Below are 288358 nucleotides of genomic sequence, written 5' to 3' on the forward strand. Positions count from 1 at the left end.
TTCTTCACTTGGATTTAAGGCCTACTTTGACATGTCCTGTCCTTCTGTTCCCCAAGCACCAGTTAAGATGAAGTCGAAAGAAAATTTAAAACTACTAGACTTTTCTAATACTAAATTTAGTGTCATTACAAAAATACTCGATAATTCAGTATCTACAAGCTTTTGGATAATTGACATTTTAAACAGCTATTGAATAAGACAACGCATAAATTCTCAAAACAAAATTAAAATATCTACTAGTTGTCAAGCTAAGGAAATATTTCCATGAAAGATAAAAGTAGACCTATTAATTTTAAGTCCTTACTCATATCAAAGATATTTCAAAATCGTTTATAATTAGTCTGACATTATGTTGTTTAATCTTCCCAAATACAAATTCATTCATTGATGCGATATTATTACATTCCAATCAACTATCGTTATATGGGATAGTCAAAATACATCACACAAGATATAAACAAAAGAACGAAGCTCCTACTCATGTTAAAATTAAAAACCTATAAACTACACAAAAATATTCCACAATTAATAAATTCAAAGAAATCCCACAAACTCCGCCGTTTTAAAACAATTCTTTTTACTGTTACTTACAGTCTAATACGCCATGTGCATACATACATTTATCATTGGACCAAAATTCAACCTTCAAATCGTTCATAGATCTATTACTACAATCCTTAATGGATAACACAATTTATTTCACGTTTTAAACTTATCTCACAATACATCAAACAAAATAATAATAATGGTACTGTCAAGAAAAGTTATATTCAAATCCTGGAAAAGAAGACAAACTAAAAATGATAATTATTTAAGATAATTTTGATTTACTCTTGTTTCAATGAAGATAATTTTTACAAATTATTAGAAAAATAAGATAAGACAAAAGATTAACAAGATAGTTCACAATCTTATGATTTTAATGTAGTTCAAAAGATTAATCGTGAAATAAGTCGTGTTATTGACAGGACACTAAATACACTTACTGATGAGTCAAAATGTGATTACATTAGGCTAGGCAATATAAAAGTATTATGTTTAGTACACGCACATAATTTGAAACTAAGTAACACACTGCAAATTAGCAAATTCTGTACAAAGCTACAACTTTACATTTTAATTAATTAGATTGTTTTATGAATACGCTCATCACGCTTACTTAACCAATATAAGGAGTGGCACTGTTAATATTATTAACAATATCGATAAAGTTATTGTGCAATCCTTACATGCTAGAATTGTGAGTATTAAAAATCTAATCGCTGATAATGTAAGATTAATTTAGACACTCATAAAAGACACAGGAGATACAAAATCACTAATACTAGAGGTCGATAAAGAAACACACTGCTAATTACAACTATGGTCCCGCATCAAGGATACATAGCCAGAATTTCAGTTGAAAGTCTCGAAATTCGTTGTAACTCCAGGATTCACACAAATCACACTTTAGACACACGTATCACAAGAAGTAAACCTAGATCAATAGTTCAAGTTCAAAAGTCATCAGATTTCGGACTTTGTGCGGGGCTGGGCCAAGGCGGCCGCATTTTTTCCAGCACATATTTGAGCTGGAAACTGGTATGGAAATGCTACAGATACTCGTCTATCTGATCATAGTCCTCGTCTGGGGGGGAGGGGCCTGACACTGAGAGGATGGGTAGACCGAAGTGCTTGACGGTCTCTACGCTACTGCTGTCGTCTGACTTGCTAGTGGCTTCTTCATTGATGGTCTCCTCTCGTGGTTTAGCTTTGCACAAGCGTTCAGATGAGTCGCACAAAGACGTAAGAGGTATGTTGTCTGCTGACCTGTGAAACAAATAGCAAAGCTCAAACGTCATAAGCAGAAATATATTATGGACATGAACTGGCATGCGCAATGCCAAAAGCAAGGGCGTTTGCGGAAGACCAGTCTTCTTGATATAATCGTAAGGGTATAAATGCTGAGCGGACCTATTGATACAGAGGCTCAGTAATTGTTTGTTTTACATGTAGGAACTTACTGTGTCAGTAAAGTTTTTGTATTCTACTTTACCTGGCCTTACGACACAGTTTAGACTGTGAGCCGTGCCTCCTCAGGAACTCCCCAGCATCAAACGCTGCGAACCCAGTGGGTTCTGCTGACACGAATATGGCTGAGTTGACCCTAGGCCTGTTGCACCGGGCCAAGAGGCGCTCCTCGCACTCCAAGCTCTGTGTATGTGTGTGTGACCAGCGCATGTGCTGTAGGAAGATAAAAAAGAAGTCATTAGACATTTTTCACTGAATAAAGACGTTCGACGTCCGTCATTTTCGTTTCACCAAGTATTCAAAGCAATTTTTCCCAACCAGTGCTGATGCATGGATTCGAGTGCCATGTATTGTGGCTTTACAAAATCGCTTATGTGTTCTCCATGATAAGGAACTGTGCTATAAAACAAAAGTGTTAATCCGTCAATTCTGAAAATGTTTAAAACATAAATCGTATATAATTATACAATGATAGGGCCAGTAATATGCGGAGATGATATTGCCAAAACTTGTGGAAAACTGTTATTTTATTAATCCTACTTTAATTCCACAAGCAAATGGTTGTGCTTATTGTCTTAGTAAGTTGGAAAAATTATTGCACAAATAGCGCTATACTTTTGAAATAATTCTAGTTTTCTAAATCAAACTCTAATCTTTATATTCCTTGCTTACAGGATAAAGTATATTGCTATCTTTAAACTTATATTCTTGACTGAGATCATCATTTGTTATCGCGAAACACATTGAATTAAAACATTTTGTTCGTTCCGAGTTATGTGTTTGACCTCTAGTAAGATAGTAGCGTTTGTGCACTGAAAAATAAATAAACATTTTAAAATCTAGCTTTCTCTAGCATTCTTAGCTTTGAGGTTAATCTACTCTCTGGATTTATTTATATGAATAAATCTAATTTTAACTAGAAAATTCCTTTTTTTTTGTAGTCAAAAAAATTTTCGAAATTAGCAACAAAAAATTACGTTCAAAGTTAAATAACCAATCTCATGATATAAATTTCATAACAAACGCACCGAAACCTAAAAGGCAGTTTCACTGAGGTATAATGAAATTACAAAGCCCGTTGTGAAGTGAGCCTGAACAGCTAATCCAGTTGTAAGCCACACTGTGCCCTAAATAATCTCCAAACGTTCACGTAGTTGATAACAATGTTTTCGTACATTTGGGCGTAAACCAACTATTTTAAGGTAGTCATCAAGAGCAGTGTTCAAGGTATACGAAAAACTAGTACCTACTAGGAAAACGAAACTTGTTAAAGGTCAATAAATTTTTAAGAAATTACCCTTTCTTACTAAAAATATACCTACTTATAAGATAATCTTATTTTCCGTAGTGTAGTAGGTTGTAGTAGGTAGTGTCGCAGTACACCGTTTGCGGAACACTGATCAAGAGCATTCACGCGTGTATTGAGGGTAATGGTTGCTTTGACATAAGCTTAGCTTTATTACATGGCTAAACTTAGACCTAAATTACTGTCCTCTCATATATTAGTTTTCATATTTTCACTGTTCTAAAAATATAATACAACAATTAGGTAATTGAACCAATACCGTGGATGTTGTAAAAAGGAACTAAGAGTCAAATTCAATCAATCATCCTACCTAGACTGTATCACACTTAACACCAGGTGCGATTGTGGTCAAATACCTGCCTTGTTATGCACAAAAAAATGGCTTTCCTAACCCAACTGATTAGCGAGTGAAGTGTAGGCCTAAAACTTCTAAAACTGCGTCTAATCTGGTCAATTAAAGAGGGTCTTGCTCCAGTATTAGAAATTCACCCTATGGATATAAAAACTACTACTAAGGAATCGTTATAGTCCATAGGTACACATAATTTGGGAAATAACAAACTGTTTTCTTTGCGCTGTTTACAAGTCAACTTCGAAATAAAATTACCCACTTCCCACTTAGATTAACTTTTGCACAAGGGAAAAGACAAGGGAGACTCCAGCCCGCGTGGTTTAAAAACTTCGATGTCCTTTTAGATTTCATATTGTTATCCAACACTTTGTTTTTGAAGCTCTGAAATAATATTATTTGCAATATTTTTGTTTTATTTCGAGGTGTCGTTGACATTGTGAGAAATTTCATCTGCTCATACTTATTGGAAAGGAGAAAGGAAAATTTGAATTGATATTATTTAATTAATTGATAATTTCAAAAGAAACTTAGCTTATTGTTAAAGCTTGTGAGAGCTTAATGGTATAGCATTTCACTAGAACAGAGGTCTACCCTATTTGAATGCTAAAATGGACAGCTTTATTTAAGTCCCACAATCCTGAACTAAAAATATATTTAGAATAAATTATGAAGCAAATTCACTTACATTATGTTTGAAATTAAAATTGATTTTTTTCACACACTAACGCCCGTATTCACAAATCGAATGCACAGACTTGAATAGAGCTCTGTGATTGGTTTGTGTCACCCTGTGAGTCCACGCGCACTGTGAGACCTCATAGTACCTATTATTTGTGAATACGGGCGTAAAACGTTATTACTTTCTGGAGTAGGCCACATCTTATCAAACTTTTATAAGTGCTGCCCAAAGTTTTGTTTTGGTAATATTCGCGTGTTACGTTGTTGTCATTAGTACAGTCATGCAATGTTTGTGACATTTACTTTTCCCAATTCACTGTCTAATTAACCTTATCACATCCACCCAAGGTTCACAATCGCACGTCGAGATAAATATTTGAAGATGGTCCCACTATGTGAGCACTGTCATAGTGGCACGCGATCCTCTACTTAAGTTCGGGAAGGGGACACTTCCCTGAAGGTTTCGGGTGAAAATAATAACTGTCCCATACAGTGACACTATAATTTATATGACAGTGATTGAATGGGATGCCGTAATTATCTTTGTAATAGTATTATTGTGATACATGGGTATCTACAGTAAATAAAAATATCGAGAAGTATTTCATGTCATTAAAATAATATGTTTAGTAAAATTAATTATACATTATTAGGTACCTACTACGTTTTGTTTCTGATGCATAAAAACAGTATAAACATCAGTAAGGCCTACTGTACATAGCTGAAATCTATTAATTGATGATTTAATATCAAATTAAGACGTTAGATGGGGCAACGATTGAAACTTACAGTATAATTGTCATTAATTGTAATTTTTTTTGTTGTTTCGCGAGTATCAAAAGCTATAGAAAAGTTATTTTAAGCAAACTCTAAAAATAATATAGATCATAGCTCATTAACTACCTATATGTTTGCCTCATTCAGTGAACTCCAAAGCCTAGAATTCCATAATTCTATTCGACCATTCAGCCTAACCTAGTGTTAAGTACTAGCCTAGGTACTATTAAAGGCCGGTAAATCTATTCTCATAAATAAAATACTGGATACTTAACTTTCACATTATATTGCCTTATTTTAGATACAATTCATTACTTAGCACAAAAGCGCGCGGAGTCATCTCCGCGCGTCCCTCTATTCTGACGTTTGATTCTCGTGTGACATTGACAATACGTCAATGTCACTATGACAGCAGCTCATTGGCTATAACGATACCGCTATTTTAACGTTTTATATTTTTCACAATTAACAGTACCAACTAAAGTGCAAGTCACGGTGGCTAAAGCCGCCGAGTCATGATCATCGATATGATCAGTTAAAAAAAAAAAACCTTATTTGTTATTGCCTGAAATTCAATATTGAATCAGGCTTACTCAACTCTGTGACATTTAGTGCTTTTTTCCCGTGATGCTGATTTCAGCACGCGCACGGATCTGATCCGCATGCGAGCTGCCCGCATTTCATTATTTCATACTTGTCACTGACTCGTATTACAACACTGGACAGGCTATGTCCTTAAATGACGGCTAATTTTGTGTACGAATGTGAAGCGCCACTGCGATTATTCCGAGAACAAATTTTGACGTACATTGTATGGCGTAACCATAGGAGTAAGCGAGAAAAAACATCACTAATTTTGGTCAATCGTATCTGTCTACAGTATGGCCTACAGCGCCAAAATGGCGAAACTCTAATAGGCACAAAAATATTATGACAGCAGCCAGTCCAGTATGTAATAGTATAGAGGGCCTAGTGTGAGTTTACATCAAATGCGCTCAATAGTGAGTACGTCAAAAAATTGCATTAAATGTATGACAGATTTTACAGCGCCCCTAGCGGGAAACGTTCAAAAACTAAAATGTTCATACATTTTCTTTTATGTAAACTCACACTCAGCCCACAGGTCAGTGATACTTGTACACGCACGCAACCAGCAGCGTGATTATTCATCATCACCATCATCATTTCAGCCATAGGACGTCCACTGCTGAACATAGGCCTCCCCTATTGCTTTCCACGTTGATCGATTGGTAGCGGCCTGCGTCCAGCGCTTCCTTGCTACCTTTACGATGTCGTCGGTCCACCTTGTAGGTAGACATCCCACGCTGATTATTAAAGAGACAAGATCCGCACGAGTGCCGAAATCCGCATCACAGGAAAAAGGCACTTATAGCTAAACCAACAAGAAAGCTTTGAGTTGCCTTTTTAGAAGTTGTCCAGACACAAAAATACTTTCAACTTTGAACTACATACCGTTTCCCTTGAAACATGGTGTTTAAAAGTTTTACCGTCGCGTGTATTAGTACAATGTGGAGCAAGGCTCGCTGTACATTATTAAACGAAGCCTACCGTTTCATGTTTACAAGGCGGTGTGGCGTAAAGGATGTCCTAGTGTGGGCGTTTTTTGCTGACGCGCTACCGGTTCGGAAAGGTAGGTACACCCGTATTCACAAACATTACTATGAGGTTTCAAAAACCTATTCATAGACAATACTTAGAATAGGCGCACACCGTTGATTTTTCGTCGGCCGATAGTTTAGTCGGGCAGTTGATCAGTATGGGCATGTATGGGAGTGCGCACACTACGCCGATTCGATTTGGCCGATTCTTCATACAATTTGAAATCGGGCACAACTATCGGCCAACTAAAAATCAACGGTGTGCGCCTACTCTTAGGCTTGGTTGCACCATCTTACTTACTTTAACTTTGACAAACGTCAAAAATTTTTCAAACTACATATAAAAAGCACCGGTTATTGTCATAGTTACCGTTAAAGTTAGCTGGTGCAACTCAGCCTTAGTGGTGGAGTGACACACACGAACCAATCGCAGAGCTCTATTCAACGCTGTGCGTTTGACGTCGCATAGCGTTGCTGCGCCACATATGCAAGCATCGTTTTTGAATACGGGTGTTAGTGGACAGCAGACAGTACCTAGTGGTACCTAGTCATACGCTGCAGCTTTAACAGGTATAATATTAAACTTTATTGCGCAAGTAAAAAGGTTCACAATGATACTTCGAAAGAAATAGATGGCATATTTGACATAAATAAACATATTTTAAAGACTTTTTAGGGTTTTATTGTGGTTTTTAATCAGGAAAATGAACTGGCTGACATAAAAAGGCAAAGGATGAAGGAATAGGTACGTTTTAGAGTAGGCGCACACCGTTGATTTTTAGTTGGCCGATAGTTGTGCCCGATTTAAATTTGTATGAAGAATCGGCGTATTACATGCCCATACAGATCAACTGCCCGACTAAACTATCGGCCGACGAAAAATCAACGGTGTGCGCCTACTCTTAAGTGTACCTGTCGTATGGACTTATCTGCTCATATGTTTTAGCGAAGTAAAAATTATTGCTCGCATAAAAGTCTAGCGCTATCTACTCTTTACATTTTATGGATGACAGGTAAAAAGTGACGCTCAATCCCGCTTAGCGTGTCTTCACGGCCTTTTAGCTAAGATCGAAGTGAAGGGAACATGTCTGATAACATGACATCGCAATTTTCGAAGTGTCCTCGTCATCGCTTTACATATTTCGAACATAATCGCAAAATGTCTCGTGCATTATGCTTGATCACGAGTACAGATTGATTACTAGACGGTATAATATCCATACTTGATATTATAAATGCGAAAAAGTGTCTGTTAAAGACACACACCAAGCTCGGCGGCTACTAAACTATGACTTTTCATAGTTCGTTCGTTCGTTTCAGCCGAAAGACGTCCACTGCTGGACAAAGGCCTCCTCCAAGGATTTCCACAAAGACCGGTCCTGTGCCGTTCGCATCCAGGCACCTCCGGCGACCTTCACCAGATGACTTTTCATAACTTGACATAAGTCGAGTCGGATTTGGTGTGTAGACAAGACATTAACGTATCTCATGCATAGACCGCTGAACCGATTAAGATGAGATATAGCTTAGTTTTTTTATTTTTAGTTCGTAGCTTAGTAAGCTTGAAGGATAACTTTTATTCCAGTTTTTGAAACAGGAACGCGCACGTGATAGTTTTTCTGTAATATTTACGTGAGTGGAACTGCGGGCAAAAGCTAGTTACGAAATAACTGAGTAAAGGCTCTTATCAAGCTGGCACAGAGAACTCAAATTGTTATAACCGTTTGCTTAAACAGTATTACAGTCCCGTGCCCTTGCTGTTGGATATTCTGACCCAGAAGATCGTTAAAATTGACCTTTTGACTGTATTTAAAACATATATAAGACTGGTCTTAATAATTATATGTATAAATAAAGGCTACAGATAGAGAAATCAAACACTTTTGATGAAATTTTCAATTCAACTGGAAGATCAGTACTTAACCTACATTTATATGTATACTTACATAAGCTACTCAAATACGGTAATATGAAATCATTAGATAATAATATATAAAATGGAACGATGTTATTATTTAATGTACAAATTAATGAGAAATCATTAATGTTGTTTCATACGAAATATCATTTTGAAATTCACAGATCGTAATCCTATAATTGAAATTGAAGTATTTATCAAATCAAATCGGATTGAGCTTGAATGCGTTTGAAAGCATCATTAAATTTGTAATGATCGTTACCCGTGAACATAATTATTTCATAATAGCATTAAATGGAGAGTTTAATTTTATTATTCTGGTAATAATTTATATCACATCGGTATAATTAAAATCTCAGATCTGACATTGGTTTTATGATCAAATAATTCTAAATCATGATAATCTGAATATACTCGTACTCGTACCTATTACAAGCAAATTATTTATTTATTTATTTATTTATTTATTTATTTATTTAATGAAAGAAACATACAGCTTTTATAGCCTGACCAGGAACATAAAAAACCTGGCATAGAGGCGCCTCAATTGCATTTGATAGTGCAACACTGAGTACAGTCGTACCTGTGTTAAATTAATAGGCTAACTTTATGTATCAGGATTCAGGATTACGGGCTAATTTGATATTTTCATAAATTAACGAAAAAATATTATTATAGGTAACCTGATTTAAATAAATTAAATGAAACCATCAATCGAGCTAGTAGAATTTATTTTATTATTCATCAATAATCAAATTCAGAACTTGAATATTCAACTGCAATGTCTGCTCATGAACGCTTCAAACTCGGTACTTCTTTCCCAATCCCATAAAATTCAACACTTAGAAAGTGACAAAATTTTTTAAAATAGGTAGTTGAAACAAACCACAGCTAATTTTCATAGTGGACTGTACTATACGATAAACATGTCAGTCAATTTGACAACCTTTGTCGGAAATATTATTCAATGAAAATATTGTCCGAACCCTTAGTATTTCTCTTCGACAAATACTTTAACACATTGTGAACCACTTTTCTTTCAAGACTATAAAAATATTTTAGCAATTTAATTCATAAAACCAATTGCGCACATTTAAAATAAAGTTTGTTTACACTTTGACAGCAATAGACTGACATGCAAGGTGACATGTCAATGAAGTTTTCAGTTACTGTTGCCATTAAAAGAAATTAGTACCATTAGTTTTCCGCAACATGGCGAGGGTTTTTATGTTCCTGGTCAGGCTATATATTACATAGGTACAGGAAAAAGTTTAGTTTATTCATAAGCCAAAAAAGTTTCCAATGTTAATTTGTCAATAGCGAAGACATATTATAAAAAGTTTCGTAGTAATTTAACTAGGTAATTTCGTTCATCAGAAACAAGATAATCCCACTTAAACGTGGTCAACCTTCTTAACATGTGAAGTAAAAACACGCAGAGAACAATTGAATATATCAATGTGACTGTATCGAACATTATGTGTGTTGCAAGCACGAACAAGAAATCTATTCTTTGTCAATTTAACCAATTTATCCTATTTGTCAATTTAACCAAGGATATTATATAGAAAAAGATTGAATTTTTAAATTATTAATTTATTGTCTACAAAGGACCGAATTCAATATATTTATAAGCCGATTGAATACGTAAAGAAAATAAGACCTTTTTTCAAAGTAAGCTTACTTTATTTCTTTACTCTAAAGACCTCCAAATCGTTCGGGCAATAGCGAACGTTCCCTCTGGGGATTCGAATTTTGCAAACAAATAATACGTTGAATTCTGACTGATAGTGCTTCGGGTACTGGCAAATTTGATATCTGGGTACCTGTGCAAAGGTGAATGTGAAAAAAACAAAACGCGTGTTCGAATTTCAAATTTAAATCCTTTTTACAGAACCCGAGCGTGCAATTTCGGTGTAGAGTCGACAAAAATGTAACTCGACACCATTTTCGCAAGCGTTCAGATTGTTTTGTCCCAAATGAAGTTAGTCGCGACTGATTGTAAATATGCACTACACAAAATTTTTTGGGTATTTTGATTTATAAAAATAAAAAATAACAACGAAAAAGAAGAAAATATGGAGTTGATAAAAAGTAAATCCCTTTAAAAGTGCCAAATATTACACTTAGAGCCGGTTTCATGAAAAGGGACCTATCTACAAATCCATATCTCTATTTGCATCCTTACAATCATTTTCGATAGGTCTACACTTGCGATATAAATGTTACCTCTATCTTACATGTCCGCTTACGATAACATCTCAAAGTGAGTGAATGATAAATAGATCTAGCCAAAAATACTCACATCTAGCGAAATAGAGCCATAAGTTTGAATACCTTTCATTTGTTTCATCAAAAATTGTGGTGTGCGTGCAAATTTACAATCAACATTCGACTTTACTTCAAACGAGATAGGTACGTGTGATAATAGAAAACTGGTGCGGAACGCAAATCGTGATAGCGTGCTGTTTAGCAAAACCGATATGTGACGTGACGCGACTGTAACCAAAGGCCGGAGCTGGCTTTGTACACTGATATTTTGTGTGGATATTTCGTAGATGTCCGAAGGAAAGAACATGATTTTTATTTTACATACCATATGAGCCAAGATCACGTAGTTTTGAAACTTTGACAAAGCCAAGTCTTTTAATAAAAGGTAGAAATTATCGTCCGATAATGACAAAGATAAGAAAGGAGCTTTGTTTTTTGCATAACTTTATTAAAATGTCTGTAGTCTTCATAACTTTATTTTCGTTTTAATTAGCTTTTTGTATGTTTGTCTAAAACAGCTTAGTACTATTTTTGTGTCTCAGACTTTATAAGACCTTTTTTTGTCCTGCTAAAAATCTTCGGAGACGTCACACTGCCTCAAAGGGCCGCCCCTTTCACGAGACAAAACATCTAACTACTTTAGCTTCTACTGTCAATTTGGCAACCACTGAAATATCCACACAAAGTACAAACCTGCTCCAGCCTACACACTAGTAAGCGTGCAGCTTACTTGGTGGTCGCAACCGGCACATCGGCACTGGCAGTAGGGGCAAGCCCGCGGTATTCCGCGGGCCGGACTCCGCTAGCTCGCCTGGGTTTGCTCCTCTGGCGCGGCGTGCAGGAGCGCGAATTGACAGCCGCAGTCTCTCGCGCTCCGCCTCGGGTATTGGAAGCAACGATCCAATAGGCAGCACACGTCCTGCGCTCCACACTATTCAAGCAGAAGAGTGATCTAGAGTTTCTTTTTAAAGCACGTCGGTATCCTAATCCTACGGATAGGTACATATAAATCTAGCACGATTATTGTTCCTGACCAGTATCATTAAGGAAAATTTGGTAACAAAGGAACATAATTAAGCCAATATTAACAGACTCAAGTTGCACTGAAATGTACTCCTGTACTGATAAGCTACCAGAGTCCTATCGGACTCCGCTAGCTCCCCTGGTTTTGTTCCACTGGCGTGGCTTCCAGGAGCATTGGTATCCTGCAGATACATTAATCTAAAAAAATGATTGTTTTGACCATTTCAAACCTTAGTGATAAAAGATCATAATTTAGTAAATATTCAATTTAACTGCCACAGTATTTTCCTTTACTAAAAAGCTACCAGAGTCCGATCGGACTCCGCTAGCTCGCCTGGTTTTATTCCACTGGCGCGGCGTGCATGAGCGCGAACTGACAGCCGCAGTCTCTAGCGCTCCGCTTCGGGTATTGGAAGAAACGGTCCAATAGGCAGCAACAGTTCTGCGCGCCACACTATTCAAGCAAAAAGCAATCTAGTTTATTTTCATGTCACTTCAATACATCCTACAGGCACAATTATTGCTCCAAGCCAGTATCTTGTTAAAACTTAGTTATAAAATAACCATACAACTGTTCAACTTCCAGGTAAAGTCTTACCACAATGCTTCTATTACTAATAAGCTGACAGAGTCCGACCGGACTCCGCTAGCTCGCCTAGTTTTATTACTCAGGCGCGGACTCACTGGCATAGGTAGGTAATAATACCTACCTACTAATTTATTCATTTTCGATAATTGTCAAAAAAAAATGACGTCATCTTTTTTATTACTACTCCGACTGCTGTTTCTAACAGAATAATAAAATTCATTCTCGCTACGACGTACCTGTGAATGTACGACGTCTTTCGGAACATCAAAATAAATTCGCTACAACACTCATCACGTTTTATTTCACCACGAAACTACAACAACCGTTCGGACACCGAGCTCGTTTATTGTATTTCCAATAGACATTCAGGTTTACGGCCCACATTATTTCATTCAATGTTAGTGTGTTCACACATAAATTATGTCAGTCCTACAAGAAACTTCGTCGGCCGAGCGAGTAAGCAGTTGTAATACCAGCTAAGCGTACTCAAGCCTTATTAGTCGAAGATCCGTATCTAGTGACACTTTTGTAACTCGATAACATAATAGAGCTACTCGAAGCTGTATTATTAGCTGCAGAATGGGCAAAAAGGAAAGTACAACGTAATAAAGAGAGCAATTTCTTAGAAGATTTCGCTGGTAAAGCCAATTACTAGGCGAATGTGAGTTTCGTTAATAAATGATACCGTAAAAGATCAAAGGGAATGTTGAAAAGGATGTTACTCGAGAGAGAATCTGCTTTATGGCAATAATATTAAAGATCGATTGTAAATTTACATGTACATTCACAATTGACTTAATTTTACGCACTAAAGATACTATTATTTATTCTGTGCTAAAGGGCAATTAATAACACTTACTGAATTTAAGAAGAAAACTTTTTTTAATGAGTGGACTGGACATATTACCTATATTTCTGATTACATTAGAATTTTATAAGTTGTCAAATGGTTTTGAAAAACCAACTAAAATGCAGAAAAATGTAAGTCTTTAAAGACGTAAATACTCTATACGTATACGTCAACATATTTCACAGTCAAAAGATAATAAACTCAAACAGAACCATACATTATCGCCCCCATGAGTAAAGTCCTTGTGAATTTATTGTTGGCATGCGAGCATACTTTCCTATTTTTATCACTAGCATTAGAAACTATGGCATATTATGCCTTGTTAAAGCCATACGTTTCTTTTAGGTCTATTTCTTACGTACGGCAGCCATATTGCTGTCAGGAAATCTACCTTTTTTTGACTAGCAGAGGCATATTTCAAGTCTATGTATGACATCTTGAAGAAATTATACAAGTATTTCTTACTGTGGAAGAAATTTTTGACTGACAAGACGTGAGCAGGAGCGCACACATTTTCTATATCAACAAAAAATACAATACAAGAAGGGAGTTAATGAAGCGTTTTGCTACTAGACTAAGAGCTAGTGAACGCCAGACCTACGTCATTTTATAAAAGCTGAAAGTTTGTCAGCGTATGCTCCCAATATAGGATATAATGTTGGTGAATTATGAAGTTTGGGTCGTGGTGGCTTTGGGAGCTACCCTAAAAAAACTGTCTGGCAAGGAGTTGGAACTGTCAAAACTGTCTGGCTGTTGGGGAAAATACTTCTAATTATTGCCCAAATATTATACATAAAAATCAGATTTTATAGTATAACGTAAGTCTAACTTTTACGGTGGCTTTTTCTGTATATTCAAAAGACTGTAATTCTACTAACGTTATACCATTAAATCTGATTTTTATGTATAATATTTGGACAATAATTAGAAGTATTTTCCCTAACAGCCAGACAGTTTTGACAGTTCCAACTCCTTGAAAGACAGTTTTTTTAGGGTAGCTCCCAAAGCCACCACGACCCAAACTTCATAATTCACCAACATTATATCCTATATTGGGAGCACACGCTGACAAACTTTCAGCTTTTATAAAATGACGTAAGTCTGGCGTTCACTAGCTCTTAGTCTATACCATTAACGGCAGCGTATACAAAAACATACGGTCACTGAGTAATGTACTAAGCCGAGTACTCTTAAGCTACGTTCAGATCATACACGTTTCATTAACCGATGACAAGTATTTTGCATAACTGCAGTTATTCTCAGAACATAAAGTTGATTTTTCAACAGCTCTTTTACGCTCTATTTCGCTAAGCGTTATCGCTGACTACCAGCGGCCGATTATTGTGCTACGGAACTACAATTGCTACGATGCTACGGCGTTTCGTCTACAGATATAGAAAACCGTAGTCGACTTCGATATTATGCATTATCTCAAAGTATGTAAAATTTTCGTAACGACACTGTTTACGTTACGGTACACGACAGCTAAGAGAACAAACTTGTTCAGTAGGTAGGTTGTACATCTTGAAATCTGCTGATAATTTTGATATTTTTTATTTTTGGTAAGAAATTCGAAGCCGCTTCGTGAACTTTCGTGACCTTTTTTTTTTAAATAAGTCATATTAACCATAATAGTTGAGGATTAAAATTACCTTTAATATTTAATATTTTTTCGATTCTGATGATTTTAATCTAATACAATAGTTGGTAGTTGAAATAATTGACCTTTAACATTAAAAAGGTCAAGCTAAATGTCACACAGTACTAAATAATTATATTAAAAGATAATATCATACCACACTAATCCCTTTAGCGGGCAGCCAATTGCAATTATAATCATAAAAGTCACGTTTCTAACTTAATTAACCCTTTATTTAGATTATCTAGACCATAATAATAAACCATTAGATTGGTGCTAAATAAGGTAACTTTTTAAATGCTAGAAGGTATAAAACATAGTGAAAAATGATCTAAAGTTCCTCACCAAGGTAGGTAATAAGGTATGGTAGGATTTTTGTATAAGGTATGGCATTTGCCCGGGCCACAATGCAGGGGACATCTTTAAAAACACTCACACCCCCACGGGCCCATTCTTTGGAGGGCCGCTCTCGGTACTTCTCTGATCAGCAGAGCTGACCGAGCAGCGGCATAGAGCAGATCGTAACCCGCTACGGTGGGCCGGGGGTCCTGTTATACCAGGGCCGCGAGGAGAAAACCTCTATAAAAACAACTGGAGGAGGGGATTGGGGGTTCCCTCGAAGCCAGAGAGGCTCAATAACCCACTGGCCGTCCCCATAGACCAGTGGGTATCCTGACGAAAAAAAAAGGATACCTATACCTACTAAGGTAGATATTGTAATATGTAACAACAAAACCTCGGTGTAATCGGTGTACTGTACATTGCATACAAAAAAAATAACCGAATTGAGAACCTCCTCCTTTTGCTGAAGTCGGTTAAAAATGGAAGTTTTTATATTCGAAGTCTTGATTGTGACGTCATGTATGACGTTAAGTAATGTTGTCACTATCTAATGTAAATCAAAATGACCTAAACAATCAATAACTTTACCTACATTATAAATAACATAAGACATAGTAAAGGATGTTCGTTTCAGCCGAATGACGTCCACTGCTGGACAAAGGCCTAGTAAAGGATGTATAAACAAAATAAAACACTTAATTTCACGGGGAAAATACCTATAACATTTTCCTTAAAACATTACGTATCATTATGTTTAAAGGAATGATGGAAAAATAAGGACTTCAACCAAAAATTCTGAGAGAAGTATGTCAATTAAACAACCTTTAAAATAATGCTGCATACTTTGTATTAATTAAGGACAAACATCTCACGGGCCTATTGTTTTAACAAGACCCTTGGCGTTTTCGTAATGACGCGACGAAATTGATGGTTGATAAGTAATTATTCGCCTGAATCAGCACATTCAAAGTTCATTAATAATTTGAGATTTCACGATAATTTTGGTGAAGTATAATTAAGCAAATTAGTATAATTTTGTAAAATATGGAGACGGTAAACAGGAACGTGTCGTTTATTTTTGATAGATAGATTTTTGATATTCGTGAATTCGTAATTACTATTGTTTTAAACAAATCTTCTATCACATAAGTAATGCACATGTAACTACATCCTACAAATTCAACAGGTTTTCGTCTGCAGCTTCTTTCTTGTAGATTTTGGTTTGTCATAGAAATACTAGACATAGTGTTTGCCGAAACGTTCAAAAAATTTTCAGGATATACTAGAACATAAAATTCCCTAATAGAGTCAAGTAAGGTTTACATAAAACTGTATAGATGTGACAGACAGATGTGATAAACGTCATAAAAAATAAAGAACTTATAAAAATCAAGAACCACGGCCTGCAAAACTTTGGTTTTTTGAAGGGACGCGCGCTGGTAGCTTGAGGAGCTTTTCCAGCTTCACCGGGCAGAGTGGCGAGTACAGAAGGTACTCTAGCGCAAAACTTTGGTAATTCTACTACACATACTAGGAGTATAGATTTCAAGGGTTGTGTTAAATTATATAAATTTAAACTAATAACACAAATAACATGTCTAACGCTATCTTGAGAACAATAGCAAACTGTCCTAAGTCTTAAGATATACTTCTAATCTTGCAGCACGGTACAATGGAGTACCAGGATAAATGGCACTTCGGTATAATAAACAAACAGTTGACACAAGATAATAATCCTGTTTTACGTTAAAGTATTAAGCGAGTCTCGTACTGAGTTGTAGCGAGAAGAACTAATTAGTTCAAATTGTGAATTCCATCAGATTATAATCTAACGTATTAAGCTGGTTTACTATCGCATGAATTACCTAAAAAAATTGTTTCCTTCAGGGTGAAAATTGTTCTATGGCTACAAGATATTATTTCCGTAGATGATTGCTTTTGTTATAATGTTATTGATTCAGAGATTTTGGTACAAATCTTTAAAGGCTGCAGAAAATCTTTTGAAAATTCAGACATACTCTCGTATGACCACATTCATGGTGTTTTAATTTAATCTTTTATAAATAAAAACCAGAAACCTAAATCGATACCTAATACTTCATTTCCTAATACTTTCCTACAACACTATTTCGCTAGGTACCTATCTTACACACAATCTGATTGTTACGTACAAAATCCTTTTCACTTATCCCACAAGAGCTTTATGCAAAACCTACCCAAGCTGCGTGTAACCATACGGGCGGTACACGCGCGGAACAATGTCGTTCCGTTGTGACAACCTTCTTTTAACACTAGAAATACTTGCGGGGCTTAAATGACCCAGCTTAAATGACGCAGCCGACTGCGCCAGAAGGAGGGTTATGTTTTTACGACTTAATATTGGCAAAATCACGTGCTTCAGCGGGACCGTCCATATACTAAAAAATAAAAAGATTAGGACTATGATTTTATCTACAGAAAATTAATTCGGTGTCATAATAAAAGTATTCATACACAAAAAATATTAAATCAATTTAGTATGAGACAGAAGTTTTATCTAGAAAGGCACTAATAAATGGTCGTAATTATGACACACAACCGTCTTTTCAGCCGTTTATATTTTTTTATTACTTTAAAATTCCTCACATTTTCTTTTTGTCTAGTTTTAGCGCTAGTTAATGTCGTTCATTCAAGCCAACAATTTCCCTATTAATAACAGTTTTATTTAATCTTGTCAGTATTTTAAAACTAAATAAAATAACAATAAGGGATCAAATGATCCCAACCATCTTTAAACCTACACCATTTTTTTCCACTGTTAATCTCGACGCTTCCAACCGAGGTCGTCTAATTTTCCCCCAGTCTCCGCAAGTGGTACGCAAAAGATTGTGTTTGTACAAAGCTTTGTGGCTTTACAGGGGCATTGTCTTGCATGAGTAGGAAATGACGGGGGTGTAAAGTTGGAACATCCCTGTATGAGGGAATGAATAGTTAGAGTAAAGCTAGTATTTTTTAAACTGGTTCCTTTTTATATTACAAATCCAAAGGTATTAAGTACATTGTGCAGTGAAAAGCCTATCAGACTACTTTACGTTTTTATTGGTAGGACATAAAACCAGTCACCTTTTGCAACTTTTCCATCTATTCCAATTACGTAATCTACCAAGATGTTTAGGTACCCAGATGTGCTGTGCAATAGTTATGTAATAGTTAAGTAGGATAGTTAATGCTAGTAACTCTGTAAATCTGTAATGTGAAATTGAAACAAGCTTTACACTTGTTTTCTACTCTACAATCCGTTTCGATTGAAACTCGAGATTTCACATCAGAGTTTTATACAAAGTTGGTAAGACACGTACAGAACTTGCAACAATCGACTTTCTCCCTTTAGTTTTAAAACTTAAACTTCATTAAGATTAACTCCTACCTACTACACGTTTTGTTCAGGACTGAGCTCTTATAAAAGTTACAAGCCGCGTACTCATTATTATACTCACTACGTTCCTTAATGTAAAGAGAGTATCGTCGATTGGATCGTTCGATGGCGCAGAAATGTTCGATAAATATAATTGTGCTTATGTAAGAGAATGGAATACTAACTAATGATAATGTTTTCCGTGGTGTTAGAACTTTGTTTATAAATTTAATTCCGCGTTGACCTGCGTTAACGCGCGTTACATAACCTTTTAGTCGACGGAGTTAATCTTATGTAGTCAATAGGTACAGTCGCGGAATGAAAAGGTTCGTCATCTTAGTGTCGGTTTTCGCTTGTACTAGGTACTGTAAGAGTCAAACCTGCCAACATAACAGTGCAAGAAACAGTGCTGCTAACATTTAAATAAATATGACGTTTGCTAACGAATAAGGTTTTGCTTGTTTATTTTTCTATCCCATCAATGCAATGCAATGATGACATTGACCAATTGACAATAGTTTTTTTTATTTAATAGAAATAATAATGTCAGCTTGAACCAACAAGAAGGTTTTAGTTTATCAATCAAAATAATCTTCTTGACAAGATAAATCGTCAAACAACTTTGATCTGAATAATTTTGAACTTTACTGACGAACAGTTAAAGATTATTTTCTCTAACTCGAGATTATTCTGTAACATAGTTTCAAAAGGTAATATGTGCTCGCGATTCGTTGAAGGAATCAATTTGAAAACTGACGAACCTTTTCATTCCGTGACTGTACATTTGTTGCGTTTCAGGTATCAGCCACAAATCCGATTGTCGTTAACATCCGTCTTAACATACAAGAGTGTTAGTGGAGTCGTTCTCTGTGAAACCCATTTGAATTGAGACAGTTAAAATAAATATTTAAATTCTAGAATTTATATGGGTTTATATTCTTAGACAATGCCATGTAATGCAGTAAATTGTGGTAAGTAGTTAATATGAACAATCTTCTGAAACCAGTTTGTATTTTTCATGTCAAAATGTGACGTATTTTCTGCTCTCCCTTATAAAATTGGATTACCTTTTGAACATGCGCGTAGTTCCATTAATTAAATTTCGTTACAGAATCGTTGCAGCCGAAAGTAGAGCAAATTTTAAAATATAGCTACCAAAATATTTTCAGATTTTTCATTATTTTATAAATCTCACGTGTAAAATCTGTTCGTACGAAAATTTTATGTTTAAAACTTTGCTCTAAGAAAATATTTCCTAACTATCTTTTTATTATATTACGTGTATTTTTACGTACGTTAATAAATTTTATAAGTGAAATACTTAGTTAAGTGTTAGGTTACATTAAAATAAGCCTGAAATTTTCCATCCTTTCATTATCTTTTCGAAATACGAATGAATTAATTTTACTAATCAATTCATACACGTACCTTAATAAACCACAAGGAGAATCATCTCACTAACGAGTACCTACTTACTGTTAAAATAACTAAATGATCAATGTGGTAATGAATAGATTGCGTGACTACCCGCACTAACTCGCGCTGTCGCCCGATAAAATGTATACTAGATTCAGGTTTCAAACTAGGTATTGTGCTAATAAACGCGATGATGCAATTATAACGTAATATTAATTGGAATAAAATAATTGCATACGAGCTTTTGAAAGCAAAAACTTTAGAAAAACTTATCAAGTTCTATTATATGATGAGATGATGAGATAATAAGATAGGAAGACTTTTTAAGATTATTTCTGATTTTAATTGGTTTTTTAAGTTTGTTTAACTATCTGTAGGTACACTACTAATCTATATCTATCTATTATATAAAAGAAAGTCGTGTTAGTTACACCACTTATAACTCAAGAACGGCTGAACCGATTTAGCTGAAAATTGTCAGGGAGGTAGTTTAGAGCCAGGAGAAGGACATAGGATACTTTTTATCCCGTTCGAAATTAAAAAAAGTCTGCTTATTTATTGCCATTAAGGCGGAACAAAGTTCGCCGGGTCAGCTAGTATATATATAAAAGAAAGTCGTGTTAGTTACTCCACTTATAACTCAAGAACGGCTGAACCGATTTAGCTGAAAATTGTCAGGGAGGTAGTTTAGAGCAAGGAGAAGGACATAGGATACTTTTTATCGCGTTCGAAATTAAAAAAAAAGTCTGCTTATTTATTGCCATTAAGGCGGAACAAAGTTCGCCGGGTCAGCTAGTTTATAATAAAATCTACACAATGTGTAGTACACATGACTTTATTTTACTGTTAACTAAAGAAACTGATGTTACTTTTCCATTATTTCATCTAATTACATTTACGTTAAGATTAAAAGTAGGTTATGAGCAAACTTATTGTCTTCATAAGATGATATCGAAGCAACAAATCGCTGAATTTTGAAACAAAGTCTCGACTAACAAACAATTTCTCCCCCACTGTGTAAATTAAATTATGTATTGTTGGCTCAAACAAAGCAACCGGATCCATGGAGTTTAAACATAACAGCTGTTTCCGTTTCTATGGCATTTGTGGCATAAAGAATTTAAGGCGGGATTATGGGGTTCTCAAACGATGGTGAACCATCTGGCACCATGATAAGTAGGCACGTAGGTAATAAGTAGGTACTTACTACCGTTAAAGACGTCAGTGGTTAGAAAGTAAACTTTGAACAGAAAGAAAACATATTTACCTAAGATCGCACTGTAAAATTCAATAGTTTTGTAACTCAAAATGTGACTTTTTACAGAACTGGTGAAAAAAAATATTATCAAACTACATTTTTGCACTATCTGTGTGATTTATCATAGTACAGTATTCCAGACTACGTTTGTCCAGAATACAAGATAATTTTGTTTCTACCAATACAATTGTTAGTTTTCAGTAAATATTGAGAGTCGTAAATGTTGAACCGCTGTTATTAAAACAGCCTCTATTGCCCACATATACTCCAAAAATAAGTTTGAAGAACAACAAAATACAGTTGCAACCGTTTACGACCGTTAGTTACCGGAAATGAGTCTGTAAATTCATAGTTTCAAGTAGTGTCAGACTGAAAATTTACTGTAAATTTTGGTTCTAGATTACGGTAACTATAACTACAATATTATCAATAATTCAATAGACACTCATATTTTATACAGTGTGAGTCACGTTAAAGTGTACACATGAAAATAGATGAAACTAGACCTATTTTTATCGACAAAAAATAGGTCAAAAAAATTTTGAGATTTTATTTTTAATTTTTTATAGAATTTTTTTTCTTCCAATTACTTATTGTAAAGACAACGTAATAACTTTTAAACTAAGAGGTATATCCTGATAAAATAAAAACAGTAATAATGCTGAATAACAGGCAATACTAAAAAAATACATAAAATACACAAAAAAGGCCAACAAATAATAAAAAATGATACTTTTTGAAAAAAATCTGCTTTTAAATTCGTGTTTTTTTGGTTATTTGATAAATTTCTCCAAAAAATGCCCCTATAACCAGTGGTTTTGATTATTTTGTATTATTCTCTATCGTATTACCTTCGTAAAACCTAAAATCGCATGTCTCTATCCCTATCACAACGTTTGCAATGATCGTTTGAACTAAGCCTCTCCGGGCGCGCCATTCAACGCTTCGTTAACAACGAAACTGAAAATGGCTCTAGATTTGTAATTTTGATAAAGACAAGTTAGATTTCAAATAAAAACAAAAGATTTCGAAGTAAAATAAGCATTTTAGTTAAAATTAAAATTGTCGCTACCTGTAGCGGAGAATAATGTTGTGGCAGGCCTTTCTTCAAACGATCATAGCAAATGTTGTGATAGGGATAGAGACATGCGATTTCTGGTTTTACAAAGATAATACGATAGAGAATAATACAAAGTAATAAAAAACACCTGTTATAGGGGCATTTTTTGGAGAAATTTATCAAATAACCAAAAAAAACACGAATTTATAAGCAATTTTTTTTCAAAAAGTATCATTTTTTATTATTTGTTGGCATTTTTTGTATATTTTATGTATTTTTTTAGTATCGGCTGTTATTTAGTATTATTACTGTTTTTATTTTATCAGGATATACCGCTTAGTTTAAAAGTTATTACGTTTTCTTTACAATAAGTAATTGGAAGAAAAAAAAATCTATAAAAAATTAAAAAAAAATCTAAAAAAAATTATGACCTCTTTTTTGTCGATAAAAATAGGTCTAGTTTCATCTATTTTCATATGTACACTTTAACGTGACTCACACTGTATAACTGGTATATTTTTAGTTTTAGTGCTGATCGATCTAAACTAAAACCTGCTTTAAAATCTAATTCAAAATCTTGTAAAAGTGACTTGTTCTTGAAATAGCTTTACAACTGGTGTAATAATATCATTAACATGAGTACCTAATGAATATTCGTTCTCATCAAATTTGCAAATAATATTTGGTAACATTACCAGGTTATTTCTTTTCAGGAAAAATGTAGCAAAAAATTTTCGATGTAATACGCCATTTCAGTGTTTCAGGTATTTAACAATGTGACTTTCCAGTGCATATAAGTTCCCAAATTTTGTAAAAGTTGAATGAACGTAGAATTTTTGTGAACGACATTACAAGTATGAGTAACAAATTGAAGTATTACGTGTATTCAATAGTCAGAACTATTCAGTAGCTTCTGAATGGTTACATACTCGTATTTTATGTGAGTGTTCGTCTACGGTTTTATGGAAATTGGGAAATAAATCACTCGGTTTACAACTGTTAGACAAACTGTTGCACAGTTCTCGAAATAAAGTAAACAATCAATGATTTTGAGACTTATCGATGAGAGTTAAATTCAAAATCCATTGAGATTTTGAAATTTTTTGTGGTAACTTGATGTGCCAATTTTTATCTTTTGTAATTTTGCATTATACCTTTCTATACTAATATTATAAAGAGGTAAAGTTTGTGTGTTTGTATATTTGTTAAATTGTAAGGGGTAATCTCGGGATCTACTGAACCGATTTTAAAAATTATTTCACCAATAGAAAGCCACATTATTGCTGAGTGTCATAGGTTATACATGGTGTTAGGTAAAAGGGGTATATGAGCCGACACTAGCCCATGTTAACATGGGCATATAAATGGTATGGTGAAGTCAGAAATTCGATATCATCATTTTGTTTTTTTGAATTTTCATACAAAATAAATTTTATAAAATCTGATTTGTATGAATATTAAAATAATTAAAATTAAGATATCAATTTTCTGACTTCACCATACCATTTATATGCCCATGTTAACATGGGCTAGTGTCGGCTCATATACCCATTTACCTAACACCCTGTATAAAAAACTGAAAAATTCCACGCGGCCGAAGCCGCGGGCGGAAAGCTAGTACTTTGTTAAAAAAACATCTCTTATCGCCAAAAGTTTAGGTATGTAACTTTACGGAAGACTAAATTTATTTATAAAAGAAAATATTTTTCTTCGAAAACGAAACAATAAGAAAGAGGAACTTCACGAAACTTGAGTAATTAAAACGGCCATATTTTTTCTTTTAACCAATTTGCTGCTAATTACTCATTTAGGACGAAAACGCTCAACGCAACTGTCAGTTGACAATGAAATATTATTTGTAAAAACTTTTTCTCTGCTCGAGAGAATTTTATCTCTAGTAATAATTCTCTAAAAAAATTATCTACACTAATATTATAAAGAGGAAAACTTTGTTTGTTTGTTTGTTTGTTTGTTTAGTTGTAATGGATAGGCTCAAAAACTACTGGACCGATTTTAAAAATTCTTTCACCATTCGAAAGCTACATAACTCACGAGTAACATAGGCTAAATTTTATTTTGGAAAAAAGTAGGGTCCCGTAAAATATTTGGGATTTTCATAAGACGTGGAAAAGCGCCATCTATCGTCATTGGTTAAAATCTTCTTGCTCCTGACAAAAATTTTTGAGGTACGTAAATATTCATGAAGGCAAAGCTGTCAAACGCCATCTATCGGCATCATTAGTAAATTAGTAACTAAATATTACATGTACTATGAATAACGCTGTTCGTAAATAGTATCGAAAATTTAATAAATAAAGATATTTTATGTAATTGAACCATTCACTGTATGTACCTATTTGAATCATTCACTGTGTTTAAACGAGCAAATCAAAGTGTTAATTTTAATTAGTGACTTTTTACAAACTTCCTTGCAAATTCTTATTAAGTGCCGCCATCTACCGAGATGAATATTAGGGTACGGTTCAGCGGCGGACAAATGGGATGGGCGCGTGGGCGATTGTAGTTAAATAGGATAAGAATTACTTGGTTTTTGTTTTCTGTATGTAATTTGTTAATTTTTTGGTAGGGTCTTTATTTTAATTACTTAGGTTGGTAGGTACTTACTTATTTGATTTTAATGATAATTACTATAGGTACGTATAATTTTAGTAGAAGGAAAGGCCATTGAATGACTAAGTGACTCACTCACTCATCACGAAGTCTCAGAAACTACATGTCTCAAAAGAGTTCTTATAGGGGTTAATGGTCTATTCCACCTGGCTTTGATCACCAAGATGATCAAAGTGGACTCCAGTTAAATTATTATTTTTAGTGTTCTTTGATCACCTATAAATAAATCATACCTCTGAATTGTCACATACATGTCCAATTTGTTTATTGCGGTTTTTAAACTAGAGTCCACTTGGCTCACCCAGGACATCGTATCCGTGGGTGATCAAAGGCACAGAATAAATTCAAAGGACACTAAATTGTCGCTGTAAGTCCACTTTGATCACCTGACTTTGATCAGCCAGAAAGTGGAATACACCTCCTTTTAGAACGTAGGTAGTCACTAAGACGAAATTTTGCAAAATTCAACCCTTATGGGAGTTAAAAAGGGGGTTAGAAGTTTGTATTGCAGTCCTCGGTTTTTAAAGTAAGAGACTTGAAAGTTAAAATGTATGCTCACTATGATCTCTAGATATTGTGGAGGTGTACATATACTGTTCGGTACACTGTGGTACTGTGTACACATCGGTTTGCCGACGATATTGTGGTCATGGCAGAATCGTTGGAAGATCTTGGATTGTGCCAACAGGTAGGCCTGAGGATGAACATGGACAAAACGAAGCTTATGTCGAATGCCCATGTTGCGCCCTACCCAGTTTCAGTTGGGAGCTCAATTCTCGAGATTGTCGACAAGTAGGTATGTCTACCTCGGACAAACGATCCAGCTAGGTAGGTCCAATTTCGAGAAGGAGGTCAATCGACGAATCCAACTCGGCTGGGCAGCGTTCGGGAAACTACGCAACATCTTTTCGTCCAAAATACCTCAATGCCTAGAGTGTATAACCAATGTGTGTTACCAGTGATAACTTATGGCTCGGAAACGTGGCCTCTCACTATAGGCCTTATACAGAAGCTCAGTTGCACAGCGTGCTATGAAGAGGGCTATGCTTGGTGTTTCTTTGCGAGATCGAATCAGAAATGAGGAGATCCGTAAACGAACCAAAGTCGCTGACATAGCCCGACGGATTAGCAAGCTGAAGTGGCAATGGGCAGGGCACATAGTACGCAGAACTGATGGGGCAGAATGGTTCTGGAATGGAGGCCGCGTACCGGAAAACGTAGCGTGGGACTTCCACCTACAAGGTGGACCGACGACATCGTAAAGGTAGCAGGGAAGCGCTGGACGCAGGCCGCTTCCAATCGATCAACATGGAAAGCATTGGGGGAGGCCTATGTTCAGCAGTGGACGTCCTATGGCTGAAATGGTGGTGGTGGTGGTGGTGGTGGTACATATTACTGAAAATGTATCATAAGAAATCAACTACGGGGGCTAAGGAGATAAAAGGAAGGTTGGAAGTTTATATTATGAAAGTCCTATGTGTTTAAAGTAAGAGAGTTGAAATTTAAAATGCTGTAGATGCTAAGAGCGGATTTTATGAAACTCCACCCCTAATGGAGTAAAACGAGGTCCACGCGTACGAAGTCGCGGGCGGCCGCTAGTATACTAATAAGTTGAAAGCGAATGTAACTCTGTCTATCTGGGGGCACGGCAGTGCCCCCACCAAGTCGAGCAAAAAAGCGGCACGGCCGTACCATCCTTTTCTCGAAGCAATTCAGGCCATTTTCGACCGCCTGTAACTTCGTTGTGGATAAAACTAGAAGGCTGAATTTTCATTAGCTATGCAGGCATTGTAAAGACACGGTATATTTAAAATTTCATTCAATTTGAACCAGTAGTTTAAGAATTATAACGGGTCAAAGTTACTTAATTTTGTCACTCACTGACTGACTCACTGACTGACTCACTGACTCACCGATCATCAAAACTCTAAGGCACTTCTAGCAGACCTAGAAGCTTCAAATTTGGAATATAAGTAGTGTTTGGTGTATGAATCAAGGAAAAACTAAAATATTTGGGGGCACGGTAGTGCAACCGCCAAGTCGAGTAAAATTTTTCAATTTCGGTCCAGTTTTCTAGATACATAACTGCTGTCTACAAAATACAAAAAGAAATGATATTTGGGGGCACGGTAGTGCAACCGCCAAGTCGAGTAAAATTTTTCAATTTCGGTCCAGTTTTCTAGATACATAACTGCTGTCTACAAAATACAAAAAGAAATGAGATCCCATCAAAAACAATACTTGTCAAAAAACCAAGTCTCGCAACTCAGTTGTTCTACGGTAAAAAGTTGTGAGATCCATGTAATACCAAGTCCAGGCCAGGAAATCTTTAACGTTTTACATAAATATATTGACTTGGCCATCGCATGAAAACACGTGTAAATTAAATTATTTAGTGCGATGGCCAAGTCAATAATTTATGTAAAACGTTAAAGATTTCCTGGCCTGGACTTGGTATTACATGGATCTCACAACTTTTTACCGTAGAACAACTGAGTTGCGAGACTTGGTTTTTTGACAAGTATTGTTTTTGATGGGATTACACTTTCACGCCTAAACCATTGCACTGAACTGATTTTGATGAAATTTGATAAACAATTAGTTCAAATCACGGTAAAGGATATGGGATACATATGCCGATCTTTGAAACAGGGATGCTTGCAATAAAAAAAATCTGTTACAGATAAAATTTCGCGAGCTTGTGAGTAATAAACAAATGAAAAGACTTAGTTATAAAATATTTAAGTTACTAACAGGTCAACCTACCTATTTAACCTTACGTCATCTGAGTCACAATCAATTTTTCGGTAGGTACAATCGTGTATGGGCCACTTTTGTTAATCGTAAAGCGTTTTCAATATATTGGGAAGTGTTATAAGGAAGTATCCCGAAAAGGGTCTGTATTCAAATAAAAATTAGATCACTAAAGCGAAAAGCAACCTAATTGCCCACTACAAGAAATAACGTCAAAGCAAAATTGAATGGCAACCAATAACGTCGTAATAAAAAAGATAAATTAATAATGTTTATAGACATCGGCGTTCCCTCGATTACGTGCCCTAAGCCTCTCAAATCCCTTAGAACCTTTTCATGAATGATAATACTGAATAATATATCGCCCTTCCATTTTTCTTGGAACAAACAATTTAGGCGCTCGTGTTGTATCATTTTCATTGCGATCAAATGATCGCAATGAAAATGATACAACAAGTCTCAAAAATCCATCTACGCAACATATCCCAAGACCAACAAATGTTGGTCTTGGGATATGTTGCGTAGATGGATTTTTGAGACTTATTAGGTGCCTATGTTTATGTTAGAACGGTATTGTGTACAGGAATAATTTACTGTCAAACAGAACTAAGTATTTTTACCTTCGTGTTTATTAGCGTTGGGAAATTTTACTCTTTTAAGTAGTTATAAAAGTACCTAGCTACTGATACGGTTTCACTATTTATTTAGATGATTTTAAAAGGTTTCTGACCAAACTACAGCCTTCAATGCAGACTTTATAGAAGCAAACCTATTGTACAAAAGGTACAGTCAGTGTCAAATAATTTGTGACACTCCAAGTGGCCAAAAAGTCCAAACAAACAACCTTATTCAAATAAGACGTGATGCGAACATTTTTTTGGCAACTTTGGGTGTCACGAACTATTTGATGCTGACTATACATTATTTTGTCTCATTACTGTATTCCGTATCACTCAGGGTTTGATATTTGGGTATAATTTATTAAAACATTTCCCGCTTAATTGGGCTCTACATTTAGATCTAACGACGCCACCCACTCCAATATGTAATTGAAGAAGGTGCCTACGTTTTTTTTATAAATAATACCTGCTTATCCATTATTTTAGGCTTCAACGTCAGCTCCCAATATAGCTCGATGATCCTCATGCTTGATTAATATGATATAGGTCCGAGCTCACGAGTGCTCGGGGGTTAAAAAAATGTGTATTTTTACCCAGACGAGACTGGTTAAATACGATATATGATACGAAAGTAGGTGGTTTGAATAAAGTCCGATAATTACTGATGTCAATCATTTGGTGCAGACAGGTAGGTATTTTAAATTCGGTCTTGAACTTTCACTAAATGTGTTACCTAATTGTTATGAATAAATTTTGCTAAGCAGATTATAATATTTACCTTACTATGTTTTCTTCATCCTATACTTAATAATTATGAAAGTAGGTATTTTAGGATAGATCGATGCTTGTTATTGATCTTTCACACTTAAACCAATGAACCGATTTAGATGTTTGGTATAGTAGAGATATAAGTAGGTATTATAGTTTAAGATCCAAGAAAAATGATAGTTTCTATCCCGGTTTTAGAAAGAGGACACCCTTGCTATAAAGACTTTCTGCGACAGTTCGAAATCCATCCGCTCTATCATAATAAAAGATGGAAAGTAAAGTCGACTTAATGTCTCTGCATTTAGATCACTAAACGATATAACATCAATGATGAAAGTATAGCACGTTAAAGACATCAAAAAGGTAAATATCGAAAGGTCGTAATGTCATTTCCCTTCCGTTTACTGAATCCAAATTTTTACTGCCCATTTGAATCACGAAAGGATATTGCCGTGATAGAAAAACGGGCAAGTGCGAATCAGACTTTAGCACCGAGGGTTCAGTACAAACTTTAAGTTATGTATATAGTTTATTCCTGAAATTAGCTTTTCGAGCGAAAAATGGCAAAAAAAGTCACGATTGTTATACAGGGTGTCCCAAAAACAATGGATAACCCTGTAACCATCTATAGGCCTCGCCATGGTCTCCCTAACGTCCAATTTTGACCCTTATAAAAATATCACCGTTTTCAAGATTTTTAAGTTTTTGTGCATTTTTAGAAAATTGCCACCTGCGATTACTTTTTCTCATGCCATTTCAACAAATGAGGATACTTTTCAATCTAGTTTTTTTCCTTATCACAAGGGATAGTTGGGCTATCAAAAGAAAACATTAAAGTTCAACAAACTAGTTTAAAAGTATGAAATTTTTAAGAAATTGCAGAGAAGAAGGAAAAATTAATTCATTGTCTTGCACTTTTGATCAGCCGTCGTGTAAAAAAAATGTAGGAAGACCATAGTGCCCATTACTTTAAAAACTTCCTTGGTTAATTGAGATTCTAAAAAGGTATCACAAGTCTATGTATTCTGTATTATTTTTATCTTATGGCTACTTGAATAGCAACTAGTATGAAAACTGCAAAAATGAGTTTATCTCGTAATAGTTAAACTAGGACTGCATAGTGGCATTAAATACAAATGGATAATTTTTAGCGTAGGAATTTTAATAAAGCAACATTTTATCATCATCATCATCATTTCAGCCATAGGACGTCCACTGCTGAACATAGGCCTGTACCCCAATGATTTCATAATGACCGCTTGGTAGCGGCCTGCATCCAGCACCTTCCTGCTTACCTTTATGAGGTCGTCGGTCCACTTTATAGGTGGACGTCCTACGATGCGCTTTCCGGTACGTAGCCTCCACTTTAACCCTGCTGCCTCAGTTCTGCAAACTACTGTGCCCTACTGTGCCCTGCACATTGCCACTTCAGCTTGCTGATCCGTCGAGCTATGTCAGCGACTTTAGTTCGTTTACGGATCTCCTAATTTCTGATACGGTTTCGTGAAGAAACCCGAGCATAGCCCCTTCCATAGCACGCTGTCCAAAAAATCCACGTTTCCGAGCCGTGTATTATTACGGGTATCTGTCTATAGGCACATTTATAAGGTTTAAAACAAAAATTAAGTAATCACAAAAACGCAGAACGGACGACCAATGGGGCAACAGGGTTCAAGTGGAGGCTACGTACCGGAAAGCGCATCGTAGGACGTCCACTTACAAAGTGGACCGACGACCTCATAAAGGTAAGCAGGAAGGTGCTGGGTGCAGGCCGCTACTACGCGGTCATTATGAAAATCAATGAGGTACAGGCTTATGTTCAGCAGTGGACGTCCTATGGCTGAAATGATGATGATGATGATGATAAAATGTTGCTTTATTAAAATTCCTACGCTAAAAATTATCCATTTGTATTTAATGCCACTATGTAGTCCTAGTTTAACTATTACGAGAAAAACTCATTTTTGCAGTTTTCATACTAGTTGCTATTCAAGTAGCCATAAGATAAAAATAATACAGAATACATAGGCTTGTGATACCTTTTTAGAATCTCAATTAACCAAATAAGTTTTTAAAGTAATGGGCACGATGGTCTTCCTACATTTTTTTTACACGACGGCTGATCAAAAGTGCAAGACAATGAATTAATTTTTCCTTCTTCTCTGCAATTTCTTAAAAATTTCATACTTTTAAACTAGTTTGTTGAACTTTAATGTTTTCTTTTGATAGCCCAACTATCCCTTGTGATAAGGAAAAAAACTAGATTGAAAAGTATCCTCATTTGTTGAAATGGCATGAGAAAAAGTAATCGCAGGTGGCAATTTTCTAAAAATGCACAAAAACTTAAAAATCTTGAAAACGGTGATATTTTTATAAGGGTCAAAATTGGACGTTAGGGAGACCATGGCGAGGCCTATAGATGGTTACAGGGTTATCTATTGTTTTTGGGACACACTTTAATGTTTTCTTTTGATAGCCCAACTATCCCTTGTGATAAGGAAAAAAACTAGATTGAAAAGTATCCTCATTTGTTGAAATGGCATGAGAAAAAGTAATCGCAGGTGGCAATTTTCTAAAAATGCACAAAAACTTAAAAATCTTGAAAACGGTGATATTTTTATAAGGGTCAAAATTGGACGTTAGGGAGACCATGGCGAGGCCTATAGATGGTTACAGGGTTATCTATTGTTTTTGGGACACCCTGTATATTTATTTTATAGTTGTTATAACGACAACAGAAATACATCCTCTGTGAAAATTTTAACTGTCTAGCTTTCGCAGTATCATGAAATACAGCCTGGTGATAGACAGGCGGACAGTAATAGGGTCCCGTTTTAACCATTTGGTAACGGAACCCTAAAAATTTAGGGCCCATCAAAGTTTTACTCGCTTTACCTTTTTCGGGATTTCATAAACGCAGTTCCAAGTACCTATCAGGCTGGATGTTCTTTAATGGACCACTTAAAATATCTGGAAATAAAGCGCCTTATGTTTGCGATAGATTTAATGATTGGGAAAATTCTGAACGGAATATCTTAGTTCAATTTTTACTTGTATTTTTTAATTGATATTTAAATTTCCTAAAAGGTAACTACATTAAGTATATTCCTACGGAACTATTCCTACCTATGACCGATTGAACTTATAGTTCTAAATCTAAAAGTTACTTTATTTGAGAATACAAAAAACGACTTAAAAATTAAAACATCGCACTAGAAGAACATTACTTATATGGGCCAAGTAGGAGTGGCATATGGGCTGTAATTTGCGACGATCTGTGACAGACTAAATTTCATTCTGATCCCAAGAACCACATGCATTTGTCCGTGTTTGGAGTAGTGGTCTTAATTGCACCGATCCCAAGATTTTACTCGTAGGGCTACCCATCACGCACACATATACAGTGTGTCCGGGCATGTAGTGATCAAACTTTATGGGCCAAATCTAGGGACAATTTGATCGATAAAAATACTTCAAATTTGGGGCTTGACCCATTTATCGCAAAATTACAAGGATTTAAGTTTTTAATTTTTAGTTTTCACCTCTTCCTTCAAAAACAAGTGAAAGCGTGGGTAGCTTAACATTAATAAGCAAATATTTTATATCATGCCATAGCCAATAAAATTATCTATTAGCAAAAGTAGAAAACAGATACAAGTTTCATACATTTTAAGGGAGTAAGAATGGATTTAATTAGAAAAAAACATGACTTTTTTCACTTCTTTTTCAGTTATTTTCCAACACAAGAAAAACCAGGTCGTTAAGGTATGATTTATTTGCATTGTATTGTTAGTATTTGAGCTATTCTACAAAACGAATGTAAATTTATTAGTCTACGTCTATCAGTTTCGACGTAATTGTTGAACAAAGATATCCCTTCCCAGCGGTTTCCATAGTAATCGGAATAGGTTGTGTGATTCTTTCAGGCAGTGCATTTTCGCATGTCGCGTGCGCTATGGAAACCGCTGGGAAGGGGTATCTTTGTTCAACAATTACGTCGAAACTAATAGACGTAGACTAATAAATTTACATTCGTTTTGTAGAATAGCTCAAATACTAATAATACAATGCAAATAAAACATACCATAACGACCTGGTTTTTCTTGTGTTGGAAAATAACTGAAAAAGAAGTGAAAAAAGTCATGTTTTTTTCTAATTAAATCTATTCTTACTCCCTTAAAATGTATGAAACTTGTATCTGTTTTCTACTTCTGCTAATAGATAATTTTATTGGCTATCGCATGATATAAATTTTTTGCTTATTAGTGTTAAGCTACCCACGCTTTCACTTGTTTTTGAAGCAAGAGGTGAAAACTAAAAATTAAAAACTTAAATCCTCGTAATTTTGCGAGAAATGGGTCAAGCCCCAAATTTGAAGTATTTTTATCGATAAAATTGTCCATTGATTACGCCCTTAAAGTTTGATCACTACAAACCCGGACACACTGTATACCCACACACACACACACACAGTGTAACATAGCCTTACTTTTGAAAAATACCTTTTATGAAATAAGTAGCTGTTTGTTTATAAAACTAGTGAATGTAACCAAAACTATTAAATGTAACCAAAACTATAATGATATCTAGCGTTGTTCTAGTACTAGTAATACGTACTTGTGAGTTTTTGTGGCTTGTTTAACATAATTATGTATCTTTGTAACTTTAAGAAAGAGCGGGGCCTCCTAACACAGGTATTATACTTAAAAGGAGACCCCAGCCACTTGCAACAATTATGTTAACTTAAAAGATACTGAATAAATGTTTTTTCATTTTCATTTTTTTCACTTTTCAAGTAGGTAAAATAATGGTCAACTATCCAAAGGTAATTTATTTGTTGTTGGTCTTCTACGGAACTCTACACTGAGTGTTATTTTTGTTGTATTTTTTTTCATATTGCGTAAGAAAAATGTGTATTTATTAATGCCGCGGTACAATTTACGAATTTAATAAAGGGCCACTTGCAGGTGCCGTCATTCATAAACTTATAAAATTTCTCTGCCCATGCTAAGATGTTTTTTTGTGCTAATTTTCGCTTCTTTATTACTATGACTTTCATGTTGTCTTATTTAGTGGACAGTGACTATAATTATGTAAGTAAAAGTTTTCACTTAGAAAAGTGGTAACAAGACTTTTGTCATTTTTATAAAACTTTACAAATTATTCTTTGGTCTATTTTAGATTTTACTTAATATTATATTATTTAATGTTATAAATGCGAAAGTTTAGATGTCTGGATGTTTGTTACTCTTTCACGCAAAAACTACTGAACCGATTTTGATGAAACTTTACAGTATTATTGTTTATTATAACCCAGATTAACATAGGCTATAATTTATGACGATCTGTGAGAAACTAAATTTCATGCGGGTGAAGCCGCGGGCAAAAGCTATAAGACATACTTAATCCACATTTTTGCACATACCTAATTAAGTGTTGTGCATGAACCGGGTCATATTTGTCACAGGTTTGTTCCGGTTTTATAATCCTGACTTTTTGCATATGTTACAGGAAATGTATGAATTCTAGGAATTGTATACTATTCCTAGGAAATGTATACAATTCCGAAGCTATTTAGGAAATGTATAAAATATTGGTTCAGAGATTGTTTAATACGCACATATCCTAGGACATGTATACTTTTCCTAGGATTTTTATAGAATTCCAATATTGTATTAGGAAATGAATAAAACTAAGCGGCACAAGCGCGGTCGTGTGATCGGGTGCCCCTCAGTACGCCTAAAATTTCATTTAGCCAAACCACATTGGCCGATAGGTACTTTTAACTCACAACTATTATTGTTTAGCCTGAAAGTTGTTTTCACACTATTATACTTTGGCTGAAAAAAATATTTGCCTATTGGCATACCTTTCTTTCGTCATCACGCATATTACGCTGAAGTATTGGAAAACCCTAATTTTAACATCTCTTTTATTTAACTATTATTGGCATGAAGGTTTTAGTACTCCTGTAGCTGGATAACAAAGTCTCGGTTAGGTTAGGTTAGACTTGCGACCTAACACATACACAGCGGCCGCGGCGCGATAGCGCCATTTAAGTTTCGGAGAAAAAAAGAAATCTTAATTATATTTCCGATTGCTGTTTAGGAAATGTGTAAATTTCCTAGGAAATGTGTCTAATATAATTTACATCACACATTTCCGGGTGATTTTAGGACTTATACACAAATCCTAGGAATTGTATACAATGACGGATTTCATACATTTCCTGTAACACATACATATATCAGTATAACCCATATTTTTATACCCAATTAACGGTTGTGCTCAAAACTGGGTCATATCTGTCACAGATTTGTCCCGGTTTTTGTAATCCGGACACATTTTTTCAGCTTCGCCAGTAAAGGAATTAACCGGATCAACCCGGATATAACAGTTGGTGAGTGCTTTAATGGTAGAAACAAATTAAATGTGCTTGTTTCGTGGTAAGAATGATAAATATTACGTTTTTCATTTAATACAGAAGCTTTAAAAAAAATATTTACTCTGAATATGTAAGTCCCAAAAAGTTTTTATTAAGTTTTTCAACAGAATTGTAGCACTCTATTTTGTTATCGAGTTCTATTTTCCAACTACTGAACCTAATAGCTATTCAAATTGATATTTCTCATGCTAAGAGAAGTGTAATTTTATTTTACTATTCATCTCCATCATTCGATGGTTCCCTTTGCTCCATAATTAGTCTGTCAAGCTGACCGATTGATGGTAATGGGCTTAAGCAAACTGGAATTGAAAAAAAAATTGATCTACAATAATAATAATAATTGTTGTTTCTTTCTAATAACATCAATAAATATTTGTAAAACACAATGTTGCTGTGCCCAAACCGGGTCTATGTTTGAAACTATAGATTGTTTAAAAGATCTTATGTACCTACGTACAACATGGAATGCAATAAATAATATTGACTATATTTCTTGAAGATAAAAAAAAACCCTTTTTATCAGTCTCATTATTTATGTAACTTTACTGTCTGAAAAAGTTAGATTGCAATTAGACGTCGATCATGATTATTAAATGCAATCCAGTATAAGCTTATACGATAGCATATCAGGATAGAATATAATCTTATTTATTGCTTTTTCTGTGTACAAGCAGGTGTCATAAGTAGGTACGCAGGCAGTTACGTCTTACATCACGCGATTTTACAATATCAATGCATCATCTTTCTTGCTGTAAGAATAACAGAAGGAAAACATCGCTCAGAAAAAATCTCATTTAGCTGATACAGGGCGTCCAACTAAATGACCTCAGGGTTACAAAGGTCATAGCAATTGTAATCAGACGTGGCGAGTCTAGGGCAATGGTCAAGGGCCACTCTGAATGATAGGTACGGGCAAAAAGGTCTAATGAGAGTGGAGTTACATCAGCTTTAAGTAATAGCTGAATGAGAATTGATATTTCTTCAAATAAACATTATTGTTAAACAACAAATCACTGTGCGAGTATAAAATGCTTTAAGTATTTATTTTTTATGTTCAGTAACATAGTGAGTATTTATTTACATACATAGGTAATTAGTTAGGAGGAAAGCATACTATTGTGAAATAAGGAGTTTGTTATTAAAAATAAATAAAAGATTGAACTATACGGCTGTTACCAACATTTTATGAGCTTTTTATAATCTGATAGATTAGACGAGTCGAACCAGTCTAGTTTAATGTTAGGGGACGGAATCATATTATACGAGAATAATAAAGAAACTGGAACATGGTCCTGGGTTCAATTCCCAATTGGCACAAAAGTATGTCAATATCACAACTAGCCGGGCTAGGTTGCACGCCGTGATAAAATTTATCGATGATTTTAGACGACAAACGTATCCAATGGGTTTATCGCGCAGAATAAAGAAAATGCTTCGATAAAAGTTTATCGTGGCACTCATCCTACTGGACATTTGTATGGGTAGAATGTGACTTACAACTGCACAATTATTTAACTTTTGGTAAAAGAACTAGACAATGGATTATACCTACAATACATAACGAATTGGAGCAAGATTTGCTAAACGATATACTTTCGAGAAATCACCTTAAGTACAAGTTAAAAAAATATTACCTAACTTTATGTCCCTGACACTATAACTAGACTATTAGATATATTATAATGTAATATTAGTTTTTAAAAAGTAAGTGCAGGCGACCGGCGCACCAGGCTAGACACTGGAAGTGTCTGGTCTGATGTGCCGGAGACAGTAGGAACCAATTTTGCATGTGTATATTATTACTTAGTTAAATTATGTACAATAAGTTACACTTATAACAGTTAGCACGAGAACGACTGCCGACAAACTGTTAAGCAGTTTGGCAGATTAGTATTAAGTAAAATCGATGTAACTTTTATGAGACAATAAATTAAAAAAAAAAAAAAAAAATTTCTAGTAACTTGACGGATCACGTGAATAGGTAGATCGTAGATTATTTGTCATCAAAAACACGTATTTCCTAATGATGACGAAGTAATTGACAAGAGTGTGTTCAAGTAATTGGGCCTTAATAACGTCGTGGGAAATGGCCAACTCCGTAACAAGTGGCCAACTTTCGGCAAAGTTCTAATTGATGGGCTCATTATAGTTAGTGGACTTTATCATGATAAGTCACTCATTACTTTAGGTGTATGGCACTTGTATCGATATTTCATTAGGGTTCCGTACTCAAAGGGTAAAACGGGACCCTATTACTGTCTGTATGTCAACAGGATGTATCTTATGAACCGTGATAGCTATAACAGTTGTCATAGATGATTATTTCTGTTGTCGCTATAACAACAAACACTAAAAACAGAATGAAATAAATATTTAAAGGACCTCCCATAAGGGGGTGTTTCATATAGGAGCCTTCTCATACAATAAACGGCATTTTTCTACCGTTTTTTGCTCGATGTAATTATCTAATGTTATGTTATCGATAATGGTACGGAACCTTCGTGCTTGCGTCCGACTCGCACTTGGCTGGTTTTTCCTCATGTGAAGAAAGTTGCTCATCACTTTGTTGAGGCGTGGGATGTGTAGGAGTTCCGATATTTGGAAAGTTACTGGGATAGATGAGAATCTGTTTGGTAATGAATTTTTGAATGGTATGCGAGCTGTTTATTACTTAACTAGCGGCCGCCCGCGACTTCGTACGCGTGGACCTCGTTTTACTCCATTAGGGGTGGAGTTTCATAAAATCCGCTCTTAGCATCTACAGCATTTTAAATTTCAACTCTCTTACTTTAAACACATAGGACTTTCATAATATAAACTTCCAACCTTCCTTTTATCTCCTTAGCCCCCGTAGTTGATTTCTTATGATACATTTTCAGTAATATGTACCACCACCACCACCACCACCACCATTTCAGCCATAGGACGTCCACTGCTGAACATAGGCCTCCCCCAATGCTTTCCATGTTGATCGATTGGAAGCGGCCTGCGTCCAGCGCTTCCCTGCTACCTTTACGATGTCGTCGGTCCACCTTGTAGGTGGAAGTCCCACGCTACGTTTTCCGGTACGCGGCCTCCATTCCAGAACCATTCTGCCCCATCAGTTCTGCGTACTATGTGCCCTGCCCATTGCCACTTCAGCTTGCTAATCCGTCGGGCTATGTCAGCGACTTTGGTTCGTTTACGGATCTCCTCATTTCTGATTCGATCTCGCAAAGAAACACCAAGCATAGCCCTCTTCATAGCACGCTGTGCAACTGAGCTTCTGTATAAGGCCTATAGTGAGAGGCCACGTTTCCGAGCCATAAGTTATCACTGGTAACACACATTGGTTATACACTCTAGGCATTGAGGTATTTTGGACGAAAAGATGTTGCGTAGTTTCCCGAACGCTGCCCAGCCGAGTTGGATTCGTCGATTGACCTCCTTCTCGAAATTGGACCTACCTAGCTGGATCGTTTGTCCGAGGTAGACATACCTACTTGTCGACAATCTCGAGAATTGAGCTCCCAACTGAAACTGGGTAGGGCGCAACATGGGCATTCGACATAAGCTTCGTTTTGTCCATGTTCATCCTCAGGCCTACCTGTTGGCACAATCCAAGATCTTCCAACGATTCTGCCATGACCACAATATCGTCGGCAAACCGATGTGTACACAGTACCACAGTGTACCGAACAGTATATGTACACCTCCACAATATCTAGAGATCATAGTGAGCATACATTTTAACTTTCAAGTCTCTTACTTTAAAAACCGAGGACTGCAATACAAACTTCTAACCCCCTTTTTAACTCCCATAAGGGTTGAATTTTGCAAAATTTCGTCTTAGTGACTACCTACGTTCTAAAAGGAGGTGTATTCCACTTTCTGGCTGATCAAAGTCAGGTGATCAAAGTGGACTTACAGCGACAATTTAGTGTCCTTTGAATTTATTCTGTGCCTTTGATCACCCACGGATACGATGTCCTGGGTGAGCCAAGTGGACTCTAGTTTAAAAACCGCAATAAACAAATTGGACATGTATGTGACAATTCAGAGGTATGATTTATTTATAGGTGATCAAAGAACACTAAAAATAATAATTTAACTGGAGTCCACTTTGATCATCTTGGTGATCAAAGCCAGGTGGAATAGACCATTAACCCCTATAAGAACTCTTTTGAGACATGTAGTTTCTGAGACTTCGTGATGAGTGAGTGAGTCACTTAGTCATTCAATGGCCTTTCCTTCTACTAAAATTATACGTACCTATAGTAATTATCATTAAAATCAAATAAGTAAGTACCTACCAACCTAAGTAATTAAAATAAAGACCCTACCAAAAAATTAACAAATTACATACAGAAAACAAAAACCAAGTAATTCTTATCCTATTTAACTACAATCGCCCACGCGCCCATCCCATTTGTCCGCCGCTGAACCGTACCCTAATATTCATCTCGGTAGATGGCGGCACTTAATAAGAATTTGCAAGGAAGTTTGTAAAAAGTCACTAATTAAAATTAACACTTTGATTTGCTCGTTTAAACACAGTGAATGATTCAAATAGGTACATACAGTGAATGGTTCAATTACATAAAATATCTTTATTTATTAAATTTTCGATACTATTTACGAACAGCGTTATTCATAGTACATGTAATATTTAGTTACTAATTTACTAATGATGCCGATAGATGGCGTTTGACAGCTTTGCCTTCATGAATATTTACGTACCTCAAAAATTTTTGTCAGGAGCAAGAAGATTTTAACCAATGACGATAGATGGCGCTTTTCCACGTCTTATGAAAATCCCAAATATTTTACGGGACCCTACTTTTTTCCAAAATAAAATTTAGCCTATGTTACTCGTGAGTTATGTAGCTTTCGAATGGTGAAAGAATTTTTAAAATCGGTCCAGTAGTTTTTGAGCCTATCCATTACAACTAAACAAACAAACAAACAAACAAACAAAGTTTTCCTCTTTATAATATTAGTGTAGATTGCTATGCTTTTGCAGGGCGTATACTACCATTTACCAACTGTCAATCCTCATGTGTAATGCATATAAATGATTTGAATTTGTTGCAATAGTAGAATCTCGTGAGAAAAACGTTTACTAGATAAGGTACTACGTAATGGAGAAGTTTCCATTTTTTTCTATTAATGAAACTTCAAAATATAAGTAAAATCAATAATATTGGTGAAATAATCATGAAAATATATCTACAAATAAAGAAATTACAGGGTTCTAAAGTGGTCTATCTTTAGTGGTTGTAAAGTTTCATCAGAATTCGTTCAGCAGTTTGTACATAAAGAGTAACAAACATTTATTTACACAAATTTTAGTATTCCAAATATTAGTAGAATATAACGAGTTTGTAAGCCGCTCGTTGGCGAGCATAAACAATTTCCGAGGCAAATAAAACACTGCCTTGATGAGTTTCGGAGTAATTCGTTTCAATTCTGTGCGAAATAATAAAATTCTATCGGCTAAATGACGTTTTCTTTATTTGCGAAGACTTTGTGACGCAATATAACAAGGAATAAAAGGAATTTTACAACAAGTTTTATCGCTAACGTAAAGTTGAAATAGGCGCATTTCGTTCTACAGTGATTGCGGGTGCTATCGTGTTTTATTTAGACGTTATGTAGATGGAAGTAACGCTTCCTTTTTCTTTTTAATGTGAAATCTAAGGGCGGAGACACAATAAAAATCCAAGGCATGACTTTTTAAAAAACTTCCTAAATCTCAATTAGTTTCAAATCTTTATTTAATACTCGATTGCATTAATTGATTTATAAATCATGCGACATCTATATTTCTTTTTTAAACTATTCACAACAGCTTACAGTTCATAAATTCTACGTAAACGTATAACACTAAATATTTTGGAATCCTTTGATTCCAAATAGCCTATCTCTGTCTATTTGCCTCTGCTTAGTTAAAGAGATCGTGCTTCTGCAGTGAAGACTACATGACTTGACGATTATGATGGTAACACAAATAAGTTACGCAACGATAACTCCAATCTAAATATACCTAATATATAACTCAAAGGTGACTGACCGACTGAATCTATCAACGCACAGCCCAAACCACTGCTTCACTGGACGGATCGGGCTGAAATATGGCATGCAGGTTGATGTTATGAAACTCCATCCCTAAGGGGGTAAAACAGGATCCACGTGTACATAGTCGCGGGCGGCCGCTAGTCCAACATAACCAGAATGTGACAAAATGTCTCCAACATAAGGCATTTTAACAAGACGTCTTCGCGTGTCCTCCCAGCCTTATCCCATAAAGTTAACGTACGATGCCGGCTGAGATCATGAAACTGCATTCACGACCACTAAAGGGGTGTTTTTATGTTTAAAATGTGTCAGTGCTTTAGAATGTCGGATGTTGACATTGGCAGTTCAGAGGATGGCAACAAATTCATTTTCTACATTTCTGTTTGTTTGTATTGGTATGATTTCGTAGCCGACTGTCACTTCTTATGAAGGTAAGTATTTCTGTGAAATACTTTCAGACGACGTGTCGCTTACTACGAATGGTTTTTAATAGTAAACACGTCGCGATGACACGTCGTCTGCTGCTAATGCGTGCGGTCGGCTACGAAATCATACCTCTAGAGTCACACTCAGAATTTTTATCAGCCAATAATTTTTACGTTTGTCAAAGTTAAAGTAAGATGGTGCAACCCAGCCATACAGATGTGGTAACCAACTCTATGAGCAGATATATTATTTAATCAATGTCTCCATAAAATTATCTATAGAGATGATAAAAATATGTAAAACAACCTTGAATCTTTCATAATATAAATCATAGGTTAAAACCTAGAATATAATTATTTAACAGGGTAAAATGAGAAAATATAATCACTACTGATTAGGACGTCTGATATTCCAAAGTAAACATTATTTGCTACCCACACATTAGAAGAAGCTATCAATCAGCTGGAAACTAATTACAAAGAGACTTTTTGTTTCTAAGGTCGAACCAAAACCTAGATCAATGACTTGCAAAAGGTGCCTTCAAGTGATTAAGCAGCCTGACACTAACATTTTACTAACGTAAATTAACCCATTATTCACTCAGCTGGTATTTATTTATTTAATTTAACATTTAGTCGACAGACTAAGGGTTTATACACATTGCTGCAGGGCGTACGGGGAATGTGCTTTGTTTGTTTTCTACGCGGAAAGATCCGCGATTGCAAGCGTAAGTTGATGAACGGTGGAATAACGATGAAGTACATTTAAACGTATCAGAGCACGTAACAGTTTTTGCAACTGATAGCAGATGGAGCAGAAAAGCTATCTATAGGCGACCATGGATCAGAAAACAGGTATTTCTACCACTCAATGGACCGAATATCTAGCGAAGATCGCGAGATGTATCTGGACCGGTCGTTGTAGAAATTATAGAAGGCCTTTGTCCTATGGTTCGAAAACAAACAAGTTACTATCATAAAGGAAAAAAATTGGATGGACCGTTTGAAGTAAGTAAGGCTTATACATTAGTTTATGATCATGATAGTACTAATGTCGGTCGGCCGTTTGGTGTAGTGGTTCGAAACGGACTACAATTCCAGAGGTTGCGGGTTCGATTCCCGCACAGTACAAACATTTGTGTGCATGAACATATTTGTTTGCATACATACATAAATAACATAAAAAAAGTATTTAAGTATGTTTATATCCGTTGTCTAGTACCCATAGTACAAGCTTTGCTTAGTTTGGGACTAGAAGCGCAGTGTAAAATATTTATTTATTTATTAATGTAACTACAGACGCTACACGTACGCCCCGTAGTAATGTGTTTACAACCTAATTCAAGCGCAAAGCGATCGATTGATTAGCTATCTCTGTACAATCTGGGATTGAAATAGGATCTCAGTGGTTCTATGCTTTGTGTTTGTAGGTAAAGGCTAGTTGCAAAGGTAAATTGAAATGGAATGATTGAATGTAGCCACTTAGTCTTGGTTGCACCATCTTACTTTAACTTTGACAAACGTCAAAAATCTGTCAAACTCCATACAAAAAGCACCGGTTATCGTTAAATTTACTGCCAAAGTTAGGTGGTGCAACTCAGCCTTAATGTAAAGTTAGAGTAATTGTAGTCAGCTCTCAGAACTCTCATACAGTTTTTTTCAGAAAGATATAAGTATTTTACACAAAAAAATATTTTAAGTAAGTTGCCATAACTTTGATACCTACCAAAATGTAGAAAAATGTGTCAATCATAATAAATCTTCGGCCTGACCGTCTAGAAAGGGGACTAGTGTTTAACCCAAGTCAATAAGTAAAGTTAGGCAAATTAAACGGCACTCGGAACAAATTACGGCAAAACATCGGTAAAAGCCTTGATTAACAACCATAAAATCAAGGTCAGAAGGCTGTATCTCATTCGCAATCGAAGAAACAAGCCATTAATTCACTTTAAAGGAACACTTCAAAGAACGTACGGATTCCGCTTTAATAATGGTTTATGTGGCGGAATTTACATACGCCCTGTTACGTCGCATTGCTGAGGTTGTAGTCAGGTCTTAACCCTTGTAACGATTAGATTAAGATTCAAAATCGATTGAGGAAATCTGTTATTTTGTGGCAGATTACAGACAGATGATTGTACAATAGACATACTTACTGTACGGCTAGCACGAAAAACTTTCGAGTTCAAGACGAGAACGGATTTTCTTACAATTCGATTTCGAATTCGATACGTTCTTATTTGTTTTACTAATCACACTGATGATTGTACGACAAGAGTGCTACGAATAAATATAATAAGTATGTGTACTAAAGAGCATTCTTATTAGAATAAAATGAATTAATTCGTTATGACAAGAGTCCAGCCAGTGGTTCGCCTAATTTATTTACAGGTCGCGGGTAAATGTGTGTATCTTGTCATTTGCTTTCTCTCTATCTTATGTTTGCATGTATTTTCAATTAAAAATACATACATACAAAACTCCAAGTTGTTGTCATATAATCAAGAATGTTTATATCGTAGTCTGGTACTTTCACTTCAAACTTTGCTTAGTTTGTGCCTATATTTCGCAGCATAAAACGTCCAATGATATTTTTCACCTTCCGCGATCAACAAAATGCAATGTTCTTAGCGCGCAAATGTCACAAAGCGACCGCTTATAATCGCTTTGAAATTGCCTTATCGACTCCATCATTCGATCTGTGTGACCATTAGGCGCACAATGCATCCAAATATCTTCTTGCAGCAGGATTTGCCACGGCCTTGGCGGCAGCTGCAATGCGGTGCTACTGGATCACGCCATTGTTTGGCTTGCAAGCTTAAATAAATCCACTATCTTGCCTTCAGGTATTTAGTGAAATGGTTTTTTAGGGTTCCTGAGCACTTGTCCATCTGTGTTTTCAGGACAACACAGTTTTTGTATTTTGTTCCTTTTAATCGAAAGAGACCTTTTAAGTCCACAACGGGACAAAGGTTTCCTCCTAGGAGTTCCTAGGAGTAGGAGTCCGGCGCTACTCACAACTTTTTTTTTTTATGTGACAGGAGGCAAACGAGCAGACGGATCACCTGATGGTAAGTGATTACATAGACACCCGCAGACCCAGGGGCGTTACAGGTGCGTTGCCAGCGTATACGCTCTCCTCTTGAAAGCTTGTAGGTCGTATCCGTACTTTAATTAGATCGTCAGTCCATCGAGTTAGCAGGTCTGCCTACATTACATCTAGGTACTAGTCCTTACTCGCACAGAAAAGTGGAGACATGTAATTTAAGTACTTAATTTTTAGACACATTAATTATAAGTAAAGAAATGTCCAACTGAGAAAGTGTGGGCGACATTTCCCAAATTGTAAGATGGGTTAAGGTGGGGAGTAAGGAAGTGTATAGAGATGAAGAAGGATATGGAACCATCAGATACGAGAACGACTCGCACTTAGCCGGTTTTTTAAATTATAGTAATCACAGTAACTGTGTGCTGCAAGGTTTCCCAATTGCAGGTAGTCCTTGAACTTGGCGTTATTAGAGAACTTGGAGCAATTATAATTGCTAATGCCCAGAGGCACGCCACTTAAACAAAACTTAAAATTACCTGCCAGTGATAGGTATAATATAAGCAGCATAATGGCGCAAGTACACTATGCGGAAAATTGTCCAAAACGAAGCGCTAGCCCGCACACCGAAGTATGGGCAACGCACGGGTGGGAGAAGGAGAAAGTAGCCGAGAAGGTGTTCACAATATTACGTCTTGTATAGTGTGCTTGCGTCAATTATAAGTTTCTTAGTTATTTTTAATTTTAATTTCAAACGGGATTATTATCATTGTAAAATTTAAATCAGTGATTTCTTATCATACTTCTCTTAGTGGAATTTTTAACCTAAAAACTTTTAATTTTATTTTAGAAGTTCAATATTAGGCCTAGGATGCGCGCCACGATAAGCGTTTATCACTCAATTATTGATTTTACGCGATAAACCTATTCATTTTTCGTCTAAAATCATTGATAAGATTTCATCACGGCGCGCATCCTAGCCCGGCTGGTGTGCCATTAATTCGCATTTAAAATAAAAGCCAATAATTGTATGTGCATGCCAGTCAACAATTTATGTTGAGAAATTATTCAACCAGCTTTTTACTGCATAACCTTTTGAGCACGACACGGAAAGTAATATGAATTTAAAAACTCGTAATATCTGCATACAGTTCAATTTTCTTTATTCTCTATTTTATGAATACTTTATTTGTGTTGAAAAACCGTAAAAACATAAGCTTTAACATGGCAATACAGGGTGTAAAAACTAACTACGAAACTTGAAACTGTTTTTATACATTCAGAGTATTATAAAATTCGATAGTACGCGATTGGATTTTCAACAGGACACCAGCTAAGGTAAGCCAGTCATTTAAAAGGGTAAATGAAAAATATAATAATTTCTAAAGATTTCCGCACATCGCGTGACAAATTATGCACGTGACTCCGTACCATACATCAGAAGTGGGAATTCATGCAAATATCAGATACATAATGGAATAATACGTTGACTTATATGCAGATTTTTATAATATAATACACCGTTTGGCTAATTTTAAAAAGACTGTATGTACCTTGACATTAGGTATGGATTTTATTGTGATTTTGTTAATGCTACTCCAGTTTTACCGGAATTATTGAAAAAGCAAAGTTTGTCTTTGTCGGAAGTACTGTCATATTAGTATGGTACCTAAAGAAGTCAATCCAAAAAGGATCCTTTAACTCCGGCACTGGATAGTTTTTTACGACAAACCATTATGCAGCCTAGAAATTGAAGACCTAACAAAATATAGTATACCATACTCACTTACTCTGAAATAAATCAAAGCACTTGAAAAGTAGGGTTATTCGTTTGAAAAATTACATATAACAAGACTAGTAACAATATCAATACCTCCAGTACCTTAAGATATTCGTACCATAGGTTACTTAAGTAATACGTATGGCACGTACGGTACTGATATAATTTGCGTTAAATGATAGCGTTAAAACTATAATTACCGAGCATGCTGAGGGCGCGGAATGAGCACCACACGTCCCTCCGGCTGTCGCCGCCGCCAAAGCACTGCTTCCAGGCACCTGTCAAGACAATAATACCCTTAAAAACAAATCCAACCTTAACTGCAAGGCAATAAAGATTAATTTAGAGAAAACTAAATACATCTCATCAACAAGCTAAAACGTAAAAAGGTTACTGAATAAAATAGCTCGTCAGTCATTTTAGTAATAATACCTACAAAGAAGAAGTCTACTTAGATGCCTCTAAACTATCTAAAAGATTACTCTTACATCCAATAGCAGCCGGTTCTACAGAAATATTATTTTGAAGGGCATTACAATGAGGATAAAGGTATTATTATGCTGGAAATAAAAGAATAGTACGTCTTGGGATTCGACTTGGATGTAGCAATTTGGGATATGAATAATAACACACCATTTTCTTTTCCTATAGCGACGTTGGAACATGGGAAGGACACTGGTCCACCTGTCAAAATTATATTTTGTATGGAAATTGTAAAAATGTTACAATAGTTATCTAATCTAACATTGGTGTTATTTTACTAGTCTTTTCATTTCACGCATACAAATGAACTGTGAAAAGCACCCTCGATTTTCAATCATAGATAAAAAATAATGTAGAGATGGCATTTAGCTCATAACAATGGAGCAATACGCAGTAAAATAGAGGGAAAATAAACATGAAAAATGTAAATTAACTTGTAATGTTAACACATTTTTTATCCAATATAAATATGAACATACGAGAACATGATTTGAATAATCTTGTTTGCAGTTTTTTCAGGAATTTTTATTGGAAAATACTTGTGTATTTATTAAAGCATGAATTTCAATAACACTTGAAGATTTTACATCTAATAAAGATTTCGTTGAAATGTTCCTAGAATATTCTTTTGAAATGAATTTACTGGTATTAAAATAGAGATGATATTTATAAATAAATATAATTATGTTAACTAGTTGCTAGTAGGTAATACAAATAAATTAAGTACTGCTTTATTTGTTTCAGAAATGAAACGTTTGAAAAAATAAGCACGTAGGTACTTTAAAGCCGAACCCGATTCAACAACGTAAGCCTTTGTGAAATACGTCACGAGACTTTTTAGGCCTACCTACTATTTGCATAATATTATGCTTAAAAATACTTTATTTTTGTTTCAGTGAATTTTATCAGTAACTAAAGATTGTATGTATTATGTACCTTTAACTGTTCCTGCTTATAATCTGGCTGATAAGGGAGTAGCATCCTGATCTTGCCCCAACGGTTGAAGAACAACGCTATGGCCCCGATCCACACTATCAGCACCAACACTACGATGCCGATCTCCACCCCTCGTATCTGTACAAAATAAATGAAAATTATAAATTGTCTTCTAAAATAAACATGCACTAGACTACTTAGGTCCGATTCGACCAAACTTTTATCCGAGAATAACTCCTGGTATAACTGGCACATTGACAGTTTCAGTTAGGGAAATAATGTGAAAACTGACGATTTATTCTGAGATTAATATTTACTCGTTTGGTCGAATCCACCCTTAAAAGAACAACATACTCATAAGTGTTACTTGCTAGGTATTTCTGCATAATTATAAATCGATTTGGAATGAAAATGTTTTCATTTCTCAATGTATTAATCTGGTTTAATAAGCCCACTGAAATGAAAAAAAAACTGTTTCAGCTACATAATTTATTATTTACCTCTATTTTATTATATTAAGAACAGGGTATACACCACGGTGTAAAGTTTCTATTATGTTTATGCTTCTGGATACAGGAATATCTATTTACATAGAATCCACAACCAAATAGAATTTCTAATTCGTAGTGAAGCGCTTCTCTATTCTAAGTAAAAGACATGACCAAGCTTTAGTTTCGTAGAAATAGTTCAAGTTAGCTGATGTTAACGTTAACTCCGACTGTAACAGTTATATCCAGGACGTAATAAAGGCTTACTACGTAATATGGGATTAGTACAAACGAGAACTGTACATCCTACCGTTCCTTATGTCTGAAGGAAAAAGGGTCACAATCGATCGCTTATTTTTGTCGCCATGTACATTGTACAGACGACAGCGCATGAAGCAAAATACTGTGGTATCTTATGTACTGGTAATAGGTACTGTTTTCCCACAAAAATGTACATTCTGATCTGCTCTATTTAGGCTTCGTGACGTAGTTGAATGACACGGCGAATAAGTATGGCAGGTATCATTAAGAGAGATCAAAGTAAATGTTATTAGCAAGAATTATAGCGTCAAGAGCAGTATACTTTAATGATATCAATACGCCTCCGTTTTCTTAAGCCTAATTCACACTGGCACATGCTAAGTTTAGTGTGAAAAGCTTTTAAGCAACATGACATCATCATCATCATCTCACCCATAGATCATCCACTGCTGAACATAGGCCTCCCCCAATGCTTTCCAATTCCATGTTACGCGGCCTGCGTCCAGCGCTTTCCTGCTACCTTTATGATGTCGTCATGTCATGTCAACACATGACATGATACACATAAAACCATTGCTACATGATCTAAATTATACAGGTACCGGCATTTTTCGGTTGGCAATTTCGATTTTAATTACGTTTTCCCGGACATGTATGTCAAATTTTACTTGAAATTTCTATCGCCACATATTTTGTTCCTAAATAGACACAGTTTGCACTAGTTTAAGAGCCAAAGTCCCAATATTATACTACATTGTATTTACATCAATGAAGGTACTTATTTTCTATTTATTTAAATATTTACCGTGGGGAATGTTGGTGAGGGGTCTGGAGGGGCGACTGAGGAACGGGGAGTGCCCGCTAGACCCCCGTCCTGCTGCGGCGATGTCCGTGGAGGCTCTGTGGACATCAAATTGACATTAGTATAGTTCATCATCAGATCATTTTGGACTCTACTACATGAGCATGACCCTCTCTATCTAATTGACTAGAAGCAATTGGAAAAGATAGTCAATAAAAAAATCTATTTGGTTTAAACAATGTCTGTAAGCTTTTAACTATAAACAATTTTCGGTTTCAAAAGACTATTAATACAAACTCTATTAATAGCTCCTGAAACTTTGAACTATGTGATTAATAAGGCTCTTTCATTTCCGACAATGTTTTTTAGAATCTAGGCGTAGTAAAGCGTCACAATACCTAAAACAAATGACTGTTTTCAAGTGTACTTGTTAATGACCGTTCGCTTCAGAGCGACTTCCACAAAATGTACTATTTGGGAGGCCCTTAGGGGTTCCAAGTAGACATGAAACGAGCATTAGGAAGTAATGTACCAGTTTCTTCGAACTAGTACACCATTAGGCTTTCAGTATACTGAACCCTTTAGACCCTCTGTGCTTTCAAACAAATAACATCATGTCTTCTTCAACGAATTGAACCATAATAATACTGATAGCTGTACCTAAGTATCTGCGTCTCTATTTGTTTAATCAACTGCCTCAATTTGAAAGATTTCATTATATTTATTTCATGATTAAGCGCCATAAGTGTATATTTTTTAAATTAGTAGAGTAACTGCTATATTAGATTGATGACCATCCTTCCCCCTAAACTTTGACGATTAATCTAATAACATCAATTTAATCTCCAATATGTTGCAGTTAGAAACACCGACTAGAAAGTATTCCAATATTGCACAAGTTATTCAAAAATCAACCAAAACTTATCCGCCGGTGAGCACAGTTCTCCTTGCATAATGGATGCTCTACTGCCTCTAGTTTGGAGCCAGTTTTCTCATAATTAGTCAGGTAATTTGCGTAAGCTGCTCTAACTTACGCCTCTCTGAGCGTGTCAAATTATATCAGAAGTTTACGGTTTATTCACCTTCCATTTGATGGATTAACATAAGCGATATCTGAAATGAAACGTAGACTATTCAATGTATGTTTTGTTGATGAAAATAGACTTTTTTCTTATTTAAGACAAGGCAGGTATTTGACTGCAATCGCACCTGGTGTTAAGTGGGATGCAGTCTAGGATGTTACATATCTGCCCTGTAAGTGCCTATTCACTCTCGCCTTGAATAGGCCCGGATTATAGTGTTATTGAAAAACTTGTTCTAGTATCATCACCATCAGGTTGTTTAGTCTCCGCTGCAGGAGCAAGACTCTCTTATTTACCATAGACAAACGGAGGATTTGATCTACACTCCCAACGCTGACCTCAAGAATTGGAGAGGACTCATGTTCGCACATTTAATTTTGTTCTATTAATTTAGTCTTTCAGTCCTTTAAGGTCTTATTCAACTCTACCAGAACCACATGGCTAGCATCGTTTATGCTTTAACCACTTCACCGGCGCGATCATTGGCCTACAATGACAGGTCACGCGACCCTTGACAGTCCATGACAGTCTGCGCGACCTTGTCATTGGCCTATGATCGCGCCGACGATGGCGATCTGCACGCGTTGGTTTAAGTATAAAAATCCTTGTTCAAACATATTATAAACATACATAATAATAACAAACTAAATAGCTTGTAATTACATAGTGGGTCCTATTCTATTTCAACCAAACACAATACTCGTTCAGGTAGAAACAACTCCCTGTTGGATATGGACGTATAATTAAAATAACCTAAAGCTTCTTCAAATAAACTACTTAAATGACCTGCACCACCCAGTGGCCACTCCACAAAGACCTAATAAACTAAATGTCGAGTCCAATTTTAGAAATCGGTCAAAACACTCGACCATTGCACTTTGGGCTGGACTGAATATTCTGGTTTGTGTCTGGCGATACTGGAACGAGAATGAAACGATATAAAATACGTGAAGCGAAAAAACTGAAAAGCTTTTTGAAGGATAATAAGCACTGAGCTTTAATACATAGTTAAGTGTGATAATTACAAACCACGCATTGTCTAATGTTTAGACTACTCGAGACGACCGTTTTTTTTGTATTTTGCTATACCTACTAATCTTTTTATTTGATCAAAATTGCAACCAAAGGATGCCGATGCAGACTGATAGAGCTATGTTTTCGCTCTTAGTTTATAACCTGAATTTACTGAGCAATCGTGCTGCATATTAAACTTTATTCACTTATCACCATGTGTGATTGAGACCCAACGTAGACTAGAATAATAAGAAAAGAAGCGTTACATACATTGCCGAAATACTATTTTTGTGCATATCGTAATATCGCACTCTATTGCTACCCAACATGTAGTAAACGAACGACAGACATATGATAACTACAATACCTCTAGAAAATACTCCGTTCAATTATCAGAATAACCCTCTTGTTTAGATGCGCTTAACATTATTTTACTGCACCCGGAAGATCAAACGAGCAAACGGACCGGCTGGAAAGCGGCCAACATTGCGCCCGAGCAAATGTGTTTGTAAAGGTGAGATTCCACTGCAAAAGCTATTCAGAGATTCGTCCCTATAAGATTTTGAAGAATCGCAGATACGATAAAAAATGGATCATATTCGTTGCGCTTGAGCAAATGTGTTTGTAAAGGTGAGATTCCACTGCAGGCGCTATTCAGAGGCTCGTCGCTTTTATAGAAGTTAGTAAAGAAGCGTAAATGCGGAAAAATAGAAAGCTGATCATAAGTGTCATTGTGGAGCACATGTGGTTATAAAGGTCAGATTCCACTGGTACGCGCTTCAGAATAGTGCCCATCGCTAGCAAATGAATCTTCGAATTATGAATGAAAGAAGCGCCTATTAAGGACAGCACATAAAAGTCTCTAAAACATATTCAGCCTAAGTATTATTAACAGGTATCAATAGAGCAAAAAAGGGTAATGCAGGCCATTGACTAGGTACACGAAGATATGGGAACACTTCAGCGATAAAGAAATTAATAAATAAAAGATGTTAACATTATGGCGATACAATTATAGCCCAGCGGCGTCACTGTCGCATTGGCGATTCGTCGGTATTTCGAACCCCCGTCGTCATGTAAACTAAAATAAAACAAATTGGTGGAGTACAGCTCTGAGGTCAAGACTAAAAGTCTTGTATTATTTTCGATGCTCACATAAGGCGCAAAGTTCGAAATGAAATCTATTCGCAAACTTTCGGTGGAGTTTTACCTTTATAACTGTTGAGCTACTTTAACTGAATGTGGGAGAAAGACGATGAAAGATAATGGGATGATAGCGAGCGTTATTATTGGACTATCAATTTCATTGCGACATAATCGTATCTTGGTTTTGATTGTTATAGTTTTTTAGGACACCTGTTATTTGCAAGAATATACGAGAATGAAATAAATGAAGAATTATACAAGTATTTTTGGAACTGACATCGTATTCACTAGAGGACTATGCAATGTTGCTAGACGTTTCAGCAATAGACGAAATGTCGTGCAACGTTTCCATTTTCCAACGTTAAGGCTGGGTTGCACCATCTTACTTTAACTTTGACAAACGTCAAAAATCTGTCAAAATCCATACTAATACCACCGGTTATCGTCAAAGTTACGGTCAAAGTAAGATGGTGCAACCCAGCCTAAGTTTTCTTACACATTGACGTTGGCATAATAATTTTTATTATGCCGCACGACATTCAATTTTAATACCGCAAGGACTTATAGCACCATGCACCATATACCCAGCTATTTAGAAAGCAATTAAGTAAAGCATTAAGTAGGCCTATTAGTTTAACAAAGTTCAGAACGTCAAATTCTTACGCATGCACCATTGGACTGACGTCACATGTTTCATAATGATTTGCTCTAACTGAGGAACGATTAATAGTTATCTACATCTATACCTACTTATATTATAAAGAGGAAAGATTAGATTGTTTATTTATTTGTATTGAATAGGCTCCGAAATTACTAGACCGAATTGAAAAATTCTTCTACCATATCTGAGGTCTTACGCTAATGGACATAGGGGTACGAAATTCGCCGGGTCAGCTTGTCTTCAATAATTGTTAAAGCTAATAAATGACGAATTAGTTAGTCCATTACAGGATAGTAACTGTAGATGTCACACGGTTACAAGGTCAACGACCTTTCAGTTGAATAAACTTTGTCAAGGTTCGTTGAGGTTTACAACGATATCCTTTTACAAAGGTTCCAACAAATTCGTTTAGTATCATATTATTCCATACTTATCCTACAATATTATAAATGCGAAAGTTTGGATGTCTGGATGTCTGAATGTCTGAATGTCTGGATGGATGTTTGTTACTCTTTCACGCAAATACTACTGAACGGATTTTGATGAAACTTTACGAATAACATACAAATTATAGGCTATAGGTAATTAATTTATGACGATCTGTGACAAAATAAATTTCACGCGGGTGAACCCGCGGGCAAAAGCTAGTATTAATCTAATTTAAAAAATCATGTGCATAATTAGTCAAAAAGTTATGATACTATGACAAACTGACAATCAGAAGTTATAGACAGTGCAAGCAAAAATTATAATAAAGACAGTATTTTATAATATTTCCGCCATTTCTTTAAGTTCAGATTTATTTTGTCTACAACTTTGCTGCACTTACTGAACATTGAACATTATTATTTATACTAACGCCCGTATTCGCAAACGATGCTTGCTTAAGTGAATCAGAAAATCGAACGCACAGCGCTGAATCTGCTCTATGATTGGTTCGTGAGTCACCCTGTGCGTCCACGCGCACTGTAAGACCTCAAAGTAATGTTTGTGAATACGGGCGTAAAGATACTACTTAACGTGCCTAATTATTATTTTGATAGATGCTTAAATCAATATTTTGAGAAGATTTGTGAGTTAATGAAAATCTTCACGGTAGAAACTCGACGGGAAGTCTCAAACTTAAAGTTATGACATCTTATTTGGTTAAAAAAGCTGCTATTGCGCAACGAAAATGTGTAGTCTAATATGTGGCAGACTATAATTACCTACGAGTAGGTACTGTTTATACGGTTTTAAAAATGAGTTGTGGCGTATTTCGTAACTGTCACAGCACCCCAGAGGCACAGAATAATTAATAGGGACCGTTAACAGGTTATAAAAGCCCTACTTTTGGTGTTAGTAAAAACGCTACCTTTTGTGACACTACTATTTTTGTCTATAGTGGGTGTTTCAGTATTTGCTGAAAAAGTCCTATAATGCCTATTAGGAATTTTGTCAGATAAATGAATCTGAGCCATTTCCTAATAGCGTGTTTTTCTAATTTACTTCTAAAATGTGTTCTTAGAAACAATGTAGTTTTCGATAATATGTATAGGGGCTTCATTAGTACTTTAATTTTTATGTCACGTGACCGTAATTTCGTTAGAAAGAAACAAATGACTCTCATTTTCATGAATATTAGAGTGAACATACTCAAAAGTGCAGCAAATAAGCCCGTGTCTACACTGTCACGCAAAGTAGTGCTCTCAATACAAGTGTCCCACGCATTTCCTTCGCAATTCTCAACCTTCCTGTTCAAAACTTAAGGCACATATTTCTAGTTCTACACCTGTTGCGTGTACCCGTGCGTGTAGTCAAACTCCCAGTGGGCATAGGACAAATATAGCGTGTCTGTACACGCCCTAGTTTGACGTAGGTACCAAATAGGTACTTTTGTACGACAATACGCGTGTGTTGGAACCTTGTCGTATTACGGATGTTGTAAAACTTCTTGTAAGGAAATGGAGACAGTTGAAGTACTTATTCCGAACTGAGATTAAATAAGTTTGTGAATAGTAACTAGTGAGTTACCTAAGAACTCTTGCTGGGGATTTTGAAAACAGGGATTAAAATGTGAAGGTAGGTTGGTTTTCATTTTGAATCGTGATTCAAAATGATGACCACGACCACTCTGACAAGAGTGTACCGACTGAGAAGAAGAGGTTGGTTTTAATTTATCTACATGAACGAGTAGCTTAGTTAGTATACATTTAACTATTTATACAGTAAAAGCATATTATACGAGTATTCAAAAACAATTCTACAATGAGATACATAAAATAATATTTATTACCTTTTGTGTCACATAGGTACTACTTCGTGGCACTAACACTTGATAAAATTATGGCGTCAATTTGAAACAAACTATTACAATAAAATAGAAATTCGAGTCGTGGAAACGTAAACGTGAAAAGACAAGTTTATTTTCTTCTTTGGCTCTCGCGGATTACCTACGAGAGTCTTAACTCACAGAAAATTAACAAACGAATATCGATATTACTCGTCGAAAAAAGAATGACGTTTCTTAGTGGCCAGTGTCGCGCGGCCAAAAAGACCGGCAGTTGAAGCAGCTTCTTATGTTCGCACCTAATTTGGATTTCTTTTTCACAAATTGGTGACCAGTTTTTTCACAGATGAAACTCAAAACTTCGCTATTGGTTTTGTTTTCGCTTATCATTTAGTAAGCGATACAAAATAATTAAGAATAAGATATTTTTGTGCTAAGCGAAGCTCAAAAAATGCCTCATGTTTAATGAAAACAAATTATTCACGCGTTTCCCCTACCGGCTGTTTAACGTGGCACACTACACTATTAATGGCTCTACCCTACAACTCCGTGTTTGTAATTTACTTTGATAAAGTCCCAAAGTTCCACATTCTCAGTGGTCGACACTCGACAGTACAGTCAATGACATAATTGCATAGTAAATAGTTTCACTGACTATTCTAATCCATTCAGGGACTGGGTAGTCAATGCGAAAAAACGCTCAACGGTTGGAATGTGCAGGTGTCAAAATGTCCATACGGACCGGTTGTTAGTGTGGCAGAAAGTATGAACGTCAAAAAGTCCCAGTGCCAAAATGTACATTGTTACCATGGTTACAATGGTTTAGTGACAAATGGTACACATCACAAAATACAAGTACAACAAAAGGTGTAATAGATAAAATGATCAACTGATATATTGTGCTCATGAATAAATTAATAAAATTAAATGTCAAAATGTTCAATGTTCTTGTAGTCTAGTCAATAAAGTTTTTTTGGACATTTTTACCTTGATGCATTCAAACACGTGTTCACGTTAGCTATTATACAATAAGACGCTTGTTCAAATAAACCCGAAGACATTTTAACTTCAGATCATTTTAACCATTGCTCATTTCGACGTTCATACTTTTTGCCACACTAACAACCGGTCCGTATGGACATTTTGACACCTGCACATTCCAACCGTTGAGCGTTTTTTTTGCATTGACTACCCAGTCCCTGAATGTTCTAATCGGAACAAAATAACTAAGGCTGAGTTGCATCAACTTACTTTAACCGTAACTTTAACAATAACCGGTGTTTTTTGTATGGAGTTTAACGTTTGTTAAAGTTAAAGTAAGATAGTGCAACTCAACCAAAGTAACTAATTACATCTGCATCTCGTTAAATTGATAAAATACTAGCAATTGATTCTAAAGGATAGCTAATTGTTTTTCAATTATTTCGATTAAATATTCCATAAATTATCAAAAGCTTCCTTTAAAAAGTAATAAAAAATTTGTAATGAATTAAATATTTAAATTAATATTACCTATTTTTAACTGACTTCAAATAAGGAGGAGGTTATCATACTTAGACTTAACACATTCACTATAAGTACGAGTAACACCTTTATGCGAGAAGCTATGAAAATTGAGTTCAGAACATGACAATTCCAGCTCACAGACAGAAAAATAGCTTGATGAGTATACAGAGTTTATTTATTTTTAGACTGATTGTACCCACACCTTCAGTTTCTCGTTTGTTATTTCCCGGAAATTTAGGGGGTTCCCATGAAAGATTTATAATGTTAGCTGACTTTAATTTGACAGGTTGTTGATGAAGAATTTGTAATGTAGAATTGAAACGTTAACAGCGAGGAAAGGACCGTTTTCCCTTTGAATATCAAATGAGTTAAATTGTCGCCAGGGAAAGGTAAAATGAAAGAAACTCCCAGGTAAATGACCTGGGAAAGGAATTTTAGAACGTATTTGCGAACCAAATGGAGCGTACCATGATTTTTTATGCAAATGCAACAATCACAGGTTCTGGAATTGGGGACAAACGTTCTAAAAATAGGATTCGGTTTTAAAAGCTTCATTTCTGTGCTAAGATTGACACTTAAAGGATTTCAAAATGAGGTCAGGTCAAAGTGAACGCAGACTGCATCATTTATGAACAATACTGTCGGTCTCTGTATATTTTGTATTGATGCGATCTGACGACGACCAAAGATCGCAAACTGACAATTGCGGGCGGCGTTCATTGACCTGACCGCAGAACACATCCAGTGTGACAATTCAGAATAAAAAGAACTTATAAATACTTCATAAATAATTTTAATTGTGTATGCATCACAAACTCTGTTTTAATTCATATAGCGTGTGTTCTTGTAAAACAATATTGGTCTACGCTACAATAAACTCATTAATTTGTGAAATATTGCAGCATAAGGCACACAAAATTGACAATTTGCATGCAAATCACGTTTTAGCTGAAATTTACAGCTTTTAATTAGCTCAAGTAAATTTAATTAGCGATGCGTTGTTCTTAATACACATTTGTTTTGCATAAACCTCATTTAATAGCAGTAATTAAAATTAAAATTAAGAAAACCATTTAAAGTTATATTACACGTTCAAAAGCCTAGGTTACTTAGTAGAAACACATTTTTGTTGTACGCCACGTAAATAACATATTTTTTCCTCTTACTGTAAACTACTAAGTAATTATAAATTATTATTCATTGCATATTATGCGTCACAATAAGATCAATTAATTCCTAATGTGAAAAATGACAGGTACTTATTCATCGACGGTTTATAACAAACCAAAATTAATTTCACATACTGTAGTTAGTACCACAATACCTAAGAAGGAGCTCGCTAGTTCATATTTAAAACAAGAGTAATTTTATCACCTGCTATAAATCTACTAACCATAAACTCGTTACAGTGTTGGAGTCACGAAAAAACTAATTTTGATACCATCTTTATAGTTACTGCCCTTTAGGGCTATATTTCACCGGGACACCATGGCGGCGCAACCAGTCGCCGCTACCAACAAAATGTATATGCAGCTTTGCGCAACCAGACGGACACCAGGTGAGTAACTCTCTATAGAGCTGTATACATTTTGTTGGTAGCCGGCGACTGGTTGCGCCGCCATGGTGTCCCGGTGAAATATATCCCTTAGAGACAGGTGATGTATAAACTTGGCCCCACTGCAAACAAAAAACTTTCAGTAACTCTTGTTACTCGTACAAAGTTATTCAGGTAACCGCATTATTTTGGTGTTTTTTGTTGCCATAAGTTATCATTCTCACTGCTAAACACACACACACTTGGCTATGAATAAACTGAAAGACTTTTGATGGACTGCTAGTTTTAAACCAATGCGCATAATAATAAGATATTTTTTGACCCTTTTTGTCGATAAAAATAAGTCTAGTTTCACCTATTTTCGCACTTTATCAAATCGAATGGACCAGGAAATTAAAAAAAATATTGCTCTAATAATGCTCTATCTCCAATGTAGATGGTCCAAAAATATAGCCTTTGGAAACATTAACATAGCTTTTCTAATTTTGAGGTTAGAAAAGTTCTTGCGGTTAATGTATAGTATTTATTGGCGATTGTAAGCACCTAGGGTCTGAGTGTGAGTTCTCAAATCAAATCAAACGTCCTCTCTAGTGAGCGCTTTAAAAAAATGTATGATAATATTAGTTCTTGAACGTTTCCGCTGTACAATCCGTTATACAGGGTGATAGGTAAATGGCTATATGAGCCGACACTAGCCCATGTTAACATGGTTATATAAATGGTATGGTGAAGTCAGAAAATTGATATCTTCATTTTAATTATTTTATTTTTCATACAAATCGGATTTTATAAAATTTATTTTGTATGAAAATTTAAAAAAGTAAAATGATGATATCAAATTTCTGACTTCGCCATACCATTTATATACCCATGTTAACATGGGCTAGTGTCGGCTCATATACCCATTTACCTAACACCCTGTAGATTTAATGTCATTTTTAACGCGCTCACTAGTGTGGACGTTTGATGTAAACTCACACTCAGCCCTCTGGTCGATAGACCGATGACCTAATAAAGATAGCAGACAACTTGTTCCTGATCATTGTCAAACAAAAGTATAAACATAAAAATCATAGTAGGGGTGCATGACATTTCGTTTAGTGTAAAACGGCGTTTTATTAAAATCCGGATAAAGGCGAGTCCACATAACTGAAATACCAACACGGTCTGCTGCACATCGCATTTTCATTTTACGTGCACTCGTTTGCACTCCGCAGCTTTCGTTAGGGCTGTCAATCACTCTTGACTAGGTTTTGATTGGACCGCAGACCCTTAGTAACGACGTCTGTGAAGACCACAGTTAAAACATTATGACATGGAAAGTGGTTACTTTTTGAGTTTTTTTTTTGTTGCCATACAAATACTTTTACGAATTTATTCGTATAGACCGTTAGTAGAGAATGCTCTGAAATATTGACGAGACAAAAAAGATGCTAAATGTGTTTAGGTAAGTATCTAGATGTAAAAAATAAAATATCTCTCAGCTGTAGTCGGTAAACCACTTAACAAAAATCCTACAGGTTTATTTAAAAAAAAAACTCTGTTAAATAAGTGACATATACATTAAGAGAGTTCAACAACTAATATCTGATGTTTCTAAAAAAATGTCTCCTTATTTATTCAAAAAAGAAAGACGAATATTCGATTCATAAACTATCACCTGTGACCGTGTTTTTGCTGTAAATAAATATTGCACAGTGCAAACCCTACGCCATGTCGAAGTTCAAACAATGTTTTGGTGCTCGGCTCGCGTGCGCCGTGAACGGGCTAAGAGACATGCGAGGGACTCGTTAGCACTAACCGGACCGGCTGTATTACCTCAACCTGTCTATCTGTACTCTGAAAATTAATTCAACTGTCTGTGGTTTCTTTGGATTTTATTAGATATTTTGTATATTTTCACTCACTTATTTGCAAGAATAAATAAATAAAATATTATCCTTGGACATTTTACACCACCTAGTCCCAAACTAAGCAAAGCTTGTACTATGGGTACTAGACAACGGATATAAATACTTGCGACAGCAACCTCTGATCTTATAGAAAAAAAAAAAGGTATTTTAACTGACCCAGTGAACAAGTACGACCTGTAGGTACGTGTCAACAAAAAGCCCTCCCATTGGTTTACACCACAAGAGTTCAGACATTTCACACAGTGTGTGGAAGGTAATAGGCCTGCTTCTATACTTGTGGCCATCCCAAAGTGTCCGCTACAGTGCGTGCTACAGTGACCTGGTACTAGATCTCGGACGCTGTTCAGTACTACCTCAGTATGTTGAGTTTCTCTTTTTTTTCTAATGAACTATTCTCATTTACCCAGTGTGCGGAAGACAATAGGCATGCTTCTATACTTGTGGCAACCCCACAATGCAGTTACAGTGACCTGGTACTGCGTATCTGCCTCCAGCCCGCTCAGTATGACCGCGTCCGAGTTTCTATTCATTTGAGATGGCTAGACCGCATGAAAAGAATTTAACTCACCCAGTGTGCGGAAGACAATAGGCCTGCTTCTATACTTGTGGCCATCCCACAGTACAGCCACAGTGACCTGGTACTGCGTATCTGCCTCCAGCCCGCTCAGTATGAGCGCGTCCAAGTTTCCATTAATTTGAGATGAGTTGAGCTATCAACTCATATAGCCATATACATGAAAAGAAATACGTAATTTTACTCACCCAGTGTGCGGAAGACAATAGGCCTGCTTCTGTACTTATGACCGCCCCACAGTGCGGCCACAGTAACTTGGTACTGTGTATCTGCCTCCAGCCCGCTCAGTATGACCGCGTCCGAGTTGCCCGCCACCTCCAGCACGACTCTGTAACTAACGAGCAATGAGTCAATTTCGCGGTTTTCTATCGGCAAGCCAGAGAGAGAAGGAAGAGTGAAGAGGAAATGGAGTACTAGCTAATAGATCTAACTACGGGTGATGGGGACAAGTTTAAAGTTCCGTGGACTAAAGGCGGATTTATATTTGTCGGATGTGTTGACGGAATCAGAACGAAATCAGTTTCATAGATTCAGTTTTCGACACGACACGTCACAACACTCTGGTTTAAATGTCACCATATCAAATGAATGAAACCGATTCAATTCTATGCGCTATGATGACCAAAACGTAAAATTTGTAAAGATTATTAGCAAATTTTATCGCACATATCACTAATAGTCCCGTTAGCCCCTCGTACTAAGCTAAATGCTTGTTTCACGAGTGAGCTCACCATAACAGTCGGGGGGTTTGAACCCGCGTTCCTCGGATCACGAGTTGGCCAGACGAGACGAGAGAACCCTTCACCGTTCGGCTATCGTGGTTTCAATACACATAACAAATGTAAATCCTCTATAGGGCTCTGCAATACACACAATGGGAGTCCGTACAAACGGGCCACAGACCACAGCCTGCGGCTACCGAGAAGCTGTTTACAGTTTAGAACACGTTTAGTATGAAACCGCTGCGCACGTGTACATTGATGTTATTGACGATCTACCTACGTTCTGATATTGAATATTGTTGCTCAATTCAACAAGTCTAAGAGTAGGCGCACACCGTTGAATTTTAGTTGGCCGATAGTTGTGCCCGATTTTAAATTGTATGAAGAATCGGCCAATTCGAATCGGCGTAGTGTGCGCACTCCCATACATGGCAATACTGATCAACTGCCCGACTAAACTATCGGCCGACGAAAAATCAACGGTGTGCGCCTACTCTAATTATTACACTTTGATCAACAATACCAACTGGATTATCGGGTCAGTGCAAAAATCATGTCTCGGGCAATAACAACGCACTTTAGAAGTGAGTTCCGTACAGTCCGTACACCCCGTACATGGGAATTTTAAAGACTATAAAATCTTACTAATATTATAAATGTTCATGCACGATCTGTGACAAACTAAATTTCGCGCAGGTGAAGCCGCGGGCAAAAGCTATTATTAGATTAAATTGATGCCAGACGAAAAAGAGATTTAAAATACATACAATAAAAAAACTCACTTCTCTAGTGCTCTCTAATTTCCCGAGACATATTTTTTGCGTTGACCCCATATCTAATTGGTATTGTTGATCGAAGAAATTCTTTTATAATATTAAACAGTTGAATGGCTACTATAGCCCAGCAATCAACATAACATATCGGGTATATTTCCAACAGCAGCTTAAGAAGTTTGAAAAAGTTACTTCATTAAAAAAGTTCCTAAGTGTTAAAATGATACGTCTTTATTAAAACTTTTAATTAGTATCAGAACTTAGGAGTGCGTAGTATTTTGCAGATTTTATTCATTGGTTATTAGAACACACCTACGTAGTTTTATTTTTGGTAAATTCAATAAGTTTTATTTTACAGGATGATGGTACAGTGGGTCAGCGTCAAATACTATTTAGGCTGAGTTGCACCACCTAACTTTAAAGGTAACTAACTATGACGATAACCGGTCCTTTTTGTATGGAGTTTGACAGATTTCTGACGTTTGTCAAAGTTAAAGTAAGATGGTGCAATCCACCCTAAAATTATTGCACACTCAAAAGAAATAGTAAAATAGAATCGGTAGAATACGAGTAAATGTCATGTCAACGGACTTCACACAGCATTGATAGAGCGTGTCAAAAAGTATGTTAGTAAAAGCAAGTCATATTACTATTCATTTCACAATCGACAGCACATTAAACCATACATTCTGTAGCAAAGTCGCCCTTTTTGCAACAACCATAAGATGCCACAGTGTAAAGCTTGATATGCCTACATTTTATAACCATCGCCAGTGACATCAGCCTGCCGTTAATTCCATTACGGTTTGTATAATCAATACGCCGCCATCGCCGAACGTGCTGTGTGCGATATGTACAAGGGGATTTACACCTAACGATTTAATAAAATCATGCATGGGGCTCGAAATCGGGTTAAGTTCAGGGAGACCTCTCGTTTTAACCAAAAAACGTAGGTCACTCTCTAAAATATTTCCCCAACAACGGTGCTGCGAAGCACGTGACCTTTACTAGATTGTCTGTCCATCATGGGAGGCCTATGCCCGTTTTCACCATCAATCCCTAATTATTAAGTGACCCCTATGAAAACAAATTTCATATTATTTGTTACGATAGGGGTCACTTAAAAATTAGGGATTGATGGTGAAAACGGGCACTACTTACCTAACACAAAACTTTTTCCTACTTTAGGATAAGCTTTGATGCTGTCGCTCTTTAACGAATAATTTCGAATACGAACATTAGAGTTTAAAGGATGGTTGTGGCGCTTTATCAATTTCACAGCAGGTAATCGGCTAACTAACTTAAGTCTTCAAGCTCAAAAAATAAGTTATTGGTTCTCAACCGTAGTCACTTGAGAACCAATGACTTATTTTTGTGTGAGATCCATGGCCCAAAGCTTTTGGTTTGAAAAAAAATTTTTCAAAAAGCTTGACTCTACGTCGAAATCAGAACAGAATGAACCAAAAAGTTTAAGTTAGGACTTCATTAAGAAAATTGTTTCTTGACCATTTCATAACTTACAACTGTAAGCAATTAATTTACAGAATAGCTAAAGACCCTGTCGTCTTCACTTGTTTTCTTTTCAATAACCAATATCGTTGCGGACTCGCTACGTATAAATCCTCCTACTGCTTTGTTGAATCCGAGGATTTGTGAAGCGCCTACGAGTATCAACTGTTATGGGTTTGGTGCACGGCACTTGTACCGTTAGTGATTTGAAGTGGAAAGAGTTTTTTTGTTTGAAGATACTTCAATTGAATCGTCTTGAACTTTGATAAAAAGTTGATCCAAATTGAGCTAAGATAATTATTGTAATTTTTGGTTATTTTCTTAAATACCTGATAATAAATCAAAATAACTCTTAATCTGTAAAATATTTCATAGTTGAAGTGAAATTAATCCGAATTCGCAAACCAAACCACACTGGCACTAAATAGAAAAAAATTATAACCTAACGTTCTGCTTCTGTTTCCGGGAAAAAAAAGATCTGAATAAGCATTTTATTAAATTACAACCCTGACCTTTCGTGCTGGCCTAGTGGACGTGTTACAACTGCATAGCGTCTTTGACGAGTGAAAACCTCATAAGTCGAATTATTACCAAAAACACTTTTGTATAAGTAGAAAACCTCTGAACGCACATTTCGAGCTCTAGGTGAGCTTTAGCTATAATCGAATGGGTTGTAGTGCCATCTATCGCGTTCAATGAAAATTTCGTAAAATATTCAGAAGACGGTTTTTTGTTTACAACTACTGTTTTAGCTTACAACTGTACAAACTACCACTCAGTTCTTAAGGCACGGTAATCCAAATCGCGTTTTAAATTCGAATTACAAAGTCGAACGGATGCATCCGTTCGACTTTACGGTACACTGCAAACGGGATGTTCGTGTGAACGTTAATATTAAAGCACATACCTATACTTCCAGCCCTACGTCTTCCAGCCCGTGGTCGCCACTCGAGAACTTTCCTGCCCCAACGGCCATCGTCTCTACGAGCTATGTGCCCCGCCCACTAGGTCTAGGTAGGGCCTCCTACTAGGTGGACCGACGATCTGGTAAAGGTCGCGGGAAGAGCCTGGATGCGGGCAGCGCAGGACCGTTCATTGTGGAAAACCTTGGGGGAGGCCTTTGTCCAGCAGTGGACGTCATTTGGCTGAAACGAACGAACGAACGAACCTATACTACTAAATGGGATCCTACAAAAAACGGGATGTCTCCGTGGGAACAAACAAGCCCTTATGGGCCTAAACTTTTTTTTTATGTGACAGGAGGCAAACGAGCAAACGGATCACCTGATGGTACGTGCATACCGTCGCCCATAGACACCCGCAGTCTCAGGGGCGTTACAGGTGCGTTGCCGGCCTTTAAGGTGAAGATACGCTCTCTTCTTGAAAGCTTGCAGGTCGCAGACGACAGTCCATTCCACAGTTTGGTTGTACGGGGCAAGAAGTTTCTAGAGAAACGTACTGTTGTGGACTGCCAACCATCTAAGTGATGGGGATGTCTGTTGTACAGCCTGCACTCTTTTCCATTTTGTTGCAAACTCTCACTTATTCCAACTGAATTTGGTCCCACGGTTTTAGCTTGATCTACAAGGGTCAACACATCAAGCTTTACTCTGGGGCATCTTGTGCAGTTCTGATAAGGTCTATTTTGCAACAAAAATATGTGCTGTCAACTTTACAAGCTAAGGTCGGGTCTCAGGAAATGATCCCGGTAACAAGTTTAGAGGCAGCGTCGCCGCTAAACGCAGAGTAATGGCTTTCTCGGTCGGAGTTACCTTTGACGTGGTTGGATTTATTGATTACGTTAAAATGTTAGGATGGAGCCATAGCAGAACTTTTTAGTTTCAAACGATGTTTGATGCAGTCCTTTTTTATATACTGCTGGTAGTAAGAATGGTAGAATTATGGGAAAAGGAGCATAAAGCGCTTAACACGTAGAGTCTACGTCGTAGACTTTAGAATAAAATGCTATTCATTATTTGCATGGACATAATTATTATGTACTTTCTGTGATACCCGCATGGATTTCCGACTTTAATCATCAAAAAATTATTTCATGACAAACACTTCATTCCCCTATTTTACAATCAAGTTTAATTTATTGACAAAAACAGGCCTATGTACGGAAAGGCTTGCGTCCGTATTCACAAAAATTACTATGAGGTCTTGTGAGACCTTACAGTAATTTTTGTGAATACGGACGCAAGCCTCCACAGTACGCGTGAACGCACAGGGTGACACACGAACCAATCACAGAGTTCGATTTGGTGCTTCACTTAAGCAAGCATCGTTTGTGAATTAAATACGGGCGTTAGTCTATCTCTGTGCCAAATTCCTCAAAATTAATTCAGCAGTTAAGCATGAAAAGGTTACAGACAGACAGAGTAACTTTTATAAATGTAGATATACGAGCAAGTATGAACTAATCAAACAGTACTCGCACTGTAGCACATAAGTTACCCGACTTATTACCATCAAAATACTTCATGCAACTTAGCTGAAACATTTTGCGGTTTAGTTCGAGCGTTCACGGGAACTTTACTAGAAGCAAGTTTTCAGGGACGAGTTGAACTAATGCAAAATGAAAAGTGAATTTCATGGGGATACTCCCAGAGTGCTTTTATGTTGCTCACACAAGCGTTGGATTCATCTAGCGTGATTTACAGTGCTAATTTGTACTGAAATGGTTGACATTTTGACTATTTCGTTTTAGTTTATTCGTTCATTTTGATGCTGAAATGCTTTTTAAAACGCATTTATTTGCAAACATTAAAATTAATACTGATTTAGTAGGAAGTTTTTTGAAAGTGTGTGTGTGTGCAGGCCTGTTCATCTCCGCGAGTTTACATCGAAAACAAAACACGCACGATGGCCCACCTACAGGATACTATTGGACTTGAAGGCCTCACATACGAGCGAACATTGACTCACGCACGCGTATTCTTGTGTATGATGGAAGAAAATAAAGAAAATGGTGTACTAAATACTATGCAGTATTTAACTGCCTAAATAGTAATAAAAACACAGAATGTACTTTTTTAAGTTGCCTCAAGACACTGAGAGGTAAATAAGTAGTTAATATTATTCATGATAATTCATGCTAAATCATGTATTTCCTCCGCCATTTTCCGTGGTTTGGCACCTCACGTCACATCATTTTACCGAAGTCAGCCCTATAGCTTCGGCGCAGTGCCGATCACTGACGTTTGTCAACAAAATGGTGCTTGACTCTTGAGACAGGCTAAATTACACCATATTGTTAGTGACATTGAGCATACATTTTTTTAAATACCTTCGCGAAGTAAAACTTCTGTACGTAGTACTTATTATTATTCTGTGGTGTGTGTACCTTTTAAGATCGAATTTAATCAATAAAATTTCTGTTGAGTTTTTATTGCTTCCTAAATAAAAAAAATAAAGTGAAATTAGTCCTAACGCTGCTGCTTAGGTACAATTAAATAAACAAACAATAAGAGCACTCAAAAGTGAACAAAGTTTTATTTAACTACTTTTAAACCAAGAGAAATTACACCTGAGTTTCAAAATTATCTTTTCCTTTTATCTACGCCAATGATTAAAAGGACTTCTGATAGATACTTAAAAAAATATTTTATCAAGCAAAAAAATGAGCATGTTTTATCAGGTGGAAATCTTTAAAAATCCATCACCCGCGGTTCCCGGCGACCCTTGAAGCGCGTTCTAAAGATGTCAAGAGCTAATTCGCACCGTCAGCCAACCAATATCGCTATTAGCATACAATCTGTTTTAGGGTTCCGTGTGATGTCAAACGGGTGTATATTTTGTTTTCAGTTTGCTGTATAGTTTTTTTTAAGGTACTAAATAATATTTTTTTTTTATGTGACAGGAGGTGTTAATATATCAACAAATAAATGAATATTCAATTGAGTTCAGAAAATCATGACGTCATTATCTATGGAATAGTAGCATTTTGTCAAAAAATATGTCCATTGACTAGTGTGACAACTACCTTTTAAGCTTTTTTCTCCAATTTTTTTTCAAAATTTTACTTTTTATTATGTGAAAATTCACACATTGTGCCAAAAAATTAACATACGGAACCCTTTCTCTCCCAATTGGCTGATTTTCCTAAACTACCTTTTAGTTTTGCACTATCGACTCGCTGAATATGTAACAGCTTGCGGTGTTCAGATTTAAATTGAATGTTTAATTTATGTCGACTCAAAATTGAATAAATTCTATTTCTCTGGTCTCTGAAATGAGGAATTTGTTTCTACGCGCCTTTATAGGTCGCGCAACAAGAGTTGAGGCCATCAATATAAATAAAGATTAGTGTTTCTATACACTGTCTGTGCTGACGTCTTGCATAGTCGGACTGACAATTGCTTTCTGTCTCGCTTGCAGATATTTAATAAGAACGAGAGAGCTAGTGTGTTCGATATTTGAACTTGAATGTGTTGTTTGTGTTCTGTATTCAAATATTACATCAGTAGGTATGAGTACCTACGAGTTCGCCTCAAACTTCGTTACGCGTCCTATATTTCTGTCTGGAGAGCAGGATAGGTCGTATAAGCCAGTTCAACTAGGCGTAAACCGTATGAGGCACATTTAGAGCCGTGAAGACGTATTCCTTGACATACTTTTTCACAACGAGAGGACTTGTTTATTTTCTGGTTTATTTTCTGGCGCGATGCTAAACAAAGACTGGAGTAGGTTCTGGCATACTGAAGGTATTTTTATTTTCAACTTAACCCTTATTTTACTTTTGTAAAGAAGGTGTAGAAATGGGAAGGGGAAAAAACAAGAAAAGAAAATTATTACGTTACTGTAGGTACAACCTATCTAAAATGTGAATCATTTATTTTTATCAAAAATAGCCATGTTGATTTATTTTGCATAAAATACATTGAAATTTTCAAGTGATACAAAACATTTAATTTAACCAAGAGAAAAATGATGACGTATTCTCATTTCTTCAACCAGTTTTTCATAAATGCCTTTCTTGCATTAAGCTAAATGTTGATAAAAGAAGAGAAAGCAAATATTATTTGCTGCTTTCTCTTCAAGTCTGTTAGCTAGTTCACTGGTTTAAATTAAATATTGCATCCAGAATTCACAGTAAAAGTTCCTAGCAAAAGCTGGTTTATAAATATTAAAACTGGACTTGTTTTTTTGCAAAAATCTTCGTTGAAATATCTCTCGCAAGAAATTAAGTAAAAGAGGAAAACTATTGGACATTTTCTAAAACTAGGTATTTGAGTTTCCAACAATTGAAACAATTTAAAGCCTTGATCACACGTACCGAGCAAATGGGCGAGACAGTGCTCTCGGCCGAGTACTCGGTGTGTATGAACATTACGCCGAGTGCTCGGCCGAGCGCTCGAGTATGTGACTCGCTCACCCAACTGTCTCGACCGAGTAAACATTTTACTGTCTCGTCCGTTTACTCGGTACGTGTGATTAAGGCTTAAATCACGAATTGATTAACGTCAGTTACATTAATAAAGCTAGTATCGAAGTCATCATCATCATCATCATTTCAGCCTTAGGACATCCACTGCTGAACATAAGCTTCCTCCAAAGATTTCCATAATAACCGGTTGGTAGCGGCCTGCATCCAGCGCCTTCCTTTATGAAGTCGTCGGTGCACCTTATGGGTGGACATCTTACGCTGCGCTTTCCGGTACGTGGCTTCCACTCCACAACCTAGTTGCCCCATCGGCCGTCAGTTCTGCGTACTAAAGCCCTGCCCATTGCCAATGTTCGGAGTATGAAGTAAAAATTCCCTTTGAGGTATCTGTTTCCATTAAAACGTGCAAAATTAAATTTGTGCAAACAATATCACAATATTTGCATTACAAGCATAGCAGAGATCATTTTCACGGGGCCAATGTAGACCGAAAAAATAATAACGTTTTGTCGCACGACCCGCGACAAACAAATAGCGCGCAGATGGTTCCGTTTGTGTACACTTCGTGGGAATATTTTTATTGCTTTTGTTTTACACTTCGTGGCAATATTATTGTTGCGTATCCGCTCTTTGATTCGGCTCTTTTTTATTTCCTTATGTACTGTGTCCGTATGATACGAGAATATGCACAGTGAACAGCAAAAAAGTAGGCTCTCAAAGTGTACTTTTTTAAGAATATTAGTCCCGTTAGCCCTTCGTTAGTAAGCTAAATTATGCTTGTCTTACAAGTGGGTTTACCACAATAGTTAAGCGGTCGCGGGATTCGGACCCGTGTTCCTCGGATTTCAAGCTGGCTAGTCCGATCCCTTCAGCCTTCGGCTACATCCTTCGACTTTTAGAGTAGGCGCACACCGTTGATTTTTAGTTGGCCGATAGTTGTGCCCGATTTTAATTTGTATGAAGAATCGGCCAAATCGAATCGGCGTAGTGTGCGCACTCCCATACATGCCCATACTGATCAACTGCCCGACTAAAAATCAACGGTGTGCGCCTACTCTTACATGTCCCAACCTTTTCACTACCTATCTGACCCAAAACTGCTTCACGTCATCGCGTCAGTAATATGGACCAGTGCTAAGAAGCAATGTAAGATACTCCGTCATAGTGACTTTGACAGTTTTCAGTAAAGGTACATTTTTGTTGCAAATTCGCACTTATTAGAACTAAAATAAGATATCACTTGTTGTCTTCCATCCATCAATAACAACACACTGCAGTCTTACAGTCAATCAAACTAAAAAGTCAACAGGACAAGATGTAGCTTCCATAGGTACTCGTAAAATAACCAATTTCTTCAATGGACTTTGAATGTTACGGGTGAAGCAAAAGGTTTAAAATGGATATTTTATTATGAGTTGATGTGCTCTCACCTGTGATTCTTTATTTCAGTTTGAATAATGTAAAAAGTAACGACTCTATTTTCTGTTGTTACTCGAATGTACTTATTGAAATGTAAAGGCGAAACATGTGTACTACTACTGAAATATATGTATACCGTTTTATGTAATTACCATGTTTTTTCACAAATAAAGATTCTTATTCTGATTCCGATTCTGTTTTCTTACACGCGACAAGCAGTGTATAAGCGTCGCATTTCATTAAAAAATAAAAATACAGCCGAATAACACTCTATTACTATGTTTGGAACCATTTTATTAGTACAATTTCATGTTTGTATATTTTTGCAAAAACGTTTGAACAACATGGACTTGTTTGAGTTTGAAATGTTTGACGTTCAAACAAATACCAGTGGATTCCAATTCTCGGAACTATTGATTTCAGTCGTGTCTTGTCTAGTTTTCTGTTCGATTGCACACTTTATTTGTATCCTCAAAAAGCTTAGAATGGACGATAAATTATTATTATGTCCAACAAGTCTTCAACCACTTATCGACGCCTTAGAGTGAAAGTAATTTACCCGCTTTTATATCCAGAACTGTTATATTTTGTAAGATTGACCGAAATGCATAAATATGAGAAAAAATGCATTCCCAAGGTTTTCACTCTAAGTCTATGTTATGGAGATGTGTGTGATTGAAAAGTGGGTTTATGACTGGTAGTCATCATCATCATTTCACTCTATGGCGGAAATAGAAATAGAAATAGAAATATTTATTTGTCTTTGAATAGGGTGTACAGAAGGTCGAAAATAACAAAATATGATCACCTATCCAGCCATCAACAATAGCATGCAAATATATCGAAGAAATATTGATATTACATATAATTATTAGCGGTCCACTGTTAGACGTATGCCTCCCTCAAGAAACTCTCTAAATCACGATATCCATTTTTTTTCCAGTCGCTACTAGCTGTCTTCTTATGGTGATCAAATTAATGGATGGATAATGTGGTAGTAATAGAAATTGTCCTACAATACATTATTTGTAAAGACATTTTCATCACTCGAGAACCCGTTTACTTTACTTTTCGTCGGTTCTCCGACACACTGGCCGGTCCATTACCTACTGATGTCATTAGAATCACATAAAAATATAATAACAGAACGCCCCATTACAACGCAGATTCAAAGCTAAAAGCAATTCCGCAAACAAACATCATTCACAATAAAAATTATCGAACAACGAAAGCTGCGGTTCGCACGCATTGTATCATTCTTCGGGCTGTTTGCCCGAATTTCCGGAATTTCCGGAGTTTCGCTATTATGTGGATTTCTTTGTGGCAGACTGTAACCTTTCAATTAAATTACCCGACCGTGCACGCTAGGCTGAAAAGCTGAAACGACTGGAAGTAGTAGACGTTTGTATTTTTTTAAGTGCATCTAAAAATAGTGAGAGTTTTCTTATGAACGCAATGGGCTAGTTTTTTTAATTTTAATGATTGTTTACTGCAGCTATTTATTGAAAACTTCCTCGTTGTCCGTCGTTTCAGCCAAAAGACGTCCACTGCTGGACAAAGGCCTCCCTCAAGGATTTCCACAACCAGTCTGTCTGCATCAGGTGCCTACGACGTAATTATTTCTGATGTGACCTCAAATTATGACCATGAATACATTTACGTTAAGTAAGAATCATCTTTAAATAGTAAATCTCCCAAGAAACCTATTATCATCTATTTTCAATACATTTGATATACATTATAATAATATGACATGTTCATAAATTAATTACAAAAGGGCGTCCAGTTAAAATTCTCAATGAGTCAATTTCAAAGTTGCTCCACCATTAATGGGGTTTCGAAATTTAATACTAAGTTGGGTTCGATTCCCCGCGGTGACAAAGTTAAATCACGCCTCTAACGAGATTAAGTTGGCGTATACACTGTCTGTCTAGATGCTAGAATACGGGCTATTTATAATCATGGTTTCCCAACCCATACCAATACGTCATGCTTGCAAAGATAAATGTGCTAATTTATGGGAATATAATTATGCCCAAGTAAATAAGTATTGCAAAAAGTCTTAAAGGCAATGATAGTAATGGCATAAGTTATGTTAAAATTTATTGACAAATCCAAGTTCGAGGTCAAAGGTCATGTTTGTTATGTGCAAAGTAATATTATGACAATAACAATAACCTGAAGTCTAGGCGCAGACCATCGATTTTTCATCGGCCGATAGTTTAGTCGGGTCCAACTATCGGCCGACGAAAAATCGATAGTCTGTGCGCCTAGGCGAAAACATTTCACATTCGAACGCATCATAGAGATCAAGTTAGCATAGAGTTATCATTGAGCATTATTTATTACGGTAATATCAATATTATGTTTAGTTTCATGGATAAGGAACACATCAAGAATTGCAAATAGGGTTGATAAAGTTTAAGGAACAAATAGTTAAATAAAAACGCAAACAGCCAAAATAGAGTTTTCTTAGACCAACATTCATCTAAACGTATAAATAAATTCACATTATGATATCAGTCACACATTGCACATGTTCATATAAGTCCTATTATTTTTTAGATATAGCTTGACTAGAGGGCTACTCCATAAATTGTATTACAAAAATTCAGCAACAAAGTAAAATAAACAGAAAAGAAGAACGGTCACGACCCATACAAAAAAAACCCAGACCCGACAGAAACGAGACATACCTACCTACCTCAGTTTTTTTGTCATCTCTTAATTAGTTATATTATATATTTTTTATATTCGAAATCTATGTTTAACACCAAAATATTGCCCTATGTTTTTGTTCCGGCGTTACACAAAAACTAATACAAAATGCCTATTTATCTACAATTATTATTTATGTACCTAAACGTCTATTACAGCTGCTATGGAATGTATTTAGGTGACCTGGAGATACAGCCGGATTATACAGGGTGGAAACGATAAGTGATCTCACTCGATTATTTCAAAAGTATACAAGATATCGAAAAACTAGTTACTGATGCTGAAAGTGCTTTACGAGCTCTTTCAAATGATACCAATAATAGGTTACAGATTATGGAAGCTGGCAACATTGAATTTTTGGATAGATCCAGTTTATTTTGTAACTTATTATTTATACCATTTGATACAGAGCTCATGAAGAACTTTCAGGATCATTAACTAGTTTTGTGATATCTTGTATAGTTTAGAAATAATTTAGTGAGATCACTTATGACCGTTCTTCTTTCTATTATACCGTTATTAAATAATATTATTATTGCAACGTATCTTTATTAAGTCTGCCTAAAATATGGGTCACTGTAATTAGCGCGGTTTGTACAAACGTTACTTAGCCGCTGGGTTAAGGCGACGACGTAATGAAGGGAGTGATGGATGACTGCCGATGATGGCGTATTGTGACAGGGATAGGTTATCACGTTGTAACACATAGTATAGGACATGGGTAGCATGTGATGATGCTTATTATGTCAGCAATAATGTAACTAGCCCTGTATCAATTTATATTAAACTTTGTAAATCTTAATGAAACGAGTATATTGTACAGATGTTTTGTAAGTACTGAACCAATTATTTCACTAGTATGACTTTATTCCTGAGTGAGAGGCTATAAAACCACGCGGGCAAAACCTATTAACTTGTTAAACAACAAGAGTTGATGTCTGACGGATACTTCAACAACCAAGCAGATTTAGATAGCCGCTTTTAAGCGCAGAGCGAGTTTTAAGAACACGAATTCATTTTCTTGTACAAAGATACACAGGCTACTTAAACGGAAATGAAGAAACACATTATATTTTTACATGTTGAGAGTTGTCCTTCATTGGCTAGATTTTTATCAGCTGTCAAACTGTAGCACTGTAACTATGGAAGAGTTGCAGCGTTGGTATAGAGAGGTAGAAGTCCCGTAATGTTGAATTTAGTTTTTTTTAATGCAAGCCTCTATCTCGAATATGAATATGGACTGTCTTCAAACTTCATTCACGATTTTTATACATATTTACTGCACAAAACATTTATTATTGAGCAAAATTAGCTCAAGTAGTGATCCATACGTCATATTTATTTAGATGAATGTTGGTCAAAGAACTCGAGAAGGAAAAGCCAAGCTCATAGAGGCCACTCGCAACAGATCTCTTACCTCGCGTCCGAGGGCTTGTACGTGACGTCATACTTCTCCACCAGGTCCGCCGTGGTTGACCACGAGACCTTCACCGTGGTCGGGTTGAGGAATGTCACGGTTATATTCTCTGGCACACCGGGTCCCATTGAACCTGGAAAAGAACATTATTTTAAAGATCTAACTTGATGTTGGTTTTGTACGTGTTTCATACGCGAAGATGGGATAACATTCCAGCTATGCTGGAAAGGCCACGTTTTATAAGCGTCAAAATTTTTTTTACTTATAATTACCTAGAATAAATACGTTATATTTTCCGATAAAGGTCTTACTATCTGACATAACAAGATTTGACCAAAATAATAGGCTTAAATACGCCAGAAATGATAAACACATTTAACCAACTCTCTCCAATTCTTGAGACAGAATATTTAAGAATGAATAGTCATTAGTTATCTTTATATCTGTGGCTGTCGGTTAATTTATATAAATTAGAAGGAAAATCTACACCCTAACTATACTTTAATAAGTTTCAGGTTTGCAATAGTAATTCCAACCGCAAAATCTAACTAAGGTCTTCTATAATAGGTCCTGTAAGTACTGCTGTATGAAACTTTGTCTCACTCATCAAACGAAGTATGTGACAGGGTCAGCCGTTACAACAAGCATCTTATTAGTCTCTCGGACATCCCTAAGAAGGTGGGTATTACTTGGTGACATCAACCCCTACAACAAAATCTAACGCCATTTAAAACATCTGTGACACTTTGTACCTCGATTGTACTCATCAAACGAAATGATGTGACTGGGTCAGCCGTTACTGGCGAGTGCCATAAAACCTTTATGTCCGCGTCTGACCGCAGGAATCGATACCATTAATTACTATTATACACTGTCATTATGCCACTACCTCACGCCCATGTGTCCGTTCCCATTTGGCACAAATATTATAGGCACAGAACACTATGAATTAAAAACATAAAATAACTTGCAAAAAGCACACTTATGCAAATTTATTTGACATCTCTGCCAACATGCCAAGAACCTAATTTAGGACTAACGCCCGTATTCACAAACGATGTTTGCTTAAGTGAAGCAGCAAATCGAACGCACAGCGTTGAATAGAGCTCTGTGATTAGTTCGTGTGTCACCCTGTGCGTCCAAGCGCATTGTGAGACCTCATAGTAATGTTTGTGAATACGGGCGTAAGAGCTTGTATAGACAAAAGCACATCGAGGTAAGCACAAGGAGTATATTGATGTGATAACGTGCTATTAAGCAATAAAAAAAAATAATAAACATTCAAATAAATCAAAATCAAAGTCAAAGATTTTATTCAGAACTCAGGCCCTTTCCAGAGCGCTTTATACACGTCTCAAATAAAGCTTGCCCTACCACCACTTCAGGACAACATATAAGCATGTAAATACCAACTACGAGTAAAATGTATACCGTTCATATTCAAACCCTTGACCGTATCTGGTATTGAAATACACCAGACTAGATTTCTTTGAAAATCTATAATTTAAGAAACTATGTAATTATTATGGGTGAAAATATTTTTTGATGTCAGGAATAAATAGAGAGTGAGCTTACTGCATTTCATTTACTGAATATTTTTTAATGAAATTATTCTACAGTAGCTGTCCCGTACTGCCAATGAAAAATTGTCTTCACTTATCTTTAGAATCGCAATATTAGGTAAAGAGTAAATGTATGACTTGCATTTTAATAATTCTTCTTATAATATAATTCGTATACAAAATTTAATCAACATAGAAAGTGCTTCAGTTGAACAAAATAATACAAAACATGGAAGTACATGAGGCGTCTAGTTTCAAATCCCGCTAAAACGATTTTGATAAGATTTCGAGAAATTGAAAAAAACCGCTTATCCATATAGCTTTGGCCTTAGGCAAAAAATATATGATACGAATTATTATTGTCATCTGGCAATACTAACAGTAATTGCTATTTATCTTTAAATTAAATATGATTTGAATTATAATGAAAACTATTTTCATTTTGGCGTATTTTGTAACGAACATTCGGTTTTAATGGGATTTGAAACGGACATGTTGTATTTTAGCGGGATTTGATAAGAGCAAATTATGAAGCAAGCACGTTATGAAAAAATCTCCATACTGATTTCGCAGTCACGTGACCAAAATACCGTGCTACCATTGGTCAATCAACTTTTAGAGGGTTTTGAAAGAAACGGACGGCGTTTTAGCGGAGTTTGTAACACAAACCGAATTTTAAGTGCTAGTTTAGTAGTCTTTTAGTGTATTTTGATCGAAAATAATTGAACAGTATGATGAGAAAATTGCAGTAGCATCATTTAGAGATATAAACAGAAATTAGTTGCAGGAGCGTTTTAGCGGGTTTTGAAACTAGACGACTCACATTATATTTTATCCATCACTTCCATTATCGCTTTTTATTAAAATTCTTCCTGATTTGATGAATATTTAACATGAGATTTATTATTTCATATTTACAGGCAAAGAGTTTAAAATTTTATTTGAAACACTACAGTACAGTCAGCTTCAAATAGTTCGTGACACCCAAAGTGGCCAACCAAAAAAGTTGATATCAAAACCATAGTCCAGTAACAAAGACAAGTTATTGGCTAATTTGAGTGTCACGAACTATATGACGCTGACTGTACATCAGAAAATACTGTACTAGTTTTGTTGAAATTTAGCACCTATTACACAAGATATTAAAGTGCTTAATTAAATAGTTTAATGTGACATCGTCTGTACATTAAGGTCTGTATTAGATATAGATGAAAGTTATGGGAAGAAAAACTATAGAGAATGGAAACTATTCAACAATCATATAAAATATCGTACAGGGCACATAGTAGGTATGCAGAACTGACGGCCGATGGGGCAGCAAGGTTCTGGAGTGGAGGCCATGTAGTGGGCCCACAAGGTGGACCGACGACCTGATAAAGGTAGCAGGAAGGCGCTGGATGCAGGCCGCTACCAACCGTGCGATGTGGAAGTCAAAGTCAGGGGAGGACTATGTTCAGCAGTGGACGTGATATGGCTGAAATGATGATGATGATGAAAAAAATCGACAATTGACGACATCTAGCTTAAAAACATATAAAAAATGACGTTCTCGTATTACGTAAAGAAACTCTTTTACAGAAACTGTTTCCATTACTTTAAAATATAGTTCTAATAGAATCTTAAGAAATAAGGGAAAAAGTAATTTCCTTTTTCAATCAAATTCATCAGTTTAAAGAAGGGAAAAAGCAATTTAAGATAGCCAGTTACTCTTCGTAGCGTTACGAAGTTAGTGTTTTTCTTGATCTAATATTTACTCCAACCTTTGAATCTTCAATATTTTCATTACAAAGGCCTTTGAATAGCAAAAAGGTTGATAATCTAGTTTATTGTCTCCCTTTTCTTGTTGATAGTAGTACCTAGAGGAAAACACTATTTAAGTAGAGCTTTTATTTTTTACTGCTGTTATTTTTATTTATAGAAATAAAACAGATTTAGGTTAGGGGCAAAAAATAATGCCTTTTACGACACTTGGGTATTTGGTGCTTATTAGAAAGAAAGAAAGAAAGAAAAATTTTTATTTGGTATCAAAGATATTAAACTCTATATTATAACTTAGATAGTTTACATAGAGAAGTATTCTTCACTATGCACAAAGATGCATAAACGTTAGCGCTAGTATATTTTAGCCAGTCTAACTATCATATTAAATTAAGTTGTTTGCTAGGTAGTATACCCAATTACCCACCCACCTAATATTGGTTGATATCGCACCTAATACCTACATTCTACAACTTTTAACGTGAACGTGACCGCTATCCGTAATATAAAAAATAAATCTTTTATTAACACAGTACCTTTATACCTAGCTTTGCTCTTACTTGTACCTACTATATTTACTATTTCTCTCTGAACTTCGAATTTCTTCGAACTCCTCCCATGTTCTTATGATTAATTTCGTTGCAGGTCCAATGACAGTTTAACTTTTCCCCGGGACAAACTTGACCTTCACTGTTTGGGTTTTTATTGGCGGTCAAGCTGTGAATCCTGAATACACAGGAGTTGCAGCGGTGGGAAGAAAAGGTGGGAATAAAACAAATCCTGTCCTTGTTCAACCTTTTCAAAAAGACAAACATTATTTTATTGGGTCACATTGGGTGCCATATTTTTTGTACGAAAGGCTTTAAATCTGATCACGTCCCAGTAATGAAGCATACGCTTTCCGTATCAAACGAACCATTTACTGCGAGGCTCTGGGGGAATATTATTAATATTCATAATGCCAGTACTTTTATTTTCATTGATATTAGCAACATGTGACGAAGGATAAAATGCTGAAGCTTGTCGCAAAGCATTTGATATTATAGACAAAAAGTATGGGTCAAAGTTAAATAAAAGTGTTGGCTGAAGTACTAGAAATTAGACAGTTTATTTAACATGCTATGTTTCACCGTGTCTGCCGAAGACAAGACAAGAATTTCGTCGGACCTAGCTACGAAAATTTGTCAAACAGTGCGCGTTCACCGCGTGTTGTATCTAGCGCAAACATAGGCTAGTTTCCTAAAAAAAAATTTTTAGTCCATCAATTTTAATATAAAAAATATTGGACACGTATATTTTTAATTGTCAATCAAACAAATAATTACAAAATTATAGTGGGTTGAAGTTCCGCGCGACGTCACAAAGTGCTGCACTTTTACGCACTCACTGACGTCACGGGCCTTTTCTTTAGAACTTTGGCACGCTTTATCTCTTCACATTTTCATTAGTTTTAAAAAGTGAAAAATAGGTGTCGAGTATTTTTTGATAAGCCAACTGACGGACTAATTAAAACTCTTGCTTTTTTACCCAGGAAACATCCCTACTTTTTCCACAAAAATAGGTACGTTCTAAAAACTTCTAGTTGGCGGATGATTTGGTCGACTTCTCAGATATAATGGCACATCCATATTCCTGCGAACATCACACCGATTACGCACCTTCATATAAATGTTTATACTGATTACCAGCCCAACCAGACTATCAGTCGTCAAAAAGTTTGTAGCCTGCGGGGTGGCTTAAGGTGGAAGAGTTCATTAATAAATCGTTAACTTGGGGCGCTTCTCTCACGCCGTATAAATACTTGACATGAGTGGTTCGCGCTTACGGATAAACATCTCTTAGCATTAATACTGGGTACCTATTGCATTTCTTAGAATTTTGTTGTATTTGAACGTTCCTTTCCAGTTAAAAGTAACCCTTTTTACCTGACTGCGCCAGGAGGGTTATGTGTTTTGCCATTGTCAATCAACTATAGTCAAAGGATTCTGAAACGTCAAGTAGCAATTATTAGACCAGTTTTCATAGTAGCGCCCCCACGTAAATGTTATAATTGTATGGGACACTGCAATGTTGTACCTACAACGTAGCAAAAATCGGAACTCATAACCCACTATTGATAGTAACGCCCTCCTATCAATGTCTTAGCTGAGACACTTCAGTGTTGGACAGCTATATTCACGACAAGACGCAAGCTAAATTCACATCACTATAAAAAAACAAAATCAAACGAACAAATAATCGATATTAAATCACTCACAATCACATTCACACGTCAAAATCGGTCGAAACGAGTGGGAGAAACAAATGAAAATCGCAAATATAACTTGCGCACGCGACCCGACCACCTTCATCGTGAAGTGACATTTAGTCTAAAGAAAAGTGTTCTTTCTCTAGCCGATACGTCACCTATCTCAATTAATCATTGTGTCTTTAGTAATAGTAAAGCTGAGTACTCACATGTTTATTTGAACAGGAAATGCAATTGAAAAACGTATTTGAGGAATACTGGAGGAAGAACCTAGAAATGGAGAATTTGGCGTACACTCCTCACATTATTGGCTTGGGGATGGGGAGGCTTCGTTGACTTAGGGCTAGTTCCTGATTAGTGAGGCGGTAACCGTGCGGTCATACTCGTAGTTTGATGCAAACGTACGAGAAATACTCATCAACCGCGCAATTATCACTGTGTCTGAACCAGACCTCATGATAAGTATAAAGCTAGTGACTCACCGGCGTTGACGAGATGGAGCAAGAGCGAGAGCGAGAGCGCGAGAGTGACGGTGACGGGGTGCGCGAGCGCACGCAATTTTAGGTATTTTAGTCTCCACGGTAGGAGGAATAACCTCTATAATTTACTAGTGGTAAATGGAGGATTTGGTCTACACCCACTACGTTAACCAGACGGGTCGGGAATGCTTTATTGACGTAGGAGTGAGATCCGCCATCAGAGGTACTCGCTCCAGAGTGAGCCATAGACTAAGCCGGGGCTGTGAACGAGTGTCCATTTAAGAACAATGATTCACCCACCCAGAGAACTCCGTCAATTTTTACTGGGTAGGCCCGCTCTTCTGTTAAGGAGAATCCCGCAACATAACCTATTGGTCGTCCTCATCGACTTGTGGGTAAGTATACGCAACGCATTTTTCGAATAAAAAAAAGATAAAGCTAGTGACTCACCGGCGTTGACGAGACTAAGCAAGAGCGAGAGCGAGATTGACTGCGGCGGGGTGCGCGAGCGTCGCGCAATTTCAGGTATTTTAAGTCTCCGCTGCAGGAGGAAGAACCTCTCTAAGGCAAATGAAGGATTCGAACGATACTTTCCACATTAGCTAGACAGGTTGGGGAGGCTTCGTGGACTTAGGCCTGGTTCAGAGACGTGCGATAACGATTTCACCGATTTCTGGCTGGTTCTCATTGGTGAGGCACTGAGGCGGTAACCATGCAAATAATGTATGAAATTTACCCTGCAACCACGTGATTATCGCTATACCTAAACCAGATATAAAGCTAGTGACTCACCGGCGTTGACGAGACGGAGCAAGAGCGAGAGCGCGAGAGCAACGGCGGCGGGGTGCGCGAGCGGCGCGCGCCGCATGTCGCGCCCACCCAACCGCTCATGCCATGTCGCTTCTGGAACAAAGACAAGCAGTTTAATGAAAAGTTACTTTAACTCATGTCCTGTAAGTGCATATTCGCTCTCGCCTTGAAAAGCCCGGATTATAGTGTTCGGGAAAGACAGCAGCAGGCAACGAATTCCATTATAAAAGATGCTGTCGGAGTGCGACACCAGCGAGTAGTCCAGAGGCACTGCTCCAGCACGAAGCGGGCCAGCGTCAGTGAAAAACAATTTTATGATATGTTACTTTAACTCCCCACACTGAAAAAATGTTTGGTTACTGCTTGCTTACACAACAAAAGTGACCACCGAACACTTTGGTTATGAGGAACAAAATGTTGTGTAAATTAAACAAATAATTCTGTAGTGAGCTAGACTTAGTTTGCTTATAGTTAACACTTAGTTCGGTGGTCACTTTTGTTGTGTAAGCAGTAACCAAACATTTTGTTCAGTGCATGTGATTAAGGCAGATTAGAATAGGGATAGGGTGGTCATTTGTTCGGGTTTCCCCGGATTTGTCCTGTTGTGTTTGTTGATTTGTGAAAATGTCATTCTTAGGCCGCTAAAATTTAGAGATGGTAACCCTAAATATCGATAGGGCCAATAGGGCCACCCCCACTTTTCCAGAGGATATTGTAAAACGCGACCAAGTGACAAATAAAATTATTATCAGATATCCATAACCCGTCTGCATCTACTAAATTATGGATTGGTGGTGAAGTCGCAGTAAAATGATGATAAAATACTATGACAGGTTTTTGATTTCATCCTAAAATTTCACGTTACTGAAACGATACGTCGTCTGACCCAGCAACTAGGTGGAATGTATTTAGAATTTATATTTTAGTACATAAATTAGCCAGATTGTAAGGTACTTAACCGTGTCAGACAACTTTGAATTAAATTAACAGCTGTCTAATTTGCATAAAGTACATCAGCCAGCATTCACACGCATGAAGAATACATTAATTACCGCAAAGGCCCCATAACCCAATCACAATAATCGAATCATTCCGCTCACGCCTTTCCGTTCTTAACAAAACAACTCAATAATTTTGCCCGACGCTAATTGCGTTGGCGGAGTTCTGCCACTTGCGACTGCGAATAACACCCTGCACCCATATCACAGAAACAAAAGACAGCCAATTAATTGGTAATGACGTTATTTTAGGCACATCTTTTATGAAAACATTTCTTTTTAGCACTGAAAACCAGGGTTTTCAGAGTTAATTGACTGTATAAAAATTTAAACTGTTTTAAAAACAAAATAGGTACCTATATTTAACTATTGAGTAAAATTGATTTATTGAGTAAAATAGAATTTTTCATTAGACAACAAATTTCTTAATTTGCAAGGAAGTTTCAAGGTGTTCAAAGTGGATAGAATTAATTGAAACCATACTACAAGATAACGTGACGGAATGCACAGCAAGATCGTTCATTTCACACGTGGTTGCAGTTACGAGTATTGTTTGCGAAAGGAGATCCGTGCACGTCAGATTCAAAATTAGAAGGCTTCCGTTACGTCAACTGACGTAGTAAGAGCCACAGCACACAAATGCTATTTTTAGCATCATCGATTTTGTGACTCTATCGATATGCAGCATGGCGATTTTGCGAATTCGGTATCGAAATCGCGCGTTTTAGCGACAGTTGTCACTGTGTCGTTCTTCCGAAAAGCGACTCAATCGTCGCGTTTGTGTATTAAGTTTGTGGTGTGAAATGTGTGGTCGCTACATTCAGCTTCTAAAAATCAGCAGACATGTTGACACCACCAATCAATTGACGTACTTTTTAAAACTGTCAAAACGAAACTCTCCTATAGATTTTGTATGGCACTACAAGCAAGTGACGTGACTATTTTATCAACTCAATTAAACTACTTTTTTCAATTACAATGCGAACAAAAATCGTAATTAACTGGTAATTTAAAATTAATTAAGTTTTTAAGACCAGAATGAAGGGTATTTTTTGAAAAAAGTTGTGGTTTTGAATTATTGGGGTATGGTGTCAAACTGTCTGTTTGTGAAAGGAGATCCGTGCACGTCAGATTCAAAATTAGAAGGCTTTCGTTACGTCAACTGACGTAGTTACACGCTTACGCAACCCCACCGTGTAGACCCAGCTTAAGAGTTGGCGAGTGGTAGATTGGCAATAAAATCACATTGGCCGTAGCGTGAGGGGTTCAAGGGTATTTATTTTGGGGTTCCTCGGTCACACACCTAATAAGTTATATTCGACGGAGATCGTTTGGTACAGGCGAAGAAGGGTCTGGAGGTCGTGATAATGATGTATTTCCTGGGGTTTGATAGGGGTTACTGAGGGTTTCCCCGGAGTTTGGTTTCCTACACGAAATTGTTGTGTAATTAATTATGTTTTCGTGAGGTTAATAAATAAATAAATAAATAATAAATAAAATCATTTATTACCAAAATATCATTACATATTTTCACATAATAACGTTGGACTCCACACTAGGCAAGCCTGTGTCGTGGAGGCCAGGAGACAGTTTTACGATGTAGTAGGTACTTAAAACTAACAACAATATTAATGTATGGATGCATAATCAGATGTTACAATCGATTGAGCGCAATATCTAAAAATATAAAAGGAGAAACTGACTGACTGACAGATCAACGCACAGCCTAAACGGCTAAACGTAGGCACTTGAAATTTGGAAGGGACGTAGCTTAGGTACCGTAGAGGTGCACTAAGAAAGGAATTCCCGAAATTCCCACGGGAACGGGAATTAGCGGGAAAAACGGGAACCACGCGTACGAAGTCGCGGGCGGCCGCTAGTTAAACATATTTTTTGTTTTAGCTGTCTGTGATATTTAAAACTATCGTTTTTTCATATCACTACATTACTTTCTTGCTATAAAATCGCCTGAATGGGCCAGTTTTAATTTATTTATTTTCTTTGTACATTTTGTGTTGTGTACAATTTATAAAGAGTATAAGAGGTATGCTTACGTACATACATACATACATATATGCTTCTTGTATCAAAAAAAAAAATATTCATTAATTCCACTCTGAACCCTTTAGATGACTTCCGACTCATAACCGACTCTATTTAACCGACTTCAACAAAAGGAGGAGGAGGAGGAATATCCTTGAACATTTACACTGCACTTCTAGTCCCAAACTAAGCAAAGCTTGTACTATGGGTACTAGACAACGGATATAAACATACTTAAATACTTTTTTTTTGTAAATCCAAATTTATTATACATGAAAACACCCAGTCCAATACAAACAAATATGTTCATGCACACAAATGTTTGTACTGTGCGGGAGTCCGTTTTGAACCACTACACCAAACGGCCGACATTATTTAACCGACTTCAATAAAAGGAGGAGGTTGTCAATTCGGTTTGTATGTTTTTAGGTAATACAGATTGGACTGCCACGGGTTAACTTTCGCCCGCTAAATTCATTTTGCATGCACTTACATTTTGTTATTTGCGTAGTGGAAAACTGATACGGTTGTGTTTTCATCTAACGAATGAACTCGAAACAATGTTAACTGTTAACTAATCGAATTCTGGTTAAATTACTCTTGTTTTTGCAAACAGCACGAGAAAAGCATGAATGTTATACTGAGATTACTCACATTGTAAACTCATTTACTGATTTGTTTCATAAAATGATCGCATGATATTTTTCTCTTAAGATTACCCTGAAAAATATTAAAACACTATTCCTAAGTGACATGCTTTTGTTTTAGGAATAAGTGTAAAATGAACTTTCGGCTAACAATAATAATAAGTTACTGTAAATAAGTGTTAGATGAACTTAGCTAAGAATAACTTATTGTAACAAAAACTTTGGAAGTTTCGTGGAACCTGTGAATATTTAGTTTCTTAGACACCAACTGGATTTTGGTATTTTAAGCCTATATTTTGCATCTCTCAAACAAAAAAGCTCTTACTAAATTATGATGTACCTAGTATCAAAAATTGTAAATAAATAAATCATATTGCAAATTAAAAAAAAAAAACTGAGAATAGTGGAACTTCTCTATAAATCTTATTTAGAATCACTGTGGTTTAATTGGGGAAGGCCTTTGTCCCTTTGACCTTTGTCCAGCAGTGGACGTCATTTGGCTGAAACGATCGAACTGGCATTAAAATAAGTTTCTTACTTTGGGTTATGTCTTTTACCTTCTAATGTTAATCAAAACGAAGGGTCAATGTTAAGTATGATTTACACTTTTATATGCTCGCCTGACCAAGGCCTAGATTTCGGTTTATCGAACCAAAATCACTGATTACAAACAACGAGCTATTTCGGACTTTACAACTTCATTATTAAGGTCCAATGTAAACTGAAATGACCGGTGAGTGTAGTATGACGTAACATCAAACTTGTTCCCACGCAATATTGGATAAACTACGGGATGAATATTACACTAATAATGTTAGAGGAGCTTGTTCGAACTCGTTCCTGATTGAATGCATCATTTCAGAAATAGATCAAACAATATTTTAGTACGGAAACATGTTCTCATGAAACTCCACATTCAATGCGTTTCATAATAAGACGTCATCTAAAGAAGTGAAACCATAATCGCATTCATAGTGGCCCCGCTATGTCTTCCAATGTGCAAGCAAGACACAAAGGACATTTTACCCAAGGTTCCAAGCTTCTCCTATCTCTGGTGAAATAAAAGTTTAAATTGAAATCTTTCCGCATTTTTATAAAAGTCAGGAAAAGCCACTCGAGTTCTTGCCAAAAGCATTAAACGTGGTAGGTGATCAAAATTCACTATTATACCTAGTTCAAAGATAAACTTTTGCGTACCCTTTAATAATGTGTGGTAAAGATTGTTTAATGCTGTAGATCATAATATTTAATAAGCATCACTACTCTAAGAGGTATACCAATATATCTTACAGTAAAGCACGTCTGTTCAATATTACGGATATTTCAAGCGCAACATTAGTTTCACAACAAGCACGTAGTTGGATGGCTTAACATGAGTGTTCCGTCTGTGGTATTTGTACATGTATGCAGTGCACGAACATAACATAGAAAGTGTTTCGCAGGAGGTTTCATTTCTCATCACAAAATACAGTGAGGCATGTATTCTATTCTGTCACAATCTAGGTGTAATTTTTGAATGTATTAGCTGACAAAAAAATTATAAACAAACGTACACCACAACCGCGTAACCGCGTATTATTTGTAAATAGGTATAGGTTCCCTGATCCTATTTATTTATTTATGGCAATTAAATTTCCCTGGGCTCGAACTTTGGTATAACAAAATCATGTAAAGTAAGCATGGTGATTTAATTCAGGCGTACAGAATCTAGATAATATGGCGTATCAAAAAACCTTATAAAACATTTTCAGAGGATGGGTTATTTTTTCCAAACATACGACAAAAATCGGTTTCCGATAACGTTTACTTTGTATCAAGAGACGCTTTTATACTTTTGTTCGTTCACAAAATACATTATAACATAGTTGTAGTTACGTGTGATATCTTTGTGTTAATATTATGCATGGAAATGGAGCTATAACAGTTACCCATGAAGTTTTCCGCTTTATTATGAATTCATAACTGAAATGTCTAGGGAATATTAAGAATAGTAAGATCCTCAGTCTTAGTTTCTAGCGAATATTCTCTAGCGTAGTTTAAAATGTATTATGAAAAGATGATCTCATATTTTTATTGCGAATTCTATGAGAAAATGAGCAATTTGTAGCGCAGTCAGGTAGCTCAAAGACAGTCTAGCAGAAAAGTAAGAATTGCTGCTGAAAATGTATGTGTGTGACATAGTGTCTCAGGTAAGTTGTTATTTTGAAAAGGAACGATGCACTAATTTTGTGTTAGGTATGCGAGTTTAAGAAAGTACTTACTCCTATTGCAGTTTAGTGAGGGTCATATTCTGATCTAACGTCATCACCTTAATCGATACTCGAGTAAATATTAATGATTGTTAGAATAATGGAGTGTTAGATACTTAGGCAGCTGAATTTCATTATTTCTAAATACGACATGAAATTCAAACTATAAATCCAGTTCCAATCCAGTCAAGCCTCTAGTCAGAAACAAGTCCGAGTCTATAAAAAAATGTGTCAGCGAAACGATATCATTGGTCAATCAGATAGACTACAAGAGTTAAAGATACAATTTAGAATCTTGAAAAAAATTAACACGCGTATTTTCCGCTCGCATAAATTATAAACCAGAAAGGGGCAAAAACCGTACTTAGCACCATTTACGTGTCAAGTTTGCTAATGACAGAACTTTGATTGGCAAACTTTGACAGCAAAACACGCTCGATCTTGCCCGGTGATTTATTAATTGAATTCCAGCCCTTAATCCGTGCCTGTGTCTCTGCAAACTAATCGCCGTCAAAACGCACGAGTACACACATAACCTTGGCCTCTATTCTCCAAGTCATAAGACCGTCTTTGCTGTGAAATGGCACACTTGATGTACAGTCAATCGTGCATAATTAAAACAGTCTAGCTAATATTATTAGTATACGCCTGAATGATAAAGTACCCAGGAGTGACGGTGAGCCACTTCAATCTAGACTTACTTAGATGAAATTTCGCAAGGAGATTGTACCTAATAAACTGTGTGTCTCAAGTGTCAAAGTTCAAAAATCAATAGTTTTAAGGCTGAGTTGTACCATCTTACTTTAAGCTTAACAAACGTCAACAATCTGTCAAATACTACACAAAAAACACCGCTTATCGTTGTAGTTACGGTTAAAGTGAGTTTGTGTAACTCAGGCTAAAACATTTTTGGAATGCCAATACAAATAGAAGGCTTATGTGTTTAGTAACAAAATGTGAATCAAATTGAATGGACAAGTTTTAAAAAGACGTCAGTTTTGCCATTCATTTTACTAAACTAATTTCACAATCGATTAAGGCGAAGGATGCCTTTAATCGCTTAATCGAGTAGATAGATCGACTTTACTTTAAAAGAAATCGATTTGAAATTGCGTTTTAAGAGATAAAACTCGTTTATGGTTAATAGATGTTTAAAATTCCATAGACTAGCTAAAGCTTGATGGTCATTGTAATCTGTTTAAAGTCCTTTGTTATAAGAGCTGTTGTCTTTACTCATCTATATCCATAAAAGGTCACTGACTGACTCACTCACACATCACGAAATCTCAGAAACTACAAGTGCTAGGAGTTTCAAATTTTGCATAGGGGTTCCTTGTAGAACGTAGGTGTTAATTAAGACGGGATTTTCCAAAAGACAACCCCTAAGGGGGTAAAACAGTCGCGGGCGGTTGCTAGTTTGGTATAACTACTTACTACCTACTTTGTTTTATGGAAGCTATCAGACTATCAGCTCCATTCAGGCTTCAAAGTAGTCGTAGCAACTGAACAGTTTATTCGAATGCTTCAAAAATAACTCTCTAGGGGTTTCGCTACTCGTAGAAGTAATCGAGTGTCTCCCAGTAGAGATTTGTTGTCTGGATCCATCATTCTAAAACAAAACATTTCTCTTCCAGTCTTTAATATCTACTAAACTAAACACGTGGCACTTTTTCTTATTCGTTTCGCTCTTGGCAGAGCGGTCGTGGTCACGTTGAGGCGTTCACGTCGATTATTATAGAGGCGGATACAACTCTCCGCACGATCCCGCCATATCTCTCTGTTGGCAGACTGTCTGGTGCAGTCGCTTGCCGTCTCCCACTGCTGATTTCACTTGGTCGGTCCAGCACATAGGTGACCTGCCACGCGATCGGTTCCTTCGACTTTTCCTTGAACGACTAGAGGCACGTGGCTACAATAATAATATTTTTAGTACTTCTTGTACTGCGTGTTTTGCCCACATTCACACAATAATGTCACATCTATTGATTGACAAGGGCATTACGTTAAAATTAATGTTTTTTAATTATTCTGAAGACTAAAAGAAAATAATCACATTATTAGAAAGATAAAAATTGTGAAGCTGTAAAAATGTTTTACTTTTAAAGACTTCAGCGTGTTAAGGTGTCAAAAACTTCAGGCTTTTTCGATTAAACGTACAAACTTCCTCTTCAAAGTAAATAATTTCGGCTCCACACACCATCCTTTATGAATGTAAATACGCTCCAACGAGCAATAACTCCATCTGAATATAAAATATCTTCAGTGGAGCTGCAAGCTGTTATATCGCTTAATTAATTCCATCGTAGAACTTCTTAATAAAACATAAAACTCTTAATCTTTGAAGCTGCTAGAAGATTTATGCCACGAAGAAAAAGTGTATGAAGATTTAGTAGCTCTTATTAAAGTAATTTGCGAAATCTTAATAAAGAGCAACTCTAATTACGATGATCTGTTTTAATTTTGTTTAACTGACAAGTTTTCAGATTTAATAAGAGTTTATTTTTATTAGACTACGAACTTGAAGATTAGCTTAAACTTGATTGATTTAAGCTAATTTGTTAACGTAAAAATTCTATAGGTTCTAGAATATTATTACTTGGGAGTTAAATAAACAAAACATAAAATGTAAGATTTTACGTACCTACATTGAATAAGTTTGTAAACGAAAACAAATTAGTTTTCAAAAAATACAGATAGGTACTCTAGCTGATACCTAATAGAACTTCAGTTGTAACGGAATGTTATTATTATAATATCAAGTCAAGATGATTTTCCTTGAGTAACAAACCGAATACTTCAGGGAAACACAAACAATAATAATAAAGGACTGCGCAATAAAAGGATGTATGTATATCGGTAACATAATATTATCCACTATACCATTTTGTTCACTGAATAGGCAAGAATACCAACAACGTCATAACTACGCGAGTAACTTGATAAGTGTGAAATCAAAGAACATTCAACAATGCAATTTTCTCACTCAGAAAGCAAAAGGTATAATGCCAATATGAAAAGCAGATACCAGGGCCGTACCACTGAGTTTTTCTCTCCATTTATAGTCGCTTATTCCATGAAACAAAACAAATAAAAACTAGCTGAGACTAATATCTACTACGCTTTTATACAAGATGGATGCCATCAATATCATGGATTAACAAAATAAAATATGTGAGTAAAATTTACAAAAAAAACATAAAGAGTACAGCAGGAACACTTGATGAGCGTCTTGAAAAAGCTGCTCGTATTTAACAAGAACAGTTTAGCAAGGTCAATATAATTATTACGTCTGATGTACAAAGCCTAGTATTAAGTTCTTGATATTCCTTCGGTTTGAATTATGGTGTCGGTAGGTAATTTGTTAGCAGTGAAACAGGCACAAATTTGCGAAGCTAGAATTCAATCAATAAATCACAGAGCAAGTTCGAATATTATTAATTGCAGTTCAAAGTGGCCAGAAGTACCTAAATTAATCAGGCCCCATAACACCCTTGCTACGGCCCTGGCAGATACGTACAAGTCATCGGAGTGAAAACGTTTTCCGTCCTATCGGCCACTGTGAATAGTTCTTTGTGAGGGACTGCAAAGCCGACATATTGTGTAGAGTGAGAAGGGTCCATTCATGGGCAGATAAGCGAAACATAATAATCGAGCCTTATTTAACGCTGAAACTTGTTTTAGAGTAGGCGCACACCGTTGATTTTTAGTTGGCTGATAGTTGTGCCCGATTTTAAATTGTATGAAGAATCGGCCAAATCGAATCGGCGTAGTGTGCGCACTCCCATACATGCCCATACTGATCAACTGCCCGACTAAACTATCGGCCGACGAAAAATCAACGATGTGCGCCTACTCTAAGTTTCAGTGAAATTTTAATATGAATTCAAACTCTTTATATAGGACCTTTTCAGGGTACATAAACACCTCCCAAAATACTATAGCTTGCAGCTTGCCCTACCACCACTTCGGGACAGCATATCGGCTAGTACCTAGAAAAGGTGGGGGAAGAAAGTTATGCCCGTTTTCGCCATCAATCAATAATTTTTAAGTGACCCCTATGGTAACATAACAGGCATTTTGTTTTCATAGGGGTCACTTAAAATTAGGGGTTGATGGTGAAAACGGGCATTAGTCACCTTTGCCAGCCTGTCGAACCCAAATAATGCTTGCTTTGCCCATCTATCAGTGGGCTGTGGGACACAGAAATTGTAATGCATTTAAGTATGTACACCTAACATTTAGGTTAAGTTGCACCACATAACTTTGACCGTAACTACATAATAATATAACGATAACCGGTGCTTTTTGTATGGAGTTTGACAGATTTTTGACGTTTGTTAGAGTTAAAGTAAGATGGTGCAACCCAGCCTTACATACACTGTTAGATAAAATAGATGTAACTTATTTATCCGACATAAATAGTATTAAAAAACTTATATGAAATGGTGCTTACATTTATTTATGAACCCAGAATATTTTTATTATCCCAGGAAAACTTTAGTTCCCAGAGGAAGTGCGCTAAAATTTTTGGTACACAAATGATTGTCTCTCGTAGCTTCACAACTTTGCTGATGCATGGAAATTGTTTCGAATAAGTTTGACTTCTTTAATATACATTGTGGGAGAAATGATTCAATGAGGGTTTCACCATTGCTTAAAATTTTGGCAATTTTTCTTCCACACGCGTATTAACTGACTTTTTGCAAATTCAAAGAACGTGATTAATATTTTTATTACTTTTATTATTTTGGAAAGTTGACGGTCAAAAATGCCTAATTATAAGCAATTCTATTACTTACCATTTAACTAAATTGTCACTTTGGAAGCTACAAGAACTTTTGCTTTAGAACCAATGCACGAAGGAGCACTTTCAATTGGACTAATCAAGTCACTTCTTCCGTATCGAGTAGAGAATCTTAAAATAGCACGTTTTTCTTTACGCCTGCAAACTTGAGTGCGATCGGTAATGAATTCTTAACAGGTTTGGATCAGCCCTATATCTTTTGAAAAACTTTACCGAAATCCACAGAAGAGAATTTCCCTGGGGTTGGGTATTTTATTGGTTGAGTTTGGGTTTTTGGGATGAATTTTGTATTGAATATGGGAAAATTTTGCTATGTCGATAAAAACTGAATATTATGAGACCCGTTTCATTCTTAAGCCTACTTGCACGCACTACATAAAAGTAGATAGAGCTGTGAGAGGCTAGAATTCTTTAGTCCATAATTCCTGAAAAAATAATTTTGTATCTCTTCATTAATGTACGCGAAAAACGATTTTAACTTTAGTAGATTCTGTCCTTTTCTCACAACTTGCAAAACTCACACGTGTAAAAAAGACGAATAGAGCAGGTAAATCAAAATCAAGACGGGGAGATAGTTACCGTCATTGTGTCGTTTTCTTTTGTCTTCGTTCTCGGGAACTATTCAAAGTGTCCGATAGGCTAAAACAAAGGTTTTTACTTCGCTAAGTTTCTACGAAAAAGTTTCCGCATTCCATTTTGGAGAGGAGGTTTGTGGTTTTAGCTTGAGTGATTGGGAAATGAAAAATAATTTTGCTTTTACTAAAAAAGAACAAATGACAGCACATCAAACTCAACATTGTGGCATCTAGTGGTAATGGTTGGTATGTGGGATTGGAATAAAAATGTAAATTCTGATTTTTTTATGCATAACAAGGCAGTTATTTGTCCACAATAGCACCTGATGTTAAGTGGAATGTAGTCTAGGATGGCTGTCGTCTGTAACTACATTTATTTATTTAATTTATCGATCAACAACATAATAATATTACATAGGACAACACAAAGATAAATGCTGTGCTCTGGCCTGGTCTGGTGTGTTTTGCAGTCTGATAATTATGTTGATTTTACAGACCGTGGCTAAACATGTGTGTATTTTCTCATAAGGTAAAAAAAGTATTAGAAACTATTGAAAAAGCTCGAAAAACTTACTGAAATGAAGTCTGAATACCTGACAATAAAGGCGATGAGGCGGTGATCACGAAACATAACTCCTGTTTATATTCCCCGAAGATAAATTGAAAAGAATCCCTCTAATCCCGCGATAGCCCGGAATGAGTCCCTCGTTTTTCTTCTCAATATTGTTTTTAAGGGTGTGGGTTTATAAGGATTTTGTATCATAATGGAAGATTATAATAATTTGCACACTTCAACATTTTGAACAGAAAGGAATTTATTATCTCTACCAGGGGCCAAATGGGTTATAGATACAACATTATAATCATTTTATGTAAATTTTCCCAGTATAGTTAATATTGCAGGCTTTATTTAACCTTGTACAAAAATTAGTATGATTGCATACTTAGAGGGCCCGTCAAGTGAGGGTCGAATGAGCCATGTTAGGTGTCTACGGCAGCTCATAGATTCTGTAGTCCATTTTCCTGGGTCAAAAAAAGGAAGTAAAAAAAAGTCATAATTACAGATATGACTTTTGTTCCTGGGTGAGTTTTAATGAGTTTTTTAGTTTTTAATATTTGAAGAAAGCGGACGCACCTTTGCTGGAAAATTGCGGTTTTAAACGCTGAGCCTGCGGGCGTTCAGTAACCACTTGGTAACCGCATGGAAACCGCGACCAATACGTTTGCAAAGTTTATCACCAATGTGCGATGCAACGGAAACCACAAACTACAGCCTGGAAACCAAGCGCGCTTTTGTTTAAATTTTTAAATTGATAGGCGATTTCGTATCCGTAGTGGACCCGAGTGAAAACCATAAATTTTTAAGCATTGCAATTAAGCGCTACGTGCACCCTTTACATGATATTGTAAGGTAATATAGGATACTCACACACTTCCTAATAATTTAGTTTAACGTAGGTAACTACAATAAATTGTCCACGTTCTTCAAAACCCAAGAAAGTATGACGTCTTTCATTCGTTAAATCGTCGTCGTTAAATCCATATTACGTACACAGCTAGATTAAAACCTCCTCCAAGGATTTCCACAACGATCGGTCCTGCGCTGCCCATGCCCAGGCACTTCCCGCGACCTTCACCAGATCGTCGGTTCACCTAGTGGGAGGCCTGTCCACACGTCTACGTCTCCGACCCGTGGTCGCCACTTTAAAACTTTTCTGCCCCAGCGGCCATAAACTCTGCGAGCTGTGACCCGCCTACTTCCACTTGATTTAGTTCAGATAGTAGTCATTCAGATAGTATGTTTGAAACATACTTTTTACAAGTATCTCATCATTATCATCATCATCATTTCAGCCATAGGACGTCCACTGCTGATTATAGGCCTCCCCCAATGCTTTCCATGTTGATCGATTGGTAGCGGCTTGCGTCCAGCGCTACCCTGCTACCTCTACGATCTCGTCGGTCCACCTTGTAGGTGGACGTCTCACGCTGCGTTTTCCGGTACGCGGCCTCCATTCCGTACAAGTATCTACGTGACTTTTTACGTGTTATTCTATCAAGGTCACACAAAAATAGAATGAATACCTTATAAGGGGGATCCACGAATCTGGTATTAAGCAGTTAATAAAAATGAATCACAATGGGCTCTCCCTGACTACCGATTTGATTCCGCGGGGATAACGAGTGTTTAGATTGGAGATTCATTGGAAATCTGACGATTTTTCTTAACAAAAACGTTTCGTCCTTTTCTGTTTGTATAATTTATTATGGGATTTCAAACATAATCTTACTCTAAAAAAGTTTAGTAGGATTTTCTAAAGAATTTTAAACCAACAGGAATATAAGAATTCAATTTTTAGTTTAGTTAAGTAGTTTAAAGTTAGTATTTAGTTGGAATAAATAAATTAATAAAAAAAACTTGTTTTATATTAAATTTGAATTCCTATAGATAATTTTAAATTTTTGATGATAATTAAGTGTTCTAGGGCAGAAAAATAGTTCAATTTTGTTCATGCACTATTCTGATAGAAAATCAATTCAATTGTCCTTTTCTATTGCACACTACACAAAAATTACAATTTTAAGTAATATTAAGTAATAAGAAAGTAAAGAAGGCAACATTTAAGAGGTTATATAGGTCAAAAGAATAAACAAGACCCAAAACAAACAATGAAATAAGTAGCTAAGTATAAACGCTTGCTTTGATCATGAATTCCTCCAATTCTATAGGTAACATAGCTACTGTTCGATTTTCTTCCCAAAAGTTTATTTTTCTTTTATCTCTTAGCTAAATTACATTTAATTTGTTACAGAACCCTACGCTCTTCCTTACGTTACTTAAAAAACAATAAACCCCCCAAACAAAAGGAACTGCCCAACCACTCAGCCGTGTGTAAACAAAATCGATTCAGTGGGCATTTCGCGTACTGAAAAGGCTTCCTAATGCGGGTAATCTGGAGAACAACCGGTAATATGGCGAATCGGAGATTCCCAATGCTTTTATTGCTAAGTGAAGTAGAAATAGCGCGGCTTTAAATAAACGAATTTGCTGTAGGATTCGCATTTGCATATTGGTTTTGTATTTTTGTTAGGGATATTCTGGATTGGGTCATTCTACGATAGGGTAGGTGACAAGAAAAAAAAAGTAAAATCCACTTTTTTAATTATTTATGATATCAACAATATTTGTCTAACATAAAAAATCTTATAAAAAATAACGACAGAGATCAAACTTAATTATTAAATTTTAAAATGAACAATTTTTAAATAATGAGATAGACAGAAGTGACCTTAAAGTCGACAAATGTGACACTTTGTGTTGTAGGCCTTAAGAATTATAAAAATTAAAACAAAATCAACTCGTAATATATAGCCTTTAACGTTAAAAACTAGTTCTCAGTCTCAAATAATTCAAGGTAATCAAAAGTTTAAAATTAAAAAAATAAGAAAAAATGTCGTCAGAAAATAAATCATTTCTGTCGACGAATCAAAACATAGCCTCATCACTAGACGATGACATTAAACGAATGCGTTTTTGTTTTGCCGAATTAGGAAGATCGTCAAATTCTTCAAACTGAGTCTTAGAAATGTTTCATATAAATAAAAAAAAATGTTGCATGCAATACTTTATGCATGGCAATATTAACAAAACGATCACAACAAATGCGTTTCGTTCTACCGATTTTGTAATAAAATTTATAAAAATGTAATAATATAGCACAAAAGAAATCTCAAACTACTGTTTTTTATTTTGGCATCACTAATGTTTCATGTTATAAAAAGTAATTGCATTTGCAATTGCTCATTACTAACAATCATATTATTATTGAATAATTTTCAGAGAACGGAACGTTCTTGATAGAATTTGCCAAATATCGAGCCCGAAAGCCGTAATAATATGCCCGAAAGCCGTAAAAAAGTTAAATAATCATGTTTTTGTCTGATAGCGCTATTTTAAAATTCTTTAATAATTTAGACAGAAACATGGATAATGGTAAGTGCCACGATGTAACAGACAGATACCTACATATCACGCACACAATAAAACACCCTTCTGTTTGAGTCAGGAATTGAAAACAATAATAAAAGCATCAATATATCATTTCTGTCGACAAAACTATAGACAAGTGTGACATAGACAGAAATGACAATTTCAAGTAATTTGTAAATTGTGGCTTTAATTTTGAGGTCAGATTGTAAATAATCTGGGCACAGTAAATAATCCCACATTTGAACAAGGGCATGTGATAAAAACATCTCTAATAAGTAACATATTTTAATTATATGTCTTTTAGAAGTGACACTTCAACTTTGAGATGATGTAGAACCACTCTTAAAATATAATTAACTGGTGCAATACTCTCTTTGCAGAAAAAAATGTCTCTGTACAATAACAAGTGGGTTGAGATGTTGTCATAAAATATAAATTAATGTTTCCACCATTAAATTTTCTTTATCTTTTGGTAGAAACTTCAACAGTCGACAGGTGTGTCAAAAATCTTATAACAGTTGTAGAATCGTCGGTAATTTCTTATTTTCAGATCGAAATTTATTGATATTTAATAGATATAGTCTTGAGTATGTCTGATTTCCTAATCACGACTTACTACCCGATTTTAATGAACGGGTTTATTTTTGCAGGTATGCAAACATGAAAAGCCGTGTTCATAACAGTCTACAGAGCGTGATATGTCACATACTGTCGGCAGAAAAAATCTAATAAAACAAATGTCTTTTATGTTTCTTCACATATTTTTTGAAGCTACTAAGTACACTTTTGCTTATAGAAGTTCATAACTAAACGAAGACAAATTATTTTACAAGTAATTTCACCTGAACAAAAAAACGGCCTCTTCGTAGAATGATCCGATTAGAATGATTGCGCGCGTGGAGTTTTTATTCGCATATTTTATTCACTGTACTTTGGATTATACGAAATCGAAATTCGGGGATAATTTTATGAAGGTTTTAATTTTTATTCAACTTGTTATAATAACAGATATTTAAACTTTACAATTGGGCACATGATAATCTTTAAATTGGAAATAAGATCTGTTCTTTAAAATAATAAAGTCTAATTTCATTGAGGACATCAAGTAAGTCACACTCTTGGTGCCTACCTATTTAAAGATGTCAATAGAATGTAGGTGTTTGTTGTCTTACACACAATATTACAGTCCACTATATTACAATCTTGACAAATATGTAATATTCTCATGTCTACTGACAAAAAAATACTAGCTGAATTCGTATTCAGGTGATGTCAGAATAGTTTCTGACATCAAACATCTTTGAATCAAAATTGAACGGATCTAAATCTGACATAATTCTTTGTTTCAAATAAAGATTTCCAAGAAACCTTAAAGAGGCAATTTCATTGTCAATTTAACGTGAAATCGGTAAAAACGAAGGTATCATCAAGATACTGAATTACGGAGCATTCGGTAACCTTTTTTATCTAAAATGTTTTAGCACATTTAAGTGTAATGAATCTGCGTGAGTATGAGCATATGGGTAGTTTATATTGCGTGCCTTGACTTTGAAATTACCAAAATTTTCTTAAGTATACATGAGCTCATATTATTATAACTCTGTAACTCAATTACTCAAACTCTATTGTTGTAATTCGTTTTATCGTAAGTTTGTTTAAAAGTTTTATATCGAAGTATAAAGTTTCGCTTTTGTAATCATCTATTATAGCTCTAGAAATTTATTTTCGACATACAAAGCTTCTTTGTAAGTCCACCCGTGCCTAGAGGTTATGTGATATCAGTAGACAATTCAAGGATGATAGCACTTTGTATGCCAAGCGATATTGAATAATATCGCGGTCTCTTGAAATACTTCTAATATAGCACAATGGCAGTTAAACATAACTGAAACGTACAATCGATGAACTTAAACAGTAGTTCATAATTGAAGGTTAACAGTTACAGCATAGGTATAAATCAATTAGCAATAAAAAGCAGGCGGTAGAGTATTAAATTGTCAAAATTGTTATTATTAGATTATAGAGTAGGAAAACACGCAGAGAAACCGCGAGCCAAAGCAGGGCCGTACCTCTATCGGAGCAGAAATCTCATTTATGGAAGTAACGGAAAATATTATAGATGTCACGCGATGTTTAAGTGGCGGGACTGGAACATAGAATGGATAAAACAGCCAGGTCTAAGATATGAAAATTAGAAAGCGCTTAAAGTCGGTGACAGATTATAATTATCGTAACTTTTTTTTTTAACCACAGCGAGAAAGCTCTTGGCCTGTATCTCACCTGATGGTAAGCGATGATCGGGCTGAAGGTGGAAGCGAGCTTCACCCGGAATCGTCAACTGAGGAACTGGCTATCTTTACTTTTTATCACTTGTGTTAAGTGGTTAACATCGGCCCGGTTTTGCAGTGTTGTGTGCTCATCTTCTAATGAAGTAAGTATTGACTTTTCCTATTAAATTCATCCTTGAGTAAAGGTAACGACTATATGTTATTGTTATTAGAAGATAGTATGCTCAAGCTGGAAATCTCAATTCAAAAACTGGGCCATAGTGTCACTGAGATGAAAGATGAAGAAGAAACTATTTACCTCTTTAATTCCAAATCTTAAACTTACAATTTATTCTTGTATATTTTCACATAGCAATGTAATTAAATTATATAAGCAAGTTCATCGAGTGTGTATCGTTTTGGCTTTTGACTCTATCGGAAATAACATCTCAACCTAAAGGCTTTTTGCGCTATATTAATTTACGCGACATCTTGACAAATTGGAAACTGCGGCTAACCACAATATAGCTCAGAGGGCATTGTTAAATTAACAACTGAATTAATAGATTCTGGTTGTTAATTCTCTTGAACTATTTCAGATAATTGGACTGGTAGTTGTTGGTCATCTGTAATTAATTGAACTCCGCTGAGTTCACTTCATTGCAACTCAGTAATAAGACAAGTTACTCCACTTAGTTTGTAATAAATGATAACTCTTAAAAAAACTTACTTATAAACGAAATGATTGATCAAAAGAACGGAAAAATCTAAATTAATTGAATTTTCACAGTTTATTATGACACTTCTCGGCCCTATAGTATTTTTTATATCTGAATATTATTCTGACAATTTGCGATATTTGCGATACAATCATCATCATCATCATCATCAGTCCACCTGTATGACTAAGGTTATATTGCGTATATCGTTGCTTCATCTTGCAAATAATTATCAAGTTTTATAACTTTGCTAGTTAAAAAAGCTTTCACAATACCTTCACAAAATTTTCGTAATTAACTTATTAACATCCCTGTCTAATTGTCCCTAAACTTTAAGGCTGAGTTGCACCACTTAACTTTGACAGTAAATTTAACGATAACCGGTGCTTTTTGTATGGAGTATGACAGATTTTTGACGTTTGTCAAAGTTAAAGTAAGATGGTGCAACCCACCCTAAAGTAGGAAACTTGACAATAAACCAATTTGTGCTTAATATAATCCAAACTTTCTACTTCGGAATACTTAAGTTCCTTTTGTTTAGATTTTCACAGTATTTTTTTATTCATGGGCCATTTTGTCTGATGAGATGGAAATCCTGGCAATCAATCCTTTAAAGAGAGATAGAAACACCATTCCAAAAGGTACTTGGCTTGTAATAATATTTAAAAGTTTATAAAATAAATCAATTTACTTAAGGTTTAACAAGGCAGATGTACTCGAAGTAGAAATTATAGTAAATGTGATAGTTTTAGGTAGTTCAATCTAAGAGAAAGATGAAGTGAACCTGTAAAACTTAAATATAACCTTAAAAGTTGGACTGACTGACTCATAATTAAATGAGACTGAGTCTACATTCGATTTGTATCACCTGTAGGCCTAAGATGCGCGCCGCGATAAGCGGTTATCAAGCCATTTTATCGATTTTGCCCATACATTTTGACGTCGATAAAAGTTATCACGGCGCGCATCTTAGGCCTACTGATAGATAATAATATTAGTTAAAGTTTAAGATCAAACCCCATACCTACATATATAAAATACCAATACCTACTTTTCTCAGAGAAACAAAAAAATATATTTCTCAAGAAACATCTTATCACCAAATAAAGCAAATCGACTTAAACATAAAAACATCGGAAATAAAAACGCCAATTGGTTCCGTGCCATTGCCCCGACGACGCTTTGACCTAATGCGGTTTCCATTAAATGTATTTTCCTTTACCACGAGTTCTAATACAATCAAAAAGACGGGAGAATCTTGCGTATTTAGACCAGTCAATGAATGATTTAACGACGGTTTAAAAAAAAATCCGAGGTTTACGTCATAATATCTAAGTAGGTACTTAGGGGTGAATATTGCAGATAGGTGTAGATGCAACTGAACGATTCTTAATTTCCTTGGCTCTATAAATATCGAGAGAAATATCGATTATAAATATACCTACTATTGTCATAAGTATTACCGCAAAAGGTTAAGCGAAAAAATATTGCTTTATGGTTTTATTGCCCGCTACGAAAAGTAATTTTCTTTGAAAGAACCGTGGATCGCTCTATAAAAGCTGACATTAGGTCAATGTGCAAAAGCCCTAAAACCTAAGCTTTTTACAAAGGACAATACCAATACAAAGCCTTTCAATATCCTACTGGGTCGGGTCGAAAGGCGTATTACGTTGTAACCTCTTGCCGTGGACTCAGATTGGAGTGCTTACCTCAAACCAGGCATGCACTTAGGGTCAGCCTTTGAGTATTGTTACTCTATTGTGCACTGTTTTGGTCAAAGCAAAATATGATTTTGTTACATAATGTGTAACTATGTCTTATTTAAATCACAGGTGACATGCAAATATTTTTTCCGTATTTTATAAAGTTTTGTTTTTATGTTACACGTTGTCACCTCTTATACCAAAGCAGTAACCTATGCCTTACTCTTAAGATTTGTATTTTTGTTTTGTTTAAAGTCATCAAAATTGGTCAACTTTTTAAGCGTTAATGACGCCGTAGCCTTTCGTAGTAACAGCTTTGAATACGTCTTTTTTTTTATAAAAACGGAGTATTAAAGTTTGGCATCATAATTATTTGACCCTAAGGTCAAGTAAACCAAGTCCACCCCTGTCCCTCGATCAGTAATATCGGCACGATGACGAAAATGGCTTCGAACCTTTACTCGAACGAAAGTGAATTAAATTCGCGCCGTTAGCTGCGATTCTTTGTGAAGGAATCCCACCCTTTTAGGGCTAAAATTGAAGTTGCTGATTGGTTGATTGTAGTGAGCACTCCGTTTAAGTTGATTTATTGAAAAAAGGCGCGAAAATTGGGGGCGAAAGGTTTTTTTAGAATCGACTCAAAGTATTTCCATCAGCAGATTTTACATAACTGTGTATTAATTATGATGAATTTCAGATCTGATGCTTCATGTAACTAGGCTAAACCCCCGTTTGAGTTCATGAGTTTTATTCTAGCAAGATTTATTAATTTCACTATACCATAACCTAGGTAATATTATTCTTGTTTATTTAACTAAAAAGTTGCATTGTACGATTAAATGCATTGTAACTCGTTTACAATCCTCTACTATCACGAATATTATGTATAATGTTTTATTCACCAAGATAATTTACTGTACCTTACCGTAAAACGACACAAGTAAGATTATTTGTGCCGTTCACTCGATCGGACGTGTCAGCGCTATGAAAATAAATATTTAATTTAACTATTCACTAGCAAAATCGCGACCTACATTATCGTAACTCGGAAGTGTTTTATCTGTGTCATTTATTTCTAATTGAACACTGAACTTATAATGATTTGTGTATAGACTTGATAATATGGAAGGAAGTCCCTTCAACCGGAGTGCGCTCACGCAGCGCAGCCCTCCGCCCACGCCCACGCAGCACGCGCCGCCCGCCGCCCCCGTCATGGAGCCACTCGAAGTGGTGGGCACTTCAGAACTCCAGAACTGGATGAAAAGCATCGAGCAGTGCCTGAATGAGGTGTGCATAATCTCATCGGAAGGGAAACTCAACACAGACCAGAAACTGAGGATTAGTAACCTGTGCAGAAGGGTGAGCCATGGAACATCCCAAATGGCCGTGCAATACCAGTCGCTAAAGCAAAAGGCCATTCAAGCTCATAGCAACATACAGGTCCTTAAAGAAAGTCAAGACATTTCACAGCAACTTCAAGACCTCAAGAAAAGCATAGAAGTGACCTCAAAACCTATCTCGGGAGCGTTTTCCTTTGCTGACATGGTTAAAAAGAGTCCTGTCAATTTTATTCAGCCCAAAAACTTCAGTTCTGTGGCGATTTACCCGAATGATAAAATGAAGTCAAGCGAGGAAACCAAGTCCCTAGTGCAAAAAATAATTAAGCCCGAAGAAATGAAATTGCACGTGAGAGGTCTACGGAAAACTAGAGATGGCGGCGTTATCATCAGCACCAACTCCAAAGACGACATCGAGAAGATAAAGCAGTCAACGCAATTAAGAACATCAGGACTCATCATAGACGAGACGAAGAAACGTAAGCCTAGGATTATAGTACTGGGAGTTCCTGCTTCCATGGATGAAACTGAGGTATTTAAATGCATATACCATCAAAACCTAGCCGACAAACTTCAAAATACGTCACTGGAAGCGTTCATGTCCTCTATTAAGCTAAGCCATAAATCAGGGAGGAAAGACACCGAAACCTGTAATTATGTAATTGAAGTCACAGCTCAAATACGGAAGACCTTGATAGCAAATGACAGAGTTTTTGTGAACTGGTCATCGTGCCCTGTAAGAGACTTTACTGTAGTGACAAGGTGCTACAAGTGTCAGCAGTATGGACACGCTGCTAAGACCTGTCGTGAAGCTAATATCACTTGCGGCCACTGCGGAGAAGTGGGTCACGCATTAAAGGATTGCAATAAAAAGGATGAGCCCTCAAAATGTGCGACCTGCTTGCACTTCAAAAAGCCCAACAATCACAAGACAGGTGACGCTGAATGCCCTGCTAAGAAACTAGCAGAACAAAGATATATTAACACCATCGATTACGAAGGCGCCTAAGAGCGCCTCTTGCGAGTTTATGTTTGTCTTGATGTGTCAGTTTTATCATTAGCTAATTTACTACCTAGATTGTTTAAATTAACTTTTACCATTAGTACCTACTAGTAGATAACTCCATAATTAATCACAGAGCTGTCCCACTAACCTTTTATCAAATCTACCTTAACTAACCCGAATTGCATTTAAGTATATCTAGAGTAAACATAAATAACTTGTATGATTTTTGCAACATTGAGCGTGACCCAGTTAATATTTTTGTTTACGCAGACACTGTATGTTGGATGTTTTTAATAAAGTATGTAGAACAAGCAATATTATGTAGCACATTGTATTGATTTTAAATCTTAAATGTAACTTGTGTAGATTTTAATTTTTAATTTAAATATTATTATGTATAAATATTAGATTATATATTTTGCTGGAAATAGTTCTATTAATAAAGTAATGTAAGCCTTTTTTTGCCTGAGATACAGGAATTATAATTCTTAGTTCAGGCACGTATGTACTTTTACCTATTATAGTTTAATATTAGCCTATTGTTAAAAACTGTCAATAAGTTATTCAATAAAGAATTTATTATATTATATTATATTATATTATATTATATTATTATAAATGAACCATTTCAATTTTGCAGAAAAAATATTTTGAAACTTCAACATCTGTTCTGAACGTGAACCTAATTGAAAAACTGGATAAGAAGCTCGAGTTTTACATGAGGAAACTTAAGCTTTAAGCTTCCCTAAGTGTATACGCCGTCGAAATACATTACAAGCTTTGCTTAGGCTTTCGTTTGAATTTTTAGTAGGTACACCTGAACTTATAATGAAGCTCTATGTAAGTATGTACCTCAGTTATCATTGCGAACAAGAAAAAAAACAATCTTATATTAGTAAAGTTTAATAAAAGCGACTTCTTAGTCTTTGACGTTTTCATGCATGAAACACTAACGCCCGTATTCACAAACATTACTATGAGGTCTCAAAGCATGGACGCGTGGACGCACAGGATGACACACGAACCAATCACAGAGTTCTATTCAACGCTGTGCGTTAGATTTGCTACGTCACTTAAGAAAGCATCGTTTGTGATTACGGGCATAAACTAATTTAGATTAAAATTACCTAGCAAAAGTAGTCGAGTCAGAATAAATTAATTTATTATTAATATTAAATGGTCATGAAAAAATTTTGATTTTCTTTGGCATTACTTATTTTCATCGCCGAATACCGACACTCATTATTTTCTCTCTCTCTCTCTCTCTCTTACGTTATACTCACGTTTCACCCCGAATCTCTAGTTTACTTTATTTCTAAGGCCCTTCGAGCCAGTTATCGTATTTAGTGATAATTAATCAACCAATAAGGATCTGCCTTTTCAGCAATCACTCAATAAAACAAATCTATTAGACTGTTTGTTTCCCACGAGCCATTCAACCAGTAATGGCCGCCAAAGAATGTTGCCACTGCAAGAGCTTTTAATTGCCGACAAAAGTTTACCTCTCACTTCCGCGAGTTAATTGAAATACAGGGTGGCGGGAAGTCGGGATTGGCAACATTGTTAACGTAGTTATACAGTTGCCACAAAAATAAGTGGCCTCTTAATAATAAAGCGAAAGTCTCTCTGTCGGTATGTTACGTTTTCACACCTAAGCCGCTTTTTTATTATGCTGTTATGAATGTTTTCACCATAATAGTCCGGAGGCGGCAGGGTTCGAACCCGTGTTCCTCAGATCTCTTTTCGGACAGTCCAACACTGACACTATTGGGCTAACGAAATTTTGGTATAAGGATAGTTTGAGACCCAGGCAAAGCATAGGATACAGGTAAGGTTCATAAATTGACGGAATTCTGCGATAACAAATACAAAAAATATACAGACAAATCAAGAACCTCGTGAATTTGGATAAACAATAAACTGTAAAGAAACTTAACGGTATAAACAACATTTCTGAAGCAAATTCACTTTGTATACAGAAAACGGCTTGATTCAAATCTTTATTGTTTTAAAATTATCTGTCACAACAATCTACTTCTACAATCCAATCTGAAATAACAAAGCAAAGATATACCTACATCTCGCTATTCAGCGAGTACCATTTACCTACATTTGAAATAATCAATCTTATTGTGAAAATGTGATTATTTAACAGATGTCTTCTAATTAAGTTTTAAACAACTAATCATACTGCAACGGTAGTGACTGCAAATACTTCATTAGATTTTTTCTCGAAGTTGTGAAACCCTGACTGTATTTTTATTCAAAGTCTTATTGGAATAATTTCAATAGTTTACATAGCAACTATGCATATACCTACAAAATAACCTGGATGTAACTGAATAAAAAACTACAGCAAGTTCAAATACCTAAAGCAAAACGATCACACTAGTTCATACAGCATCGTGACATTTCTTTGGCTTTACATCGTACAGCCAATAAAAAATGAACACAGTTAATGCTCGTTTTACTGCCTCATAACCACGGCGTATTGGAAAGGTCTTCAGTATGTGAAAACGACTGTAGACTTAGGAAGCGTTTACACACGCGGAGCTTAGCGAGAAGCGGTGAGAATACTCAACATAAAATAGAAAGACACGGGTCTTAACGCGACGTTTATGATTGAGTTACAGCATACTGGCGGTTGCCAGTCTGCTTGTGATCACGGCTACAGCATAGCAGCCGGAACGTCAAGCCGTGAGTACATAATGTGACTCATTCAGAAACGTCGCGTTAAGACCCGTGTCTTTCTATTTTAGTTGAAATGGAACACAACAGTTTAAAATCTTATAATACTCAACATCATCACCGGGTCATTTAGTCTTCACTGCATGACCACCTCCAATTTACTCAAGGAAAATGGAGGACTCCGCGTGCACTCTTTACGCTGGCTAAATAGACGGGATTAGGAGGCCTAAGGTACGCATAGACCCGTAGTCGTCTTTTACGACTTAGTCGCCGTTTACTTTTACTAATTTCCTTTTTTTGGGGCATGCCCAGCCCATGTGGTAATGACAGTAAATAAATAGTTACAATTAATTTCTAGGATATCTATACAATGAGGCTATGGTAGCTCAATAATGAATACAGAAATAATAGGTACAATATTTATAAACTGAACATTTGCATTACTATGAAGGTCACTACAAATGGACTAAACTATCCCTCATTATAGCTAATCAATTAACATACTTAATCCAAATCTTTTACGATTTAGTTACCTTTACATTAATGCTTTGAAATTCGCTCCGCCTATACGTATAGGCCCGGCCTTACCACTCGATGATAGAATATTCAAAGAAACCTTCAAGTCAAATAGCAGGTGGGCAAGGAAATCTAATTGATATGCCCTACTCGTTTTTCCTGCTACATAAAAACACCATTACAAAATTATCTTTGTGCAGACGATTTAAGTTACAATTTACAGTGCTATTTACAAAATTATTTACAACCAGCTGGAAAAAAGTTGAAACTGCTTCGTGTTATGAAGAATGGCTTTGCTTGCTTATCATGTGAAATAATAAGTAATATTAAAATATGGGAATCAGATATGTCACGTTCTTGGATAGTTCATCTTTTTTATTTCGTAGTCAAAACAATTACTGCAAATTAATCAATTCTAGTCAAATTAATCACAGGCTGGGTTGCACCATCATACTTTAACTTTAACAAACGTCTAAAATCTGTCAAACTCCATACAAAAACATCGGAATTCGCAATAGTTACCGTTAAGGTTAGGTGGTGGTCAAATTCTTACATAGCTAAATAAATATTAAAAGCCTCGATCCAAGCAAGGGACCTGGACCGGATGGAATACCGGCTTGTTTCCTTAAACTATGCTGCAAAGAACTATCTGTCCCACTTGCAATAATATTTAGTAAGTCGCTTGAAACTGCAACATTTCCAACCATGTGGAAAACTGCTCATGTTGTACCTATATTAAAGAGTGGTGACAGATCCAGGTGTGAAAACTATAGGCCGATTAGCATGTTATCTTGCATTCCTAAGCTTTTTGAGTCCCTAGTCTATGAACACATTTACCGCCACGTATCACCGTCATTATCCACAAAACAGCATGGCTTTGTTAAACATAGGTCGACTGTAAGCAACCTGCTGGTCTACAAAGATTATCTGTGTAAATCATTTGCTTCTAGGGGACAAGTAGACTCAATATACACCGATTTCAGTAAGGCCTTCGACAAAGTAAATCACAGCCTACTTTGCAGTAAGCTTCAAGCTTTTGGGATTCATGGTCCATTGTATCGCTGGGTATGTTCGTACTTGCAAAATAGAAGTCAGTTGATTGCTGTTAGGGGCTTTCTGTCTTCCCCCAGGGAGGTTACGTCAGGTGTTCCTCAGGGCTCCCATCTGGGACCACTTTTATTCGTACTGTTCATAAATGACCTTATCGATATTATAAATAGCCCCTGCCTGTTGTACGCTGACGACTTAAAAGTTTACTCGGAAATCAATGGTTCTGACGACTGTCAGCGCCTGCAGAACGACTTGATAACTCTCTCCAATTGGTGTGCCAGAAATGGAATGTTCTTGAATACAGGCAAATGTTTCGTTATCTCTTTTTCTAATAAAAAACATAAATTACTTTTTGAATATAAATTAATGGATCATATCCTTGAGAGGAAGGCGGTAGTTAGGGATCTGGGTGTTCTTTTTGATGACCAGTTGACATTTCGTTCTCATTACGATGATATTATTGGGCGTGGAAACCAAATGCTGGGTTTCATTGTGAGGTGCACTAGTCGATTCAAGGACCCACGTAGCACCCTGAAATTATTTTACAGTTTGGTGAGGAGTATACTGGAATATGGCTGTCCTATTTGGTCTCCATATTATAAAGTTCACTCGGATAGCATTGAGCGTGTCCAGAGGAGGTGCCTAAGGATAGTGTCGTTTCGCTGTGGATTTGGTAGAACTCTTAAAGATTACAATGACAGAATGGTTAAATTCGGAGTAACTTCATTGCATACTCGTCGCCAGAAAATTGATATTGTATATCTACACAAAATTGTACACTCATTCATTGACTGTCCCGATTTAGTGACTCAACTGAATTTTAACACCAATTATAGAAGTAGACGTTCTAAACTGTTCCCACTAGAAGTTTACAAAAATAACACCTCTTTTTACAATCCCCTGGTTAGGATGCGCAGACTTTATAATGACATGGCGTTAGAGAATCCGGAATTTGATATATTTCAACAAAAATTACACTCGTTTCGCAGAAGCATTGACACAGTTTTAAATATAGATATTGATAATAATACAAAAAATAATTGATAACTTTTTACTTTTTTCTTTTTTAACACAGTTTATAGGGTTGTGTATTTGAGCATTTTGTATGTGTTTATTAATTGTGCAACGTAAATGAAAATCATCGTAACTTAAATGTACGCTACTTGTAGGTTAGAGTCTAGACAGTGTTCATTTTGTTTATGTATTTTGATATGTAAATGACTGTAACCTGTATGTGTACTTATTAAATAAAAATAAAATAAAATAATACTACTACATAGTACTTACCTTTATCTACATACTGTTTCAAAGGTATTGCCGTAGTACCAATTACAGTGTACAAGTATAATGAGTTTTCATTATATTCACCTGTCCCTAAAATATGACAAAATCATTTCCTCAGAGCTCGCTCTTACTACATAGGAAATGCCAGTTGAAATGGCAGGGAAGCCTTCAGTGTCAGAGATACTCGTCGAGAAAATTCTTAGCACGAAACTGGATTTTCCCGGATATATTTGAGCAACAGGCGGACTAGGGATGAGACCTTTAACGAATAACCATCAGCATTATCATATCGCGGCATAAAAAGTAAAATCTCTATCTACATTGGGATTTTTTTTCTATCTACTGAAATATAAGTAACGCAGGGAATTTACATTAAAATATTTTGCAATTTTCGTGCTTTGAAATACGACAGTTAAATTCTTATAGCTCTACCTTTTTAAATACATCCCATAATGTTGTGAATTAGTTATTTTGATATCTACGAGTAACTCATGAGATACAGTTCTATTAATTCAAGTTGTTTCAAAGGCGTACTACATCTAAATCAGTACCTATTCTTTTTTTGCCCTTCCTTTAGGTAAGTAATCGTATTTTTTATGTAAGTACATTTTAAAGGTTGTCTGAACAAAAACTACTCTATGTAATGTAGCCAAATCAAAAGCTTATTGTTACAACAGATAGACAGTCGTAATCTCGTTACAAATGAAAACGATCAATCGATACGAGCCAATAAATCGCTAGACATCACTACGATAAACCATACATCAAAGTCAATTTGCATGGAACGTGCGAGGGCAATAGAATAGCTTCGAATGGAATCGAGGTGAAGACCAATCGTGGATGTAACAACCTATTTCACTACAGACACCACTATTAGTGGAATTGATTAATTTATTAGTTTCCACTCAGCAAGATAACGATTATGACTTAGGGAGGCACTTCTCATATGTGTTTCAGATTCACGAATTTCAGAAAGGAAAGAAAAATAATCGTGATGGTATGTAAAACATTATTTTGGTATCCCAATTCTCTACATCAAGAAAGTCTGTATTTTTCAACCAACACCGTTAATTTAGTAGATTGTGTAAGACCTTATGTAGTTACAACATTGACTTTTGACTAAGTATTGACTATTTTATGTCAATAAATAAATATTAACATACTTAGGTAATTTCCCGTATTATTGTATTGACTCCGCAACGACACTATTGAATCTACTATTAATTTAGATTTAGGTACATTGTTTTCACATTAGAAATTGAGTATAAAAAAAACATTGCCAAATATCCCGTAAACCCCTGTGGTGTCTAGACGCGTTTTTACAACGCATCTGAAAGGGATAAGTTATATTGCATCGTAAATTTTACAATTCACATATAAAGGAGGCTCGCCGACTGCTGTAAGGGTTAAGACTCTATAAAAGATTTCCATTAAGGTTTAAATTTCCAATAAAGTTTGGATTCACTGATATGAAATTGGCTAATATTGATAAGATGACCATTATTTCCTAAAGGTTGTGGGTTCAATTCCCACCTTAGGCAGTTCGATTTTTTCAGGTTATTTTAAAAATATTTAGACCGAGATGAGAAGATGCCAGAAAAAAATAAATCTCTATATCTATAAAAGCGAAAGGTCACTGATTGACTGACTCACTCATCACGAAATCTCAGAAACTACAAATGCTAGGAGTTTCAAATTTTGCATGGGGTTACCTTTTAGAACGTAGGTGCTCACTAAGACGGGATTTTCCAAAATTCAACTCCTAAGGGGGTAAAACGGGGTCCACGCGGCGGCCGCTAGTAACTAAATAAAAATATAACTCAAACTGAGAGAGTCTAGATTACTTACTAAAATAAAGTTCACGCGGACAAAGTCGCGGACAATCTCTAGTCTTCCTAAAGGCAATGCATGAAACCTTCTCTATGCCTACCTCATTCATATTCATACCTGAGGGCTGCCTCAAAGCCTTAGGTAAGTTACAAAGCCAGGTAGTTTAGTCCAGGGCAAAGTTTACCCCAATTCAGTTACCCTGATATCGTGGAGATAGCTAGAGGACTTGTAACTAGATCTTACTAGAGCAACATTGAATAGCTCTTTTTATTACAATAAAGGCTGATTTTTCAATCGTCAGATATCTTTTAACTGCAGAATAAACTTGTCATTTTGACATATTTCCCATACTGAAACTGTCAATGTGCCAAACTTATTCTTCAGCTAAAAGTTATACGACGATTGAAAAATCAGCCCTAATACAGGTAAACATCAGATTGGTGAACTCGGTTCTCTATCTTGCATTGGATATCGATGGGATTTTTTCCCGGAAATTAAACAGGAACGTTTTTATTTATTCCTATTTTTCACTCTTGGGTAAAAATGTACTTAGGTATTCTAATGAGATATTATGTATTTTCTGAATTTCAGCTGCAAAATAGTTTTTGGTTAAGCAACTTTGTGAAAATTAGGGTGGCATAACCAGTGATAGTTATTGCTATAAAAATGAACTACTAAGTATGAAGGGCAAAATTTTCAAATTTTCAGTGGAGAAACAGTTTTCACGCAATATTCTAATTTCAATCGAAACAATTGAATAGGGCAACAAAAATACTAAACTAGAAAAATAATATTTTTCCATCATCTAGGTACTCTAGCTTATTTGTTTGAGCTGAATTTAATTCGGCAAACCGAACGTGTTTCTAATTGGCAAACCTGAATCCATTAGTTTATGCAATAGAATTACTGCTAATAACGTTGTTCTGTATCAGATTGGGTTACGTTAATTAATTAGTATTGATTTGGCGAAATGTGGCAAACATTATTGATGTTTAATGTACCAATCAGCTTTTGGTAAATTAATATAATCATTTGAAATGATTAATTTTAAATCAATTCTGAGCTTAAATTAAATTCCGCATTATGAGAGACGCCGGTATCAATGATAGAGCTATTTAAAAAACAAAGCCACTAATATGAAAATAGAAAGAAAGAAAGAAGAAAGAAAGACATTCATTACATGTTAAAATAAATACACATAAGATACGTTTTTTTTATAATCTTAATCTACAGGGTGTTAGGTAGGTAAATGGGTATATGAGCCGACACTAGCCCATGCTAACATGGGCATATAAATAGTATGGTGAAGTCAGAAAATTGATATCTTCATTTTAATTATTTTAAATTTCATACAAATCGGATTTTATAAAATTTATTTTGTATGAAAATTAAAAAAAAAAATATATTGATATCAAATTTCTGACTTCACCATATCATTTATATGCCCACGTTAACATGGGCTAGTGTCGGCTCATATACCCATTTACCTAACACTCTGTATACTTATCTAGGTAAGTATACTAATATTATAAATGCGAAAGTAACTCTGTCTGTCTGGCTGTCTTGCTTTCACGCCTAAACCACTGAACCGATTTTGATAAAATTTTGCATAGAGATAGTTTGAGTCCAGGGGCAGGACATAGGATAGTTTTTTCCCGGTTTTTGAAACAGGGACGCGTGCGTTAAAGGTTTTTTGAGGCCTTTGTCCAGCAGTGGACGTCATTTGGCTGAAACGAGCTAAAATCCCAAAATAAAACACCCAAATTAATTCTCTCAATCTGTCATTTACGAACTGCATAATAAAATATAGGTCAGCAGTCCAGTACTACCGGCTATTTCAGTAGAATCGATCGACCTATTGCACCAAATGGGATCTGAGTTTTGCGCCTAAAAATAATAAAACATTCGGAGGCAAGCCGGGGCGTTGCATTAAAGATGCACGCCAGCGATCACGCGAAGCTTAGGTGCGTATTTATAAGCCGGTCTTATTTTTTATGTTCAGGTGTTTTATAGCCGAAAGTAGAACATTTCGATTTACTTTTGTCTGTCGAAGGTACTTAAAATAAGAACCTAAGGACTTAAGGACCTATGGCCAAAAGTTTTAAAAATAATATCATTCATGAAATTTTAATTTAAAAAAGCTTATCCTTATTTCGCAGATGTACTTACAAGATCTTACAAAAATACAGTTTCGATCACCGTGAACCCTGTCAAACACGACGAATTAATTACTCAAATTACTTGAAAACTCAAATAGGAATCAAATATGAAAGCCAGGAAGTGCTCCCGCCAAGTCGAGCAAAAGATTAAAAACAAATCCATTTTAATTTGAGTGTTGTTTAGTAGAAACTGTTTGAAATTTTCTTAGAACCTTATACAGATTCGGCGAAAAATTGCATGACATAGAATATTTTTTTCAATTGTCACAAATTTTTGGTCTCTTTGGACGTCTAATAGCTGACTATTAGACATTTTTGTTCTGATACTGTTTCTTTACTTTATCTGAATAAAGTAAAGGATAACGTTAAATTAATATCAACTGCTCCTTTGAATTAACTTATCTTTCTATTGAAAAGTGTTTTCTTGTAAATATCTGGTCGATGAAAATATTATAGGTACGAGTATGTCAGAGAAATATCGTCAAAAAGTGTGAGAGCCAAACGGTGACGTATCACAAAATCGTATACATTTTATATTAAATGACTATAACATTGTAAACAAGTAGAAAAGAAACAGTATCAGGACAAAAATGTCGCTCTCTTGTTTAATGAACTGTGTTTGAATGAAGGTTGACGTTTTCCAAGATGTTGAATTTGGAATAATGACATGACTTCACTGCTGATGTTTTTGTCTACTCCCATAAGGAATGTCACCAAGCCCTTCGACAGCCCGTCCAGTGGGCTGACTGTGAGTTTACATCAAACGCGCTCACTAGCATAGAAAAAACAAATAGTGAGCGCGTTTAAAAAATGTATGAAAATTTTAGTTTTTGAACGTTTCCCGCTAGGGGCGCTGTACAATCCGTCATATATTTAATGTCATTTTTTTGCACACTAGGCCCTCTGGTGTCGACGACTTTATTTCAAAAGAATCATGTCAACGACTTGTACTTTCTATGACTTTAACAACACGTCAAAAGTACAGTACCGTTTAAAAAATTTATGAAAATTTTAGTTTTTGAACGTTTCCCGCTAGGGGCGCTGTACAATCCGTCATACATTTAATGTCATTTTTTGACGCGCTTACTAGTGAGCGCGTTTGATGTAAACTCACACTAGGCCCTCTGGTGTCGACGACTTTATTTCAAAAGAATCATGTCAACGACTTGAACTTTCTATGACTTTAACAACACGTCAAAAGTCCACGACTCATGTCGGCGGGTCGGCAGGTTTAGTGTGTAGATTGCATTATAAACTTCTAGATGTTACTACTTTGTAGTACTGTCTAATTGGTAAACAAGCCGTAGACATATTTTACGTCATGCCTAGACGGTCTTTAATTACGCCATAATAGAGCCTAATTTAGAGAGTAACCGCAGCTTAAGTCTGCCTATGAATTAATTTAAGTTTAAAACAAATTATGGACATCATAATAAGATTATCTTCGTGATTTTAACTGAATTAGCAATTAGGCTTCTATAAATTTATTTCACAATTTCAGGTAATGGAAGTCCTTCTAGAAATCTAGACGATATACGAGAAGTATTTCGGATTTTAAGGACTTCACAGCTTGATCCCATTTTTTTGTCATCCAGCCACAATCAGCTCTTCAGCTATAACCTTTTTGAGGTCGTATCTTGAAATTGGTCTCTGGCATAATCTGCAACTCACACGTCAGAGCACACTATAGATGAATAGATGAATACTCACAATCATGTCGACAATTAAATTTTCCCCGCTCTAGTTCTACGAGTAAGTCGACTCTCCTGATACGTCTCGCTCGCTAACAATTTATTATTGTGTTTATAAATATCGTTTGACATTTTTACACTGCGCTTCTAGTCCCAAACAAATAAGCAAAGCTTGTACTATGGGTACTAGACAACGGATATAAACATACTTAAATACTTTTTTTTTGTAAATACATACATATTATACATAGAAAACACCCAATTATTATGAATTGAACAAGTCACGATGACGAACTTGTCATCTCCTGCATGTTGTATCGACGAGTAAGCGACATAAGGCGGATTTATATTGGTTCGTTCGTTCGTTCGTTCGTTTCAGCCAAATGACGTCCACTGCTGGACAAAGGCCTCCTCCAAGGTTTTCCACAATGCACGGTCCTGTGCTGCCCGCATCCAGGCTCTTCCCGCGACCTTTACGAGATCGTCGGTCCACCTAGTAGGAGGCCTGCCCACGCTACGTCTTCCAGCCCGTGGTCGCCATGGTCGTCGTGGTGGACGTTATATTGGTTAATCTCTAGTTTTCAGTCTTATGGCAACGTTTTAAAACTAGAGTGTAGGGTCTCGTGATGGCTTCTGACGTATGAACTTATCGCATGGGTACTAAATGTATGAAACGGATTTTGTTCTGAGGCTTTATTTACCACATAACACGTTAGTCAAATGTAAATCCTCAGGCTTTACTTTTCTTTGCTTAATAAGTCCGCATGTCAAGTCATCGCGGTGGATCACACTATTCACGTCGACAGTTTACTTTCCCCGCTCTAGTTCTAAGCTTCGACTCCCCTGATACATCTCGCTTCTGAACTGAGCTGAATGCGATGGCATTCATTATCAATGCGGCGCCTCTTGGCACGTCATGGCACGCTTTCCGTAGTATAACCGTGCTCATGAAGTCGCTTCAGAATGAAGCGACTTCATCCGAGGCAGAGAAGGTCCTCGTGCATCAATACACGTTGAAACGATTGTGCGTTACATGAACTTTATTTATAAAGAGTGTCTGAATACCAGAGCCAACTAGTGAACTTTCTTTTCATCTCTGGCATGTTATACCAATAACGCTATTAAGAAACGTAAAGCACCTAAAGCTTCTATAGTACGTAGTCCTAGTAATTATTACGAGTAGTTACTCGATATGTATGTAAATAAGTTCGCAGTACTTACCTAATAAATAACAAAAATGAAAAGCTGTACCTACCTCCTAGAAGAACTTTTCCATTGGTAACTAACGACTCTTCTCAAGGTCTCTTTTGTAACCTAAGAATACAAAATTCAAATTATTCTATTCGTTATTTATTAAAAGGTATCTACTGAAAATCTATATCTTGGCAGTTAAACTGTCAAGATGGGACTGAGTGGGTGCAATGACCTTTTTGGCAACTTTACCGTTTCATTTTTTTTTTATTATTTATGCATATATTTTGGTTGCCAAATAAAATTACTTTCTTTCTTCTTCCTTTCATTATTATTAACATCTTCCTTCGATTCGATGAAATCACTCAAACGTTCTCTACTCAAATCCAAATAGATTTATGTCACTGTTAGTCTGAAGTAGTGACTTAGTTAGCACACTCAATTAGAACAGTGGGCTAATTCAAATGCATATGTCGAGAGTAGAAATCGTCTGTCAAATAATTTTCTAGTAATCAATTTTGAACTGATTGTCAAGGTAATACAGTTGAAAATTTAATATCAAAGCCAGACTACGCCTAATGTCAGATCAGCCGATGGTAGATGCCAAATTTCCAATATCGCGTACGAAGACGGAGAACTTTGTCAATATAGTGGTACATAAGGGTCATAATTAGTGGATGCCGACGATTTTCGCGCTGTCATCTCAACGACTGCCCACCCTTGTCGTTAGAGCAGTCGACTGGATAGAAAGCATGGAAATAACATGGTGATTGATAAGCAAATAAACATATTTTATAAACACAGAATGTTTTTTGCTTAAATTTGAACATAAATTTCTTCTTTTCAGCCAAATGACGTCCACTGCTGGACAAAGGCCTCCCCCAAGGTTTTCCACAATGAACGGTCCTGCGCTGCCCGCATCCAGGCTCATAAATCATCAGAACATAAATTTACCATAATATAACTTATTACACTTATGTCTGGATTTGTAAGCAGAAATATGGATAGGTACCTACTGGATGGAGTGGATGACATAGTGGATGGAGTGTTTTGTAAAACTGCAAAAAAACTTTACCACTAGCTGCTACTAACTGTAACTTACACAAACTTCTGCCGTTCACCGCTAGGGGCGCTGTGCAATCTGCCATACATTTTGTACGCACTTGGTAAGGTTAAACTTATGGTAGAGCTACAGAACTTTCATATAATAAATTATCATGCGCAAAAATTAGTCTGTTTGGGCCCGCCATACACGGACAGTTCGAGCAATTAGCCAGTGGTCAACATAAAGGCACGGACCGCTTTTGCAGCCAGTCAACAGGGGTTACCTACGTGAGTGCGACAAACGTTACATCGAATTTTGTTTCTTCGAAAACCTTTCTGCGAAGTTACTATACTGCGACGCCTTGTTATATCAATGCCTTGTTACTGCGATGTAACGTTACATCGAAAAACTTTACTGCGAACGATTTTACTGCGAAGCCTTCTTTATTTGACTTAGCAGATAGATAAAAAAATGAAATTACATACATACATACATAGAATAAAGTGGGCGGTACAAAATTATAGATGAAATAAGATTATAAATACATTACATTTTATTTACTTATTACATATATTTAACAGTTACATCTTTGATTATATAACATAAGAATAGAAACATAAATATAAATAAATTATAAAATACGACTATAAAATCGTTCGCAGTAAAGTTTTTCGATGTAACGTAACATCGCAGTAACAAGGCATCGATATAACAAGGCGTCGCAGTATAGTAACTTCGCAGAAAGGTTTTCGAAGAAACAAAATTCGATGTAACGTTTGTCGCACTCACGTAGGTAACCCGCTTGAATCTACCATTGATAGGTAACTGCTGGAGTAGTTGGTAGTAAAACTGCTCAACAGGTCACAATTTCATTTTCATTCAAATCAGTAGCAACATTGATTTTGAGGAAGAGGAACCACTGCTACTTTGTAATATTTGCTCGAGCAGTCAGTATAAAATATACCTGGCAACTGAAATTTCACCGTGCCGAAGTAGTCACAACTGCTCGAGCAGTACCGTGTATGTGTGTATGTAGAAATCAGTTGCAGCTAGAAGCTGTCGTAATTGTGTAAGAGTGCCTAAAATGATTTGTGTCTTAGTTTTACTGCTATAAATTTATACTACCCATACCAATATTATAAATGCAAAAGGAATCTGTCTGTCTTGCTTTCAACCGATTTTGATGAAATTTGGCATAGAGATAGTTTAACTCCCGGGAAAGGACATAGATAGTTTTTATCCCGGTTTTTGAAACAGGGACGCGCACGGTAATGTATTTCGGTGACAGACAAAATTCCACGCGGGCGAAGCCGCGGGCGAAGCCGCGGGCGGAAAGCTAGTATAAGTATTATAACCCATGCTTAGAAAGGCACGATAAATGTTGGTCTGGGCTAATATCTCTTTTCGTCATTTTCAAAGGCTTTACAACAGTTTTTAACTGTATTATCACATTGTAACACCTATATTACTATTATGGAAGCAATAAACGTATTGAGTATTGAGTATTTGATAAAATCTAACATTAAGATTGACCCCTTCCCTCGCACACCCACATCTCTCCACCTAGATTAAATTATTGTCATTATTTACTGTGTTCATTTGATTTGGTGCATAATCTGAAAACCATTTAAAGATTTAACCATTTACAATTGTTTACAATGAAAATAATTAGCTCGAATTCGTATAGTTTTTTTTATTTGTCATTTTTGACAATTAGTGTAATGTTTTAAATAAGACCGAAAATGATACGATTTTCTTTATGGTTTTTGTATTAGTTTGTTTTTAAAATTCACTTTATAGTAAATTACAGATAAATCCAGATTTAATCACAGTGTTATTTATTAAACTAGCTGTGCCCGCGACTTCGTCCGCGTGGAATAATGACTTTGGGTAGGCACTTTTAATAATTTAGTCTAATTATTTTACAAATAGCTTTTGCCCGCGACTTCGTCCGTGGAGAAGTCGAAAACGTTCTCATACGATTATTTTTAAATGTTTTAACGTTATTATCTAAATGTTTAAATACTTTTAAAATATAAAAATCAGGTTAAATAAACATGAAAATATTTTTTTCTTATATTTTATGAATATGCAGCTCGGCCTTTGATCCGGTGAAAGTTACTCGGTGGTATTATTTTTTTACAACGAAATCGAAAACTACACCTACCGCAGTATTATTGGTAAACTTTTTTTTTATATTTTCCTACGGGTGCTAGAATCACCAAGCTTCCAGCATGCCACTGGCCGTGGGAGAAGGAGCTTTTCCTCAAGACTACTCCCACTACCTCAAGGGCCTCCGCCAAAACTCTCGCGCGAAAATGAGTTTATGTATACAGCGCAAGCAGGTGCCCGCGGCATGACTTTCATGCATTACTATGCATTGTTGGGCGAGCGCACGCAGCGGGCACCCACTCCGAGGTTAAGTGGAGGCCCCTAGAGTATGGTAGTCGTTAACATGGCGTCATGATTGTAAAAAAATGCACTAATGAGTAATTAATATCAACTTTGAAGCAAATCACCACTAAAATAACTTTCTACCCCTTTTTAACATAGTTAGGGGGTGCATTTCACTAAAATACGAAACACGTCTTCCATTAATTCTGTTATAGAATGCTTATGCAAAATTTTAAGTAGATTGGACGAAGGAATCTCGTTATTTCATACAAACTTTGCCCCTCCTTTTTACCTCCTTAGGGGTAGAATTTTGGAAAATCCTTTCTTATCAGATGCTTACGTCATACAAAGAACACACCGTCCAAGTTTCAGGTCTTTACGATCAGCGGTAGGCTGTGCATTGATCCATCAGTAGCGCGCGTAGTACCAACTTGATCATTATTTTGCTGCGATGTGATTTTAAAACTGGGATATCTCCTAAGATATTTATTGAAATCGAATGGTGTAAAGGGCAAGAATGTTTAAAATTAAATACTTGTGGTGAATAATTTATTTATTTGGATAAGGATTAATATCATGTTTATAAAAACACCTTCGCAAATAATGCATTATTTTAAAACAGATTTTTTTTGCATAAAAATGGTTACTATGAGCCAACCTTAAAAGATAGACATATGCTACCGCGGACTTTTTTAAAGAGCTTTTAAAGGGGAACAATCCTGTCATACATGATTTTTGCGAAACTTTAACCGTTTACGCAGCATCAGCTCTCAAAAGGTAAAAATTCATTGATTTGAAATATTCTTGATTGGTGCTCCGCTCCTATTGGTCTTAGCGTGATGATAAATAGCCTAAAGCCTTCAGGAACTAACGGGCTATCCAACACAAAAATAATTTTTCAAATCGGTCCAGTAGTTCCTGAGATTAGCGCGTTTAACCAAACAAACAAACTCTTCAGCTTTATAATATTAGTATATTATAAATGTCTTCATTAAAGTAAATATATTATGTAATTTGAACAGAGGGACTTATATTAGGCTGTCTTTACATAACTTAATTATTATTTTATAGCTCTAATGTAAACTTTCATCAATCATTCCTCCCTCCAATCCAATGACATATAAAAACATCTTAAAGATGACCTAAACTCTATGCCTAAACTGAACTGTCCCACCAAACTCATTGATAAGGGGGCGCTACCGTCGTTCAACTATATAGTTTCCAACATGGCAAAAAATCGGAACCAGCGATCCGGTATTGACGGTGGCGCCCCGCTGCCAATGTCAAGGTTTTATTTCTATCATATTTTTTTTACCACCAAAACTGTCAGATGCTATTTTTCAAATAGCCCTATCCTACTATTTGATACAAAATCTAACGAAATGAATACTTTACATTTCTTGTGGGCTGCCCACAGGGAAGAATTGCGGAGAAGGCGGAAAATGCGAGAATTAGCCAGAATAAATGAAGAAAATTTTGAAGACATGCCAGAGCTTCTGTTCAGGCAACGTTACAGGCTTAACAAAGGCCAATTTCAGGAGCTTTGTCATATATTGAAACAGGAAACCTCTTTGCGGGGAAATACAATAATTTCTCTGGAATCCAAGGTTTAATATCTTACATAATATTATTTAAATGCGAAAGTGTGTGTGAATGTATGTTTATGCGAGTATAAAGATAAAGATACATTTATTTGTTCAAACATGTGTAGGTACCTACATAAGGTGTTAAGTCAGCATTTAAAATGGTATCAACATGTCTTACCTTTGCGGTGTACAAATTAAAATTAAATTAAAAGAGTATTATGAATGTTACTCTTTCACGCAAAAACTACTGAAGGGATTTTGTTGAAACTTTATAGTATTATTGTATAAACGTCATAATAACATCCTACTAATATTATAAATGCGAAAGTTTGGATGTCTGGATGTCCGTATGGATGTTTGAGTTTGTTACTCTTTCACGCAAAAACTACTGAACGGATTTTAATGAAACCATACAGTATTATTTTTTATAACACAGAATAACATTATAGGCTATAGGGGTAAAACAGGATCCACGCATACAAAGTCGCGGGCGGCCGCTAGTGCCCAATATATTGTTTGGATAAATTATCTATCAAATTATTATCTTCTTAGTTTCTTCTCCCTTTTCTTTATTTTAAGAAATGCTGTCAAAATATCTGATTACTTAACTAAAACTTGTAATATTGTTTAAGATGAGCTGCCTGCAGGATCTGTTGCAACAGCCACTTTTCTGGAGCATTTTAACAATTTATTTGATTTACTTAATGCGCATGCATTCACCAGACTGGCAAGAAGGGAAGCAATCAGTGTGTATAATATTAATTAAAAGATTTTGTTTAATAGAGAACAGAAGGTTCTCCACTGAATCTGCCTAGTAAAGGCTGCCAAAAAAAAAAAAAATATTAAAAAATTCATACCTCCTTGTTTTATTGAAGCAGCTCTATAATGTACATTTGTTTAGTTTTGAGCAAGTTAGAGCAGTTAAGCCATAAAATTTGTTTCTTCATAACTTCTTGCTTTAAATTAAATGAATGAATGAATAAATAAAACTTGAATAATTGTGAAAGAACTGCGCTGCCCAGACAGTAGATTTATTAAATTAGTTATAGCTTTCGATGTTTAGGTTTCACAAATTGAATACCTTACTATGAAGTTTTCACAGTTATATCCTAAATCCTCTCAAAATTTGGTTGTGTTGGATGAGTTTTTTGAAAAGATCACTCTGTCCAGGGATATCCGTAACCGAAACTTTCGGTTATCCGAAACCGTAACCGATTTAAAAGTTTCGGATGTAGGCAGTTTTAATTGTTTTTGTATAGCATTATATGTAAAGGCAAAACAGTCTGATTTACCTTTATAATGCCATCTAGTATAAATTTATATTATTTATTCGATGTAAAGTGTGCGGCCATGAATGAACCGAAAAAAATATCCGTAACCGAAACCGGTATAATATTATTCCTATATCCGTAACCGTATCCATAACCGAAACTACATAATATCCATAACAGCCCTAAGTAACTCAGTCCACACGCACATGGCTCAAGGGTATAGGTATTTACAGCTTAATTACTATCCATTCGCTTTAAGTTTGCCGCTGGCGATATGACGTCACTCGAAGGGAAACGTCTATAACTATAACAAACTATATTTAGAATGTTTTTTATTTATTAATATTGATAAGAATTGTGTATTTGCATAAAATAAGACACATTAATTGCGTTTAATCACTAACCGATTGCCTTGAATCGCGGTTGGGGGAGGGGACGCGCGTTTAGTTATGGAGTAGTGTCGATGGGAATGAAGATGTATTGTATGGTCCTTATAAATAACCCATTACCCAGGACACTACTGGCTTGGTAGTGTAGAAGGGAAAAAATATTCCCCACGACACTACTGGTAGTGTGGTTTGTTGGTGCGGTCGGTCAGAAGGGCGGCAAACTTAGCGCGAACGGGTAGTATGTGAGCCATTCCACACGTGTACATAGGTACGAGTAGTACCTATGGCATGCTATGCTAATAATAATTATTATTGTCTTTGCAACACGTCTAGCATAAATATGTAGGGTAGGTATACCTACTAGGTAAAAATAGGTGATTTATTGTAGGGCTTTTGTTCACACGGAAAAAATGACAAAGTTTTTAGTTACTTATCAAATAGGTAGTAGTAACATATATGTAGAAAACAGGAACTTAGATGCCAACGAAAGAAAATAGGCTATCAAATGTTGTTTTGGGGACTTACCTTTATAAAAATATCACATTTAAAAATTCATACCATTTGTTGTTATTTAAAAAACAATGTCAATTTTGACGATTAACTGAAAGTCTATTATCTATGAATATAGTAGCGATATATGGTATCCAGCGGCAATGGCAGTGCAAAATTTTGACAATGACTGTAGTTATCATACTTCGAGTTTGTCCATGGAGACGGCAAAAGTCCTTTAGTTGGCCATAAAGTAAACTTAACGAAAAATGTTACTTAATTGATACCGAGGCGCAACCTGGAAGCATTGCTAAGTGTGCTCCTCGTTACTGGTTCATCGTTCGTCATCGTCATTGTTCGTAAAAACCGGGTCGCGGCAGGCAAATAATAAAATTAGTCTTATGTCTTCTCCCTTATTAACTTCGATGGATAAATAGCTAAACCTCCTTGCGCGTAACTGACGTTTGTTGGAAAACCGATTTTTTCAGGCCATCGGATTTTAATTTCAAAAGTCATTGACCAATCCCAGTTCATATAATAACTATTATGACGTTTTCTATTGGCCAAAAGATTTAAAGCTCTAAAAATCCGCGTGCAACCATATCCTGCTTAAATATTGTGCACTTTATTGAGCACAGATTAAACAAGCTAAATGACAAATAGAATAGATTGAAATGACAGATTGCACTTGAATTACCCTACAGGGTTGATAAGGATAGCGTGGGTAGTGATAATAAAGCACCGTTAATAACACAGCTAAGCCAGCTTTGCATATAGTGTGTAACGCCGAGCATACTCTGGCTGTAACGAAGTTCTATTAAGTTTAAAAGCTGTGTAACTTTTTTTTAACTTAATGATATGGTTATAAGTAAAATAAAACAAAAACGTACTAACCAAACCTTTTGTAGAGTCGTTTTAGTACTCAAAGTAATTATTAGGCTAGGCAAAAGGCAAGATCCTGTTGTAGAGAGTAGATAATCGAGAAACAAACCAATTTTCACGATGACAAAGAAAGAAAAAGTTCGATTTAAATACAGGCAAAAAAATCCCCAGGGCAACCAATACGAAATGGATCGAACTCGGATCTCAAATAAGGATAAGCATCTCCACATTTTTATACAAATAATGTAGAATTCGGTAACGAATTTAAGAATCCTAATAACGTCTATCTCATCTAAAGCTTAGAATGATGTTTAATAATAGCCACGAAAATAAAAATCAATGACAACACCTGAAATGATTACGTTAGTTCATAGAAAAGTCAATATCGTTTGGTGGTGACGCAGAGGCCGAGTTTCTACACTACACGTGTCATTATTTATGACTCCCTATAGTCCAAGAGCTAGCCTATACTAATTTACTAGGGACGTAACAACAGAAACAAGGCTGGCTTTTTCACTCTACAGTTAAGGATACGACATTTTCAATTCTATTAAAACTATTTGTTGTAAGTTTCAACTCCAAATTCGAGCAAGCAGTTCGAAAACCTAAACTTTTTTCATTAGTGCTGTTCGATAAACTTCCCAAATCTACTTCCCAAGTTCATTATGCTCTCAAAAATGTTATTGTTAGTAATGCAATGGCAATGCATTTTCTTTGCTATAGCTATTTAATATTGTATGATTAATTTATATTATTTAGGGCCCCGTTTACCCTGACGAATTAGTTGAAAATCAAGACTATAATGCTGTCTCCCTGCCTATAATATGCACAGGACAGTCGAGCTATTTAAAATGCAAATCCAGCTGTAGTCGGGAACTAAATCTACGCGTGCTTTGCTTATCGTCGTGGGGCGAAAGAAATGGCTTTCACCATTCCTTTGCCGTGATTTATTTATGCTGTATTTATGTTCACTTGTTAACGGCTATGTAACTTAACAAGAATACATTACAAGAGGGTGGTTTCTTATTACATAATGATAGTTCTTCGGTAATTAAAGAACGCTTCGCATCCGCATCGAGTAAAAAAATGTCTTGTGGGTGGTTGAATCGAATCGTCGAATTTAGTGTAGTTTGAATCGTGTTTCGTGTCTTCGATTTAGCTTTCATATAGTATTGTATTGGTAAATTATGCCTTATCTTCGTATAAGTAGAGAAAAATTAACTTTTCAATCTATTCAGTAGTTTTGTCTGATATTTTCCTAAACTCTTCAAGGTTAGTAAGTTTTTCAGTTTAAATTTCCCCCGGGACAATCTTGACCTTCACTGGTTGGGTTTATAATGGCGGTCAAGTTGTAGATCCTCGCTACATAGGAGTTGCAGCGGTAGGAACGAGAGATGGGAATAGTCCCGTGAAAAACTCACAAACCTAAATGAAATGAAAAACAATATTTGAAAAGTTTTGAAGCTCGTACGCCTTGCCTACTGTTAAATTTCAATATTATTTCGTTGGCGTTCGGCGTCGGCAATATCAGTCATGTGGCGCTGATATTTCATACGAATGAATTCAGGTTCCCACGAAAGTTGCATGTTTCATCTCTGGATTTCCTTTTGCTTTAAGCTATGTGTGAAACCTCATTTCTTTCATAGAAATAAAATCCGCTTGAGCGGTTTTGAATCTAAGGCTGAGTTGCACCACCTAACTTTAACGGTAACTATGACGATAACCAGCGCTTTTTGTATGGAGTTTGACAGATTTTTGACGTTTGTCAAAGTTAAAGTAAGATGGTGCTACTCAGCCGACAGTTTATCGGCTAGAATACACAAGACCACACAAACCATTCTAACATAAGCTTTTGGCGTGAGGCAATGAAGCGAGAATATTCTTTGCTTTTCCAGAAATATAAGCCAACGTACTATTAAACTGTCTGACATTTATTGATACCCACGAATCATTTAATTTGTGAGTCATATAATCTGACGAATAGAAATAAGTAGATACTAACTACTACTTGTATCACAACTTACCACATTTTTAGGATCTCATTAATTTTTCAAGATTAATTAATATTATTAATTCCTTAAAACTAACACACTGTTTTTTTTTCTAAGTTTGTCTATGCTCAGGAGGCCCATGTTCAGCAGTGGACGCCCTATGGCTGAGGTGATGATGATGAAGTTTCTGTCTTCCCATTCATTTTTCTAGACTATTCCATTAAACTTACTCCCTCTGGAGTGATTGAATACTGAAAAAGCAACTAAAACTCTGGCGTTCCTTTTCACACTTTCCTGTGACTTGTTTGTCAAACTGTCAATCGATGCGGTTTTATCGACGAAAGGTTTGTTTTTACTCTAAATATGGGGCTCCACGTGCTTCAAACTATATAAGTAGGTAAGTACCTACTGTAGATTATGTATAGCCTCTGATAGAGGCAAGCCACGTGTAGCCGATATGTAAACTTTGATGAATGTGAAATTCAATACAGGCGTAGTAAAATTATGAAAAATAAATTAAAAAAACATATTTTTATAATAAAAACAACCTTGTTCTGTCTTATTCTATCTAATATTATAAATGCGAAAGTAACTCTGTCTGCCTGTCTGTATTGCTTTCACGCCTAAACCACTGAACAGACTTTGATGAAATTTGGCATAGAGATAGTTTGAGTCCCGGGAAAGGATATAGGATAGTTATTACCCGGTTTTTGAACCAAGTTTTTCTGTGACAGACAAAATTCAACGCGGGCGAAGCCGCGGGTGAAAAGCTAGTGCTTAATAAGATAGAGCTAAATGACCTTACATTCTCTAAAAGAAATGATACTTTTAGAATTATTATTGGTTACTTCACCCAAAGTGGATGGAAAATACAACACAAAGCTGAACTCTACGAATATTAAAATTCATGTTTTACCTTTTATCACTGAGCTCTGAAGTAGTTTTATAATAGGTGCTATTTTCTATATGTAGGTATAACTAGCACCATTAAACGCCTAACAGCATAAAAAAATACATTAGCAAATATTTAATGAAGATTAATAGTAAAATAGCGCTGCTAAGTCGAGCTGAGTAGGCATTTTAAGTAGCAATTACCATAAGTCGGCCCTTTAGAAGGAAAATTAATTATCCAATAGTTACCTACCTTATGTTTTATAAGACCCATACAACCTCAAGTTAAACTGTACACATTTTCACCTTATTCAAGTAGTAGAAACAATTTTGTCACAAGGATTCAGTGCGATTTATTTATTTTTTCAGGACTAAACTTCGATCAATATGTCATATTATAGCCTAGGCATAATTACGATCGAATTAAAAAGAGTACGTAGACGCAGGCCGCTACCAACCGGGCAACATGGAAAGCATTGGGGGAGGCCTATGTTCAACAGTGGACGTCCTATGGCTGAGATGATGATAATGATGACGTAGACCTTAATTTGATTGTTATTCTAATTATAGCCTTCATAATAGAAAGGTTCAAAAGACTTAGAATAAACTACCGAATAGGCTATGCCTTTGCGGACACAATTATCTTCGCGCACTTCGGCGCTTAATGCCTATTATAATCTCTAGAATAGAAAATAAGTAAGCAAACCTATTCTTTAGAATAAAATATCTGTCTGGTGGAAACTTTTTCAGGTTACATACGTCAGTTCAGTACAGTTTATTCAGAAATCGTATATTATAAGAAGTAAAATATTTACAAAATTAACGAAATAAAACAATGGACTGTTTGACTTATAAATGCTTTTAAATCTTGTAAGTCAACAGCAAAAATTTCAAATCTTTTCGAACGATGCGTCACAAAGTTTAAAAAACAAATCGTTGAAAAACAACAGAAATACGACTAATGTGTTGACAAACCCAAACAAACCCAATGAATCATGGCAGAACAAACCCGACTGCAGAAACGCAAATAGCATCAAGATAGCTATCGGTTTATACAGTTCGATACAAAAAAAAACACTCATTCGTCAATGTCAATATCTAATCCCCATACTAAAATTACACGATTAGTTTGGTTTACTAACAGTTTATTTAAAAAAAAGAATCAAAACTACCCGAAGATAAGTTGTTATTTGATAGTGCTTTAATAATATTAACTATTGTTTGCATGATGTAAACTTTGAGATTTATTTATGTACGCGAGGTGTTTTTGTTTTTCGCTGTTTGATTATTTTTTTATTACAGCTAAACTCTTTGGAAAAGGTAAAGGAGGAAAGAAATTTGGAAAATGCGTTTTAAACCTAGGTAACCTAGGTACCTACTTAATTATTACGTAAATATAAAAAAATATTTTTTATTTAAAAAGGTGACATATTTTTCCACCCAACTGTAGTTACAGCATTTGGCCTGAAGCCATGTGATCCTGCCATTCGTCGGACTTCCTTTGATATGTATGAACAAAATCCAGTTTGAATTTCATAGTCAACGCGACTGCCAAAACGAATTAAGTCGGTTTTTAAAGCAAATCACATCATTATTTATGTAGTAATGGCACAACAATCAAAAGTAAGTAACATAGTAATCTGACCCACACAGATGACAACTTAGGTACTTACCATATAAAAACAAAAAGTGCAAATCAGTCCCTGAATCAAATTAAAAGTTTGATAAAATTCTCATCCATTTTGCCGAATGGTCCCAAATCGTTTCGATTCTGAAACTTTGCAAAGCTGTTTTTAAAATCCATCATCACTTTTTCCGTCCAAAAGGTTATTTTTGTTAGGTCTTTATTCGTTTTCTCTCGTAACAAAGCCAGCCAAACAAAAACAAGCAACCTAATCACCTAAAGCCTAAAAGTAAATTTTCATATTTTATAAAATAAATAATAGGTTGACTATGTTTTTTAAAAGTTGAAATAAATTAGATATGATCAAGTCTCAGTTTCATTGCAACCTACATCTTTCTATATCCTTCTAAAAGAAAAATAACGTTTCACGTAAAATCCAGTAAAGTATTAACTACGCAAAGACGCTTTACCACGTTTCTTCAAGATTTTCCCTTAAATTATGCATTAATCTGTATAAAACTGGTCAAAATTTAGTATGCATTAAATTCTAAAGCAAAAAAAAGCGTATGTCCTTCAGTTTTTGATTAAAAATACTTATACATGGACCGACTGATCTTTCCTGGCTATGAATAGCTAATTCATCCACCAATCACTGCTAAACCTGGGTGCCCAGGTGCACAATTAAAATATCCACTTGGAGCATTTTAATGAACTTTACCTTGTGTTACATTTTGTACGCGAGAAGGAGGAAAATGTATTATGACGTCTGTTTGTCTTATGAAAGAGGTAACAGAATGGGAGGTTAAGATGATTTATTTTAAAAAGTATGCTTCATAAACGTGAAGTATGAGAGTGTGAGCTAAGATGTTTTATGACCTAAATACAAACAAACAATATTGCTTTAAACTTTTGTATCTCCAGTGTTTAATAGTATATATTTTGTACCTTCTTATGACATGAATGTGAATCTCAAATTTGTTAAAGTTAAAGTAAGATGGTGCAACCCAGCCTAAGTAATCTCAAAATTCGGTTCAGTTTCATTCAACGCTGCAATTAAAAATCACATTTTAATTTATGTTTTAAAGCTTAACTGCTTCTTGGAAATAGCGAACGAAAACTGAAAAGTATCGAGTTATAAGCCACCAAGCTGTTCCAACCAGACCGCACTAATCCACGTGCAATTAGCTGTACGGAACCCCGTTGCAAGCAATTTGGGGTTCCAACGTTGTCGGAATAGGAAACCACAAGGACTGGGAAAAACAAAGTTCTGGCTCGCGTTGGCAGTTTGGAGCACGAAATAAAAGTCATTTAAGTTGCTATGCCACTCGTTACGTGCAGTTCGATTTAGTTTGAAATATTTGGAAACAATGGCTGTACTTCTGTTCGTGCCTTGATTAAAAGACGACCATTATTCGTACGTCATACCTGTAACTCCTAAATGAATATGCAGGAGTTGATATGCTTCTCATACAGTATAATTCCTGACATCAACCGTTTAGTGAGATTCTTCTCACTAAATAACGAGAACTAAACGGAAAATGCATCAAAGTTACCTACCTCTGTCAATAGGTACCTACAGTCGACAGCACATTAAGACCGAAAACTGTAAGGTAGTAGATACAGTAGAAACTTTACAGCATTAAAATTAACATTACTATAGTCTGTAGGTACCCCTGTACAAAACTTAAAAACTATAGACCTTAACATTCTTCCACAACATAAGCATTTTGGATCGTATCGTACCTACTTCCACTACATTCACAGACTAAGGTTGTTGACCCGGTCTTCCCAGCTTGGATATTCTCACAGTGTCACATAAAATCTGACACTAAAGCTGTTACAGCTCACACCGAGAAATTTACGCCCAGTTGTTAAGCTAGTTGGCAAAAATAAACAGCTTGTTAGGACGTTCATTCAGCTATACATATAAAGTAGGTATAGAGTGCGGCTTTTGATTTGTTGAACTCTACACCTATGTCAAAATATATTACAGCCGTTTCGTTAAAAAAGTAATGAATAGTTATTAAACACTTTTCACTTTACGCCCATGTGGATAGCGAAAAGGTCAAGCCACATTATTTTACCTAAGTCTGATGGAAGTTAGGATTTCTTAGAGAAGCTACGAGATCTGATAACTTTGGACAAAGCGAGCTAATAGTCTCGTCTTGGCAACATTTTACATCAAAATGTTTATGGTGAATTTTAAATAAACAACTAGAAAAAATCGAACTGCCTAAGTTTATGGTGGTTCGACATTATGATCAATCACAGGAAAAAATCTGGGACTCGAAATAAACATGAGTTTTGAGCACTGTTTTATAATACGGAACTGAATCTTGTGACTAAAATCGGGACTAAAAAATATTTCAGTGAGTTCATACTTAAACTAATTACACACATTTTCCAGGAAAGTAAAAACGTTAATTACCTACTGCGGCTTACAAAAGCTTGATTCATCCTTTGTTTGCATAATGCAACTCAGTGTAAAATCCGAACGTTTGCAGCCGAAGTATTTTTACGAAAATGGGTCAGTACTTTACGTCCCATAATTTCAGTGTAAAAATAATGAAAAGAATTGATGCATGAGCTGGCCTTTGTTTTAACTCTGAATATTTAGTTAGAAATTGGAACAAAACCTTTTGTTTAATTTATCCTACATAACCTGTCATGTTTTTGATCAATATCACGTGTTAATAAAAACAGGGAATGTTTATAATGTATCATCAGTTTCTATCAGGTGACATGCTGACCAGCAAGCAACGTTTAAGGCCAACAAGTTTAAGGCTGGCTCCACACGATAGCCTCAACATTGGTACCAGTACCACTCGCCCAATATGAGGATCTAGAAAGTAGTATTGTCAATCCCACCAAAAACATTCTGTAAAAAACTAGCCAAGTCTCGATGGAGCTGCTTGTTTATCTCTAAAAAGTAATGAAATCTAGACAAAGTCGTGCCAAGTCTATGGTTCCCCACTGCGATTTCTTTATTATTATAGTTAATGTTGTGTGACTTGGCCGTTGAACAATCTTTATTAAGATTTTTATACATAAGTATTATTGAAATACGCAGCTTTATTAAGTCTACAATTGACTGGTTATTGAATCAACGTTTTCCAAGTGGCAATTTTCCATCGTCAATGGGTAGCGTTTCTGGTGACAGATTGGTGCAATGGTGTCATGGAACACCTGGTTTTGTACCCTTCAACGGCCAAGTCACACAACATTAACTATAATAATAAAGATACACGAATAAGATACCACTGAATCTACCTTTAGGTACTATGTTTTCTGGTCCAATGTACCACCGCTTAGCGTAGAGTGGCCACTAATTGTGACGGACAAATAATTTATTTGGCAAACACGAGTCACTTCCTATTGGAAAATAATTGGGACACGGAAGTAATTTTGTAAATTTCGAGCGTAAAATTCGTCCCATATAGGTAACTGAATTAAAGAGCGTTCGCTATTGACCTAGTTATCCTAAAAGGCCAATCGCATCAAAAAGGTAATTACGAATATTTTATTCTTAAAGTGAACGTTATCGTATGTAAACTATGATTTTGGACTAAATAAAAAAAATCTTACTTCTTTCTTTCTTTCTATCGGGTCTTAGTAATTATCGTTATCGAATTATTTTACTACACTGAACTGAAAAGAAAAAGGGTCAGTTAGAAAATCTAAATATCTTTAAAAATACCTCTAAATATTGAATTCATTCAAGCTTGTTAATTTTAATAAATTTAAAATAAATAAAAATGCGTAGGCTTTCCAGTATGATTTGTTTTATAAAGCTAGGTCAAGTACTTTTGAAGATACTGAAGATTTTTTACCCACTCCTCTTTCATTGTGGTCAGGTATATTTACAGTTGCTTTAGCACTTCAATAGTTTATGAATAAAATAACCATTGAGGTTAACAGAAGTAGAGAATGTAATTACTATACAAATTCTACTTACATTTTCTTTCTGTTCCCAATAATTGTACAAAATACATATCCCCAAACCGCTTTACGGTGAACGTACGAGTATTTTGTAATTCAAAACATACAATTTGTGTTTTACTCGTTATTCCTTTTCACAAATTCTCATCGGAGTTTTCGTAATAGGATGTTTTGTGAGCTCCAAATAAGAAGAAAGCCACCAAACACAGATGTAATTTTGTTTGTAAACAGAGACGATAATCTCTTAATCTCGTCCCCAGTGGTGCACCTTGTAATTAGAATTGTATTGGTTTTATGTTGGTAAAGTAATTTTGAAAGAGTTTTCTGAATTATTACAATTCAATGTTTTATTTATGTGTGGTAAAAATTAAGCTAAGTATGTGGTGTGAACATTTTTCAGCTTTGTAAATATCTTTAGTTGTAATTAAAAAGCGTAAACGTACTATATGTAGGTAGAGCGCCCCCTAACTAGTAGGTGAACCCTAAAGTTCTAATAACTATTACTGACAAATCACAAAGCTATAAATTAAAACTTATCTGACGATGGTAATATCGGCTCTTAAAAATAAAAGATAATAATTGATGCATAATTTGAATCTTTTTAAAAATCTATTGCCTCAGGTGGGTTGCCTTCAAATCTTATAATCATCATCTACCTGCATACAAATATTTCAAATCACTTTCGAAATATTCTTTCTTAGGTTTATTTGACATACCTACATAAATAAAAACTACCCACATTCCGCAGTTGCTCAAATAGACGCTTAATTTCATATTACCTACTAATTCATTTAAAAGTACCTACCTCTGCTCTCAAAGGCTTATGTTAAACATCATGAACTCAAACAAATGGAATTTAAACACCAACTCGTACTTCGTCCATATTTACTTGTGCCCAGGGAACGAACAAAACTAGAGGTAGCAGTTCGCAGAAAAACTTTTTCTGAATTTTTTACTCCAGCGCGTGTACTCGTAGTTACTGAAAATGTAACTGGAGAGCGCGTACAGAAAAATAAAATAAAAAAGGGATATTCGAGTTACATTCGCGTGCAGTGGGCGAATGCGAGTTACACTTTCCAGTCCGTAAATTTTCATCCCTATCGGTGATATTTAGATGTAAACTAAGGACTCACTGTTAAAACCATTTCCAATATCTGTTTCTAATTCGAGTGATGTAAGTTTTTAATTAGTTTGTAGTTTATCTTACTAATATTATAAACGCGAAAGTTTATATGGATGTCTGAATGTCAACATGTTTGTTACTCTTTCACGCAAAAACTACTGAACGGATTTTGATGAAACCTTACAGTATTATTGTCTATAACCCAGAATAACTTATAAGCTATCACAATTTTTTTTATAACAAAATATGAATAAATGTTTATTTAAACACTATCCCCAAAGGTATATTTTGGTTGACAGAGTTCAACCAAAATATACCGTTTAAATTGACATTTAGTATGGAAAGATGAAATAGATGGAAGATTAAATAAAATATATCTAAATTATGACAAGGTATGCTTCTACGCTTCTGTATTCATCTCGAAGCCAACCTGTGTCGGCGGTGTTGACTTTCAGAACATATTTCGGTACAGTCGATTTAAATGGAAGGTAAATTAGATTTGTTCTCTGATATTGTTTTAACCACATGTTTCATTTGAACGTTATTCATTACTAATGACTTTTCAGTAGTAACAATGCCTTTTAGCGGTATAAAATGGAATTTCAACTATTATGATCTTTAAAAAAAACGGAGTTTGCGAAATGAATCTATATAATTTATAAAAGCGAAAGGTCACTGATTGACTGACTCACTCATCACGAAATCTCAGAAACTACAAGTGCTAGGAGTCTCAAATTTTGCATGGGGGTTCCATTTAGAACGTAGGTGCTCACTAAGACGGGATTTTGCAAAATTAAACCCCTAAGGGGGTAAAACGGGATCCTTAATCCTGAAAATATCTCCTATAATAACTACACAAGACGCCTCAATGTTTAGCTTAATATGCTGTCGTTTTTACTTTGCTCCGTGAAGCGATTTCTAAATTTCTCTCACGAATAATACTAACTTAGTCAAGGCAGTCTGACGCCTTAGTAGGACCTATCGAGGTACATAAAACACCTACAGAGCCTTTCAAGTCTGACATCACATTCCATACAGCCCACACAATAAAACGATCAACAAATTAATAACAACCATAACGACAACCCATTCCAAAGTTAAAAAACTCATCACCACCCACAACCAACCTACAATTTACTTCTACCGTCGAAATTTCTATCGATTCACCCCGACCTGTCCCTGAGCCAATAGTATTGTATTTAGACATATAAACAAGGCAGTCGATCAATAGCAATCATTAGATCGACCCATATAAGTTGACCTGTATATAGCGAAAACGACACATTACCAGATTGTCCATTTGAGAATCAAAGAAATTAGTTTGGCTGACGCGAGCTGGTTTAAGCCTGTGTAGTCCTACTTTACTGTTACAAAGGAACAATACCTAGGTATTAAAATACATTATAACGTTTCCCACGACACCTTTCAGTAGGAAGCAATTATAACACGTCAACGTCACTTACACGTGTTCAAACCCATATTTTTAAGGCTGGGTTACATCATCTTACTTTTTAACAAAGGTAAAAAATCTGTCAAACTCCATACAAAAAACGCCGGTTATCGTTAAAGTTAGGTGGTCCTAAATGTCATAGTATGGTTCTAAAAGGATTCCACGTAATAGTAGCTAAAGCTATGTTGGGAAAAAGGTAAGAAACAAGTATTCTATTACGGACCATTTAATAGACCTTCCTTTAACAGTAATGGAGTAAAAAAAGACAGTTTTAAGAACTTTTTGGTATGAATATAAAGTATGCAATAACGCAAAAGTGCGACCGAAACTTACATCGCATGTTGCTACACTCCTGCATTGTAGAATTGAGATGTATGCGATGTATGCATGCAAATCTACCTAGTGGATTCTAGCTGCCTAGAATATGATTTCTACGCGAACAATGTTGCGGGCATAGCTAGTATAGTAACACTTGAAATGACTAACGTTATATACATACATAGGTGAGATACATTTTCAGGGCCTGAAGTTAAAACAATGCCGTACTTAGCTGCTGTTATGAAAATAAAATTGAATAACGTTTTATTTGGGTCCAATTTCGTGCCTATTGTTGTATTAATTCGTACCTATTAAACTCCAAAATTACTCATAAAAATCTCATAAAACTCATTTAATTTTGCAAATAGGCTTTTAAAAAGCACTTAATAAATTGGGACGTGTAACGTCCCAGTTTTAACCCTACCACTGCTTCGGGACAATAAATGGGCTAGTGCTGAGAAGCAGCGCAAGAAACTCAGTCACTATTGTCAGCCTCCTTTTCAAGGGTTTACAGTCTTTAAAATATACATAGTCATAATAAGTATTGACGCTAGCTAGGCGGTTAAACATTCCAAACATTTTAATATAAATGGAATCAACATAGCGTCCATTCAGCTTGAACCACGGCAAAGTGTAAAACCTTGCCACACCATGAAAATCAGCCATTTACCGTAGAAACCATTATTGGGTGAGCGCTACAGGCAAGTTTCCAAAATACATAGCAAATACCTAGGCATATCTACCTACTGCTTTATTCATTTTGCCCTAACGAACCTATTCACTCATCGTCTTCGCAACGCATCTTACAAAATGTAAAAGGTGAGTTTAACAACATAATTTAAATTTTCACGAGCCCGTCTGAGTCGGGACTTTCATGAATATTAAATGCTTTAGTCTGAGGCGCCAGTGTGGACAAGTCTCGTAAAAAAAATTTCGAGATTATCTATGAAATACAGCCGTTGTAAAGTGGCGAAAAGAAAATAAATAGCGTGGGTAGTTTAAAAATTCAGCGCAAGTTGTTTATGAACCTAGACTCGTAAATCTTTTACTGAGTTCAATATTGAGAGATTTCAATCTACTTTGGAGAGATTCTCGATAAAACATAATTCGAACTGTTAGAGCTAGAGTAAGCTTAATCCCAGTTGGCTACGCGCTAGTCGCCGCTTAGCATAGTGTGCGATAAACATAAGTAATCTCATTTTCATGTTCCACAAATAAATAGGTAACAAGTACAAAGTAAATTAGTCAATACTTGTCAGAAAAATTGGTAAAGACAGCCGTCCAATAACGATTCGGGGTGCCTTAACAAAATAATATTTTACATTGGTAGCAACTTTAAGACATTGCAGGCTCGGAAAAAAGTCTATGATGTCGTGCTTTGAAGGGTACATTAAGCCGTCTGTCCTGTACTCCGATAGCTTATAAAATCTGACACTATGTCATTACTACCATACAATAGAAGATGAAGAAGATAGAGGTGCCTCTTCCAAAAGCCACTTAAGTATCCATGATAGAACATGACCTATGGTGAAAGAATCATGGCACCCCAATCTAGTGGAAAAACACGACTGTCTTACAGTTAACTAAATAGACACGAACAAAACCAGAATTATTCAGTATACTTTGTACAGACAACAGCACGTCAGACTATACAAATGTTTGTTGCATTATAGTGCCTATGACCACTACATAAGATCACAGTGTTTAGGTACCTTAACGAACATAATGATCCTATAAAATAGGGATGTTATGGATATGTAGTTTCGGTTATGGAATGGATACGGTAACGGATATAGGAATAATATTATACCGGTTACGGTTACGGATATTTTTTTTATTTCGGATATCCGAAAGCTACAAATACAAATACAAAATCATTTATTGTTCGCCTTCGGTTACGGTTACGGATATCTGTGCTTTAGAATGCAATTAGCAATAGTTGTCCAACACGGTTCATACATCGCCGCACACTTTACATCGAATAAAAAGTAATAAAAAAATTGATACTAGATGGCATTATACAGGTAAATCAGGCTGTTATGCCTTTACACATAATGCTATACAAAAAACAATTTTAAACTGCCTACATCCGAAACTATCCGAAACTTTTGAATCGGTTACGGTTACGGTTTCGGATATTATTTTATTTCGGATATCCAAAAGTTTCGGTTACGGTTACGGATACCCATAACATCCCTTCTATAAACAAACCGTACATACATAATACCGGTAATTTTCGTTTCGGTGTCCAATAATTATTTATTCAACGTATCGATTTCCACAAATTTGTGCTTTGTTTTTCAACGGTAATGACACGATAAATTAAATGTCTGCCTACAATACGTTTAGGTAGAAAATGTTTAGCTTTTTCCTTTATACGGCTTATTTGAAAGTTTTAAGTCTTCATTTGTAGAACATGTAATCAGATATTTTATCCAACAATTTTAATTTATACTTACTAATATTATAAAGCTGAATAGTTTGGTTGAACGCACTAATCTCAGAAACTACAGGACTGTTTTCAAAAATGTTGGATAGTTCAATGAGTAGGCTATTGATTAGGCTATATATTATCATGCTATAATGATACAATCAATAGGAACAGAGCATCAATGAAAAATGTTGGAGAAAAGGGAAAATTATTCAACTGTTTTCACGCGTACGAAGTCGCGGGCACACAGCGGTATTGTATACCTACAGACTTTAATTTTAGATTTAGAGTTACTTTACAGAACTCTTCTGAACCATTAGTATTTAGTTCATTTCATACCGCATATACCTATGCCCTTCAAATTACCAGTAACTTCGTTCAAAACCTACAGTTTCTACGAGTCACATGTCCCTGACAAGTAATATCGCCTTCGAAGTATAAAAACATAAGCTACGTAACAAATTGGAAAATATAAATAGAACGACAATAGGCTAGATGTTATTTATGAAAACATAAAAATAGTTCGATCTCACAAATAGGTCGATGAGTGACACAATAGCGTACTAATCAATAGAGTTAGCTTCAACACAAATTAGTGTAATTGCACTGCATATTGATTGCCTTTTGGAACAATGCAGTGGCAGTCATCATCATTAGTCATGTCGGTCATAAGGATTTTCCATACTGAATGCGATCTGCAGTCTGTTTAAAGGCTGGTCTTAGAATCGCGTTAACACACTGTCAGCCGAAATGTATGAAGGTCAGTGCATTGTTTTTTAATTAAACTTATTATTTAACAATGCACTATACATAATGCAGACTTACTTATAGGGAACTCAGAAGTAAATATTCTATTTTCTATAAGTTAGGAGAAAATACCAAATCAAACCCATTTCAAAACGTGCCTACACTAAATAATTAACTATATTAATACTCGAAATAATTATCTAAGTACAAAGGAAGGCGTAGAAGATCTCTTAGATATCCGTATCAAGATGAAATAGTAAATTAATACTAAATTATTTACAGCACAATCCCAACTAATATTATAAATGCGAAAGTAACTCTGTCTGTCTGTCTGTCTGTCTGTCTGTCTGTCTGTTACGCTTTCCCGCTTAAACCTCGCAACCGATTTTGATGAAATTTGGCATAGAGATAGTTTGAGTCCCGGGAAAGAACATAGGATAGTTTTTATCCCGGTTTTTGAAACAGGGACGCGCGCGATAAAGTTTTTCTGTGACAGACAAAATTCCACGCGGGCGAAGCCGCGGGCGGAAAGCTAGTTCCAAATAAAGCTCAACTAAACGGCAGAACAGTGGGTAGCCCGTCAAAAGCACCCGCGCAGCTTTCAAATGCAGTAATACTAAATTAGAAGCAATGACGCTTTAGGATAATATTGAGCTTACAGCGTAGCTTATACAGGGTGTAAGAGATACAAGTAAAAGCTCAAAACTGTCTTTAAACTTCATTGGCTCATAGAGATGAGCCAATTAATAATGTAGAGACATTACCTGTACCAACCGGTAAATAATACTGTAAGGCATTAAATCCGCTAATTACTCTTCTTAGTATTAACACAGAATAATAATAAGTACTACGTACAGAAGTTTTACTTCGCGAAGGTATTTAAAAAAATGTATGTTCAATGTCATTAACAATATGGTGTAATTTAGCTTGTCTCAAGAGTCAAGCAAGTTTGTCAAAAGTTTTGTTGACAAACGTCAGTGATCGGTACTGCGCCGAAGCTATAGGGCTGACTTCGGTAAAATGATGTGACGTGAGGTGCCAAACTGCAGAAAATGGCGGAGGAAATACATGATTTAGCATGAATTATCATGAATAATATTAACTACTTATTTACCTCTCAGTGTCTTCAGGCAACTTAAAAAAGTACATTCTGTGTTTTTATTATTATTTAGGCAGTTAAATACTGCACAGTATTTAGTACACCATTTTCTTTATTTTTTCCATCATACACAAGAATACGCGTGCGTGAGTCAAAGTTCGCTCGTATGTGAGGCCTTGTCGAATAGTACTCCTGTAGGGGGCAATCGTGCGTGTTTTGTTTTCGATGTAAACTCGCGGAGATGAACAGGCCTGGTATTAAGTTTCAATTAAAAAACTTACAATAAACACTCCTATTTAATTATATTTGGTATGATCTTATTAGTTAAAACTAAACAGTAAACTGTTTGACAAAATTACCATAACCCCGTATTTTAGTTGGAACTCCCCGGCTTAAATTAACTAAATAATATTATGTATTATGTAGAATTGTAGATGCTATCATTTGCATCTCCATTTTCGCGACTTAACTTCACAAATTGATCAAAGCTTTTTCATTCGTGTTCGTTCAGGCACGTTATTTATTAATTGTTGTTAAAAGTTAATTTTCCTGCAGCTACTGTACCGAATAAATGTGGAATGTAGCTGAAAACTTTGTATGTGGTGAAAACTAATTGTTCTCTAAAGATAATAAATTAGATATTTACCAAAACTTATCGAATTCAACAGAAAATAACAAAAATACAATAACTATGACTAAAGATTACAAAGTCCAAGCGAGTTTATAGTATTATTGCTGTTTTCTTTTGAATTCTATATGTTTTGGTAACGCCACTCAGCAGTTATTATGACACATCACAAAATTCTATGTTATACCTAATGTCCAAGTAACTAACTAATTCTACGTATACCTAATGTTTTGTTATTTGACCAAAAATTTCTATATCTCAACAGCTACAGCAACAGATTGAAAGATTTTCCACAGAAAACATTTTTTCTCCAAACAATTAATTTTCCATTCCAAGAAAATAATCCACCACAAACTAAACCTCAATAAGTATACATTTACTTATTTCAGTTCGTTAACAGCAAACAATTCTTGGAACTCGACGGAAAGATTTCTAGAAATGTTTTCGCTACAAACACTACTGATTTTCACCTCGGCTTTGGGATAATCCCGATGCCCCGGGCGACGTCACAAACGCAAGAAAAACATCGTAATTCCAATGATCCTGGATACAGCTAGGGACGAAGAAATGTGCACGATATAAAGGACTTTAGTAGGATTTACTTACCTGCCGAACTTTATTCACTTATACCTACGAGTATATCTACTAAGTACGCATAATAGAAGGTTATAGCATGATCCACAGATTTTTCCAACTATCACACCTGATGTTAAGATAGATTCTGATGCAGTCATGGATGATGATGGTATAGGTACTTGTTTTTTTAGGTAAGTGCCCATTCACTCTCAAAGTGAGAGTGAATGGGAATATTGTTTTATTAATTTCATATTTGTTCATAACGTTGACCACATAAATGTACTAAGGCAAGTTTCGACATTAATTTAAGAAATTAAGAACTATCCCTATGGATCTTCACTCAAAAACGGTCAAGGTAAATACCTACCTGCCTAGTAAATAGTGCTTACAGGTAAACCAAAAAAAGTAAATTCTGAGGAAGGTAAATAACTCTTAGTTATTTCATGACCAGCACAGCGGAATGCCCCAGGGTGGCGTGTCGTAACGTAGGAAAACAGCGCTGCTCCTGAATACCAGGGGACTAAGAAACTTGAGCTCGATTAAAACTATTAAAAGAACGTTTACCTTACTCGTTAAATAATACAAGTAGTTAAACTAGGACATAGAGCTTTGAAAAGGATGATATTGAATGCATTTTTTTGCAATTTGCTTGTAGTCCTTGAAAGCCTATTGGTAACTTTTCATAGCTACAACAATAACAATAACCACAAAGTGCTCGCGCGCACGAGTGACTTTTGTCACCGTGACAAGTATTTATCTTTGTCTATTACACATTTATAAAGAGAAAAAGAGAGACAGCATAGTACTTATTCTTATCATGGTGAAACATACACCCATATTCACAAACATTACTATGAGGTCTCACAGTGCTCGTGGACGCACAGGGTCACACACGTACCAATCACAGAGTTCTATTCAACGCTGTGCGTTCGATTTGCTGCTTCACATAAGCAAGCATTGTTTGTGAATACGGGTAATACTGTATGCTCACCTCCATAGTACATCTCCATGGACTTGGTATAGTGACGAAAGAGCTACGGTGATAAAAGTCTCCCTTAATGTCAATTGTCTTTACAGGTCAATGTTCTTCATATTAAATAACAAAGAGGGTTCTCCGTCAACCCTGCTTGTCTAATTTCCAGTTGAACTAAATTATTAAGACGAACTGCCAAATTGAGTCTTCAACTAGCAAGATAGTACGAAACTTTAACGCGATTTTCGAAGTCAAATTTATGGAGATGAAGGCGTAAGTGAGAAGACAAATCTAGTCATAGTAAGTCATTATAAATTCGTAATTTATGGTCAGAAGTGGAACTTGTGTTTAGCAAATTCATGGGACTTAACAAGACTCGAAAGTATGACTTGATAACAACAAAATTAGTAAAATTAAATCTGGTGTATGGCAAGTTTCATTTTGTGAATGAAATTTATTCAGTGCTTAGGCCCTTTGTAGGGCGCTTATAAATTACAGTACAGTTTTCTCCATATAAATCAGCTATTGCAGAATTTATCTTTAGTGAATCACTGGTTAACACTGAGTTGCACCATCTAACTTTAATTGTTACTATAACGATAACCGGTGTTTTTTTTATGGAGTTTGACAGATTTTTGACGTTTGTCAAAGTTAAAGTAAGATGGTGCAACCCAGCCTAAGTACTACGCTAACTCAGAAGAAACCATACACCTACGTTATTAATTTACCAAATTCATCTTATTTTGTGAGTAATATATCACTAGGTTACCTAAGTTTATTCATATCATATATGGTAACGTTAAAAAATATAATACTAAATTCTTATTAGATAAAAACAAATAAATAAATGGATTAAGTAAGTTATTTTGATACTGGAGTCAGACAAGACCTCTCTAAAAAAATATAGTAGTAACCTAGTACCTACTCGTAGTCATAATAATAAAATTGCACACATGTTAGATGAAGAGAATTCCAAGAAAAGGTTTTGTGGGCGAAAGTAACAAGTTCTATCCGAGTCCCTTATGGGCCCTAAGGGACGGCTGGATCGGACCCTTCTGAAAGTACAAGTTATATGAACTATGGTAAGGAAGTACATATTTTGTTGCTCTGCCGGTCATTGGGAGTGGTGGTGCATTCTAAATACAGAGGCAGTGGTTGCGGGTTCAAATCTCGCCTATGACAAAATTTTTCAGTTAATAGGAGCTTACTTATGTAAGTACGGACTGGAAGACGAAGCATGGGCAGGCCTTATACTAGGTAGACCGACGATCTGGTAAAGGTCGCGGGAAGAGCCTGGATGCGGGCAGCGCAGGACCGTTCATTGTGGAAAACCTTGAGTGAGACCTTTGTCTAGAAGTGGACGTCATTTGGCTGAAAAGAACGAACGAACTTATGTACCCGTAAGTACTATTAGTTAGCACTCGTTTGAGTCATTATTCAAGGACACGTGGGCATAAATGGTTGATGTGAATAATAAAACACTGGATACTTGGCTGACGCTATTACGAGTATACAGAAAATATATTTTTTTTTTACATCATCGTCATCACCAGGTCATTTTAGGAAGAGTCTCTCTACCAGAGCCAATAAGAATTTGGCTAACATTCCCCACGCTTTAAAAAAATATTCATCACAGCATCAGTAGAGTAGCTTTAACACCATAGGCTCGATTAATAAATAGACACATAAACATTTCTTTAAAATTATTCAGAAACTACATATAATCAAGCAACAGGTCTTACATATTTAGAATTCAGGAACAAGCATAATATTTTATTCAGCGAAACAAATCTAGCTGGATTCCAGACTGGTGTAATATCTCAGTTTTTTTTTCCAGTCTAGACCTAGCATGAACTAGTATATCTAGTGCCTGCCTTACAAATTCCTTTTAAATCTAGTTATCTAGGAAATTTCTAACACCTTGTTGCTTTTCAAGTTACAAAATATTCATGTTCGTACCTACAGCATCAAGATATTCTAAGGCTGAGTTGCACCACCAACCGTAACTACTCGTACTTTAACCGGTGATTTTTGTATGGAGTTTGACAGATTTTGACGTTTGTTACAGTCAAAGCAAGATGGTGTAACCCAGCCTTATTTGGTTGCTTTGTTGCAAAATCGCATGCATAAATTATTACTAATAGCTGTGCTATGAGATTATTTTGAACCAAAGCTGCTAATCAAGTGCTTTTTCTTGAGACATGAATGAGTAAGAAAGTAGAATCAAGAAATGTGCATAATTTAGTTACCTCAATGATTTACGCTAAATTTCCTGTGTTTCAGAAACACACACGTCGCAGCAATACCTAGAAGTTTCAACTTCAGCCATGGAAAATTTTGCTAAATTAGAAAACAAAGTTTGGATTTTCTCACTGCTCCAAACTTTGGTTTAAAGGTATCAATTTGTAATTTCATTACAAAAGTATCAAAGTAAAATTGAAAATTCAGGATAATGTTTTGCTAGAAAGACGCTATCAAAGTGTTTCTAAGGTACTAAGGTCCCAAATTACTATTAAGTTACTAGGTATTTCAATTATTTTTGCAAAATAAATTATATGTTATTAAACTAATAATAATATTGTAAGTCAACATCCTAATAATACTAAACACAAAATCAATAACTTCAATCTAATAATAACCTATTACCATAAATGACGATTAATATTGATGGTGTCGATAGTATTTCCATTATTAATAGTAATACGTTTCTGTCTGCGTGTCTAAATATAAATTGTCGGAGGAGGACTTTATCGAGTTCAAAATTAGTTCTTTAATTACAAAATCATGAAAAATTGTTTCCGTGTCGCTTACAATATTTAAATAATTAAAATATTTTAAGTATTTTAAGATTCAATATTTAATCCCCTTTAATTTATTTTGCCACAAAAGGTAGACACAGTAAACAGAAGTAGCATTTATAATATTGGTATTGCTTAGAGGCGAATAAATCGTTAGAACAATCGTATAATCATAGAGAAAAGGCATTTGAACAAAATAAAACCCCAAAACTAAAATAAAGCTACAATAAAAACATGCACGCCGCACTGAAAATATTGGAATATTTTACCTTATGAAAACACAACGTAATGAAACGCAATCTACATTTCAATTTCCAACCCAAGTTATAATTGGATTTATTTTAACGTCATTACCGTGTGAAGTCAAACAGGACGGTCGGTTGCAATATGAAACCTTTCGGTTCTATAAATGTGCAATAATGAAGCGAAATATCGAATATTATTATGATGGATTCTGATATGAATGGTATCGATTGGATATTCTAGAATATGCTTGAATAGATGAATGATTCTGAGTGCTGTTATTAAATGTGGACTAAACTTAATAAATCGATCATTTTAATAGAGCAAACTCTACTGGACTGAAATACTAGGAAAACGTTAATATGTAAAATAACTATGTAAATTGTTTCAATAACTACAATCCAATTTCAGCTTTAGGCTATTATACTTGTAGAGCTCGTACAAAAGCGACTAGATAAACTTTAAAATTAGAAAATTATGAATTAGGTACACTATAGCTAGTTCGTTTTTATTAGATACCTAGATAGTAAAATGGAAGATAGGATAAATACTTGTAGAATTATTTACGTGCAAAAAAGTTAGATAGAAGCGATTTCGGAATTAAAGCTGTTACGAATATAACTGTAGGAAGGCTGGTGACCATCTAATTAGGTACTTACGTATATTCATAACGGTACAGTGCGTCTCATAAATATACAACACATCCTACGTTCACAGTCTTATATACAAGTATACCACTCAAACGAAGAAGCCAGCATAAAATTCCGACCAAAATGATATTAAAACTTCGCCAAGAGGTTGCTTAGCTCCACACAAATGAGATTAACGATTTAACCGCCTCTTGGGACTACGGACTTCGTAAACAAATGCTTCACAAATACGTATAAAAACCTCTGTGTCTTGCTTTTGGGGACATGAGTTCAGTGTATGTTTTACCTATTCCATTTTAGTCTATAGTTGTCATTTTGACTGCAAGAACCTGTTAAGTGACGCAGTGATAGTGAATGCTTGAAACGACATAAGTAGGTATAAGATTAAAATTATGATTTTTCAAGACTTTTGGTCCGATTGAGTCTTATGCTTAGGTTAAAGTTAAACTGGGCAATTTAAAACGACAAATAATTGCTTCATAGAAAGTCAGTAAGTAATTGTTGAATAATAGCAAACATAAAGGCCATCTTAAATAATTGTCCTCGTTGATGTAGCGTCTCCCATATTTACTACTTACCTTGGAATAAAACGAATAAGAGTCGGATAATGCAATAAACAAATATTAAAAGGCACTCCGCAGATACACCTTTTAATTCATTTTGCGAAAGGACATAGCCCCTTTATGTAACTCGAAGGCAATTTGTTAAATGCCCAATTACCGAAAAACGTGAATTACGCACACGCATGGCCTTTGTGGTCTATTCTCAAGGGTGGAAAGTGTGGCAACGCACATTATAGTGTGTGTTTATGTTATGTACACTACAATATTTGGGTGACCTTTACCGTGTTTAGATAACAAACTCGACCACGTCCAAAATGGGGAAATTGTAACTTTTTGAGTTACGTAGATGGCTAAGCTCAAATCATTCTTTGACATCATTGAAGTAAGCATAAAAATATTTTTAGAAATGTATTCTAAAATCATAGCTAACTAAAGTCGACAAATGTGGAAAGTATAGCTTAATGACTAAGAGTGTTTAAAATACATCTTCCAAATAATTTGTTAATAGAAACGATGACATAAATTTCTCATAGTGAGTCATTGTCACAAGCGTTGAATAAACAACTATTTTTAGAAAGAAGAGTGGAATCCTTGTAGTTTTTCATTCAAGTATTTTTAACGATTTTCATGTCAACAAATGTATTCATTTGTCGGCTTATTATTCAGCTCATGTTACTCCACAAGTGTACATGTACAGTGTACATTCCTCATCCAACTCACGACGCTAAAAGGCATGTCATCGCTCCAATGTCTGAAGGGCTTCCAACGGTTCTTGTAGGACAAAACATAATTATAATTATTATCTTGTCATGTTCACCAGACGTCTTTCAGCACATATCCCGACTCACGTAAGCTATTTAAACCATACCTTCGGGTAGTTTGAGATAAGGATGCAATCTTAAAGTTGGAAGACAAGTTTAGGTCCAATTTATTCCTTACATGGAGGTTTTGTCCTCGGTTGACAAAGGTTGGATCTGATAGGCACTGACTGAGACAGCTTTCATGTGCATTTCTAACTATTGCGTTCAAAGCTTGGCTTAAATTGAAATTACTTTTAAGTAAATACCTACTTATTACATCCATTCATTACATTTTTTGAGAGGACGAAAGAAACCCAATTCTTTATGGAAATATAGTGATTTTTTTATATTATTTAGACTTTGGAATGACAAAGACAAGTCTACTATGTTTATTTCTGAATAAAGTGTCAAGAAGCATTTCCCAAGCGGCGTCACATCAACACCACTCTAACATTATGCATTTGTCTTACGAATTTATAGTTATTTTCTTACGTCTACGAGCACTGACTATAACTCTAAAGTATGTATATTGATCCAATCCGATTTATAGCGCTAAAGCGTGGTATATTGATCCAACCTAAGATCCAACGCGATTTATAAAATTCTGTTACCAATACAAGCATGTCTGGAGGTAGATCCCAAGAATAAAATGCAGCTCTATTATCTAACGGCACGTTATAAGCAAGGGATAGAAAGCACAAACAATGTGCTGTCATGTAGAGACGACAGCTGCACGTCAAGTTAGCCACTGCGACATCTTATTCTCTTGTAATTTTATCAATAAGGAACCCTAATATAAGTAATGTACACTAGCTTCGTAATGTCTGTCTGTACCAGTACCTTTAGTTAAGCTCAAAAATTCTTCGTACCTACTATAAACCTATAATTCATTCGCTGCATAGCATATCATACATTTTTAACTCGTATAGTCACATCCAAACCCCCCACATTAAAATATAACCTATCCAACTATAATGCTCTGTGGAACCTCTACGGAACCAATAAACCGATAATAGCTTATGCTCGAATCCTGATTATTTGTACTTCGGTGTTTACCTACAACCGATGAACGAGAAACTTTAGATGCGGCTTTTCAAACATTACTTCCTTCGTTTTCAAATCAGTTTTGTGTAATTGGCATTTAGTTAAGGTTCAGTCAAACCAACGCGGTCACACGCGATCAGCCGGCGTGCAGCGATGACGATCAATTTAAGTCTGATCGGCATCGTTGCACGCCGGCTGATCGCGTGATCGCGTTGGTTTGACTGAACCTTTTGTAATGCACATATCCGTCTTCCAATATATCTAGTAAATATCCAATATATCTAATTTATGTAATTTATTCGCTTTTACATTTTCCTAGAAGCCATAATTTTCCATGAAAATATAGCTAATTTTCAATAGGAGCTTAGGCTAGTGTGAATTACGATTTTTAGATATTATTCAAACTTTTTTATGCACTACAAGGCAGGTATGTTGCCGCAATCATACCCAATGTTAAGTGAGATGCAGTGAAAGATGTGTATTTACAATGCATCACCTGAGGACCGAATTAAAGTGGTCATAGAAAGACAGCAGCAGGCAGCGAGTTCCAATAAAAAGCAATGTACCACTAGAAAAGTTACATAGTAACGTTACATCTTTTTTACGTAATTGATCGCGTGGTTACGGTGTTTAACATCGGATATTGGAGCTGTTTCCATGATTTTTCCGTTCACGCCCACAACCCACAAAGTGACGTGGCCAAGGAAATAGCCCGACCACGAAAATGTACAATCGTATGTTTTTATCTACCACGATCGATACATAAAGTTACACGAACAATTATTCATAAATAATAAAACGTTAGCGAGAAATGGTATGGATAAAACTGGTAGTATTTTTACTCTACGCCCCCGCTTGAAACTTGACTGACTGAACTTTGTATGTGACATTGTTTTAGCTCAAGTTTTGAAGTAAATAATAATTTGCTATCTCAGAACGTTGCAAATCTCAATAGATTCTTTAAATCTTTAGATACTATTTTTACATGGAAAGCATTGGGGGAGGCCTATGTTCAGCAGTGGACGTCCTATGGCTGAGATGATGATGATGATGACTATTTTTACAGCGATATCTAGGGCAAAACTTGCAGGTTTCATGCCACTTATTTCCACCCATGAAATACAGCTTGCTTGGTACCTACCTAGATAGCGTACAGTCAGCGTCAAATAATTCATCACAGCCAAAGTGGCCAAAAATTTGACAACACACCTTTATTCCAATTGTACGACGTGTTGTTACTTTGGGTATCATGAACTATTTGACGATGACTGTACCTTTATGCATGCCCCCTAATTTTGTTTCGTTAGTTTCAGCCAAATGACGTCCACTGCTGGACAAAGGCCTCCCCCAAGGTTTTCCACAATGAACGGTCCTGCGCTGCCCGCATCCAGGCTCTTCCCGCGACCTTTACCATATCGTCGGTCCACCTAGTAGGAGGCCTGCCCACGCTTTATTTACGCTTAATTTTGTTTACTGTCTTTATTATTATAGTGTAAGTTTTAATAACGTAAAGATTAATCACCCAAGAGTGCAAGTCAAAATAATATGACAAGTGAGGAAACTCCCAGTTCCCTCAAGGTTGATAAGGCTTTCAAAGGTATATTCATATGCCACTACCATTGTCAATATAATATTAATCAGCGGAAATTGCAGTTGGCTTTGTGGCAGTCATACATCGGATATTACGATGCGTTATTAATAATTATTACCTTGTGTTATGTATGACATGCCGCGGGAAATAATTAGGTTACGTACGTACAACTCTATACAAAACCATATTTTGTATACTTATCTAAATTTAAAATTACTTTCAAAAACACCAAAACTCTATTACTTGTTCGAATTTACAAAACATTATGGTATTTTCGCGTTAACTAAACTTATAACGAACCATAATCATATTATTGCGCTTTCATAACATTTTTCTAAATATTTCTTTACCAAAATTTTACCTGAACAAGTTATTATACTATGTTACTCGCACGAGTTATTTGGCAGATTATTAATATCAAAGGCCTGGGTATAGTAACCATAATAAATTCATTAAAGTCACCTGTAGCAGCTACTCAATCGATTTTATCATTATCATCAAGTGATTCAGTATCCACTGGAGGAGCACGACCCTCTCTATTTCACCAGATGCAAATGGAGGATATGGCCTACACTCGCAATGTCGCCAGTCGCTTTGAGGAGGCCTGATTTTATTTATTTATTTATTTAATAATGCAAAACACTTGTAAGCTTACAGAGCAGGTCCAAAGCGCTTACAAGCTTAAAAATAAAATAAACATGTCATACACTTAGGTCACAAATAAAATACATGCAGTTTATAAATTAAATGGCCCATAATGTTCTTATTTAAGTACATAATGGATGCAATAAAATATTGAGTATTGAACATTAAATAATTTAAAGAAACACTGAACAAGAGAAAAAAATGTCAGTCGTCAAATACATGTCAAAGAGATATTAATAAGTCACTTTAAAAAACAGAACAATAAAAATAAATGTCAATGGTCAAAATACATGTCAGAGAAATACTACTGAGTCAATTTTAAATAGAACAATACAAATAAATGTCAAAGGTCAAATACATGTTAAGAAATACAATTAAAGTCAATTTTAAACAGAACAATAAAATATACAAATGTCAATGGTTAAATAAGTCAGAAAGTGTCATTTAAGAGAAGACAGAATTATTATTGGCGAAACACAATTCCAATCTTATACTTATACTTACTCGTATCGTCTTAGTTGCCTCTTGCGACATCCACGGGAATAGTAGAGTCCGGCCCTATTCCACTCTGCCCGTGTGCTCATTGTTAGCATTTTGAAAATGAATTGGCGCGACGGGTTTATCCAGTGTCTCAGTAGCTCAGTTGGAAGAGCAGTCGCCCGGCAAGCGAAAGGTCGTGGGTTCGGTTCCCGCTTTAGTCAGTTCGATGTTTTCAAGTTATTTATAATTTACAAAATTTGAAAATGTTTGGTAGGCTGATATGCTTATTGCGATACCAATATAGGTCATGAAGAAGTTTTCCATAAAACTCGAAAGCTTTGAGTACAAAACGTGTGTTGGCTTTTTCAAAATTCGTGTAATTATAAACCAAGGTCTCCATCTCACCTTGTAAACGCAGACTAATATCACATTTGAATTCATTCAACATAACAATCAATATTTTCAAAGGATCCTCAAAGAAAAAATGGAAACGTCCGATCACTCCTCACCGCCTCGATTAAATATTTTTTTTTTTTTTTTTTTTTTTTTTATGCTAGACATGGCAGGTATTTGACCGCAATCGCACCTGGTGTTAAGTGAGATGCAGTCTAGGATGGTACATATCTGCCCTGTAAGTGCCTATTCACTCTCGATACCTTAGAAAACGATCAATTCTGCCTTCAACAGTACCTCTGTATGTAAATGGTAGGTTTTTTCGACATTCCACGCGAGGGGAAACGGTGAAATGCCAAAATTATACTAATCCGGATATTATTGTGAGGGTATTCAAACAATACGCGTTGATTAGAAGCTTGCATTATGTAAAGCGTTTTGTTCGCGTTACCGGCTCCAGTTTTGGTGGGACAACACTATTTGAATGCCAATGAGTGGGAAGTGAAAGCTAAATAACTGCCTAAAGTTATACTTAAGTTAGTCCTACTTTTTTCAATACTTGCGTTTATTAAGTACATACTTTGCTATTATGTACAGCTGACAGGTTCGTCTGACGTAGTGCTTCCCGATAAAACAGGGGTCTCCGATCGATAATTGTGAGTCACTGGTAGGACCACTGATCTTCCATTGTTTCTTTATGGGTAATGGAAGGAGAAAACTCTTTAATTAAACTAAACGTTATAACAACTTACGTCATCTTCGTACCTGATAGGGACAACTGTGAAGTTGTCATCGATAAATGCCAGTTTTAAAAACATCCGTAATAACAAACGTTCGTTATCAAACTTTTTTATTCTTCTGTTCTTATAAACTAACTCAACTTATTAAAAACTTCATTTATTTTCTATTTTCTTTTTCTTTTTATTTTCCTTCCTATTTTTAAAGTTTTTCCAGATATACAAAGCCTAGCTACTATGCCGTAGGGATAACAATATAGTTTGTGACGTAGGAATATATCCGTACAAAGATAGAGCGGGTTCGTTCCCCTAAAATCCGCAGGTTAGTGGGTTATGCTGAAACGCCCACTTAACCCAATCTTGAAAAAAATGACGATCGATCAATTAGAACACTGATTCCCTTTTCGAACTTTTGCTTCCATCTCATTTCTTTACAATCATTTTCAATTATGAACAAAGTAAGGTCATTATAAAATGTCATTCAATCAACGCTTGGTTAATTTCATTTAAAATCTTACTTAGCTAAAGTTTTCTCCAATCAATCAATGAAAAAAGTTTCAGGGTATTTAATTAAGGTTTCAAATGTCAAGTAATTTGTGCCGCTTGAATCAAAGTGAATGAATGTGAAATATAATTTGAATTCAAAGTCAGAAGTACATTAATATGATTTGACGAATGAGTTTTGGATTTTGATTCGTAATTACAAACAAATTGCAAACTTTTCTACAATGAAATTGTAACATGGCATGAATCCATGAGTAATAAATCAATTTATATTTCTTCGAATCAATAAGTCACTGGTGATAGGAATCGATAAAATATAAACCGATCTGGAACACATCCAAAACTCGATTTAAACCTAACTAGTTTCAAGATTTAACATCATGTTTAATTATGTAATCGTTATATGTATTTAAACTAGTCCAATATTAACCATTAACGATGGCGCAATATTTTCTTGATGTCATGATTCACCATACTAGTTTTTTACTCCGTTAAAATATGAGATATGTCGTGTTTTAGACGTCATCATGGATAGTACTTTATTTACAGATTGTTGGTTAAAAAGTGACAAATATTACAAAAATAATTACAAAAATACAGATGTAATATTTGTCCATGTATTCCGTTTTCCAAGTAAAAACAACAAAATAAAATTAATGTTCAGTGCGTAGGTACTTTAAGGGTATATCATCATAAACTAGAATATCTTAAAACGTGTTCATGCGTGGGCCACGCTGCATGTTACACTATTAACTAAACTTATCAACTATAACTAAGCTAAGCATGTGGCTGTATTGCTCGCTAACATGCTAAGTAACTAATAAGACTTGATACACAACACGTAGTAGGTACGAAACTCACGCCCGTATTCATAGACCTTACTATGAAACTATCACAGAGCTCTATTCAACGCTGTGCGTTCGATTTTCTGCTTCAAATAAGCTGCAAGCGTACGAGTGTCAGTTCACGTCGGATTTGTTAATGTACTGTCATCGTACTAAACTCATTGTGATAATCGGATTTCGTGCCTGTACACGAGGCACGCACCGGGAAAAACAGGTCCATAATAATGATGCTTTTAGGCATTTAGCTTACATTTATGGCAGTGATTCTGTCACAATCCAAGAACTACGATACTTTCTAACATCTATAGACATTACAGCTGCAGCGATAGTGATTATTATTTTTATTTTATTATACCCACATGTCACAGTCGATTCTAATACAAATACAACACAGCCACAGCGCTACGTTTTAGACTATTTTGACAGACATTTCGTTCCTCTCATCATTTCATCATCATCATCATTTCAGCCATAGGACGCCCACTGCTGAACAAGTCCTCCCCCGATGATTTCCATATCACGCGGTTGGTGGTAGTGGCTTTTACCTACTAAGGGTGGATTCGACCAAACAAGAGTAAATATTTATCTCAGAATAAAACGTCAGTTTTGACATATTTCCCATACTGAAACTGTCAATGTGCCAGTTATGGCAGGAGTTATTCTCGGATAAAAGTTTGGTCGAACCGGGCCTAAGTATCTTTAAACGTTATTGTGCAAAGCATTTTCAGTTCAGAGCTTTTCCGGCAACCGCAATGACCAATCTTGTTTTGTTTCTAAAAAAAAAACAAAAGCCGACTGCGTAATTTAATTGAATGGCAATTCACGTGCGTAATATCGATGCATAGGTACCTACTACCTACCTACGAGCGTAATTGCAGTGATTTAGACGCGTGACGATGCTATCATAACTTATTGATTCTTAGGACATTTCAAGTCATGTCACGTAAACTAGGACATCACTAGACTGAATTGATACAAACTTGTTTGCTTGTTATACCATCTCTTAAAGTCGTAAAGGCCAAGTAGCGATGCAGTCAACCGTTTTTATCGCTGCAAAAAGACAGAGTGTTTTACCGGCTGTAGACAATTCGTTTGTTTCGCTAACAAGATACAAAATAACAAAGCTTTTAAAGTTAATGTTGACATTTGGTTCTATACAATTAAGTCGATTTTAAAGAGCTGATAGCTGATAATTTATCGTTACTGAATGGACGTTTTTATCCTGAATTTGTACGCAGTTCAGTGGAAACTCAATAAACCTTCGGGCAAAGAGCTAAAGATGAAATAATGAAACGAAATCATTGAAGAAAATATGATAAAGGAATACAATATTTCAAGCTTCATTGTAAATAGTAAAATATCTCGCAACGTTAAGGCAAATTCTCGGAAAATTAAAGGCTCGGCCTTTGATGTAGGAGGTCACCTGACAGTCGAGTAAACTCAGTACGTATTATAATAAAATTATAATTAATATTACGTACCTACTTGTTATACATAATCTATAAAATTAAGATAAGTTTTTGTCACTTGGTACAGCTTTCAAATAAAACTTTTAAATATAGGTCACAAGAAAAATCAAGTAGGTACTATTTTCATGTTTAAAAAGTACTTAAACATTATAATACTTGCAAGTTTTACTGAAAATAAACAGTTACTAATATTAAAATATAACGGAAAAAGAGAATTTTAAAACTTACCCCGTCGAAATAGGAATGTCAGGACGCCCGCCCAAAAAACTCCACTGGCGTACACTTCAAAAACTTACTTGGCACACTTCAAAAAACTACACCGGCCACCATTTGGCTGAAACCTTTACACTGGCACATAAAACACCATTTAAAAAGCTAAGATCGATTTGTTCCAAATTCGAAATTAATTTCGGAGGTGAATATCGGTCGGGGATTAAAAATTTACGTGGTGTGACGCGGTCCGAGCGCACGGTTGTACCGCTTCGAGCGACGTGAGCGACTGAAGCGAGCGACAGGACAGGCGCGGGCGGGAAGTAAGGCGGAGACCGGTAGGCGGGCGGAGATTCCGATACCGGTGTTTGACAATTATCACATAGCGTATGGAGCTTTTTTGTAATGGTGTCCGTTATTTTGCGGTTACCGGTAATTGTAAAAAAAGTACTAGATAGAATGTTAAAATACACCTACCTAATGCATTTTTTTTTACCTAAATTTTATTATGACAACACAAGAACATAGGAAATGAATATAGGAAAAATAATAATATAATCTATAAGTATAGCAACATTAGCAACAGTACAATAAATCTAATTTAGTTACAATAAAACTAAACTACCTACTTATTTTATTCTCAACAATGGGGTATGGGTCAGTCAAAGAGTGTATTTTTTAGATGAAAATATTTTTTTTACATAACCAAACCATGTCGTAATCGTAGGTAAACATTTTCTTCCACTTTAAATATGTTCAAATAGTCACCGCCACTTACAGCCTACTTACATTACTACTGTACATAAAATATTACCTACCCTTTTAGCCGTAAAGCTCTAGTTCCCTTAACTTTCTAGTTCGTCTTACCAAATCCCTTTTAAAATAATTAAACAAGAAATAGGTACCTATTTAGAATGGGAGAGGAAATAGAAATTAGTAAAATTGTCAGTTAATTTCAACTCAAAGCTTAAGGAAAGTTTAGGTTCCTATTGTCCAGTCGTTCATCAGTATAAAGGACTTGGATTAAATATAACAAGTTTTGTTTCAGCCTAAAGGGTGGAAAAAGGACGTTTTAGACAGGCTAACATTGTCTAAGTTATAATATTTTCAGTGTATAATAATCGACATTAAGTTCTTCTTCTTCTTATTCGTTACGCTCTTGGCAGAGCGGTCGTGGTCACGTTGAGGCGTTGTTCACATCGGTTGTAGAGGCGGATACAACTCTCCGCACGATCTCCCTCCATCTCTCTCTGTTGGCAGACTGTCTGGTGCAGTCACATAAGCCGTCTCCCACTGCTGCTTTCACTTGGTCGGTCCAGCGCATTGGTGACCTGCCACGCGATCATTAAGTTACTCATGTATAAAATACCTCGTTCGTACTGATGACCGTTGGGGAAAAAAACTTCTCGAGTGTCAACCATAGACCGGAAGACGTAGGCAGACCTCCTGATAAGTGAATCGACGACATGATGAAGGTCCGTGGAAGCACCTGAACAAAGCAGGATCGGTCTTTGTGGAAATTCTTGGAGGAGGCCTTTATCCAGCAGAACGAACACAAAATGACATTAAATCACAAATATTTTTTGCAAAACTAAAAAAACCTTGAGTGTCCTTCATATTCTACCCTTTCAGTCACTTAATTAGAATACTGCGTAGAATTTCGTCAGAATTCGTAACTAATTTGGGTAATGCTTACCATATTAGTAATGTCAATAGAAGGCAATATTTACCGTATGCCTATCTGGTACATTAATAATTGAATAGTCCCGGCTCGCGAGTCAAACTTTATTTGGGTCAAAACTATATATAACCTAGCGAAGCCGTGTGTAGAAGCTATTACCACCACTTCAGTCACATTGTATAGAATATAGACACTAGGAACGTGTCACCATCTTTTATTCTTTAACTAGGGAAAGCCAGACAAGTTATCGCCGTCCTTGAAGTCTAAAACTAATTTATGAATTCGCAGAAAGAAAGTTAGGAAATGAAAAAGTGGCCTATATTTTTGAGGATTCTATAGTTGGTAGCTGTATTAGATGGCTTCCTCAGATTTACCAAGATAAAAGTCTATTTTCAAACATTCATACATGTAAGTATAATGCCGTAACATGAACCTATAGGTGAGTGGAAAGAAATATCTACTTCAATTGCCTAGGAATGGTAATAACAGGTACCTACTCTGCTGGAAACATTGAATTTTCGGATAGATCCAGTTTATTCTGTAACCTATATTGATACGTTTGATAGAGCTCGTGAAGCACTTTCAGGATCGGAAACCGGGTTTTCAATATCTTGTTTAGTTTAGAAATAATCGAGTGAGATTACTATTATCATTTCCATCCTGTATAGTTTAGGTAGTTGCTATAGAAGATATTCTTCAACAAAAAGTTTCGACTAGATATTCATATTTAAAACTCTTCAAAATGTCTCAAGAATCGTCTTCCGTTCCGCTACAGTAAATGTCACGAAACAAAAAGTTCCAAAAATCGATCCCAAATTGTTAAATTCAAACTAAGTTGGGTCGCTTGGGTTCCGAGGAAACATACTCTTACTTCAGTTCAAACTGGCTAAGTAAATCCTGTCTTACAAGGAATTCCCACTCGTTAGTTCATTGCGATATTTACTCGTAAAGGGAAATTATAAATGAATGAGCAATCAGCTTTCCTTAGACCCGTCTAAATCAAACATTCTCTTTTATTATCAACACAGAGTTCAAAGAGTAAAATAAATATTATGTAGGTACCTACTTTATTACAGTGAAAGTGGTGGACATGCCTATTTGTATTTTTTATGAAAATTAGAATAGAGACAAGCCCTTAGGTACAGCAAAATATTCTATCATTTTTAGGTGTTGAGATTTTACAATTAAAATATTTCAGAAAGTAATTTAAACTCAGACATTTAAAAATGAAAAAAAAAAATGAAATATTTTCTTCAGCGACACCAAACAAATATTTCATAATTCAATACTCAAACTCACATCAAATTACGGTACCGTTAAAAAATTTTACTGTCAGAACAATACAACAGAATTTTCCACACTCTTTCAGTCCTGTATTGGTCTAATATTAAATTGCCAATTTTCCACACTCGGATGTTTGGCCCTAGGTCTATACTCGTACAAACTACCAACCAAAAACATTATTAGCAGTAAATAGCCCCTCCAGAGAAAGCTCTCGGCTTAAGTATCTACTAACAGAATAATCCTACGATTAATATGTATTTAATTCGGGACTTCCCCAAGAGGCAGGTAGCATTTAATTCGTTTTACACGACTGTGTCTTCATTAGTCGACATAATTGCGCAAGGATTCCAATTTATCGTGTCCTTTTTACCTATTGCTTAATTATACGAATGTTAATAAATTGAAGTATATCTTAAAGGACATCAAATTAATATATTTGTGCTAAACACTAAAAACCTTCTTTTTTAAGTCGGTTAATACAATTGTATTCTTAAACAGAGCTAAAAACTCGATTCATGCTTAGGCAAAGAAAATTCAAGCATGTGATTGTTTCGATCTACAGATTTCATTTCTTAAGAGAGTGGGTATTACTGCGGGTATATTACTGCGGGTACTTAACTACGCTTCAAGTCGACCATTTACCATTTGTAGAGCTTTACACTTACCTGATCTAAGAATGTTTTGTACGTACTTGTAATTAGTATGGAAACCAATATTGGTCATAACTACATAATAGGAAAGAAAGAAAGAAACATTTATTACGATGAACATCACTTAGTTAAGGACAAAGAATAGAATACGGACATAGCACATAAATATTACAAGGAAATAAAAAGTGAACTGAGCAGTGCTATCCTGTCGCAACAGTGATGCCCATCGCAATGGGACTTCACTCAGCATAATATGCCGTGGCCCACGGTGGGGAAGGCCACGACGCTGGTATTCAGTGTGCACCAATAGGTACGAGTAGGTACTTACTCACAAAGTATCAAGTAAACCCCTGTTCTAACATTGTTATAATTTTAAATATTTTGTAATCAGATCATAATTCAATAGAACACAAATCATTCATCAGCATAACTACACATGTCTGCCCAAAAATAACTTCACAAATCTCAATTTTGATCGTAGCGTATTTTTGGCGAAAGTCAAATATTTACGTTGGCATGCACTATGACGTAGACCGCAAGCGCAGCGTTGTTTGCGAACTGTCAAGATATCGCTTGCCACGTAGCATGTTGTTTAGACGTTCTAGTTAACGTGTAAGGTTTAACTAACCTATTTCGAGCTTAACACTAGGATTAATAATGTTGGGTGGCATGAGATTATACAATTTACGCATAAATTGGGAAAGAGGCGCATTTTAACATATTTATTCTTGTATTTCCCTAAAATAACATACTGTTACTTCAAAAAAACTGGTGAAGAACGCATTTAACGTTAAGCCTACCTCATGTATCATTTTATAGATTTAGAGTAAATTATAAATAACTTGAAAAAATCGAACTGCCTATAAGGCGGGAATCGAACCCACGATCCACTAACACACTCAATGTCTAAGTAGCTCAGATGGAAGAGCAGTCGCCCGGCAAGCGGTCGTGGGTTCTATTCCCGCCTTAGGCAGTTCGATTTTTTCAAGTTATTTATAAATTAGTTTGAGAAGCGACTCTAATCGCTAAGAAATTTTAATAACTGATTTAGATAGGTATCCTTAAAATATTCAAAAATAGTAAGTTTTAAATAAACATACTTTTGAACCAAACACGGCTTATAAATTGTGTTAAACTTCAAAGTAGTGATTGCTTTTTGATGAAAAGTAAAGTCGAAATTCTAAAGGTTTCAATGTTTCAAAGACTTTTGCAAGTTTGTTTGAAAATAAGCAAATTAATTAATTTTGGTTCTAAAGTTCTGAAACAGTAACCCGATACAATCCATTTGAAAAGGCTAACTTAATTATAAATGCTGTTAACATTCATCGACTTTAAAATAAATATCCAGTCGATGAATGGAAAAAATCATAAATCTTTTAAAAATATCTACTACGAATTTGAAAAGTTGCTCCAAAGAAGATTTTTTCTCGCATAATAAATCAAGTAACGAGGAAGAAAATGTGATTGGTAAATAAATGCTAACACACACACGTGCAATGTAAAAAAAATGTATATTAGAGCTACATTTGAGTAAGGAGTAAGGTAACAGGAGGACGTCCTGCTGCTGAACGAACATAGGCCTCCCCCTATAACTTCCACATCGCTCGGTTGGTAGCGGCCTACATCCAGCGTATTCCTGCTACTGTTATGAGGTCGTCGGTCCACCTTGTGGGTTCCTTGTCGGTTGAGACTCGTTGTACAGGAAATATAAAAGTAGGTAGGATACAATCTGAAGGGATTCATCGCCCCGCAGGACTAAATTACTTAACTGTTTTATTTAAAGTTGTAGCTTTTATTCCAATTGACCTAAACATTAAGCACTCAAAATTTCTTTCAGGAACAACTGTGTGCTTACCATGAGTTTACGTTAGATGTGCTCGCTAGCGACTGCGTAAAAAAATGACATTAATTGTATGACATATTGTGCAGCGCCCCTAGCGGCTAATTTCAAGAAACAAAATCTTCATAGAGATTTTTGACGTACTCGCTAGCGAGCACACCTAACGTAAACTCATGGTAGGTACACTGATTGAAAAAGTTTAGTATTTATTGTTCTAACTTTTCTTTCCTAACCTAAACTAAAACTCTAGCTAAATTAAACACTCAACATTTCTTCCAGGAACTAAAAAAGCTAAGTTTAACCACAAGTTTAACTGTGTATTTCAAAAGCAAACGTTTATCCAGCAACAAAGAAAACTACCTGGAAGTTGGCACATTAGTAAACTTATGAAATAACAAATTCATACAATGTAGCACCGCTATTTGACCACCATTTCTTTGGAGAACGGAAAACACAGAAGCTTACTGTTATTCCGGGCGCATAGGTAACGCAGTTTTCCGTAGTTGTGTACTTGTGCACATTCTGCAAGCTCTACGTTAACTATCTGAACTAAACTAACAACTAACTTAGCTTTGCTCTTGGCAGACCAAGATTATTATTATTAGGGTTACAGATAACCCGCGTTAAATCTGCCTTGCCTAATCTGGGTAGGCTAGGTACTTCAAAATAATTATCATTATTTACCTACACCTTTTTGGACACCATCTTCGCAGCTTTTTGATTTTCATACGAGCTATCACTTCTGATTTACAATATTTTTGGATATGGCATCCTCGTTCGTTCAGCAAGGTTCTGGAATGGAAGCCGCGTACCGGAAAACGCAGCGTGGGACGTCCACCCACACGGTGGACCGACGACCTGATAAAGGTAGCAGGAAGGCGCTGGATGCAGGCCGCTACCAACCGTGCGATGTGGAAGTCATTGGGGGAGGCCTATGTTCAGCAGTGGACGTCTTGTGGCTGAAATGATGATCCTCGTTCGTTCGTTTCAATCTAATGCCATCCACAGTTGGACAAAAGTCTTCCCCCACGGATTTCGAGAAACTATATTTTATACTACTTATGAGAAATAATATTTTTAGCACCTAGAACAACCCAATTAACATTTTGATTAGATAAATAACTTGTTGCTTGTACAAATGAAAATTTGGTAATTAGGAAAAGCACTTAATTAGATGATATTATTGAGATTCGATGAAACCAAAATGTAGTCTAGAGACTCTGTCTGTGATTATTCCGTTCGCAATTTTTAAGAATTGCTTTGCGGACTTGAAACTAGCATTAATCATTCAAGTAAAGGCACAATAGCTGGAAAAATGGCAAAGCAAAACTCGTGGTTGTTAATAAAATTCATTTCAGTACAACAAATGGTAGCGTGGAATGGTAAAACGATTTAATATTTGAAATACTAACAATTCAATTGACATACTTTCCATTCATTCATTTTCAACCGACTTCAAAAAAAGGAGGAGGTTCTCAATTCGACCCGTATGTTTTTTTTTTTTTTTTTTTTTTTTTTTTCTATGTTTGTTACGCGATAACTCCGCCAATTATGAACCGATTTGAACAAATCTTTTTTCAGCGTATAGGTAATACCTCAAGGGTGGTCCCATTTAAATTTAATAATAAAAAAAACAACCCCCAAGGGTGGAAAATTGGGGATGAACTTTTTTATACGCAATATCTCCGCCGATTATGAACCAATTTGAACGATTATTTTTTTGTTGAATAGGTATTATCAAAAGGGTGGTTTCATGCGAATTTGAAGAAAATATTTCACCCCCAAGGGTGGAAAATTGGGGATGAACTTTTTTATAATATACATTAAGAATATGGTCTCAATGTACTGCCTACCTTCAGTGGTAACATCAAGGTAATAATTAGTTAACTAAAAAGCAAGAAATAAGTTAAATTTTATAAAAAAAAATAAAACCGACTCCAAAAAACCTACACTAAAAAGTAGAATAATAATTACTAATTACCTACTTATTTATTAGGACGAATTATTAATATTTATGTAGGTATACCATGATTGATACTTTTGGAGTCGGTGCAGGCAAACTTTACATGTTTCATAATCTTGGCACCGACTCCAGAAGTATCAATCATGGTATACCTACATAAATATTAATAATTCGTCCTAATAAATAAGTAGGTAATTAGTAATTATTATTCTACTTTTTAGTGTAGGTTTTTTGGAGTCGGTTTTATTTTTTGTGTGCTCAATTCTACATGTTATAATGTAGTTTGCCTTAAATATTTCAATGAAGTCAAGAAGGTTAGGTTAAAGATTTTACTTTTAGCTAATAAAAAGTATTTAGTCAGACTTTCCAAGCCTAACAATTTTCTTTTTATTTCTATCAAATATAGGTATCGTTATAATGAATCAGCTATTTCTTTTTTTGGCTTTTTATGTACAATAAAATTCATATAAACGGTAATTGTACCTTACTTTACTGACAAAGTATTTTATTTTTAGCATCGAAGCCTTTAGACAAGTATCATGTGTTTTTCCGAAGGAAAATAATGATTATCATAAAATAGTATCTCCGATTACAGTCGCCTACGTTTTCCTCGTAGAAGCCTATTAAGTAAATTTTGTGTGAAACGTGTAGGTGTGTAATGACAACGATTCCTTGGTAAAAATGTCAGCCATTCTTGAATATTTATTAATTTTGATCCTACAGAGCGCGACTTGATGTCACGATTCTGAAACGTCCACGAAAATTGGTACTGATAGATATTATTATTATTGGTTTTTGGGCCTTCATTTGCGCCAGCTCGACCAGATTTGATCTATTATGGCAGCCCTTGTCTTTAGAGTTCACTGCTTAGTCCCGTTGAGTCTATAAATTTTCAGATTCTTTGGAGCGTGATATCTGCTATCTCATCCGGATGCATGATGTGTCGCCCGAGATGGATACTTTTGATATTATATTGAACCGACGTTTGACCGTCGGCTCACCGACGATATGCTCCGCAAACGTGTCAGTATCACCGCGGATGCGGTGCACCGACAGCGCGACTTCTTTTGCTCATAAGCGGGCCGCATGAGCAAAGAACATGCATGGCCATTTCTTTTTCTGTATGGCAGAATCTGCACAGTTTCCTCGGTCATGTTCATGTTTGATTTGTGTTTGTTTAGTTTGCAGTGGCCGGTTAGTATTCTAGTCACTGCACAGGCTTTGTATCTGATAGATAACCCAGTATTGATAGTAGCGCCCTCTTGTACTTCAGTGTTGTCCAACTAACTATACGATTTCGCCTAGGCGCGGACCACCGACTTTTAGTTGGCTGATAGTTAGGTCAGGCTATTAAAATGAAAGTGATTTGATATCGGCCGATTCTTCATACAAATTAGAATCGGGCCCAACTATCGGACGACTACAAATCGGTGGTCTGCGCCTAGGCTTCATATACAGTCGTATCTTATCGTCAAACCACGGGGTAACAATTGAGGTAAAAATTATATCGTCAGATTTGATAAATGCAAACAAATACGAAGGTTACTTACACTATAACTGTCTTATCTAGGAATTGAACCCAGACTTACCCTGGTTGCACCATCTTACTTTAACGTTAACAAGCGTCAAAAGTCTTGCAAACTTCATACAAAAACACCGGTTACAGTTAAGGTGATGCAACTCAGCCTTATAAAGTTCGTTCACTAAGAAAGGATACTAATTGAATAACAAAAGCCTAATTAAAATTACGGGTTCGTCAAGCATGTTTTTATTGTTCGTAAGTCCTTTGAGTAACAAGAATAAATACGGTACAGAATTTAAATCAAAAATTCAAGTCTTCATCTCTCGAATCGCATCTTCAGATCGGCCTTTAGATTCTCGACTGGAAATAAAAGAAAAATAGGTTAGCATCTTATTTTAGTATGAAAAATATATAGCTTACTTAGAAATCCCTAAAGAAGAAAAACATGTGTATTTAGCCAGCTTTTTACCCGCGGCTTTGCACAAAATCTTTGTTGTTTTCCCATATGGACCCGTTTCATCCCTTAGGGGGTGAATTTTTTAAAATCCTTTCTTAACAGATGCCTACGTCATTATATCTATTTACGTGTATTTCAGCACAGTCTGTGGCACAGTCCATTCAGTGGGTTGAGCTATGTGTTGACAGATCAGTCAGTGAGTAACATTTTCTTACATTTATAATAAGTAATTTCCAAAATAAACGTATAATTTCACGAGCGCTTAAAGTTAAACATGAAAACCCTCGCCAAACTGAAGCATATCCGTTTTCCATTATATGTATGCAAATTTTACAATGTTTTATAGAGCTTGCTTATTTTAACTTCCGTGTGACATGCAAACCGTTGTTTTACTGTAATTTCGATGGTAGAGTTCCATGATTTTCAATTTTGGACTTTATTTTATTGTATCAAAGATCACTATGCCAGAAGGATTAAATATTGTAGCTCCAAGTTGAAAAGTAAATATCTATAGAAAAACTTCGAAATTAACAGTAGTTGATTTCAATTAATGATTAATTCCCAGGCATAGTATAAATCTAATAATGCAAGGACTACCAGTATTAACTGCAATTACCTTTAGCTTATTAATTTAACCTTCATTTCAATGATTCCCACTCACAAAAAAATCATTAAGTAAGCTTACATAATTGCGTTAAAAAAACACTACGCCCTCTGCATTCTGTTCCTCTTAGCTCTTCCTTGGTCTTATGCCAGTTTTCACCGTCAATCCCTAATTTTAAGTGACCCCTACGAAAACCATAGGGGTCACTTAAAAATTAGGGATTGATAGTGGAAACCGGTATCAGTCTTTAATCGGACCCCAAGACTTCATAATAGAACCCTCTCCCAACTTAACTTATTAGGCTTACCCGAATGCGTTAAAAATAATCATACCTGTGTTCCTACGTGGATAGCCAGCATCATGTCGTATTCGTTAGCTCCGACGGAGATGTGGGCGCGGCCGTCGTTGCCGACGGTCACGACCTTGCCGGTGCATCCATTACCGCTGCGGGAGCCCGAGATTATGTCGCAGTACTGGCCCGCGGGCAGACATGTCTGTATAAGATATTTTATAATATTTATACAGTGTGAGTCACGTTAAAGTGTACATATGAAAATAAATGAAACTAGACCTATTTTTATCGACAAAAAAGAGGTCAAAAAATTTTTGAGATTTTTTTTAAATTTTTTATAGAATTTTTTTTCTTCCAATAACTTATTGTAAAGAAAACGTAATAACTTTTAAACTAAGAGGTATATCCTGATAAAATAAAAACAGTAATAATGCTAAATAACAGGCGATACTAAAAGAATACATAAAATACACAAAAAAGGCCAACAAATAATAAAAAATGATATTTTTTGAAAAAAAAATCTGCTTTTAAATTCGTGTTTTTTTGGTTATTTGATAAATTTCTCCAAAAAATGCCCCTATAACCGGTGGTTTTTATTACTTTGTATTATTCTCTATCGTATTACCTTCGTAAAACCAAAAATCGCATGTCTCTATCCCTATCACAACGACCGACCGACTTCTTCGTCTTAATTAGTCAACAGCATATCAATATTATATTGGCCCCGACCATTTTACTGGAGCTACTGACTTTTTTCATGTTTAAAGTCATTTCACATACTTTAAAACCAGATTTAAACTAAGTTATCATAATTCAAAATGAAATCCAAATGTTATTTATTGCTCCATGTTCTTTGTCCATGGATTCCGTTTTTGTTTCTTTGACACACGGAAACCTACAAAATTAATTAGGATTTCATACCGAGCTATCTTACCCAATAGAGGTATGTTCATGACCAATAAATAAGTAAGTAAATAGACAAAACTGACCTGCAGAGTCTGGCTCAGATCCCACAGGTCGTTGTTGAAAGCAATGAAGGCCTGTCCACCACGGCAGAAGGCGATCTGGTTGCTACCGTTGTCCCACCAGTCGTTCAGGCCAGTGTTGCCAGCAACGTTCCTGAATTGCACCATCTGGAAGATCTGGCGCCAGCGGTGCTCGCACACCCATCCGTTGCCGCAGGTGCCGTCCTGGAAAACGGTGGTTAGGTGAAATGATGAAGAAATTTATGAAGTAACTAGCGGCCCGCTCCGGCTTCGCACGGTTGCAATGGAATTTCCCGGCTTTTCTCTGTAATAATATTCATGAAACGTGTTATACCTATAAACCTAAAACCGTATCAAAATCCATTGCGTAGTTCTAAAGATCTAAGCATACATAGGGAAGGGACAGACGGCGGAAAGCGACTTTGTATTATTCTATGTAGTGATATGGGATATCTTGTAATCATCATCGTCATCAGACACCAGCGTCCAATGCTGAACGTAAGGAATGGAGTCCAGCTTCCTGTTATCTTATGAGGTCATAGGTCTATTAAGCAGGTGACCGTCCTACTCTACTTATACCGATGTAGTCATATTCATGCAAAACCTGAATGTGAAGCTGATATACTTTCGAATGCATGGAAATACCATGGATGGGATACTTCAATCTCACCCAAATAATGCGATCTATGAGCAAGAACACATCCCTTTAAGACTTCCTAACGAGCTAACTTACCGAGTTGATAGAAGGCGAGATGATATCCTGGTTGCTATTCATCGGGGGTCCAGCTTCAGTGTCAGTAAACGAGTAGCTGCTCATCAGTTGGGGCTCTCCATAAGGATGGGCCAACATGAAAGCGATAGCTGCCTTGTACTCCTTAGGCTGTCTGTGGGTGAGGATGTTGCCGCCCGCTCCGTGACCGCGCTGGTTATCGTGGTTGTCGATGAATGTGAGAGAGTCTTCGGAGTCCATCAGACCCCATTGTGGTCCCCAGTTGACTAACCATCTAGAAGAATTAAAATTACATATCCGAATTTTTTGATTGGAAGTTTGACTGCGATATTTTAGTTGCTTCATGAAATGCGGTGTTCCCTTTGCATTTCTGATATTGATGGATGAAATTACTATCATTGAGGGGCGCAAAACGAAAAGAATTAAACAGCAGAATAAATAAATAGAAGATAAAGGTTTGTAAAACGGGTGAAATTTTTGGAACTTTTTTGCTGAATTGGTAGTTCTCTGTTGGACCAATGTCTGACTGTTAGAAAATTAGCAATATAGAACTTAATAAATGAGGGTAAAAATGTCATACTCTTTCTAAACATAGTTGGTATGCTTACATATTAATGATGACAGCAAAGTATAGAACTATAAGTTCATTCGTTTCAGCCGAATGACGTCCACTGCTGGACAAAGGCCTCCCCAAGGATTTCCACAAAGATCGGTCTTGCGCCGTCCTCATCCAGGCACCCCTCGCGACCTTCACCAGATCGTCGGTGATCGTCGATCCTCCTAGTGGGAGGCCTTTCCACACTAAGTCTTCCGGCTCGTGAACTAATAGGTATTGTATCTAAATTACCTCAGCTGGTTGCCGCGTTGGAAAGCCCTGCTGAGCTCCATTCCGAACTTGAACTCGGTGACAGCAGCCAGAGGAGTGTACTCGTGTTTGGTGACGGCCTCTCCTCCAAGATCAATGACCTCCTGGTAGATGTAGGGACGGGCGCCGGCGGGGAATCCGTGGTTCGTGTTGAGGTTGCGAAGCCTCTCGTAGATGATGCGAAGGTCTCCTGGCCACATGTGCTTGGCTGCGTCAATTCTGGTAAGTACAACAATAATGTTCAAACGTGACTGACGCCCGTATTCACAAACAATGCTTGCTTAAGTGAAGCAGCAAATCGAACGTACAGCGTTGAATAGAGCTCTGTGATTGGTTCGTTTGTGACCCTGTGCGTCCACGCGCATTGTGAAACTTCATACTAAATATAGTAATGTTTGTGAATACAAGCGTGAGTTTCTTCCGCCACTTCTTCTCAGCACCAGCCCATATGTTATCTCGAAGTGGTGATAGGGCAAGCTATATTTGGGACGTGTTTAAGTGCCCTGGAAAGGGCCTATGTACTGAATAAACTATTAGAATTTTGAATTCTTATAGGCCTCTGTCTGTAGGCACTATGAAGTGTATTATAAAGTGTGCCACTTAAGAGCCAAAGCACACGGTGCGTTGTGGCGGTGGTGCAACGCCGGAGCGAATGGCGCTGCATCGTCTTACATTAGAAATATCTGTGGCAGGCACACGAGCGCGCGATACGACGATATCTTTACAGTGAGGTGCTGCAACGCATCATATGCTTTTGGCTCCTAAAATTTCTATAGTAAAATAACCACTAAAAGTTGTGTGAGACAACAGTTAATTATAATGTTTACCTAAAACCAGCGACACCCAAGTCGATCAGATGGTTCATGTAGTTGACAATCATGGTACGAACGTGCTCGGTGCCTTGGTTCAAGTCCTTCAGACCAGACAGCTCGCAGTTACGGACCTAGGATAAGAAAAGAATTATAACTAAAATACTTCAAGTATCCACCTACGAATATCGTTTCTCCTTATGGGTATAGGAACTACAAATTCAGATATGGTTGCGGGTTTGAAACCCGCCGAAAGCGATTGCATATTACACTTAGGTATCTAAAGATGAAGAATTATAAATGGAGAAGGTCATACTCGTGCAACCTGACAGACTTCTGATTTAAATTAAAATAAATATAGTAGTGCAAAGGGAGTTGTTATTATGGATCATGAGAAATCAAATAACCAAAGGTGGTAACTGGTAAGCTACTTTTAAGCCTCAGCGCAGCCCACCGATTTTTAGTTGGCCGATAGTTAGGCCCGATTCTAATTTGTATGAAGAAATGGCCGATACCAAATCGGTGTAACTTGCGCACTTTCATAGAACTTCATACTGATTAACAGCCCGATCCAACTATCGGCCAACTAAAAATCGGTGGTCTACGCCTAAGCTAAAACTTTAGGCTGAGTTGCACGACCTAACTTTGACAGTAACTATAAATAACCGGTGCTTTTTGTATGGAGTTCGACAGATTTTGACGTTTGTCAAAGTTAAAGTAAGATGGTGCAACCCAGGCTTACAATTTCAAATCGTGGTCTATGCACAAAGCAAGATTGTTGATCAAGTGCTTACTCTTTCGGCGTTGTTGGCGTAGTCGGATCCCTGAATGACGCAGTTAGGCCAGTTGAAGTCATTCCATCCGTAGGGAACAGCTGGGTAGCTCCACTGCCCAAAGGTGGCTGTGCTGCCTGCGGTTCCTACGTTCTCGCTCCAGGTACCAGTCATGTGGTTGATGATGGCGTCGACATAGATCCTGAGAGAAGATTAACTTTATGCTTCAAAGAGAGACAAGAGATCTTATCATTTCAAATATAGGCTATTCCTTTATGTGCTCTTTTGACTAAATTAAGGGAATCCTTATTTGATGTCTGAAATGCTATGGGTTGAGGTGAGACTCTTTATCTTTATATAGAAGCTTATCTATTTCGTAAATATATCTTTGCCTTATATGAAATTGTCCGACACATCTCCGTAAAACTAAAAGTATTTTGTCAGTTTCATCGTCATTATTTGAGTCAATGGCAGTTCACTGCTGACCTTAAAATCTTCCCCAAAACTTTAGGGGACGATCTCGGACTGCATTTTCATTCAGGTTGAGAATATCGAGTGGTGGATATCCCATACTGATTCCCAAGCCGTGGATCACATTCGGAAACCTGTTTACTCCACCTTTCCATATCTGCAGATACTATTCTATCCATCCATTAAAATCTCAAAACAAACCTGACACCGACGTTGTTGCACCGTCTGACCATGTTGGTGAACTGCTGCTCATTGCCAGAGCGGGTTATCAGGCGGTAGGACATGGGCTGGTAGCGCTCCCACCAGGGGCGGTTGTGGGCTCGGATGATCAGGTTCTCGTTGGGAGGAGAGATCTGGAAGCGTGATGCTGGATAAGTACCTGTGTCCAGTTATGTTTGATCTATCGGTTGGGCTATTATAAACCTGGCTTATTCAGGAGTTACAATGGTGGGAACAAAAGATAGGATTAGACCCATTTTTGTCTGTAAGGATTAGGAACTTTTTCAGCCACTTTTTACCGCCATCACACAATGTCGCAAAGTCGGTTGCTGTCGTTAATTGGAATTGCAGCCTAAGGTTCTTATTGATAAGTTGAAGTCAACAATTATGATGAGGACAGGTAAACCACAGCCTACTATCTATCACATTACTAAGTCCTGGCAAAAAACTGATCTTTGCCATAACTTAAAGGTAGCAACTCGTTCATATTAACACCTTAACCTATAAAACTGATCTCATATTTAGGGTCTATAAAAATTATGCTAAAATAAATTCCATCTTACCTGAATACCACCAAATCCGTTAGGTCCCAAGAACCTTTCGCACTCGTCAGCAATGTCGTCCCACTTCCACTCGAAAAGATGGACCATGGTGGTCCTGTCCCCGGAATAGTGCGGGTTCTTGAAGGCCAAGGTCAGGGCTAAGCCCGCCAGGAGTACGACGAAACGCAACATCCTAGAAAATCAGAAAAACTATAAGTAAGTATACATCAGCTAATCAGACTATACATTTTCATTGCATATGATATGACCACAGAGTAGTGGGATGTAAAGAAAGGAAGGTAAGGGGGAAGGTTATTTAGTGAATCTTCAAATTTCGTTTTTGGCGGCGGCGGAGTTTTGGGCTGACACTGTGTAGGTTTGTTGTCGACACTAAAAGAAGAAGTTCGTTAAGTTTTTTCTATGAAAAGCACTCAAGGTTCAGCCAAATCAACGCCATCAGCCGGCGTGCAGTGATGGCGATCAATGCATGCATATAAGTCTGATCGCCATCGCTGCATGCCAGCTGATCGCGTTGGTTTGGCTAAACCTTCAAATGTAAGTAAGATTGTTTACGCTCGTTTCTGAATTTACTTGAATGAAAGAGAGTTTGGTGAAGTTGCAAAGTAAGAGCTTAAATTAAATTACGCTTCTAGAAGTTTTCCTAAATGGAAACTCCACAACTTTAAAAGCGTAGGAAGCACCTTCCAATTTGTTTATTTACAACTTGTTTTGAGATGTGCAAAGGTCCAGTTTACAAAATATGAATGATTTTTAAAAATGAAAATTTTATTTTCACTCACCTGTCCACAATACGTTTTCAGTTTCTCCGATTAAGGAATTATCTGATCACTACCACCTGGTGTCCGACCGTTTATACATATACTAAAGATAAAGATAAAAAAACGCCTGATTTAATTGTGTTTTTCAGTAATTATCTCTGTAATTAGCGCGATAAGACAGATAAAAGATGAGATTATTGATTAACGTCAATTAAATAACATAATGGTAGGTCGCCGACTTTTCTACGATGTCGTAATATTTGACTTTCGAAAGAGGACCTGGAATTTTCTCATCACTGTAAAATAAAGATGAGCTTAAAAACATCACTGAATCTAATATTTTTTTAAGTCGAAAGAAGATGGTAATGTAAAAGTAATGATGTTTTTGACTTTAAGAACGTTCGTGAGAAGCCTTTTGGATTTCGGATGATGGAAATTCAAGTAAAATTTTCTTTACCATTAAACTGTTGAGTTGAACTTGTGTGAAACTTGTATTTATTCTACAAGCTTATAAAAAATGGTTTAAAGAAGTAAAATACTCATTATACATTTTATTACTTTTGACAATAGAACATTTTATTTTATTATTGTTATTAGCTATTTAAAACTTAGTTTTTAGAAAGAAAGAAAGAAAGAAAGAAAGAAAGAAAAAATATTTATTTGGTACTAAATGATACACAATCTAAAACTTAATTATTTCATTACGCCGTCAAACTTTCTTCCTCCGCTATTCATCGAGTTTGTAAAGAAGACTGAAACAAATGAAGTCGGTTAATAAATTCGATCAAATCTTTCCTTTCATTGCTAATGAATGGATACCATGCAAATTATATTTTGGAGATTTCCATTAAATTGATAAATCTCAACAATAAATATTATTTCACTGTTAGATATAAAATCAGGCAGTTTAATTCCGAAATAGGTTCAAATCACGGATATTGTCAAATACCTCGTGCGTGACCCTTTTCGAGTTAAACTCTGCGAAAATTAACTCCAGAATAAGTATGAGAGAGATGTTGAAATTATATTTCGAACTCATATTTCAGAATTGACACCCTAGTTTACCACACAGACTCACGCAGTAAACCGCTGATGGAAATATTTTTACTGATAACATAATTTGGATACGCAATTTCAATCTTAGTGACGTAAGTCAACAACATTGCGTATGCACGATTACTTAGTGCATCAATCATTTCTACCGCGAACAGTCGAGTATGAGGTAGACCTCAATTAACCAATTGTTTTAGAAAAATACCTCAACGCTCATTTCAAAAATTGAAAGTAAGGTAAGGGAGACATTCTCAAAAACCCAGTAGCTCCCTAACGCCCGTATTCACAAACGATGCTTGTTTATGTGAAGCAGCAAATCGAACGCACAGCGTTGAATACATACATATTGCAATCTGTGATTGGTTCATGTGTCATTCTGTGCGTCCACGCGCACTGTGAGACGTCATAGTAATGTGAATACGGGCGTAAGACCCCAAGTATTTAGTTTTAAATAAAAAATTACTCTGTGTGGGTAAATTTCTAATGCGACAATTGGTTTTGACCTTAGCGCATTAGTTGGCATCTCTCTAGATCTTTTTTTTATCCATAACGATACGGGAGCTCTTGGCCTGTATCCCACCTGATTCGTCGTGGCGTTCCTCACCGTGGGCCACGGCATATGCTAAGTGGAGTCCCATTGCGATGGGCATCGCTGTTGCGACAGGATAGCACTGCTCAGTTCACTTTTTATTTCCTTGTAATATTTATGTGCTATTTCTGTCATTTTTTCTGTATACATTCTGCATCGTAATAAATGTTTTTTTCTTTCTTTCTGACGGTAAGTGATGATCAGGCCGGAGGTGGAAGCGAGCTTCACCCGGAATCCTCAACCACGGAGGAACTGGCTATCTGACCTCTAACTGCCGGAACACAACGATGCTGTTAATGATAGATTGCCCGGTGCTTTGTCCTGCTGGAAGCTCTTCTGGAAGGACTGGTTTTTTGTTCTAAACGTCCTGCCAGAAGATCGTCGCAAGTCCTGCCCGCAGTACGCAATTTGTACGTGTTTGCTTGCTGGTCCTTCCAGCAGTACGGTGACCTTCAAATTTGAACTCATCCTCACCAGAAGTAGTAAACACTTGGTTAGTGTTTATTAAATAAAAAGTCATGTCGTAGAATCATTTCGTTAAATCAGTCTTTTACTTTTCTTAATATATTATAAACTTGTTTATCTTCTTTTAACTTAACTAATAGGAACTATAATAAGGAACTTTAAATTAATTACTTTGGTACGTCACTTTGTATTACAAATTACACCTATCACTTACAAATACACTACAAATTAAAAACAAAAACAAGAAATAAATTATAAATGTTTGATTAGGCTGGAATACTTCACATTCATTATAATATTATCGAAAAAATGTTGCCGACTCCAGGCCCGGCGCACACTGGATCGAGCCCATACAAAGCGTTGGACATCGCTTCCTTACTCAGTGTTTTTAAAATAAAATGAGATTGCGTCAACGTAGTAACTTCAAATTTTTACAGTGTAAGGTTGACAAGTTTATCTTTCTAATGTGATAGATTTTACTTATTAGATGGCAATTAATATAAGTGAAAAAAAATCTTAAAATATAGTGATGAAAAACTTGTATTTATTGTTCAATTAAAAGCAAATACTCACTCATTTTGGTCTGTTTCCATATTTAAAGAGTAACATAGTCTAACAATACTCTAAATTTATTCTCATTAAGTGTTAAAATTATTAAAGAAATATTTTTGTAAACGCCTGATTTTTCATTGCACACAATCACTTTGTTCGATTTTGTCGAGCTTGTTTTCATATTCTGTTAACTGTTAGATACATAATCTAACAATACTCTAAATTTATTCTCATTAAGTGTTAAACTTATGAAAGAAATGTTTTTGCAAACGCCTGATTTTTCATTGCACACAATCACTTTGTTCGATTTTGTCGAGCTTGATTTTATATTCTGTTAGCTGTTAGATACATACTAATGCAATTTTATAGGGACTTAGCGGACTACAAAACTGACTCCAATCAACAGATTGCCTAAGCCAATCTACGTTTGTAGCTAAAAACTGGTGCTCATTATAATGACACTACTTCTTCTTGCGACAAACAATGTCAATGAAATTATTGTTTTTTTTTTATAGTTATCTGATAAATAAAATGTGTAACTCAGTACCTACCTAACACAATCATAAATGAAGAAAAAAATACATACAAAATGTATGTATGGTATGTACTAAATTCAACGACAATCTTTTGAGATGATGACAATATGATTTTTTTACTATATCTGTTTTATAGTATTTCTTTATGTTCATAAAGTATTAACTACGTTAGTACTTACCTCTGTTTATCTGAAGAGAGTGTATGCGAAAACAGCTCTAGTATCCTAGCTAAAGAACTAGCGCGATCTTTCATCGTGGTTTTTAATAATGCATACAAATCTCTATTTGACTTGAGGTTTTTCATTTTAATGAGTATTTTTACTGAATTGCACACGATAAACAACTCATAAACCAAAATTAACATCTTTGGTTTACCTGACATTATTTTAGTGTAACGAATTTTACCTAAGTTAATTTTGCTATGCGGAAATATGAGGCGCTTTTATTTAGTTTTTTGTGATTTTCTCGAAAATAGGGATGAATAAGGGTCTAAAAACTGAGTAATAATATCGCCCACGTTGTCATCTATCATCTCTCATTCATGGTTTGTTAAAGATCGCCCAAGATGTCAACTAAAACACGCAGTTTTCATTAAAAAAAATACCTTTTAAAAATACGTCAAAATAGCCAAGCTAGAAGTTTTTTAGGCACTCATTTTAACACACAGATTAAGATAAAGGTATAAGATAATACATTAATAAGTAATAACATAAAACCAGTGAACGAAATTGGATAAATTGACAATACAAACAGAAGTCAGAAAATCCATGATTTTGACTTTGTTCACTTTACGGTCGCACCACATAACTATGATAGTAGATCATGACTTGATATTAGTGATATTTGATAGAATGAAGTCTCATCTTTCAATTTATATGCAAATCAATCTTGTTTTAAGTAGTTGCATTTAAAGCACCATGTCCAACACCTTGTATGGGCTCGATCCACCGTGCGGCGCGTCAAAATGTGTCGCGCGAGCGCGAACGCGCTGCCCCCGTGTATACTCGTGCGCCATCGGGCTTCGACTAATGGTTAGTCGCGTTTTTCGATCTTGGGCACTATTAGGTGAAAGAGAAAGAAACACTCTATTTTTTCGTGTAAATTTGAACTTTGTACAATGTATACTTACGAAACTGTGATCTTTTAATTTTGCGTCCTACCGGAAGTACTTTAAGTCCTGCTTGCAGGACTCCGGGCAATCTATCGTTAACATTGTTGTTATGACGACAGACTTAGGTAAGATGGTGGAAGCTAGCCAGGCGGACTTAGAACAAACCCTACCACCAACCAAACCGAACAGAAAAATCTGCCCCCACTGGGAATCGAACCCGGGACCTCTGCGTCTGAAGCAGATGGCCTTACCACTATGGTATTTATGGTATAGACATAAGATTAGCTAGAGTTTAAACTGTCAAATAAGTTATACAATAAAGAATTTATTATTATTATTTATTATTATTATACCTCTTTTCCCACATGAATGGCTAGGTGCACATCTTCGGCGCGGCTTGACATATGAATATCGGCCCTGCCGTCATTATTGACTATCACTTTGATACCGGTACAAGAGTTCTTCTCTTTCTTGCCAGTGATCACGTCGCAGTATTCACCAGGAGGAAGTCCAGTCTAAAAATTGGATAAGGCTTACTTAAAATAACCCTTAATAATAATATAAATGGGGCAAGCAAAATAAAACCGTTTAAAAATAAAGCTTAGTTCATTTACGTGTAAGTATCAAAGATAAAGAGTTTACGCGCACGTTGATACTATTAAGTTGTGTAGTTCAGCTTCGTTGTTGAATTTGCTGCTATTGTTTTTGTATTAATTAAACGCTACTGGAGATGAAAAGATTGTTGTTGAATGTTAAAATTTTATCCTAAGTCCTGTACATTGTGAGTACAGTCGCCAGCACATCAGGATATAAAATTTTATTCCAAAATGACACCTATTAAAATGTCTTAAGATGCTACAGTATAAGTACATCTGGTTGTGGTGTCTTTTGCACTATGAGATATTGAGACGTCACCCAAAAATTAATCACTTCATTTGAACCGCACATAATAAATTAGTGTCACCCAGTGACTTCAAATGCTATCAAAACTTAGAATAATTTCATCGATATCTCTATTTGCGAGAACGTATCCAATCCCGACATCAGTATGTGTGAATTTCACGCCCTTGTTTGTAGATACCTCGCAATAATCGAATGATACTAGAAATCTCACGAGAATGTGCCGTTTCATCTGAATGCTTTGTCGGGTTGCAATACACTATTTCCATGCCATCGACTTCAGAACTGGATGCCTGCGTTTGATGCGATCAATACATGGGATGTCTTGTAAATAGCTCGACAAACTAAACTATTTTATGATAATATTATATTACGAAAACACTCTTTGGGAACACTGTTTTTGTTACATTAAGTTTTTAGGATAAGTACAACAATTCTGTTCAACAAAAACACCGAAAAGTGTAGTGCGACCTAAAATGAAGCTAGCTTTCTCAGAAATACCTATCCACTCTTAACATACCTTGATGAATTTGGGAATATTGTATACTGGTACCTAAGGTTTGAAACTAATTGTGCACATAATGAAACTTACCCAAACTAATATTGTACTATCAAATAAAGAATATGCCAATTGAAACTCTAGAAGTCTAGATCGTTTCATCCACGAAAACGCGTCCCACCATTGTTCCGCGAATGTTTGAGTGTTATCGGTACCTACAATAATAACGCTCGGATTGCTCGGATCAAACTCCCCGCACCCCGCGCTTCCTTCGATCAAAAATTGGCGGGTCGGGTCTTCGTAGATGAAGCGATCTATACTACCGACTTGGCGCAAGTTTTCAATAGCTGATAAGTATAGTAAATTACCTGCAAATTCTGATCCAAGTCCCGTCCCTCAGCATTAAACACAATAAATCCTTTCTCCCCTCTACTGAACGCGATCTGATTGTTGCCGTTATCCCACCAATTCTGGATGGACGTGCCTCTTACTGCGTTCCTGAACGCCACCATTTGGTATATCTGACGCCAGCGGTGTTCGCATACCCAACCGTTGCCGCATGTGTCATCCTGGATGAAATAATGTGTAGGACTAGGTCTTAATTAAACTGGGATTAATTATTAAAAGATTGTGTACCCTATTAAGAGCAAATGCTCTTGCTTCTCTTTTCTTTATTTTTGTTATATTGTAAGTTTTATCGTTCGCTGTGGGCCACGCACCCCTCTCGCATGGTATCTGCAGAATACCAGTGGCCGTAACTTGCTCCCGAGTACGTTATTATGGCCTCATACTGAGCAGATACCAATCTGGTACAAAATATAATTTTTTGCTCTTTATGTTGATTTCTATCATTCTATTTTTGGTACCAAATAAATATTTCCTTCTTTCTTTCTTTCTTTAAATGGAAATCAAATCGCTGCACAGAGGGATACTTGAAGCAAGATTTCAATTCCCTAACTGGAGTCAATTGCACAGAGTAGATGCCAGAGAAATATGGATTCATTAAAATTTCCATCTTACGCGGTCTGCTGATCTTGATACTTGCCTTATTAATGCTAGGAGATACAATATTCTCCTCGTTATCACTAGGTGGTCCTTGCTCATTATTTTCGAAGAAGTAACTGCTCATAATACGCGGTTCGCCATATGGATGAGCTAGCATAAACGCTATAGCTGCCTGCAACACAAGATTAAATTTTTCATTATTGTTTGCGATAGAACATCGTTCATTGTTATAATATTGTCATCGTCGGAAATGGAGGATTGTGCCCGCAGCCATATTCTGTGTTAAAAGGTAGCTTTCTTACTAGCCAATAGACTAGTTGACGTAATTTTCTGTATAATCTGAGGCCTACCACATACATTATTTGGTATTAAGTATTTTGTACCAATAGTTTCATCTAAAATAGTAAGACACGGGTCTTAACGCGACGATTATTTATGAGTTACATTATATACTCGCAGCTTGACGTTTCGGCTGTGATGCTGCAGCCGTGGTCACAAGCAGACTGGCGGCTTGCGGCGTCGTCCGCTCGGGCGGGCTTGAAAATTCTTAGCTTCAATTCCAATAGTTTCATGTCGAGAATTCAATTCCCAACCAGTGAACATCTTTTCGAAGGTATGACAAGATCCTCACCTTATAAGCTCTAGACTCCTTGTAAGTGAGCACATCGTTGCTTCGTTGAGTATCATGGTTGTCAATGAAGACCAGAGCAGTCTCACTTGGAGACAGAGCCCAGGCTTCACCCCAGGACACTAGCCACTTCATTGCATTATCCCCACGAAAGACGTTCTTCAGTTCTGCACCAACCTAAAAAGATAAATCTTCGTCACCATTTCAGCCAAAGGCTATCACTGCTGGACAAAGGCCTCCCCCAAGGATTTACACAACTGATTCTTCAGGTGCAGGTATTTCACGCGATATTCACGAAATTGTCGGCCCACCGAATGGAAGGCATTTGCAGTAATATAAGAGTAATATATAAGAAATATGTACTAATGCAAGATCAAAGGATAATAATAATCTTATCCAGCAGAAAACCAAAGTATTAAAGTAATAACCGTTGGCGTCGATGTATTCATAAGAAGGGACCAATCTTATAAAATGCAGCGTGGAGTGCTATTACGGGACCATGATATTAAGCAAAATTGCTGTATAAGCAATTTGTAAAAGCAGTTCGAAAATAGCTGAAGATCGAACTTGGTGGCTTGCATTAGCAATAGCATAATGTAAAACAGAAGACTAACGTTGATTCATGATTAAACAATGATTAAGATGAAGTACATAATTATAGGTAATGTCCATAGCTGGGCATTAACTCGTTAATCCGTTAATCGTTAATTAACGAAGTTAACATTTCTATTAACGGATTAACTTTTAAGTTAACTTTAAAAAATGTTAACGGACTCGTTAACTTCCGTTAAATTATCCTAAGTCCGTTAATCGTTAATCCAATACCTACTATTTACCAAAAAGATACAGCAGGCACGCTGAAAAACACTAGAAAAACGCGTTCTGACAAGTACGTTCGGGCTTCCAGAACTTCCAGAACCCAAAACAACAGTTTTAATGCAATTTTCAACCGACTTCAAAAAAGGAGGAGGTTCTCAATTCGACCCGTATGTTTTTTTTTTTTTTGTTACGCGATAACTCCGCCAATTATGAACCGATTTGAACAAATCTTTTTTCGGCGTATAGGTAATACCTCAAGGGTGGTCCCATTTAAATTTAATAATAGAAAAAACAACCCCCAAGGGTGGAAAATTGGGGATGAACTTTTTTATACGCAATATCTCCGCCGATTATAAATCAATTTGAACGATTATTTTTTTGTTGAATAGGTATTATCAAAAGGGTGGTTTCATGCGAATTTGAAGAAAATATTTCACCCCCAAGGGTGGAAAATTGGGGATGAACTTTTTTATACGCAATATTTTTAATTTTTAGTTTTTTTTTTTGTGTTCACGCATTTGAAGTCGGTTTTATTTTTTTAAAAAGTTATAAAAGTAAATTATTTTATTTATTTACAAGCTTTATATTGACTTCACTTGTTAGTATGTGTGGGACAAATCTTGCAACTGAATTTAAGACCACTCAACCGATTGAGCTGAAATTTGGTATACTTATGTAAATACGATGAAAATGCAATGTTATGGTACCATTAAGCTGGTCTGATGATGGAGTCAGGAGGTGGCCATAGGAACTCCTAAATGAAACGACGGCATCGCATCGAATTTGGGTTCGTTGGATTTGTCTTTTCGAGCACTTTAGTACTAGATGATGTCCAGGGTCCTGATGATGGAGTCAGGAGGTGGCCATAGGAATTCCTAAACGAAACGGTGGAAACTTATCGACTTTGGGTTTGTTGGATTTGTCTTTTCGAGCACTTTGGTGCTAAATTGTATTGTAATTGAACCAAGGCTCTGAGATTGAGATACTACAGACTAAGAGCTGGTGAACGCCAGACCTACGTCATTTTATAAAAGCTGAAAGTTTGTCAGCGTATGCTCCCAATATAGGTTAGAATGTTGGTGGATTATGAAGTTTGGGTCATCGTTGATTTGGCAGCTATCCTAAAAAAAACTGTCTGGCAAGGAGTTGGAACTGTCAAAACTGTGTGACTGATGTCGAAACAACTTCTAATTATTGCCCAAATATTATACATAGGTAAAAATCAGATTTTATGGTAAGTATAACGTAAGTAGAATTACAGTCTATTGAATATACCTACTTACAGAAAAAGCCACCGTAAAAGTTAGGCTTACGTTATACCATAAAAGTTGATTTTTATATAAAATATTAGGGCAATAATTAGAAGTCGTTTCCTCATCAGCCAGACAGTTTTGACAGTTCCAACTCCTTGCCAGACAGTTTTTTTAGGATAGCTGCTAAAGCCACGATGACCCAAACTTCATGATTTACCAACATTCTATCCTATATTGGGAGCATACGCTGACAAACTTTCAGCTTTTATAAAATGACGTAGGTCTGGCGTTCACTAGCTCTTAATCTACTACTAAAAAGTAAAATAAAATTATAATAATAAAATACTTTTTAAAAACAAGCTTTTATTCTGAAATGCAGTAGAAAAAAATAATTGTATGCAAGGTTCAAATAACTTCGAAAGCTTGTAGCGCAAACATAAAAGAGGAATAATAAATTCCGTGCGCGATACAAGCTTTCGAAATTATTTGAACCTTGCATACAATTACTTTTTTCGTTTTATTATCATGTGTTAACGGATTAACGATTAACGTTAACTTGCGTTAAATCATGCTAAATGTAACGTTTTAACGTTTAACGAAGTTAATTTTTTTATTAACGGTTTAACGATTAACGAAGTTAACTATTTGATTAACGGTGCCCAGCTATGGTAATGTCTATCACAGGAATTCTTTATCTATCCCTGGGGAGAGACCCAAGGAAAATAATAATCAGTTTTGTAGCTAGTTACTGAATTATTTCTTTTACAAAAGAGAAGCTTTGTTAAATGGATATCATTAAAATTGATTTTCTTTTACTAGGCTACCTATTTTATTCTGTGATATTGTTAAGTACCTATATTATATTTACATACACACAATAAAATATTCCCGTTACAATGTGAGGATAAATATCGCTCGCTTCTCATGTTAATTATTGCAAATACACATATTAATGCCATCAAGTTACGTTATTATTTATTAAAGCCATAATTTCCCGAGATGTTTCCAAACCATTGTAATGTAAATACTAACGGATTGTTTATTTGCTAGCACAATATTCAATTTGCCATCGCTGTGGGTACCTAACAAATAAGTATATTGATGTAAGCGTGTAAATATGTGTTATGTTTAATTAAATAGGTACGTATTAATTAACAATACGCGTCCTTGAGGAGTTCATAATACATTAATTTAAACTTGAACTCGCTATATTCACATGGTTAAATGTCAATAAGCTATTTTCTAAAGTGTACCTAGGTACACTTAGTACACTAGTCTAGACTAGTTCGTTCTTTTCAGCCAGATGACGTCCACTGCTGGACAAAGGCCTCCCCCAAGGATTTCCATAACGACCGGTCCTGGACTGCCTGCATCCAGGTAAGTCCTTTAGGTGGACAATATACTTAATTTACGACCCGGTAATATTCAATATCTATATGCAATAATCTGCATCATCATCTGGATTGTAGTTATTATGATAAAACGTTGGATCTTTCAGTAGCCCTTTGATATAAACAACTTTTGGTTGTAACTCGTTACAGTTGCTTAGGTCAAACTGCCCTAAATAACTGCCCATTAGAGACTTGAGCCTTTTATGTTCCTTCGATAAAGATTTACAAAGCAAATTTCCACAAAGTGAACTGACAATGCCTTGTCACGACGTAACCAAAGTTGGGCTGATGATACATACAATCTACCATCAAGTGGCTATCTCAATAATAAACTTTAAGTCTTCATTGTTAAGGGGTATTGTAAATTAGTTTGAACATTGTACATGATTTGACGATAGGCGAACTTTAAACTTGCAAAGTCACAAGACCGGAATCCCACGTTCACGATAACGCCCGTATCACAATAGAAATAGAGCAGTAGATTCACGCCCGTATTCACAAACATTACTATGAGATCTCACAATAAGCGTGGACGCACAGGGTGAATCACGAACCAATCACAGAGCTCTATTCAACGCTGTGTGTTAGATTTGCTGATTCACTTTTAAGCATCGTTTGTAAATACAGGTGTCAATAGATAATTAAAATTTTCACCAGATCCTTGACCATGATTAAATATTAATAATTTCACACTAAGACAATGATTCGGCAATTTCCGTACAATCACGTTTTCAAATTAAATAATTAATGATTTCACATTTAAACTGATTTGCTAATTTCAGCGCAATCAAATTTTCAATCAAAAATAATTTAAATTAGATTAATAATGCACGTATAATTACTTCATCATCATTATCATTTCAGTTACAGGACGTCCACTGCTGAACATAGACCTCCCGCAATGATTTGCAGATTTACCGGTTGGTAACGGCCTGCATCCAGCGCCTTCCTTTCCTGCAACTGCAAGTCATCTGTCCATTACGATATATCATTATTTTAAAACAAAACTGTGAGCATTATGAAAAAAGTCTTCTTTATTAAAATGGTAGAGATTAATTTTAGTTATAACTTCGACAGTAAGTTCATTTGGCCTATTGTAGGCATTTTAAAATGATACAATATTAATCCTTTATCTATAATGTATTTCCATTTATTGAACTTGGGAATACACCACCATCATTTAGGCTCATAAAACGAGCATAGATACAAACTCCCCAGTGGTTACAGGCCGTGCGATGGGTCAAAACAGTGACACCATATATCGCGTCGCAACGCCATCGTCCGTCCCGAAAGACATCCTCAGGGGAGCTTATGGCGTGAGCTCTATGAACGTGCGTCAATATAACATGCACGAATGTAGGCAGCCTTTGACCCCGTATGACATTCACCGTCACCTAGTTATGCCTAATAAAAAGGCAATTAGACTTCCTTTGTTTTTTTGGTATTCTTTAACCACGCTTTAACAGTTGCCTCTATGTAAGTAAGTAGGTACTTCATATCAGTTTACGCAATACCTCACGTAGATTTATAATCACTGCATGTAGATATCAATCATTGTAGTGTCGACTAATAAATCCGTTATCGTTTCGATTTATATCGATACTTATTACGCATTTGACCAACAGTGAGTAGATGATTGCATTTGGGTGACCGATGAAGTCAACTCATTGGTCATTTATCTCTGAATTGTTAACAAAAAATTACAGAGCCTTGTCTACCAAAGACATGATTTGCGAGCATTTGAGAGAAGTAGATGTGGCACAAGACCCACGGCAGTTGTTCTTCACCATCATCATCATCATCATTTCAGCCACAGACGTTCACTGCTGAACATGGGCCCAAAGATTTCTAGATTGGCAGTTGTTCAGTAACTACGAATTCTTATAATTATTATTGTTTATTGATAAAAAGTACTGATTACTTAATACGTGCACATTTTGTTTATGTGATTTGAAACTAATCTTGACAGAAATTTACCTATGTAGTACGTACTTACATCAATTTTCTAGAAATTTTAAGTATGTTAATTAATGATTTATCAGAAGATCCCACTGCACCCAAATATTTCATATCAATCGATTATGAATTAATCTATAATAATTATATTAATTATGCAGATTATCCGTCATTTAGTAGGCTTTGAGCGACTAGTGGGCAAACAAGAGGCGCAATAATGGGACGAATCTTTATCTATGCTTTAAAATGTTATATGTAAGTACTCGTATGTGTATAAATCTACTTTTCAACGAAAAATATATCAAACTGTAGACTGGATTATACCTCTAACATAAGAACAGCACATAGGCTATGATTACTATGTACTTTTTACCAAGCCAAAACCTGCAAGCAAAGGTGCCAAAATTTATGGAATAGGTTTCGGTCAATTCCTAAAATCGTATAGTCAGACAATGTAACTTTCCCATTTTATTATCAGACTCTTTTAGAGATACACAAACTAAAATTGGTGCTACTGCATCTATATCTATTAAACCCTTATTTCTAACAACGACGATGGGCAATTAAGTTGTGCGGCAAACGATCCGCTAAGAGCCGATTGTTTGATCTATTGTCCTATAACTTTGAAATTAATTATTATATCAGCGGTAGGGAAAGCCTTTTGAGAAAGTTTTGGTCAGTAAGTATTTTAGTACATAATTTCATCATCATCATTTCAGCTATAGAGGTCCACTGCTGAACATAGGCTTTCCCCATGCTCGGTGGTTCTTTACGAGATCTAATTAGATGTGAGGACATCCGTAAACGAACTAAAGTCGCTAACATAGCTTGACGGATTACCAAGCAAGTGTCAATGAGTGGGTAGGGCACGTTACGCAGAACTGATAGCCGATAGGGCAGCAAGGTTCTGGAGTGGAGGCCACGTACCGTATACCGCAGCGTAAGACCTCCACCAACAAGATGGAGCGACGACCTCATAAAGGTAGCGGGTAGGTGCCAGTCATTGTGGAACTCATTGGGGGAGGCCTATGTCTAGCAGTAGGTACATTATTTTGGGGCGCAAAATTTTTTTAAAACAGCCAGTGCTGGCTTTATCTTTTTAATAGCATGTTTTTAAAGTTTAAAACATTTAAATACCAGTGTTATCTATAATTTTGCATAATTGCATTGGTGCAAAGCCCCAAATAATTTGATAAGCGAACAACGGACTACAGGAGCAATTTGTGCACCGAAAAAGTATACATATGCTCCAAACATTAAAGGGGATTTTCGTGTAAAAAAATTAACATTTTATTATGCTATTTGTATGAATACAAGATACTAGAGGTGGATTTGATGAGCATAGATTGCAGGGATCTTCTTTACATAGTGTAAAACAAAATCGCTTCCACTGTCTGTACGCTTAGATCTTTTGTAGGTAGGTACTACGCAATTTAATGCAATTTTCAGCAATAGATAGAATGATTTAAGAGAAAATTTATAATGTGTACTATGTATAGGACCCATCCGTGTGAAGCTGGGGCGGGTCTCTAATATTCATATTATATCATAGAAAAATTGGATGTTCTTCAGTGTTAACTTACCTTAAACTCAGTAACATCTCCATACATAGTGTACTCTTTAGGAGTGATCGGTTCGTTGCCATAGTAAATAACTTCTTGGTAAATGTACGGTTTTGTATTGGGCTGGAATCCAAAATCCGTATTCAGATTGTGAAGCTTTGCGTAGATGGCTCCCAGGTCTGCAGGCCACATGTGCTTAGCGGCGTCAACTCTAGATTAAAAAGATGATTAAAAATAAAAAATAATATATTTTTGTTAAAAATTGTGTAGGTACTGTGTTGGTTTAAGTCTTTTCACGCTCGCCAATTTAATTAATTTGAATGTAAATCAATTGTTTTTCTCATGTAAGCGATTTGTAATCTATTTTTTTTTAACACTAGAGTGCTCGCGCGGGTGACATATGTCACCCAGGGTGTAAAATTCGTAAATATTTTTTCGATAATAGGTATCGAGCTACAGTGCTGCCTTCTCAGGTATTCCTCGAGCATGTATTGTCGCACATGTTAGTAGTAATGCCATCTTGCTAGACGCATCAACGTGAGTGCAGAAAACATTTAAAGTGTTTGGGTGACGCAAGTCCCCCGCGCGAGCACTCGAGGAATTGTTTTGATCCCTTATCGTCACGGTTTAAAATCAAGTTTACTTTCATGTAAGCTCAAAGTTATAAGTTTTAACCATTTTTTAAATATTTACAATAATTATATTGCTTTATATAAGCATAAACTGACGCAAGAAAGTAGTTGTTTTAGATTGTAAGTAATGTAGTAATAATACACCTAGGGCTATAAAATTAAAAACCAGGATTCTTCTGGGGTTGCGAGAACACCAACTAGCACAAAACTTGCCAGTACTGTGGCAAAGGACGATGTGTTTTTCGCACAAGAGCAAGAAATCGAAGCACTCGTAAGCAAATGTAACGAGTGGAATAGGCGTTTTTGTCCAGATCATCAAATCATATCGTGTCCGAGTTGTGATCAAAATATCACAGAATAAGATCAATCTATTGATTAACTTTCTAATTAGGTGATATTTTGAAAAAAAGAATGGGTCCAAGGACTATTTAAACTACTTTGGTCACTTTGACTCTAAAATATTTGGAAAATATTGCAGTATTTCTTTTTGTTTATAATAAGAGTTCATGAAAGAATTGCTCACTTTTTTAAAATTATTTAGTAAGAAATATAGTTGATGTTTAATATTATAAATTGTTTTACTTGTATAAAATAAGATTAGCAAAAATAAACCCATATCATAATGGGGGACATATGTCACCCGCGCGAGCACTCTAGGAGTATTTAGGGGCGCGAGCACTCTAGTGTTAAACCGTAAATCAAGCTACGTCATAATAAAGCACACAGACGAGAGAAAACTCTATCTGTGTATAAAATGTTTAACAACAGAACACTGAAAAATCCGTTTCCTTAGATTTTAATATCGATCACATAGAAAATGCTGGTAATATGTGACCAATAAGACTATTGGTAGACACCCTTTAGTTTGTGCACTGTAAGCGTAAGACATACCTACGTACCTACCTGAAAAGAAGAGCTTATTAAAATCCAACTCTCGTTGAAAATTTAACTCACTTTAGATTAAAGGCTGAGTTGCACCACCAACTTTGACCGTAACTATAACGATAACCGGTGTTTTTTGTTTGGAGTATGACAGATATTTGTCAAAGTTAAAGTAAGACGGTGCAACCCATCCTAATGGATCGTTTTCGTTAATTACCAAAGCACACTCACCTAAACCCAGCAACCCCGAGAGAAATAAGATCATTCAAGAAATCAGCGATTTTATTCTGAACAAACGAATGGCCATGATTCAAATCCTTCAAACCGACAAGGTCACACCCCCTCACCTGTAATGGTTATTGACAACATAAAATAACGACGGGTTATTCCACTTATCTACTATCTTGCTGAGAAAAGCTCACTTTGATGGGGCTTTCAGTTCATAGCACTGAATTGGGGATTTGTGAAAGAAAAGTTCAGAATCCCCCATTGATGGGGCAATTCGATGGGCATAAGTGGAATAACCCATAACGAGGATACAAAGTTCATAGTGCGCACCAGACACAGATAAGCGAAGTTAGCAGTTGTGATAAAAAATGCATAAACATGATTTTTAACAAGAAAGAAATAAGCTTGCGGGTGAATTCATTAAAAATTAATACTCACTGTTTAATATTCATACAGAACATGAATAGTGATCAAAAGGTAATGATGAAAAGAAACATTTACGAAGTTTTCAAAGCAATTTTCGCTCTACGATTTCTGAAACACGCATTTACCACAGAATGTGTTGCTATCCACAACCTTTATTAAAAAAGTTAGAACCATTACATTATTTACGTTCAGAAGTATATGTATAAGATAAGAAGTAGGGGCTTAATATTAGTCACTTTCTTAAACAATGACATCAATTTTAATCACAATACATTTTGAAAATTTTTCCTTATTAAATACCTTATCCCGGCGACTCCGAGTCTTATTAATCTGTTGAAATATCTGAATATCTTTTGACGGACATACGGGATTGTTTGGTTCAAATCTTTCAAACCTAAAAGTTGGCAGTTCCGTACCTGTAGTTGACAATATTGAAGTAAGTAGGTAGGTATACTGTAACTTTTGCGACTTTCAAATGCCTTTCTGCCTTTGTCTATTTCACAGACAGATCGAAAGAAAGGAACTATGAAATGGTACTAAAAGCTAGATTCAAACTTGAATACTAATGAATCAGCTTTGCTTTAAGAGAGAGAGAGAGACAGACATTCAAGTTATAATATGATATTAAAAGACGTAGGAATATTCCTTCACATCCTCGATCGTCTTACGATCAATGTATGAATCGATCATGCATCGAGCATTAAAATTTATATTGTAGGTCAGCCCTTTAAAACGTGGTAAAGAAATTAAAATATACCCATACAGACCTCTTCAGCGTTCTGATAATTGTTGATAACGCAATACGGATGGTGGAAATGATCCTGGGTGTATGGTACAGCGGGGTAGCTGTACTTTTTGAAGTCCGCTGTACTGCCTCCAGTGCCTTTGTTGGTTGGATGATCACCAGTCATGTGATTGACGACCACGTCTGCGTAAATCCTAGAATAAGAAAAGTAAATGATGCATAGGTCCCTCGCATCGCATATTCCTTGAATCAATCAACTAATTTAACTGAACAAATAATATGAACAAACTCCTATGGCCAGCTCCTCCAGTTCCTATACTAAATAGCTCAGTTGTAACAATTGACGGATTTCGGTTTCATCTAGGTACATGATGAAACTAAAACCAGTCTTCGAAATCAATGGTAAATCGATATCAAATCGGTGTGAAGTGCGCACTTTCATTCATCTCCATACTGACCAACAGCCCGACCGCTTAGGCTAAGGCGTAATTAAAATCGTAAGATGTTAAGATAAGGCCGAATTTAAACATAAGTGCATCTGATCTGTAATTGATAAGGAAAATTACTTTAAGATTATTTGATAAATTAGGTATAAGTCTACCACTTGCAACGTTAAATTAATTAAATTTTTCCAGTTCCTTCGTCAATTAATTGACGTAGTTATTATTTTCATCAATATTATGATGATAATATCTAAGTGACGTGTTATCGAAATCAAATGAAATTACGATAGGTTTTTACAATATACTATAGACAGGAGACAGACAAAAACATATAATAATTATGTTAGTAAGTAGGTAAGCAGTAAGATTTGATTTATAAAACTTTAAAGGAAGGACAGTCTTTCCCAATGGTTCCCCAAGAGGACATGATTAAAAACCTCCAAATCAACTCTTAAACTCTCTCCAATATAATCAAAATACGACTGCCTATCTTTAGTTTCATCATCATAATTTCAGCCACAGGACGGCCACTGATGAACATGGGTAATTTATTGATTTCCAATTCCAATGATTTCCACATCGCCCGGTTGATAGCGGCCTGCATCCAGCGCCTTCCTGCTACCTTTATGAAGTGGTCGGTCAACCCACATTATGTTATTAGTAAATAACTGAGATTTTGCAGAAAAAAATTCAGCCCAATTGTCATTTCAAATTTTACTGTAAATTGTATCATTTTAACGACTTCATTATAGCCAAAACCCAAGTTTAGGTATAAAGTAAATTAATGTCACGGCAATAAAATTATGTATCGCTAAGTTACATTAATTAATTATAGGTACAAAGCTATTTTGGTTCATGTACCTAATATTGCATTTTGTTGTCTCCAGTAAGTAGGTACCTACCTACATACTTAAATGCAATTAACTATTGTTTGATAATGGTAATCATTCATACCATGTGGCCATATCTGTCATAATCTTTACATATTTTAAGCTTAATTAAACGATTACCTAGGTCAGCGGTTCCCGAAAGGTGGTCCGCGGAACCCTGGGGTTCCGTGGAAAGGCCGCAAGGGTTCCGTAAAAAATATTATCCCACGTTTCGTGACCGACGTTGTTCGCGCGCACCGACTTGTTTACGCACAAGGGAGGGGCAGGGCGTGCGGGCGGAGTAGTACGGGGGTTCCGCTAGGAAAAGTATAATCAATTAGGGTTCTTTGGCAAAAAAAAATTGGGAAACCCTGACCTAGGTACACCACCATGTGAGTTTGTTAGGTGGTCCTACGTGACAGGATGATGATGCACTAACAACAAAACACTTTAGTAGTTTAACCTCACACTTGACGAAAACAAAAATGACGTAACGCCTCAAAATTAGACAAAGTGGCAATGACTATAACTAAAATTAGGTCTTATATTTCACAAATTAGTACTTAAAGTACAGACAACTGAAAATACTTGACATTTACCATGATGACGTAGTGCCTAACCTCGCCTAGTTTGGAACTTGAAGAACAGGGCTTCAGGACTAGACTAAGTATTATGGTGTTTAAAATGACTCTACTTCTTAGAACTATCTAACATACCTATCACTGTATCAAATAATTGTTGCAGCTTACCTACTTAAATGTATACTAAATTAAGTCTAACCCGTTAATAATAAAAAGTTTCCATACTAAACGTCACTTTACTTTCACAATGTTCAACTAGGGTGTAACTTTTATCAATAAGGGGTAGGACTCTTTAGTTCAATATTTTTTTATTATTGTTAATAAGACATAGATTGCATAACGCAATAACTATGCAGAAATGAAATTACTTTAGAAACAAACACGGAGTATTGAGGGACCGCAACGTCCGATCACATCGGAAACTAATTCGAACTTTCGATCAAACTGCTAGGTATTATTCTGAATCCATTCGGAATTGCTTCTGAGCCAGTATCCTAGTGCAATCAATCTTTATTGAAAAATGCGTCATCTGCAACGGTAATGCTAAAGATAATAGCAAGGGTTATGCTTTCAGCAAATTTACTTAAAGTAGGAATAAGAAGCCGGCTTGCCCGTTTCCTTACTACAAGGACTAATACCACAGAATAATAAAGTACTACGTACTAATACTAATAACAGAAAAGTAATTACGTAAAGAAGTGAATAAACTTTTTATCTTACGTCCATGTGACGACAGCGAAACAGCTAAAAACATGTGGAATATAAACTAAGGTGTTAGAGTTAGAGAGTTATGTTTAGCTCTACACGAGAGCTGTTCATAGATTTTTGACTTACTCGCTAGCGACGGCGCATACCTAGCTTTTAGTTGGCCGATAGTTGGGCCCAATTTAGTTTGTATTAAGAATCGGCCGATACCAAATCGGTGTAATGTGCGCACTTTCATACATCTCCATACTAATTAACAGCCCGATCCAACTATCTACCAACTAAAATAATTATGTATCCATTATGTGCAATAAATAAATAAATAAATAAAAGTCGGTGGTCTGCCAACTAAAAGCCTAGATGCAAACTCGCAGACAAATTTTTTACAGTGATTGTGGTGATAGAAATACCGGTCGTATTGGCAACATTTTACATAAATAGGTATGTTTTTGGTGGACTTGATGAGAAATCTACCAGTAAGCAGCGTATCACGTAGGGTATTTCAGAATTGGATTCAAGATGAATGTTTAAGTACCAATACATAAACAAACATATCCTACCTGACTCCCACTTGGTTGCACCTTCGGGTCATATTCAAGAAGTCTTCTCGGTCTCCAGACCGCGTCTTCAGTTTGTAAGACATCACTTGGTAACGTTCATACCATGTCCTCGATCCATCAGACTGGTGGATGATCAGATTTTCTGATGGTGGGGAAATCTGTGAACAATTCGTTGATGTTTAATTTTAGGCGACTATAGCCCAACGGTGAAGGTATCGGACTGGCCGACTCGTGATCCGTGGAACGCGGGTTTGAAACCCGCCGCCGCTGGATTTCTTATGGTTGAAAGCTTACCACGAGGGGTTACCGGGATTGTTAGTAATTTGTATAATACAGAGACTTCATCTACCTATTTCAGTATTGTCAACATTATTTTACTAGGGAATATTCAATGTTATAGGTACCTATGGGAGCGGCCGGGGAAGCAAGGGGTGACATTGAAATAATTATTGTGAACTAGCTTTCCGCCCGCGGCTTCGCCCGCGTTGAATTTGTTGAATTTTGTCTGTCACAGAAAAACTATATCGCGCGCGTCCCTGTTTCAAAAACCGGGATAAAAACTATCCTATGTCCTTTCCCGGAACTCAAACTATCTCTATGCCAATCATCAAAATCGGTTCAGTGGTTTAGGCGTGAAAGAGGGACAGACAGACAGACAGAGTTACTTTCGCATTTATAATATTAGTATAGAAGTATAGATTGACAAAACATATAATTCTGAAGATCTGAAGTCTCGCTGACGTTTGACGTTACAAAAACACCCTCCCACACCGCTCCCATACCTCAAGCAATAACTGACTTAGTGCTTAAGTGTTAGACCTATGCTCGTTTTCACCATCAATCCCTAATTTTTAAGTGACCCCTATGCTAACACATAACAGGAATTTTGTTTTCATAGGGGTCACTTAAAAATTAGGGATTGTTTGTGAAAACGGGCACTAGTCACTCAATTTTGGAAGATTGTTAAAGTTACAAACCTGAACACCTCCAAATCCTTTGGGAGCTAAGAACCTCTCGCACTCATCAGCGATGTCCTTCCACTTCCATTCGAAGAGGTGGACGATGGTGGACCTGTCAGGCAACTGGTTGGTTCTATCGTGGTGGTCGGAGTACACCGACCCGACTAGCAAAGATATTGCTAGCGTGAGGAAGAACATTGTGGTTCTGTAAACATACAAATCAAAATAATGGGACTAAGACTAAAGTATTGAAAATATTAAAGATCTTCAATAGAATACTATTGAAGATGTGTTTAGTAGACAATATTCTATTGAATAGAATATCTTTATTGATGTAATACACTGTAACATTTTATATTGAAACCCTGGCTCCTAAACTAGTGTAAACTGTATTTCAGGAGCCATTGTCTTCCCAATAGGTGAATACAAACAGTTGATAATACATATTACACATCTCAAAGTAGGTACATAATTTCTCGAAGTTTTCTTCAATGTTAGTAATGTTTTGATGCTTTCTTTTTTATTGTCCCGTAACATTTCATTTGTAGGGTTCCTGTTACTTACTAGACCCTCAATGCTCGAGACCGACTTGAATTTCTTTTTTTTTAGGTTTTGCATCGTATTTTAATCAGGTTCTGAATCATTGAATTTGAATCATTCTTTAAAATATGAAGTTTACACTAAAAGCTTCATAATGTTTTTGCTTTATGATAATATTTTACAATTATTTGTGTTAGCTAATAGTTTTGTTTATAAACTCAGTGCAGTTAAGCTTTGAGAGGTGTTTTTGGCCTGGTGAAGTGTTATCGCATTTAAGATGTAAGTTATACTGTATAGTATTATTTTTATAGTGTAACTGTATAATGTGTTTTGTTTAAATAAAGAATTTTGAAAAGTAAAGTAATCAGGTTCTAGGTTTTATCCAAGGTTTCATATTAAATTCTCGGCTATGTAACCGTTATCAAATAAACGAATGTTCTCAGCTTTGTATGGTCATTGGTCATGGAATAACAACGTCCAATCTATGCCAATTTTAATCAGTGGGATTAGTGTAATCCTGCATTGCGGTTCGCGTATGGCCAGCATTGTGTGTCATGGATTAAGCCGAATACCTACAGCAATTAAATACATTTCCATTTTCCGTTTCAAATTAATACAGGACCTATCCAGGTCCTACCTACTAAACAATATAATTGGTAGGTAAAGGACAAATTAAGGGATGTAACATTTGAAATTATTTATTTATTTTGCGTCAATGGACATAAAGTTATTGAACTTTAACTTATTTTTTGTTTTAGGCTAAATTGCATTAAAGTAAGATGGTGCAACCCTAGATGCTCAAATCAAAACGAATATTATCACGCAATCAACTGATGTATGATAAGATCGTCATTATCAAGAAAAAGATCAATTCATAGCAGGTAACAAAAAAAATACACGTAACTTACCTTTAAAAAGATGTACTAATTCAAACGACACTTCTATCTTCTTGACACACAGTTCACTGATTCAATTACTTTTAACGTAAACTTCCTACAAGTCGTAGTAGTGAGTCACCTCAACACACAAACCGACAATAGATCAGTCCACGATCTACATAAACAACATAACTATTCAATATTAGTCCATAATGTACAGTAAGTAATTCTTCCCACAATATGGGCAAAATATGAATAGCTACTGACTAATAAAGACAATATTCTCGATAACCTTTCGACTTACATAATATAACGCTTCAAGATGTGGTTGGATCGTACCTATTGTGTAGGTGGATACCTACTACATACTACTGAATGACTTCTTTGCCTGTTACAACATCATACAATACAACTGGGAATGTGCGTTCTTTCTTATTTTTATTGAGTAATAGAGATCAAAGGTGAAGCTCGCTTAGGTAAATTACTTAGGTACTTACTAAAATTCACTCGATAGTCGAGAGGCCCGTATTAAGAAGCACAACTTGAAACTAGGTTCTAAATAATAGACTCAAGCTTGTGGGGCGTTTCTATACTGCTAGGTAATTCTATACTTCTAATCTTAGTTTTTAGGGTTCCGTAGTCCTGACAAGGAACCTTTATGGTGCGTCCACACTAGGCGAACGGGCTCGCGCGGCAAACTCGACATTCTGCTCACTTAAGACACCTCAAGAGGAGGGTGAGCAGGATGACCAGAGTAAAAGAACCTATTTGGTAGTGACGACATTGTACCTATAGCGCTTCTTCCCCTTTTCCTAACTACCACTTCTTAGGTTTGATTGATTGATTGATTAAATAGGTAGTAACACTAAAAATGATAAACTAATGCAGATTATTGTCATATTATTGAGATTAATATTAATGTCTAATTATCTGACCACTAAATAATTATAGTTATAGCTACCTAATAATAAAACAATATTTGATATTCTCAAAAAATATCTCAATTTAACTAATATCGTGAATACCTAAACCCATTTTTATGCCCTTATTCTAAAAGGACATGCTCAAATATTAATCTACATTCAAGAACAGAATAAAACTGTGGTGACGTTTCATAATACGGGCCCTAAAATTAAAATTACGTAGGATGGTGCTTACTTACGTGTCATCCAAAGGGTGAAATTTCTTATTTCAGGCCAATTTAAACGCACTGTAATTATAGGTAAACAGTGCCTTTCTGTCCTAAAACAACAGGACGGATCAAAGAGTTTTATGCAAAAAGGCCTACACCGCTGGGCTGTTTGAACGCAAGTCAAACAGAGTCAAAATAGACTGGCTCTGGAACTCATTTGCATGGTAGACAATGGCCTACAACTCGATCACGCGTGTACTTAGGTATTCACATGAATAGATCTTTGATCTGTTTTACAATGCGTATACATGAAGTGTGTGTATTGCTCGTAATGCATAGGTCTACAACAAGTGCGATAGATGAGTTGATTTTCTAATACGGAAGTTATTCTAATTTATAAAATAGGAATACCTATACTGACGATTGTTAATTCTTTTGTTTTATGGTAAAGGACAGAAAGAATGCACGCGATACGGGTGATAAGGAAATATTTATACTTAATAGTAATTTTATTGTAGATAGTTTCTACTTTAAATTTTTCTACAGAGCATGAAATCGCCGATTGGAGAATTTTTCCTTTCCGTATATTTTCCACTAAGTAGAGGCTTCTTTACGTTTCAGTCTATATTAATTTGTAGGAGGAATAAGACTTAGACCAACTCTATCTAGCGTATTGAAAAAACTACCTATGTGCTATTATTTATTTCAAAAATAATGTTGTATTTTTATTGTATTTTTCTTATAAATCAACACACTTCGTGTACGTCCTATAAACATGGCCGAACACATGCATGCCTCAAATAAATCACAGCACGGGGTCACGGTAAAGCTCAGCAAAGCAACTAAGCAAGACGTAGTGGCGATAAAATAAGTGCGGTAACGTTATAAATTTAACGGGACGGCCTTAATAGCGTACGCAATACCTCCGTTGATGTAAGATCGCTAGGTGTGGTGGGTTGACCCGAGAAGTTTATGCGCATATGTCACGCTGAGTTATGGGTGAAAATACTTTTAGTAATGCTGGCACAAAATACCTGCCAAATGAAAAAATGTGCCCCCTCTCCTTCATGACGATCGGTCAAAAGAGAGATGCAGGTTATGGCGTGAGAGAGCTGAGGTGGAATTGTGTAAAGCAATCGTTATCATTTGACAGTTCATAACGTACGATTATTCTGTGAAACGCTTTGTTTAACTGACTTTATCGTACGTTATGAACTGTCAAATGATTACGATTGCTTCACACAATTCCACCTCATATCTTCCCTGCCCTTTTGTCCCTATGTCTGAGAGTCATCCGCCTGGACATGAGCTCCCCTGGCCTACATAGAAATCTTTAAATAGACTTCGGACGCAGGTCGGCCATAGTAAGGTCAATCTGTTCAGGTGGGGATTCTTGGATGGCTCAAACTTGGAGTGCAAATGTGGTTTTGTTCCCCAGTCGACGAAGCATATGATGTCGTGCCCTGCGTGCCCAAACAACTGCACGCGGGAAGATTTAATGAAGGCTACTGACAACGCCACTCTTGTGGCGGAGTTTTGGGCTGAGGCTGTGTAGGTTTGTTGTCGACACGACAAGAAGAGAATGAAAAAATTGTTGAAAAATTTTGATCAATTGTTAAAAACATTATACCTATCCACTATCGCATCACACTATACATTATTTGTTGCAAAATAGACAACTAGTAAGTAGGTGCAATGCTTATCTTGATGTACTCCGCCTGTATTAGATACATTTTAATTCTTCTAATCGCATGATCCGCATGAATTACCCTGGTAACCAACCAGACTGATCTGAGATTGTACTATGGACGACTAGATAACGTATAATCATTCATAAATCGATTAAAATACGTCCATGACAACAACAAAAATGTATATCCGGGATTCGAACGAACAAACATCACTGGCGTTGTGTAGTACGGAACGTAGTTTCGTTAGTAAAGAAAGAAAACATGTTTATTCAGTCTTAGTAGTAGCCTAGGTTTCGTTTCTTAACATTTTCTTGTTTTTAAACCTTTGTTTGTCACCTGTCATGCTGTCATCCGCTTTGCAATGGAGGGAAGTCGAACCTTAATTTCGAACTCCTCCTATGTTCTTCTGATTAATTTCGTTGCGGGTCCAATGACAGTTTAACTTTCCCCCGGGACAAACTTGACCTTCATTGGTTGGGTTTTTGTGGCGGTCAAGCTGTAGATCCTGGCTACACAGGAGTTGCAGTGGTGGGAACGAGAGGTGGGAATAGTCCCGTTTGTCTTGGTGCAGCCTTGATCATTATGCAAAATACAAAAGGCGATTTTCGTATTGTCCTCAAAATACAGACAGTAGCATCTTACACAGTTGTAATTTTTTTTTATACAAAAAAAATGTATAGTCTGATCTATTACATATTAATGAAATTATAATGGAAATAATACACAATTATTACACTGTCATATGCTTTTATTATAAAAAGTAATTACAATATTTATCAAAACTCTTATAATGACTGAAAGCAGCTAGCTTGAAATAAAATTGAAAAATAGAAACTATAATATTATTGTATTTTAACAGAAATATAAACAACATTTTATGTACTTACAAGACTGACATAACATAACTTGAATACATAGGATTCATAAAAACATAGATAAATGAAAATAGGTACTTAAAATTAATGTATTACTGGGTTTTAACACAACTTCGTAAATATTAACATTCATTTGAGTGTATGTATAATATCGCACACGTTTTTTATGTTTTTTTATTAATATCGAAAAACTGTTTATAGCCTGACCAGGAACATAAAAACCCTGGCATAGAGGCGCATCAATTGCATATGATAGTGCAACACTGAGTACAGTCGTACCTGTGTTAAATTAATAGACTAACTTTATGTATCAGGATTCAGGATTACGGGCTAATTTAATATTTTCATAAATTAACGAAAACATATTATTATAGGTAACCTGGTTTAAATAAATTAAATGAAACCATCAATCGAGCTAGTAGGATTTATTTTATTATTCATCAATAATCAAATTCAGAACTTGAATATTCAACTGCAATGTCTGCTCATGAACGCTTCAAACTCGGTACTTCTTTCCCAATTCCATAAAATTCAACACTTAGAAAGTGACAAAAAACTTTAAAATAGGTAGTTGAAACAAACCACAGCTAATTTTCATAGTGGACTGTACTATACGATAAACATGTCAGTCAATTTGACAACCTTTGTTGGAAACAATATTCAATGAAAATATTGTCCGAACCCTTGGTATTTCTCTTCGACAAATACTTTAACACATTGTGAACCACTTTTCTTTCACGACTATAAAAAGATTTTAGCAATTTCATGCACAAAATCAATTGCGCACATTTAAAATAAAGTTTGTTTACACTTTGACAGCAATAGACTGACACACAGATTAGAGACTGACATGCAAGGTGACATGTCAATGAAGTTTTTAGTTATTGTTGCCATTAAAAGAAATTAGTACCATTAGATTTCCGCAACATGGCGAGGGTTTTTATGTTCCTGGTCAGGCTATACATCTGGATACAGTTCACGATCTTACCTCTAATACTTATTATTATATGACAGATATGTACCATCCTAGACTGCATCTCACTTAACCAGGTGCGATTGCGGTCAAATACCTGCCTTGTCTAGCATAAAAAAAATGCCTAACATTTAAATGATTTTATTAGAACAATTAATATTTCTTCCATCACATGAAACCAATAAAAGATATTATTCAATTAAAAATTGAATTATCAAATTAAAATGGGTGTTATTTTATTTTTTATCCGCTTCAATATTCTTAATTAACTATGGTGCCTTTAAAGTGCTTTAATAAAACCATTTACATTTATTTATTCTAATTTCATACACTGACCAATTGACTTTTTTAAACATACTATTAATATTACACGGAAAATAATAATATTATTTTAATTTACTCGAATATGTTTGTTTCAGCCAAATGACGTCCACTGCTGGACAAAGGCCTCCCCCAAGGTTTTCCACAATGAACGGTCCTGCGCTGCCCGCATCCAGGCTCTTCCCGCGACCTTTACCAGATCGTCGGTCCACCTAGTAGGAGGCCTGCCCACGCTACGTTTTCCAGCCCGTGGTCGCCACTCGAGAACTTTCCTGCCCCAACGGCCATCGTCTCTACGAGCTATGTGCCCCGCCCACTGCCACTTGATTTTAGCAATTCTGCGAGCTATGTCGGTTACTTTGGTTCTCCTACGGATCTCCTCATTTCTGATTCGATCACGCAGGGAAACTCCGAGCATAGCCCGCTCCATCGCCCTTTGGGTGACCTTGAGCCTTCTTATGAGGCCCATAGTAAGCGACCACGTTTCGGATCCATATATCAACACTGGCAATACACACTGCTCGAAGACTTTTGTCTTGAGACACTGCGGTATTTCGGACATGAGTATATGGCGAAGCTTCCCGAACGCTGCCCATCCGAGTTGGATTCGACGATTGACCTCTTTCTCGAAGTTGGACCTACCTAGCTGGACTGTTTGTCCCAGGTATACATAATTGTCGACAACTTCGAGTGTAGAGTCTCCAACCTTCAGAGGAGTGGGTGCAACACGGACATTAGACATGATTTTTGTCTTGTCCATGTTCATTCTGAGGCCCACTTGTTGAGAGGCTCTACTGAGGCCATTGAGCATTGTGCCTAGATCCTCCAAGGTCTCAGCCATGACTACGATATCGTCCGCGAATCGAAGGTGGGTGATGTACTCGCCGTTGATATTTATGCCAAATCCGTTCCAGTCCAGAAGCTTGAAGACATCTTCCAGGGCGGTGGTAAACAGTTTTGGAGATATAACGTCTCCCTGTCTTACCCCTCGCTGCAACTGGATAGGTTTCGAATCCCGATCCTGGAGGCGGACCGACATTGTGGCGTTTTTGTACAAACCCCTCAACACTTCGATATATCGATAGTCAATTTGGCACCTTTGGAGAGACTGTAGCACTGCCCAGGTCTCGACCGAATCGAAGGCTTTCTCATAATCCACAAACGCCAGGCCAGGCCAGACTCGAATATACTCTCAGATATAATAAAAATAGTATTTCATATTCAGGATGCGGACGACGGCACATCAATCTAAACACGCCTAATGTTGCAATATTATGCTTTTTTTTCAAGTAAGGCCTGCCATACACGAAAAGCTGTCGACATTAGTTGCTTCAAGCTGGCTGGTTAGGTTTTTTATGCAGAAAAAAGCAGGTATTTAGGTTTAAAGAGTTCGGGAAATACAGCAGCAGTCGGGCCTACGACTGCAAGAGCGGTCCGTGTATGTTGATCACTGGGTAACTGCTCGAACTGTCCATGTATGGTGGGCCTAAAATGGTCAGTTTAATGTGCACCGACTAATGTTAGTGCCATTATATTGTCACTTCAAATAAGTGTCATTAGAATTGACATGGTTATAAATGCAAATAGATCATTGCGCCGAATTTTCTTTTTTTTTAAGTTTTTTTTTAGTTACTTTTAAGATAAAATTAATTTTAGTCAGTCTTTCAATATAGTGGATCTTACGAAATATGAAAGTAACCTAAAATGTTTTAATTTAAAAATAATAATATTGCACTATTAAAGCCAATTTCTCAGAATTTTTAGATCTCATGCCAATATAGTTTTGAGCTCAACAAAAATAAATGCGTTGATCAAAAAAATATAAATGACTTTAGAATGTATTATGCTTTAAACAACTTTTTAAAGTTATTAATATTATACTCGTATATTGACTATCAAAAATATTATTATCAAATATCAGTTCGTCAATTTAGTTTTCTTAAAGCCAAGTGTATTATATTTATATGACATGATGAAAATATGAAATATAGATCAGTAAAGAGTCTTGACACTTTATTTGACTCAGAAATTTTTGTGAATAATACGAAACTGGGCAACGTCCCCTCTAATGAAATTAAACCATTATTATACAGGCATTATACCGACTTAGGACCAGTTTTTTGATTCATAGTTAAAAATAACTAATTGTTCAATTTTGCTACTAATGGTTAAATTAACAAAATGTAAACCAATAGTTAAAAATGTGCTAAAAAGCAAACTAATTGTTTGAAAAACATTTTTTTCTGATATTTAACCACTTGTCATTTGAAATCTGTCAAATTTGACTATTGGTTATTTTAACTACAAATCTTAAAACTGGGCCTTAGTGCTAAATAAACAGACGCCGCAAAGGGGCAAACCTTTTTTATAAAATTATACTTCATCTTCCTCGGTCCCACACTGATGAGGATCTCGACCACATACATAAATGAAAGTGTTCCTCCACAGACTGCGGTCATAAGCTGTGTGGACCACATAAAATTATACAGTAGAGCAAAAACCGACATAGTGCCTGAATAATGGAGCATTTCTGTATACAACAAAATTTTTGACCGATTTGTATGATGTTCGCCCCTTTGCAGCGTAGGCGACAAGTTGTGTGACAACTTTTTTGTCCACTGGACTATTGAAATACAAATTGAGATAATACCACCGAAAAAAACAGTCATTATTTGTGTCTTTTCTACTATTAGCAACATCCTACGAAGATATAGCGATGCATCCATCTTATTTGTTAATGCAAGAAAAAAATGTCTACATCATAGCATTAGATATGTCTTTTTTCAATTTCTCCAGTATCCGTTTCATGGGAAAGTATCTGTATTACCACAGAATAATAATAAGTACTACGTACAGAAGTTTTACTTCGCGAAAGTACTTAAAAAAAATTATGCTCAATGTCATTAACAATATTATGGTGTAATTTAGCCTATCTCAAGAGTCGAGCACCATTTTGTTGACAAACGTCAGTGATCGGCACTGCGCCGAAGCTATAGGGCTGACTTCGGTAAAATGATGTGACGTGAGGTGCCAAACTGCGGAAAATGGCGAAGGAAATACATGAATTATCATGAATAATATTAACTACTTATTTACCTCTCAGTGTCTTGAGGCAGCTTAAATAGTACATTCTGTGTTTTTATTATTATTTAGGCAGTTAAATACTGCACAGTATTTAGTACACCATTTTCTTTATTTTCTTCCATCATACACAAGAATACGCGTGCGTGAGTCAATGTTCGCTCGTATGTGAGGCCTTGTCGAATAGTATCCTGTAGGTGGGCCATCGTGCGTGTTTTGTTTTCGATGTAAACTCGCGGAGATGAACAGGCCTGGTATTACCCTTTATCCCGAACATCCCTTGATATGATTATTTATTTAATTGACGTTAAATCGTTGTACGTTGCTAGAATATTATGTATAGTAGACATCAAAAATATATTTACAATGAACATTTTCAAAAATATCTTCACACATTTTTCATTCATAAATTCATCCAAGGTAAATTTTCTTGGACAAATGACATTGGGAACTTTTTGCCCCACTTTTCGAAAAGTAGCGGACACAAACGAAACCTATCACAGATGATACATACTAATATCCAATGAATTTCCGTGCATTTTTTTTTCTCTCTTATATGGGAATATTGAGAAAATGAAGTTTTAATATTTTATTTTATTTTACATTTAGGTAACATATTTGACGACCTCGGTGGCGGACACACCGGTTTTCAAGGTGTGCCGGGCCAATCCTGAGGTCCCGGGTTCGATTCCCGGCCGGGACAATATAGAAAACGATCTTTTCACATTGTCTCTGGTTTGGGTGTGTTGTGGTTCGTCGTTCCCGATTTCCATAACTCAAATGCCTTAGCTACTTATTTTGGGTTGGAGTAATATATGAGATGTTGTCTAATATTAATTTAAGTATTTATAATATTTTATTCATTTATATTATTTTATTTATATTTTTTATTTATTTATATTATTTTATTTACTTTTATTGGTTACTCTGCAATGCCAAACAACATAACATATAAAAATATCAAATCATTTTAGACAAATATATTTTCAACTTAGACTCGTCATATCTCAGAATTCCCATATATCACAACATAGCGCTTTAAGTGAATATACCTACAAGTATAAAGCTTTGAAATAAAATACGTTTCATCTTTGTCGGCCGTGGGGCATTTTCTCATATTAAAGTTCCCAATGTCCTTTTGCTTTTTAATCACAATACATAAATTAAACTTGAATAATAATTACGAAGATCTCAGACATTGAAAGAGACTAGATACGATCAATAAGAGGTTCTTAAGAGCTGTCATAATGGTGCATCATATTATGCTTCAACCACACCAACGCGTGCATTGAACTGTCATCTTAGGTCGCGCGACCTGTCATTGGCCTTTGATCGCGCCGGCGATGGCGATCTGCACGCGTTGGTGTGGATCGATGTTTGACATCACTCTCATGAAAATGAAATCAATTTCATACATGACTTATTACCGTCCTTTTTATGATAAAGTCCAGTCCGGTCTTCTATTTTGCGTACGGCTGTGTGACTTTTCAGTTTCACGAGTAACCTACATTTACGAATTTAATATCTAAGGATGAATGTATTAAAATTATGGTCCAGAAAGCGATTCTTATGACTATAAACGATGCGATAGATAAAAATGCTTATAAATCATGGATATGCTTGCTTATATCGCTTACTAAATGAAGCTTATTGACGATTATTATTGATGTTAAACAGATTTATATTGTAATTTAACATAACTGAACAACACCTTAGTTAGGTTTTAATACTTACTACGCTACTTCATAACTAAACCGGTACCAGCTTATAAAAGGCAATGGGAATAGCTACCACACTATTTGGAAATTTATTAGCTTGGATTAAAGATCAACAACATAAAAGTAAATGCGTACACATCACAAAGACGCTGAATTAAATTGTTTTCTAGATTATTGGTGACTATTATATCATCTACAAACATAGCTTATTAATAAGCGTTTTTTTTTAAGCATAAAATAAAGGAGACCGGTTAACAGTTAACAGTTTGCCTTGTTTTTTAGCTAATAGTTGCTCTTAATTTTATGCAGGTGTGGTTGTCTGTAGACGCATTTGATAGCTTGTTAGGCTGAGTTGCACCAACTAACTATATTATTGACCGTAACTATAACAATAGCCGGTGTTTTTTGTATGGAGTTAGACAGATTTTTGACGTTTGTCAAAGTTAAAGTAAGATGGTGCAACCCAGCCTTAGTGTCTTTAGCTCAATGTTATTTATACTAACAAGAGTTTCATGTCAAGGTATAGGTGAAATAGAATTTCCTTGTAACCTACAGTTCTCACTTAATATAAACATCCACCACTTACGTTCACTCTAAGCTAGGGGCCAGGAATAGCGGATTGGGCGCTGTGTTCAAATTAGCAGATTGGAAAGACCGCTTGATGCTCACGTGGGGATATTGCTCACGCCATTCCAGGACCTGAAAAAGAGAAAATCAAGTCTTTATGGTCGTTTTTCCTTTAGCAAGCCACTATAGTTGAACCACTATACATACTTGCTTTGGTTTGGATTGTCAAAATTACAAATTAAAAATTGCATAAATTAAAAATAAAATAATGTTTATTCACCTGAGATTCGTGTATTTGATCGCAGAAGCTGACATCCAATAGCCGCAGTTCTCGACATTCAGCTAAGATCCTGTAAATCAAAGAAACGTGTTTATTTAAGAGCAATAAGGTTGATTCATGATTTCGTCAGCAACGCTCGCAAGTCCCTATCGCAGACGCCTCGTAGTGCTCCAAGGAACAGCTTGCGAAGAATATTTATGATTATTATTATTTACTTACGCGTCACAGATGTCCGGAGTGACCGCCCGAACGCCGAGCAAGTCTAACTGGGCCAGCCTGGGTGCTTTCGGCAGCAACGCTCGCAAGTCCCTATCGCACACGCCTCATAGTGCTCCAAGGAACAGCTTGCAAATAATATTTATGGTTATTATTATTTACTTACGCGTCACAGATGTCCGGAGTGACCGCCCGAACGCCGAGCAAGTCTAACTGGGCCAGCCTGGGTGCTTTCGGCAGCAACGCTCGCAAGTCCCTATCGCAGACGCGTCGTAGTGCTCCAAGGAACAGCTTGCAAATAATAATTATGGTTATTATTATTTACTTACGCGTCACAGATGTCCGGAGTGACCGCTCGAACGCCGAGCAAGTCTAACTGGGCCAGCCTGGGTGCTTTCGGCAGCAACGCTCGCAAGTCCCTATCGCACACGCCTCGTAGTGCTCCAAGGAACAGCTTGCGAAGAATATCCAAGGTTATTATTATTTACTTACGCGTCACAGATGTCCGGAGTGACCGCTCTAACGCCGAGCAAGTCTAACTGGGCCAGGCTGGGTGCTTTCGGCAGCAACGCTCGCAAGTCCCTATCGCACACGCCACGTAGTGCTCCCAACGAAGAACACCTCAGGCTATTGTTATTTACTCACGCGTCACAGATGTCCGGAGTGACCGCCCGAACGCCGAGCAAGTCTAACTGGGCCAGCCTGGGTGCTTTCGGCAGCAACGCTCGCAAGTCCCTATCGCAGACGCCCCGTAGTGCTCCAAGGAACAACTTGCGAAGTTCCCCGCCAGATAACCACGCTAGCCATTCGCCTGAACCGCCCGCTTGGAGGCTGAAAATGAAATGGATTCTTGTTTATTATTTACTCTATACTCTTTTGTGTAACCCTTAGAAAAAATAAAAATGGTCCTTCGAGCCGGTATATAGCAAAAAGTAATAACCGTTATAGATAGCGGATTCATATTCATTTATTGCATCTTGTTGTACAATTAGGTATTACAAATAAATATATCTCGCAGTTTGTTAGACTACAAACAATATCTGCGTATACAGAGAACAAGCAACTCTAATTTTTTGGGTAATCAACACTTAATTCTTTGGTGAAACTTCTATACCTTAAGATGAACCTTCGAGCCGGATATTTAGTGAGCAAGAAGTAACGATGTATGTATGCTACACGCAATTATAGTTAGCTGGCAAAGCCTTCAACCAATGCTACTCATTAACTGAGTAAAAAGCACTCCGTTTCCACCCTTCGAAAAAGAATATTACAATTTCAAGTAATGTTACATACCACCATCCAACATCCAGTTCCTGCAAATTCCTGCAGTTCCCAAGCGCTCTGATTCCGTTCGGAGTTAGCGAGTAAGACTTCCAGAAGTCTACTGAAATCAGGTCAGGGCAATTTGCACCTAACTCCATCGCCACTTCGTCCATTGCGGATATCATTTTGCATGAACCTGAAAATTGTATGTTAAAAATTAGTTAGGCTTGGACTTCTGGTCAAGGTCGCGGGAAGTACCTGGATACGGGCAGCACAGGAACGATGGTTATTGAAATCCTTGGGGGAGGCTTTTGTCCAACAGTGGACATAATTTGGCTAAAATGATGGGAATTCTATTGTGTGGGTTGAAATTACTGAGATCACAATCCTGATGTCAGAAAGACTTCTTTCTCAAAATAAATGTATTCGGGTATAGAGACACTGTCACTCGTAAAAACATATCTCTATTAGTGAGAAAGACACGGTTTAGAAATCTCAAGTTGTAGAGATAAACTGATTGACTTGATTCACACAGCCAAAGTCAGTCGACAAACCACAGGCAGTGTTCGCTCTTGTAGATGTGCGAGCAACAGCATACCTCTTTTATTGCAAGTATAAGAGGCGTACAAAATAAATAATACATTAAATCTATAGAAATAAGAAACAAAATCCAATGCATACCAACATTAAGATGCTGCAGCCCCGGATTAGATCTGATAATAGCCACCGCTGCAGAAGTTGTTATATTAGTTCTGTATAGATCCAGACGTTTCAGCTTTTTCAAGGCAGAGAGGCACATCCAGTCTGTACAGCCAACAACAGACCGCAGACAGAGTTCTGTAATTCAAAGTTAAAGATTAGAATAAAATATGAAATAATTCAAAATGGCCAGTATTCATGTCTTGCGACCGCCAGACAAAAACAGTATTTTGTTTTTGTATTATAATATCTAAATTTGCATGTACGCTTCATGACCCAATGACAAGTAGAGTTCGAATATTACATATTGATACACACTTTAAATATAAGCTACAGACTATGGTAAGTACTTGCGAATAGAATAATAAAAAATAATATAGCAACGTCATTATGGTAAATAAACAGAAACAATATCAAGTATGTTTAATGTGGTAAAACCCTTTACATTTTTATTTAGTTGCAAAAAAATAAAGTTCTTTAAATTGAATATCTGAGTCTTAAGGATTTGGCACATTCTATAAGTTCTGAAGTTCATACATAATGCGGACTGCGTTTACTTTGACCGCAGACCGCATCCAATGTGACAGATCCTTTACAGACGAATAAATCAATATTATTTATTTTTTATTCTGTACCTATAAATCAAGAAGTTAAACATTCAATATAATACGAAGCATTTCATATTAAACATCTTTGAATCAGTAAAATGAATAATTCTGAATAATATCATTATATTTTTTAGAAAATGTTTTCATTCTGTACCTACTAGGTACAATATCCACAGAGTAATCTAATATTGGATTTCCACAAAAACGATCCTGCGCCGCTCGCATCCAGGTACCTCCCGCGACCTTCACTAGATCGTCGGTCCACCTAGTGGGAGGCCTGCCAATACCACGTGTTCCGGTTCGTGGTCGCCACTCAAGAACTTTCTTGCCCCAGCGGCCATCAGCTCTACGAGCTATGTGCCCCGTCCACTGCCTCTTGATTTTAGCGATTCTGCGGGCTATGTCAGTCACTTTGGTTCTCCTGCGGATCTCCTCATTTCTGATTCGATCACGCAGGTAAACTCCGAGCATAGCACGCTCCGTCGCCCTTTGGGTGACCTTGAGCCTTCATATGAGGCCCATAGTAAGCGACCACGTCTCAGATCCGTATACCATCACTGGCAACACACACTGGTCAAAGACTTTTTTCTTGAGGTCTTTGTGGAAATAATTGGGGAGGCCTTTGTCCAACAGTGGACGTCTTACGGCTGAAGCGAACGAACGAATCTAATATTGACAAAAACCAAATAGCAACAACGCCAACAAATATTTAACTAACCTTGTAAACAAGTAGAAGTATCAATAATAGCTCTTAGCACCGCGTTGTCAACGAATTTGCAGCAATTCATCCTAAGATGTGTTAATTCCGCCCCACTGTCTCGTAGCAAACTGTGAAACAATATTACCTTGATTTAAATATAATAATCAAAACAAAAATTGCAATGGGTCTAAAATGTACATTTTATTATCACTAGGTTTAGCACGCGGCTTCGCCCGCGTAAAATTTTGTCTGTCACAGTGATACTTTATCGTGCTATAGTCCCTAATTCAAAAACCGGGATACAAACTATCTTAAATATCTTTTGCCAGGACTGAAACTCCGTACCGAATTTCACCAAAATCGGTTCAGTGGTTTAGGCTTGAAAGCGTTACAGACAGTATTACAGACGTAGGAAAGCAAACATCCCTAATATTTGGTTCATACTATGTTTGTCTGGACTTATTATGAAGCAGATGAAACATAAAATGTCAATATTTTAGATCCACTGACCCCTAAGCATATTGCGTTTTAACTTTGAAAATAACAATGTAAAACACCATGAACTCATCAATATAAGCAACATAATGTGTCGACAATAATTAAACTAGCAATCATAGAAACGCAATTTGCAAAGGCATTGTTTACATCAGTTGTAAACAAAACGTGTATCAATTATTAGCAGCCCAACTGATTTTTTCTGACTATGAAATGACGTTGAGTATTCCTATTCAATATCTACATATTGAATTTTCTGTGTCATGTGTTTTAATTCTTCCAGCTGCAGCCTTTGTGTAAGTTGCAAAAACGGACAGTTGATGGATTAGTGAGAGCGTTCTTTTAATCCCGTACACGTGCAGGATTCGTTATACATACGTAGACACGTGTGAACCTAGCTTAGAAGGGCGAAATGCGACTCTAATAGACATTATTTATTAGAAATGAGATAAGATTTCCAGTTTTTTGCGCCTTCCATATCGTTAAAAATACTAATTGGCCAAATAATTACTTTATCAAAATCAGTCATTGTCAAAAGTTTAGACGCACTTTTAAAACTAGTCAACCCGACTTTGTTGTCCACTGTTTATAGTAACCGCAATAAAAGGTAAATCGTTAATTCTTTGTCATCAACGTACTTACTTGACCACGTAATTGGGTTGGATCATGCGATGGCTGCCGCACCAGGAAAGATCCAACTTCTGTAGGAACTTGCATCGCATCGACAATGTGACTAGAACCTGCAAACATAGTAAATATGTCATCATCTTTCATTGTTTAACTCTTTATTGTTCATCGAAGTGATAAATTGAATGAATGGAATGCAATATAGATATTGACTATTAAAATTCTTTATCACACCCTTTTCAGGACATTAATACACTTCCATCAACATCTTCGATCAACATGGAAAGCATTGGGGGAGGCCTATGTTCAGCAGTGGACGTCCTATGGCTGAAATGATAATGATGAATACACTTCCCAAGCACATATTATTTGACTTTCCATACTATGTTATAACTGTCGCAGAATCTATAAAAATATTGAGTAAATAGACACTCGAATGGAGGCCATGTCTCGGTAAATGTAACGACCCACCATTGTCATAATTTATTTTATTTTTATGTTTTATATGATGTCATACAAAAAGTTGTTGCATTTAAGCACCCAGAACGGATCAGACATTTTTATCATGCTGTATAATGAATTGCACAATTATAATTTAATTTACATGCTATTCTATGATTCCAAACAAACCACTTTATCTCGAAATTAAACGGGTTTAATATAACCTTTATTCTCTAAACTGGTTTAAGAAAAAATAGTCATCGAGACGTTCGAAATAGGAATCGATTGTAAAAAAAAAAGGTTTAATGTGTCTGCTTTTTTTAGTCTTTAAAGTGCAACTTATTTTGGTCAAAACGAGTAACTTTTAAATAAGACTTTTATTTAAATACGCTTATCGTATTTATTTGCATAAACCTTTGTAAAACAGTCTGCTATAAGTTATACAAGATGGATTTTTTTGCCAAAAATAGTCTTGTTTTGAAGAACATAAGATTCAATGTTCGAGACCTTGAGGCATTCACGTGAGGCTATGAGATAATGAGCATTATCAGACATAGTCATAAGGTCAAAAAAAGTTGGCAACTAATCAATGACGGAGATATTATCATAACAATGGAACATGTCAAGACTTTATGATCGCGGAATACCACTCACTGATTAATCACGAAATCTCAGAAACTATAAAAGATAACACCTACAGACTTGAAAGTTAGGTAGGTTCCTTATAGAGTGTAGACATCTACTAAAGACAAATTTTACGAAACTCCACCCCTGAGGGGGTAAAACGGGGTCCACGCATACAAAGTCGCGGCCGGCCGCTAGTAATAATCTAAAGTTACAACAATGTAAAGGCATAATAACGGGAAAAGACCCAATCCTTAAAAATATGTACTCACAATCCGATCAACCTTTGTAGCGATATGAAATCACCTTATTTCTTGTAATATTCATTATAAATCAACGAAATGTAATACACACGTGTAGTTGAATGTCAAGGAGACAGTAACAAAGTAATGTCGATACGTATTCCCAAATAAGGCAGAGCCACGTGACAGACGTTTCCATCTAATACAAAATAGAATACAGACGACGCTAAAAACGGCGGCATCTTATGTAGTTGTATTAGGACCTGTTTTTCAAATAATATTTAAAATTTTACAAGCTGTTGACCGTACCTACATAATGAATGAATATTATCATGCTTCAATCCACTGTTAGTCATCAATGCATGCTTCTGGCTTCGGCTAGTTCAGTGATTCTCCCACCACACGTTCGTCCTATTAACTTCCAACCAATACAAATTGGGTGTTATTTTGTTTTTTTTTTTAAAAAACAAAAGAAGCAAAACTTATTTTGTTGCAGGATTTCTGAATAATTTATTCATAAGTAAAAACTTAAAAGCTATCCAAAAATTGAAAAACGTAAATTCATAATTATTACACTTACGTTAGAGTACGAAAGGCGAACTTAGTTGATTCTCGCATAGTCAACCTTTGATTCTATTCTTACCTGTGACTGCACACAATGCCAATATGGGCGTAGATCGATGCTGCGATACAGAATGGAGTCCGATGCGAGCCTGTTGAAGTGCCTGTTCACTTGAGCGCATCGGCACAACGACTGTATGTCCAAATACTTCATCACGCATAGTATTGTTTCATCCTGGAAAAGAAATCAATGTATGAGTAGCACCCAAACTAGGCGGTTTTACTAAGCACTCTTCGGAGTAAACCCATCCCTCATCAGCATAGTAGCATCGCCTACATTTAAAGTGAGGACACCATAATTATGCTAATTGTATGTTGTGCCAATTCCTAACCAGGAAATCACTGTAGGAGTGATTTTTCGGCGAACCGTACCATCGGCAAAAAGTGCGCTTAAATATTTATTTTATTCTATTTTTAGCATTTGTTGTTCATATCTGTAACATCATCTGTGAATCGCGGTTTATGAGATGCCCGGTGACCCGTGAAACTTTCAACTAGGCAGCTCTTCAATTACAATAAAAACATTAGGTCAACATCAATTAATTCTTTATTATCCAATTATTTCTGTACATTACTCAAAGGTCAGGCGACCCAAACGCCCGTTTGCCCTTTCGTCTATGGCAAAATAAAAATAAAACGATAAAATAATATCGAAGGACTGCGACACGTGAGTCACGTGATCTTATGGAATTCGTGGGGCTACTCCGAAAATCATTATCCGAAGTTTCGAATGTTGCCATCCCTCTCGAAGCTCTCACACAAAGTGAGATGCCAGCATGAGGGACGTTGACAGATAAACCCGAAACTACGTAAACAGCGTTTGGAGTAGGCCCCCTGTGTAACAAAGAGTTTTCTATTATGTAACAAGTAAGTTTCCCTGTGTTTATACTTTTATGTGTTTTTATAAGATTATAGTTGTTAAGATAACAAAGGCTCAAATCTTTCTATTACTATTATGTTCTGTGTATCGATTATTTTCATCATAATCAGGTCATTAGTATCCACTGCAGGAACACCACTCTTCAGTTTATTAGAGACAAGTGGAGGATTTGGTCTCCACTTCCCACTCTGGCCAGACGGGTTGAGAAATATAACAAAGAAAATCTCTTCATGATAAAAATATGTAAATAAAATAATTATGACCATTAGCTAGATAAAGAAATATAGTTTCAATAACATTCTGTCGGGATAGGCGAATAGTGACAGTTCATACAGATAAGAACAAACATAAATCATTGCTTCGATATAATAATACCAGCAGCATCAATTAAGTAGTTGACTAATGTATACTTAACGCGTAATTTCTAACAAGCTTAGGCTTATTCAAGCTGACCTTGAATAGAGATTAGATGCACTTAAACTCAGGGTTCGAGGATATATATCAAGGGATATATATCAAGATATATATCGGATATATATCCGATATATATCAAGCCGGTTTTGATGATATATATCAACTTTTTAAATTTGTTACTGTATTTGTACTTTTTGACATAAGATTTTTATTTTTTTAGTTGATTTTGCCGTATTTCAAAGATATTTTATGTTTTTGCTTTATATGTCTGATTTTAAGTTTTAAAAACATTAAAAACATGTTCATGTAACACATATGCAATAGTATTCATGAATAATACAATAAAATAATACTATGGCTTTCATACAAAATTGATATATATCAAAGTTGATATATATCGGATATATATCATAAATATCCGATATTTTGATATTTATAATAAATATCGGATATTTTCGAACCCTGCTTAAACTATAAATTAGTTTATTCTTAAGCCCTAGCCCTACTTACAGAAGGGGATATCTCCATCATGATCATAAAGTAATTTAGTACCCACTGCAGGAACACGACCCTCTATTATCACCTTCGATTTCATTTGACAAAAACGTAGAATGTTAAACGGCGTGCGAACTACAATCTGATGGAGTTAACTACAAGCGCACCTGGCGGCCGTGACGTCACATTGACGCTCTAGCACAGAATAATAATAAGTACTACGTACAGAAGTTTTACTTCGCGAAGGTATTTAAAAAAAAATATGCTCAATGTCATTAACAATATGGTGTAATTTAGCTGGTCTCAAGAGTCAAGCACCATTTTGTTGACAAACGTCAGTGATCGGCACTGCGCCGAAGCTATAGGGCTGACTTCGGTAAAATGATGTGACGTGAAGTGCCAAACTGTGGAAAATGGCGGAGGAAATACATGATTTAGCATGAATTATCATGAATAATATTAACTACTTATTTACCTCTCAGTGTCTTGAGGCAACTTAAAAATGTACATTCTGTGTTTTTATTATTATTTAGGCAGATAAATACTGCACAGTATTTAGTACCATTTTATTTATTTTCTTCCGTCATACACAAGAATACGTGTGCGTAAGTCAAAGTTCGCTCGTATGTGAGGCCTTGTCGAATAGTATCCTGTAGGTGGGCCATCGTGCGTGTTTTGTTTTCGATGTAAACTCGCGGAGATGAACAGGCCTGGCTCTAGTACGAGAGCGAGGTGCGCAGTTAGCTCGATCGGGTTGTAGTAACATGACAATCATCGCGTGAATGTTTCGCAAAATGTTGCGCAACTCTGTGTGGAACACTGGGCATTGTTGCCGTATCACGTAATAGATACTGGACACATTTTTTCCCTAGTGTTTTTCAGGCTAGTCACATAAAACTCCAGATTTATACACAAAATGAATTCAGCCGTAAAATAATCTTATCGCAACACACACTTGTTCTGCAAATGCAGCAAAATGCAATGTAAAACACGCAAAACCTCATAAAAAATAATAATAATAAAATTCCTACTTAGAAACATTCGTAGAAACGTGAAGAATGTTTTATACTAAGACCTATGGTGACACGACTGAGTTACCGTAGGTCAGGGTTGGCGCGCTTCCACCAGAGGATTTATTACCGTGCATCATAGACGTCAAATAGTTTATGATTACTGCTGTCTAGATATAAATAGAGATGTCCGGCGTATGTCTAGATATAAACAGATTGTTAGTGGGAGGGGCGATCCTAAACGACATAATGGGTCATACAGGGTGTTAGAGATGGGCAACTTCGTTTTTTCACTATCAGGTCATTTAGTTTCCTCTGCAAGAACATGAGAACACGACCCTCTAAGCCAGAGACAAAATAAGAATTTGGCCTTTCTTCCCCACCCTGACCAGATGGGTTGGCAAAGCCTTATATTCGCATAATTCTCCTTTAGTCGACTAGTACGACATTCACGAGAAGAAAGTGGGTAGTCCTATTCTACCCAACCTGAATCTCAAAACCAGGTGAGAGTAACGCCCGTATTCACAAACATTACTATGAGGTCTCACAGTGCGCGTGGACGCACAGGGTGACACACGAACCAATCACAAAGCTCTATTCGACGCTGTGCGTTCGATTTTCTGCTTCACTTAAGCAAGCATCGTTTGTGAATACGGGCGTAAGGCCCGGTTTCCACTAAAGCGAAGAGGAAAAGACACAAGAGGAGATGTGTTTTGTACAAGCAATCAGATTTCGGTATTTCCACATCTCCTCTCCGCTCAGCTTCAGTTCGGAAGTATTCAAAAGACATCTCCTCTCATCTCCTGTCCACTTTGGTAGAAACCGGGCCTTAAGAAGTTTACATTTATTTAAATAAATTATCTACATTAAAATATAACCCTTAAAACTTACCGGCAGCCGATGGAAATCCCCCAGCGGTGGGCCCGTGTCAATACGGTTCAAGTTCGCGGCTACGGTCGGCGGGACCACGGCCTCGTGCAGATTCGACGCCATGATCCGATTGAGCAACTGACCTGCGAACAAAGGCGCTTGTGTAATGTTGATTGTGATGTGAGGAAGAATCGTCGCCTAATTAGTGATGTGTGTAACAAGATAGAGTAAGCAATGACTTGGAATTAGAAAGGAGTTTTTTTTTATTCACATTGTTTTAAGTACCTATGTTATTTAAAATGTATTTGCCAGATACTGAAAGCGTGAGATGTACCTATCATCACGAATACTTGAGTAATAAAAATTGCAGTGCATTTTATTAGGATTACATTTTTTTTCTTTTATTTTTCATCCACTCTACTATATTAAACTTAAAAGCTGTTTTGATGCATTAATGTAAATATAAAAATATTACAAACGCACTTATAAACTGACGTGTTTATTTAAAAATTAAATGTAAAAGATAAAAAGAGCGAATAAAATTGTTCACCGGAGAATAATAACAAAAGAACACAGCAAACATTTAAATATTTTCTGTTATCTTTTTCTACAACGACCTTTTTAGTGACAAAAAACAAAACAAAACACGGCAGTAAACAACGATGCAATTAAAAATGCAATCGAAGACCGGCCCGTGTTGTTGTTATGTAAACGCGGCCTTGAACGTGATCTCGTGATCGCTATCGTTAACGCTACAGCAATCGAGAAGCGATAATTTATTTTTAAAATTCTATGTTTTAAAAATTACAAACACTTAAAAATAGAATGCTAATCTTTTGCCTTAATTTCCGCTATAACGTAAAAAAAAGAACTTAAGATTTGATAGAAAAGGGAGTAATTTCGCTTTAATGAGGATGAAAAGATCAGAAATCATAAAAAAAAAGAGAAGTCCAGCTGTTAAATATTTTATAGAGGAGTCTAGCTGTCTCACAAATAGAGTATGTAATTTTGTATTGACCGATAGCAACTTAACGACTATCGGCTCTACCAAGGAGTTCCAGCACCATCAATTTTGAGTTCTAACTGAGTCCCTTCTTCTTTTCTTAAGTGATACAATAATCCAAGCCTTTTGAAATAACTGTTACGACAACTAGGCGGGGAAAATATTAAGTCTTAGTAAGTTTTACACCCAGACTTACATTTTCGTTCCGTATATCCGTACGTTCCATAAGTTACTGAATATTAATGGTAGTTAGGTAAAAAACTCAACCTTGGCCTAATGGGCGATTGTCTATTTATTGCTTAGCATTAACTATCGATTTGCGTCATTTTACTTATACCTAGGACTAATGTTTTAACATGTTTAAATAAAAACAATTTTACAAAAAATCCTTCAAATATCACGGCTTCAAATCAATTCTACGCTGTCCCATTTTAAGACAGTTGAAATCAATTCAGCAGCTGCAAAAATGTCGAAATAATCATAAATATTCGATAAGTTGACGAATAGAAGACATTCTTAAAGCATTTGAATACAATCACATATTATCACCAATCCTAAGTGCCTATGAGGCCCTATACAGCCTTATGCAGATATTCCCTGATGCCGTTTCTGTGTTTTTGGACTATCTTCGCCATTTACTGGAGCTCATGCACGCATCTCGTATACTAAATCCGATAATACGGAAATTACGTTAGGAAATAACCTTTAGGTTTTTTAATAATTAGTTCATTGGGAAATTGTAAGCTTATTAACCGACTGTCGAAAGAAGTGATTCATGTACGGATTAGAATTAAAAAAATAGAAAATATGTCTAAAGACAGCTTTTACGATTAGTAATGCCTTGCACCATTGTGATAAAATAACATTTAAAAACGATTCCATATACTCATTCTTACCCTTTTCGACAACTGGCTGAGTCTTCTTGAAGAATAGCGACGAGTAAGAGAAGTTGTTCTTCATTCGGACTAGATTCGGAGGCTCCCTGCCTTTTAGTAACACAGCGTCCAACTCAGTGTAGTACGGCAGCAGTTTGTGATTGAACTCCAGCCTTAGTATCCTGTTGAAAAAATCAAATTAAGATTTTTTTCTTAAGAATTTATCTATACTAATATTATAAAGCTGAAGAGTTTGTTTGTTTGTTTGTTTACTTGAATGCGCTAATCTCCGATTTGAAAAATTCTTTCAGTGTTAGATAGCCCATTTATCGAGGAAGGCTATAGGCTATACAACATCACGCTACGATCAATAGGAGCAGAGCAATAATGAAAAATGTTGCGAAAACGGGTTTTCACGCGTACGAAGTCGCGGGCACAGCTAGTTTATTTCATATCATTACGCAAGACAAGAATTCGTAAACAAAAGCAATTGATAATATTCAGTAATTCAAATGAGATAAAGCAGAAGAATGTTTTGACGAATGCGACCGTCTGTTGGCATTTGACCTTAGTTATTAAAATAATGTTTTTTCATGATATTCTCATCTCATTGTCTGATTATATTCTCATATTTTCTGTAAGTATAAAAACTTTTACTGTCGCCACAACACCAGACTAGAGGATTACATTTTATTGTAAAACAGAACCTATCACAACTACAGTGTAAGATGTAGGTAAATACAGTCAGCTTCAAATATGTAGTTCGTGACACCCAAAGTAGCCAAAAAGTCCGCAACACGTCTTTGTTACAATAAGATTGTGTTGTCACCTTTTTGGCCACTTTGGGTGTCAACAATTTGACATTGACTGTACCATCATCTGTGCCTAAATTATTTGTTTTCATTGCCCCGACTGAGTCATGTTGTGAAAAGGGGTAACGTAATTGGTTAGGGGACATTTAGTTCCATATTTTTATCGTCGTGACTAAATTAAAACAGTTACGAGTCTGAAACAGTTGAAGTTCATTCAATTAATTTTGATCAAAGGAAAATTATATTTTCGTGTTTGTTACGGAAAAACACTCGATTCTAAAATTAAGAACATGATAATTGGAAAATATTATGTAACTTTTTTGCAGAATTCAATCAACCTGCTTTTCCAAAAACACTTTTCCTGTTTCGGAAGGCGTTAAGCAGTCGGTCGATATAATAGAACCATGTCAGAAGCCTCATAAAGTTTGTTATCAACCAAGGTCGTGACACCATTGTGGCCAAAGCGATTCCGATATGCACCACTCATTACAAAGAATGTGGCACATAGCCGCACTTTTTCGTGGGTATTTTAAGAGTGGTGCATAGCGGAAATAACCGATAATAAGTGATTTCTACCAGGGATGTTATGGATATGAAGTTTCGGTTATGGATAGGTACGGTTACGTATATTAGAATAATATTATACCGGTTTCGGTTACGGTTACGGATAGTAATTTCGGATAATTTCAGTTTCGCATATTATTAAAATAGCAAGATGCTGCGCGATACACATAGCGACTTTATGTACTATGACGGTACCTATGATAAAGGTAAAACAGGCAGGATATATCAGAATGGTGCCAGGGGATGCCAGACAAGTAAAAAATATTAACAATATTAAGATTTAAACTCCGCCTTTATCCGAAACTATCAGAAACTTTTGAATCGGTTTCGGTTACGATAACGGATATTTTTTTATTTCGGATATCCGATAGTTTCGGTTATGCTTACGGATATCCATAACATCCCTGATGTCTACTTAGAATCTGTTTCTTCCATTACCTGGTCGGAGCATTCATCTGTCTGATGGGCGGGCTGAAGATCCTGGGCGTGTCACCAACATACTCCGGTTCTCCTTCCCACAGCAGGGTCCAGGATGTCGGTCCCCGTGCCCAAATGCGGACCAGGGCACCAGGGTTGTATGTCTCGAAGACTGACACCTCCATCGGGTAGACTGCTCGCTCAAACGACACTTCTGCCGAAAGCAACGTTGTTTGCAAGGTGGAACGACGGAACTTAATCAGTCTGTGCCGGATTAAGACTAAACTTGATGCCCTAGCCCTAAGCAATCCATGCCTATGTGACTAATGCCCGTTTTCACCATCAATCCCTAATTTTTAAGTGACCCCTATAAATAAATAAAATAAAAAGATTTTTATTTCCACAAGTTTACAAATTACAATTTCTAAATTAAGTTAGAAGCATCTGTCCGTTCACTCTTGTGGCACCCTGTATGGACAAAAGCCTCCTACATCCTGCTTCATTTCTTCCTGTCCACTTGAAGTGACCCCTATAAAAACAAAATTAATTTGTACCCATAGGGGTCACTTAAAAATTTGGGATTGATGGTGAAAACGGGCATAACCCTCTTAACTTATCCTACTATCGCTGTTTAGAAAAAATAACGTATAATGATTGGAAATTGAAATGCGACTAGCGACTTTTACGGGTCTTAAATTCGCGGAATATTTGTAGTTTTTATACAGCAATTTGTTTTGGTGTCCCCCAAGACGTGATGCCTTAAACAATTGCATAATTTGCTTATGGGTAAATCCGGTACTGAGCAGAGTGAACGAGAAAGGAAGCTTCCACCCCTCTCACTCACGGTATACGGTTACCATAACAGTAATTGCTGAAGCCGGACAAAAGCTTCAAAAACTTCCAACACTCGAGTGAAATTGAGTTTTTTTCCTCAACACCTCTGAAAACACCCCTTTAATGGGAAACTGTTTCTTTGTTTCGAAAAAACTCAATGAAAATAGGGAAGCATTTTGGGCTGCGTTAATACAGCCACTTGGGGGACTGTTTAAGTTCTCAAAAGGATTGTAACTTCGTGTTTGTAGTCTCGTGACTTTAATCAACAATAATTTACCACCAAAAACTTTTCAAGCAAAAAAAAAATACAAAGGCTGGGTTGCACCATCTTACTTTAACTTTGACAAACAAAAAATCTGTCCAACTCCACACAAAAAGCACCGGTTATTGTTAAAGTTACGGTCAACGTAAGTTGGTGCAGCTCAGCCTAAGTCTAACTATTATTAGTCATTATCTTTTCACCCCTATTGTTCATTCTAATGCCAAAGTATTTTTACAGTGAACTATCAGAAAGTAATTGTTAAAGGCTACAATCAAACCAAATATTTACATAATGAATGGAAAAATCCATAAATTCGTAGCAGAAACACCCACATATGGAGGCAGAAATGTTCTGTAAGTTTTATGTAATTCATAGCCATAAATAAAGGTATTTAAACCATTTTAATAGCTTTCAGGATTTTTCCAAGATCAAGTGAATCATTTATCATTGATTAGATAAGTAACAGACAGACCTAATGTTTGTCTATGCCTACATAAGCTATACAGCGACAAAACTGTGTAGGTACTAAGCTTGTAGATGTAATTTTGGTATCTCAGTAAGAATAATTATATGTTAGAACCAACACATTGAATTTTAGCCTAATTTTAGATTTTTATACAACACTAAAATCACCATTTAAGTTCCTGAACACTTTTCACAAACATGTAAAGTGTTATACTCAACACACATTACATACAAATGAATAATGGTTTTCACACTACCAATGCTAGAGATTTTGGTAGGTCAGTATAGCCTGACCAGGAACATAAAAACCCTCGCCATGTTGCGGAAAACTAATGGTACTAATTTCTTTTAATGGCAACAGTAACTGAAAACTTCATTGACATGTCACCTTGCATGTCAGTCTATTGCTGTCAAAGTGTAAACAAACTTTATTTTAAATGTGCGCAATTGATTTTGTGAATTAAATTGCTAAAATCTTTTTATAGTCGTGAAAGAAAAGTGGTTCACAATGTGTTAAAGTATTTGTCGAAGAGAAATACTAAGGGTTCGGACAATATTTTCATTGAATAATGTTTCCGACAAAGGTTGTCAAATTGACTGACATGTTTATCGTATAGTACAGTCCACTATGAAAATTAGCTTCAGTTTGTTTCAACTACCTATTTTAAAGTTTTTTGTCACTTTCTAAGTGTTGAATTTTATGGAATTGGGAGAGAAGTACCGAGTTTGAAGCGTTCATGAGCAGACATAGCAGTTGAATATTCAAGTTCTGAATTTGATTATTGATGAATAATAAAATAAATCCAACTAGCTGATTGATGGTTTCATTTAATTTATTTAAACCAGGTTACTTATAATAATATTTTTTCGTTAATTTATGAAAATATCAAATTAGCCCGTAATCCTGAATCCTGATACATAAAGTTAGTTTATTAATTTAACACAGGTACGACTGTACTCAGTGTTGCACTATCAAATGCAATTGACGCGCCTCTATGCCAGGGTTTTTATGTTCCTGGTCAGACTATAACATGGTTTTTATAACACTGGCTGGTTATGAATGACTGTGATTTTCTTATTTTATAATATGCAACAAACAGTTTTTATTTTGTTTATCAGTAAAATAAGTTAAATTGCATACACACCTACAAAATCCTGGCTGGTTATGGCACTGCTGTTCTGGGGCATGTAGTCCTTCTGAGCGGAAGGGGCTTCTTCCCACCATGTGCCGTAGGTTCGCTGATAAATAGTTACACACATTATTTAAAACTTTCATATAATTTTTTTCATCTTGACTAATTACTAGAAAATTGGAATTTAGGTCAAAGCAAACATGAAGCATTGCTTGGAAAGATTTATTCGTACTTTTTTTTATTAAGACGATTAAGAGTATGGACTTTCTTAAAATTTTGTTTTACTTTAATAAATAAAAAAATTAAAATATAAATCTGTCTTGCTTAAATAAAGATTTTAATTATTATTTATTCATAATAAAGCTATGGACAACACAGCTTTTGATAAATGAACCTAGAATTATACTAATTTTCAATAGTTAATAGAATTTTAACAGCGGTGTACATAAAAACTGTTCAGATTGATAGGAAACTATTTGTGTAGGCACTGCGCTCGATTAAGGTAGGAAAACAAACAACAAAATAAATAAACAAAAAACCCTGACCTCTGAATACTTTTAAACAAAATGCTACACTTTTTCCCAAATAAAACTTACCATGACAAAAGCTTGTGGATAGTCGCCATAATCTGGAAAGTTCGAAGGTGGCCCACGAAGATTGAAAGCGGTATACGAAACACTGATTTCGCTTCCGTACTGCGAACTAAAATCTTCAACATTTTGCACAAATTGCTCTATTATTTGCGGCTCTCGGTCTTCATCGTCGGGATCTTCTTTGAACCAAAACAAAGATGATATCACATCTGAAGCGCTTTGCATTGTTTTGGAAAATAAACTCACAACGATGGAAAAATACAAAGCCAAGAACAACAAAAATATTTGCGAGAAATGACTGTTCTTTCCACAATATCTGTGGTTCTTTCGCTCGTTTTTCACTCGACTCGAATGAACTTTTTTGACAGTGACAGTGACATTCACCTTTTCGTTTAGAAACAGGGTCAACTAAGTAATCGATTAGAATCGATTTATAAAATGATTAAATTAATTTATGACTCGTGACAAAAAGCGAGCAGAGCAACTATACAATGTGAATCTTGATAAAGTGCACATACGAAAATAGATGAAACGACCTATTTTTATCGACGGAAAAAATGACCAAAAATATTTGATTTTTTAATTTTTTTTAATAGATTTTTTTCATTCAAATAAGTACTTATTGTAAAGAAAACTTATTGACTTTCAAACTAAGATGTACATCCTGATTAATTTAAAAACAGCAATATTGCTAAATAACAGGCGATACAAAAAAAATTACATAAAACAAGCCTACCCAGAAAATGGTAACAAATAATAAAAAATTGTCACATTTTGAAAAAAATCGACATTTTAATTCGTGTTTTTTTTTTGGTTAGTTGATAAACTTTTCCAAATAATGCCCCGTGGTTTTTATTACTTTGTGTTATTTTCTATCATAATAGTACTAACTTTTTTTTTAGTACTAACTTAGTAAAACCAAAAATCTCATGTCTCTACTCCTATCACAACATTTACTATGCTATGACTGTGCACAATAAAATCGCAAACCAGTCGAAAAGTGGTCGAAATGCCCATATTATGGAGTTTTAACGGATTCGATTTTCGATTCGATCAAAAAGTGTAACTTGACTAGGGGGGCTGATAAAGTCTGTAGTTAATTTTTTTATGTCTAGTTCTAGTCAATTAATTTTATTACGTCCTATTTTTGGGACAGCCTGTATAAGAAAAAAACTTTTTTTATTTTTATCTCCGCCGATTACAGCGCCCTCGCACAATGGTCGAATAAATTAGCTTCAAGTTGAGTATTACGTATTTCCGAACGTTATCGATGATGATGACGCCGCCATAAAAAAAAGAATGTCAAAACTGAACTGCTGTCACAATAAAATGGCAGCGGGACCGATTGCTGAGCGAAATCAAGGTAATTTAGATGGAATTTAATAAATTAAACTTACAAAACCTTATTTATTATAATAAGCGATGCCAAGACTGTCTTTATAAAATGTTATCTGCACCTGCGCTATCCTTAAAGACGACTTTTTCAGATGAGTTTCTTGCTTTTGAGGTTAAGTTCAATATTTTGTTGATGCCAACCTCAATATCCTTAAATTTCTAATAAATTAACTATTTTTCCATTCAATTATCTGTTTCCAGATGCCACCATCTATGTGGGAGGCCTTGATGACAGAGTTTCGGAAACCCTGCTCTGGGAACTGTTTGTTCAAGCTGGACCAGTTGGTAAGATTACAATCAGACATTTTAATATAAATTTGCAATTACTATGACTAATATGGTGATATTTTGATTTAATTCTGAAACATAGACTATAGTTATAGAATAGCTGTGTATTAGGTATGCCTTTCGTGTGGTAAATACCACTGCACACAATTAAAATTGTGTGGTATTTTTGTTTCCAGTGAATGTGCATATGCCAAAGGATAGGGTGACACAGACTCACCAAGGATATGGATTTGTGGAATTCATGGGAGAGGAAGATGCTGATTATGCAATAAAGGTAATTGCTAGCAAAAGTTTTTTGTAACTTGGCAAGAAAAAGAGTAAAAGTAGTGATGCGGGAGAATCTTTATAAAAATGAGTTTACATAAAAATTAACCCTATTGCTACCTAACTTAGGCTCACAAAGATTTTGACGGGTTTAAAAATACACCCCCTTACTAATAAATACACTCGACAGCAAATAAATCGCACCACCCGCGACAAGCACTTTCAAACGTATGCATCCCCTACTTCACACCAATATTGGTACCATTCAAAAGCCTAGTTCTAAACTTCATTTCATTATAGGAAAGGTTTTTACCCCAAAAATGTTTCTTTATAAGGATCCAGAGTCACTTCTTCAAAAAATAGATAGTTACGCTTAAGCCAACTTTTATGGCTATAAAACTGTTAAGTTGGGATTAATCGCTATCCATCTGTTAAAGAGGACACGTGAGATCATTATTTGGTTTTATAACCATAAAATTTGGTCTAATTGATCCCAGAGGTGAGCCCAAAGTGAGGTCTTTTTTCAAGTCACATTTATGGTATATGTTAATCATTTATTAAGAAATTAAATGTGTTTTTCTTTAAGGATATTTATTGGGCTTTCAAATAACACCAATATTGTTGGGGCACCATTATTGTGTCAAAAGAAAATCTTTAAAGTTCGCGTCGCGGGTGGTGCGATTTATTTGCTGTCGAGTGTAGTTACACAATTGTTGAACACTGTTTTAAAATGACATTTCCATACTAAACGTCACTTTAAAACACTGTTCAACGAGCGTGTAAGTTTTATTAGTTAGGGGGAAAGTATTTATAATATTTTATGAAACTGATTTTTGTCGAAATGAGTATGTACTTTTATTCAGTCGATGTTTATCTGTTTTTATACTGTTGTACTAAAAAGTGACTCAATTTATTCACTAATTCGCTGCTCCTTTATAACTGACTCCAATTTATATACTTTCTTGACATTACTTTTAAATCACATTTCCAATCATTTAATAAATCTATTTCACAGGTGATGAACATGATAAAACTCTATGGCAAGCCAGTAAGAGTGAACAAAGCATCTGCCCATCAGAAGAATTTAGATGTAGGAGCCAATGTGTTCATAGGAAACTTAGATCCGGAAGTGGATGAAAAACTACTATACGACACATTCTCTGCATTTGGAGTCATATTACAAACACCAAAGGTAATTATTGATTATTGTTGAACAGCTTCAATTCAATACAGTATTTTTGTCAGGTCTGCTTTAACAACTGCAGGCTACAGACAGATGTGATTGATCCAACTGTAATCTGTCTAAAATGTAAGTTAAATTACTTTCCGGTTAGTGTGAATTCATTAAAACTGCATTCCAATTCCAACTGCAATTGAGTTGTGACATCCAGACTGCAATTTTGCCAGCTGGCTACCAGTCCTAATAAAACTACTGTAAGCAGCCTATGGAATTTAGAATCAATAGCCATAGGATTACTTATAATATTATAATATTTGAAGTGTTCAATTCACATTTCTGCTATACACTTCTTAATCATAATTTATGGCAATAAAAATATCTGTTCATTAACAGTTAATAGTGTAATTTACAAGTCATCAACTTACAACATTTGCTTTACTCATACTAATTTTGTTTCTTTTATTTTCCAGGTAATGCGAGACCCAGAAACTGGCAATTCAAAGGCCTTCGCCTTCATAAACTTCGCATCATTCGAGGCATCAGACGCTGCTATAGAAGCGATGAACAACCAGTATCTATGCAACAGGCCCATATCAGTGTCGTACGCCTTCAAGAAGGATGTGAAAGGAGAGAGGCACGGTTCTGCAGCGGAAAGGTAACTAGAGTGATTTATTTATGTTTATGTTAAATGTAGATCAATTTTAAATAAATATTCCGTATAATTGTACAGAAACAATGAATAAGTATATTGAAATATTATCCACATTGAATATAATAGTAAATAGCCTGAAATATTCTAAAAATATAGAAGAACATTGTGTAAATTGAAACTGTAGTTAATCTGTTAATCTACTAGGATTAAATCCCCTATTAGGAGGAACTCCCATTGAAAACCATAGTACCGTTTTAATAAAAGACTAAACTTGAATTGCTATAGCTCTTGCTTTTGCTTATCATGTTACATCATCAAGACCAAAATGTGACTTTAATAAGTCTACCTTTTCTCATTGTACATTATGTTACAAACTTTTTATTCGTTCCAGATTGCTCGCCGCCCAGAATCCTCTATCGCACGCGGACAGGCCTCATCAGCTCTTCGCGGACGCTCCTCCAACGATGATGGGACCAGTCCTAATGGCGCCCCCTCCGCCCCCTACCCCAACTCCTATGCCTCCCCCAGGCCCACCGATGGGGGCTCGACCACCGCCCCCTCTGCCAATGGCGGCACCCCCCTCCACCGCCGTCATCCATGCCTCCACCAGGCCCACCGCCTCCCCCTGGTCCACCGCCACCCCCACCCCCCTTCCACCACTTCCCCCCTCCCCCATTCGGACCCCCCGGCTTTGGACCCCCTCCCCCGCCCGGGGCCAGACCTCCCCCTCCCTGGAGACCGCCCCCTCCCTCTTTCAGGCCCCAATTCCCGCCGCGAGGACCGCCGCCGTTCGGACATCCGCCATTCCCCCCACATCATCCTCCCGAAAACTACTCTTATTGAGTGTAGTTAGGTTTATTTTTATAATAGAGTATTTTTAATGAATTCTGCGTTTTATTTTACTACTAATTTTATTATAAGCGAACGACAATTTATTATAATATAACGCCCTTTCTGGCAACAATTCCCGCCGCGAGGACCGCCGCCGTTCGGACATCCGCCGTTCCCCCCTCATCATCCTCCCGAAAACTACTCTTATTGAGGGTAGTTAGGTTATTTTTTATAATAGAGTATTTTTAATGAATACTGCGTTTCATTTTACTAGTAATTTTATTCATAAGCGAACGACAATTTATTATAACGCCCCCTCTGTCAATGGCAGTGCCCCTTACGTTGCCATTATCCATACTATGTAGTTTTGGTTATGGATACGGTTACGGATATAGGAATAATATACCGGTTTCGGTTACGGTTACGGATATCCATAATATCCCTGATCCATACCTACCCTAATGGGCCTACCAGGTCTGCCTCTCCCTATGGCGGCACCCCCTCCACCACCGTCATCCATGCCTCCGCCAGGCCCACCACCTCCCCCTGGTCCACCGCCACCCCCCTCCCCCCTTCCACCACTTCCCCCCTCCCCCCTTCGGACCCCCCGGCTTTGGACCCCCTCCCCCGCCCGGAGCCAGACCTCCCCCTCCCTGGAGACCGCCCCCTCCCTCTTTCAGGCCCCAATTCCCACCGCGAGGACCGCCGCCGTTCGGACATCCGCCATTCCCCCCACATCATCCTCCCGAAAACTACTCTTATTGAGTGTAGTTAGGTTATTTTTATAATAGAGTATTTTTAATGAATTCTGCGTTTTATTTTACTAAGTATTCGTAATTTTATTCATAAGCAAACGATCATTAATTTTATTACAACAACGCCCCATCCTGTCAATTGCAGTACCCCTTACGTTGCCATTATCCATACTAGGGATGTTATGGATATGTAGTTTCGGTTATGGATACGGTTACGGATATAGGAATAATATTATACCGGTTTCGGTTACAGATTCGGATATTTTTTTATTTCGGATATCCGAAAGTTTCGGTTACGGTCACGGATATCCATAACATCCCTCATCCATACCTACCCTAATGGGCCCTACCAGGTCTGCCTCTCTACCTATGGCGGCACCCCCTCCACCACCGTCATCCATGCCTCCGCCAGGCCCACCGCCTCCCCCTGGTCCACCGCCGCCCCCTCCCCCCTTCCATCACTTCCCCCCTCCTCCCTTCGGACCCCCCGGCTTTGGACCCCCTCCCCCGCCCGGGGCCAGACCTCCCCCTCCCTGGAGACCGCCCCCTCCCTCTTTCAGGCCCCAATTCCCACCGCGAGGACCGCCGCCGTTCGGACATCCGCCGTTCCCCCCTCATCATCCTCCCGAAAACTACTCTTATTGAGTGTAGTTAGGTTTATTTTTATAATAGAGTATTTTTAATGAATTCTGCGTTTTATTTTACTAGTAATTTTATTCATAAGCGAACGACAATTTATTATAACGCCCCCTCTGTCAATGGCAGTGCCCCTTACGTTGCCATTATCCGTACTAGGGATGTTATGGATATGTAGTTTTGGTTATGGATACGGTTACGGATATAGGAATAATATACCGGTTTCGGTTACGGTTACGGATATCCATAACATCCCTCATCCATACCTACCCTAATGGGCCCTACCAGGTCTGCCTATCTCCCTATGGCGGCACCCCCTCCACCGCCGTCATCCATGCCTCCGCCAGGCCCACCGCCTCCCCCTGGACCACCGCCACCCCCCTCCCCCTTTCCACCACTTCCCCCCTCCCCCCTTCGGACCCCCCGGCTTCGGACCCCCTCCCCCGCCCGGGGCCAGACCTCCCCCTCCCTGGAGACCGCCCCCTCCCTCTTTCAGACCCCAATTCCCGCCGCGAGGACCGCCGCCGTTCGGACATCCGCCGTTTCCCCCTCATCACCCTCCCGAAAACTACTCTTATTGAGTGTAGTTAGGTTTATTTTTATAATAGAGTATTTTTAATGAATTCTGCGTTTTATTTTACTAGTAATTTTATTTATAAGCGAACGACAATTTATTATAACGCCCCCTCTGTCAATGGCAGTGCCCCTTACGTTGCCATTATCCATACCTACTCCAATGGGCCCTACAAGGTCTGCCTCTCCCCTCCCCATTCCAAATTGTATTCACGTTTCAGTTAGTTGAATCAGCATAATGCAAGCACTCATTAGGTAGGTAATCAACTCAGATGAACTAGGTTCTTGGATAGGTATTCTGGAATTTTCCCCGTTTGACTAGGAAATAAGTAACGAAGGATTTATTTCCTAGTCAAACTAGTCAAAAGATGAACTCTTAGCTAAGAAAAGGAAAAGTAAAGCTTTTCACTCGAATACGTTTACGAGCACACTTCAGTGGAAGCACTAAAAATGTGTTTTGTGCATTTCCAATAAAATTTCGATTTGAAACCGGTAGCTATGAAAGGCAACGTCCAGTTTTGTCGCACAAACGAATACACCCAATAAGAAAACGACGTGTAAGTAGGTGCCTGTTATACGATGGGAACGTATGCAATATTTGTTAATGTTGCCAGTGTAGAAATTTTCCTCGAAATGTGGAGCTTTAGAGACTTGTGGGCTCTTATACCACACAAAACTGTCAAATAAAAGAAATACAGAATTACCTGGGGTCCAATTTAGGTCTTATTGCTAAGAAGTGATGTCCTCCAGGCAACCATTATTTGAAAAAAATAACTCACAAATTCAGGCACTAATAATGAGCTAATACTGAATTTAATAATGAGCTAGCTTGATGACTTTTTTGAGGACTGGCGACTGCTCAGACGGTATAGATTTAAGATTACCCCAACAAAAGTTGGGGTAATCTTACTCTGAGGCTGGCAACCGTATTATACCTACTTACGCCAGTCCACTCCATCTCGACGATATTTCCCCATGCAAATGAAGCCATTCAGCTGCATAAAATAATGTTTCCATATCGGGCAAAGGACTAAGGAAAATAGATATTCGAGTCATTATTTTGGTCTTCTCTGTGTACCTTCTCGCGAATGGTAGGTATTGTGGATAAGTGGGTAGACCTAAAGACCAGTGATCAGTAGGTATCAACTGTTGATGTTTAAAACATGTTATGTATGAGCTAGAATTAGCCATCTAGGTAGTGCACTGTCTGTCAGCCCAAATGGATTTTATAATCCCCAATCAGAGTTTTTCTATGCCACAACGCAGAAGCTCTAGGCACAAAATTCTAGGCCTGCAATTCATTAACATTGATATTATAACTTAATTAGCTTGCCTAATTGCCTTGCCTTGAACTAAGATCACCCACGAGCAGAAAATTTTGGCACTCTGGGAATCGTAACCTGAGACCCAGGGGTCCTTGAGGTCTGAGACAAGTAACCTTACCACTAGACCCCAACAATATTAAGTAGGTAAGAAGGTACACACCTATTACTCTCTTTAGGTACTTACACCAGGAAACTGTACAGGTTAACTTGTTTTCTGCATCGATCGAATTTTAACAAGCATCCTTGGTATAAGTACATAAAAACTTAATTCCAAAGCACTCGCACCGAAAAAAGGTTGGATCTCCAAATACGCACAAAGCATCCAGCAATATATTCAGCATATTCATACCGTTCATGATCTGTGGAGCACAGATCAAATAGGGGTACTATTACTTATTGATGGCCATTAGTCGCTATTACTATGGCTTTTATTGGAGTAGAGTAGACTTCATGGTACCGCGACGATGAAAGTAGGTAAATCTAATTTAATCTAAGTTACACATTCTGCAACTTACCATGTACTGGTATACTTAACCAATATACAGCTTTAGAAAACAGAGTAGAGATAGACCGATAAGATAATAAAAAGTTACTTCAGGCGATGGCCACTAATGGGCACAGGACTGGATCACAACACAATGAGGATCATTTCGATTTTTAGCTGTGAATGCAGATTTATAGGTCTAAGAAATCCTTAATATACAGTCCAAAAATTTTTGTTCTACGACAAAAATTGACGAAGTTATGGCCAAATTACTAAAAAAGTTCACTGACTGCCCGGCGCGGGACCGATGACGTCACTATATCCGATCCGAACGCTGCCGGCGTACTGCGTGGATAGAAAATATTTTTTTCTAGCCAAACTATCAGTTTTAGAGAAAAACTTGTTATGACATTTATTCATCAGAATACAGTAAGCTATCGATAGGTAATTTTTTAAAATAGAAATTGTGAAAAATATCGCAAAAAATCCATACGCTCATACGATTCAATGGAACGCGGAGACGCGATTAGGGTCTCCGCGGTGGTATATTTGGCGATTTATTCAAATAAAGTGTTCATAAGTGTTGTTAGAGTCATATCTTCGTCCAAGTAAAATATAAAAATGTATAAGTATTAATTTATTTACTTCTAACAATAAGTATAGCTGAGGCAGATGCACTCTGCCTAGGCTACAAGACATTGCTATGAAGATGATTTCGATGTACACGCAATACCTACCTGTTATTTAGTTTTTCTGAGTTAAACCTACGTACCTACCTATCTATTCGCCGTTCTCATGGGCGGGCCAGCTGCTCCCTCCTGGAAATCTATTTAATCTTAGCCTAGAAGCTGGGTATGACTCCCCCGCCCCTCTCCTCTCCCCAGGTCATAAGCTGGGCATGACTTCCCCCTCGGCCAGAAGTCGGGTATGATTTACCCCCCCCCCCCCCCCCAGGCCAGAAACTGGGTACGACTCTCCCTAGGCCAGAAGCTGGGTATGACTTACCCCCCCCCCCCCCCCAGGCCAGAACCAGAAACTGGTTATGACTTGACCCCCCCCCCCTTCCCCCCGGGCCAGAAGCTGGGTAAGGCAAGGCCCTCCCCCCAGTCCATAAGCATAAGCTAGGTATGACTCCCCCTCGGCCAGAAGCTGGGTATGACTAACCCCCCCCCCCCCCCCCCCTCCTAGGCCAGAAACTGGGGCATGACTTGCCTCTCCCCCCTCTTACCAAGGCCAGAAGCTGGGTAAGGCTTGCCCCTCCCCCCAGGCTATAAGCTGGGTATGACTTCCCCCCCTCTAGGCCAGAAACTGGGTATTAGCACTCGTTTCGTTCGTTCGTTTCAGCCGAAAGACGTCCACTGCTGGACAAAGGCCTCCCCCAAGGATTTCCACAAAGACCGGTCCTGCGCCGCTTGCATCCAGGTACTTCCCGCGACCTTTACCAGATCGTCGGTCCACCTAGTGGGAGGCCTGCCCACGCTACGTATGTCGTATTAGCACTCATATTATGTATTATTATGTTCAATACAAACAATCATAAAGTTACACTCTCCCCAACCGCGTCTCCGCATTCCATCGAATCCTATAAAAATGTGGTTTTTGGACATAGCGATACTTATTTTTCACAATTTTTATTTTTTTTAATTACTGGTCGATAGGTTACTTTATTTTCTTGAATAAATGTTATTAAAAGTTTTTTTCTAAAACTGATAGTTTAGCTGGAAAAAAATATTTTCCATCCCAATAGTACGCCGGCTGCGCTCGATTCGGATATAGTGACGTCACGCGGTCCTGCGTACGTTGACTTTTAGCGGCAAAAACGGCCTATGTTTATTACTTAATATCTTCGTAAGTAATGGTCCGATTTGGATAATTCAAAAAGATATATCTTTCTTATGTCTTAAAGATTAACGTAGATACTAGTTTTATTGAATTTTCTACAACAGTACTGATCCTCATTATTACCTAAGCTCAGGCAGTGGCGGCGTAGCATGGGTTGGTACCCGGGGCGATCACCCCCCCCGTCATACCTGGGGGGTACCAGGGGGGTCCTAAGGCACCCCCTGGTACCCCCCAGGGTTAACCTACCGATTCGAAGATTGAAAGACAATCGCACCCCTTTCCCCCCGTATTATGATATAGACTGCAAACTTGCCATGCAGATGCGCCAGTGAGTACTAATCTGCGCGACTTGTGTCACCCCCTGATGCTTGGCACCCGGGGCGGACCGCCCCCACCGCCCCCCTCTTACGCCGCTACTGAGCTCAGGTAGAAACATTTGGGGCTTGAATCCACTAAAACCTGGTGTGTTAACTCTGCTTATAACAAAATCGCCTTCCAATTACAAAGCGACTGCTCCCAATGTCTTTCCGTGATACAGTCAGCCGTCTGTATTTGCCGCCCTGTGCTCCGATAATGGGCGTCCAGCGCGGAGGATTAAAAACATCGTTAACGCGCAAAATGAAACACAAATATTGCGTCGAGTGTCCGCCGGGCAGGATTATAGTTCAGCGGTTTGAAGCTGGATTTGATACGGGTTGGGCAGAGATCAAAGGTTCGATGGAGTTGATAATCTGGTACAGCGTGTAATTAGCGTAGAAACCCCCTAAACCCCCTAGGCGCAACCACAGGTCAGGGGGATACATCAAGTTTGGGACAAATGCCATTTGAAAGGGGATTGAGAATCAATGGATATCCGATTGAGCCTAGCTGTTTATAAGTCACCTCATTCGTTTTTAAAGCTATATTACAGTACAACAGATTATGCAAGTACAATTCTGTTCAACAGTGTGTAATAAGTAGATACTTTGAATCTCCTACTTTTCACACCATCATGGCATCGCGTCAAGGAAAGTGTTAAATACATTAGCTACTGAGTATCATCGGCTTTCTAGTATATCAGTAGTTGGTACGAGTAGGTAGACAGACATTACATAAACTATAAGTTACCTAGTTAAATCTAAGATAGTAGGTTTCACCTTTTGCTTTATCAGTGTCTGAAAATTTTGTTACAAATAAATCTAATAGCATATCTCTATACCTCTAAAACTCCAACCACTCCAAAGGAAAATCTTCAATAATTAATTTCATAAGTAGGTAGACTCTTCTAAACGCATGACCCTATTTTGTGCTCATAGTGTATGTATTGAATTCGTATTTTCCTTTGTAGGGCCCACAATGATATCGGATTCATCTCATCTCAAATGGAGGATTACTTATATACCCGCGATTCTCATAAAAATGCTATCTAATATCAATCAATTCGACAGTAAGGATGTTTATTTATCCTTTTGGCTGTTTATTTCGTATTGGTTTCTTTTGTTGTTCTAGATCAATAAATTAAATGAAATTATTGATTTGTTTTGAGAAGAAAATTATAAAAGGAATGAAGAATCCTCTCTCCTTACTACTTATATTATGGGGGTAATTCCAAGTAGGCAAGAAAGAGTTGAAAGTGTTATTAAGTAGCTCTCATCAAAAGTTTTTAAGTTACTGTCAAAATTAACACTAGAATGATTATTTAGGACTGTAGTACTGAATAGGAATATCATACTTATCTATCATTGCTGAAAAAATTGGGAAAAGTTTTCAGCAGTTTAGGTACTAACTTTGGAAAATCTACATTCAGAATCATTTTCCTCAAGCAAAACCGGGTGCTTTTATTAGCGGGGCAGATAAGCCGGTTTGAAGAGCGGACCCTCGGAAAGGAAATACCGAAATATAAAATACAATAACCATACGAATGATTTTTTCATTCCACGTAATTTGACGATGGGTGTGCTCCGAACGTGATGGATATGGCACGGATGATTTATGTATTTGACCATTTTGGATAAAATCTGATTGTTACTCGTCATACAATTTGGAATGAACTAATTAAATGATAAGCATTTTGGTGAACAACAGATTAGACTGAAAGTATAGCAAAATAGCACGTTTTACAACTGTTTAAAAGATGACAAACTGTTTAACCTAATGTATTGTCACCCGAATAATTAATGTTAAAACGTGCAATAACTCATAACCGAGACAACAAAAAGGAGTCCTTTTTCAGCAATTTTCAAATGTAACGATAGCCGCCTTCATAATACAGATCTTCAGGACGTTTGGTCAATTTACATTTACCCGTGTTTATTAAAGAAAACGCTCTAGAAACCAGAAACGAGCGAATCAGTTGGTGTGACTTTATCGAAAACGCATGTTAAATTCACAGAGGTAGGTGACATTATGCAAAAGCTTCTTGCATCGAACGTAAATTTTCGAGCAGGGAAAAAACGGCTAAAAGCGCAGAAAGGCACCGCAAATGGACCATGCCCGGTCAATTTGTTTGGGCTTATGCCACTTTGCAGACTTGGCACATCGGGCGTGCACGTCATAGCATTCGGAAAACTACTCGACATTCCGAATTCTGGGGACGTTTAGAGAATGCCCCCATTTCCATTTCGCCTGCCGCACACATTATATTATTTCATTGAGAGAAATACGAATTCACGTACCTAACCACTCAAATTCGTAACGCATGATTGGAGATTGATATTAGAAATACTTTATTTCATTTGGGTTACGATAATCAAATCAATCAATTTGTAACAGCGGAATAATAGCATCTTATTGGCTCTAATCTGGGTTCTATTTTTTACGAAATAATAAATTACATTAATAATTTTCTTTCTTTTTCTATTGTTTAAAAGCCAATTTAATTGTAATCTTGAGGAATTGGATTAACTAGAACTCGGAGCTCGATTTTTATAATGGAATAGTTTTCAGCAATACTATCGTAAGTAAATCGTGTTAAACATATCTTTAAATCTTATCGCAGTTAAAATTGGATTTTTCAGTTGCTGACAAAAAAATGAAAATGCCTTGAATACTATGTTAAGCATGACTGCATAAACTAAGACAGTCAGAAAGCACTAAACGTGGACAACTTGCTGAATAACAAACCCAACGACCTCTTCAAACAACCGTTTTACGGTTCTTTCAATACTCACTTCACTAGACTAAGCATTCATAAATCAATCGCCAATTCGAGCTCCAATAAAGATTTAGTGAACCGCTCATAACTTCTCTGGTGACTTTACGATCGCTCGTACAAGATATCAGAAAATGCACACCCAAGCTATATCATGTTTGGACGTTAAAACTTTTTCATTGGCCACTGAAATGAGATATCTACTGCATAGCGGTTAGTTCCTGAAAGCTAGTACAGACAATATATCACGTAAAGTTTTTATTTGAGTTATTGGGGTTATATGGTCTTTATATCGCTTGTGGTCAACTCGACCTCTTTATTTTTATAGCTGAAGGAGCCGAACAGACTGGTATGTTTAATTTTTATCATTTAAATCTTTTGGATGTTAGTTTGAGTATACAATATGGCTCGAGAAGCGAGAGAGCAACTTTCCAGTTTAAGCAAGAGACAAATATTCATTTTTGAGACTCCAAGGCAGGGTTAAATCTGAACTTCGGTAAATAAATCTAAATACCTACGAGTACTTAAATGTAACTAGCGTTACCATGTCATGTTTCGTTTGCCTCATGTCACATAAAAAAAACATTTTCCATGCTTTACATTGTTTTAAACTTTCATGGTCACTAACATAATTACTATCTAGAGCTTACTCCGTGACCATGGCGCTTGCAACAGTAGCAATCCCGTCAGTAATTATAATTATTTTCCATGCTTCCGTAACACATTTCGCAATTATATCTAAAGGAAAAAATTAGGACCACATGACTACAAAAATATTATATTTGGTTGTAATAAGCTGAGTGAGGCTTAATATTACCAACCTACTTGTGTCTCTTTCCAAGATTAAGCCAACACGGAGTAGCCACAAAGAAGTAAGTATAGTGCCATTGTCTACGCCCCTAGAGCTAATTCAATAGGATAGAACCCTAATTTTCCGGGACTTAACAAAACCTCTGACATGTGTAATGAGACAAGGAAAAGTAAGCTTTAAGTCAAAAGGGATAAGGATAGTGCTGTATTTTTTGTTAGATCAGTGTGAGATAAGACGGATGTTGTAATTAGAATCTTGTTACAGTTCCTGAGCACGCTGATAACCGTGTAAAATCAATTGAACAAGTTAATTCGGCAGATTAATAGAGTAACTTATTGAAAAAAGCTCTTGCTACTGGTAGATTCAGAAACAAAGTAAGTAGGTACCTACATGTTTATTTTTATTTGAAAGGCTGCACTGCTGCGGCAAAGCGTAAAAATCACTTCATTTGGATGAGGTACCTATGTAAATTTATGTAGCTCAGTAGTTGAAGCAGTCACCCGGCAGTGAAAGGTTAGTTGTGGGGTCGAACTTACCTAAATCAGTCGATTCTCAAGTTGAAAAATTAATTGCAGCAATACTTACTGTACAGAACGTTCGTAATAGATGTAAATATAAATAAGTTTGTTTTGGTATTCGTTTCGTAGCTTATAATAGACCCTGCAATGTATAAAGAAATAGCGTTAGAAATAGACACAGAGATGTATGTTGTTTGTGCAATAAAGATAAGCTAGGCCAGAAAAGTAGGCAATTGTTATCTTTATCTGTCATTTGAATTATATAGTGTTTTGTTGTATTTCTTGAGCTTCACATTCATGTAAGATTGTGTTAAGTCATTTTGTTTGTACTGTGTTCTATTGTCTTTTATTTTATATCGTGTCTTTATTGCTCGTGTCTTTTTGTATTTGTTAATTGTGTATAGTTAATCGTTATTTGATATTTGTTTACTCTGAACATGTAAATTGTATTTGGAATGAAAATAAATTAACTTGTTGTTGGTGTTGGCTTCATTTAGAAAGGGACAAATAGGTAGGAAAAATAGGAAGTTAGAACGGATAGGCAAATAGGTACTCACCCTCCGACGGAGGACAGAGACAGACATATCGGAAATAGAGCCGTAATCGCTTTACGGTATTGCCTTTTGGAGAGAAAAAGCAAGCATTTGTTGTCTCGCTCCCACTAGCGGCCCTCGCTCACACCGTACTGCGTCTCGCTCGCACTCGCTCCGTCCTTGTCGCACGGAGGCACGCGATACGGCGTTAGATTAATGCGTAGGCGTCACTAGTGGAGAGTGGCATGGTGGGCCCAAATATAGCGGTGGTCCGAGCCAAAAGCACAGTGATGAGTGATTCGCTTCGCATCGCTCGCACGGTACGGACGTGCGCTCCGCCTCGCCCGCCCGCTCGCATGCGCTGCGCTCCGAGTTCCTCGAGCTTATCGCCCTCGCTCTGCGAGTCTTGTTTCTGTGGTGTTTTGTCACAATTACGTGGCTTGCCCGCGGCTGCGCTTGGGATACCTAACGGTGATAACGAACAAGCGTAGTTAAACGCCTTTCTAAAGGCGGTTCGGTTCGATTGGGAGCGACCGACAGTGCCTTTTTCAAGGCGCTGAAATTTCCTGCCGCCGCCGGTATATTAGGCTGTGAACCTTGGCCTCCTGGAAGGCACGTTTGAGAGGGTGAGGCGTTCCTCCTCGCCCTTGAGACACTCGGTTTCACAGTCTTTTCACTGCCGGGCGTGACCCCCCCTACCCCTCCCTACTTTCCATCCCTGAAGGAGCGTATCCCTGGTTGTTTTTGCGACCGGGGCCCTCCTGAAGGACTGCTAGGAGTAGGTACTCACCCTACGTCGCGGCGTTGCTACGTTGCGGCGTAGTTACATTGGTTAGGGCACACTTTTCCCACTCACCCCGCACGGTTTACACCGACTGTGCGGGACTTACACACCGCTATAACCACCGAGTTTCTTGCCGGCTCTTCTCGGTGGTTGCGACTTGCGAACCGGCGTAGATTCACGCGTCGCGAATACACCCTCCATGCCATGGACACGGAGGAACTCTTGAAGTTCCTCCGGGCCACTCACCCGGAGGTCCTCTCCGGGTTTAAAGCCCACATACGGGCAAAGACCCTCGCAAGCTCTGTGTATGAGGAGCCTGCTTCCCCTTCATGTCCCGAGGACGCCATGTGCGATCCGAACTCGGCCCCTCTACCAATCCCGCTCACGAACGAGCACTCTATTGTGATAGATCACCAATCCCATGCCCCCAGTAGGGACATGGAATGTGACTCTGTCTCAGACGCCGATGACGGTGGCTTCACCACCGTCAGTCGTCCGAAGAGGACCCGCAAATCCGCGGCCTCTCCCCCTCCTTCCCCCCCTGCGAAGGCGCTGAAGGCCAACTCGGGCCTCTCTCAGCCCTCGCAATCTTCCCAGCCATCCGGCTCGCAGTCGAGCACAGGGCGGACTGTCAGAGTCCCCCCAGTCTTTGTCCAGGACAAGGCGTCCTGGAACAAGATTTCCGGCGCGCTCAAGGAGCGTCATATTAACTTCTCGCACGCTAAGTCGTGCAACGTAGGAATTAAGGTGTCCTTGTCCACCTCCGACGAGCACCGAGCCCTAACGCGTTTCCTAGATGAGAACCGTATCGGTTATCATACTTTCCCCCGCGAGGAGGAAAGGGAGCTGCGGGTTGTTATCCGTGGCATTCCCAAGGAGCTAGACTCCGCCTCCACTCCATCTTGGCCGACCTCAAGGCCCAAAACTTCCCCGTCAAACAGGTTCATCGTCTGTACAGGACTCGTACACGTGAACCTTTTGACCTTGTCCAAGTAGTCTTGGACTATTCCGACGAAGCGAAATCGATTTTCAACTTGAAATCGGTTTGCTTCATCTCCGGGCTCAAAGTTGAGCCACCCCGAAAGCGCGGCGCTCCCGGCCAGTGCCACCGCTGTCAACATTACGGGCACGCTGCCCGTAATTGTCACGCCCGTCCTAGGTGCGTCAAGTGCCTAGGCGATCACGGCACAGCCGACTGTGTCCGTGACAAGGCCACAGCCACCGAACCACCGAGCTGCATACTGTGTGGTACCCAGGGTCATCCTGCGAATTATCGCGGTTGTCCCCGGGCCCCACGCACTCAGCCGCGTGCCCCCATCCCCTCTGCCCCCAGGCAGATCAATGCTACTCGCAACTTTGCGGTAGCAAGTGAGGCTCCTAGCCTCCGTCCCAATAGGCCCAATGCTTGGGCTAGGCCTCTGGCCTACACCCAGGCAGCCAGCCTTACTCCCGCACCCGCCCAAACAGCTGTGGCCCCACCCGCGCCCCAGCAGGCTCCTCAACCCCACCCAGCCCCTAAGGCTACGCCAAAGGCACCTACCCATCAGGCGCCTAACCCTAGTCCCCCTGCCCCTAAGGCACCAGCCCACAAAGTCCCGGCCCCTCAGGCCAAGCCCCAGCCTACACATTCACCTGCGGCTGACATTAAATTGGTCAGAGACTTCTTTGGCCAAATTAATGTCGGCGAGATGTTTGTGATCGCCGCAAAACTGCGCGCGACTAATGGCGAAGGCAACATCATGGATAGGTTATCTATCCTCGCCGAACACGTAGACTTTTGCTACGCTATCTCCTCTTTCCACGCTCCGTAATGGCTAACCCCACCGCTAGGATCAAACCCCGGTCAATTACCTTAGCATTTTTCAACGCTAACGGTCTTAGACAGCAGAAGGACGAGGTCACTCAGTTCCTTACCGACCACCAGGTCGACATCTTTCTGGTTCAAGAGACCCTCCTAACACCCTCTATTCGCAATCCTAGGATAGCGAACTACAATATCATTAGACACGATAGGCCCACACGTGGCGGCGGCACGCTTATTTATTATAAGCGTTCTCTGCACTGTGCTTTAGTCGATCCCCCTTCTCTCTCTAACCTAGAAGTCTCACTCTGTCGGCTAGCCATGACTGGACACGAGCCCATCCTCATCGGCTCGGTTTACCTCTCCCCGAACAAGACTCCCTTAAGGAGCGACTTTCAGGCCCTCTTTGCTATGAATAGTGCAGTCATTCTTGGCGGCGACTTTAATAGCAAACACACTCATTGGGGTTGCGTAACATCCACTGCCAATGGCAACATGTTAAGCGAACTCTCTGAGGAACTCATCTTTGACATCTTAGTCCCTATGACGCCCACTCACTATCCTTACAATGTCGAGCATCGGCCCGACATTCTGGACATGGCAATTCTAAAGAATATAGGCCTCCGCCTACACTCTATAGAAACCATGCACGCGCTCACTTCTGACCATCGCCCGGTCGTACTACAACTAGGCTCTCCTGAGTCTACACCCACTATGAAGACAATTGTGGACTGGGACAAACTCAAGGTAAAACTTGGGAACTGTCAGAGCCCACAACTGTCCTCAATCCCCGACGATATAGTTTCGCCTCACGAAACTATTCACGCGATCGATGCGCTCACTAGTCACATCTCGGTCGCCATCGGCGACTCGTCTAGGCAAGTGCCTGCGATGGCTAACCACCGTCTCAGGTTGCCGGACGACGCGCGAGAACTATTGAGGGCAAAGAACGCAGCCACTCGCGATTATGACGCTTATCCAACCGAGGAAAACAGAGTCCGCCTACGTTCCCTACAGCGCGCTGTCAAGGCTCGTATCGCGGAACTCCATAACAATCAGTGGGATGATCTACTTAAAGAAATCTCGCCATCTCACCAAGCCTATTGGAAGTTGACGAGAGCCTTTAAGTCTGACACCGTAGCGTCCACGCCACCGCTTTTACGTCCCGATCAAACGCTTGCGTTTGACGACGACGCCAAAGCCGAATGTCTAGCCGACAGTCTAGAAGCACAGTGCTCCCCCAGTACCCTCCCAGTAGACTCTGCCCACCTCCGCATGGTGGACAGTGAAGTCGAACGAAGAGCCGCCCTCCCTCCGACCACAACCCTAGACCCGACCAACGTCGACGAGGTGCGAACGATAATCAAAGGTTTCCGTCCCAACAAAGCCCCCGGCCCGGACCGTATCTCTAATAGAGTCTTACGCGCCCTGCCCGCCCCCCTAGTATACCTCTTGGTTGCTATTTTCAACGCGGCCATGTCTCACTGCATCTTTCCCGACGCGTGGAAAGAGGCAGAAGTCATTGGCATCCCGAAGCCCGGTAAGAAACTGGCTGACCCCACAAGCTACAGACCTATCAGTCTCTTAAAGACCATGGGTAAGTTATACGAACGTATAATTGTCTCTCGATTAAGAGATTATGTTTTTTCTAATAATCTCTTAATAAACGAACAGTTTGGCTTCCGCGCCTCACATTCCTGCGTACAACAGGTGCACCGCTTAACGGAGCACATACTTAGCGGCCTCACTGCTAAGCCACCCGTAGGGACAGGAGTGCTATTCTTCGACGTAGCGAAGGCATTCGATAAAGTCTGGCACAATGGCTTGATTTACAAGCTTTACGAACTCGGTGTGCCGGACAGTCTCGTGCACATCTTACGTGACTTTTTATCGAATCGCACCTTTCGTTACCGAGTAGATGGCTCCCTCTCCTCCCCCCGCCCCATAAGAGCCGGAGTCCCCCAGGGCTCCGTGCTCTCGCCCATCCTCTTTTCATTGTACGTCAATGACATCCCCAAATATCCGAATACGGATTTAGCCCTCTTTGCGGACGACACCGCACTCTACAAGTCCGGACGTAATCGCAATTACGTCATCTTGGCGCTCCAACGCGCAGTCACACAATTAGGCGAATGGTTCAGGAAGTGGCGTATCGAGGTAAATCCCGAAAAAAGTGCAGCAGTGTACTTTTCTAGGGCTTTGTCTGCGAAACGTCCTCCGGTTCGCACTCGTCCTAATGTCCCCACCCATCTCACCTTATTTGACCAAACTATTCCTTGGAAAAGTGAGGCCAAGTACTTAGGTGTCACTCTCGACCAGAGATTATCGTTTGCTCCGCACCTCAGACGCGTCTTGAGCCGTGCGAACCACTACATCCACCGACTCTACCACCTAGTTGGAAGGAAAAGTAAATTGTCACTTAGAAATAAGTTGACAATTTACAAAACCTGCATCCGTCCAGTGTTGACTTACGCCAGTCCGGTGTTTGCTCACACTTCCTGCACAGACCTTAAGAAATTCCAGACCCTCCAAAACAAATTCTTACGCCGAGCCGCGGATGCCCCGTGGTTCGTGCGTAATACGAATCTCCATAGAGATTTCGAGATCCCATCGATTGATCACTTTATGAAAGAAGCCTCTCGCCGCTACTTTGATAAAGCGATCAACCACAAGAACCCTCTTATCGTTAGCGCCGCCACGTATACACCCCAGAAAGATGTCGCTGCCCAATACCGACGACCCAGGCATGTCCTAGACGACCCGGACGATCCTATTACCGAATTTCTGAACACAGACATCACTGCCTTAAGCACGCCAACTACTCCACAACACAGTAGCTCGTTACACCGTACTCGCCGGCGAGTACGAGGCCCTGCTTTCCATTTCGGACGGTACAGACATGTACCGGGCCGGTTCTCCCCTATCCGTCCCCCGGACACGGCCTGAGCCGAGGTCCGAGCCTACCGTGGCGCCCTCAGGCCGCATCCGTAGTCCCCTCGATCGGGCCCACTAGAGTGAGCCCGCCGTAGGCTGGACTTTGGTCCAACACCGCGGTGGGCAACCCTCTAGTTGGGTTCGCCACTGATCGGGCGCCTTATGCGCTCGATACGGCCCGATCGCGAACGTCGGTCTGCGACCGACGCGGACGAGCCTGGGCTTCGCTTCGCGAAGCCCGCACTCGGCCTCGTCGGCACGCGCACCGACGATCGCCAAACGGCTAGAGTACCTTCTGTACTCGCCACTCTGCCCGGTGAAGCTGGAAAAGCTCCTCAAGCTACCAGCGCGCGTCCCTTCAAAAAAAAAAAAAAAAAAAAAAACCAAAAGCACAGTCCACTTGAAGATAGCTACGAAGTAACAACTAAGAAACAAGAAGTCCCTAGAAGCCAACAGCAGCCAGTACAAGCCCACTCAAGAAATAAGGGGTTGTTATTTCACTACACCCCCTCCCCGCTACCCCGCTACGTGAACACCGGCGAGAGAGAGACGGCGATATCTCTGCATCGGGCGCTTCTTCTTCGAGCCTTCAACAACTCCCAGGCGCAACTCCAGTAACCCGTGGGGCGTACCCCACATTTTGGTCCTTGACGAAGCCGGATTACGTCGGGTTGTTGAAGAAACTTTGGAAGAATTGAAGACAGAAAAATGCCAGTGACAAGATCGCGCAGCGGAGGTTCAAGAGTCGGAGCCACGGAGAGTACATCGGAGTACACCATGTCGACTGCCGTTGCGGACGAACAAGGGACTAGTCAGACGGAGACGACGGCGTCGCACCGCACCGTGCCAGTGCAGCGCGCCGCTCCGGGGCAGGGCGAGCGCACGCAGGCGCCCCCGCCACACACATCCGCGCAGCCGCCGCTGGCTGAGCAGCAGAGAAGAGCTGCCCAGCGGCCGCTGTCAACATTGGGGCCGGCGCAGCCGCCGCTGAGGACAGACCAGCGGCCGCCGCAGCCGGCAACGGGAGCCGGAGAGCCAACGCTGCAGGAGCAGCGTCGCCAGGCTGAGCTACGGACCCGACCAGTATCGTCGCCCGAGTCGCCGCCCCCTGCGGAGCAGGGGCCGACGCGGCTCGAGCGCCCCGCGGCGCCAGCGAGATCAACAGCAGCGCCGCCGAGATCGACGGCAACAACGAAAAAATCGAAGCGCACCCGCAAGTTACTGGAAGCCAGGGAGGAGCTACTGCGACTGCAAGTGAAGCTTGCGGCCGCCAAGGTGGCCGCCCTGGAAGCAGACAGCGACTCAGAAGAGGACGTGGACACGGTGATGGAGGAAGCGGACCACAACGCACGGGTGAACAACTGGTTGGATACCAGTGTGCCGCCCATGCCCATCGCCACCGAGCCGCCCCTGGCCATCGCCAGCGAGCCGCACAGAGCGCCGGAGCCACCGCCACCGCTGGGGGACATAGAAGATAGAAGGCCTCAAGCCATAGAAGTCCCTCAGGCACCGGCGGGAGCCGGCGCGCCCGCGCCGCTCCACCACCAAGTGGACCTGTCGGAGCTGGCCAGCGCCATAGCGCAAGCCGCCCGCTCCGGACAGCACAACAACAACAGCAAGATGTTCGCAGAGCTGCCATACTTCGGGGGGTCGCATCACGAGTGGCTTTCATTCAAGGCCGCGTACTTCGAGACGCAGAGCGGGTTCTCGGATTTGGAGAACCTCACCCGCCTGCGCAGAAGCCTCAAGTCGAGAGCAAGAGAAGCCGTCGAGAGTTTGTTGATATACAACTCGAACCCACGCGACGTGATGAAGATTTTGGAGGCAAGATTCGGGAGGCCGGACGCCATAGCTGTCGCAGAAATGGAAAAAATTAGAAGCTTGCCGCGCCTCGCCGACAGCCCACGTGACTTGTGCATATTTGCGAGCAGGGTCACGAACATAGTCGCCACACTGAAGACCATCGGGAAGCAGCGGTACCTACTCAACCCCGAGATAGCGAAGTTGACAATGGAGAAGCTGCCGCCTGCCATGAAGTACCGGTACGACTTCGCCGCAGGACAGCCCACCGACGAGGCCGACATAGAAAAGTTGGCGCGCTTCCTGAACCACGAAGCGGAGATCTGCGGTCCGTACGCGCAGCCGGAAGGGGTTTCGGAGCCGGCGGCGAACCGCAGAAACCACAAAACGTTCAACGCCCAACAGTCCGAGGCAGTGAATAGTGAACGGCAATATAGTGAACGCCAGAACAGTGAGCGGCGAAATAGTGAAAGACAGAACAGTGAGCGGCAAAATAGTGATCGTGAAAATAGTGAAATAAACAGAAAGTGCGTGTTGTGCAGTGCTACGGGACACAGTGTCGCGGGATGTGCAAAGTGGAGAGACTCGAACACATCGCAGCGCTGGGACTTAGCGAAAGAAAAGCGATTGTGTTTTCGGTGTTTACGATTCCGCGCGCGTGGACATAACTGCAAAGTGATCAAGTGCAACATAGAAGGGTGTGAAAATGTGCATCATAGAACGCTCCACTACTCCAAGAGGAGTGAGGAGCCGAGTGAAGTGGTAGGTTCGACGTGGACAGGGAAGGGCACGCAAGCCTTCCTGAAAATAGTGCCTGTGCAGATACGCGGCCCGCGCAAGAGAATAGATACGCACGCACTACTCGACGACGGGTCTACGGTGACACTTATTGACGAAGATCTCGCGCAGCAAGCCGGCCTGCGCGGACCGCGGGAACCTCTACACATCGAGGCCATCGGGAGTGCGCGGGTGGATACCTCCGCGTCCCGGAGGCTCAACATCACGCTGAACCGGTCCGGGCAGGGCAAGCAGCACCGCATACGAGCGCGCACCATTCAGAATCTCAAGCTGTCGCCGCAAAGTGTCAAACTCGAAGACATAGTGAGATGTGAACATCTAAGTGATATACAAGAAAGTGTAGTGCTACACAGTGCGCGGCCGCAAATATTGATCGGCCAGGACAACTGGCACTTGCTCGTCGCACAGGAGCAGAGAATCGGTAAGCGACACCAACCTATCGCTTCGCTTACACCGCTCGGCTGGGTGCTACACGGCGCGTGCAATCGCACCGCCGAACAGAAAGTGCACTACACACGAGAAGGAAAGGCAACGAAAAGAACGGGCGCACGGTCCTACAAACCGTTTGTGGCGCACCGTATAGCAGAGATTGAAGAAAACACCAAGATAGAGGAATGGCGCTGGGTGCCCACCAAGATGAACGTCGCGGACGACGGAACGCGCGACGTGCCCAGGGACTTCGACAGTGAGCATCGATGGTTCAACGGGCCCAGTTTTCTGCGGGACGACCCAGCGACCTTGCCAACCGAAGAAAGGAAAATTCAGCAAGACACCGGGGAGGAAAGAGCAAATTTGATAGACAGGAGAGCCACAAAGCTGCTAGAAGTGATCCCGCAGTGCGACCGGTTCTCCAGGTGGTAGAGGTTCGTACGAACCACCGCTCGCGTCCTGCAATTTGTGGACAGATGCAGGCCGACAACGAAGCAGGCTGCTTACGCACGGACGCGGGCCAACAAGGTGGCAGACCCCACCTGGAGGAAGCCGCAGTCACGAGACACCAGAGGACGCGGTCACAAGAAGGAAGTACAGCAGACTGAAGACAAGTTCGTGGCCCTCCCGGCAGAGCTCCTCATCCGGGCAGAAGGTTTAATAGTGCGCGCGTGCCAGGAAGACAGTTTCAGAGAAGAGATCCACTGTCTGTCCCAGCATCGACGCGTCAATCGAGATAGCAAGTTATTCAAGATCGCAGTGGAGTTGGTTGACGGGTTATTGACCATCAAAACCCGTATAGCTGCAGCCGAAGACGTCCCGGAGGCGGTAAAGCGGCCGCCTGTCCTAGACGGCCGTCACCACATCGCGAGGCTGTACATCGGGCACGTGCATCGCAGCGGTCACCACCAGGGTGTGGAGGCCACCATCAACCAGTGCCGGCAGAGGTTCCACATCCTGGGACTTCGGCCGACGGCACGCAGCATCGTGCACCAGTGTACGCCGTGCCGCCGACGACGGTGGGCGCCGCCTGCGCCCCCGACCGGGGACCATCCCGCCGGTCGGCTCGCGCACCATCAGCGCGCCTTCACCTTCACGGGCGTCGACTACTTCGGGCCGCTGCTCACCACCGTGGGGAGAGCCACCAAGAAGACCTACGTGGCCCTGTTCACGTGTCTCACGACGCGTGCGGTCCACCTTGAGATGGCGGCATCACTCACCACCGATTCCGCGGTGATGGCACTGCGGCGGTTCGTCGCGAGACGAGGCTGTCCCAGAACCATCTGGTCCGACAACGGGACCAATCTCCACGGCGCCGAGAGAGAGCTCCGGCGCGCCATCGACAACGCGACAGAAGAGGAAGCGGCCAAGCGGAGGATAACCTGGCGCTTCATCCCTCCCGGCGCTCCTTTCATGGGCGGAGCGTGGGAGCGCTTAGTAAGGTCCGTCAAGACGGCCCTGTCGGCCGTGATGGACAGCCGACCGACAAGCGAGGAGACCCTCGCCACCCTGCTCGCCGAAGTTGAGATGACGGTGAACAGCCGTCCGCTCACCCACGTCTCTGTCGACCCGCAAGACCCGGAGACGCTGACCCCCAACCACTTCCTGCTGTTGGGGCCAGCCCACGCACCACCGGCGGGAGAGACCTCCCCGCAAGACCTCCTGGGCAAGGCGAGTTGGCGGACGGCGCAGCGCCTCGCCGACATGTTTTGGGCGAGATGGCTTCGAGAGTACCTGCCCGAGCTCCAGCACCGGCGGGAGCCCCATGGGAAGGGCCCTGCAGTCCAGCTGGGAGACGTCGTCCTGATCGCCGACAACACGCTGCCTCGCAACACCTGGCCGCTGGGGAGAATCGTGGCTACGTACCCCGGCCCCGATGACATCGTGCGAGCAGTGGACGTGCAGACCAAGGGCGGCATCCTACGGCGACCTACGAAGAAGCTGGTGGTGCTGCAGTCGACGGCAGAGCCTGCGAACGTTCTTCCCACGGAGTGATGCGTCGCGGCTACGAGGCTTCACCACGACGCACGGCGGGAGAATGTACAGAACGTTCGTAATAGATGTAAATATAAATAAGTTTGTTTTGGTATTCGTTTCGTAGCTTATAATAGACCCTGCAATGTATAAAGAAATAGCGTTAGAAATAGACACAGAGATGTATGTTGTTTGTGCAATAAAGATAAGCTAGGCCAGAAAAGTAGGCAATTGTTATCTTTATCTGTCATTTGAATTATATAGTGTTTTGTTGTATTTCTTGAGCTTCACATTCATGTAAGATTGTGTTAAGTCATTTTGTTTGTACTGTGTTCTATTGTCTTTTATTTTATATCGTGTCTTTATTGCTCGTGTCTTTTTGTATTTGTTAATTGTGTATAGTTAATCGTTATTTGATATTTGTTTACTCTGAACATGTAAATTGTATTTGGAATGAAAATAAATTAACTTGTTGTTGGTGTTGGCTTCATTTAGAAAGGGACAAATAGGTAGGAAAAATAGGAAGTTAGAACGGATAGGCAAATAGGTACTCACCCTCCGACGGAGGACAGAGACAGACATATCGGAAATAGAGCCGTAATCGCTTTACGGTATTGCCTTTTCGAGAGAAAAAGCAAGCATTTGTTGTCTCGCTCCCACTAGCGGCCCTCGCTCACACCGTACTGCGTCTCGCTCGCACTCGCTCCGTCCTTGTCGCACGGAGGCACGCGATACGGCGTTAGATTAATGCGTAGGCGTCACTAGTGGAGAGTGGCATGGTGGGCCCAAATATAGCGGTGGTCCGAGCCAAAAGCACAGTCCACTTGAAGATAGCTACGAAGTAACAACTAAGAAACAAGAAGTCCCTAGAAGCCAACAGCAGCCAGTACAAGCCCACTCAAGAAATAAGGGGTTGTTATTTCACTACACCCCCTCCCCGCTACCCCGCTACGTGAACACCGGCGAGAGAGAGACGGCGATATCTCTGCATCGGGCGCTTCTTCTTCGAGCCTTCAACAACTCCCAGGCGCAACTCCAGTAACCCGTGGGGCGTACCCCACACTTACCAACTTGTGTGACAGACAAATCAGAGTTTCAGTCGAAAAAAATTTGCTCTCCTTTTTGCTGTCGGCTAAAATCTTCGTACAATTCTAAGTAAGCCGTCGTTCTTCAGACGTTAACCATCGCCAAAGAATTTAGCTAAACCAGGACATACTATTATTTTATTCATTGAGACATCAGAGCGGGAGTTAGGTCATCGTAACTTCTAATTTCTCCAAGGATCAGATTTTAGTGAAATACGACTTCTTGGGACGCTCGGATACGATCGTATCTTGTTTAATACCCCACTTAGATTTTAAGTAGATTTTAAATTAACAAGTTATGGTATAATCTGGCCGTTACGGCTGTCTTAAGACGTAGTCTGGTATTTATTACGGCGACTAGACGACTTTAGTTTCGTGTTTAAGTTAGAGACGATGAAAATTACTTTGTTAAGTTACCTGAATTCTCGTAACTAAATAAATATTTGTATCAAATTCAGGTTATTGGAAATTTAAGATAGTAACTAAAGTAATTTGGATGATTTATTGCCAATAACGTTTTATTATTACTGAAATATCACTTTTTTGTTTGCGTGTTTCAACCTGAAACGACCTTTCAAATTAGATTCAGACCTAAGCATTAATTTATATTTAGAATTTTCGATCAATCTCGGATTAAAAAATATTTCCGACTGAAAAGAAGCCTCCTCTTATATTATATTTTAATTTGCAGCGCCCAACAGGGTCCATAATGATCTGTATTGTAACTGTAACATCTTGTAACTATTATGGAAGAATTAAAAATAATTGAGAATTTAGTTTACACACACTTCAGTTTAACAAATCGGTCCTAGAGGTCCTTTTCAGCCTATACCTTCGGCGTGTATTTCTATATTCTAACATCAAGACTATTCTTAGCCATAGTATCTAAGTACCTACCCAAGTATCAAATATATCCGTTTCTCGTAAAATTAGTTCCCCGTTTCCTCCGAGTGGGGTCGCTCCAGAAAGATATAGGAAGGTTGTACACGCCATAACGGTGGTCATTCAGGGGTCAATTACCTCTCGGGTCGTCGCATTGAAAATAACGTCTTCGTTTGGAGTAAGGGTGGTTCTACAAATAAGATCACTTTTCTTTTATGTTAGTGGCTCGAGGAGATACTAAGCATCTAGGTATTTTGTACTTTTGTTTGTAATAAACATTATAATATAGTTCACTCTCAAACTTTACTCAAAATCAAAGTGGCCGCCTAATGCCCGTATTCACAAACATTACTATGAGGTCTCGCAGTCGCGTGGACGCACAGGGTGACACACGAACCAATCACAGAGCTCTATTCATCGCTGTGCGTTCGATTTGTTGCTTCACAAGAGCAAGTATCGTTTGTGAATACGGGCGTTACTCTAACGTAGAGTTTCTATTAAGAAATTGTTGGTTCGAATTCCGCATAGTCATTTATGCGTTGAGTCCCAGTCTAGTTAGAGATTCATTGAGGGATGTCTTGTACAGATTTTTTTTGTAATCTTGGATAGCAGGTAGGTACTGGATATGCACGGAGACTCTTGAAGTAGGATCGATGTAAAGCATAAGTCGTATGATTTTATATAAATTGAAATGCTTCAATCTAGATCCTAAGAATCTAGATAAGTCACGTATTTTAGTTTTTTAACAGCCTTTATAATTTCAAATCTACTTACATTTTACAGCACTTCAGCCATTATGTAGCAGAATGACACCTACTTATTTCCTCAAAATAATAATAAGTTGCTTCATCTTCACATACTCGACAGAAGTAATCCTTTGTGCACACGTCCTTACTTCCAGGCGACTCCCGTACGTCACGTTGGTAATATTGGACGAGTTCAAGTTATGTGCATTCTTGTAAGGGTGCAGGGTGTAGGGTTGTGATCACACTGTTATCCATTTTATATGTCTGTTGGCTGTCGAAAGCTGTGCTTCTAGCGCGTGTTTTGCCCTAACAGTCAACAAAACAATAAACATTTTTTGTCGGCAATTTTGTTGAATGTTGATATGTTTTTGTTGATTGTGTAGGGCAAAACACGCGCTGGAGTCCCGGCTTAAGTTTACATTGCTATCTCTAACTAAATAAGTCATTTTCCTCATACCATATTGATGTGCTTAAAAAGTTCTAAAAGAGAGCGGTGTGATCGAGAAGCAAAGTAGTTTCTTGCTTTGGCTCTGTGTTCTTGAAGTTAATACCTAATGTATAATTTGCCTAGTAAAATCTCTAACATTTTGGCTTCTGTGACAGGAGCGTATGTGAAGGCATACAGTCTGAAAAACACTATTTTGTGGATGGAAATCAGTGATTTGAAAGTTGTACTTACCATTTTCATAAAATTGTTCAGATACTGTCTGTGACAACCCTATAAAGGATGCCCTTCTAAAATATGACACCAAAGATTGCAGATGCCATAAGAAAGTTAGTAAAAAGTAATGTCCAAAACTATTTTTTCATTACATCGGTTAAAGTTGGGGAATGCATGCAATAAATAAAGGTATCTCGTAGTATTAAAAGTCATTTTGGCAAAACTGATCGTTTTAAAAGTGGTTTTCTTTCAGAATTCTTCAAATTCTCATAAAACGTTTTTCCAAAGTAAAACCTAATTAAAAACGCCATTAAAATACAAAGTATTCGTCTAATTACTTCTCTGAGATGTTTGCGTAGGCTACATTAGCAATTCAGTGCTTAGACGACCTTTGAAGGATGTCGCCGATTACACAGTTGGTCCATGACGAATTCTAATTTAGGGCGTTTGCTAAAAGAACTTCATCTTTTTACTTGGCTTAGAAGGGCGATGCGCAGTGAAATATTTTGCAAGGCTAGCAGATTTGCTTCTTCGTTGATCATGTTCCCAAGTGGATCATGATTATCTGGGTGTCTGTAAAATAATATATCCGAAGAGGTATAAACTTCTGTATATGTTACAATTACAATTCCAGCATTATACTGATTGCTTATGAACCTTCTGTGAAAAACCGAAGAGGTTGGCCAATAATTATGACATTTCTTTTTAATTAATTATCGGTTCGAACTACTTCGAACGATGGCTGAAAAAAAAACAAAAGCATCACTCTGGAATTTGAAATTGGAACCTAATGGATCGCAATCGCATGATAATATTTTATGGTTCTAGTAAATTAATTAGATGTTTAACCAGCAGACAGTTGCATACCTGTTTAGACCGTTATATTGTTAACATTTATCTCATGCTAAAACTATTAAATTGCAAGAATGCTCGCAGCTTATTAACCTTTAACTGGTGACAAGCGGTCTCACAGGCCGGGCGGCGTCAGTGAAACATCGTTTCACCCCCTTCCCCGTTCTTCCTATGTTTCACCGCTTCAGTAGCTTCGAGTTTAGTTGTGTCTACGCCGTAGATAAGGATATTTGCATAATTTAGCTCCAAATCGGCAAGTTACATCGATGTAAAGTTCAGCAGCGGTCTCTCAGACCGCATGTCACCAGTTACGTAACATTTTTTTCATACAATTTTTTGGTATTTTTAGAGTTTTTACTTGCAATTGATACTTAAATAACTCCAAAAAAGAAGCGTAAGATCATTTGTTGGGAATATAGTGCCATACTTCATGAAACGACTTGAAAATTCGCCAGTTGAAAAATATCTGGAAAAGGAAGACTCAAGTGGGTCGGAAGCTGAATATGTTCCTGAAAACATTGTTCTGGAGCAAAGTGACCATGATTCGAAAGCCAAAGAAAGTGTTTTTGAAGATGAAGGACCAATTGACGAAAATCAGTCAGAAAGTGAAAATGACGGTCCACCTTTATGCCGAACAATGAATGCCCTGACAGCCAATAAAAAAAACAAAAGTTTAACCACTGCCAATTTTCTAAAATGATAGGTTACCTACGTGTGATAGGTTTTTTTAAATTGATTATTATTTTAACTACATATAATAAAAAATACTATTTTTGGTATAATTTGTTCATTTAAATTTCTTTGTTTGCGATTATTCACACATTACACATACACACACATTACACATACACTTACATTACACATACACACACATTACACACTCGCACATTATATCTTTTACCTGGGTTCTAGTATTAATTAGTATTTTCGAATTAATTTAACTTTAATTTTAAAATTTTCACTTATAAAATTTTCATTTGTAAAATATTATAAAGTGTTCTTATTTATTTATTTTGTTCTATCCACACTAAACGCATTAAAAATTAAATTTGCCTACCTACTGTAATATTGTTATGGAAGAGCGGTGCTTCCTAGCACAAGTAACATCTGTTGCTTAACAGGAAGCTCCAACAACTTGTAACTGAACTAGGCTAAGTTAAAGAAATAAACGAATTTGAATTTGAATTTGAATTTGATTATCGATCTCATCTCTAGTTTTTTGATTTTTATTACTACATATAATTTAATAGCAAGTTCTGCATTAAAAATGATATCTAGAGTTTTTTATTTTATTTTAATTTAATTGTTCTATATGCTAATAATCTGTTTTTAAAGATTTAGGTATGCTACCTTACCTAGTTTCTATGCTACAGTCTTAATACGGTAGCGGCCTCTCAGACCGCACGTCACCAGTTACGTTACACAAAAACCATGTCACCAGTTAAAGGTTAATAATACTTATTACCCCTGATTTCTGCGTGAGCTATAAAAATATCGGCTAATAACACAGCAGTTAAAATTACGATGTCGTTAATTTTTAATCGGCTCTTGGTAACCGAGAGTTACTTTGAGCGAAGGTGAGATTCAACAAAGTAATTGATAAACAAATTAATGTCCCTATTACGCTAATTAATTACATGATAGTAATCTTATGGTAGACCATATCATACCGTTTGTAAGATAATCATCATCAGCAAAAATACATTCTTGATAATCTCATAATTCTTTTCGTATGTCACCACAATTTTTGTAAAAGTTGGTTTGTTAACGAATAAAACATTTTTGTTTTTTTTTTCATAATTTTTTTCGACCATTTTTCGAGTTTCATCGCAAATTAATTTCTATAGGTAGTTAAAAAGAAACTGAAGGAATGTTCTTATCTGTACAAGGTTTTTTTTAGGTCTTTACTGATGGTCCAAGCTGTAAACTTAGTTCTAAAAAGGCTATAACCAGCACGTCGCTAGCTGAATGTGCTTTTCTCATCTCTATATTGATTTGAGTATCTGTTTGCGCTCATCTTTGAATTTTCCGAGGGGAAGGACTTCTTTACGGTTTTATTTTCGCGACTGTGTTCGGATGTTTATAAAATTGTAGATTCAAACTCGTTTGTTACAGTCTTGTTATTGTGGAGTGCATTGTTGTTCATTAATGTAATTGGTTTTGGCATTTGAATGAGAAAAAATACTGATTTTACTTTATGAATAGTGTTTTATGAATGACGGCTATACAGCAACGTCAGACTTTAGGAATTTTAAATCTAGAGTCATTTAACATGACTTGAAGTTAATATAACTGCTTTTAGTAGGATCTCTTCTGAATGTAATATGTGATTTCAAAGTAATTACTACACTTCCTTTGCGTGCTCTACCGTGGAATCTTGCTCAAGAGATTTCCGTGACTCTCTATCTAAACTAAACTCTATCTCATCAGAAGCACTTTGGTTGCACACACAGATTTGGATGATCACAGACTGTGTTAAGAAATAATCTATTATCAATCCAATGTTGATTGTAAGTAGGTAGTAGATATTAAAAATCTTAAAATAAGACAAAATTAGTTAAGATATTGGCCCCTGAGTCTGGGGCCTTAAGCATTTTCCGCTCTATCAGGCCTCAAAGCTTAATTAGGAAGCTTCAAATGGTTTAAATATTTCCCAATCATACCCATCTGCACAGGCTGGCTGTATAAAAAAAACTAAAACATTTTTTAATCTGTCTAGTCTAGCACAGACTATATAAAGCCACGTGTAATGACTCGAGCTGTCATTAGCCGGGGCTGGGAAGATTGAAAATTTAACGAGGATCGTTCCCCTGATGTGCCGTCCGCTTCTCCTTAATACGCCTCTATGGATGTTTATTTTTAAATTTGCGACATGTGAACTCGTAATTTGGTCATTATGTAACGTAATAGCAGGCCTTTTAGCTTCTAGTTTGTTGATAGTGATGGAAAATTCTCGTATCTTTTATAAAATTGCCATAAGTAATGAAACTCGGACGCTTTTCTCTGAAACAAGATCTTTAGATGGATCTTCAATAAATGTCTTTTAGTTCTTAGATAGCATTACTCGTATTTGCTTATAAAAAGGCTAGTTTTTGTGTTTTATAATTTTCTGAGAATCATTCAAATAACTACTTAGATCAGACTCAAAGGAATACACTCAGCGAAAATTCCTTTTCTATCTCAAGTCCATTCCATCTAATTAATTTACTAGGACCATAAAACTTTATCATGCGATTGCGATCCATTAGGTTCCAATTTCAAATTCCAGAGAGTGATGCTTTTGTTTTTTTTTTTCCAGCCATCGTTCGAACCGATAATTAATTAAAAAAGGAATTTCATATTGGCCAATGTCTTCGGTTTTTCACAGAATGTTCATAACGGTATATTTTTTGTTCCTAAATAATGTAAGGTACCTACTAACTGCTATTTCTGTTTATTTATTTCAACCGGCAGATAGTGGTAACTGATTTTGTTGCGGCGCTTCTTGCAGACAGCACTTGCTAAATGTTGGTCTGGAAGCGCTGGTAGGGCAAAAAGCTTATGAGACATGTAAAGACTCCTTATGAGCAAAACTTATTTTTTTATTATTAAGCTGGATTGCACCATCTTACTTTAACTTTAACAAATTAATGTCAAAAATCTGTCAAACTCCATACAAAAAACACCGATTATTTTTACAGCTACGGTCAGAGTTAGTTAGTCAACTCAGCCTACTTAATGCCCGTTTACACCATCAATCCCTAATTTTTAACTGACCCCTATGAAACAAAATGCCTGATAAGTGTTACCATAGGGGTCACTTAAATATTAGGGAATGATGGTGAAAACGGGCATAAGTCTTATAATTTTCTTTTTTTTCTTTATTTCATTTTGACGATTTGCAATTACTATTTAAATAAATAGTCTGTTAAAGAAATTTTGCTTTGACTTTTATTATTGGATTGATGCATAATTTTTACATTGAAGTGCACTACAACTTCGGGTCACAGACGGACGAAACTCCATTAGCGAGTGTTGGACGGTGGCCAGCGTGCCCTGATGTCGCAGTTTACGTTTCTGCAGATGGGATATTAGGTAGAAAGTCTCTTGGCAGCTTGAAGGTGGTTTTGGCGACGGCTTTGTGACCACGGATTAAAAAACTGACTGCGTTGATCGTTTATGAAGGTTATCTCCATTTCGGTGGGCGTGAAACAGGCTCTATTTGTGATTTTTTTAGTTACATTGTTGTATTTAGCACCTTATTGCATTTGAATAAGTACGGATATTGTAATGTCTTTATTTCCATTAAGTTGTGCATAAGTGAAGATTTACCTTAACATTTAAAACATAAATATTGTGTAAAAACGCTAAAAAGGGCAGATAGAGAAGAAAATACTATGAACGAAGCTAAAAAATAGTAATGTGATCTCACATTAAAATGCTAAAATAAATCAATGGGAATATTTTCCAATTGTCACTTCTGCGACTGTTTAATACTCTTTGGTTAGCCCTAGCAAGAAGTATGCGGGGTAGCCTCGAATTAAAATTCATTGTCCATTCGAAAGCCTGAGGATCACAAATAATTAGAAAATTCAAAGTTTTAACAACACTCGACACGTGTGAAGTTGAAAACCCAAAGGGTTGTATAATTATTTGCGTATTATTTTTGGAACAATCTGGACATAGAGAAATAAAAGAAGATCGGTAGAAAAGATAGCATGACAGGATAGCATAATTATGTTAGGCCCGGTTTTTTGATTCGTAGTTAAAATAACCAATGGTCAAATTTGACAGATGTCAAATGACAAGTGGTTAAATATTAGAAAAAAATGTTTTTCGAACAATGGTTAGCTTGACTTTTAATGCATTTTTAAACTATTAGTTAACATTTTGTTAATATTTAACCATTAGTAGCAAAATTTAACAATTTGTTATTTTAACTACGAATCAAGAAACCGGGCCTTAGTGACCGTGAAAGTTTAAAACAATATAAAAATAGCATAGTCAATAGGGGGTTTAGAGATACTAAGTAGGTGGTAAGCTTATTGTTCTCAGACACAAACTCGTGTTCGTTCGTTCGTTCGTTTCAGCCGAAAGACGTCCACTGCTGAACAAAAGCCTCCCCCAAGGATTTCCACAAACTCGTGTAATAAACTGTAGTTATGTTGTCTTTCATTTGTTTTTTGTATGGCTGATATTATTTTGACAAACTAACAAATACAAAACAAACACACTTGATCAGAAACGATTGATAAAGATTGTATGTACGTACCTTTACTGTACGTTATCTTCATAGTTATGTTCATACGTTAAAGGAATTACTTATTCACCACCCACATACGAATCGTAAATACAGTTTCAGAGCTCAATACGATCCGTAAAAACTTTTATCTGCTCTGCATTGCACGCTTGATTGCGCCGCAGCGATTCCGTCAAATATTCATTTATTCAATGCAATCTTTCATATGGGACAACGGCGAAATGCATTATGGTACAAGTTAGTACGTTCTCGATTCAAACTCGTCGTTTGTGAATTATACATGAGATGATACTCTCAATCTGTCGCTTGTTATGACCAGTGTGTGATGAGCTCTCGCGTGTCGACCGATGTGGGAAGTATTAGATTGTGCGGTTTAGTTGAGACGTCTCATTTTGCGATGGTCGGTAAAAGTCAGTGTTTTCGTCGGTTGGGAAAGTTTGACAAATCGCTCCGAGTGCAGTCCTAGTCGTCAAGTGATAAGCTGATATGTCCCTTCAGTCGAGTTATGTTTCCAGATAGTTTCACTTCGACTCGGGAGAGTAATTTACCAATTTTATCAGTTTTCCCACGCGTAACATCTTTGTTTTTCACAAACTAAACTATATTCTTATTTTGCGAGAAAATGTTATAAACAACTTAGCGTACATTTTGGGCTGATATTATTCTGTGTTAAGGAAGATTATTTGGATAAAACGTGGGATGTCTACTTAAAAGATCCAGACGGATTTTCCGTACGAAAATAAACGCGGCTAAACAACCGTTTTTAATGAAAAAAGCTTGTTAAGGCGTGAGTATTATTAGCTGGAATTAACTAATCAGACCGTAAACTGGATTATATTAATACACTTATTATTATCTACATAAAATGATATTTAGGAGATAAACTTAGGCATTTTTGTGCCTACTTAGTATGGGTAGAAGTAAGTTTGTGCTATAGAAGAGAGAGTGTCTGTTGGCTAATATTTTCTGGTTGTTAAACGTTAAGAACACCACTTTTTGTTGTCTTGCTTTTTGCTAAGTGTTGTAAGAAAAAAGCACAAGACAAATTTAAGTGATACCCAGCCATACATTGGAAACATAGCTTGTAAAAGCTTACATCAAACCTACATTACGTTTTAATATCAACCATTTTAAGTTTCGTACACCTGAGATAGAGCAGGTAGACTCTGATGTCACATTTCATGAGCCCCTAATGTCCCCTACTAATCGGAACACGGCTTATCGCCCTTCACACACGAACAATAAGGTTTTGACTCTGGAATATCCTTTAATTAAATTAGTTTTTCAATTTGCTCTACAATCTTTGCCCTTGTCCCTAACAACTAAGCTTAGGTCCATAAATGGTCAATTTCAACTCGCTATAAATGACATCATGAAACTGCAAAAGCCCTCCAAATTTCTATTACAGAATGAAGCGACAATTACCTCACAATCCTATTTGCTCAAAGTCTGTCTGTTCACAGCGAACTGTCCTTTTTCACGTCGTCAACGCAGCGTAATTAGGGTTGCCTCTCCGATAATTAAGCTGTATTCCGGGACTAAACAAAGCGCTGCCCGTCTAAAGTTTACCCATTACCGGACGCCTACAGGGTTGACACAAATTCCGGAGCGCCCTCGCGCGTCAGTGAACAGTAGTTTCGGCAAAAATTCCTACACCGGTGTGTTTGGTGTTACCAATTGTTCGATTTTTTTAAGGATAACTTGAAGACGCATGCCTAATTTTAGGATTTGTAATGTCTTGTCTGTTATTGACATCACTTAAGGCTGATTTACACGTAAGTAGGTAACTTTATTATAACTTAATTGTAAGTGTTTAAGTACATGTAAACTTGTACTGTGAACTTGCAAGTTAAAATTTAGTTTTAACTAAATTTTGCTACTAAATTCTGTTTACATGCAATTATTCACTTAAGTTTAAGTTAAAATTTAGTTAGTTACCTACTTAAAATGTCAATGTAAATCAATCAGCCTATAGGCAGTTTTCAGAGCCCAAGAAGGCTCAAATTATATTTTTGAATTAGATGCTTTGTTGCGTTTAAAATAAGTGATAAAAATATGATTATATTTGAATTATTATAAATTCAATTTCTAATGACATTCTGAAATAGACCGAAATTAACGCAGGCAAATTCACGGGCAAAATCTATAAACAACAACTAAGTTTGTGTTTTTTAAAATCTGCTAGTCTAAGATATTTTTCGTCAATTTTGATACATACCCAAAATTTTTGTGATCCCGATGTTTTAGTATCTTACCTGGTAACACTATTCTGACTAAATTAAAATAGCGAAGAGGCGCAACCCGGCGTTGTGTGTAAACTAGTATGAGCGCGGCATTTCCCACTGTGTTGGTTTTGGTGATGGGATATAGTGAAATTTTACTAGTCGAGACGAAAGTTTAGGTTAGTTCAACAATAAAAATATTTGCTGATGTTACAAGGTGAAAGCTTGTGGTGTGCAAAAATGTAGAAAGAATTATGGCTTGGTTCTCGCTGTAAAAATTCAGTCAACGTGAAATTATAGTAGCAATTTATTTCCTTCGATTTCCAGTTATTCTTGACCCCTAAAGGCTTAAGTTCTATTTAGTTTTTCTTCTTTTAATAATATTATGAAAACTTGACCTGAAACCATTCGATATACTCCAATAAGCACTATCTAAGTGGGCACTTAATTCAGTTTTTCTCCAAATAAATCGTTCATAAGACCAAAAATATTTTTGCAGAGTAGGTACACTTATACTACGTTATTTTTGTTTCACCTTTATAAGTACCAGTTTTTGAAACTAGTTATTTTACTTAGTTGAAGTGTATTAATTTCTGCATTCACATTCTCCCGCAACATTTGAAAGGTGACAACTGACAAGCTCTAAACCAGCTCAGTTAGCTCAGCTCGCGTTTGATTTCAATCCGTGATGTGACCCAATTAGTGAGTTGCGAGTGACGTGTGTGCCCGTTACTCGAGCTACCCAATCCAAGTTGGATGTTTTTGGGATAGGTTTGATATGAAATAATTGAAACTATATTATAGAGAATAACTGCTATGTTTTTGTGGTGAAACTGGGGAATTTTCTGCACAGACGACGGGAATATCAAGCTAAAGTGTATGGCATCTTACATCTAACATGTATACTGGGGCGACGCTCAAATCATAACTTGGTTAACCTATTATAAAATTTGCCAAAGATTTTGGTAAGTTATATTTAGTAACTTGTTTTTCAGCTGCAATAAACTCTTGTTTGAAAAGTCTAGATCTTATAATCAAAATCTAGAATCGAACGTGCCTAGCTTCCCTCCACAAAAATTACAATAACTTGCATCGAAATTCCTTCACTGTTGTTGGAAATCCGCAGAATCTTTCGCGAGAACAGCTCAAAGATAAGCCAATACAGTCACGTAATATTCAACAATATATATACCTACTTGTATCTAAAATTATTTAGTGGTAAAATCCTGAAATTGTGGAGAACAGCTTTTTAGCTTCATTCAAATTCAGAGACTTTGATGACTTGACTCTTTTTCATCACCGACTTTAACGTCCAGTAAAATTATTCAAGTAAGTAGTATTATTATAACTATTTGAAAAGTGAGAAAATCGCTTGAAAATTAGATGACTTTTCTTTTGTTAATGAAATCTGGAGGTCCAATATCTGGAGTCAAGCGCTTTGCCCAGAGAAAACTGAAAAAATAAACAAATAAGTGACCAGTACATCCCGTTTAACTGTCTGTTCTCCTTTTACTTTGCTTCGGGACTAACTCCCGAGTTAAGAAGCGTGACTCCACACCCGGCCCGGGTATTAGTTGAAAGCTTAATTTTAATTTCAATACAGCCTTAGACGAACTTCGCTATCTTATCATATTACTTTACGGCGCTTCTGAATAATTTAACTATTACACAGCCGCGAGGAACTCATAAAGAAGCGAGACTTAATTTCTAATTACGCTAGTAAATATCTGAAAGGCCCTTGATGTTACTTTGAATTAAGTAATTAACGTTGTTAGTAATTTTAGTGGGTTTTTATGAGCTTGGAATTTTATTGGAATTGGCATGTCCTTATAATAGGTTGTTGGCGTGAGGTGGGTGTAAGTAATACCTGTATTCGTATTTTTAGCGTATCTTCGTTAGGTAGTTTCATTTCCAGGTATAGGCGGTAGGTAGGTTTTAGCTTCTTTTATCTATCAAATCTATAAGTGCGAAGTCTTGATTATAATTGCGCCTATGGCACCAAACGCCCTTAAAATATTGTTTCAATATTTATGTATGTAACATTAAAAGGCTTAAATGCTATTTACGGCTCTTGATTGCAATATCACCTGAAAGAGCTTCATTCACGATAAAGTCTTATCGATGTAAAATAGACTAAATCGTTACCTACTAAATAAACCTTTTCTTTCTTTCAAAATACCTCAATAAACTGCGGATAACGCATATTCACTCCTTTCTTCAAGGTACTATAGATTTCAACAAAATTTGTTTCCGATGGGAGTCAAACCAGCAGCAGCTTCAACTGTCCAGTTACCAACCTCTAAGCAGCTGTATGGGGTTATGAAGCCAAAGTTCTAAGCCTCACCCTTTCTGACCATAAATCATACCAGATCCTTTTCTGCTATAAAATTGTTCTCGGTTATTAAAAGTTTTGCCCTTAATTGCGAATCCGAAGCTAAATCCTTATTACTGTTGGAGGTTCCGTGGGAGATATTGGGCTCAGGGCTGACGATGTGAGAACAATGTTAATTGGCTAATTTATTAATTAAATCGCCATAACTTCATGTCTAAAAATATAAAAATCTAAGGCTTGATTTTTTTAAAATCAACCAATCCTACCTCTTAACAATTACTTGTGTTTTGTCTCATTAAAAAAGAAAATTTTCTCGGCAAAGGTACTAATTAGTTGGCTTTATCATTTAATCTTCATTGTCATCATCACTATTGAAATGTAAACCCAGTCTCCTATGAAAAAAAAACATCATTACCAGTCCACACAGTATCTTAATACTGTATCAAGTTCTAACAAGCAAGTCTGTTTTCAGTAACCTTAAATCCGAATTACATGAAGGATTAACTAAGCGCTCTACCACAGAATAATAATAAGTACTACGTACAGAAGTTTTACTTCGCGAAGGTATTTAAAAAAATGTATGCTCAATGTCATTAACAATATGGTGTAATTTAGCTTGTCTCAAGAGTCAAGCAAGTTTGTCAGAAGTTTTGTTGACAAACGTCAGTGATCGGTACTGCGCCGAAGCTATAGGGCTGACTTCGGTAAAATGATGTGACGTGAGGTGCCAATCTGCAGAAAATGGCGGAGGAAATACATGATTTAGCATGAATTAACATGAATAATATTAACTACTTATTTACCTCTCAGTGTCTTCAGGCAACTTAAAAAAGTACATTCTGTGTTTTTATTATTATTTAGGCAGTTAAATACTGCACAGTATTTAGTACACCATTTTCTTTATTTTTTTCCATCATACACAAGAATACGCGTGCGTGAGTCAATGTTCGCTCGTATGTGAGGCCTTGTCGAATAGTACTCTTGTAGGGGGCAATCGTGCGTGTTTTGTTTTCGATGTAAACTCGCGGAGATGAACAGGCCTGGCTCTACATACATTTTAATTGGCGTGTCAAATCTGACACATCATTACGTCAAGTGATCCTTTTCTGCTATAAAATTGTTCTCGGTTATTAAAAGTTTTTCCCTTAATTGCGAATCCGAAGCTAAATCCTTATTACTGTTGGAGGTTCCGTGGGAGATATTGGGCTCAGGGCTGACGATGTGAGAACAATGTTAATTGGCTAATTTATTAATTAAATCGCCATAACTTCATGTCTAAAAATATAAAAATCTAAGGCTTGATTTTTTTAAAATCAACCAATCCTACCTCTTAACAATTACTTGTGTTTTGTCTCATTAAAAAAGAAAATTTTCTCGGCAAAGGTACTAATTAGTTGGCTTTATCATTTAATCTTCATTGTCATCATCACTATTGAAATGTAAACCCAGTCACCTATGAAAAAAAAAACATCATTACCAGTCCACACAGTATCTTAATACTGTATCAAGTTCTAACAAGCAAGTCTGTTTTCAGTAACCTTAAATCCGAATTACATGAAGGATTAACTAAGCGCTCTACATACATTTTAATTGGCGTGTCAAATCTGACACATCATTACGTCAAGTGGCACCCCTAGCCCGCGTCCACGTCGGCTCTATACCTCGGAACATATTGCCATTATTGGAAAGACCTTTAATGGGAATCACCTAAGGTCAGTGCAATTCCGATAACATATTACTATTAATATGAAACTGAAATCCCTCCCCTTTATTGCGAAGTAGAGTTTAATATATCTCGAAGAGAAAAAGGTTCTATGGGTTCTGTGGCTATTTTTTTGCGAATTTAAGCGGGAAAAAGCGGCATTAAAATTACCTAAACGAGTAGTAGGTATTTAGTCATATTTATCACCATCCATTATCAACACCGTGTCGCCATTCGCGCGCTATAAAACGCGCGGCGAGGCGTTTACGTCAGTGCGGATAAGTGTGCGTTGCAGTATGGAGTACCATACAAACAATACCGCCTCGAGTTGATACAGTTACGATCCGTTTCCGGGTGGATAAATGTGCTGCGTCCTTAACCCGCAGCTCGTGGCACTATTAGAGTAGACCACAGACCGGAAGATGTAGTGTAGGCAGGCCTCCCACTCGTTGGACTATCGATCCTTGGACCTTTTTTCCTAGTAGTAAGACTTTTCGTAGAAACGAACGAACGATACACGTGTAATTAAATTCACTCCAATGGTTGGTCTCGGCTAATATAATTTTACTCAGCTAAGGCAGCTTATTCAGAAATTTTGCCGATTCTCGAAATTAGAAAATTTAACAGTACAGTACACTCCATGAAATTATTCTAATAATATAACTCTTTCTTATTAGGTTTTCTCTCTTTTGAGGATCTAATACAGCTTCACTTCACTACCCATGAATGTGCTTATTCCTTGCCCAAATTTCATAATCATCTCCAAACATAGCCAATAGAACACAACGTGGCCTTTCAGGCGCAACCTTCCTGTGGCCTTTGAGGCAATTTTACTACAAAAGGGCTCAGTACCCGCCGAAGCTAATTGTTTTAGTTCACAAGATGGTATTATTATGTTAAGTTCAACCGATGCCGGTAATTACCTAAGACTATTCCGCCTGAGGCACCTCGAGGCTTTAATACAGGGTGTGTGAGGAAACAGAACAGGTTATCAGACAGTGGTGACTGAGTTTGTTGCGGCGCTTCTTCTCAGCACTTGCCAAATGTTTGTCTCGAAGCGCTGGTAGGGCAAAAAAAGAATGAGACATGTATAGGCTCCTTAAGAGCATTTGACGATTTGCAAGAACTAATTTAATTAGTCTAAACAAATAAAGATAATTTTGATTTTGATTTTTGATTTTTTATCCAATGATGCAATACTATAACTTTTGTAAAAGAACTGGTGCAACGTAAATGGTGTGTGACAAGGACTCGACACGGTGGTCGCATGGTCATCAAAAGGCTGGTATTTTGAAATATTTAGATCACGTCAATCAGAGCGATCATGTATGGGCAATTTAAGGCTGTACTTATTCTATCATTTGATTAATGTATTTTTGACACAAAGAACTCCTCAATCTTTTGTTCTTCTTAAACCAACAGTGTTAAGTGAAGTAGGGTTTTATAGAGCACAAATGACGATTTCTCGTTATAAAGGTGTTTCCTTGGAGACCCTGTATAAGAACAACAAAGGGAACCAGGTATGTTTGGTGTTAGGCGTTTAATAAGAAAATTAACGCAAGAATTTCCCGATCTTATTATAATAACATTGTAGCGAAAGCGTTTCGTGGGTTAAAATTATTTTGAGTTTAGTAGGACGTGAATGTATATGTTTACTCGTAAAATCCTACTCAAATCCCTAATTATTTATCCCTTATTACATGAAGTTGAGGAGACTGCAAAACTGACTTTTTTCCTAATTAGATTGTAACTGAACAAAAATCAAATTTAATTTTAGATGCTTCCCATAGAATTACTTATTTTTTTCTATCTATTTAAAATAACACACACACAGAAAATATGGTGTTATTGTATTCATATTTGATTACAATAAATAGGTACTCGGCATGATGGTTTAAATTTTTTTTCGGTGGGAAAAATACACAAGTGAAAAATAGTGCAACGCAAAAACTGCTGAAATTTTGACTTTATTTTAGTTTAGAATTTGTTTTCTATCCCGTTTTTAGTGGTATTTTGAATATTTAAGTCATTTTTTCCCATTTGTTTGTTCTTTTTGTATCGGCGGTAAAAACGGCTTTGTTGAAAATGCTGCTGAATATTGTTTCGGTGAATATTCTATCTATCGTATGCTCTTTTAACTACTTCATACTTTATTACATGCCTAACGCCCGTATTCACAAACGTTGCTTGCTTAAGTGAAGCAGCAAATCGTACGCACAGCGTTGAATAGAGTTCTGTGATTGGTTCTTGTGTCACCCTGTGCATATTTTGACACCTAGTGGCCTGCTTGACCCAATGACATATCAAATGGTAAAAATAGCTTGATGAGCATAAGTAATAATTAATTAAAGAGGGGTGGAACATTTTTTACAATAAATGCTGTATATCTCACACAAGTAAGAACCTAATTACACACACTAAGATAAAATAAGTAATTAAAACGTTATCAGTATAGCACTTGCTGTCACAACAACAAATAAAACACACCCAAACCCATTACCGGCAAAACATTCGAAAACAGACCAAATAAACAAGGGAGCATCGCTACGCTGGTGGAAATACGTTAATTATCAATTAATTCGATCCCGGGAGGGGGATATTATTTTTTACTCGGACATTAGCGACAATCCCACTTGAGCCTAATGAACAACTTCATTAATTTCACTCCCCGCCGATGTCACAGCCGGTTTCGTGTAAAGTCACCACTTGGGTAGCAGCGGGCAGATTTTTTTTGTAACAACAACAACCTTTTATTTTTTCACTCTGCAGAATCTTCGAAGATGTACTAATGTACTTATATTTAATTTCTTTTTGCAACAAGTTTTTTTTTTACTCTTCAGAGTCTTCGAAGATGTATGTTAATAATGAGCCATTCAGGCAAGCGTGTGATCAGAAATAAAACTATGACCAATGCAGGCAAGCGCTGGTTTTCTAAATAATGTCGACAACTTATTAATCACATTAAGTAATATGAGTTTAGTTAGAGACTAAAGTCGTAGAAACTTATGATCAACTTATTAAAACTGCACTGACACTTTGTTTTACACAATATTGTCAAGAAGTCTCTGGGAAGAAGATGAAAATCACAAAATGCAGACGTGTACTGAATCGACTTTTTTTACGTAATTACTGACTGGTTATTAAATTTTGTATTGGTGGCTCCGAACCATACTATACCAACAACTGTTGAGCACATCTTTATGCATCCTATCCTCACTAAAATAGGCCTAGGAATCGCTACAGCTCATGGCAGTCAAGCCACCGCCTCTTCAGTGCTGTCCGTAACCCCTAAACAAACTTCTGTACGCGATTAGCGGAAGACTCGCGAACAAGATTAAATTTCTTTATTTTTTACTCCCCTATTCGTTCTTTTATTGCTAAGGATTCTAATTTATTTGAGTAGGCATTATTAAATTTGACAGCTATTTCTGGACGTCTTGTTGAATGTAAGAAATATTTCGTCTTAGTTGATGAAGGGGAAAAGCATGGAACTCTTTTGAATTGAGATAATGTAAAAGTTGTTGTTGTTGTTAGTATGAGAAAAATGAATACACTTAGTTCTTAACTCAGTCAGTGCCTGCGGTATGGGAGTGACATGGGAGGGTTGACATTGACATTTATGACGTAACAGGGCATAAATGAATGAATGAACGAAGTCTAGCTGACGTTTGACCGTCACAAAATCACCCTCCACTGTCGCTCCCATACCTCAGGCACTGTCTGAGTTACGTGCTAGACAGTAACTGTAGTGGTACAGCAAACGCGCCACAGCTTGCACATTGGTGCCACTGCAGCGCTTCCTCACGCCTCTAATTTGAAGGCACCCTTAGGTTTTGATCCTACTAAATATCCTACTATTAATATTATAATGCGAAAGTTTGGATGTCTGGATGTCGGGATGTTTGTTACTCTTTCACGCAAAAACAACTAAACGGATTTTGATGAAACTGTGCAGTATTATTGTTTTTAACCCAGAATAACATATAGGATATAATTTATGACGATCTGTGACAAACGAAATTTTACGCGGGTGAAGTCGCGGCCGCGGGCAAAAGCTACGTAGTACTAAATAAATTATGTATAGGAAGATATTTTTTTTTATGCATAACAAGGCATATATGTATAAGATATTTCTGTGTTTATTTCGTTTACCAATCACAGTGCTAATGGGGGAGTTATAATGGCTTCGGAGCTTTCCTTTACGGTGCGATTTTTCGTTCTTCCTCCCACCTTTTCATTTAAATAATATACTTTGACAATGTCTATCTTTTGTGAAGCAGGCTTCTGGGTAAGATCTTTTTTGTTTTAATTACGGGGAATAAATATTCGATGATAAATTACTTACGTTTTATTACACTAAGGTGCTTCGTCTTCAACGAGGGAAAAAGTTTTGAAGGTATTAAAAGTCAAGATTTTCCCCACTAAGTTTTCAAAAATCGTTAGATTTATTTTTGGAAGATTGTTGGATAGGAAAGAGAAGCTTTTTGAACTGTTTTCTTAACTTAAAAGGAAGAGTAGAATAAGAATAGAGATTATCTAAACTGGCCTAAATTAAAGTTCTAGCAAGGTTTTAAAAATATTTCCTCTTGTTTTTCTAAATACGATCGTAATTTAATCAAATGAAAAGTTTAAAATTTACCTGAATATTAATTCTACTGTCATTCTCTTTTGAGAATCACTTAACACATAAACCTATTGATATTCATACTAAGTAATTTGATTTATCACATAATTATTGTTTTTGTTAGTATTGTGAATATATGAACAAGGTATTCTTTAACCTTCTCTCGGATAAGCCTAAACCGTTTTAAACCTGAACAAAAGTGGCCAAAGTCCAGCTTAGCACACGCAGTCCGCACGTGCGGGTTATAAAATTTAAATTCCTAAGCCTTTAAGCCTAGCTTACCCCACGAATGATTTATAATTGGCCCCGGGTGCATTGTCTAGCGAACTGTATTTTGGTTATTTCTGTCGCATTTTAAATGAGGCTTAGAAGACTCAAAAGTCTTTAAGCCTATTTTTTAATTCTCTTTTATACAATCACTAATGTTCGGAAAATTTTGCGAGTTTGACTTCATTATGTCAAGAGTAAAATGATAACTTGATGTGATAGAGTGGATAACTTTTATATTAACTGATGAAAATATATCTTCAATCATCAAAAAATTTTATAAAAAATAAAATTCTGTACCCAATCAAGACAGCCTTCTAAATTGGATTTCTAAACAAAATAATCATTTTTAAATCCTGTAAAAACACCATACAATATCTTCTGCAGGACAAAAAATACGGGGTGCAAAATAATTTTGCTGTAAAACTAACTTATTTTCTTGTACTAAAAATATTGCGTTTGCGGCGCATCCCCGCGTCCAATTTCCCACCATAAAACAAGTGCAGCAATTAAAGTTGTCAACGCCACCAAAAATGGCGGTGCATTTCTGTGCGTCCGCCGCGGGGTCCAGTGTATCTTATTTGACGGCGCCGACAAAATTTTAAGGGGGAAATTTCATTATCCCCAGCTTTATCAAATAACGCACGTAATAGCCGCGCTGCGTTCGGTGTGGGGTGACCATGTGGTGAGTTTTAGTCGGATTATAAACATACGATAAACGAGTTCGTAAGTGTAAATCTTGACGCGGCTAGGCATTGTGGGAAACAACGGTTTCCAACTAGATGAAGTGACAAGAATGGTCGCTGGTGACAAACCGTAGACAGGACACAAATGGTGTGTAGACGTGGGGCTTAAGACCTTTTTCCAGTTTGTGGAGCGCTTAGTTTATGCGAATGATGATGTTGAATTTAATACTGTAATTGATTTGATTTACCACTTCTAATGGTTCAATTTAAGTAGGTACTTCGAGTCATTTTATTTATCAAAATTGAAAGGCAAACGCATTCATGGTTAACTTCATCCAAGTTAACCACGATATTAATTTTGTAAACCTTTTTCTTAAAGACCTCTACAAGAAAGCGGATACTTATTAATATCTTCGCTCTGTTATTCTTTTCAACTGCTTCTGTGTATGTCCATCTTTTCCATTACACTTGGCCACCTTAGTTTCATGGCATGCATGCAGCCGACGGTGAAATCCACCAGCATGTTTGGATGCCATTTTTATATGCACAGCTTAAATAGGTTTTTGATGAAACCAGGCTTATTGCTAGCCGGAATTATTTTTAAATATAATTAAGGTTGGCTTTTTATTAACTTCTTAACTGCAATTTAAATAATCATGCGATAAAGACTGGAGTTTTAAATAAATTGGGTTTGAATAAACTTTAACATGCTTTAACTATAAGATGTAATACAGCGCTGATAATTGAGACTGTTATTGTTAATACTTAATAAATGAATGGTCATATTTTTTTAATCTATTGATTATAGCTTAATACTATTATTTTTCAAGGAAAAGTGTTTCCTACATGTAAAATTTTTGTGATGGGAAATATTTGAAGCAGTTTATAATAGTGGAGATAAAAGTAATCAGTATAAAAAGAATCTAAAAGAAAAATGGAGAAAATTGAATGAAATTAACTAGTTTTATTAAAACAAGTATACATACGCCGCAAAGAAAATGGTCAATTAAAGTCTTTGAATTGCGGGCATTAGAAGTAGGTAGTTACAACTGGATTAGTTGCTTTAAAATTACTAACGAAGAAATAACCACAACATCTGATCAGAAAATCCATTTCCACGTTTACTGTACGTGTTTACAGGCAGTTTAATGCGAACGCGAGCAACTAGCGGTAAATAATAGGCGAGGGGCCGCACACCCGCGGCGTCATCCTACTATTACTCAGCTTACGTCGGAAAATTGAAAAGTTAACGAGCCCATTCCACGGCGCTTGCTTCGACATACGCGCACCGTCTTTTGTTTCTTGTGAGCGTTGTAGCAAAAAGTTGGCGTTCGAATTTTAGGTTTTTATTGCTTGACGTCGCGTAGTGAGTGCGCAAACTGCATTTATCTGTACAATTTCAACGCTGCGTCGACTAAACGATCTTAATCCGTAGTTGTATCGTACCTAAGACAGTACATCATACATAATAATAAAGAAATAATGTATAATTTACCTATTTGATTTTTTCTCAGATCAGACTTTTAGCAAAATCAAGTTACGCAATTAATGTATTTTTTACACTAGTAAATCCCGCGACAAGTTTTTAATCTTTAAATTGAGTAAAGTAATAAGTTGATGGGTTTGAAAGAATTTATGTTTTATTTTATTCTTTTTACAGCATCAAAAGCTTGTTTATGAAAAATATTTACTATTTAAATTTTACTTTTGACTTTTTAGTTTTTATGATGCGGGATGGAAAAATTAAAATTTATTCTGATTTTGTGACGTTTCCGCACATAAATATGGATAGGTTAAATAAATAGAATGAAATGTATGAAAACGAGCGTGCCATTTTTTAAACGTTATCTATAATATTTGTGTCCATCAAAGAGCTCGTAACTAAACATCGTAAGCGCCATTCAAATAAATAAATATTTAGTTTTTGTAAATCTAAACAAGTCAGGAAATCAAAGAGGTAAATACTGATATCATTGTGATTTTATAGAATTTATTATTATAAACCACGGTCGTATAATGCTAAAAAATCAGAGGTAACTTTAAGATTTTTATCCATAGAGCAAAATTTATCTAATCGTGTTTTTAAACAGTTATCCCATTAGGTACACATGCGTTCTGTAATACAAACCCATCAAAAACAATACTTGTCAAAAAACCAAGTCTCACTACTCAGTTGTTCTACGGTAAAAAGTTGTGAGATCCATGTAATACCAAGTTCAGTCCAGGAAATCATTAACGTTTTACATAAATATATTGACTTGGCCATCGCATGAAAACACGTGTAAATTAAATTATTTAGTGCGAAATGAAACGAAATTTTGCATGCCTGTGTAGACATGCAAAATTTCAGCTCAATGGGAAAACGGGAAGTAAGTAAATTTTAAGTTGCAAGATTTTACAACTCCAGATGTCAAAGAAAATAAAAGCTTGTAGATAGCTTTACAAAGAAAAGAAAGATTTATGAAGAAAATAAAAAGTACTGTCTACAATACATTTGTTAGGCCGTGTTGCACCGTCTTACTTTAACATTGACATCAAATATTTTGGATGTCAAAAATCTGTCTCACATAAAACACCGGTTATTAACAGTTAGGGTCAAAGTTAGGTGGTGCATCTCAGCCTTAGTGTATTTTAATTAAATTTAATACAAATAAGGATGACGAAAATAATCGATAAGTGATCTCACTCGAATATTTCTTATAGTAGGTATACAAGATGTCGAACAAATGGTTACTTACTGAAAAAGTGCTTCATGAGACCTAGCAAACGGCATCAATAATATGTTTAAGAACGAACTGAATCTATTCAAAAATCCTATATTTCCAGCTTTCATACATTTAATACAGTTACAAACAAACACGAAATTAATGGTTTCTGAGAATTCTGAGCGCCTTAATGCCGTCCCCTTTATCTGTTTATTTAGTATTTATTAATTAGTATCTCTTGATGATATTGTAGCAAGTTAAAACTAAAATCATGTTTTCCGTAAATAATTTAAATAAGAATGCAATTTACGAGTTTGTTGTTTGATTATTATACTCGTATATTACTCAATTAAAAATTAAATTTAAAAAATTAACACTTCTAATATGGTAGGTATGACTGGCGGCATACATTTAGTATGAAATTCGGAAACATTGAATTTTCGCATAGATCCAGTTTATTCTTTGACCTATTTATTGTTATTGTTTTAAAGAGCTCATGAAGCACTTACAGGAACAGTAAACAGTTTCTCGATATCTTGTATAATTAAAAATCAAGTGAAATCACTTATGGTTTCCACCCTGTACCTATACTTTTAAAAATACACTCATTTTATACGTTCATTTGTATATAAGTATCTACAATACAAATACCTAACCAACTTAGTTGACGTTTTATAAAACTATTTGTCTGAGTGTCATCGAGCGACCGCTGGTGGATTTGCCATTTACCTGACCTACCCCTTTATTACTAAACGTTTAATATCAGATGAATAGTTACGCACCAATTTCTTTCATTCAGTCGTCAGTAATTGAACTTTCGGAAAAACATGACGAAGCGTTGTGTGACCATACAGACGCTATTCAACTTTTATTAGTAAGGAAGAGTATATTTTATGTTGGTAGAAACACAATAGCATAGACTAATGTTTTGACACCCTGTTAAAAATTTTATTAGTCATTTATTTTTTCCTGACCAAACAGATACCATAATAATATCTTTTATCTATTCTACCCATATTCTGTAAGTAAAATAATAAAAAGTTTAAAAAGAAAGAAATTACAAGTCCGATTTACCTAAACAAATAAATTAAAAATACTTGCGGATCAAAAGTACTCAATCATACTACAATTTACGAAAAAATCACGCGTGACGCATATACGTCAGTGGGCAGTCAACTGACATAGACCCGGCGTCTACGAGTGCCAAAGCACGACTGATTTATGCCATTTGATGCACCCGATTTTATAGTATTTTCAAATTAATTTTTCATTTGAAGATTGAAGATAGATATTTTTTCTTTTTCACACAATAATAGTACTATGTTTCTTCTTAAGTATAAAGTAGTTTATGTTGCCAAATGACTTTTAGATTATGAGATGTGACCTGTTTTCTTGCAGTAATTTTCTCGAATTTTGACTATCTTAGACATGATAAAAATGCATTTTAATGAATTAAACATCAAAATTTTCTCAATACACTTTCTTCTTCAGGGTATGCTTATTCTAATGAATACATTCTATCTTCTTACTTAGAAACAAATTTGTTGTAATATTAGTTCAAAGTTGTGCCTTCGCGAGTTACCTGGAAATCGGGCTTTCGAAATTCGCTGTTTTCATAGGCAAAAATCCAATTTGAACGAGATTTTGTCAATAGACATTCCGTAAAAAAGTATGATAATTACGATGATATAAGTCAAAAGAAGCTATAACAATAAATTATATGACTAAAATCATTTCGAAATCTGCCAAATTCTCGATTTCTGCATGAAAAATGTGACAACGCTCTTAAGTGGCTTTGAGTGACATGGAAAATTTATTTGTTTGAGTATAATCAGGTTGATTTGCTAATATGTTCAACACCCGCGGCGTCATCCCACTATTACTCAGCTTACGTCGGAAAATTGAAAAGTTAACGTGCCTATTCCACGGTGCTATGCGCGCACCGTCTTTTGTTTCGCTGCGGCCACCTGTTTGTAGCTATGGACAGTTTTTAATTATTGGTTCTGTTATGTGCCTTTGAGGTAACGGTAGTCTTTGACTATATCTTTTGGCCCCCGAAACGTAACTTTTTAAATTTGAATTCGCTTTAAGAATTATAATATTGTTTGAGTATGATTTAAATTACAGACATAGACATTGGTTGCTGTGTAGGAACCACTTTTAGAAGCGATTATTTATACTAATAAATGATTGATGCAGAATGTATGTACCTACCTACCTATTTTTTTGGAGTAGTGTGGGGTAAGTAAATGTAAAACATCTTTTCAAGAATCACACACAAACAAAACAGTTAACGATTTCAATTAATCCCCTTTAACCCAGCTCCATACAAAGCAAATTTTAATTGCTTGTACAACATTAAAGGTATCTGTCGTAGCAGGCGTGGCCTAGTTAGCTAATAGATTACCTGCTAAGTGCTTTAATTAGCGCGGTATTAATTACACAGGAGATCGGTATTGATTTGTATTCGGGATCTAAAAATAGAAATCGTACATTGACATCCCTGTGCGCGTGGACGCAGAGTGTGACACACATACCAATCACAGAGTTCCATTCAACGCTGTGCGTTCGATTTGCTGCTTAACTTAAGCAAGCATTGTTTGTGAATACGGGCGTAAGTATCACACTTTTCAACTTCTTTATATACTACTAGCGGCCGCCCGCGACTTCGTACGCGTGGACCTCGTTTTACTCCATTAGGGGTGGAGTTTCGTAAAATCCGCTCTTAGCATCTATAGCGCATACATTTTAAATTTCAACTCTCTTACTTTAAACACATAGGACTTTCATAATATAAACTTCCAACCCTCCTTTTATCTCCTTAGCCCCCGTAGTTGATTTCTAATGATACATTTTCAGTATATGTACCACCACCACCACCACCACCATTTCAGCCATAGGACGTCCACTGCTGAACATAGGCCTCCCCCAATGCTTTCCATGTTGATCGATTGGAAGCGGCCTGCGTCCAGCGCTTCCCTGCTACCTTTACGATGTCGTCGGTCCACCTTGTAGGTGGAAGTCCCACGCTACGTTTTCCGGTACGCGGCCTCCATTCCAGAACCATTCTGCCCCATCGGCCATCAGTTCTGCGTACTATGTGCCCTGCCCATTGCCACTTCAGCTTGCTAATCCGTCGGGCTATGTCAGCGACTTTGGTTCGTTTACGGATCTCCTCATTTCTGATTCGATCTCGCAAAGAAACACCAAGCATAGCCCTCTCCATAGCACGCTGTGCAACTGAGCTTCTGTATAAGGCCTATAGTGAGAGGCCACGTTTCCGAGCCATAAGTTATCACTGGTAACACACATTGGTTATACACTCTAGTCTTCAGGCATTGAGGTATTTTGGACGAAAAGATGTTGCGTAGTTTCCCGAAAGCTGCCCAGCCGAGTTAGATTCGACGATTGACCTCCTTCTCGAAATTGGACCTACCTAGCTGGATCGTTTGTCCGAGGTAGACATACTATTACCTACTTGTCGACAATTTCGAGAATTGAGCTCCCAACTGAAACTGGGTAGGGCGCAACATGGACATTCGGCATAAGCTTCGTTTTGTCCATGTTCATCCTCAGGCCTACCTGTTGGGAAAATCGATTAAGGTCTTCGAGCATTGTGCCAAGATCTTCCAACGATTCTGCCATGACCACAATATCGTCGGCAAACCGATGTGTATACAGTACCACAGTGTACCGAACAGTATATGTACACCTCCACAATATCTAGAGATCATAGTGAGCATACACTTTTACTTTCAAGTCTCTTACTTTAAAAACCGAGGACTGCAATACAAACTTCTAACCCCCTTTTTAACTCCCATAAGGGTTGAATTTTGCAAAATTTCGTCTTAGTGACTACCTAAGTTCTAAAAGGAGGTGTATTCGACTTTGCTCACCTGGCTTTGATCAGCCAGGTGATCAAAGTGGACTTACAACGACAATTTAGTGTCCTTTGAATTTATTCTGTGCCTTTGATCACCCACGGATACGATGTCCTGGGTGAGCCAAGTGGACTCTAGTTAAATTATTATTTTAGTGTCCTTTGATCATCTACAAACAAATCACATCTCCTCTGAATAGTCACATGTCCAATTGTTGTACTACATATTTTGTTTTGTAACATTTTTGATATTTTCTAAAAACCGCAATAAACAAATTGGACATGTATGTGACAATTCAGAGGTATGATTTATTTATAGGTGATCAAAGAACACTAAAAAAATAATTTAACTGGAGTCCACTTTGATCATCTTGGTGATCAAAGCCAGGTGGTGGAATAGACCATTAAACCCTGAGAACTCTTTTGAGACTTGTAGTTTCTGAGACTTCGTGATGAGTGAGTGAGTCACTTAGTCATTCAATGACCTTTCTTTCTACTAAAATTATACGTACCTATAGTAATTATCATTAAAATCAAATAAGTAAGTACCTACCAACCTAAGTAATTAAAATAAAGACCCTACCAAAAAATTAACAAATTACATACAGAAAATAAAAACGAAGTAATTCTTATCCTATTTAACTACAATCGTCCACGCGCCCATCCCATTTGTCCGCCGCTGAACCGTACCCTAATATTCATCTCGGTAGATGGCGGCACATAGTAAGAATTTGCAAGGAAGTTTGTAAAAAGTCACTAATTAACACTTTGATTTGCTCGTTTAAACATTCAAATAGGTACATACAGTGAATGCTCCAGTTACATAAAATATCTTTATTTATTAAATTTTCAATATTATTTACGAACAGCGCTATTCATAGTACATGTAATATTTAGTTACTAATTTACTAATGATTTCGATAGATGGCGTTTGACAGCTTTGCCTTCATGAATATTTACGTACCTCAAAACCGTTTTTGTCAGGCGCAAGAAGATTTTAACCAATGACGATAGATGGCGCTTTTCCACGTCTTATGAAAATCCCAAATATTTTACGGGACCCTATTTTTTTTCAAAATAAAATTTAGCCTATGTTACTCGTGAGTTATGTAGCTTTCGAATGGTGAAAGAATTTTTAAAATCGGTCCAGTAGTTTTTGAGCCTATCCATTACAACTAAACAAACAAACAAACAAACAAAGTTTTCCTCTTTATAATATTAGTGTAGATAGAAAAGAATGAAATTATAAAACTTTGTAGTTTTGCACGCCAAACGACCATGTCACATACATATTATTTTGACTGAGGTAGGTAGAGTTAGGGCGTGTGGAGTTAGAACTTGGCTTTACATTTTATGTGAGATCTGATAACTTTTTAGAAATATTTTTTGTGATATATTTGTTTTTTTTAAGAATGTATGGTCTATCAGAAGTCCATTGTCCATTGGTATGATTTTTATTCTGGTATGTATAACTTTACCAATTTAAAAGAAATTAAAATTCTAGTTCTACCTTGCGAGAAGCAAACATGATGTGAAGCTAGTTATGCATCCGTCAGCTCCCTCTGCTCTAGACTAAACAAGATAAGTCATCACTTTCCACTCTACAGTGTAAGCATTCGTAGAATTGTTATTCACATAAGAGATGTGTCAGCAGAACTAAATTGTAAACACCGTACTGGACGACTGCGATCGGCCACAATATTAAATCATGATTAAATCGCCTCCAACTCGGCGAGGACGTGATCACTTAGTTTAATTAAATATAATCCTTTTTAAAAAGCTTCCACCCCGCTCCCGAAATCTGACTGGCGCAGCCGTTCGGATTTATTGCTGCAAGTTTTCCTAAAGTTTACGCGATTGGTGTCAAAATCCGCCGTTTAAATTCGTGATACTACGGGAAACTAATAAATCCGCCGAACCAAATAAATTTGTCATCGAAGTACGGGTGGAACGAGTATGCAGAGAACGGTCGGTTGGTGAGTAGAACTTTTCGCCAATCCTTCCACTCCTTATCCTCTGTGTAATTTTCATGCTTTTTAAATCGTAGGGAAATATTGCTACTCCGGGATAGAACTTCTCCCAGGGTATCGCATTTTGTGTTTTCGTCATAAAACTTTATCGTTAACACTTTTCGTTTAGATTTAAGTGAATTAAATATTGAAACAAAGTAAAGTAAATAAATTGAAATAAAGTAAATAAAGTGTAACAAGTAAATAAATTGAATATTAAATTGAAGTAAATAAGTTTATTGTGTAAAGTAAAAATTATTAAAGTTGTTAAGTTAATTGTCTCTCGAAATTGAACAATTAAATTAAGAACCACTCTTATTTTTACTGTGTATTTTTACTGTGTATTTTTATTGTGTATTTTATTGTGTATTCTATTGTGTGTTTTACACGGTAATCACTACGTGTATTTTAATTGTGAATATTGTGTAAAGTACTGTTACAAATTCTGACTGGCGCATATCAATTAATAAATTTAAATTCAGTAAAATGGCTTCACCACAAATCGAATCCGTACAAATCACGCCAATACCCAACGAGATGCTCAGATTAATTCCATTTTTTAATGGTGACAAAAAACATCTAAATTTGTTCCTTAAAAAATGTGAGTATGTTATATCGAGATATAGAGGTGGGGTTGAGCAAGATTTATACGTGTACCACGCTATCACTAGCCGCCTTACAGAAAATGCAGCAGCACTGTTATCAGAACAAGAAAATTTAACAAACTGGTCGGAACTTAAGGAAATTCTGACACAACATTTTGGAGACCCGCGTAGTGAGGCATGCATTAATATCGAATTAGAATCACTAAAAATCAGATCGAATGAATCGTACACAGACTTTTGCAACCGCGTGCAATCAACCAGGTCAATGCTTATATCCAAAGTAAACACCATAGCAGACGAGTCAATCCGTCACGCCAAAATCACCATATACAACAACACCGCGTTAAACGTGTTTCTCTATAATTTACCAGAAAACCTTGTGCGCATTGTGAGACTAAAGGCACCGTCCACTTTGGAAGCCGCCCTCTCGATTGTGCTCGAGGAAGTAAACTTTATGGACCAATATAACATGCGAAGCAAAATGCATTCGCAACCCAAACCTAACAATTCGTTTACGCCAACTCAACAGAAATTTTCAGGCAATCAGCCTCATTTTGTCAGCTCTAATGCTTTCAAACCGATAATTCCTCCACAATTTAAATTTGGCCTTCCGCCTAATCAAGGCTACAAACCCTTCCAGCAATATGGAAATAAACCTTTACAACAATTCGGCTATTTCAAGCCTCCGCATCAACCAGGTTTCAGGCCGCCGCAGCAGTTCGGCTACAGGCCTCCACAGCAGTTCGGATATAGACCGCCCCAACAATTTGGCTATAGACATCCTCCTCAGCAATTCGGTTACAAACCGCCTCAATTCGGCTATAAGCCACAGTTCGGTGCTCAGCAAGCCCAACAAGTCCAGCCGCCACGTATGCAGCTGACCGACGTGTCTATGCGTACGGCTACAAAACCAAACAATGTAAATGAAACAAACTTAAATGATCTGAACTACGATGAATCAGAACAGTCCTATTACGATCAATATTATTGTGAATACCCTATAGACGAATATAATAACATGTACAGCGAACAGTATTACCCTGATTTCGAGGAAACTCCCGAGGAAACCCAGGAAACTGAATTCCAACAGGATTTTCACGAAACAGCCTCCATCAAAGAACAGAACAGATAAACATTAATTGCGATCCGGAATTAACATTACCATATATTTACCTACCGGAACTGGATGCTCGCATGATGATCGACACTGGCAGCATGCGTTCGTTTTTCAGTCCGCGTATTGGCTATCAGTATTTCAGTGAATTCATAAGAAATGAACCGTTCCAAGTTGTGAGTACACATTCGTCGAGTATTCACGATGAAACTATGGAAATCCCCCTTTTACCAACATTTAACAGTGACAAACACCACAAATTTTATTTGTATGATGTAGACAAAAGATACGATGGTCTTATTGGAAATGATTTGTTAGAACAATTAGAAGCACTAATTGATTTGAAAAACAGGGTACTTAGGACTAAAACAGCATGTATTCCGATAATTAATAACAACCTTAATTACGTTATTAATTTACCTCCACGTTCAGAAAAACGCGTAAAGTTACCTGTTGACCAATATTCAGGTGACGCTATTCTAAATTACAGAGAATTTACAGACGGCGTTAGAATGCCTAGTGCAATCGTTAACTGTCGCAACGGATACGCATCCACGATTATTCAAAACACTTTAGACAGACCAATCAGTTATAAAATCACTTGCCCATTTAAAGTTAATAAATTCGAATTGACTGACATTCAAGTTAACACGACACAAAACATGAATGACATTGAAATTGACAATTTGCTTGAAGAGAATTTGGTAAAGTTACGATTAGACCACACAAACGACGAAGAGCGTGAAAAAATTTACAGCCTTTGTCATAAATATAAAGACATATTTTATTGCGATCAACTTCCATTAACATTCACAAACAAAATTAAACATCAGATAAGGACAAAAAATGAGGATCCAATCCACGTAAAGCCATACAGACAGGCCCCAGCTCAGCAAGCTGAAATTACTAAACAAGTAGAAAAAATGTTAAAAGATAATGTAATCCAGGAATCCCACTCTCCTTGGAGTGCACCAGTTCACCTAGTGCCAAAAAAAATGGACGCATCTGGTGAAACAAAATACAGAATGGTTATCGACTACAGACGTTTGAACGACATAACGATCGACGACAAATACCCATTACCAAACATTAATGACTTATTTGATAAATTAGGAAAAAGCGTTTACTTCAGTACGATTGATTTAGCTAGCGGATATCATCAGATTGAGGTAGAAAAATCAGACAGACAAAAAACAGCCTTCAGCACACAAAACGGTCATTATGAGTTTCTCAGAATGCCCTTTGGCCTTAAAACAGCTCCGGCAACATTCCAAAGAACTATGGATAATATACTTAGAGGTCTACAAGGACTCCATTGCATGGTTTACCTTGATGACATAATTGTGTATTCCAGCAGCTTAGATCAACACCTGGAACATCTAAAATCAATTTTCGACAGACTTAGAGCCACTAACCTTAAAATTCAACTTGATAAATCCGAGTTCCTTCGTAAGGAAGTGCTTTACCTAGGACACACCATCACGAAAAACGGTCTTAAACCTAATGATGATAAAATTGACGCTGTATTAAATTACCCAATTCCGAAAACGACCACAGAAATAAAGAGCTTTTTAGGACTTGTAGGATATTACAGGCGCTTTATTAAAGACTTTGCTAAAGTTACAAAACCATTAACGTCATGTTTAAAGAAACGAAATAAAATCGTAATAAATCAGGAATATACAGACGCATTTAACAAATGTAAGGAATTACTTACACATGCCCCCTTATTACAATACCCAGACTATGACAAGCAATTCATATTAACAACAGACGCATCGAATGTAGCATTGGGCGCAGTACTCTCACAAGGACAAGTAGGCAAAGATAAACCCATAGCGTATGCTAGCCGCACACTTAGTGATACTGAAGCTCGATACAGTACAATCGAACGCGAATTACTTGCTATTGTATGGGCTGTAAAACACTTCAGACCTTATCTCTATGGTCGTAAATTTGTCATTTACACAGATCACAGACCTTTGGCATGGCTTAACTCGCTAAAGGATCCAAACAGCAAATTAACTCGATGGCGTTTACGCTTACAAGATTACGATTTCGATATCGTGTACAAAAACGGGAAACAAAACACAAACGCAGACGCGTTATCCCGCATAAAAGTAAATGCTCTTGATTCAGATAATCAGTCCATGAAAGTAAATGTTAGCAAAAAGGAAAAACGTATTCAAAAACATGTTGATAAAGTAGTAAAGAAAATAGAAAAATTATCATCAGGAAGTACAATAGTAATTTCCGACTCTACATCCTCAGAAGGAAGTAGACAATTATAATAATAATAATAATAATAAAATTAGGTTCAGAATATCCGATTCCATCGTCAAATAATTCAGACTGTGTCGATGAACAATCAAATAACTCACAAACTATTCATTCCGCAAAAGATACCGAATCACAAGGCATCCCAATCTTAAACGAAGCAATCGATAACAAACCTAATCAAATATTAGTCTTTGAACGATTCGATAATGAACTTTCAGTCAAAAACCTTTCGCGCGATAAACAAAAGGTTCTTGAAGTACATTTACCTGATAATAATGCAGAATTAGTAAAACAGTTTTTAAAAGAATATATCAAACCTAAAACAAAGTATTTCATTTATTTTGAATCAGATCAACTTAGACGAATTTTCACAGACGTAATTATTAAACTTTTTAAGAAAGATGTAGTTCAGTTTTACGAGTGTACAGAACGGGTAAATTACATAGAAGACGAGGGTGAACAAAAAGCAATAGTTATCCAATACCATGAAGGAAAAACATGCCACCGTGGTATTAAGGAAACATTGATTAGAATTCGTAGAAATCATTTTTGGCCTAACATGCAACAAACAGTTTCCGCAATCATTAACGCTTGCGAAGCCTGCCGTAAAATGAAATACGATAGGAAACCCATAAAACCATTTTTACAATTAACTAAAACTCAAGATTCCCCATTTCAGGAAATTTTCATTGATCTCTTCAGTATTGAAGGAATCACATATTTAACCCTAATTGACGCCTTCAGCAAATTAGGACAAGCAATAGAGATACCTAGCAAATCAACATCAGACGTTACTAGAGCACTTATGAAATATTTCTCATTCTACGGAATTCCAAAACGTATAAGCTCAGATCCAGGAACCGAATTTAATAACGAACTCATGAAAGAATTTCTAAATTTACATAAAGTTGAACTTCACATCGGAACCCCAAATAACCCTAATTCTATGGGACTTATCGAACGCTTTCACTCGACAATTATAGAGATCTATAGATTGGCTAAATACGAAAGACGATGTACAGATGCCGCATCAGTTATGACATATTCAGTAATGGCATATAACCACACTATCCACTCTGTAACTGAGTTAACACCATTTGAGGTAGTTTTTGGTCATACAGATTCAGACAGTCCATTTAGAATCAATTTCGAAAAGCAATATTATCAGCAATTAGTTCAAGATCATGCGAAACGTACAAAGCACTTATATAAATACATAGCTCAGAAAACGACAGCCAAAAAGGAAACCATTAGGGAAAAGAAAGGTGGTGAAACAGATATAGAGTTTCCCGAAGGAAACATAATATTTGCAAAAGACGTAAATAAGCGTAAAAGCAAAGACAAACCACGTTATGTAAAAGCAAAGGTTGTAGGCAAAGCCAAGCGAAACATCTTACCAATTAAAGTAGGTGATAGGACTACCAAAGTGCCTATTAAAAACGTAAAACGCCCTCCGCAAGTGGTGCCTTCTGCTAATGATAGAGACGCAGGCGCTGGCCCTTCAACTGCAACCGATTAAAGATAATATCTAAGAAAATTACCCTGGTCTCAAAAATGTTCGACAGTTTCATAAATATTTCAGAGCAAATAAATAACAACTCTATTATTATTGATGAACGCTTGAAACAAGTTGAAAGCCTATTGCAAAACATAACGTCCACACAAAACGATTGGACTTTTTCTACATACATACTAGGAGTGTATAACATATTCATAAGTAGTTTCCGTACAATATTTATAAGATTAAGTGAAATAGAAACAGCATTAGCATTAAGTAGAGTATCCATTTTACACCAAGCAATTGTAAACTCTACAGAATTATTGTATCATTTAAAGTTAATTTCAAACTCTGCCAATTTAGTTTACCAGCCTACGGAAAGTAATTTGTTAAATTTAGAAGAAACTATTTGTGTAAAATCTTATATGAAACAGGATCAGATAACATTTATTTTAGAAATACCATTGATAGATAATTATACTTACAATAATTATAAGATATACTCACTTCCTATATTCCAAGAATCCCAAAACGTTACGCTTTCCATTTTCCCCAAATTTCCTTACCTTTTGGCGAAGGGTTTGAAATACTTACCGATCGTAACACCGTGTCGCCCGCTTGCCGCCGGCGATCGCTTCCTGTGCTCTACGGACAACCAGGCTCTACATAACGAGCCTACCTGCGTGGAACAGCTGATGAGGTTCAGTAAGGACCTTACCTCCTGCAAGCAGCACCAGATCCAGCTGGAAGAAGTAAAACTCCAGCAGCTCAACGCGAACAACTGGATTCTGTACAGCAGACTGAAAGCCACGCTGACCAAACACTGCGACAGCGAAGTCAGTAAGCAGTCAGTCTTCGGCACGTACATCATCACCATCGATGAGCCTTGTGACCTGGAAATCCATGGCCTGCAGATCCACCATCGACTGTACATTTCATCAGACATCGTAGAACACATACCGGTGATTCACCTACCCGAGCTACCTGTAAACGCAACGCTATCCGGTGCACGCGCACTCAATATGCATGGAATCAATTTGGATGAAATCAAATACATGTCATACGCCCTGAAACACAGTGCAGCAATCAGTGCTAGTGAAAATGAAACAGACACTTCTTATTTTACATACTTTACATTTGTATTAGTTTTGATTCTTTTTATGTTAATTGTGTTAATTGCCTTCCGCAAATATGTAGAAATTTTATGTAAACGAAATTATCGGAATACTCATAAAAATGAAACTTCCGATAATTTCTCACTTAGGGAGGGAGGAGTTATGCATCCGTCAGCTCCCTCTGCTCTAGACTAAACAAGATAAGTCATCACTTTCCACTCTACAGTGTAAGCATTCGTAGAATTGTTATTCACATAAGAGATGTGTCAGCAGAACTAAATTGTAAACACCGTACTGGACGACTGCGATCGGCCACAATATTAAATCATGATTAAATCGCCTCCAACTCGGCGAGGACGTGATCACTTAGTTTAATTAAATATAATCCTTTTTAAAAAGCTTCCACCCCGCTCCCGAAATCTGACTAGCTATTGGCACGAGGAGCAGGGGAAAATAGGACCCTTAGGAAAACTCAAGAAAATTAGATTAAAAAAGTGGTGTTGTTTGTTTTTCCCGTGAAATATTGTGGTTTAAGGCGTTTTTCGACTTCAGTTTCAAGTCATGTCCACTATAGTCCTGGGGCTATTTATGAACGTTTACTTAATTGGCTTTTGGACTGTCAAGGAAAAAACATAGAAGAAACCTACCCCTGTCATCCAGGTAGGCCCGTAGTACCTATGCCATGACGTTGGTAGAGTTTGTCACAGATACTATTAAACTAGAAACTTTCGTCACTTGTATTATAAAAACACTTTACATAATATTCAAAATCTTGTATCACTATAATCATTTAAAAATATTTAGATCGTTCGTTATGAATACACATAACCCTGATTGTAGCTAGTAGTCGTTTGCAGCCTCATGTCATCAATTAATGATATGAAACTTTTCTTTTGACAAACATAAAATCTTTAAGAACATAACCCTCCTTCTGGCGTAGTCGGGTAAATAGTGCAAGTTTATCTAATGCTAAGTAGTTTAATTGTTTTTAACCATTTTGTGAAGTTAGTTTATCATAAAATAGAACAACTGTAATGAGTTAAACATCATTTTAATTACTATGTTGCTATAAGAAAACCGGTCACTAAGTTATTAGGTACTTCTATAATTTAGTCGTTCGCTTTTCTTTTAATAATTACTTCCTTGCTACTTAAAATTCGTGTAACTCATTCGAGAGACTATTAATTATGTATACTTTGGCCCCTTTTTTCAACCGACTTCAAAAAAGGAGGAGGTTCTCTATTCGACCCGTATGTTTTTGTTTTTGGGTTAGTCCCAACGGCCCCGGTGAATCTGCCCCGTCAACGGGGTGGATGGGAAAAAGTGTTTCAACGACCCCGGTAGTCATAGTCTTAGCGTTCAACGGGGTGGATGGAACACATCAAGTGTCAACCACCCCGGTATATCTTTTAACGGGGCGGATGGATCAAATCAAGTTTCAACCACCCCGGTATTTCACTAAATGTGACGGATGACACAGATCTAAAAGGTTCCACCTCGGTATTGCATACCGAAAATAAAACCTGTTAATAAAATAAAAAATAATAATAATGTAAATAATAATCAGTTGTATTTGACAGCCACTGTTTAAAAAATCTTCAGCATAAAAGTAAGTTTAATTGTCACAAAATATTATGGTCATAAACCAATAGATTACTTTTAGAATCACAGATGCGCAATTGCATTAATCAGTCAATATTAATAACACTAATAGTCTAATGTGATAAAAAGTAACTCTAAAACTCCTCACTAACAAATAATAACAAGGAAATCTAAAATTGTTGTTGTTGAAACACTTTTTCCCATCCACCCCGTTGACGGGGCAGATCCACCGGGGCCGTTGGGACTAACCCGTTTTTTTTTTTTTTTCTATGTTTGTTACGCGATAACTCCGCCAATTATGAACCGATTTGAACAAATCTTTTTTCGGCGTATAGGTAATACCTCAAGGGTGGTCCCATTTAAATTTAATAATAAAAAAAACCTCCAAGGGTGGAAAATTGGGGATGAACTTTTTTATACGCAATATCTCCGCCGATTATGAACCAATTTTTTTTGGTCTCAGTGTACTGCCTACCTTCAGTGGTAACATCAAGGTAATAATTAATTAACTAAAAAGCAAGAAATAAGTAAAATTTTATAAAAAAAAATAAAACCGACTCCAAAAAACCTACACTAAAACGTAGAAAAATAATTACTAATTACCTACTTATTTATTAGGACGAATTTATTAATATTTATGTAGGTATACCATGATTGATACTTCTGGAGTCGGTGCCAAGATTATGAAACATGTAAAGTTTGTCGGTTTTTTTTTTTTTTATAAAATTTTACTTATTTTGTTTGGTGAAGTTGAATTTTAATTTGATTAAATGTTCGCATGTATTTATGTTTATATGTCTGTATTCGACGTGTAATTTACGTACTAGGTTCATTTTGGTGAGTAAATAATATAGCTGTAGCTTTAGTATTACATCCGAATTTAAATTTTAATCAATTTAATATGGTAAATAATTATTGGGCATGTGCTGGAAAACGTAGTGTATTGATCTCTCACTTGATAGTTTATACATATAATTAGAATTTATTCTAAAAAATCTGGATATTATTAAATCCACCATTTTTGCCTCATCTATTACTAAACTTATATCTTTACGAAGTTTTTAGTGTAAAATTGATATTATTATTAGCATTTCTTACAGTTTTTACAGTAGTTTATGTGTGTGTATGTTATGCGTAGGTAGGTAATGAATGAAAGAAAAGACTATTAATCTCATTCATTAATTCATTACTTAGTACGTCCATTTACCATAGACCAAATACTAATGATATATCCATTAAGTCCGTTGAAAGCCGATTTAATATGAGCGAGGAAATTGGAATTTTCATTCCATGTGACTCCGAATCGCAATATCGGCTTTGGAAGCTTTATTACAACATTATTATATTTTGATTTAGTTCCTTTGTCTTTAAGCCATGTTTAGCTCAAGGTTGTAA

At 37.0% G+C, this 288358-nt stretch overlaps 5 protein-coding genes across 9 annotated transcripts; 1 reads left to right on the plus strand and 4 right to left on the minus strand.

Moving 5' to 3' along the window:
* Positions 1-1029: 1029 nt before the first annotated feature.
* On the minus strand, positions 1030-156361 carry LOC135075741 (uncharacterized). 2 transcript variants are annotated; one of them, XM_063970209.1, is made up of 9 exons: positions 156104-156361; positions 82502-82612; positions 75663-75795; positions 61907-62046; positions 50002-50096; positions 48448-48585; positions 47229-47306; positions 2036-2223; positions 1030-1809 (listed from the first exon to the last, which is right to left on the minus strand). In XM_063970209.1, exons 2-9 carry the CDS (start codon positions 82575-82577, stop codon positions 1593-1595), a joined length of 1065 nt encoding a protein of 354 aa, XP_063826279.1. In that variant the 5' UTR covers positions 82578-82612; positions 156104-156361; the 3' UTR covers positions 1030-1592. The 2 variants fall into 2 exon arrangements, with proteins under 2 accessions (XP_063826279.1, XP_063826278.1); XM_063970208.1 differs by having other exon boundaries at positions 61907-62052.
* An 8894-nt stretch (positions 156362-165255) lies between these two features.
* Positions 165256-172660, minus strand: LOC135075724 (alpha-amylase 1-like). Of its 2 annotated transcripts, XM_063970175.1 has the most exons (10): positions 172574-172660; positions 171795-171966; positions 171214-171365; positions 170563-170743; positions 169787-169902; positions 168942-169178; positions 168098-168368; positions 167368-167568; positions 166419-166580; positions 165256-165385 (listed from the first exon to the last, which is right to left on the minus strand). In XM_063970175.1, the coding sequence occupies exons 2-10, from the start codon at positions 171963-171965 to the stop codon at positions 165374-165376; spliced, it is 1503 nt and encodes a 500-aa protein (XP_063826245.1). In that variant the 5' UTR covers position 171966; positions 172574-172660; the 3' UTR covers positions 165256-165373. The 2 variants fall into 2 exon arrangements, with proteins under 2 accessions (XP_063826245.1, XP_063826246.1); XM_063970176.1 differs by lacking the exon at positions 165256-165385 and having other exon boundaries at positions 166413-166580.
* A 555-nt stretch (positions 172661-173215) lies between these two features.
* On the minus strand, positions 173216-196641 carry LOC135075736 (alpha-amylase-like). 3 transcript variants are annotated; one of them, XM_063970202.1, is made up of 12 exons: positions 196482-196641; positions 195350-195494; positions 193920-194106; positions 192943-193100; positions 189807-189978; positions 188617-188732; positions 186893-187082; positions 179894-180067; positions 179303-179434; positions 178626-178826; positions 177212-177373; positions 173216-173304 (listed from the first exon to the last, which is right to left on the minus strand). In XM_063970202.1, exons 3-12 carry the CDS (start codon positions 194097-194099, stop codon positions 173284-173286), a joined length of 1506 nt encoding a protein of 501 aa, XP_063826272.1. In that variant the 5' UTR covers positions 194100-194106; positions 195350-195494; positions 196482-196641; the 3' UTR covers positions 173216-173283. The 3 variants fall into 3 exon arrangements, with proteins under 3 accessions (XP_063826272.1, XP_063826273.1, XP_063826271.1); XM_063970203.1 differs by lacking the exon at positions 195350-195494; XM_063970201.1 differs by lacking the exon at positions 196482-196641 and having other exon boundaries at positions 195350-195571.
* An 8467-nt stretch (positions 196642-205108) lies between these two features.
* On the minus strand, positions 205109-223442 carry LOC135075746 (F-box/LRR-repeat protein 4). Its single transcript, XM_063970215.1, has 13 exons — positions 223124-223442; positions 222540-222633; positions 219855-220047; positions 218062-218222; positions 216184-216305; positions 212516-212668; positions 210581-210678; positions 209462-209571; positions 208118-208273; positions 207467-207632; positions 206819-207004; positions 205958-206027; positions 205109-205809 (listed from the first exon to the last, which is right to left on the minus strand). The coding sequence occupies exons 1-13, from the start codon at positions 223343-223345 to the stop codon at positions 205699-205701; spliced, it is 1842 nt and encodes a 613-aa protein (XP_063826285.1). The 5' UTR covers positions 223346-223442; the 3' UTR covers positions 205109-205698.
* A 964-nt stretch (positions 223443-224406) lies between these two features.
* Positions 224407-227983, plus strand: LOC135075540 (splicing factor 3B subunit 4-like). Its single transcript, XM_063969963.1, is given in 7 exon segments — positions 224407-224483; positions 224717-224800; positions 224980-225077; positions 226083-226259; positions 226718-226902; positions 227291-227474; positions 227476-227983. Coding segments are annotated over 7 exon segments (1059 nt in total). The 5' UTR covers positions 224407-224419; the 3' UTR covers positions 227743-227983.
* The last annotated feature ends 60375 nt before the right edge of the window (positions 227984-288358 follow it).

This window comes from Ostrinia nubilalis, chromosome 10, assembly GCF_963855985.1.
Source record: "Ostrinia nubilalis chromosome 10, ilOstNubi1.1, whole genome shotgun sequence".
Classification (NCBI taxonomy): domain Eukaryota; kingdom Metazoa; phylum Arthropoda; class Insecta; order Lepidoptera; family Crambidae; genus Ostrinia; species Ostrinia nubilalis.

What these genes read in the sequence shown, in the direction of transcription:
- LOC135075741 (XM_063970208.1), bottom strand. Translation starts at nt 82,577, where the DNA reads ATGCGGCGCGCGCCGCTCGCGCACCCCGCCGCCGTTGCTCTCGCGCTC. An exon ending in TATTGTCTTCCGCACACTGG is followed by an intron (nt 50,097 to 61,906) that starts GTGAGTAAAATT and finishes TGATGTCCACAG; the next exon opens with AGCCTCCACGGACATCGCCG. An exon ending in ATAAGCAGGAACAGTTAAAG is followed by an intron (nt 47,307 to 48,447) that starts GTACATAATACA and finishes TTGTCTTGACAG; the next exon opens with GTGCCTGGAAGCAGTGCTTT.
- LOC135075724 (XM_063970175.1), bottom strand. Translation starts at nt 171,965, where the DNA reads ATGTTGCGTTTCGTCGTACTCCTGGCGGGCTTAGCCCTGACCTTGGCC. An exon ending in CAACGCGGCAACCAGCTGAG is followed by an intron (nt 168,369 to 168,941) that starts GTAATTTAGATA and finishes TAATTCTTCTAG; the next exon opens with ATGGTTAGTCAACTGGGGAC. An exon ending in TCTCGCCTTCTATCAACTCG is followed by an intron (nt 167,569 to 168,097) that starts GTAAGTTAGCTC and finishes ACCGTTTTCCAG; the next exon opens with GACGGCACCTGCGGCAACGG.
- LOC135075736 (XM_063970203.1), bottom strand. Translation starts at nt 194,099, where the DNA reads ATGTTCTTCCTCACGCTAGCAATATCTTTGCTAGTCGGGTCGGTGTAC. An exon ending in TATCTCCTAGCATTAATAAG is followed by an intron (nt 178,827 to 179,302) that starts GCAAGTATCAAG and finishes TATTTCATCCAG; the next exon opens with GATGACACATGCGGCAACGG. An exon ending in CCATTCATGTGGGAAAAGAG is followed by an intron (nt 173,305 to 177,211) that starts GTATAATAATAA and finishes CATTTGTTTCAG; the next exon opens with TCTTCTTTACAAACTCGATG.
- LOC135075746 (XM_063970215.1), bottom strand. Translation starts at nt 223,345, where the DNA reads ATGCAAAGCGCTTCAGATGTGATATCATCTTTGTTTTGGTTCAAAGAA. An exon ending in CAGATGAATGCTCCGACCAG is followed by an intron (nt 218,223 to 219,854) that starts GTAATGGAAGAA and finishes TTTTTTCAACAG; the next exon opens with GATACTAAGGCTGGAGTTCA. An exon ending in CAACCCAATTACGTGGTCAA is followed by an intron (nt 209,572 to 210,580) that starts GTAAGTACGTTG and finishes ATTGTTTCACAG; the next exon opens with TTTGCTACGAGACAGTGGGG.